Genomic DNA, 288358 nt, shown 5'->3' on the forward strand with positions numbered 1-288358 from the left:
AAACACCATGGCCAAAAAGCAAGTTAGGGAGAGAAGGGTTTATTTAGTTTACATTTCCACTCCATAGTCCATCATTGAAGAAATTCAGGACAGGAACTCAAGCAGGGCTGGAAGCTGGAGGCGGGAGCTGATGCACAGGCCACAGAGGGGTGCTGCTTACTAGCTTTCTTGACGTGGCTTTCTCAGCCAGCTTTCTTACAGCACCTGGGACCACCAACCCAAGGATAGCATTACCCACAATGGGATGGGCCCACCCATGCCAATAACTACAGCTTGATATTATGGAGGCATGGTCTTTTTTTTTTTTTGATCCTTAACATGTTAGTCTTTAATGAAGCACATAAAACTGTACTACTTAATGTATTTCTCCATGAACGTTTTGTGAAATTCAGATCGCAGTGTATCGTTTACAAATCTTTTGTCTTTCTTCTGGTCATCTATACCCTTTGCACAGTTCTTAAAAACAACATCATCGTCCCACCTTCTTTTAACCTTGAAGTTGGCCTGAGGCTGGGATGGACCAGTGAGATTTAGGAGAGGGTTTCCACTCAGAATGTTTTCCATGCGAATTCTCTCTTCCTCTGCTTTTTGTTCTTGTTCCTTCCTGCTCTTAAGCTCTTTCCTTCTTGATCTTCTCTAGCTCTGCAAGAAGAGCCGTGGTATCATCATCATCGCTCTCCTCTTCAAAATCCTCATCTTCCTCATCAGTGAGAGGGTCGTCAGCATCAAGGTTGGCGGCAGGAATCTGGTCTAAGCGGGGCTTCTTTGACACGGAAGAGGAAGTTGTATGTTCTCGGGTTGGACGGTCCCTAATTTTTTCCCTGGCGGCAGCTCTCTCTCTCTCTCTCTCTCTCTCTCTTCCAACTCTCTCCTAAAGTCACAGTTGCGAACCTCTTCAGGGGCGTCCTGTGTGGTTTGTCCGTACTTGATCTTTGTATGGGAGGGAAGGTCTCTGCTTGAGTACTGCTTGGAGAGCCGACTCAGATCCCCTTCTCCTTTTCCTCTCCCACCTCTTGCAGGTTCAAAAGTTGGTTTGGCAGCTGTTGTCAACTTTTATTTCTGGCGGGGGTCCGACGCAGCACCTTCAGAAGCTCACTCACGAACCATTGTGACCCTTAACTCCCAGAAATCTCTGCGCCCTGGAGGCATGTTCTTAATTGAAGTCTCCCCCCCCCCCCTGCAGATGACTAGCTTGTGGCAAATTGACATAAAACTAACCAGTACCTGACCTTGATTTTGTGATCTCATCTCTGCCTCCTGAGTGCTAGGGTTATAGGTGTGTTCCACTGTGCCTGGCTTTTATGGTAGTTTTGTGGTGATTATTATCTCCGGTGTGGTATGATGGCTCGAGGAAGTTATATTCTTCACCCGAACTTTAGAACAACTGTGGAAGTCTGCAAAAGGCAGATTGGGTGGGTACCCACACATCAACTTTGTTAGTGAAATTTGAAGACAGTGATTTAGTCATATCTCACCCAATCATAGTAAGAACAAACTCAATCTTGTTCCCCTAGAGGCCTGTCCTTGACATTCCAATTGCATGGAGGAGCAGGGTGGAAAATATTCTTTATGAAGGCAAGAAATTTCTGAAGATAAAGGAGATGAGAGGACATTTCCCCAAACTTGGTCTGCTGAGATCTTTCTTTCTTAGAGAGGAATGCTGAATCTTAAGGGAGAAATTCAAAATACATGAGAGATAAAAAATGCGGCTCCTGCAAAAGGACTCTCCTGACAGTAGTCCACAGAGGACAGAGGGATATGGCCATGATTTCCACAAAAGTTCCTAACTTTTGGTAAACCCGAGCCTGCAAAGTGTAAGTATATACAAACGCGTTTGCCAAAGCAGAAGAGAGATAAAGTCACCTTTGTGCTCACGGTGAGGATGTTGCCCAGGGGTAAGGAGGTGGAAAAGAACTGTGGAATTCTGAGATTTGGCCAAACCCAGGGAAACAAAGGTTTGTAGTTGAAAGGAAAGGCCAGTTTTCATGACAAAGATCCAAAGGAAGTTTTCCCAGACCCCCTGTGGCACATTTTAAAGAAGACAACAGTCGAAAGAATCAGTACAAGGTTATTTAGAATGGCTATTGTGTTTCTGTAGACCTGCTTTTCAGGTTTTCTCCAGGGATAGTCTGTGTCAATAACATGCATTAAGAGTTGAGTATCATAACAGGAATGTGTAAGTCCCTATCTATAATTTGTATGTAGGCAGGTAGATAAAGGCTTTGAAATTCTTAGTGTGTACTTAGTCTTTTTTTTTTTTTTTTTTTTTTTTTTTTTTTTTTTTTGAGACAGGTTTTTCTGTGTGGCCTGGCTATCCAGAACTTGCTCTGTAGACCAGGCTGGTCTTGAACTTAGAGATTCTCCTGCCTCTGCCTCCTGAGTGCTGGGATTAAAGGCATGCGCCACCACCTCCCGGTGTGCTCAATCTTTGTCTTTGAGTAAAATGCTAGGTCGCTAGGCCTGTGCTTGGTTTGGGCTGTCTCTGCTTTGCTATGCCACCCATTCATGCTGAAACTTGCTTTCCTCTTTTAAGAGCTGGAGTAGGTGTGAATGAGATAAGGTATGTGCCAGGTAAGGCGTCACAAACACAATTAATCTTCATTGCAGATCTGACTGTCTGTGCTCCATCCACATTTTTTTCTATTTTAGCCTAGAGTCCTGAGGGTGAATTCTGTGCTGGATTCTTATAAGAAACACAGGATTTGCTGCCTTCTTTTAGGAATCAAAAACAAAACAAAACAAAGCGAAAGCCTGGTGATTTCTTTTTAGGACCTTGGTAGTTATTCTACCCTTGGATCTTTTCTAGTTAATATAGTTTCTAAAATTACTCATCTGTGGGAGGCTCGGTAAATACTTCCCTGCTGACAACCATGTGGGTTACAGGCGGAGCAGGTGACTCGGGATGTAACACTTTCATTCAGACAACACAGCAGGTGATCTTAGACCTGGGAATTGGCAAATGTGCAGACAGTAATCAAACGAGTCTAGCTGTACCAGTTTGGTTTTGATTTGTTGCCTTTCCTGTGCACGATGTAACTTGTACCTGTTTATACAGCCTGATATAGCACATCTGACTCACACAAGATTTTCATACTTTGTCTCTGATTGCAGTTAAATCACCCTGATGAAGGAATCCTCCTCTAAAGCACTTCTTCCCTTGAACCTCAAACTATTCAAAGAACTCCATATCCCTTTGTTTACTGCAGTTACTGCTCACAGCATCCCCCACACCATTGACTGCTCAGGCTTTGGGAGGTGCTTGCCACGAGTGTTGAGCATTTTAGCATTATATATGCAGTAAAACAGATTATTTATAAAGTGAACAGTGTCAACTTCTCCTCATAGAAAACATAGCTTTGTTGGGCATGGAATTTTGTGTCTACATCCCCTTCTCAATGTTGGGTTTCTTTCTTTCTTTCTTTCTTTCTTTCTTTCTTTCTTTCTTTCTTTCTTTCTTTCTTTCTTCCTTCCTTCCTTCCTTCCTTCCTTCCTTCTTTCTTTCTTTCTTTCTTTCTTTCTTTCTTTCTTCTGTTTTGAGTCTTTACAGATCTTGTGCATATTTTCAGTTGGTGTAAGTTCTATGTACAGAGCCTTGTTGTGGCTGGAAGATGCTGTTCTTTGGAGTCATCTATCACCCCTGCCTCTGAAATTCTTTCTGCCCTTTCTTTTTCAAAGATCCCTGAGCCTTAAAAAAGTGATGTGGTGGAAACATCTCATTTATGCCTGAGCACTCCAAAGTTTCTAACTCTACACAGTTGTGGAGTTTTGTGTTATTCTATTTTAAGAAGAAGCTTCTCTGGGTTTTCAGGTAGTACTATGTTCATTTTTCTGAGGAACCACCAAATTGATTTCCAGAGTGGTTGTACCAATTTACAATCCCACCAACAGTGGAGGAGTGTTCCTCTTTCTCCACATTCTCACCAGCATCTGCTGTCACCTGAGTTTTTTTTATCTTAGGCCTTCTCACTGGTGTGAGGTGGAATCTCAGGGTTGTTTTGATTTGCATTTCCCTGATGACTAGGGATGTTGAGCATTTCTTTAGGTGCTTCTCAGCCATTTGATGTTCTTCAGCTGAGAATTTTTTGTTTAGCTCTGTACCCCATTTTTAATAGGATTATTTAATTCTCTATAGTCTAGCTTTCTGAGTTCTTTGTATATATTGGATACTAGCCCTCTATCAGATGTAGAATTGGTAAAGATCCTTTCCCAGTCTGTAGGCTGCCATTTTGTCTTCCTAACAGTGTCCTTAGCCTTACAGAAGCTTTCCACTCCTGGGCATATACCCCAAAGATGCTCCAACCTATAACAAGGACACATGCTCCACCACGTTTATAACAGCCTTATTTATAATAGCCAGAAGCTGGAAAGAACCCAGATATCCATCAACAGATGAATGGATACAGAAAGTGTGGTACATTTACACAATGGAATATTACTCAACTATTAGAAACAATGACTTAATAAAATTTGTAGACAAATGGATGGAACTAGAGACTATTATCCCAAGTGAGGTAACCCAGTCACAAAAGAACACACATGGTATGCACTCACTGATAAACGGATACTAGCACCAGAAAGCTCTGAATACCCAATACCCAAGAAATAATTCACAGACACTATGAAGCTCAAAAAGAAGGAAGGCCAAAATGGGGATGCCTCATTCTTTCTTAGAAAAGAGAACAAAACTCTCTGGGAGGAAATGCAAGGTCAAATAGAGGAGCAGGGATTGAAGAAAAGATCAATCAGAGGCCACCACACCTGGGGATCCACCACATATGTGGTCACCAAATCCAAGCGCCATAGCTGATCCCAAGAAGTACTCTGTCAGGAACCAGACAGAGATGCCCCCTCATGGACGATGCTATAGTCATATAGATACAGCTGAGCATGCTTACAGCTAACTCGGGGATCCCAATGAGGTTGCTAAAGAAAGGACCTAAGGAACTGAAAGTGGTTGCAACCTCATGGGAAGATAACATTATCAACCAACCAGACCCTCCAAAACTCCTATGGACTAAAACACCAACCTGTGTGCACACATTGAGAGACCTATTGATCCAGTTGCATATGTAGCTGAAGATACCAGTGTCTGGCATCGATGTGAGAAGAGGCTTTTGTTCCAGAGAGAGCACGTTTTTCCCACTGTAGGGGAATGACAAGGCAATGGGGTGGAGAGGGGGATCAGAAGGGAGTGCGCTTTTGCGAAGGCAAATGGGGGGGGGATGGAAGCAGGCTGGAGTAGAGGGATAATATCCCAGAGTATCTAATAAAAAAAACAGAGGGAGTGAGAGAGAGAGAGAGAGAGGGAGAGAGAGAGAGAGAGAGAGAGAGAGAGAGAGAGAGAGAGAGAGAGAGAGAGAGAAAGAGAGTACCCAAGGGGAATGGGGAGAAGAAACTTCTCATGTGGTTGTGTTTTGTGTAGCAGAGACCACAGAAAAAGTGCTGCATCCTACCCCATGCATGTACAGAGTTCATGCTGCCCTGAGTCTTTCCAGCCTTCCCAGCCAATGGCTGTAGCCATCTAGAGCATCCAAGTGTGTGAGATCAGCAGCTTTGAATAAAGACTCCTGACAGGCTTTTTAGATCTGGTCAAGGGTTTTCCTATCGGGTCTTGGCGCTTACTCTCATTCCTGCAGGTTTGGCCTTCATTATAGTTCAAAGGCTCTCACTTTCTCTAGTTGTCACCTCAGATGTTTCCGTAAGTGAATCTTTTCTATCTTTATAAGAGATATAACATATGCTCCTTAGAAGATTCTGGCAGGTCACATTTTAGATGTGTGATCAAATCCATTATTTAGTTCCATGTATGTCACATGTACTGTGCGTCATTCTGAAATGCTTTTCTAGTAGGCCAAAATAGTTGGGGGTGAAGGTTAAATGAAGGTGAAATTCAGAAGAGTTAAAAACAAGGCAAACATGGAAAAGGGGGAGGGGGCTGAAATGTGTTATGTAATTCCAGTCCTTTGCCTGTTTGCTTTTCTGTTGTTTTGATGAATATTGCCCTAGCTCTAGTGTGTCATGCTTCACTGGTAATAAATGAAGTATAAAGATATATAGAAGAAGAAGAAGAAGAAGAAGAAGAAGAAGAAGAAGAAGAAGAAGAAGAAGAAGAAGAAGAAGAAGAAGAAGAAGAAGAAGAAAAAGAAGAAGAAGAAAAAGAAGAAGAAGAAGAAGAAGAAGAAGAAGAAGAAGAAGAAGAAGAAGAAGAAGAAGAAGAAGAAGAAGAAGAATCTCTGATGAGGCTTGAGTGTGGCATTGAACTATTCGTAGAGTGATATGTCATTAGGAGTAATTTTATTGCTGTGTTCATTTAGCAGTATAATTGTAGTAGATTTCCAATAGTAGTAGGCCAAAGACCCATCTAGTTTCAGGCTCATGGCCACTTTAGTAGTGTTGGGTATGGGTGTCAGAAGTCTTAAATCTAACTAAACAGTGCTTGGTTACTACCATGACATTTGTACCACTATTGCACCAGTCTATCATGTAGTCAGGTCACTGTTACAGGTTTCAAGGTTTATAGCTAGGTGATGTTGATAACTACTTTTTTCTTCAGTAGCATACAAAGTACTTTCCAGCACCATGGATGCTAGTTAGTGAAGTGTCGGTTCTGGTTGGGCACCAGCTTGATTTCTCCATGACATGGGTGGTGGTTTCATCAATAAAGCATTGCCATCAGGTTGTTGGAAGTAAACAGTAGCCTTGGCAATAGTGTTATGTTTGACAGGTGATCTAAGGGACCCCCTTGGCCAAGGAAACAGCAAGATATAACTCATTCCTGACACTGGAGACTTCTGTGTCAGAAGAATGTATTTGTAGATCTATGAAATTATATTTGGGTCTTTAATTTGACTCCATTGATCAAAGTGTCTGCTTTTATGCAAATATTTTGTATAAAATATAGTTCTTATTACTATGGCTTTGTAATACAATTTAAAATCTGGGATGGTGATATCTCCAGTTTTTTTAATTATTAAAGATTATTTTAGTGTGTGTGTGTTTGTGTGTGTGTTTCTGTGTGTGTACATGCGTGTGCATGTTTCCATATGAAGTTGAAGATTTTCTTTTCAATTTTTTACTTTATTGTTTTAGTTTCTGTGAAGAATTGTGTTAGAATTTTGATGGGGATCACATTGATACTGTAGAAGCTGGATTCACAATATTGGTCCTACCAATCCATAAGGATGGAAGGGTCTTTCATTTTCTGGTGTCTCCTTCAATTTCTTTCCTCAGTGTCTTAACGTTTTTATTATACAAGTCTTTCATTGCTTCATTAAGTTATCCAAAGATATTTTTTGAAGCTACCGTGAAAGGCAGTTTTCATAATTTTTTTCTCAGTCAGATTTTGTTTGTTAATTTTGTATCCTTCTACTTTGTTGGAAGTTATTATCGGCTGTAGCATTTTTCCTGGTAAAATTTTTATGTATAACATCATGTCATCTGCAAATAAAAATAATTTGACTTCTGACTTTCATTATTGATTTACATATGTTAGATCATCCCGAATCTGTGGAATGAAGCCAACTTGACCAGGGTGAATAATCTTTTTGATATTTTCTTGAATTTGGCTTGCAAATGTTTTCTTAAGAATTTTTGCATCTATGTTCATAAGGGATGTTGGTCTATAATTTTATTTTTTGAGTCCTCTTTGTGTGGTTTTGGAATCAGAATAATAAAGGCTTCATAAAAAGATTTAGAAAGTGTTCCTTCTATTAATATTTTATAGAGGAACAATAATTTGAGGAACATTTGCGTTAGTGTTAGTTTTTTGTGTTGACTACATCTTGTCCTGGGGATTTGGGGAGTAAATTGGGAGGTGTTTTTGGTAGTTGTTTCTATTTTCTTAGGAAATTTGAATGTGTTTAAATTGTCTATTTTGTCATGATATTAATATGCCATATATATCAAGAAATCGATGAATTTCTTTTAGGCTTTTCAGGTTGGTATAAAATTATTTTTAAAATCTGTCCTTATAATTGTTTGAATTTCCTCATTATCTGTTATAGTGTCTCCATTTTACTCTCTGATTTTATTAATTTGGATCTTCTCTCTTTTGTCTTTTGGTAATTTGTCTAACATTTTATCAATCTTGTTAATTTTTTTCAAAGAACCAATTCTTTATTTCATTGATTCTATATATTATTTTGTTTGTTTATTTGTATTTTATTAGTTTTAGCCCTGAGTTTGATTATTTCTTTCCATCTACTCTTTTTGGTGTTATTTCTTCTTGTTTCTCTGGAGCCGTTGAGTGTGTTTAAGTTATTAATATGATGTTTCTCAAATTATTTTGGTTGTGATCCTCACTTTTAATGGTGGAACAATCTCTCCAGCCCTCTATAGTTTTTTAATGTCATGAACTTGCCTCTTATAACTGCTTTCCTTTTGTCCCATAGATCGGGGTATGTTGTATTATAATTTTTGTTCAGCTTTATGTAGTTTTCAGTTTCCTTCTTGATTTCTGTCTCTACATTGTTCTCATTCAGCAGTACTTTCTTTGTCCAGCTTTCATGAGTTTGTAAGCTTTCTGTAGTTTTTGCTTTGTTGATAACCCATCTTTAACCTATGGTGGTCAGATGGGATATAGGATGTTATTTCAATTTTTAAGTATTTGTTGGGACTTTCTTTGTGTAGATGTTTGTTAGGTACATTGGATTTATGATATCACTCAACTCCTTCATTTTATTGTTTAGTTTTTGTGTGGATGAGCTATGCATTGGCAAAAGTAGGGTATTAAGCTATCCTTTTTTTCTGTGTTAGAGTCAGTATGTGATTTTAGCTGCACTAGGATATTTTTTATGATATTGGGTACCCTCTTGCTTAGTAAATAAATGTTTAGTATTATAAGATCCTCTTAGTTTTTTATTTTAATGACTATGTAATATTATTTCCTATCTCTTTTGAATAATTTTGGTTTAAAGTTTATTTTATAAGATATTGAAATAGCTCTGCTGGCTTGCTTTTCTTGACTATCCTTTTTTTTATAACTTTATTTAATAATAAGAGAGATACATGTTCAGATTTTTAAAGGCATTTTGGGATAAAACTATATGAATATATTTTTGTCAGTACTTGATTTTTTAAATATTTTATAGTATGTATTGAAATTTTATTAGTTACCATAAGCATAAAGTACATGTGAAACAAAATATAACATGAAAATAGTCAAAGTTTTCTTGATGTGTATTGGTTAAACATAATGATTTTTGAATATCAAAAATTGCCACAAGGCTATCTTCTTAGCTTTTGAATTGTTATGATTTAAGGTCTAGGTGTACCCTACTCTGAGTGGGTGCTATACACTTGCTATTGTTGTTGTTATTGTTTTTTTTCTAAGAAGGACTGAGGCTTCCATTTTTTGGCCTTTCTTTTTTTGAGCTTCATATGATCTGTGACTTGTTTCTTGGGTATTCAGAGCTTTCTGGAGCTAGTATCCAATTATCAGTGACTGCATATTATGTCTGTTCTTTTGTGACTGGGTTACCTCGCTCAGGATGATATTCTCTAGATGCATCCATTTTCCTAGGAATTTCATAAAGTCATTGTTTCTGATAGCTGAGTAGTACTCCATTGTGTAAATATACCACAATTTTTGTATCCATTCATCTACTGAAGGACATCTGGGTTTTTTCCAGCTTCTGGCTATTATAAATAGGGTTGCTATGAACATGGTGGAGCATGTGTCCTTATTGTATGTAGGAGCATCTTTGGGGTATATGCCCAGAAGTGGAATAACTGGGTATTCAGGTAGGACTATGTCCAATTTTCTGAGGAACCTCCAGACTGTAGTATATGTGCTGCTGAAGTGGGCACTTGACTACCCTTTTCAATCTCTTTACCCTAAGGTACTTTCTGTATGTGATGGTAAGGCGCTTTTCTTAGATGCAGCAGAAGTCTGGATCCTGTTTTGTAATCCAGTCTGTTTGTTGGTGTCTTTTCATTGGTGAACCGAGATCATCAATATTGAGAGCTATTAATGAACAGTGTTTATTAATTTAATTCCTCTTGTTTTGTTGTAATGCTTCTCTTCCTCCTTTTTTGATGAATTGTTCTGTGATTATTTATCTGGCATATTATCTTAGTTGTTTAAGTTGTATTTTTGAGCTTGGATCTAGGCATCTGGACATAGTATGTTTGAAGTGTTTCTTGGTGTAGATATCAGATTTCATCCTTCTTGGGCCAGTGTTCCATTTTTTGGCTGCTGTTGCCCACTGTTATTCCTAGCCAAATATAGTAGGTATTAGGTCCCTATTAGAGAGTAGTTGTGTAAATCAACAAGGATTAACAATGGAGTCAGCTAATAGAAGTGGCTAAAAGACGTGATGGGGAAGAACTAGGCAGATCCTGGAAGCTGGCTCTACACCCAGAGCCTGAATTCCAAGAGGAAATAGGTGAACCATAAGGAGTAGCTCACACAGGCAGGTGGTACACAGTCTGAGAGGAATGGAGGAAGTAGAGGAAGATTAAATTTCCTTCTTAAATCCCAGCCAAGTGTGGCTCTGTGGTGTCCCTAGCAGAGAGCTGTTCTTCCTGATGCTTACGAGCCACAGAAAATGGAGATGTGTTAGGAAACTGGAAGGAATGGTAAGGAGGAACTGCACATTAGTTAGTCCTTATAAACAACACAGAGCTACATAATAACTTGCTCTGTTATGTGGTAAACGTTGCATTTTGGGGCTTCATTTGAAAAGATAAATCTTGATATCAACAAATACTGATAAATATTGATGAAGTGAGAGGATGGACACTATCTGAGCCACAATGCCAGGCTGGGTGGTCCTGTGCTTGTCTTATGACTCCATTACTTGCTTCAGTCCCTGGGGTAAATGACTGGCTCTATGTCAGAATAAGATGTGATGAAATGGATGCTCATCCGAGTTGAGCAACTGCATAAAGGGACTATAAAATCCCGGGCCTTCGTTCATCTTGAAGCTAATGCTCAGAAGCTGAAGGGGTAATGTTTACACTAATGGGAAAGCCAGCTAAAATGCCTTTTCAGGCTGTCGAGGGTTGCAGGAGTATAAATAAACTATAGCTTAACCTGAGCTCCTAAATTAAGCACCACCAGATGCCTGCTTTTTAATCTCTCTCTCTCTCTCTTTTTTTACTTTATTTTTTTTACTGGATATTCTCTGTATTTACATTTTAGATGTTATTCCCTTCTCCCCCTCCCATCCTCCCTCCCCCTCCCATTGCCTCCATGAAGGTGCTCTCTCTCCCAACCTCCCTCTCTCCCTTCAGCGCCTTGGTGTTCCCATACACTAGGAGAACGAATGAGCCTTCATTGGACCAAAGGCCTCTCCTCCCACTGATGCCAGAAAATGCTATCCTCTGTGGCACATGCACTTGGAGCCATGGGTCTCTCCATGTGTGAACATGGTTGCTGTTTTAGTCTCTGGGAGCTGTGGTGGGTTTTGTTAGTTGATAATGTTGTTCTTCCCATGGGATTGCAAACCCTTTCAGCTCCTTCAGTCCTTTCTGTAGCTCCTTCATTGGGGTCCACGTGTTCAGTTCCATGGTTAGCTGCAAGCATCCTCCTCTGTATCAGTATGGCTCTGGCAGAGCCTCTGAGGAGGCAGATGCCTGCTTTTATTTCATAGTACTATGGGTCCATAAAAATCACTTTACATACATGTTTGTAATAACATGTTTCTAGCTCGCACATGTACATTGTATAAAAATTAGAGGAATAAAAGGATATGAGTAAAACTTTATTCTCTACCTCTTTCACATGTCCGAGTGACATAGTTTCTATCCTAGAAGGTGTCAGCAATTGCTAGTTGTCAACTTTCTACCTCCTTCTGTATCTCTGTTCCATGGCTGCCTTCCCCAGCCTTAAATACTCCTTCCTCCGGAGCTTCTCAGGTTATGTCTCCACATGCCTTATTAAAGTGAACCTTGTGTGTCTACTTTCAAAGCCTCTGTGCTTTATTCATCCTTATCTGATTTCCTTTTCATTCTCCATGATAAACTTCCCATGTCTCATCCCTACATGTGTTGTTCCTCTTCCTTGACATCATTCTTCTTTGCTGGCCTATTTGACCTTTCTATTTCTAGGCAAGTCAGATTAGGTGCCATTTTTTTTTCCTGTTTGTTTCCATTTCTTTCCATTTCCTTATTCTTAAACATTTAGGTCATTATTTCAAGTCAGTCGTCTATATCTTATGAGATATATGGGTGTCTACTTGAGTTACTCTCTTTATTTTACTAAATGATGCAAAATATATTAAAAGATTTGGGTAAAGGTGATTGCCACTAAGCCTGAGAACCTTAGCTGGACAGCCCAACACCTACTGGGTAGGAGGAGAGTGAGTAGTCTACTACAGAATGTTCTCTGTACCCCTCTTCCTCAGTGGTAAGGGTTTGCTCCCCTCCCTCCTCTCTGACTAAATAAACACAAAATTAAAAACAAAAAGTTGTATTTGGGCCTGAGATTGTATAAATCCCAGAAGATTTAAAGGAGTTAGCAAGAGCTTTCAGTTGTAAGTTTGTCTGCTTTTTGTTGTTGTTTGTTTGTTTGTTTGATTTTTTGAGCCCTGGCTACAGTTTATTTGTAGACCAGGCTGACCTCAAACTTAGAGATCTGCCTGCCTGTTTCAAAATAATACAAGAAAGCATAATTCATAAAGTTTTTGGATCATTAAAGATGCACATATTGAGAACTTCACTGTATGCAGTGACCCATGTAGGTTGAGAACATGGCTTTGGTGTCAGGGAGATCTGGGTTTGTCACCTCCAATCTGTGTAATTTTGAGCAACTTGCTTGTCACAGCTTCTTAAGTCTTGAGTTCTTGCCAGGTAAATAAATGAAGGCAAAAGAAGCATTAGATAGATCATGTTCCATGTCACAAATGCTTGATAAGTTCTATGTTATTTCTGCTGTTATATGGTCTACTATTTTGTGTGGTTCATCTTCTGGGTTGATAGTTGCTTAACTATTCTTCTGAATTAGCCAAAAACTTGTTTACTTCTGAGTCCTCCAAACCCCTTATCACACTGGAAAGAAGATTTAGGAGATATGGTTATGCCAAGCATTTTTTAGAAGAATTATCTGGAGTTATTCAGCTGAACCCCACATTATTACAGGGGTCCTTCAAACATGGCAGATTCAGAACAAAAGGGTAGGAAGAAACACGTCAACGCTGTCAGTGTCTGTCGGGGAATCAAACGCAAAAAGGATTCAGCCCACCATTGCTGGCTTTCAACATGGAAAAACAAAACAAGGGAAAAGAGACATGGACTGTAGGTCTCTTCCAGAAAAGATGGCAAAGCCAGGAAGTAAATGCTCCCTGTGACTTCTATTAAGGATCCCAATGTGGACATGTTGAATTAAGTATGATGTGACATAATTCAGACCTATGGAATTAATCATAAGATAGTAACATTAAATTGTTTTAAACCAGCAGGCTTGTGGCAGTTTGAAAGAATAGCAATAGGAAATGATTATTTCTCCCTAGCAAGACTCTTTTTGATCAATTTTCTATGTATTGTCACACCTCTGTAGTGTCAATGTTGGATGTCAACACAGACCAATCAATATGTTGAAAGGATTTTAGCAGATAGGACTAGTAGTTGTTACTTGGTCTTTTTTAGTGGAGAAGAGGCAACCAGATTAACCATAACCATGTTCTCTTTCTGACGTAGATTCCACTAAAGTACAGGTTCAAAATACTGGGGAAATTCCCACTTCACTGCCAAGCACAGACCTTAACTGGCAAGGTTGCATGTAATGTAGCTTAATTAGCTACAGCCATGCCAATGTTTCCCCACTTCCTCATAGCTATGGCTAATTTTCAAAATCAATATCTACTGAGCACATGGTATGTGTGGTGGTTATATTGAGTGCTTTGAATATATTGTCTTAGTTAACTCTGTCAAAATTCTGAGGGTGAGCAAAAGAAATAAAATTGTGTGTTTTTCAAATGTCAGATCATGGCTCATTGTTTTTTTTGTTTTTTGTTTTTTGTTTTTGTTTTTCTTGGTCAGTTTTGTAGGGACTCAGCAGTTTGAAATATTATGGGATATTACCAGTTCATCGAATGGAATAAGAGTAGGTATACTTTCATAAAATTTTAGTTTCAAATATACATATAATAGTATTCAAACATACATATAATATATATATTATAGTTTTTATATGTGTTTCTGTAGTGGGTTGTATTAAAAATACACTTCCTGCCATTGGTTATATTTCTTATAATGGATTAAAGATTTTTACACCACCAATGAAATGGAAGAATGTTGTCTTCAATTACAGAGCTACTTACTTTCGTTCCAATTGTTTATCTTATTATTTCTGTGATCTTGAATGCACTCTTTACTCTTTCTATATTATCATTCCTTTTATGGGGCTTTTTCGGTAGTTATTGAGTTAATCTGACTACAGCAACTTGACAGAACCATAGTATTTAGTCCTTGAATATTTTCTCAGTATGGTATGGTTAGCATGGTGTTACACAACCAGCCAGATTCCTGCTTAGTCTAACAAAATTTATACTCTTAGCCACTATGTGTCATTGCTTGAGTTTGAAATCCAAGCCAACTTTATATACACTTACATGTTCTCTTAAAGCAAACAATAGATGAATAAACTCAAACTTCACTCTAAATACTAAAACACTAAAATGCTAGGCCCTCTGATCTCCTGTAGTTGGCCTACTTGGCATAGTCTTATCTCTGAGGCAATACCGGCTTTGTGACTTGTTCTGCTCTGAATAGCAAGAAAGGAACATGTGGAAAGTAGCAGTTAGCTTGGCCTGTGTAGAACAGGCTGATGATTCACTTCCAGGGAGATAGCAGTGTCCCACGTAGACTAGAGTCAAAGGAAATTACATTAAGAAAGATATCTCGTAGGAATGTGGAGGGACTTCTGCCTAAAAGCTCATTAGGTTATCGGAGTGCCAGCTTTGTCTGTCTGTCTCTGCCTTTCTCTCTCTCTCTCTCTCTCTCTCTGTGTGTGTGTGTGTGTGTTGTTATTTTGTTTATTTATTTTTCCTTCCTGCTTTGTTTCTTCCCTTCCACTGTGGGACTCAGGCATATGATTAATTGTTTAAATCACATTTTAGCCCAAGTGGTCATTGACATGTACATAGCAAGGCCATATTGCTTTTATAAACTCTGATAATTTAAAACTCAGAAAGTATAATTTATATTTCTCACGTTACACATTAACACAACTGGATATTATCCTAGTCCTTTAAACCACCGGCTTTCTATTTAGCTAATAACACATCTAAAATGAGTTGCATACAACTTCTAAAGTGTAGTTTTGCTTGTTGATATGTTGCTTGTGGATATACTGCTTTGTGTGTGTGTGTGTTTTGTTTTTAGCTTTAAGATCAGGAAGTAAGTGAGTCTAACCTGTCTAACAGGATGTAGCCATTAGACAATAGTGTTTTGAACCACTAGGAAAAGAAAAGAAGTAAATTCAACTTGTTTACCCCATGTCAACACGTCCAAATCCTTGTAGTAGCAGTGGTAATCTTTCAGTTTTTATTTAGTTTGAATGTTGTCCTTGGCATATGGCTTTACTGCCTGAGAGCTGTAGGTAGAAGGGAAGATAAAAATCAGTAATTTCTTAACAGAGATGTGTCTCTTTCTCTTTTAAAGGCTATGAATAACCCTTGAGGTCGGTGGTAGTCTAAATTAGCTGCCTATGTGTGGTAACCCAGTGTGAGTTTGAAAGAAACATACAACCGCCTTTTAACCTCTGTGCAAAAGATCCAAACAACAGATCCCAGAACTCACAAGCCAATCCAAGAGGTGTTGGTGAAGATTCTAGGGACCTGAACCTCATGTTTCACTTGTCTGTATGGGTGGCAGTTGAGAATCTCATGATTGGTGAAGTGGCCTCATAACAGTGTGTGGATCTTTCTGATGCTCTGATAATATGCTGGGCCCCACCTTATTTCTGAAGAACAAGGATAAGACAACAGTGTGCTTGCTTCTCAGTGTTCCTTTCTGCGAAGCACAGGATCTTCTCACAGCAGTCATCGTGGAGCAAGAACATTTTATTAGACCTCAGACATTCTGAAGGAAAGGTCTTAAAGGTCAGAGTTGACACCGGATGGTCTTTAGGGCTATGTCCCATTACGAGTTTGGAGAAGTGCCTTAGCTAGTATAATAAAGTATTACATGTGTTATAACTTATAAATAATAGTTTTGTAAATTGGTGTGTATTTATCATTTGTGTTGCTGATTTTCAAAAGATAATTTCTTCCAAGTATATTATATATTTGACCATCATGACCCCTATATTTGGTTTTCTTCCATTTTCCCTTTACTCTCCCACAACCTCCTTCCCTCCTACAACTTCTCTTCTGCGTCTTACGTCTTAGTCACAGTGCTCTAGGAGAACAGAATGGAAGAATGAACAGCTGCATGCATGTTACAGAGGGAATTCATTACATCAGCTAGGTAGTCCAGCGGTGGCTGTCTGCATAATGCAAAGGTTGAAATCATGGTAGCTTCTGAAGTTGGATGTTGCAGTAGTCCCAGTCTGAAAGAGGAAACCTGGAGGAGTCATGAAGAGTCACTAGTCTTCATTCCATGGTGGAACACTGAGGGAGCTGGATTCCAGTATCAGCAAAGGACAGCACCAGCAACAGGTAGATACACTTAACAGCAACAAGTGTGTCTGAGACCAGCTCGGTCAAACAACAGGGGTTCCCCAGGGCTGGAGCCAAGACTGAAAGAAAAAAAGAGAGTCAAAATTGTAAAGTGACTTCAGGCAGACTTGAAGCTGAAGGGAAGCCTTGTTTATTCAGTCCTCTTTTAAATCACTTTAATTACATGCAGAAAGATAACATTAGTTCTAAGTCAGGTAACAAGCAAGTTAATAATCAAAAATCCTGTAAACGTCTTTCTGGAGGCCAGGTGTGAAGATCAGGGACAAAGGGGAGTCCCTAGAGACAAAGAGGCTGCCACACCTATATCCTTGAGTCTTCCCGGTCCTGAGCTACATTTCTAAGGGTTCCCACCTGAGCTTCAGATGCAAATGTACTTCCCTGGGCTTCAATCCTAAGTGTCCTGCCCTGAACTTCAGATGCAAATGTACTTAATTAGGGCCTTTCCAGGGCATAGTACTAAGGCCAGTTTCCTGCCTTTGGCCAGCTTCAAAATGTCCTGGTAAAATAAGATTATCGCCACCAACTGTCCAGAGGTGCCAAAAAATGCTCTCCACACAAGTGAGAGTGAGCAGACAGTAAAACTTTCCCCTTTGTATATTAGCTGCCGCCAGAAGGGGCTGCCTACTCAGGGTGACAGAGAATTCAGTAAATTCTCTAGGGAAATAACCTCACAGACATTTCCAGACATGTAATTGAACCAGATCAGATCCAATCAAGTTAACAACCAAGAGTAACTAACTGTCTCAGAGTAAAGCTATCTTGGGATTTAATGGCTATCTTGGGATTTTACATCTTTATCTAAGTTCTAGGATTTTTTTCTAGTTTTATGTTTAATTTTATGACATTGATATATAATGAACTTTAACGTTGACACTTCTCATTGACTTTCCCCCTCAACTTGCATGACATGTCTGTCTATTGGTAGGACTGTTATTGAAGTTTCCCCTCTTACTGTATTGAAGCCTATCTGTCCCTTTACATGCAGTAAATTTGTTTTTTATAACATTAGGTACTCCAGTATTAGATACATGTAAAATAAGCTCTCAATGTTCTGTTTGTCAACACAAAGTTACCTTCTTTAATGTTTCTAATCGTCTCCTTTATTAGATATTATGATGGTGACATTTCCTTACTTTCTAAGTTCATTTGCTTAGAATATCTTTCCTTATTGCTTACCATAAAGCTGCATTCCGTTTGTCCATAAGGTATGGTTTTTCTAGGCAACAACCAGATTTTTTTTTTAAAATAAAGTCTGCTAAAGTGTGTCTTTAGATTACAGACTTCAGACCACACAATCATTCAGTTATTGGCTTGCATGTGCTCTCTCTCTCTCTCTCTCTCTCTCTCTCTCTCTCTCTCTCTCTCACACACACACACACACACACACACACACACACACACACAGAAAGAGAGAGAGAGAGAGAGAGAGAGAGAGAGAGAGAGAGAGAGAGAGAGAGAGAGAGAGAGACACTCCACAGATAATCTCTACTTTTTATTTTTATTTTTTTGGTATTTTCTATTTTCGGTTTGCTCCCAAATAATAAGTTTATTTCTCATAGATTTGGGGACCGGGAAGTCAAAGGTGATGCAGACATAGATGAGGAAATGCTAGGGCCTGCATTTGCTGTTCACTGATACTGGTCTCTAGCCACCATCAGGGGTGAAGCAGTCACCTTTACAAAGGCAATAATCTCACTTCTGAGAACACTGCCACATGTCCTTAGCCAACATCAGAGGCCCTGGCTTATCATAAGCATTGGGGATTAGGTTTTACCATTTAATTTGTTTTCAGGGGACACAAATACAGATATAGCTTTCCAACAAAATATCAACTGAGAATAATCTGTTGTATTTGGAACAAATTCTCACTCTGTAGCTCAGGTTAGATTTGGACACGCAATCTTCCTGCCTCAGGCTTCTGAGTGCTGAGATTAACAGGCATACAGCTCCATGCTTAGATAAAAGAAAATGTTTTCATGATAAAAATTTTACGTTCTGAGAGTGCTCAATAATCCATGTCTTCTCTTGAACTTGGAGGCAAGAAAGGGTATAACAGAAAAGAAAAGCAGCTTCAGTGCTGGGGAAAACTATATAGGAACACGTGGCTTAAGAGTTTATCCACAGTGGATGTATTAGATTTCATCACTGAACTGGAGTAATTGGCTTAGCCAGGTGTCCATTTGGACAATGTAAATCCCTTGCTCTGTAGGAGAGAGCAGAGAGGCATTATCAATGTGGCCAAAAGGAATTTTTGAAACAGAGCACTCATTGTGCCTTGCGTGTCCTTGGAGATGTTAGAGACACAGCAATAGGCAACCGAGAATAGTCTTCTATGTGCTTCGACTTTCATGGGCTTATGAGGCTTGAGGATGGAGCAACTGAGAGGAGGGTTGTGGACAATAATTACAACAAAGACACATCCACCAAGTCGATAGATGGCTCCTTAAATATTAGGGAATGGTTTACCAAAAGTTTCATCTTTTATCCTAATTCAAATAACAGATAACTTCTTGAGAAGATTGTCTAAGTAAAGAGATTCATGAAATTGTAGCATAAATTTTTCGAGCAGTGGGGCAATATGGATTGAGTTGTAAAAAAAGGGTCATATCTGTTCATAAAGAGGCAGCATATATAGGTAAGCCTTTTCTAAGGCTCCTCAGGTTCACTCCAAACTCCTCCTAAGATAACCATTATTAATATTTTGTTATTCTCAATGTAGTTTTTAATTCCATATTTTCCTTTTATTGAAAACATTTTCTGTTCTCATATAACATATCCTGATTATAGTTTCCCTCCCTCTACCCATCTCAGTTACTCCCTGCTTCCCCTTCCCTCCAGATCCACCCCTTTCTGTCGCTTATTATAAAAGAATAGACTTCTAAGTGGTAACAACCCAACAGGAGAAAATAAAATAAAAAGAGGAAACAAAAACTATCATATGGAAGTTGGGCGTGGCAACCCAACAAGAAAAAAGAGTCTCAAGACCAAGCATAAGAGTCAGAGGGCCTGGAGTAGAATCATGTAAACCCTATGCTCCTGCTTCCGTCTCTGTGAACTCACATGCACCTTGCTTGGTTGGTCCAGAGGGCCTTGTACTTCTGGTATCCTCCATCCTCTCTGGCTCTTATAATATTCCTGTCTTCTCTTTCTCAGGATTCTCTGAGCTCTGAGAGGAGGGATTTTATGGAGACCTCCTATTTAGACTTTCCCTTTGCATAAATATCTGTCTGTGAGTCTCTGCATTTGTTTCCATCTGCTGCTGGAGAAGCTCTCTGATGATTATTGGATAACGCACTTATACTGGCTGACTTCCTGTGTTATCTCGGCACAAGGCAGAATCATCGGAACGCAAGGAGCCTCAGTTGAGAAATACTTCTATGATATCCAGTTGTAAGGCATTTTCTCAATTAGTGATCATGGGGGTGAGGACCCAGCCCATTGTTGGTGGCGCTGTTCCTGGGCTAGTGATCCTGGGTTCTATAACAAAACAAGCTGAGCAAGCCATGGGAACAAGCTAATAAGCAGTATCCCTCCATGGTCTCTACATCAGCTCTTCCCTCCAGATTCCAGTTCTGGTTGAGTCAATGTCCTGATTTCCTCCAATGATGGACTGAAGTGTTAGGCAACTAAATCCTTTCCTTCCTAACTTGCTTTTGCTCATGGTGCTTTCTTGCAACAATAGAAAGCCTAACTAATACAGCACTAATCTATGAGTATAGCAGAGTACCCTTAGAAATCTATCTGTGTATCTATATAAATGTATGTGTTCACGCGTACATACACACATGCATGCGCACACGCACGCACGACCAGTAGTATTGGATTTTACCCTAGGTTTCTGGATTATTTAGTATCTAGTTTTTGGTCACTTTGGCAGTGTTGGGTATGGGTTCCTTCTTGTGAGGTGGCCCTTAAATCAAATCAGACATTGGCTGGCCATTTCTACAAGTTCTGTGCCACACTGACTTAGCATATTTTGCAGGCAAAATATGACCTACAGATTGTAGGTAAAGGTTTTATGACTCTGTTGGTGCCCCTGTTACTCTTTGGTAGCCTGTAGAGAACCTTTCCTGCCAAAGAGACTGGAACTTAGGGTTGAAGGCTCCATGTATGCACCAACTCAACTTCTCTGTGTTCAGTGTGCTGTATGAGTATTGCCCTCAGCAACGGGGCCTGATTTCCATTCACAGAAAACAACCCTTTATCTTAGCAGATCAACAAATCAATTGCAACTTAGTAAAGTGTTACTAGAAGTTTTACCCCATATTCATCATTACTAAGGGTCCTTATTAGGATCACCTTCATACATTCCAGGATGTTTCCAGTGCACTAGGTTTCCATATCATGCCTCAAATTCTCATCAACTCCAGCCATCTCTCTCTACACTCTTTCCCTCCAGCTATCTTCCCGTATACCTGATCACCTCACTCTGGTCTTCACCCATCCCCTATAGCTTACCCATAAAATCTATTTTACATGCTCTTTCCAGAAAGATCCATGCATGCTTCTTAGAACCCTCTACTTTCCTGACCACTCTGGGTATATGGATTATGGCTTGGTTATCAGTTACTTAGTGAATAATACCCATGTATAAGCAAACACTATGGTATTTGTCTTTCTGGGTCTGGGTTACCTCACTCATTCAGGGTTATTTTTTTTTCTATCAATTTGCTTGCAAATTTCATGATGTTATTTTTTTTTTAAAGCTGAGTAATACTCCATTGGTATATGTACTGCATTTTTATTATATATTATTCTGTTGAGGGACAAGTTTTTGGCTTTGTGATGAATGCCACAGTGAACATGTTTGAGCAAGAATTCCTGTGATAGGTTGGAGCATGCTTTGGGTATATATATGCCTGAGAGTTGTTCATCTGGATGTTGAAGTAGATCTATTCCTAGTTTTCTAAGTAATGCCATATTTATTTCCATAGGGGATAGACACGTCTTTACTTTCACCAGCAATAATGAAGTGTTCCCCTTGTTCCACATCCTTGGCAGCATGAGCTGTCACTTGTATTATTGATATTAAGCATTCTGACAGGTGTAAGATAAAATCCCACAGTAGTTTTTGACATGTTAAATAATGGAAAGAGATTGCACCATTCCTCGCGATCACCGGCTATTCTGTGGCCCCGGCGGTCTCTCTGCCTCATGCAGTGACTGTGCATCTCGTGGTTAGCTGTCACAAATACCTGTAACCTAGCAAAATCAAAACTCCAGAGGCTTGTGATTTATCAGTCAGATTTATATCAGTAAATTCTCAACCCACAAATGCCCAAAGAAAGAACCGGAGCCAATTGATATTAGACTGGTATAATTGTCCTGTAATAATCCATTCCTTATATGATATTCATAGCTGCTTGTGGCTATTTAAAGCCACAGGGATCTGGGTCATCTTCTTCCTCCATCTTACTTCCTTCTTCCCTCTCCGTATTCTCTAAAATTCTCAGGCCGCCTTTCTTTGTCACTGCCCAGTCACAGGCTGCTGCTTTATCTTGTGGCAGCCCTCACCTGCATATAAACATTAACCCACAGGTTTTGATTTGCATCACCTTGATGAGTAAGGATGTTAAACATTTCTTTTCTTTTTTTTTTTTAACATTCTTTTTTTTCTCTCAACTTTATTTGAGAGAGAGAGAGAGAGAGAAAGAGAGAGAGAGAGAGAGAGAGAGAGAGAGAGAGAGAGAGAGAGAGATGTACAGATTTTTTAAGGCATTTTGGCATAACACTATATGAATATATTTTTGTCAGTACTTAATTATTTTAGAAGTTTGATAGTATGCATTGAAATCTACTAGTTACCATAAGCATAAAGTACATGAAGAACAGAATGTAACATGGAAACAGTCAGAGTTTTCTTGGTGTGTATAGACTAAACATAATGATTTTTGAATACCAAAAATTGCCATAAGGCTATATTCTTAGCTCTTGGATTATTAACGATTTAAGGTCCAGGAGCACCACACTCTGAGAGGGTGCTATACACTTATATTTTTCCTCAGAAGAACTGAGGCTTTCACTATTTGGCCTTTGTTTTTCTTGAGCTTAATATGGCCTGTGAGTTGTTTCTCAGGTATTCAGAGCTTTCTGGGCCTAGTATCCAATTATCAGTGACTGCATATTATGTCTGTTCTTTTGTGACTGGGTTACCTCACTCAAAATAATATTCTCTAGATGCATCCATTTTCTTAAGAATTTATAAAGTCATTGTTTCTGATAGATGAGTAGTACTCTATTGTGTAAATATACCACAATTTTAGTATCCATTCATCTGCTGAAGGACATCTGGGTTCTTTCCAGCTTCTGACTATTATAAATAGGGCTGCTATGAACACTGTGGTGCATGTGTCCTTATTGTATGTTGTAGCATCTTTGGAGTATATTCCCAGAAATGGAATAACTGGGTCTTCAGGTAGGACTATGTCCAATTTTCTGAGGAATTGCCAGACTGATTTCCAGAGTGGTTGTACCAGCTTACAACCCCACCAACAGTGGAGGAGTGTTTCTCTTTCTCCTCATCCTCAATAGCATCTGCTGTCATCTGAGTTTTAGATCTTAGCCATTCTGACTGGTGTGAGGTAGAATCTCAGAGTTGTTTTGATTTGCATTTCCCTGATGACTAGGGATGTCAAGCACTTCCTTAGATGCTTCTCAGCCATTCAGTATTTCTCAGTTGAGAATTCTTTGTTTAGCTCTGTACCCCATTTCTTAATAGGATTGTTTGATTCTCTGGCATCTATCTTCTTGAGTTCTTTGTATATGTTGGTTATTAGACCTCTATCAGATGTGGGGTTGGTAAAGATCTTTTCCCATAAATATTTCTTTAAGTGTTCCTCAGCCATTTGAGTTTCTTCTATTGAAAATTCATTTGGAATAACCAAAAACCCAGAATATTGAAAAGTATTCTCAACAGTAAAAGAACTTCTGGGGGAAATCACAATCCCTGACCTAAAGCTGTATTACAGATCAATTGTGATAAAAACTGCATGGTATTGGTACAGATACAGGCAGGTAGATCAATGGAATAGAATTGAAAACCCAGAAATGAACCCACATGCCTATGGTCATTTGCTCTTTAACAAAGGAGCTAAAACTGTCCTGTGGAACAGCATTTTCAACAAATGGTGCTGGTTCAACTGGGGGTCAGCATGTAGAGGAAGACAAATCAATCTATACTTATCTCCTTGTACAAAGTTCAAGCCCAAGTGGATCAAGGACCACCACATAAAACAAGATACACTGAAACTAACAGAAGAGAAAGTGGGGGAAGAGACTCAAACACGGGCACAGGGGAACACTTCCTGATCAGAACACCAATGGCTTATGCTCTAAGATCAACAATAGACAAATGGGACCTCGTGAAATTGCAAAGCTTCTGCAAGGCAAAGGACACTGTCAATAGGACAAAACGGCAACCAACAGAGTATGAAAAGATCTTTACCAATCCTTCATCCGATAGAGGCCTAATATCTGAAATATATAAAGAACTCAAGAAGATAGACTCCAGAGAACCAAATGACCGTATTTGAAAGTGGGGTACAGAGCTAAACAAAGAATTCTCAACTGAGGAATACTGAATGACTGAGAAGCACCTAAATGCTTCTCATCCTTAGTCATCAGGGAAATTCAAATCAAAATAACCCTGAGATTTCACTGCACACCAGTCAGAATGGCTAAGATCAAAATTTAGGTGACAGTAGATACTGGCAAGGATGTGGAGAAAGAGGAACAATCCTCCACTGCTGGTGGGACTGTAAACTGATACAACCTCTCTGGAAATCAGTCTGGTGGTTCCTCAGAAAATTGCATAGTACTTACCTGATGACCCAGCTATACCAATACTGGGCATGTACCCAAAAGATGCTCCAACATCTAACAAGGACACATGCTCCACTATGTTCATAGCAGCCTTATTTATAATAGCCAGAAGCTGGAAAGAACTTAATGTTCTTCAGCAGAGGAATGGATACAGAAAATGTGGTATATTTACACAATGAAGTGCTACTCAGCTATTAAAAACAATGACTCCTTGAAATTATTAGGCAAATGATTAGAACTAGAAAATATCATCCTGAGTGAGTTAACACAGTCACAAAAGAACTTGCATATTCACTGCAAACCTCAGAATACCCAAGATACACATCACAGACCATATGAAGCTCAAGAAAAAGAGAGTCCAAAATGTGAACGCTTCAGTTCTTCTTAGAAAGAGGAACAAAATACTCACAGGAGGTAGAGGGTGGGAAAAACTTGGAAAGAAGAAAAAAGGGGAAGGGAGAAAAAGGGGGTCAGGATTGGGTATGGGAGGAGGCAGGGATAATATATAAAGAGTCAGGAATTTGAACAGAGGTGTGTAGCAATGGGGACGAGTAACTGGGGGTTGCCACCAGCAAGTCCCAGATGCCAGGAAAGCAAGAGGCTCCCAGGACCCAACATTGATGAGATTAGCTGAAACACCCAACAAAGGGGAGGGAGAACCTGTGGAGACCATAACCAGAAGTTAGGCCAGTTGGGGGATGGGGCCACCCACTCATATCCAAATTTTTAACTCAGAATGGCTCTTGTCTAAAAGTAATATGGGGACCAAGTGTGGAGAAGAGCCTGAAGGAAAGGCCATCCAGAGACTACCCCACCTGGGGAATCCATCCCATACACAGACACCAAACCCAGACACTAGTGCAGATGCCAAGAAGTGCTTGCTGACAGGAGCCTGTTCTAGCCATCTCCTGAGAGGCTCTGCTAGAGCCTGACAAATACAGAGTTGGAATCTCACAACCAAAATTAGACCGAGCACAGGGACCCTAATGGAGGAGTTAGAGAAATGACTAAAGGATCTAAAGGGGTTCGCAACCCCATAAGAAGAACAACAATATCAATCAACCAGACCCCCCCATAGCTCCCAGGGACTAAGCACACACATGGATGGACCCATGGCTCCAGCTGCATATGTAGCAGAGGATGGCCTTGTCTGGCATCAGTGGGAGGAGAGGCCCTTGGTCCTGCCAAGGCTCAGTTGCCCCAGTGTAGGGGAATGCCATGGTGATGAGGTGGGTGTGGGTGGCTGAGAGGGCAAACACCCTTATAGAAGTTGGGGGAAGGGGATGAGATGGGGGGGGGGTTTCTGGAGTGGAAGCCAGGAAAGGGGATAGCATTTGTAATGTAAATACATAAAATATCCAATAAAAAATAAAGTAAAATAAAATTGGAATATAGCCAAGATAAAGTGAAAATTCTGCTTAGATCTGTGCCTTAGATTTTTTTTTTTTGATATCTAGTTTCTTGTGTTTCTTATATATTTTGGATATTAATCCTTTATCCAATGTGAGGTTGGTAAAAATATTTTCCTAGTCTGTTGGCTACCACCTTGTCTGAATGATGGCGTCCTTTTCCTCATGGGATCTTGTGTGTTCATGAGGTCCCATTTATTAGTTGTTGATCTTAGTGCCTGTGTTCCTGGTGCTCTGTTCAGGACGTTGTCTCCTGTGCCAGTGCATTCAGAGTTTGCCCTACTTTCTCTTCTGTCAGCTCCAGTGTTTCTGTTTTGATGTTGATGTCTTTGATTCACTTGGACTCAGGTTTTGTGCAGGGTGGTAAGTATGGATGTATTTTGCTTTCTTCTATACATAGATATCCAGTTAGGCCAGCACCATTTGTTAAAGATGCTGTCTTTTCTTCCCCAGTGTGTTTTTATGGCTTCCTTATAAAAAAATCTGGTGTGTGGGACCTGACTCTCTGACTCCCATGCTTCCCAATCTATGGGCTTCTTTCTTGTTCGCTGACAAAGAAAGATGGTGAAAAGATGCCATTTGTTTCTTTCTCTGCATTGGAAGAGAGTTATATTTTGGAATTACAGTGCTAACTCCTTATTCTTGCTTTTTGTAAAGTAATTTAGTGTAGAATGTTAGTTACTCAATAGCCATATCAAATAGTACAAAATTTGACATCAATTCTTTAAGAAGGCTGGCTATAATAACTTAAGTGATGATTAAAATAAAGGGTACTTAAGCTTCATTTTATTTTAACTTTTAATTTATAATACCAAATGTAGAGGCTTTCTAGAGAAGAAAATTGATTCTCTCTAAAACAAAGACTTACTGTAAGGAGAAGATATGACACATTAAGATGGGTTGGATTTCATGAATGGGATGGACTGACAGCCATGAGAAGAATACCAGGCTTATTGTGTGGCAGAGGACAGACTACGGTTCAGCAGGATATGGCCATATGGTCTTAAGTTTGTCTGAACCAAGCAGAGAACTAAACTACTTTGCCCTTTTAAAGGTTGACTTATTTTTGTTGATGTGTTGGTGTTCTCTGTGCATGTGACTGCAGATACTGTGGAGGCCGGAAGACTTTCGCACTGGACTTTAAGGTGGTTGAGAACCTCCTGGTATGGGTTTTGGAAGGTGAACTATGGTCCTCTGCAAGAGCAGGAAGGGCTCTGTAAGTGCTGAGTCATTTCTGCATACTTATTCTTCCCTTCGTAAGCGAACTAAGAATAATTTTCTTTCTTCCACAGACTTGGTAAAGCTCCTGTGCCTCTCCAACACCATTTTTTATTTCTTCTGCACCCTTGATTCTTTTTGTCTCAATTCATCACCAATATTCATATCACAAAGAAGTTTTACTTTCCCCCCTTCATTCTGGTATCTCCAGCATACTATTTTAATGCTGCAATACAATACGAAAGATTTTTAAATCAGAAAAGTACTGCATTATTTATGTCTGGTACACATGTATTTATAGCATCAGGGATTTGGAAAATATACAAAAATGAGAGCTTCAATCACTTCTCTCTCTCTTTTTTAAAAGATTTGTTTATTTATTATATATAAGTACAGTCACTTTCTTCAGACACATCAGAAGAGGGCACCAGATCTTATTACAGATGGTTGTGAGCCACCATGTGGTTGCTGGGAATTGAACTCAGAACCTCTGGAAGAGCAGTCAGTGCTCTTAACCACTGAGCCATCTCTCCAGCCCAATCACTTCTCTTTTAATTTAATATGCTTGGTGTTAGATGAGAGTACCAGGGACATCGATTGTCCTTGGAGAACAGTATCTAGTGAAGCACTTCAGTTATTCTATGTTGGCTCCTGAAAAATTAGTGCACAGATCATCAGAATGGGTTATCCCCCAAGGGAACTTGTCAGAACTGTATGATTCCAAAGGGTACGCCCTTTTTTGTTGTTGTTGGTTTTGTTTTGTTTTGTTTTTCTGTTTCTTTAAATTTTTTAATTTTATTGAAGAGTTCCCCCTACCCCGTGGTGTATATTCAAGATGGCATCAGCTATGGGTACCAAGGTACAAAAAAGTCACTCCAAGGAAACTGAGAGACCTGTGGAAGCTTTGAGGGGGAGATGTAGCAGCAGAGGGCACGTCTACACAGAGTGCAGTATCTCTGGAAAAACAACAAAAAGGCATGTCTTATGGGAAGATGTTCCTAAAATGTGGCCTCGTAGCATGGATGGAACGGAGCCCCACAAAGAGGAGAAGAGCAAAACCTAATGTTGTGGCCGTTGTGACAGGATGGGAACGCAGCTGTGGCAGATAAAGAAGCACGCCATTGCCAAGTTGGCCCAGCTTGCAGCATGGAGCTGTTGCTTGTCCTGATTACACTGCTGCACCTAGGAGAGCACAGTGCTGTGGCACTGCCCCTTTGATTACGCCAAAACCATCGAGACAGCCAGTGCTGGGTGCAGGGAGTTTTGCAGTGGCCTGGAGCTCACACAGATTGTGCCTCAGCTGTAGGGTCACCCTGACACTGGGCAACAACAGCAAAGCCTAGATAAAGCCTTAGCGACAATCCAGCATTTACCAGAAACCTGGAATGAGACCAGTGGCTTGTTGCGATAACCACTCGCGTGTAAAGCTTTTTGGGCAAAACGGGCAGCTTACAATGCCACTTTAACAGGTGAATTTGCAATCGAGAGAAGCAGAGGTAGCAATAGGTGTGAGAATGTGGCTGTGCTGGACAAGGGTGGACAAAGGAGCGTGCTGTGGCCAAGTAGGGCTGGCAGGGTGCTGTGCTCTGAGCAACAGCAAGATATCCGACGTGAGGAATGGTTTGTTTTATGCCTCCTTGAAAGATTTCCGTGGTCCATGCGGCCACTGGAGGCCATTTTGGTGTCTGTGGTTCATGCCGCAACCAGGATAGTGCTGGTTTCCATGATCCGCGCTGCCACCAGGGACCGTGTTAGCCTGTGTCTGCTGTCCAGAGGCTGTGTGGTCTATGGTCGATGTCTGTGGCCTCTGCTATCACTGGAGACCATGTGGAAGTCCATGCTCTCTGCTGTCTCTGGTTGTCGTGGGCAGTGAAGCTTCTTTTGCAGTGGAGGAGATGACTGTAGGGTTAGAACTGAGAATGAGAGACACTGAAGGCCTTTGTGACAGTCCTCCTCCCCACCAGAAACAGTCCAGTAGGAAGCTGGTGAAGAGAGTCCTCTAAAGTCCTGAAAAAGATGCTAAAGTGTAGCTCTTTACAGTTGGTGGCTTCTGGTGCTGATGGAGTGAGAGAACCACTCTGTTATCTTTAAAGGGCTGATCAGTTTGACCACGTTCCCATGAGCATATGTGTAATACAAATTGTCCAGCTGTGGGTGTCTATGCTGGCTCTCATCCAGCGTAAGAAGAAGCTTCTCCTATGGTGAGCAGAAAACAGATCTATGAGTATAGTGGTCATCAGAAATACTTAATTGCAATGTTTCTTTTTTTTTTGAAAAAATATTTTATTGGGTTTTCTCTGTACTTATATTTCAAATGTTATCCCCTAAAATCTGCTTCCATCCCCACTCCCCCTCCACTTGCTTCCATGAAGGTGCTCCCTCTCCCAACTACCCTCTCCACCTCAGTGCCTTGGCATTCCCCTACACTGGGAAAACCAGCCTTCACTGGACCAGAGGCCTCTATTCCCACTGATACCAGACACGGCTATCCTCTGCTGCATATGCAATGGAGCCATGAGTCTCTCCATATGTGCTCAATGGTTGGTGTTTTAGTTTCTGGGAGCTGTGGAGGGTTTGGTTGGTTGATAATGTTGTTTTTCCCATGACGTTGCAGCTCCTTCAGTCCTTTCTCTAGCTCTTTCATTGGGGTCCCTGTGTTCAGTCTGATGGTTACCTGCAAGCATCCTCAACTGTATCTGTATGACTCTGGCAGAACCTCTGAGGAGGCATCCATATCTGGTTCCTGTCAGTAACTACTTCTTGGCATCAGCAATAGTGCTTGGGTTTGGTGGCTGCATATGGGGTGGATCCCCAGGTGAGACAGTCTCTGTAGATCTTTTCTTCAATCCCTGCTCCTCTATTTGACCTTGTATTTCCTCCCCCGAGTGTTTTGTTCTCCATTCTAAGAAGAAATGTGGTATCTACATTCTGTCCTTCCTTCTTTTTGAGCTTCCTAAGGTCTGTGCATTTTTATAATGTTTCTTTAGCAAAACAATAGTGTTTTGTTTTCTCTATCTAGTATCAGATTCTTTGATGGGCTCCTCTATAGAGTGAGCTTTACATTCAATCACATAGTGATTGGTTACTCCCACATTTGTGTGGGTATTGTACCAGTATATCTCATAGACAGGTTACCATTTTAGTGACAGTGTTTTTAGCTAAGTTGTTAATTATCTTTTCCCTTTAGTAACATGCAGGGTACCTTCCAGTATCATCAACTCTAGTCATTAATCAAGCATCAGTTTGACTTCTCTGTGTTGTCTTCAGCAACAGGGCTTAACCATCAGTTTGTGATGAGCAATAGCCTGAGTGAGCAATAGCCTGAGATATCTGTGGTTTTCGTGAGTTCCCACTGGTGAATGACTCAATTAAATGTAACACATTCCTTGCATTGGACGTCTCACTCGGTGGTGTAATACCTCTACTTAGGGCTTTGTTTCCACAGTTATTTAGTGACTCCATGTAGATTCTTTTTATTTATGTATATATTTTAGGAAGCTTCAGCAGAAGCTGCTTTTCCTCAAATGTCCCCAGTGTCAGCTTCCTTCTCCCCCTTTCCTCTTTTCTTTTCTCTCTGATTTTTTATCTCGTTTTATCCTCCCAACAAGAACACATCTCCTAATAGTGCCAGTCCTTAAGAGCCTATGGGGGCCTTTTGCGTTCAACTTAGTAGAAATGATAGCAAAGTCCCTAAAGCCAACAATTCATAAATAGGATCTTAAGAAGCTGAAAAACTTTTGTATGGTTAAGGACACCATCATTTGGGCAAAGGTTACAGGCTACAAATGGGGAAAAATCTTTACTAGTTACACATCTGATACAGGTTTAGTATCTAAAACATATCATGAACTAAAAATACTGGACATCAAAAAGAAAAAAAAAGACAATTAAGAACTGGGTAAAAGCTAAGTACTGAGTTCTCATGGCTGAGAAACACTTGAGATGTTGTACCTCCTTATCCACCAGGGAAGTGAAAATTAAAACCACTTTGACATTTCATTTTATATCAGTTAGAATGTCCAAGATCAATAAGAGAAATGACAGATTATACTGGCAAGGATATAGGGGCAGGAAAAAACTTACTCATTGTTGCTGGGGGTACATCAGTGGGGTAGTTTCTCACGAAACTGGGAATAGATCTTCTTTAAGATCCAGCTATACCATTCTTGGGCATATACCCCCAAAACTCTGAATTCTACCTTAGTGATTCTCAATCTTCCTGAGATTGAGAAACTTTTTAATATAGTTCCTCATGTGATAAACACCCACCTTCATTGCTACTTCTAACTTTAATTTTGCTGCTGTTATGAATTGTAATGTAAACATATGTATTTTCTGATAGTCTTATGGGACAGCTACAAAAGGATCCTTCAACTCCAAAGGGATCATGACCCATAGGTTGAGAATGACTGTTCTTTCCCAGGAGATTCATACATATAATTGTTGCAGTTAATGTTGGTAGTTGTGTTGGTATCTTGACACAAATTCAAGTCATCTGGAAAGAAGCAACATCGACCGAGAAAGTAACTCCATCAGATTGGCCTACAAGAAAGACTGATGTGTGAGGGCTCAGCCTATTACAGGTATTACTGTTTTGCAGGTGATCCTTGGTTATATAAAAGGGCAAGCTGAACAAGCCAGGGGAGCATGCCTGAGAGCAGTAAACGTCATCCTTCATGATTATAACACACACACACACACACACACACACACACACACACACACACCCCTAGTTGCTTTTGGTCATGACATTTATTAGTGAAATAAGAAGCAAACTAGACTAGTAAATAACTTGACAGAATCTAGAATTCTTGTAGAGATAAGCCTTTAGATATGCTTATGAGGAATTTTTAGATTAGACTAATAAGTGTGGACAGAGCCCCAATAAAAGGGGGTGGCACCATTTCTTAGGCTGGGATCTTAGACTGAATAAAAGGGAGAGAGCAAATTAAGCACAGTCAAAGCTTTTTCCTTTTGACTAGTGACTCAACATGACGAGCTACTCCAAGCTTCTGCTATAATAACTTCCTTGTCATGACACAGAGCACTCTTAAAGTGTGAGCCAAAACAAACCTTTCCTTACGTTGCATTTGCTAAATATCCTGTCATAATGATTAGACAAATATCCAACACACCAATAAAGTTAGAAAGGTGCCGTGGTTGAGCATAAAGTAGAAATCCATGGCGTTTCTTCTGGTCAACTTTTCGAATTTTATAGCTTCTAATTTAATAATATATTACACCAGAGAACTAGGAACTTGCCTTGGTGGACTCAGAGTCAATACTTTATAATATTAATTGCAAATGGTGCCAAAGACACTGAGAGAATAGAATCAGTATTTGTTTGAGACTATTTTTAATACATGTGTGTCATGATTACTCTGAATTATTCTTCAATAAATATTATTTTTATATTATAGTTATTACAGCCCTGAACATAAATGAATAATGTATCTCCAAAGTCATTATTTGAAAGACTGGTTGGAGAGGCTAGACATGTATAACCAGTTCAGTCTCAACAATGACATCCAAAAAACCATTCTAGACTTCTCCTTACCTTCATTTCTATGCAAGAATAGAGCAGAGCATGAAGGTACAGAGTAAAGGAAGCTGGTAGAAATCCAACATTCTCTGGGTGCCCGTGTGAATCACTTCTGATTCATACATGTGCTTTCATAGTGTTAATAATGAAGGATATTTGGAGATAGAAAAGATTAGAGTAATTTTGAGCTCATTAAATTATAGGTTGACATCTTTTATGAGGATTTATTTTCCTGGTACAGCATGTTTCCAGGCTTTTGTTCTGCATTATTTTTGGCTTAGATTTTAAATCCTCCAATCATGAAAAATCAAATGTAGGTTTTTGGACCTGCTGCTCTGTAATTAGCGATTGTAATGAGAATGTCTTTTAGGATTCTCTGGTGTGTCTGTACTAGAGAACAAAGGACAGAGTTCAGCTACCAACTAGAGAGCATTCATGGGACAAACCTAGGCCCCCTAAACATATGTAACAATTGTCTAGCCTGATCCTCTTGTGAAACCTCTAACAGCAGGAACAGGAGCTGTCTCTGACTGTGTTGCCTGTTTTTGGATCCCTTTCCCTAACTGGAAAGCCTTATCTCACCTCAGCAGAAGAATATGTACCCAATCCTACAACAACTTGATATGCCAAGGATTTTTGATATCAATGGGAGGTCTCTCCTTCTGTGAGGAGAAAGGGGGTGGATATAGGGGAAGGGGAGGTGGAGAGGAGGGAAGGGATGATCTGATCAGTATGTAAAGTAACTAAATAAATTAATAAAAAATTAAAAAAATAAGAATAAAGTTCAGCCCATAGTTCACAAAATTCAGAATCTATTTTCAAATAAGCTCATGGAAAGGATTAAGGTATTGAATGGCTATAAAAAAGCTCTATTTTTTAAAGATGAGGAACTGTTTAAAAAGGTGATCTTGTGGAAAACAGAGAAGCTACCGAAGATACAAAAATGTTGCCTCAAGTCTTTAGAAATCTGAGGAGAACCAGAACACTGGTGCTTCTCAAAAGAAGATGCACACACGTTCATGTTTGACTCTCTGCTGCTGGGAGGAAAGTGAGGCTCAGCAAGGGGCGGGACCAGAGGACCTCACAGACAAGACTTGTGTCCTCTATCCCAGTAGGATCTCACTCAGGCAAGATGTGAAATCTTGGTTCTCAATAGGAGTACTGGGCAGAGGGCCACTGGAGAAGGTCTGTTTTAGTCTGGCCAGCTGCTGCTCCCTTTCTTTTCCTTCGGGCATTTCTCTGCAGTATCTAAGAAGACGGTTCTGGTTCTCAGGATTGACGAATCAGTTCTTTCCAGTCTTGAAGTCAACAGCTTGTCTGGGAAAGAGAGCAGCACAAGAGAGAAGCTTCTTCTGAACTCTTGAAATAAAACACAAGCTCCTATGGCTGACATTCATAAAGGCTATGCTTGGTGGCTCTCATATTTAAGAAGCAAGCAAAAAAGGAAACAACCAGACAGCAAGTTCCTGTGCAAAGTACCAAAACCCTGGCAAGCCATGTTTTCCCATGCTACTACTGGTTCCTAATCAAATGGGTTCTCAGAGCCCACACACCATTAAAGTGGTTGTGGTAAGGGTTGCACTTTCCCATTCATTTCCCCACGTTTTATTTGTGGAAAATCGTACCACTTTTTATTTTGAACTAACAGTACACACACGGGATAGTATCTTTGCAATTTAATTCATGTGAATGTGCAATTATCTCTTGGAATAATTTTGTGGGGATTGGCTCTGCTAAAATCCACAATATGCTCAGTCAGGCTTCACATAAAATGATGTAGTAGCTGTATTAATCTGTTCATATTCTGCTCTGTTATAGCACCTTTAGATTACTTAGAGTGCTGAATAGAGTATAAATGTTGTGTAAATAGTTCAGGTATTGTATAACTTAGAGGATAAAGATATGGAACAAAAACAAGTTCAGAATAGATAGAAGTTTTTATTTTTATTTTTTTCCAGTTACTTTCCTTGGTGGCTGGTTGTGTCCAGATCTTTGAGCTTTGCAGTTATACATACCATCTTTTGGACATGAGTAAGAAAATGCCTAAGATGAAGTTGGAGAAACAGGAAGATCAGCAATAACAATCTGAATTTGGAAGTGCTGTCTGAACTTAAATTCTTTAATTATACATCTAGAACGGCCCGGGTGCTTGCAAAATGCTCATTCCTGGATCCCGGCCTACGCTGACACAATTACAGTCTCTGGAAGCAGAAAAAGAACAGGAGTTTGTAACCAGAATCAGATGATTCTTTTACTCACAACAGTGGGAACATTTGGTTTGAAATGTGTTATGGCTTTGAAACTAGAATTTTCTCATCTCAAACTAATTGTTACAGAATCAAAGATAGGCAATACTTTTGTAACCTTGATAGTTCTTAAGGATTACCTAGTAAATAAATCCTAGGAGAAAATATGATAAAAATAGTTAATTTGGGTGGAGAATATTTGTCCTGTAAAATACAGTACTACAAAACCAGAAAGTCACAAAAGTAGAATATTTTGGAAAAAAAATATCTGATAATAGGCATGTCTATGATATACAGTAACTTATAGTTCAATATAAATGATAAACCTATGGTATTAAAAACAGGTTTTAAAAAAATTGTAGACATTTTATTAAGTAAATTGTATGAGCAACAAATAAAAATATGAAAAGATGTTCGACATTGGTTATTAAGAAAGTAAAAATCAAAATTATGAGGGGGAATTTTCATCAAGGGGGGACATGTGGATATTTTTTATATTTTAAATTAATTGATTTATTATAAATGTATGTATATGAAAGCCCCAACATGTGTATAGAGCTTAGAAGATAATGTGATAATTGGTTTAAACATTTGTGTCCCAGAATTTAAACGCAGATTGTGAGTTTGGTGATATCTGTTGAGCCATTTTGTCAGCTGTATTTATTTTAATACATATCTTAAGTAGACATTATATTCTGCTTAAATAAGAACCTCACTACCAGGCATGCTTTACTTTTTAAAAATTTATTGGTCAATGAAATCATAGATTATAAAGCATTACAGGTTATTGGCATTCAAAACTTCTGTAAGGTGAAGGACACTGTCATCAGGATAAAACAGCAACCCATAGATTGGGAAAATATCTTTACCAATCCTACTTCTGATACAGGGCTAATATTCAATATATACCAAGAACTCAAGAAGTTAGACTCCAGAGAACCAAATAACTCTAAAAACCAAATAACCCTATTTAAAAATGGGGTATAGAGCTAAACAGGGAATTCTCAACTGAGGAATTTTGAATGGCTGAGAAGCACCTAAAGAAATGTTCAACATCCTTAGTCATCTGGGAAATGCAAATCAAGACAACTCTGAGATTCCACCTCATACCACTCAGAATGGCTAAGATCAAAAACTCAGGTGACATTAGATGCTGGCAAGGATATTGAGAAAGAGGAACACTCCTCCATTGTTGGTGGTATTGCAAGCTGGTACAACCACTCTGGAAATCATTCTGGCAGTTCCTCAGAAAATTGGAAATAGTTCTACCTGAGGACCCAGTTATTCCACTTCTGGGCATATACCCAAAAGATGCTCGAACATATAACAAGGACACATATTCTACTATGTTCACAGCAGCCTCATTTGTAATAGTCAGAAGCTGGAAAGAACCCAGATGTCCCTCAACAAAGGAAAGAATACAGAAAATGTGGTACATTTACACAATGGAGTACTACTCAGCTATTAAAAACAATGTGTTCATGAAATTTGCATGCAAATGGATGGAACTTGAAAATATCATCGTGAGTGAGGAAACCCAGTCACAGAACCAATACATGGTATGTACTCACTGATAAGTCGATATTGGCCAAAGAGAAACTTGGAATACCATGATACACCTTATAGACCATATGAAACCCCAGAGGAAAGATGACCACACCAATGTCTGGATGCTTCAGTCCTTCTTAGAAGGGGGACAGGCATAATCTCAGAAAGTAGAGGGACAGAGGAATCTGGGAGAGCATTAGGGAGAGGGAAAAAGTGGGTGCAGTTCAGATATGGAGGAGATGGGGGAGAAGTACAGAGTGAGAATAGCAGTGGGGGAGGGGATTTCTGGGTAGCCACTAGAAGGTCCCAGATTACAGGGATCCAAGAGGTTCCAGGACTCAACTTGGAGGACATTAGCCAAAATACCCAACAAAGGGGATACAGAACCAGTAGAGACCATATCCAGGGGATAGACATGGTCCCCGGTTGAGGGATGGGGCCTCCCATTCACCTCAGAAATATGAATCCAGAATTATTCCCGTCAAAAGGAGATTTAGGGACAAAGAGTGGAGCAGAGACTGAAGGAAAGGCCACCCAGAGACTGCCTCACCTAGGGACCCATCCCATCCACAGACACCGAACTCAGACACTATTGCTGATGCCAAGAAGTGCTTTCTGACAGGAGCATGGCATAGCTTTCCCCTGAGAGACTGTGCCAGGGCCTGACAAATACAGATGCATTCAGCCAACCATCGGACTCAGAGTGGGGACCCCAGTGGAGGAGTTGTGGCAAGGACTGAAGGAGCTGAAGGGGTTTCCAACTCCATAGGAAGAACAACAATATCAACCAACCAGCCCCTCCCACAAAGCTCCCAGGGACTAAATCACCAACCGGAGGGGACCCATGGCTCCAGCTGGATATGTAGCAGAGGACTGCATCTTTGGGGATCACCGGGAGGGAAGCTCCTTCGTTCCATGAAAAATCCAAGACCCAGGGTTGGGGAATGATAGGGTGATGAGGCAGGAGTGGGTTGGTGGATGGGGAAGCACCCTCATAGAGGCAGTGGGTAGAGGGGAGGATATAGGGGGTTTTTGGAGGGGAAACTGGGAAGGGGGTAACATTTGAAATGTCAATAATTAAAATAATCAATAAAGATGCAAAAATATTAAAAAAATGAAGATCACTAAAATTTGAAGAACAAGAACTCAAACAATCCCATCAATGAATAGGACAACGAGATGAAATAAACAATGAAACAAATTACATTTATTTCCTTTTCATATCAGTGTGCGAGTAATTAAGACAAGGAACAACAAATCTGTGGAGAAAACTGGACCACTGTGATGAGAACACAGAGTGTAGCTACTGTGGCAGTCAATATGGAGGTCTTTGGGAACAACTAAAAATTAATCTACCATATGATCCAGTGATATCATTCCTAGCTATGTACCCCAAGAACTCCAAGTCAACAAGCCACAAAAATACATTCACATCAATGTTTCTTGCAGCATTATTTACAATAGCTATGCTGTGGAATGGATCTACATGTCTAAAGGCAGAGGAATGGGTGAAGAAATGGATATATACGTACAATGGGTTTTTTCAGTCATAAAGAAGAATGAAATTTTGTCATTTGCAGGAAATTGAGTGAAATTGAAGATATAAAGAAAAATAAGCCAGTTTCAGAAAGAAGAATATTTTCTGTTGCTTATGTTTTTAAGATTTTATACCACCAAGAAATTTTTTTTTTCACTGTTACACAGAAACCCAGGTAGAATGCACAGGCCCTGTGCAGGTCTTTACCAGGTCCTCTGGGTGTGTATTATGACTTCCAGTTTAGTGTTTTTATGGGATTCATGAGTGTGTTAATGAGTGTGTCTGATTCTTGTGCCTTTTCTTGAGGTCTTTTCCCTATGTTGATTTTTCTTGCCCACATCCAATGTACTGGTGTTTGTTTTATCTCATACTTTATTATTAAAAGCTTTCATAGGGTTACATAAAATCGTGTATGTGTGAATGGCATGAAATTAGAAGAAAGACCATCTAAAGGAATAAAGTGGACTAATGGAAGGTGGAGGGATAAGAATTGATTTTGCAGAATCTTGGGCGGGAGGTATGTTTATGTACAATATACCTTGTTGACAATGTCCATATGTGAATCATGTAGTGATGCATACAGCATATGCATTATGATACATACAATGAAAATTGAAAAAAAATCAAGAAGAAGTCCAGAATATGAATATAAATTTGAGACTCATGAGTGTATGCATTGTATTCAAAGCTATGGATTGAGATAAAGTTACTAAGAAAATTATCAATTTATGTATCTGCGGATAATAAACCAGAGAAACAAGTCTTACAGCATCTCAGTGTTTAGAACACAGAAGTGAAAAGGAACCAGCAGACAAAAACTAAGCACTACAAAGAATTGGTTCCATGTGTTGTCCCAGAGCCCAGCGATACATGTGCTTCAGAGAAAAGTGAGTGCTTCAGCTGCACCAACAACACCATGTTTGAAAGGAGCCATTTCCTCTTGATAAAGCATTTGGCTCTGCTGCTGAGAATGGTAAGAATAGGTGCAGACTCGGAGTTCCTGTCTACAGGATGGACTACAATGGAGTGTAGGTTAGAGGGATTAAAAAACGGGAGAGAAAAGGTAGCGGCAAGAAAAAGCAATGGTGTCATTTTAAGGCTCGCAAGAAAAGGAGTCATCAGAGGAAGAAATGTTAATGGCAACAAAGGGCGATATTTTTTTTGGAATGACATCCTTGAGCAGGAAAATGTTAATTGTTCCTAGTCAACACATTGAATTATCCACAGTTTGTGCATGTAAATGGGAAAAGTAGAAGGATGCACACATTCTCTCTCTCTCTCTCTCTCTCTCTCTCTCTCTCTCTCTCTCTCTCTCTCTCTCTCTGTGTGTGTGTGTGTGTGTGTGTGTGTCTGTCTCTCTGTCTCTCTCTGTCATGAACACCTACAAGCACAAGCAGATACACATCATGGTGGTAACTTATAGGAACTTTTTTTCTATTTATGTTTCTTTTCTCAGCTCAGCACCCATGCTCAATTTTATATGGCTAACAGAAAACAAACTCAGAGGTACTTTGAAGATTTTTTTTTTTTTCTCACAGTGCTTTGGGCATTTCTTTTTTTTTAAGACCCTTACAGATCTTTTGCTTATGTATCAGTTTTTAATTTTGTTTTTATAAGTTGTCTCCCTCTCCCCCTCTCTGCTCCCTGCACTCTGCTCTTTCTTTTCTTATGGCCTGGTCCAGGCTCTAGCCATATTTAGTCTATTTCTTTCTCTCTCTTCTGTAACCTCTTCCAGATGCTAGTGGATGTTCTCTCTCCTTCCTCCCTCTCTCTCTCTGTCTCTCTCTCTGTCTATCTCTGTCTCTCTGTCTCTGCCTCTGTCTCTCTCTCTCTCTCTCTCTCTCTCTCTCTCTCTCTCTCTCTGTCTCACACACACACATACACACACACACACACACACACACACCTACAATAAAACCCTTTTCCTTATCCATACCATGGAGTGGTCATTCCATCAGTTTATACAGTTAATCTGACGTTTGCCAGCACTGAGCCTGGTGTCAGCTAGACCAGCTTCTGAAGCTCTTTATTGCTACTGAGCCCATGAAGGCTACGTAAGTGATGCTCAAGTTTCAGTGGAGACCAGAGGATACTGGTGATGATACGACTCGAACATTTGCTGAGGAAGCTACAGGCAGTAGAGTCAGCCCGTGAAAGGAGCTCAGGCTGTAGGCCACAGAATTGGAGAGGTTTGAATTGGAGTGGTGTTTGAAGCCCACATGATACTTCCAAGAGCACCAGATGAAGGATACACAGCTGCAGAATTTGGTGTTTGCTCTGCTGGGATTTAATCTTGTTTGGTCTAATCTACCCTTGCTATTTTCTGTTTCTCCCATTGGAGTGAGAATACTTACTCTGCGCCATTGTATACTGGAAATACGTAACTAGAACTTTTTATTTTACAACGACTCAGTTTGTCTTGAGCTTCACAAAAGACTTGGACTTTTCAACAGAGTTGGGTCTGCTAAAGACTACAAGAAGTTTTTGAGATAAACAATACATTTTGCCTCATGAGATGAAAATGAGACTTTATGGGGCAAGGGTGGGATGTTATGATTAAAATGGTTTTTTTCGATTGACAAGGATCACACTTGTTTTGGTAACTATTCAGTGTCAACTTGATTGGGTTTAAGATCACATAGGAAACAGTCCTTTGGAACATCTGAAGGCATTTCCTGAAAGATTATACCAAGAAGGAAGACCACCATGAATGTGCATGTCATAATTTCATGATTTTGGATCCTAGGATAGAAAAGGTAAGTGAGCTGAGCACAAGCCCTCATCTCTCTCCGTAGATAGGATGTCACATGACTCCCATGTTCCCAGTGCCATGCCTTCTTATCAAGACGTACCTTCAAATTCTGTACTGCGTCTTTAAACTACTTCTTGCCAGGCATTTGGTCACAACAATTAGAATGGTAACCAATTCAGGCCTAATGTCTGATTGAAGCCTCTGTCTCCGTCAGTGTTATATTACCGTGAAAAGATGTCATGACCACATGACCGCAGTGGTTATAAAGAGAAGCATTTAATAGGACAGTGTTTAGTTTCAGCAGTTCTATCCATCTTTCTCATGTCAGGGAGCACAGCGACATATAGACAGATATGATAGCTGAGAGTTTTACATCTCAAGGACGCCTTCTTGTGCAGGCAGTAGGAAGAGAGAAGAAACTGAACCCAGAGAGAGCTTTGGGCCCCCCCATTTTTAAAAATGGATATTTTATGTATTTACATTTCAAATGTTATCTTCTCTCCCCCTCCCATCCCCTCATCTCCTTGTTACCCTGAAGATGCTCTCACTCCCACCTCATCGCCCTGGCATTCCCCTACACTGGGGAAATGAGCCTTCACAGGACCAAAGGCTTCTCCTCCTATTGATGCCAGACAGTGCCATCCTCTGCTACATATGCAGCTGGAGCCATGAGGCAGTAGTAAGATGGCAGAAGTGAGCTGCTATTGTTAGTGATGGGACAAGACACGAAACACTGAGCATATATTTGTAAAGGTGTGTTTATGAGAAGGAGAAAATTCGGGCTATTTATATTTTAGAGACACAGATCTTAAACATTCTACTGTATTACTTTAATACTTAAATATGCATATATTTTAAAGTGATTTGCTTTTAAATGAGTGAATATTATCAAATCCCAACTAATCTGCCTGCTATCTATCTACATACCTACCTATCTATCTATCTATCTATCTATCTATCTATCTATCTATCTGTCTATCATCTAGCTATCTCTTCTCCTTGTCTGAGGAGAAAAAAGTATTCCTGAAATATCATGAGTCTAGTTGGTTTATTATATAAAGCACAGCAACACACAAAATAGAAAATAATATTTGAATCTCCCATATTCTTATTTCAGGAATCATTGCTATAAACCAAATATCATATTTTGGCAGAACATTTGATAGTTTGTATGAAAAGATAGTTTGTATCACGAGCTATATATTCTTGCATGCTCTAGACTCAGAAAGGGGTTTGCTTGAAGACAGTAGCTACTAATTGGGTCCTGTTGTTGTCTCGGGGTTGTTGAAACAAATGAGAATAAGTTGACTAGATTGTAAACTGTCTATGTGTTAATATCTCTCTATCCATTTATATATCCCCATCATTTCCATAGTTGTTGAGATGTCACAGCGTGAGTCTGAAAAGGGGCCACTTATTACTCATAAATCACAGGGTGCTTTATGTTGCCAAATGGAGCAGGAGTCTTGTAGGAAGGTGCTTTTCTCTCTCTCTCTCTCTTTCTCTTTCTTTCTTTCTTTCTTTCTTTCTTTCTTTCTTTCTTTCTTTCTTTCTTCCTTCCTTCCTTCTGTCCTTTCTTACTTTCTTTCTTTATAATAATGAGAATAGTAATTTCACTCATAAAGGCTGTGACCATTCAGGCCACAGCAGATACTTGGGGTATTTATTGTCTATTGCAAGAGTTTAAAACCGGAATTAACAGATATAAAGCTATTTTTGAATTCATTATGGATAAACAATAGAATTAAACACTATATAGCATGAATCACTGTGAAATATGAATGAGAAAGATCTTCAATATAGAGTAAGTAAATATATTAGTGAAGAAAAAAGTAAAAAGAGAAGCTATTAACTTGATAATGAGGAGACAAGTAAGTGTTTTGAGGGAGGGTAGCTGGGAGAGGATGGATGGAGAAAAGGGAGGGAGCGGTAATGTAATTATTTCAACTAATAACATTTTTTTTGATAATAACATTTTTTTAAAAAAAGAAATAAATATAGGAGAGAAAGTTTACTAAAGAACAAGTCTGCCTAGAGTAAGAGAACATCAATACATTTGCAACTAATTAACTATGTTCTAGTCTTCTCAGTTTGGAGTCTCTCTAGAAAAGAGTAATAGAGAGGACAAGGCAGAGACTGCCATACTTCCTGGGACCATTTCTGAAAGGGAGTCACTTTCTATCAGTTTCACAAAGAACGATAATAACTCTGACCTTGAGCACTATCACCAGTGAACTTTTGTTCACTTACTATCATAGCTCCTTTTCTCAAGTCTTCCATCCCATGGGAGAGAATGCGAGGTGTGAAGAGCACTTGGTGCCCTGGGAGAGGCTCCATTGTTTGGTTACCAGTACTCATGTCAGATAGCTTACATCTTCAGGGCATCTGATGCCCTTTCCCGGTCCTCACAGATAATGGTATGTTGCTGACTACTTGACCAAGACCATTGGCTACAGGGGGAAGAATGAACAAAGTCAATGACAGAGACTCCGGGAGTAAGACAAGTGTCAAAAGTAGACTTGTTTATTGCAAGAAGTGGGCAAACCTTCATACTCCCTGCTCTAGCATCTCATTGGCTCTCAAGTAGCCAGATGTGGGTGGTGCTGTGTCTTTCTTATTGACTCACCCAACCACCGGATCCAGTGTTATCAGTTTCTAGCCATGCTGGCAAATTCTAGGTTGGCTTGGGTAGGAAGTTTTAGCTGTGCCAGCATTGCTGGGTCTGCTTGGCTCAGTTCCTCCTACACTGGTACATCTTGTGCACACAGGTCAGCTCATGCACACAAAATAAACACAACCAATGAATCACTTTTACATTTAATCTTAGCCGAAAGGCTGAGAAGTGATGACAAATCTCTTTTGAAATAGATTTTGTATGGATGTCCAGACTGCATTGTTTATATATAAAAGTTTGGGTATTTTTTTCTCACTTTATTTTATGTGTATTATGTTTGGCCTGCAGTGTATATCCATGAACCTCATACATGCAGTGCCAAGGAGAACAGAAGAGGGTATTGGGCTCCCTGAGACTGGAGTGAAAAATGGTTGTGAACTGCCATGTAGGTGATGGGATTCCACCCAGATCATCTGGAAGGTCGGCTAGCACTTTTAAATTATAAGCCACATCTCTAACCACACACACACACACACACACACACACACACACACACACACACACATATATATATGAAAATTCTTCTTGTAATTTATGTTTTTTCTCATATATTAAATCCTGACTATAGTTTTCTCTCCCTCTTCCCTGCCCAGTCTCTCCTCCCCATCTCCTCTCTTTTCCAGTTCCACTTCTCTGTTTTTCTTCAGAAAATGGCAGGCCTCCCAGGGATATCAACAAAACATGGCACATCACATTGCAATGCAACGAGGCACATCCCCTCGTATTAAGGCTGGACTAGACAATCCAATAGAAGGAAAAGTGTATCAAAAGCAGAAAACAGTCAGAGACAATCCATCTATCCACTTTATCCATCTATCGTAGGTTCTAAATTCTGAACTTGTCTTTGTTTGTTGGGTGTTTTGTTCCTTGGTTTTTGTGTCCTCTTTTGTCTTTTGGTCTTTGTGGTATATATTTCTGGGGACAGGCATGACCTTTGGAGCTTCTGTCAGAGTTGGGGGTTTGTACTTCTGACAGCTAGTTTGGCTTTTGGTCAAGCAGGGGATCTCTGTTCTGATGAGCACGGCCTGTACCTGAACAGAGGATCTCTGTTGGGATGGAGGCATGGCAGCAGGGGTGGGGTGTGGCAAGAATTGGTGTCAGTAGTCTAGCCCTATATTTAATATTTTGTTTTATAAGATTAAATGAACAAGTCTTTGTAAATGTGTATTTCAAGTTTTTATAATTTAATTGCCTCACATAGAAATTCAAGTACTGAAACATATTGTATTTTTTATTTTTGAGTAAATGTTGTCATAGAAAAGTTTAAGTACAAGTAACAAAAATAAAATTGAAATACTCACCACCCTGAGGTAATCACTATAAAATTTTGAGTATACCTCTAGGGCTTCCCATACACATGCATAAAAGCATGTATATATACATATATATATATAAATGAATGTGCATAAATATATATAGCCTGCTGAGTCTGTTTTTGTTGTGTGTAGGTGTATGGTTTCAAGGCTGAACATTTTACATTGGACAACTGATTAGATGACTTATCTCTGGGATACAGTAATTTTCTTCTTCCGGTAATCAATAATTATCTGTAGTTTTTTGTTTCAGGTAGGACTCAATGAAGATTTCCCCTTCTATGTTAGCTTCTCTGTTGTTTCATGGCAGACTTTCTCATATTCTGGCTTTTATGACCTTTCTGCTTAATTGATGTCTCCTGAGCCATATATGCTAGAGCTGAGATGTGGATGTATTCACTGGGGAACGAGCTCTTTGTGATGCATTGATCACTGTACTGAGTCCAGTTGTGACTTTTTTTGGATGATCTCCATTTGCTGTAAGAAGTTTAAACTCTTCTGCAGGCACATTGAACCCAATAGTTTAGAGTTATTGTAAAATCATTATATTGTCCACTTCCTCAAAATTTAACCAAAGTACATGTAATTAAGCATTTTATGGGAGAACTGAGGTAATAAAAGTATTGGACGAAAGTTTTATAGCAGCAGCAGGAGTATTTTATTAACCAGGTGGACATATTGGTACTTATGGTATCAATCTGACAATGAAAGAAAAGTTACCAGGTGGTGCGGAAGGGAGGAGAACAGAATTTGTTGGAGGCATTTTTTTTTTGTCTGTGAAGGAATATATGGTGGATGAATTTTAGGACTGAATATCATTAAGTCTTTGTCACAGTTATCAGACTTCCGCACCTTTCCATCAGCATGAACAATGCGGAAACTACAAGTGTGTCTGTATTCCACTAAAAGTTTACTCAGAAGGTTAAATGCCAGAGATGTTAAAAGATAACTACTTTATGCCCTCCCACAAACAGTATCTGGATTTAAAAGTTTGTCTAAGACAAAAAGTAAAAGTGGACAGTGGAGGGGAAGGAAAGAGCTTAAAACAGGGAAAGATAAAAAGTAGATGGAGAGAGGAAAGATATTCAGGTCTAGATTGATATGTAGGACTTGAAGTAATATACACAGCAGAAAAAGGTAGAGTTATATTTGGGTGGTGACATGGGAAGGAAGGAATGGGAAGAATAAGGGGTAAACTATGAGTGAAATGCAGTGACACACACATATAAAAATGCAATAAGGAAGCCCATTACTTTGTGGACCAGAAAAAGTAAAATTTCACACGTAGGCTGTAATTTGTCGATTTTTTCTTTAGGCTTATACAAGTGATGGGGAAAAGGCTAGTAATGTCAAACAACTTGAAAATTGTGTTGTGTGTATAATTTTTGCTATAAGAATGGAACATAAGAGAGACTTCCTGCTCTGTGTGTGGCTTTACTTCCAGGTTAAGCATGTGTTGAGATTCAACATCATAGAGGTAATATCAAGAGACAGGGTGAGATGTGAATTATTTGTAATGCTAAGGCTCTTCGCCCCACTCAGTTTTTCATACCATTATGGAAGTACTGGGAGGCATGAGTTTTGGGAATGTTAGGGACAGGAAACATAGTTAAGTGAATTTCCGCTCCTGAAGGTGCAGTTTCACGAAGCAGCCACTAGATGTCACTAGTGCAACATGTAGGTGGGAGAAAACAGCAGCCCTGCTGAGGGAAGTTGAATAAGGTCCCTTCCTGGGAGGAGGAAGGTATCTGTCCAAATGTAAGTCCCAGTGTCTTTTCTTCCCCCGCAGTGTAAATGTGCCTCCATTATTTGGCCACCTTCCCCTCCAATCTTTTCAAGAATTTAAGTCTTTAAGACTCAGAAGTTGTCGTTTTGGGTCACCACCATTCTCTCTAAGACTCAGAAAATACGCATATTATTCTTGTGCCTCTGGCTTTAATGAGCCTCCTTAAAAAAAATCACAGGTCACAAAATACACAAAAGCAGACCGTGCTTTGTATTTCTAAGAGTTTTATCTCCACAGTGAGTAGAACTATTTAAAGCAGTGATGGGAACATTGATAGCTTTATCTTCTCCTTGTTGGGCAGTCTTCAATCGTTATGGGGAGATGTCTTTGTGGTTGTGATGTGGTCAAGGAAGAAGTGAGGCATTTTCTTGCTTTCTAGCGGCCGCCTCCCTGTTCACCTTCAGATTATCTTCAAGTAAAGTTGACCTCCCCCTCCCTTACTTGTCTTGAAGGCTGGTGTGGCCTTTGAATCCTCAGTACTTCATACTGTTCCAAGGGATGCCTGGGACAATATCCGGTTCTTTCAGATCTTATACGGGAGTAGAACAGCACTGTTCCTTTTTCCGGATAGAAGTTGGCTTCTCTATTTGTAAGATGGGCTCAGTCGTTCCATCTGTGAGATTGTGCAAGATAGAGCATGTGCTCAGAAAGGAATTTATTAATTTATATAAGAAGAATATTATAGGTTTCATCCGGACTGGTGGCTGGACAGCAGGTTGCTGGGCACCCAGAAGAGCCGCAGGAGGGCTGTCACTCCTGAGCGCAGGGGTAAGTCCATGCACCCTTTCCACTGACCATCCTGGAAGAGGCCACCCGGATCTCTCAGGGCACAGGGGGAGGTGCTGCCTGGGAACAGACACTCCCAGCTCAGGCTCAGAGCCGGCCCAGTTGCATCAGGCCTGGGCACTGCTATGGGAACTCACAGCCTACCCAGAGAGCCGAACACCCAGGAACAATCTCCCTGTGGAGACCACAGGTTCAGAGACCCACAGGGGAGACAAGCTCTAGTCAGAGACAGCAAGATCACCTAGCATCATCGATAACAAGAAGGCCAGAGGCAAGCACAAGAATCTAAGAAACTGAAACCAAGACAACCTGGCAACATCAGAATCCAGTTCTCCCACCATGGCAAATAGTGGATATCCCAACTCACCAGAAAAAACAAGGTGTTAGACTTAAAATCATACTTCATGGTGATGGTGGAGATCCTTAAGAAGCACATAAATAGCACACTTATAGACGTACAGGAAAGTCAGGAGAACACACGCAAACAAGTTGAAGCCCTTAAACAGGAAACACAAAAAACACAAAAATTACTAAAGAGCTAAAGGAAGGCACACATAAATAGGTGAATGAACTAAAAACAGAAACAATGAAGAAATCATAAAAGGAGACAAACCTGAATTTGGAAAGCCTAGGAAGGACATTAGGAGTCATAGATGCAAGCATCACCAACAGAATACAGGAGATGGAAGAGAGAATCTCAGGAGCAGAAGATACCATAGAAATCATAGACACAGCGGTCAGAGAAAATGCAAAAATCAAAAAGATTCTAACCCAAAACATCTAGGAAATCTAGGACACAATGAGAAGACCAAACCTAAGGATAATAGGTATAGAAGAGAGCAAAGTCTCCCAACAAAAGGCCCAATAAATATCTTCAACAAAATTATAGAAAAAAACTTCCCTAACCTAAAGAAAGAGAGGACTACAAACATACAAGAAGCCTACAGAACCCCAAAGAGATTGGACCAGAAAAGAAATTCTTTCTGATACCTGATAGTCAATACAACAAATGTTCAAAAGGAAGAAAGAATACTAAAAGCATTAAGGGAAAAAGGACAGGTAACATGTAAAGGCATACTGATCAGAATTACATCAGTCTTTTCAACAGAGACTATAAAGGCTAGAAGATCCTGGATAGATGTCATACAGACCCTAAGAGAACACAAATGCCAGCCTAGGCTACTATATCCAGCAAAACTCTCAATTACTGTAGATGAAGAAACCAAGATATTTCAAGACAAAAGCAAATTTACACAGTATCTGTCCACAAATCCAGCCTTATTAAAGATAATAGATGGAAAACTCTACCACAAAGAAAGAAACTTCACCCTAGGAGAAGCAAGAAATTAATCTTCTTGCAACAAACCCCAAAGAAGAAAAGCACACAATCATAATTCTATCTCTAAAAACAAAAATGGCAGAAAACAACAATCATTGTTCCTTAATATCTCTTACCATCAATGTACTCAATTCCCCAATTAAAAAACATAGACTCTCAGATTGGATGCATATCCAGCCTTTTGCTGCATACAGAAAAATCATCTCAGCAACAAAGACAGGCACTACCTTAGAGTAAAAGGTTGGGAAAGAACCTTCCAAGCAAATGGTCTCAGGAAACAAGCTGGAGTAACCATCTTACTGTGGAATAAAACAGATTTTCAACCAGAAGGCCATGAGCAGCCTTTTTTACAACATACTCTCTCCATCATGATATCTTACCTTGTGTCAGACTCAGAGTAATGGAGGTAGTAAACTATGGGCTGAAAATATGAATCGAATTTAGCTTTTACCTTTAAGTTGTTTTTTCTCTATATTTTGCCACAGTGTAGAAAAAAAAAACCTGCTGAATATATTTATGTTCGTACCATTGTTAAAGCCTAGCTCTTATTCCTATGGTCTCCTTTAACCTCCCCTCCCCAATAAAAGTCCTTTAAATATTAGAGATAGGATCACATTCTTTCTAGACACTCTCATTTTATTTCTCTTTTTTGGTCTTACCAATCTAACAGGGTTGCTAGGGCTTCAAGTGTTCTGCCCATTTCCTGTCTTACCATACCCAATTTATACATAAAAATTCTCATTTATGATGCTTCTATCTCAAAGCTCTTCTTGAGTTCATACCTGCCTTCCACCTATCTATTCAAATCCATCTAACCAAATCTATCCCTCTACCTGAATCATTCTTCCAAACATTCAACATTTGTTTATTCTCTTGCTTTAGTTTCAATTTAAATATTAATCTCCCAGAAGGCTTTCCTTACCCAGTAGTCCTTCTTGTCATGTTCTCGCATGGCATTATGGTTTCCCTACATAAGGTTCTTTGGGGGTATGTTGGGGGTTTGATTTGTGCTTTCATGGGAATTCACACATCTGCTTCATGTCCCCGCCAACAATTGGTCTTTTGACAGGTCAATAAGGAACCAGCAGTCAATAGCTTGACAGGGAAGACTTTTAGGATTCCTGAGAAAGAAATAGAGAAGAGAGAAGAAGTGGAAGGGGAAGTAAAGAGAACAGACTTAAGAGCCTGCTGATATATAAGAGTCAGGGAAGCTGCCCCAGGGGCCATTTTTCTGATTGTGTCTGGAATAGCAGAGATGAAATATGGTAGGGCGTTCTGCTCTTTTGTTAACCCAAGTAATTAGAGCTAGGAGGTCTAGTGATGATTTTTAGACTAGCCATCAGAAAAGAGAACAAAGGTAGTCACAGGGAAGACTCATTTTTTTGTGTGGTTTATGCTTTCACTAAAAGTAGATAAAATGTTCTAATATTATATATTTTAATATCAAGCTATGTAATGTATTTGCTAAAAGTTCATGTTTGACCTAGTTATGATGTTATTTTGGATCCTCTAAGAAGCAGAGAACAAGATGAGTTTGGGAATGAAAAAAACTTATTGAATCCTGGGGTGGGAGAGTGGTTGTGTGCAAATTGAAGAGTCAGTGCAGAGAGAAGAAGGATTAGATCACAATTCAAGTGTGATCCTTTTAAAGGAGAGTTGGAAGAGAGCTTGGGTACAAAGACTCTTAGATTGCAACACAACTCTTACAATGTTCTGGTAAAATTTGTGGCCAGTCTGAAGCCTCAAAGACCCAACATTGTTGCATCTTTCAGAAATGAATCCCCTTTATTATGCTGGGCTCAAATAGTTATTAGCTGTGAAATGTTTCTTAGAGGTGTAGCTTTCTTGCAGATACAGGTGGTAGATAAACAAAGAGCCCAATAATCAGTTAATAAGTGACAATTATAAGAGATCTGACAGGGGCTATTTGAATCCTACTAGAACCCAAGATGCATTTATTAAAAAGTATTAATGTTACTTGATTTTGAATTCATTATACTCATTTTCTTCTTCTAGACTCCTCACTGATCTGTGATTGTATCTGCAAGCCCCATCATTTCATGCATGTACTTCAAAATTATTGTTGGCACTGAGGGCTATAAACTTTCCTCTCAGAACTGCTTTTAAAGGCATTTCAGAGGTTGTGTTATGTTGGGTTCTTATTTTCATTTGGTTCTAGAATATTTTCATTTCTTTTTAAATTTCTTCTTTAGCCAAATCATTATTCAGTAATGAGTTATTTATTCTCTATGAGTTTTTATGCATATTGTAGTTTTGTTTTTATTGATTTTAAGTTTTCTCAAATAATAGATGGATAGGTTACATGGATTAGTTAATAAGTTTTGTATTTATTAAGATTTGTGAGAGTCTGTCCCACACTTTTGGAGAAAGCTCTTTACTTCATCAGAAAACAGGCCAGCTTCATAAAAATCAGGTAGCTCCAGGCACACCCCACTTGTGCACACCTAGCATAACTCCAACTGCCTCCCCCCTTCTTATCAACATATCTTGGCCTACACAGATAGCAGAAGCCTTTTGTTCCAACAGAGGCCAGGGAAGCATCCTCAAGCCTAGGTAAGACCACCTTTGTACCTCACCCACCTTTGCCCAGCACAACCTCAACTGCTCCTCTTCTCCCTGTCACCACAACCGTGTCCACAATTCCATTAGAAGCCTCCAACTCCACCAGAGGCCAGGCTGGCATCCTGAACCTCAGAGACAGGAAGACTCCTGAAAAATCAGGCAGAGGCCTTCTACCTTGCCAGAAGCCATGCCAGCATTGTGGAACCTGGAGGACCCTTACTACAACAGAGGCCATGTACATCATCACAACTCCAGATCCCAATTTGGGTGGCAACTGTTTGCTGGACCAGAGGGAATTCAGGTTATCAGAAATCCAGCCCGCAACTCAGGTGGAGACCTTCAACATAACCACAGGCCACTCTAGGCAGAATAAAAGAGAAAAAAAACTGAAACACACATCTCGAAAATATAAACCCAGAAATTGTCACATAGACTTAGTCAATAAAAAACAAAACAAAACAAAACAAAACGAATTCCTAAACATCAGTGGAAGAACACAATCAACAATAGCAAGGATAACATGTCACCACCAGAGTCAACGATCTCACTACAACAAGCCCTGAAAATTCTAACATAGCTGAAGTACAAGAAAACAACCTTAAAACTGACTTTATGAAGATGATAGAGCTGATGTTCTTATGAGGAAATGAATGAGTCCCTTAAAGAAAATTGAGAAAAAGGCAATAAAAATTGAAAGAAATCAATGACTCCCTTAAGCAATGTCAAAAAGACAAGAAAACAAAAACAAAACAAAAACCCAGACCAAACAGTTGAAGTAAATAAACATCTTCAAGACCTGAAAATGGAATTAGAAACAATAAAGAAAGCACAAACTGAGGGAATTCTGGGGATGACAAATCTAGCTAAGAAAACAGAAACTGCAGATACAAGTATCACCAACAGAATACAAAAGATGGAAGAGATACTCTCAGGTGTTGAAGACACAATAGAAGAAATAGATACATTAGTCAAAGAAAATGTTAAATCTAAGAAATTCTGACCTAAAGAATCCAGGAAATCCGGGACACAATGGAAAGGCCAAACTAAAAAATAGTAGGAATAGAAAAAGTAGAAGATGCCTAGGAAATATTTTTAACAAAATAACAGAAGAAAAATTTCCAAACCTAAAGAAGGGCATGCCTATAAAGGAACAGATAGCTTATAGAATACCAAATGAATTAGACCAGAAAACAAAGTCCCCTTGCCACATAATAATCAAAGGACTAAACACACAGAACTAAGAAAAATATTAAAAGCTGCAAAAGAAAAAAGACTAAAAGGCAGGTTTATTTGAATTACTGCCACCTTTTTAATGGAGAGTCTAAAGGCTACAAGGGCCTGAAAGATATGTTTTAGAGACCACATATGCTAGCCAGAATATTATACTGTGTAAAACTTTCAATCACCATAAATGGAGACGAAAAAAGATATTTCATGATAAGGCTAAATTTAAACAATATCTATCAACAAATGTAGTCCCACAGAAGGTGAAACACCTATGAAAACACAGGCAATAAACAGTCTCATATCAACATAACACCAAAATAAACATAAAAACACACCAACAACAACTTTAACAAAATAAAAGAAGTTAATCATTGAACATCTATATCTCTCAATATTATCAGGACGGGAAAAGAGGATCCATTCTTCTACTGCATGCAAGAAATACACATCAACATCAAAGATAGATATTACCTCACAGTAAAATGCTGGAAAAGTATTTTCTAGGCAAATGGTACCAAGAAGACATTTGATGTAGCTATTGTAATATCTAATAAAAATAGATTTCAACTAAAAGTTAATCAAAAGAGATGGGGAAATACAGTGCATAATCATCAAAGGAAAAAAATCCACCAAGATGATGACTCAACTCATAAAATCTATGCCCCAAATGCAAAGATTTCCACATTTGCAAAAGAAACTTTACTAAAGTTTGAAACAGACATTAACCCTTATACATTAGTGGTAATCAATACTCCATTCTCACCAAAACACAGGTTCATCCATATAGAAACTAAACAAAAATAATGGAGCTAAGGCATTATGAACCAAATGGACCTAACAGATTCTACAGTATGTTTCACCCGAACATAATAGAACAAGTGCTTCTTTTCAGCACATCACTGTGCTTTCTCCAAAATTGACCACATACACAGTCACAAAGCACGTCTCAGCAGACACAAGAAAATTGAAATAACTTCCTGTATGCTGTCAGACCACCATAGATTAAAGCTGGATTTGAATCATGCCAGAAACAAAAGAAAGCCTATAAATTTATGCAAACTAAACAACTCTCTACTCAGTGACTGATGGGTCGAAAAGAAATAAGGAAAGAAACTGAAGATTTCCTACAATTCATTGAGTTCTATGAGACACAATTCTATGGGACACAATGAAAGCAGTGCTAAAAGGAAAGTTTATAGGACTGAATACCTTTATAAAAAAAATTGGAGAGATCTCATACTAACAATTTAATAGCACACCTGTAAACTCTAGAACAAAAAGAAACAAACGCAAGAGGAGTAGATAGCAGAAAATGATCAAGCTCGGATGAAATCAATAAAATAGAAACAAAGAGAACAATACAAAGAATCAATGAAACAAAAAGCTGGTTCTTTGAGAAGATCATCATGATAGACAAACCCTTATCCAAACTAACTAAAAGACACAGAGAGGATATTCAAATTAACAAAATCAGAAACAAAAGGGAAGACATAACAATAGAGACTAAATTCAAAGAATCATTAGGTCTTATTTTGTAAGCCTATAACCCAAAAGATTGGAAAATCTAAAAGAAATGGACCATTTTCTTGATCACTTACAAAAGTTAAACCAAGATCTGATAAATAACATAAGGAAACCTATAAGCCCTAAGGAAACAGAGAAAGTCAGAGTCTCCCAACCAAGAATAGACCCTGGGACAGATGGTTTTAGGTCAGAATTCTACCAGATGTTCAAAAAAGGGCTAATTCCAATATTTTTCAGATTATTTCACAACTTCATTTTATGAGGCCACAATCACCATGATACTCAAACTACACAAAGATTCATCAAAGAAAAAGGATTAAAGACCAATTTGGTTGAAAATTTTTTGTTTAGCTCTGGAGAATTTTTTGTTTGTTTCATTGGAGTCTATCTTCTTGAGTTCTTTGTGTATATTAGATACTAGCCCTCTATCAGATGTAGGATTGGTGAAGGTCTATTCCAAGTCTGACTGTTGCCATTTTGTCCTATTGACAATGTCATTTGCCTACATAAGCTTTGCAATTTTATGAGGCCCATTTGTTGATTGTTGATCTTAGAGAATAAACTATTGCTGTTCTTTTCAGGAAAATTTCCCCTGTACCTATGTGTTTAAGGTTCTCCCCCACTTTCTCTTCTATTAGTTTCTTTGCATCTGGTGTTATATCGAGGTTCTTGATCTATTGGCTTGAGACATGTACAATGACATAAGAATGGATTGATTTGTGTTCATTTGGAATAACAAAAACCAGGACAGGGAAAACTATTCTCAACAATTATAGAACTGGAGAAATCATCATCCCTGATTTTCAGCTTTATTACAAAGTACTCGTGATAAAAAAAAAAAAAAAAAAAAAAAAAAAACTTCATGGTATTCATACAGAGATAGGCAGGTAGATTAGTGGAATAGAACTGAAGACCCAGAAATGACCCCACACACCTATGATCACTTGATCTTTGATAAAGGAGGTAAAGACATCTAGTGGAGAAAAGAGCATTATCTCTTGTATTCTCTTTGTGATGGTTTCCTCTATGACTTCTGATCTCCTCCCTACGTTTTCTATGTCCAGGGTTGTCTCTGTGTTTTCTTTAGTTTTTCTATTACCATTTTTAGATCCTGGATGGTTTTGTAAATTCTTCCACCTGTTTGCTTGGGTTTAACTATAATTCTTTAAGGGATTTTTGTGTTTCCTCTTTAAGGGCTTCTACTTATTTACCTGCGCTCTCCTGTATTTCTTTAATGGAGTCATTTATGTCCTTCTTAAAGTCCTCTATCATCATCATGAGATGTGATTTTAAATCAGAATCTTGCTTTTCCTGTGTGTTTGGATATTCAGGACTTGCTGTATTTGAGTAACTGGGCTCTGCTGATACCAAGTAGTCTTAGTTTCCGTTGCTTAGGTTCTTACAGTTGCCTCTTGCCGTCTGGTTAGCTCTGCTGTTAGCTGGTCTTGCTGATTCTGACAGTGGCTTGACCCTCCTGTCAGCCTGAGTGTTAGCATTCCTGGGAGACCAGCTTTCTCCCAGTGGGATTTGGGTATGGAGAGCTTGGCACATGGTAAACTCTGAGGCAGATACAGAATGCAGAATGATCCTGTTCCAAGCTGCTTCTTGGTTCCTCTGTTCTGAGGGTTCTGGACAGGTCCCTTGGAGCAGAAGTGGTGGCTTCACCTGTGATTTCAGGTGAGTCAGTTCTTCTGGGACACCATCTCTTTTCAGGAGGGATTTGGGTACAAGGGGATATGGCACAGGCTCATCTCCAGGAGCAGATCGAAACTGGAAAGATCATGTTTATATTTCTTTAATTGATATTAAAAATCGGATAGAGCAATTGCTTAATGTTTAATTTGGCAAAAATTTACACATGAATATCAAGGTTTTAGTTTTGAGTCATATGATGAATATACAAGGTGACATTTCAAAATTCAATTACCTGAGAGATACAAGTCAGTGACTGTCATTATTACCCTCCTTAACATCTTTGGGGACTCTTGACATGGTCTAGTCATGAGAAAAGATTCCTTAGAACCGAATCTAAAGAGAAATGACATTTTTATGAAAATGCTTATTATATTCCAGGTTGGATTCAAGGCAATTTCCTTGTTTAAATGATAGTGTAAATATTTTGGAACCTTCGTCATCATCATCACCATCATCATCATCATCAGCAGCAGCAGCAGCAGGAGAAAGAGGAGGAGGAGGAGACAGTAAGTCATATAGTGGGCCAGTGTTTATGGGTTTTATGAATGGAGAGCATTTTTCCCGCTTTTAAAAATTGCTTTTCTGATTTAATCTAAAAGATTTGATTTTTGCATTAGTAGGCAAAGTAATAAGATTTTCTTGCTTTATCCTTATTAAAAAATTTTATTTTCTTCATCTGTAACCACAAGACCTCATTCATAGGGTTGTTTGCAAAACTAAGCCTTGTTTATGTAGTGCTGTGCAGAGGCTCTCGGGTTCGTGACAGCTATCGAATGAAGGCGTCTACAGGCTCCTTGCTACATGGCTATTTCCACAGGAACTCATCATATGACAAGTTGCATGTCTGCTGGATAGAGTTGTCTTACTAGACAGACATTATCATGTGTAATACAACCATCTTCATTCCATCACTCTTTCTAAGCTTATTGGCCAGAAGGTCACACGTTCTGTCACATTCAGGAGGAAGATATTAATACTGTATGAATACTGGGGATCACGAGGCCACTTTATGATCCTTCATAGATCTGCTTCATTTATCTGACTTTTTAATTGTTATTTCACTAATATAGAATGACTCTGGTTAGTATATTATCAGTAAGATAAAAATAATAGGATTAAGAATTTATGGACTATTTGATTATAGGTATTTCACATTGATTATGATACTACCAAATTCTTACACAAATGATATATTGTGTTGGAGCTGTCTGTAACTCTGCTGTCTGCCTGTGGATCCTGTTCTGGTAACTGGGCTGCCTTGTCTGGCTTTAGTGGGAGATTCTCATAGTGAATCAATGTGCCAGGGTAGTTTGGTACCCAGCAGGGGGAGGGGAGTCTCTCCCTTCTGAGAGGAGAAGGGGAGGGATATTGGGAGACAGATAGTGTGAGGGTGGACTGGGAGAAGGGTGGGCTGCAGTTTAGATTATAAGATAAATACATAAATTAATGGAAAAATAAAATATTGCTTTTTTAGTTAAGTTTATACTCTTAAATGAAAATTTTATCCTGAAATATACATACAAAAATATGTGACTTCACCCCCAGCTTAATAATAAACATAATACCATCATCCCTATACCCAGTACCAAATTAAAGAACTTTGGTTTGAAGACCTCTCTCTGATAATTTTCCATTCTTTTCTCTCTTAGGTTCATTAGAGTTTCCTGCTAATCATGGCTTTGTGGTTATTCACTGTTTCATCAGGGAAGGTTCCTGTCCTTAAACCAAAGTTGCTTATTTTGGTTCTGTTTGGGATGTATACACAGTGAGAGTTTCTTCTTTCACTCAGCACTTTGTGTTAGTGTTCTGTGTGCTCACGTGTGGTTGCTGTGTAGTTACGTTCTTTATAGGAAGTCACAGTACTCCTGAGTGTTCTGCAATGTACATTTCCATACCATCAATGGTAGCCTGTGGGTTTTAACCTTGCCTCCTTGCTGTGAGAATGGTGTCCTGAGTCCCAGTGTGTCCAGTTTATGACCAGGAGTTCCTTCCTTTAGTCTTTGGAGAGGAAAGCCCGGATCACAGGCCATGTTCCTGTTCACATTTCTCCAGCAATACAAAGCTGTTTATGTAGGTAGCTTTCTCACTTTGCTTATCCCTGCAGTGGGAAAGGCCATTTGTTTTATGAAGTGAAGTTTCCCAAGAGTCCCAGCTTTAAGAATCTCATCAGAGGGATGATGACTTGAACCTATCAGTTTGAAATTAAATTCTTGAGAGTAGGAAACTGACATCTTGAGTAAATCGGGTTGGCAAGTGGTTACATTTAAAATGCATTTTAAGATTTTAAACCTTGAGAGAGTTTAATTAAAGTGTTGAAGAGATTACAGCATAGTTTAAGAACTAAAATTTTCTTTTCATGTTCAATACCAATTAATTCTTCTCATCTTCCATTTCTAATTTATCAGCCCACTTCTGCTGCTTTGACAGAGCTGCTACAATTTTCTGCTTGGTGATTATTTTAAACCTAAGCAGATACATTTGCCACACAGTAAATTCATGAAAGAAAAGCCTGGTTCGCTTTTGGTCTTAATCAATGGAATTTCCTGTGATGAGTTAGGACATGAAAGTGAATCTCTAAAAAGGTAACTAATGTGCAGTTAGGAAAATATATAGGTCATTTATCAAGGGCACACCTTATTTTTCTGTATCTTCTTCACCAGAACGTATTGTAGGTTAAAATTAACATGCAAATTAGGCTATGTATTGTGTATGATTAGAAGAATTTGGAACCTTTTCTCAACATCGTACTTTCTATTTTTCTTTTTGAAACTAATGTATATATATTATAATCATTTTCACTGAAAAATCATCTGGAATTTATTTAATTACTGGTTTTGGAGAATAAGCCTGGGAAGGATTATTTCCTGACCTATATCTTTAGCTCTAATAACACTGATCTTAAAGGCTGACCTTCCTGTACGGATTTTATCGTGCCGAAGAGAAGCGAAGGCCCTTTTTCATGTTAGGTACACAGTATACCAGGGAGTCATTTCTTGAGCTACTTTAAAAGTACTCAGAATTTAAATTCCTTACAAGCTGCTTGTGAAAATATGTTGATTGCATTTTATTATTTATCAAGGCCTATTATAATAATTAACATTTATTGGCAAGGTAGGAAGAAAAATTTTCTCTTCTCACCTTTTATTTGTTTGACCTTTTCTCGAGGGCATAGGAGAGGACTAGAGGACAGGAATAAAAGGGAGGAAAGAAACCCAAAGCAGAGGAAGCAGACCGGGCAGGGGCAGAATGGTTTATAGCACCCCTAGATTGCTCTATCTATCAGAGAAGATTGTAAACCCAAGGGAATGCATTTGATGTCTTTTTGTCTCTGGTTTACAGGTATGCAAACCTGGACACACACTTGTATTTACACCATGCAAATATGCACCTCCCCACCCCCATGCTACAACACACACTTGGGCACGCACTAAGAGAGCTTGACTATAAAAATATAACCCAGTATCTAGAGCGGTGGGTCAGTGGTTAAGGGCACGTGCTGCTCTTACAGAGGGTTTTGTTCCTAGCACCTATGTGTTGTGTAGCTCCCTAATACATGTAACTCCAGTTTGAGGGAACCTGGCACCTTCGTCTGGCCTCTGAGGCCAACTGAACATGTGTGTGCATAGTACTCATGACTAAACAAATATAAATCAGTAAAGCAGAAGTCACTATGGCTCAAAGGAACAGTGGATCTGGGAGCCTTTGCAGGATTTAGTTTGGTAGGGTAAGGTTGCTGTTTTCTCTGCCGGTGAGGTTTGAAGTCTGCCAGGAACAGTCAAAGTTCTTTGTGGAATGAGTACACTGCAGTCCTAGCAGTATCTATGAGACTGTGATCAATTGGGAGAGAACTCCATGTAAGCTTCTAATCTTTAATTGAACATTAGGCCATGCTAACAACAAACTAAGAAAAAAAAACGAGGATTCCAGTGAACTGAAGCACAACATCAGGGAACTCTGAGGGGAAGAGAGGTGGCAACTGATCTCTTAGGGCATCATAGGCACTGTGGATCACTGCAAAACATTGCACATGATGTATTTATAAAATGACATTTTCTTTCTATTTAAATTTTTTTATCTACTATCAAACCTTTAAAAAAATCAAGTACTGACAAAAATATATTCATATAGTTTTATGCAAAATGCTTTTAATGTAATTAAATCTGTACATGTATCAGTTATTTTAAAAATAAAGTTGAAAAAAAATTTATCCTTCTCTAATACAATACATTCTGACCACAGTCTCCCCTCCCTGCATTCCTCTCACCCAACGCCTTCTCATTTCTCCAACATCCACTGCTCTTGTATTTTCCTTCAGAAAAGGGCAGGCCTCCCAGGGATATCAGATGAACTCAGCATAACGAGATTCAATAAAACTGGGCACAATCCTCATATCAAGTCTGGACAAGGCAACCCAGCAGGAAGAGAAGGATCCCAAAAGCTGGCAAAAATATCAGAGATACCCTAAACTCTTACTGTTAGGAGTTTCACAACAACCCCAAGCTAAACAACAACAACTCACATGCCAAAGGCCTAGGACAGACCCACGCAGGCTCTATGATTGCTGCTTCTGTTTCTATAAGTCCTTACGAGGCCTTCTTAGTTGATTCTGTGGGCTGTGTTCCCCTGGTGACCTTGACATCTCTGGCTCCTGTGATTCTTCCTTTTCCTCCTCTTCTGTGGGATTCTTTCAATTTCTGCCTCATGTTTGGCTGAAGGTCTTTACATCTGCTACCATTAGCTGTTGGAGGAAGCCTCTCTGATTACGAATGGGATAGGCACCAATTGAGATATCAATTTTGAACAAAATGATATTATTCAAAACAGGATGGAACTGATTAGCAGTATGCATATATAATCTCCTGTTGCATTGATCTTCTTTTTTTCTAATTGAGTATAGGAATGTACTATTTGTTTAGAGGAAGTTAAGTCTTTGATAGAAAGAGAAAGGTGGAATTAATGTTTGGAGTCTGCTACTGAGATCTGCTTGTTTCTAAAGTATTCATATTGCTCCTTTCTCTCTTGATAACAATATCAAAAGATTATTTTATTATATGCTCTGAGCATATTTGATGTAAATAACTTTACCCCAGTCAGTTATTTTCATGTTGCTCTAAATGATTATGTTTTCAAAGAATAGAAGGTTGCTTGTATGTAGATCCTGTGGAAACAGACACCAAATACCTAATAAAAAAATCTCTTTTAACCATTACAAAGCACCTATTTACAAAAGATTTTTGTTTGTAGTTTAAATTTATTATTTTTAATCAAGTCATTAAACATGCCTCCTTGCAGATCATTTTGTTCCTCTTGTTGTCTTTAAAAACGAATTTTTCTCAACGTCACAATGGGAATCCCCCATTGAAAGGTTGGCTAGAACACACTGGGGAATGAGCTCATACGTGCACATGATTCCTCTGCCTTCTCCTTTGCGTATGTTCCGTTTCCATTCTGGCAGAACCCTCTGCATCTCGAGGGTGTACTTCTCACCTCCTACAGCCACAGGCCTTCTTCTTCTGACAGTTGGTCTGCTCTGCTCCACTGCCTTCGTCTTCTCTCCGTCCCCACCCCCCCTTGTCTTAGATAGTCACAGGCTGAGCAGCGTAGAAACCACCAGAGTGGCAAAACAGAGCAGCTGTCAGGAGAGCAGAACATGGCGCCGAAGAGACAAGAGCAGATTCTTGAGACTGACAATTATATCTGGCTCCATGGAACAGATCCATTTCTAGTGTTCTTTCTTTTCTTTAGCTATTTGTGCATTAGTGTGGGCACACACACACACACACACACACACACACACACACACACACACACGTGTGCACAGCCACATTTATGCAAGTATATTTTTATATATTTTGTATATATCTGTGTGTGCACATAAGGTATTTTAGATGAATATGGAGATCATTTTTGATCTAAATATTTTATACCTATTCATTAATCCAATGAGAAAGGGATAGAGAATGATTATGAGTGGCTCCTTTGAATCCCCTTCACTCTAACCACCTTCATCATTTTGAGAAACCTCTTATTCTTCTATGTGCTCTGCGAGGTTTTGTGATGCATTATGCAAAGAACACACACTTATTTATCATTTTCACTGATAAAACAAGCCTTCTAAATGCTTTGCTTTCTGTGTTATTCAGTGGAGGCCCATAAGAATTACAATTTTGGGGGGGTGGCACTGTAAAGCTTCAGGCCTCTCATTGTGTTTTCTCCTGTGCATAGTAATTCAGCCAGAATCTCTTAGCATTGTTCAGATTTCCTTCTCTTCAGCAGTCTTGCCTCTGTGTCAAAGGTATCCCTGGGTAAGTTTCTCCCAACTATAATTCCTTTATTTATTCTTATGTGTTGGTAGCATTTCTCTCAATTCTAGGCAATATGGTAGTATTTTTGTGGATCAGATAACAAAGAGCCAGGGTCCATTTTGCTCAGTCTGAAGATGATGCATATAAGAATTAAGGAGTGTAACATTTTAAATTCGTCTACCTGCTTGGCCAGGAGCTGCTAAGGAAGGCAAGCATATATTTCATAATACGTTCTAGTGTCCTGTCTGTTTGCTGTGATAAACACAATAACCAAAGTCACCTTAGGGGAGGAAAGAAGGTATTTCATCATATACTTCTGCATTATCCTTCATCATTAAGGGACATAAGGGCAGGAGCTCAATGCAGAAACCTGAATGAAAGAATGCTTGCTATTGAAGGCAGTATTTTCTTATACAGGGACTAACTTATAAAGGAGTACAGGAGAAAACATGTAGAAAAGGTACTTGCTGGCTTGTTTGTATCATGCTTAGCCAGATACATTATATAACCCATGCCCAAGTGCCTGAAGATGGTGCTGTGCACAGTGGGCTATTCACATCTATTAATAATCAAAATAGTCTTTCAAGATGTGTCCACAGGCTAGCTTGATCTGGGAAATTCCTCACTCAAGCCTTTTTTTTTTCTCAGATGATTCTGCTGTCTGTCCATTGACAGAATGATGGACACTATTCTGTTGGCCCATATCATCTTGAAAGACATGGTTTTCATTATCAGTTTATTGCCTTATATTGCATAATGGAGAGAAACGCAACATTATTATTACAATAGTAACAATAATAAACTCCTAAGCAGCACAGAATAAATTTTAAACAACAAGATATGTCACGAACTGATGGAAATTATAAAGTAAAGAACTTCCACATGATCAAGCTATACTACTCTGAGGCATGCACCCAAAGGGTTTAGAGCACACCACAGAGATGATTCACATGTTTATGGCTGCCTACTACACAACAGTCAAGATATGCACTGTAGATGTCCTTATACAGAAAGGTGGACTAGGAAACTAATAGTACCTGAACAAAACTGGGCTGTGTTCAGCTGTGAAGTGTGAAATTAAGACATTTGAAGGAAAATAGATGCAACCAGAGACTATTATGTTATGAAAGTATGTCTGACCCAGACGGATGTTTCATTTTCTTTCAGGTGTGGAACCTAGATTTAAGTGTGTGTGTGTGAGTGTGTGTGTGTGTGTGTGTGTGTGTGTGTGAGTGAGTGTGTGTGAGTATGTGTGTGAGTGAGTGTGTGTGAGTGTGAGTGTGTGTGTGAGTGTGTGTGCGTGAGTGTGTGTGTGTGTGTGAGTGTGTGTGTGTGTGAGTGAGTGTGTGTGTGTGTGAGTGAGTGTGTGTGAGTGTGAGTGTGAGTGTGAGTGTGTGTGTGAGTGTGTGTGTGTGTGTGAGTGAGTGTGTGTGTGAGTGTGTGTGTGTGAGTGTGTGTGAGTGTGAGTGTGTGTGTGAGTGTGTGTGTGAGTGTGTGTGAGTGTGAGTGTGTGTGTGTGTGTGTTATATAAGGGACTGTGATGGTGGGGAGAAGGGGTCTGAAGAGAGAGAAACAATAGAAGGTAATGAGATATGAGTGTCATGGAAGAAGAGTGGAGAACTTTTGAGTTAGGAAGGTGATGGAGAAAGGACAGGGGATGATGGGAATAGGGGATGGAAGGGATTGATAAGTATAATGACGAATTTGGAAATGTCATCTTGAAATCAGATTCTTTGTATGCTAACCAGAAATTTAAAAAGGAGAATCAGGGGACCTAGCATTTACTCATTCTGCTTTTGTATCTAAGTTTAGAATAAGAAAGATGGAACAAACACTTTGTTTTCTTTCTCCTTTCATTCAGTTTTTCCTCATCACTTCCAAGTTTTAACTTCTAAGCAGGTGTTCTCCATACTGTGCATACACAAGGGAAATTAAGTCTCTTTTGGAAAAATTTACTGTCAAATCAGCTAAGACAGACACTCACATATTCAAAATTACAGTCTAGAGCAGCATGCTGAGTTCTATAATGGAATCCTTTGAAAACATGACATAAGAAAGACAACAACACACTTGGAAAGCTTCAGAACAGATGACATTGAAATTGTGTATAAAGAATGTGTAGGCCAATGGTGATGCGGGGGCAATATGAATAAGAGTGGCTCTTAGGCAGTGGAAATTCGTCCATGAAGACATCATTTTCTGAGAAAGAATAAAAGACCTGCATATGAGAGCAGAGGATTGTGAACAGAAGACCTGAAAGACAAATGACCAGATATGAAGTAGGAAGGACCATGAAGAAGGATAAAGGGAGGAATGGAGAGACAGGGCCAGAGGGCAGACTGCTGTTCTCTCACTAAAGCGCCGGCATATAAATCTAAAGGCTTAGTGATTAAATATATCTCCACACAAGCAAGGGCTGTCTAATTTGCTACCACAACTCAGTACCAGAATGATCATTTATCAGGGGTGTATTACTAAAATAAAACAGTCCTACAGGGCTGATTGATTAGAGTGAAGGAAAACATCTAAGACATTTTCAGATTACCCCCATGTGATAGAGGTGCTGGCTGATTTTGACTCTGGTTAGTCATTTCTCATAGGTGGCGGCTTCCAGATATATACTCACATGATAGTAGGGGCCAATAGTCTCCCTTAAACCTTACACAACAGCATTGATTTCAGTTATAAGGATTTTGCCCTCACTCACTTGCTTGAAAAGACTCATTTCTGAGCATCCCATGAGGGCCTAGCCCTGCCTAAGGAGCTCTTGGCAGTTTCTGATGGTTGGGTATGGTGACTCCCTTTATTCCATTGTGGTTGCTACTCATAAGTTGTTCATCCTTCAGTAATTCATATCCAAAATCCTATCAACAACTAATTAAAAAGACACGGGGGTTGAGGATTTAGCTCAGTGGTAGAGTGCTTGCCTAAAAGTGCAAGGCTGTGGGTTTTGTCCTCAGTACTGGGGATGGGTGGGAGACAAGACTCATAAGACCAGTAAAAAAACCTCAGGAATCAATACACAGCCATCACGTGGGCAAGATGACTCAGTAGGTAAGAACATTGCCACCAAGCCCAATGACTTGAGTTTGATTTCTAGCACAACATGGTGTGAGAACTGATTGCCACAGGCTGTTCTCCCATCACCTTAGTTCTCCATGATTCTTATGTTCTTCATCAATAGGTAAATCAATGCAAAAAAGAAACATGGTAGTAAAAGAGGAACTTGTGAGGAGGAAGGGGTCCAATAATAGTGGGATGTCATGGGAAAAGGTGACGTCAGTGAACAGCATCAGAATTTACTACAGAGACTATGAATTTATCAAAGATAACAATATATCTATAAAAATACTATCTCCTAAAGTCAGTACTCAGGGATTAGGATTTTAACACATCAGTTTTGGGGATAGAAATAGAAATAGTAGCTGAGATAAAGGAAATTAGAAAGACTCAAAAGTTGAGAAGACAGAATCGGATGTTCGATTGAGCAAGAGTGGTACTGAGTAAGAAGGTACCAGGGAGGACTCAGGTCTCTCGTAAGACGCACAAACTAAAGGCTGAGTTGTTACCAGCAGTAGAAAGACTAGAGAGAGCTAGTGTGGCAGAAGAATCTCATCAGTGATGTTCTGAAATAGTGGACAGTAGTTAGATGGAAGATCAAGATACATCAGTCACAGTAGGAGTCACAAATACAATTGTTGGTACTGTGGGTGTGAAGGATCAGGCCCCTTTCAATAGAGACCTGGGATGGGGAAATGTTTGGATAACTATGATACTTATGTAGCTTTTGGGATGGAAATATGTGATAAGCCACACCACTCAATAAATATTTAGAGACCTTCTACATTCCAGACACAATTATGTACCAGATATATAAAGACTTTCAAAGATGAAAAAAAATGGCTTCTCTTTCAAAGAAATTGCAATCTAGGAGAGATGGACAGGTGGGAGAAGTGAACAAAATTTATTGTGGTATATGCTGCTGAGTGTTTTCACAGAGATGAACCAGGGGAGAACTAGAAAGGACATGCAGCATATCTTTGGCAACGGTTTAGTTAAGAATAGATTGTTCTCAGAGAGTGAGAGTAATACGAGGTAAACTGAGTTCTGAAGGATAATCAAGGTTATTTGCAGCATAAAATGTGTGTGCATGTGTGTGTGTGTGTGTGTGTGTGTGCATGTGTGTGTGTGTGTGTTCCTGTGTGTGTAAAACTCTTCTGAGTTAGGTGTGATGGGGCTTGTATCCATAATCCCAGCAGTAGGGAGGTGGAGCCAGGAGGAATGCTGCAAGAAGAGGGACACAGTGTATCAAAACAAAGAAACAAAATAAACAAAACAAAAAGACAACGGCAATAAGGCTAATGTTTTTCAAAGTATCTCATACGGCAACAGGTTTTTGCAGGGGATTTCTATACATATTTCCGCCCCTCTTCCTCTCTTCTTTCTTCCTCTCCCTCCCCTCCTGTTCCTCACCTTTCCTTTTCTCTCCCCTATCTTCCTCCTCCCCACTTTGCCCTTTGTTCCCTGTGTTTCCATCTTTCATTCTGCTCCATTTCTATCCACCCCACTTAGAGCTCCTGTTTCCAACCACAGGGCCATTTTCTGGTTTCCTGGCCTTTGCCTCTGTTTTCTCCGGCCTGGACATACATGTTTAACAGTGACTTCGGAGGAACAAAAACATATTTGTCTTTCTGAGTCTGGGTTACCTCGTTTAAAGTACTATTTTCAAGCTACACCCATTTTCCCATAGACTTTACTTCATAAATGCATGAAATTCCATTGCATAGACGCATCACATTCCCACTACCCAACAGGCTAACCCTTTTTGATAAAGACAATATCTCCCTAATTTTAAGCCTGAAATTTGGTTCTATTCTTGTTTGTCTGGAGTGAAGATTTACTTCCCTGGCTACTCCCAATGGTCATGGTAAGCATGCGACTTTAGATTCTTTTCTGGGGGGTATATGGTTTAAGTTTTTGAGGCGTTCTGCTGGATCACATCACTATATTGAACTCATTTTGCAGTCTTCTTGCGGACATACTGCTGAGGACACTGTGTAAAGCAAGTGCATTGCTCTGGAGACATGAACTGTGCAGGGAAGTTAAAATTCTTCCTTATGGGTGATATTTCATGACTTGTAACATAAAACTGTGAATTCTATTCCACAATGTAAAATATCTGGTGTGACTCATAGGTTAAACCTACTATTCATAAAATCTGTTGAAAAGGTGGACGTGTCTTTGGTTGGTTAAAAGAACAAATGTCTTTTAAGTATCTATAGACTACCAAGTACAAACATGCAAGTAAAAATGGTCTGTGGAAATACTGATAATGACAAACGCAGAATTACGGGACAGTACAGGTTTGTTTTCTCTTCATGCTTATATGAAGCTCACAGATTAAAGCTTGCAAACTGATATTTTAGTAAGATACATGATCAGAAGACATAAACTTGTAGACGAACTGGTGCCTCTCCTTTGGTTAGTTAGAAGATGTGAGCTCCAGCTTGTTACTGAGAAGCAGTGTAAACTGTGATGCTTCCAGGGGACTCACTCTTGAAGGTTCATCTTTTTTCATTTTAAAAGAAAGTGTGTGTGTGTTTGTGTGTGTGTGCATGTGTGTTTGTGTGTCTGTACATGCTCTTGTGTATGACTATAGGTGTGTTCATGTGTAGGTAAGAACAGCCTTTGGAAATTGATTCATATCTTTTCTCATTGTTTGAGACATAGTCCCTCTGTCTGCTTTTGTTTTAATTTATGAGATTCTAATATAATTACAACATTTTCCTCCCCTCACCTTTAAGCTCTTCCATGTAGCAGTCCTTTCATATTGATGGACTTTTTTTCTTAACTATTGTTACAATCACACACATATTTACATATGAACACATATATTCCCAGGCATAACCTACTCAGTCTATGTGATATTACTTGTATGTATTTCAGGGGTGACCATTTAGTATTGGATAACCAATTAGTATGCCCTTTCTTGGGTAAGACTGTTTCTATAGCATTCCTTAGTTGCCTATAGTTTTGTGTTTGTATGAGAGTATGGTCTTGAAATCTTTCCCCCATTAACCATAGCACACATGTTGTTGTTGTCATTATTTGCCTCATGTTTAGAAAGTCATGTTGGTGAAACCTACAGTGGTTGATTCTGATATTACTAGGAGAACAGTGAAACAGCAAACTCCCTGATCCTCTGGCTTTTACAGTCTTTCCACCACCCCTTCTACAATGAGCCTTAGGTGTAGTTGTTTTTAAGATGTACCCATTGGGACTGAGCTCCACAGCTCGGCATTTTTCTTGGTTGTAGTTTTTTTTTTTTTTTAATCTCTATCTGTTGCAGAGATGTTTCTTTGATGAGAGGTGAGAACTATACTTATCTGTGGGTATAAGGACGGCTATTTAGGCTGTATTTAGGGGTTATGCTAGTTTAATGAAACAGTGGTTGTTTTTCATCATTTCACTAGCCCTAGGTCAGAGTTCCTTACTAAGCATGGCTCTCTTCTTGTTGAGAAGGTCTTAAATTCATTTAAAAGATGCTGGTATGTCACCAAGGTGTGTGTGTCCCTATTGCTCCCTTACAGATGTTGTGCCAAGATGGTCATTGTTGTGGCTCATGGGCTTCATAGCTGGGTAGGATTGTGCGTTGCTCCTCTTCTTTAGAATCTTATGTAGTGCCATTTGGTATTATAAAAGCTAGTCCTCAGGGTTGAGACTTCAGGGCAGTTCTGGCTCAGAGACATTAGAGCTCTGGAGGCAACTCTCTTTGTTTCTGCCTAAGACAGGCTAGTTGACCCAAGTTGTTCTCTTCATTCTCAGGTCTTCACCTCCCACAGGGATTATAGCTATTTATCTTACTCTATGCAGATTTGGAGCTCTGAATTTTAAACAGCAAGTCATAAGTTATCAACCAATGTTTAATACCTCAATACCATATATATAACATATATATACATATATACATACATATATATAGATATATATATATATAATTCTAAAACTTTTTGAAAATGAGAGTAGGCTGGTTACAATCAACTGAAAGTTTATTCTATCCCTGAACATACAAAAGAAAGGAGAAAGATTTTTAAAACGGGTGAAATATATCAATATTTGCTCAACCCAGTCAGTTCTCAGGAAAGTTCAAGCAGAATGAATTCATTTTCTGGTAAGATTTTGTTCCTCCTTTAAAGTTTAGCTTTGAAATAGAGTATGGAACTCTCCATCTAATTAAATGCCTGGCAAGTTGATGCGGGTGGAGAAATCTGTAATCTTTGACACTCTGGAGTGAAACTATAGTTCTAGGCAGAAGTCCAATTTCAATTTGTTCTGTGTAGGTCCTGTAGAGATAGAACGCATGCAAAGTCAGTCCCCATGCAGTCAACTGTAGAGAGTGAGGCAAGGTAAGCCATTTTTCCTTATCACTCTCAGATTGATCTACAGGAACTTTTGTTTTCATTGCCAAACTGCTCCCCAAACCTGGTCTCAAGGAATGGTGCTGCCACTTGGACATGTGTTTTACCTTCGGCAAAGAACTTGTTTCCTCCAAGCAGCAGGTTTCTACACACACACACACACACACACACACACACAGGAACCATGACAAAGCATATAAAAATGTCAAAAGCTTTTGAGATAATGTATAACACACACACAGCATCCAATAGCCTTTTTATCATATTACATATATGATAAAATAATATATTACACAATATGAAAGTCCTAAGAAGAGGATTTTCGAAGTAAGTAAGTCTCATGGTTTATATGCACGAGCTGTGATGTTACATCCATTGAGCCTGGGCTCCCTGGGCTCTGTTGATTTCTCCATTGTGTCCTGTTGCTGTCAGAGAAGCTTCTTTGATGAGGGGTGGCAGCTTCTATGTAAATATAAGGATACAAGTTAAAATACAGCACAGAATTATGTTGATCTACCAAAGTGGTGGTAACAGGTTCTTTTCTAAGATCCATGACCTCATTCATCCTGGCAAACTCCCTGGATTTTTAGTACCAGGCAGGATTTTCTTGCTGTTAAGTGGTCTTTAGTTCAACAAAACAGCTGGTTGTTGCCACCAACAGGTGAATGCCATTCATTGCCTCGTTATATGTGTCTTGCAATGCTGTACTTGTTTGGTTCATAGGTATTACAGTTGACTAGAAATGTTTAATTGCTTCCTTCCCTGGCAGCCTGCATAGTGTTTTCTGGAACCATGGCATTTAGACCATAGGAAAAGAGGTTTTTGTGTCAGATTCAGCATGAGTCTTCAGAGTTGTATGACCTAAATGTATACTGTCTTCAGCAACAGGAAGCCACTTTCAACTCCTGAGGGACAACTAGGGGATTCATCTGTAGTCTGTATTGTCTTTGCAGTTAGAGGGAAAGAAAGATTATAAAAGCCAGAACACGGGGAAGTCTGCTGTAAGGCAATGGCTCCCAGAAATGACTGCATAAACAAGAACAGAAGAATAATATTATCAATAAACATGCTAATGTGGAAGAGACAAATGCCACAGGCTTCCACAGCTAGATAAAAACTACAGGCAACTACTGATCATTGGGAGCAAGAGAATTAGCTTCTCCCAAGGATGAGCCCCCATACTGGTTTTCCCATGAAGAATGGTCAGCCTTGAACTCACTTGCATATGTCAAAAATGGACACAGATAATTGTGTTCACATATCATACATACACACATAAAATAATGATCAAAGGACTAGTATTGACTTCAGAGTGCAGGGGACATGGAAGAGGTTCAAGGGAAGATAACTAGGAGAGTTTGGAAGGAGGAAAGGAAGGAGAGGCAAGTGATATAATTTTTAAATTTTTTTTGTGTATTTTTGAAATATTTAAAAATTTTAATTCATAATCTTTATTTTTTTATTTTACATACTCATTTTACATTTTGTTCACTGCCCCCTCCCAGTCACCCCCTTCCTCAATCCTTCCCCCCTTACCCCTCTCTATCTCCTCTGAGCAGGTGAGGTCCCCCTGGGTGTCCCTCTACCTTAGCACACCAAGTCTCTGCGAGGCTACGAGCATCCTCTCTCATTGAGGCAAGACAAGAAAGTCTAGCTTGAAGAACATATTCCACATTCAGGGAACAGCTTTTGGGATAGGGACTGCTCCTGTTGTTTGGGAATCTATGTTTTATTTATAAATTTTAAAATAGTTTTTTTTTTTGTGAATTTCCCATCATGCACATCAGTCCCACTTATTTTCCTATCCCTCCTCCACCCTTGCAACCTCCCCTTCTATAGAGAACAAGCAAAACAACAACTCATCTCACTCCGGAAGCTACAGTGTGTCACAGTGTGCGCACAGTGTATACCCTGTTGTGTAAACAGCTTCACTTACAAACATGCTAATTGCAGTGAGTCATTTGTCCAGTTCAAGGCCTCTGGCTTCGGCTACACCATCAACACTGGATGACTCATTTTGGATAGTTCGTTGCTCCCTGAGATCTTGCAGCTTTAGTCCTGCAGGACTGACCCCTTCAAGTGCTTCATAGATGCCGTAGATGCTGGAGTGGGCCAGCTCAAGGCCCTGGATCTGGGTCTGGGTAGTAGCTGAACTGGTCTTCCTGCCAGCTCTTTCAAACTTCTCTGGGAAGGCGTGGAGCCACTTCACCTGAGTGCATCTACTGGAAAGGAATGGCCAACTTTCCCAATTGCTTCAGGGGTTCCAGGTCTTCTGCTCTTATGTCGTCAGGACCAATTCCGTCATGCTGTCCAGGGAAAGGATGCGGTTATTTCTCCACCCTGCAGCAGGTGACTAGGGGCAGATGGATGGCATCTCTCCTGTGCCTAGGCCACCACCCAGCTGGTGAGGGCCCATCTCTGATGTGCTCATATCCTTCGTCTAGCTCATTCATGACCCTGCCACCAGGGCTAGGTCTCCTGTGCTTCTTAGGCAAGGTACCGGACCAGCTTTCCTTTACCCTTGGTCATCTACATAGTCCCGGGCATCAGCCAAAAAAAAAAAAAAAAAAAAAAAAAAAAAAAAAAAGATGTCTGCAAGACTTTTGGTGGTAAAACAAGCCATGGACACCGATACAGACCCTTGCTGCTGTGGGGCCACAGAACCATACAAGGCCCTTGGCTGCAGGAGGGGCAGCAACTTCACCATGGCCTTAGGTGTCATCTCAGGCTACCCACATAAGGCTGCTCCTCTCCACCCTTACATCTCCAGTTCTGCCTCCCTACATAGCGGACAAATTGGGCTGCTTTTCTTTCTCTCCCATCTTTCCATCACATACTGCTTATTGTACTGGTGTGGACCTGTGCCACATCAAGAGTGGCATCTTTTGTAATGTAGGATGGTCAAATATTTGTCCAACACAAAAGATTTCAAAGGAAACAAATTCCTGGCCAAAGTCAAATGCACAGAAAAACTGGAATTCAACATAGAGTTGTCCAGTCTCATGACTGAACCATCACCACAACCAACTAGAGAGATGAGCAGATATACTAATAGAGATGTAAACAGAGCAGGACATGTCATTCAGTTGTGCTCTCCCCTCTACAGGTCCTGCTCTTCTTCCTGAGCTAGGATGCAGCTCTGGAAGTCACAGCAACTTACACAGTGGTCTACTCTCTCAAGGGAAGAGACCATAAGCCCAGTGGCATTGTGTCTGCTATTGGCTCCACTGATGGACAGTGTAATTCACCATCTACCAAGGAGAAAGAGCAGAAACTGCCTTCACATCTCTAGTTCCACTTCTCACAGTGCACAAACCACTCAGATTCTTTTCTTCTCCCATCACACCACCACCTATTCATTCACTTCCTGCTGCATGCCTAATACTAACCCTGACCCCCTAACTCTCACCCTAACCCCCTAACCCCACCTCAAGGTGTTGTCCCAGAACTTCCTGCCATGCCCAGGCAGATTTGGTGTAATTCTATCTCAATTAAAAAAAATCAAACATTGTACAGTTCAACAGTGGGTAAATTGTTTCCTTGAATAGAATTATCCCCTTAGACATAAAACATCAATACATTGCACATGTATACTGCTTCACAGATAAAACCAAGTTGACACCCTGTATTAACTTTTTATTGCTTTTGTTAACACAGACAGTAACTCTAAGGCAGATTTTTAAAAAAATGTTTTTGGCATCTTACATTTGATCTCAGTTTCAGTGGGGTAAAGTCAAAGTGTCAAGAGTCAAGGTGATTCCGGCGGAGGGAACTTTCTCACCAGAAGCTTGTGGAGGGAGAGTCTGTTTCTTAGCTTTCTTTACCATGTGGTGGCTACCTGAGATCTCTGGCTTGTGACTCCCTTCCTACAACTTGAAAGTGTGTCACTTCAGTTTCAGCTTATGTAATTCCATTGTTCCCTTGACCTGTATCTTCTTATGAGGAATTAGGGAAGGCATTGAGGTCACCTGAACAATCCAGTGTGATTTGTGTGGTTGGTCATTGGTTTGGTCACATCTACAATGCCCTTTTCCTCATATAAGACACAACTCAGGGGTGAGAAGATTCGGATCTCAGAGGAACATACCACTATAGCACACGTATACTATATTGTTTTATCCTTATGCTAGGATGAGGGAGGCTGTTACTTTTTTGTCGGTTCAGCTGTGAAATGAAGGTTCTAAATGGCTCCCCGGCACTATTACTACAATGGCCACTGGTCACACTTCACTCATGTTTTGCACTTTATCCACTTGTATGTAACATTTGACTCTTTAGTATTAACATTACTGTTTGTAAAACTTTATAGCTTATACAATGCCTGATAATAAACTATCTTATTTAATTCTTATGAGTTAGTTTTCATTCACAAGTTTTAAGTCATTTTAAATGTTTTTATTGAGTGCTTATAATCTAGCAGGTGCTCTGCTAGGGGATAAGTGTGTGCGCGTGTGTGTGTGTGCGCGCGCACACACACACACACACAGTAGATTGATACTGTCACGATCCTTCCTGTTGTGACACATATATTTCATTTTATGGAGATGCTCAAAACATTCAAAACATTAAATAATTTCACATCATACTAAAATGCTGCAAGGTAAACAGATGGGAGTAGTAAATGCAAGCTCCGTCTTTTCCTTAAAACCTGTTTTCTCATCTTGTGGTTCTTTTTCTATAGTTTAACTGTAGGAGGTATAGTTGCATGGCCTATACTTCACCTATGTATTTTATGTATACATATGTACACATATAAAACAACAACAACACACACACTTCCAGAAGTCTATGAGAAAGGTGACCCCGGCCCCCAACTTCCCCTCACCCTGTACCAACCCACTCTAACACATTAAGTCACTGCAGGACTAGGCACATCCTCTCCCACTGAGATCAGTTAGGGAACAGGATCTACAGTCAAGCAACAGAGTCAGGGTAAACCCCATCTCCAATAGTTGGGGGACCCGCATGCAGACCAAGCTGCACATCTGATCCATATACATACAAACATACATATATGTAATATATTGTATATTATACATACATATGTATACACATTGCATATATGTGTATATCATATATTACACACATATGTATATACATTACATATATGTGTATATCATATATTGCAAATGTATGTATATATGTAATATATATAACATATATCACACACACATATATAATATATATATAATATCAACCAAGCAGACCCCTCCATACCCAGAGCTCCCAGGGACAAAACCACCAACCAAAGAGTACACATGGAGGGACCCATAGCTCCAGCAGCACATGTAGCAGAGGATGACCTTATCAGGCATCAAGGAGAGGCGAAGCCCTTGGTCCTGTGAAGGCCCAATACCCCAGTGTAAGAGAATGCCAGGGTGGGAAGGCAGGAGTGGGTGGGTCAATGGGGGAGCACCCTCATAGAAGCAGGGGGAGGAGAGATGGGATAGGGGGTTTATGGAGGGGAAACTGGAAAGGAAATGACATTTGAAATATAAGTAAATAAAATATTTAAAATAAAAAATAACGTCAGAATATAAACAACACCAGGGAAACCCACAACATCTTCGTATGGTTTCGATATCAAGATAATGCTGGCTTTATATAATGAATTTCATTATGTAATTTTATGGAATGGTTGAGAAGTATTTGTCTTAGATTTTTTTTAGAGGTTTGATAGGACTCAGCTGTAAATCCACCTGCTCTCCTTTTGTGCAGACATTTTTATTCACCCCTTAAGCTCTCATTTCCTGTTTTCAGTATATTTAAGTAAGGGACAGCCATAAAGTTTTTTATTTTTTTCCTGGTAAGACAGAAGTTAAAACACAGTAGTTTAATAAGTGTCAACATTTAAACAATAATGAGATACTCAAATCAAAACTGCAAACAATTAAAAGTTGAAGAAATAGCATGATCAGCACCATGATTGGAAGGTATGATATGAGTCAGAAGTTTTGCCTTATTGCATTGTTGCCTCCCCCTCCCCCCTTGGGCTACCATTAGTCTTCACATGTTGGGGTTGCAGAGAGAGGATTGTGAGACTAAGTAATCAGACAAGTCAAGCATGCGTGCCTTCCAGACAAGAAGGGCTTCGGTTTGTTTAGACAACCTTTTACCTGGATTTCCTGGGCAGAATCTTTTCTGCTTTTTCTCCTCTTATAAAGACATAATCCCTTGTGAAATGAGACCCAACTTGTCCTAGCATTCTGTAATCCAGGATCTGATGGTCTGTTTACTTAAATTTTGACAGTAGGGTACTGTGCTGGGTTTTTATTTCTTGCCCAGGCAACGCTCAGAAAGGAGGACAGTTTTCTTCCAGCTGGATGTCTTGTGTTCAGGTTCTTCAGCTGTACTTCTGCTAAGCACTTTCAGTTTTGTGCATCGTCTACTCTGGTAGGCACCCAAACTTATTTTTAACCACCCATAACTATGCTCTCTGATACACTTATTCTCCTGTGATCAGTTCACTGAACAAACCAATGCTGGAAACCTATTGGTTAATCTGAGAATTTTGCTGCTGTGCACAGCAAACGCCCACTGGCTAGTTTAGTAGTAGGAGCAGAGTGGCCTAGTTATACAGTACTAGTATCTCTCATTACATTCATCCATTTTCTCGAGTGCAATTTTTCTTCATTTTGCAATGAACGCTACCATGTTACGCCAAAGCCTTGAGTACACATTAAAAATCTTCTATTATCTAAGAGTTTTGGATACATAAAATATACATAATACCTAGAAGTTTCTTTTGCCTAACTTTTCTAAGACATAAGAGTCTATTCATTGGGAACCAAAGTTCTCATGGCTTATGATTTAGACAATTTATATTAATCAGCGTCACTGTAGTTGGTTTCCTGTGATGCTGTCCTATTTAATGCTGAGCAGACTTGATTAGTACCAGAGTAAGTCTTTATTTTGCTTCTTAGACTCATGAATTCAATGGTATGTACCTGTCAAGGAGAGGAGCCACAGCTAAATTACTGACATAATGCTCACATAAGCAGATTTTCTATGAATTGTGCCTTCAGAATGATTTATTGCAGCTTCGTGGCATTTTCTGTGACACGTTCTACCCACATGTAAAATTTTATTGAAAATGCTAGCAAGCTAGAATTCAACCCTGGTAAAAGCTGTGTGATCATTCGGTTAAAAAATATTTCAAGTTTTTGTAAGGTTTAAAAATGAATTCTCTTTGTTTTAAAGCTCAGAGTTGGATGAGCGTTCGCTGAGCTCTTTACGCCGGGGAGGTGCGTTGGTGGTGACTGACTACTGCAGTTGCGTGAGTTCAGTCCTGGTGCTCTTACCCAAGTGGTTGCTCTCACTGTTTGCCTCCTTGGTTACTCTGTCCTTTTCATATTTTTGTTTGCAAGGAGCTGCCAAAGTTTGAGGGGCTGTATTTATCCTGGTCTGTTTGAATTCTATGCTCAGTGACTACATGGCGAGAACCACCAGATAACTTTAGTAACATAGCCAAGTCATAAAAAGGACAACTTGTTATATAATATGGACATCAGGAATCTGGAGCAAATGGCCAAAGCTCCAAAACACACTGCCTTGTGCTTATTGAAAACTGAAATTCTTTAAGAAATTTTAAATTTAATCTCATAAACAGAGGAGAAATACATATCAGTTAGACATACTTCAGATGTCAAGGAAGTGTTCCTTCCCTGTGTGTGTGTGTGTGTGTATGTGTGTGTGTGTGTGTGTGTGTGTGTGTGTGTGTATGTTATACTCACATGTGTGTGAGGTTATGAATGCTCACAGAAACCAGATTACATTGGTGTCTTGCGCTATCATTCTCCATATTACTCTCCTGAGACACAATCTTTTAGTGAACTTGTAGGTAGACTAGTGTCCAACATGGCCCAGAAAACCCAGTGTAGCTCTGGGGTTATTACATTCATGGGTATCCATGCACATCTTTTTGAAAAAAAATATGGGTGCTGAGGATTTGAACTCAGGTCCTCTGGTCTGAACAGGAAGTATTCTTACCCACTGAGCCATTTATCCAGCCCCAGGAGCCATCTTACTAATCATATAGTAAATAACAATAAGTGGTAGATTTCTTTTGCTTTTTTCATACATCAAGAAGTGGGGCCTCTCTGGCAGTTGTTTGGTGGTTTAGCCATGTTTGGGTGCTAAGGACTGTCGCTGTGGTCGGCTTGCTCTTTTCCTGTGTAACAGTGCCAGGCATCTCAGCATAGGCAAGAAACCCTTCCATGCTGGTATCTTCTCCGTCCTTGAGCCTAGCATTTCAGACCTTGTTAGCAGTTTCCTTTTCTATGTCTCGGTGTTTTATTTTAGGATAGCAAGGATTGATCTCTCCATTGTTGTAGTTTGGAGATGATTAATATTATTGATTTTCTTGGAGTAAGTATTCTCTCACTTTTTTTTTTTTTTTTTTTTTTTTTTTTTTTTTTTTGGAATAAGTATGCTCAAACAAAACAGACAAAAGCTCCTCTTAAGTTTCCTGTAGTAATCATTGCGGAGAAAAATTTAACACATGAAGAAAATCAAGTTCTATTCAGGAGCATTTGCTTCTTGGGAGAAAATGATTAAAGGTGAGCCAAATATTTTGGAGGAATAATGTACTATTTAGTGAAATATTAAACATTGCATTGGGCATTGAGAATGCATACATATTTCTTTAGTATTCTCCTTTCTTTCAAGATATTTACTGTCCGGTTAATGTGTTTTCACATAACCTTGATAGAAAGAGACGGAATTACAAAATGAACCCACAGAAAGGGTCAGCAGTACAGTGTGAAGTGTCGGCTTACCTGCCAACAGGGAATTGCCAATTATTTGCTGTATTCTGATTTTGCTAGAGAAGAAACTTAAAATTAATATTAAAGCATTTCTTTTCTCTGAGAGTAATTAGATGAGGGAATAGACCATCAGGAGGGGTGATTGAAGGAAGCAATATGTGTAAATTAGAAAATGAGTTCACAGATTCTATAGAATACCCTGGGTAGACACACTGAATCGTCAGCACTTCTTGCTAAAGTGTCACAAGGATGGGCAGAGCATATGGGAAGTAATTTTAATAATATGCTTCTATACTTGAGGGAAGAATTATCAACATGATTTCTCTAACAGTTTCAAAGTGAAGATAGACCACCGCACACTAATAATCTCTATTATGCCTTAGAAACCAATTCTCGGTAATATAATTTCTTGACACTTCCTTATTATACCTAAATGATCTTATAATGCAGTCCCTTCAGCCTGCTGACACAAGATGATATGTACATCATATTTCTATGAAATAATGTCACTATCTACAAAAGTGTTTCACACTTAGTAGAACTGGCTCTTAGGACTTGCTAACAAATTTGGGTCTTGAAGCATTACTTAAAACTTCCAAAAGTCTCTAATGGAAGCAGGCATTGCTTAGAGATTCATATTCATGGTCAAGTTCAATAAATTCCCTTCAGTTTCTTGTTTATGATGTTTTGGATGGAAATAGTCGCTTTGGCAGACTTTTTGACTGAACTGATTGATTTGATTTATATTATAGATGTACAATTATTAAAGTGTATTGCATCTCTGGACGACATTGAAGTGGTTGCTTATTTTTATTCACAAGCTTATCAGAATTTTTGGTAGAATTTTGATGCCTCCATTTGTACCTGAGTGAGGCCTATAGTACTGACAGATCATGATGTTGACCCTCTGTCTAGGCTGAGGAAGAACTCATCCTGCTCAGAGCATAGTAGGTTTTAGTTAATTTATGACTTGGCCTCCCAACAAACTGCAGTCTCAATGTTGTGCATTGGGATTTATTAGCTTCCAAATAAACCAAATGGTTTTATCTATCTATCTATCTATCTATCTATCTATCTATCTATCTATCTATCTACCTATCTACCTATCTACCTACCTATCTATCTATCTATCTATCTATCTATCTATCTATCTATCTATCCATCCATCTGCCGCCCACCCACCCACCCACCCACCCACCCACCCACCCATCTATCTATCTATCTATCTATCTATCTATCTATCTATCTATTTATGTGTGTGCATATGTACGTGTGTGTGTGTGTGTTTGTGTGTGTGTGTGTGTGTGTGTGTGTGGGTGTGTGTGTGTGAGCACATATGTGGATGTCAGAGGATAGGTTGTAGAGACTGTTGTTTTCCTCCTCTTTGGGTTCTTCGATGAAGCTCACTTGGTCACACATGGCTGTGGGTGCATCCACTCACTGATTCATCTCACTAGCATTGTAGTTTCTACTTTTTAATGCTTGGAAACTGTTGCCTTGGCATAGGGATCATACGTTTCTTAGTAATTTTAAATAATGCAGCTAGCGAATTCTCTAGCTTGGGAAACGTGTGAAAGTAACTCCTAAATGTATTTTTGGATTTTTTTTTTTTTTTTTTGCTTTCTGAATCATTTATGTTTTTATATTTTCCTGGAAATAGCTCCACTTTACTTAAATTGGCGGTTGTTAAAGTATAGTTTCTAAACCAGCAGCATCAGCAGCACTGGCAGTACCAAATGCACCTGGGAATTTTCTAGAAGTTTGTGTCTTTTAACTGCACAACCCAGACATATATTTGATGGGGACTCTTGTGTCAAAAGATGATGTAGGTGGCCTTGACACTGGTTAAAGTCCTAGACCTTTTAATCTATTACTTTTATGGCTTCAGCTTATGCTTTAAGAACAATGAGTGTGTATTTAGGAATACAAATGTAAAGCATACATAGGTCTATATAAATATATACATATTTATATATAATATTTATACATAAATATTATATACAATATATATTTATATTATATATTACATATATAATAACGGAGACCCAAAGCTATGAATGTGAGAGGGAGAGGAATGGGAAGTACTTAGAGGGTATTGGAGGATGAAAAAGGAAGATTGAAAATTATGAAATTATATTTTAATTTCAAAAAAATAAGAATAGTTAAAAAGTAAACCTTATCCACATACTTATATTCTCTCTCTAATTCTTCATTGGAATCCCCGACGGTTAGACTATTAAGTTTGAACTACTTATTTTTACTGGCTTTTCAAATAGTCGGCTCTTGGGTTTATTTATCAGCTGGCTTTATTACCTTGTGCTACACATGAGGAACGTTAATGCCAGCATTAAATAAAGTTTAATTAAAAAACAATGAGTGCTACAATAATTTTCTATAATTATAGTAATTAATCCAGACCTGTAAAATATCTACTTTTGAAGCAGAGGTTTTTCTGTGCCATACTTTAACTTTTAGTGTGTGGGATACAGGCAACCAAAGCTCAGTATCTGGAGTCTGCCACACAGAATTACTGTCACGGGAAGCAACTTAATTGCAAACTGCTGCCTCCTGTTTGGAGAGCCTCTTCTCGTCTTTTTGGGTTTATAATTCTGGAACATTGATTTATTTCTTTAGTGCTCATTATATTTCAACTTGAACAGCAGCACACATATGTTGCTGTGTCATAACTCTGCTGCTGCTAAGAATGTCTGCAAACTTTCTGTGATCTCCTCGACCCTGCTTTTGCACCAAATGAATTGTCACTGTTTTAGCACAGCCTGAATTTTAAGTCAGGCATTTCAGACACTTCTCTATCAGAATTTGGTAAAAATAGATTTTTTTTCTCTGTATAATAGAGTCAGAGAGGAAGTGATCGACTGGACGAAGCTAGACTTAATTTTGTTTTCTACTGACATTGTTACCTTTGTAATTTCTCCTTTGTGGTTTTCACTGACATTCCTTGGTTATTTTCTAACTCAGTGGAGTAACACAGGGAATACTCTTCTGTTCTTGCCTTGCTTTCTTTGACTTTTTTTTTTATGGTCATCGAATTTTGATGTTTGTTTATGTTTAGGTGCCACATCTCATTTCATCCTTTAAAAGCATTGTTATTAATGCTTTGAGAATGCTATAGAATGTCTTTTTGGTGACTTAAATGAGAAATATTCTCCTTGTCCCACACATTTGAAAGCCTGATTTCCACATGCATTGGGGGTGGGGGTATGGAATTGTTAGCATGTGCAACTGAGGGTCAGGAGTTAGGCCACTCACCAGCAGACAGACAGATGGAAAGAAGGGACTTTACAGAGCTCAATATACCTTCTTCAAGCATGTAAGAGGGCCAACACTCGATCTTCCTCCCCAGACAAAGACTTTATGAGCTTTTCCTGCTGCAAGGAACTGTTCTGTGGGACTTTTAGGTCACCTGAGTGGTGCTGGTGGAGGTGTGGGTGGGGGTTGGGTCCCTATGGCAGAAACCCGTCAACTTTCCTTTTATAAAATTTCTTTATCTGGATTATCCAGTCCCCTAACTAAACAGAAAATCTGAAGGAAGGAAGGGGATTCATCTTACCCCTAAATATAGAAATTAAAGTTTCCAGACACGCACGAGAGTCACTCTACTTGTGGGTTATTCTCTCTGCTTTCCGAATGTGCTCGAGAACCTAATTTCTCAACTTCCTGCTCTGGCCCTGTTGACACGCCCACATTGCCATTATGGCTTCTCTTTCTGGAAGCCCGAGGCAAAATAAACTTTTCCAGAAATTATATTTGGACAGGGTATTTTATCACAGTGACACAAAGTGACTATCCACCCTGACTCCTCCCTCTAATTCTTTCCAGATCCACCCTTCCACTTTCTTTACCTTCCCATTCCATGACCATTTCTTGTTTTGTTTTGTTTTATTTTTTAAATAACCCATGGGCCACACCCTTAAAACTTCCTCTCTGCCAGTTCTCCTAGGAGACATTATTAACACTAATTGTCATCAGTTCTTTGGGGATGGGGGCTAATAAGCCCCTTTCCCCTCCAATCTAAAATGTTGACTGACTTGATGATCTTGTACAGGTGACCACAGCTGCTATGAGTCCATGGGTCCAATGGTCCTGTCATGCTCAGAGGATACTCTCTTGTGTCCTCTTACTCTTGTGTCTTGTTACTCTCTGACCTCTACCTCTTAGAATCTTTCTACCCCATATTCCATGAAGGTCCCCAAGTCTTGTAGTAGTTTGGAAGGATGTGATATAGGTGTCATATTTGTGTCTGAGCACTCCACAGACAACTGCTCTTTGAACTCTAAATAGTTGTGAGTTTCTGCCTGAAGTATTTATTGTCTATCGAACAAATAAGCTTCTCTGATGAGGTTTGAAAGCTGCATGAATCTACGGGTATAGAGAGCTGAACGTAGATGTCCATTTGATATGATGTCCAATAAGATTAACAGCTTCATTCCTGAGGTCTGTCAGTGCCCCCCCCCCATAATTTTTTAATCCAGATTTACAGTACCAGCCATTCATTTTATCCTATAGTGCAGATTGAATGTGTAGACTTGGTTGTTTTAGAAGTTGCTCTGTAGAGCAGGCTGGTTTCAAATTCATAGGGATCCAACTGTTTCTGTCACCCAAGTGCTGGGATTAAAGGCATGCACCACCATTTTTCTTCTAGAGTTATGATTTATATATTTTTTTCCTCGTTACTAAATTCACAGACACTTTGTATATTCACAGAATTATTATTCCAAAGACTTCTAAATTTTTGGTATAAGCATAGTATTGCTTCCCAGTGTTTCATAACATTTTGGTCAGTACTGATTCTGATATCTCTTTCTTGAAAGTGATTTATTTAGATACTCTGTCAACCAACAACAGTGGCCTATATCCTGTTTATTTCTTATAGGACATTGTTCTCCCTTCCTAGTTCACGTTTGGTGTCAGGTTTATATGCAGAGGTGTGGGACTTACTTTAATTCCCTGGAAAAGTATTGTGTATCTTATTTCTTATGGACTGTGGAAGATCTTGAAATTAACGTTTTTAAACACTTTCTGGACAGATCAGACTAGGCCAGCACAGTCACACAAGAAGAGATTTTAATTGAATGGAAGGGGGAGCAAGGAAGAGAAAAAAGAGGGGAAAAAGGGGTGAGGAGTCAGGGTCTCAGTCTTTTATTCAGGCTGTTCATAGAGATGCCAGGTAATGAAGAACAGGCACAGGTGAAAGGTATAATGGGACTGTGTGTAGGTTGCCTTGGCAACAGACACAAGAGGGTCTTTGTTGCCGAGGGATGATATCATCGCTTGATTAGGAGGCTGACTATAAACCTGCTTCTAATGTCAACAATGGATACCTGAAGTTCCTGTTTCTACTAAGACATATGATTGTCTTTTTGACCCTATTAGGATGGGTGGTATGATATCCTTATAAGTGGACATTAGTTGTTAGGTAAAGGATAATCATGCTATTATCCACAGTCCCAGAGAGGCTAAGTAACAAGAAAGTTGTCAAGGCTGGAAGCATGGAAATCTTCAGAAAGGAGAAATAGACTAGAGTTTGTGGGTCAACTGGGAGTGGATTGGGGGGGGGGACAAGGAGGAGCAGGCATGGGGAAGGAGGGCTGGAGGGAGAGACTACTGGGAGAGAGGAATGGAATTGGGGAGCATTTGGGAAGTGATATGGAAACCAGGTATGGTGGAAACTCCCTAGAATCTATGAGAGTGACCCTAACAAATTCTTCTAGTAATGGGAGATATAGAGCTTGAATTAGTCATCTTCTGTAATCAGGCAAGGCTCCTTCGGTGAGACTTGGACTTAAGCCTAACCATATAACCTTTGACGTACAATTCGTCCTATGTTGAAGATGTGCTGAGGTAATAGTGTCACAGAACTTGTGGATGTGGGCTAACCAACGACTGGTCCAATTTGAGTCCCATGCTATTTCTATGTGTTTTTATTCCAGGGTAAGGCCGGCCGGCTAGGATGGACGCTATTCCACTGCCCATAGGCTCTTCGACAGAGGGCAATTTGCTTCGTCAAACTCTATTTCCCTTTTCTTCATTTGAAAATAGGAACAATACCACCCACCTGTGAAGCAATTCAGACCATACCTGCCACACTGTAAAGATTCATTATAAGAGTTTTCATTTTTGATCATATATGTAGAAATGCTTGATGGGTGGATGAAGACCTTTTCAAGTCGGTAGCTTTTTGTTTGGATGGTTACAATTGCCCTCGCATTTTGGTCTGTATTTTCAGGGTTTTGTAAGCTCTCAGAATTGCTTCTTGCTTTGTAGTAGATGCTGCCCGATAGCTCATGAAGGTGCTTTCTGCTGTGAACACTCCTCTGAAACCTAATTTTTTTTTTTCAAAACTTCTTTTCCACAGATCTTGAATGCTCCGTGGTACTTTGATGTTAGTATCTTTTCTACCACTGGTTTGAAAGGTCTTTCTTTCCCCCAAATTCTCATACTTGACTGCAGTCATGAAATAATAACGGCTTCCAGGGAGACAAATCTTGCTGTTTGAGAAATGCCTAAATTGAGCTCAAACCCCTTCACATCACACTCTTTCTGTCCCACAGTCAGCCTGCTGTGGCCCAGAACTGAGTTATCGTGCGGTTGTGTTTTTGCTTGCTCCATTCGTATTCACTTTCAGCTTTCGGGTCTCCTGTAGATTGACTCTGAGTTTCAGGAAAGACCTTTCCTTTCAGTTCTAGAGAACTACTATAGGCAGAGATTAACCCTCTGCAGTTTAAAGCTCTCTTTGGCTCGGGGATTTTGCTCACAGGAAGAGCCGTTTCTGTTTGATGATCTCACTAAGAGCCTGACATTTTTCAGTTCACAGACTTTCTGTTGGTTTTTTTTTCCCCCTAGAAGATGTCAGTCTTCTCTAAAGAGAGGAAGATCACCCGAGTTTCAATGTCTGAATCGTGCAAATCCTATTCTGTCACTGTCTGAGGCTCAGGGACCTGGGGACTAGCCTAGGGAGTGCTTTGTTTTCCGGAGTTAACACAGAATCATGTCCGGAGATGCTTATATCAAAATGGCCCATTTCCTACCTGTGAAGCAAGTGACCTCAAATTCTTTTAAGTGATCTCTCCTAAAGAAATGAGAGCGGCAGGGAAGCCTTTTGCTTCTTTGATGCCATGAAATGAAAAACTCTGCTTCTTTACCATCTGTCAGTCAGTAAGTTCTACCTTATACCAGACCCAAATACAATGTAGTTGTATGAGTACAGACTGAGACCATTAAAACTTTGAGCCAACGCAAACCTTTCTTTCTTTTAAATTGCTTACCTCATGCATTTTGTTACAACACAGGTAGCATGTTAGGAATGTCTTCATACTTAAACTGTGTTCAGTAGAATAACTCTTCACTTATATATTTTGAGAAGTTCTTTTTTTTAAAACAACTTTATTTTACAAAACAAAGATAAATGTACAGATTTTAAACATTTTTTGCTTAAGTTCTAAAATAGGCAAATGGAGACATATACTTAAACTGGGATAGTAGGTAGACTGTGAAAACTGAGTAACCTCTTGATGAGAAACATTATTTGAGATTTATTTGTGTATATATATATATATGTGTATATACATATGCATACGCACATATGTTTGGGATATCTAACCCTAACTACACATCTATAGCACAAACCTCAATACCTAAGAATTAGGTAGCCTCAGAGAAGAAGGGGCGAAGAACTAGTGGCCCAAGATACTTCCTGCTAGATAGTGCCTTCTGTATATGGCAGGAACACTGCACTTATAAAATACCAATATGGCTGCTTGAGTGACAGTACCAGTTAATAAGCCAATGTGGATTAGGGAAATCTCATAAAGTCTGACATGTAGAAGAAGAGTTACAGGCAATTAATTGCTATCGTGAGCATGGGGAAGAATCAGTTTCTTTCAGGTATGTTCTTCCTGATAGGTTATTCAATCTCGAGTGGTCAGGTCTACATATACACATATAAGCAACACTACATGAATTCAAATAACATATATGCAATGTGCATTTAACAGTGATAATTAAAGACGAGAACAATAATTTGAGAGGGAGTGGGTGCGGGCATGGGAGAAGTTGGAGGAGCAAGAGAGTAGAATTGTTATTAACACAAAACTTAAGTGTGAAATTCTCAAAACGATAATTAAAAAAAATAAATAAACAACAACAAAAAGAAAGATCCTCATGATCTGATGGTTTCAGGATTGTGGCTGAGAAGATGGCTCCGTTGCTTTTCCAGTCAACACAAGTTTGATTCCTAGTATGCACACTAGGCAGTTTACAGCCATCCATAACTGTAGCTTCAGGGGGGTTGGACTTCTCTAGCCTTCCAGGGCACCTGCACTCACTTGCACGTGGGCATGCATGAGTGTGTACACAAACACAATTAAAATAATGTAGAAACTATTATTTTTAAGATGTGTAAAAATGATACCCTGAACCAGATTTTGTCATTTGCATGATTGCTAAGTAGCAAACATATATTTTTACAATTCTCTCTGTCAATAATACTTGTGGGGTTGATAAGCCAACATTCATTTTTTTGCTCCCCATATCTTACTATGTAAAAAGGGACAGGAGAACATGTGTTTCACACTTATGAAAAAACAGTCACTGCTGAGTGACCAAATATTTCTTGAGAACGTCATCAATTCCCCTTAGTACCCTGGTATCTTTGTAGTCTTCTTTCAAAAGACATTAATTAGTCTGTCAGAACTTAGATTTTGCATAAATTCCTATACTTTGTTAATCCTTATCACAATCACCCATACCAAAGCTTTATGTGATTAATTGGCTTCCACTCCAGCAAATATTTTAAATTTTACAGTCCAGTGATTCACCCCATTGTCTTTTCTGCCTTCGCAACACAGCTGTTTATTAGTGATTTTTATAATCATGCTGTAAATTCTTCACACATGCCTTCTATGGTATTAGCTATGTAATCTATATTTTGTGAGCTCCTTTAATAGCTTCTCTGAAGTGTAGGCTTATTTTCAGAGAAGGTTACAGAAATTTTTGCTAATCCAGTGTTACTTTTGGAAGCTCTGGGATTGCATTTTTAAATTCAAAATTTCATTGGGTTTTTAATAATTATTTCATCAAATAAATGCGATTTTTATTTTGCAGAGTCTCTCTTCTACATAGGATCACCTCTATTGACATATGTTCTGTTCAATTTCTTTTTATGGGCTATGAGGATACAGCATCAAAGATAGCTGGGAGAAATGGAGTACATTGTTAGAGTAGGCAATACCTACACAGCATGGAAAATGTCTAGTCCCTTAGCTTTCTTTCTTTTTTGTTCCTTCTGTGTTGGCTACTTTATGCATCTCTCTCTCTCTCTCTCTCTCTCTCTCTCCCTCTCTCTCTCCCTCTCTCTCTCTCTCTCTCTCTCTCTCTCTCTCTCTCTCTCTCTCTTTCTCTCACTCTGTCACACACACACACACACACACACACACACACACACACAGAGAGGGGGAATACAAATGTGCAGCTATGCTTCACATGTGTGTGGAGATCACAGAACAATCTGCAGACGTGGAGATGTTTCTTGGGAGCTCTGGTTATCTGAAAATAATGCAATTAATATTAATTTAAATTGGTAAATATATTGAAATGCTGTGCTATGCATTGAAGGCAATGTCTGGTTTCTTCTCATGAAATATTGTTAATAAGGGTAGCATGTTATCAGAGGATGTGAAGAGTTACTACCATGGTAGTAACTGTAGAAAATATTAGGTATGGATTCAGGCTTTTTCTGTATATCCTCTCTGAAGCACTCTGATCATAACTCTAGCATAAGGAGAAATCAGTGTTATGTCCTTGGGTAGGATAGCTGTCACCTTAATGAGGCATACTTATACAAGAAATGTAAATTTGTTTGAGTATATACCCAAAGTATTGTAAGTTAACATGCCATAGAGCAACTTGTACAACCATACTTATTGCTGCATTGTTGACAATAGAAAAGAAATGGAATCAGCTTAAATATTCATAAATAGATGAACTAATGAAAATGGTACACAGAGATAGTGGAATTTTACTCAGTTTTAAAATGTTATGCTGTGTGCAGCTAATATCTCTGGGATGTCTGCTCTTTTCTGAATGGAACTGGTGGATCTAGGGGAGAAGGGTTCTGGGTGGACTGGAATGCATGGAAAAAGGGGAGGTTGTGGTTGGGATGTATTGTATGAGGAAGGAATAAATAAAAAGAAAAATTATATATAAGTAACAAAAACTGAAATCCTCATGTTTTCAGGAAGAGAGTTACAACTGGACGTTTTAATGTCAAACCAATAAAAAAAGACATCTTTCTGTCATGGGAAGAATGTAGAATTTTACATATATATACACATATGTATATATATATAAACAGAAAGGGTAACAATATGAGAGGAAGGAATTCATGAGGGGCAAGTGAGAAAGTGTAGGTCAGTGGGGCAAGAGAATGAACTATAACAAAGTATAAAGACATTTGCATGAATATTCCATAATGACGTCCATTCATTAGTGTGATAATTTAAAAAATTAATAAGAAAAGAAAGAAAAACAATTCTGACTGGGAGGAATATGATTGAAGTCTCTGTGTTTGGGTAACACTCAAATGAAACACAAACTGGCACACCAAATACATGTAATCCACACCAAGTCAACACATTCCAGCTTAGAATATGTGTTTTCAAATCTTAAACTTTGAGTAGAATTGCTTTAGGATACAATAAATAGTTAGTACTATCATTTATAGTAGATTATTATAGGAATTGTTTAAACTGAAACAACATTTGGACCCTTTGAAGCTGATATGATGTAGGCCAACTACTATAATTCAAACTGTTTTACAGTTGTTATTTCCAGGATATGATATTGACAGCTTTTACTCAGGTATCATACAGCATTATGAACAGAACCAGCATCTTTAAATAACTTAAAAGGAATTATATAGGATTGTTTATGAATATCTCAGTATATATCACAGGCACTTATGAACAAAATACGAAAGTTCATTGGTGGACCATGCGCAAAATCTCTCATGTTAATGATATAAACAGGGTGGTTTAAAGATTTAATTTAAAAGAGAGATCAATGAATAATAAACATATACACATATTTATAATACTACCATATTAGACTAGTTTTCCAGCTAGAACACTCTTTTAGCATTTCCCTAAGAACTGGACACAATTTCTGGATGACATATTTTTAGTACTTCCACTTGAACCTGTTTTTGGTAAAGATGTTCTATAAAGATATTTTAATAACTGGTAAATATCATGGTTTTGAGTAGTTGGAAAGTGACAAACATTAAGTCATTGTTTTTATACTCATAATGTGCAATCAGTAACTTTGAATTATTACCTAAACACCCTGGAGAAAACTACAGGAGACTCAGTTCCTCAAATGAAAAGTTCCACTTCTATTTCCAAAGTTTATTTGCAGTTTGATCGTAGTTTTAAAGAACAAAATTTTCTGGAAAATATTTATCTGCAGTTGGACCAAAGCCAGGGCTAGTTTGATTTGGATCCCGTGTTGTAGAGCAGAGAGTGGAGTCACCGAAAGCCATGACGGATCTTCTCAGAGCTGTGTAGGTGTGAGTGTGTACAGTGGTCCTGCCTTAGGATCCCACAAGCTCAAAGGTTCTTGTGAGCCTGCAGTTACAGAGCTAGTCTTTAGCTCCTCACTCCGCCCCTCTGCTTGCTTGTTCTTTAGCTGCTCAGGCACTTGTTGGCTTCTCTCTGGATCTCCAAGAGCTTACTGATAACCAGCAGCAGTTAGAGCACAACCCCATGGTACATGCTGCTGTGAGGAACTGTTTCTGATGCTGTCTGGTGTGGGAATGTCAGGAGCATTTTACCACCTTTTTTGTATTGTATGATGATGTTCCATTAATGTAATAGCTTTGACTTAAAACTGCCCTTATTTCCATACTTTCAAATCCAGAAAATTAGGTAATTTGCCATTGGTTTCCTATTCACTGGTGCACGTTATTAAGTCCTTATGTATTTCCTTCTTTACTTAAGTAAATGAAGAATATCAAGATTGATATATGTTTGGTAAGCTTTCAGGAATTCAATATTATGCACTGAGACATGTTCCTTTCATTTTTTCTTTTCAGGTAATAATGATGTACTATTTTAGGTGGTAAATACATATTATAAAGCTACAGAAATCTCTTGTACATGTAGTCAGTGTTATTGCAAAATTTCCTTATAGTCTTTCAGATTAGCAATGTAATAAATTTTCAGGATGTAGGGAGCTTATGAAAGAACAGCTCTGCTTTTTTACAGACTTAAATTTCCTTAAGGCTATCTTGAATCTACTTTTGAAAAATTATTGTTTACATACATATATGCATCATTTATATCATTATGAATGCTTGACTGAATAAATCACTGCTCATAGATAGCATGAGAAATGCTTGGCTTGATAGAAGGCTGTATCAGCTGGTAGATACTACTTCCAAAGTTTGTCCAGCTCTTCCACATTTCAGGACCTTGGACAAGGTATTGTGAATGAGGACTGATGTTGAGACATGTCAAACCAGACAGGAAAACACCCATGCAGCCTCAACCTTATCAAAGAATTACAGGCATCTGAGGAAAGCTGGGCAAGAAAGAGGTGTTTCTCTCCAAGGAAGAGCAGACAAATTGGCAGTACAGTTCCAAACTGTCAGTCCTGAACACACACACACAAGTAGCATAATATGGATTTAACTGGTTACACTGAAGGATAATATGTATGCATACATACATGTTTGCATGCAATAACCATTGATAAAAAACAGCCATGACTTTGAAGGAGAGCAGGGAGGGCTATATGGAAGGGTTTGGAGAAAAGAAAGGGAAGGAATATGGAAATTATACTACAGTATCAAAAATAAAATAAAAACAAGAAATAGAGTCAGACATGATGGTGCACTTCTCTGATTCCAGCATTCAGAAGACTGAAACAGGGCAGTGGTGGGTTTACAGAGGCCTGAGCTATAGAGCCAGACCTTATCTCTACTTACCTTTTACCAAATCGTAATTTGGAGAATGGTACCCTAGCCTTTGTTCTTTTTATATGTCTACAGCCATGTGATGGCCTTCTCTGGATCTTTTGATGTGGACGGTTCCAGTTCCATTTCCTTTTTCTCCCTTGTTCTTCTTGTTCTCATTATATGCTACACAGCTCTTCTTTACTTGTTTTCCTAATTTATTCCTGGATCAATGAGTTTGACTCTGCCCAAATGAAGGGGTGCTTCCTTCTCAGACCTTGTGCTCTGCACAGAATTCTGGCCTCAGTTTCAGCATTTTAGGTCTATTAGAAAAAGCTTTCATCCTCATTCCACCTAAGAATTTCTGATTTTTATGCTTCTCACTACTCTTTTGATCCTTGCCACACTGCCTTGATTTAAAATAATAATCATAGGAGGTAGGGGAGGGGAGGAATTTGCGCATGAGAGAGGAGGAGGAAGGGAAAAGGAGAACAGAAACAGGGATGGTGGAGCAAGAGAGAAGCCCAGAGAGCCAGCAAGATGAATGGGAATATGCAACATTAAAAGATGGGAGGTAGGGAGACCCTTTAGAAAATACCAGAGAGTCAGGAAGTGAAAGGCTCTCAGGACTAAATGGGAGTGACATTAGATGAGATTCCCCAGTAGGGAGAGGGAACTTGTAGAATCCACCTCCAGTAGACAGACAGACCTCAAGAAGAGAAGAGGTATTACCAAACCACCGTCAGAATTTCTGACCCAAAAGCATTCCTGTCTATAAGAACTGCAGAGACATAAATGGAGAAGAGACTGGGGGAAAGGTGATCCAGAGACAGGTCAAACTGGGGATCCACCTCATGGGAAGACAGACACCAAGGCCTGATATTATGACTGATTCTATGATGTGTTTACAGACAGGAGCCTAGATTGGCTGTCCTCAGAGAAGCCCAAACAAGCAACTGAGACAGATGCAGATACTTATAACCAATCATTGGACTGAAATCGGGGACCCCTATGGTTGAATTGGGGAAAGGTTGGAAGAAGCTGAAGAGGAAGGGAGACACTATAGGAACACCAGCAGTCTCAACTAATTTGAACCTCTGGGAGCTCCCAAACACTGAGCGACCAACCAGACAGCATTTGGAAACTGGTCGGAGGCCCCTGACATATGTATAACAGAGACTGACTGGTGTGGTATCAGTGGGAGAAGATGCATCAAATCCTAAGGGACTTGTGGACCCAGGGAGGGCGGAGGCCTGGTGCTGGGGAACCATCCTCTTGGGGACATGGGGAAGGGGGGGATGGGATGAGAAATTGTGGGACAGGGGGCCAAGAAGAGGGCAACAACAGATTGTAAGTTAAAAAAAAACATATGTAAATGAGTGATAGAGAGAGTCAAGAATCATTATTTTTAACTCATTGTGCGCATTTACCTATTCATTTGTAGTCTATAAGTTCTATAAAAAGAATGTCTTTTTCAAATGGTTCACTGTGGTGTTCTTGGCCCTGAGATTAAGGTCTGGAAAAATAGACTGCTGTTTAAAATGACATATAAACGAGAACATGGCTGTCTTGAGAATTAACCATTCCCCGAGTGTCTCTTGTGGATTTAAGAAAACACATTAATGAATCTCAGTCTTCCTCTTGTTATTCTGTCTTGGTGCAGAAGAGGTAGGCCCTTTTAAACTCAGAAACTAAGGGTGCTGATTTTTTGAGAATTATATTATTTTATTCAAAACAGAAACCTTGTCATTTATCTTGAGTTAAAGAAATAAAACGTGATGAAGCAAACCTAGTTGCAAATTCCAATTCTCTTGACTTACTGCTCTATTCCCAAATAAGAAGTCACAAGTGGTTGCAGTGTTATTATATAGTCATATGGACTACAGGAGAGTGTGAAACTATTTATATTTCTGGCTCAGGCTCATCAGAATACATTTAGTGTGTGTGTTCATCAATAAAATAAATTTTTCTTCAGACCTACTAGGGACCAAACCTTAATTGCAGGATGAAAGACACTACAGTGAACAATTTAGAGAAGGTCATTTATTTATAGGATTTACAGACGACAAATAAGTAGGTGAATGTCAACATTTGATATTTCTAATGGTCTTACTCGATCCTTTTGGGAGAAAGTGACCCTCAAGTTGAGAAACATTGTGCTAAAATGTTGTGCTGAAGGTAAATGAGGAAAGGTAGACTCGGGACAGGTCTAAGAACCCTCTTTCCATTTAACTGAAAGCAGAACTTGAATTTGCAAAGACAGATTTTTCTGTGCCCATACCCCAAGGAGAAGTAAGGTTAGCCACCGATGCATCTCTGGATCCTTATGAAATGAAACGGGAGGGTTTTGTTCCAGCAAGCTTTACTAACAAGTCTTTATTTCCCTTCCTTCCTCCAGTTGCTATACCTAAAAACTCAATTTCTCTTTTCTTTGTCTTACAACCTCTGAAGAGGAAAAGATATTTTCCGAGCCTCAGCATGGGTATCATTTCAGAATCATGAGAGTCCTTTCCTGAAGACTGTTTTCATAGATCTATGTCCTGCTTTATCTAGAGTTCATCTCTCTCCTGGTCTTAAAAAAGGCTCACCCGTGTGCTGGCTGACTCTGGGTGACTGTTCTAGTAGCCTGCCCAGAAGGTTATTACTCTTATTGTGCAGAGTACCCAAAGCTTCCTTTAGTTTTATTTAGTTTGATAAATTCCCAAACCTCGTTTGCAAAATTTTATGCCAGCAAAATATCACCTCAGGAAATATGCCAGGTTGTCTGCTGACTTTGATTTTGAAAAAAAAAGATGTTACTTATGTTAAAATCATATGAAATAAATACCTGGTCATGTAAAATAAGGAGCTACTTATAAATTGTATAAGCCATGTACAATTGCTGGTTTACAGAGACCTTTTGGAATAAAATACTTGCAGTTACTTTTGTGTGTTACTGTAAATATTTTGTAAAGTTCTGAATACTGACTAACCTCTTTGACGTCCATTACTTACATTTTCAAATCATACAGGTAGTTGCACGTTAATTGTGATGTCTTTATTAGTATATTTGTACACACTTATTTTAAATAATGGTTCTGGTTGTCGGTGAGGATTATTTCACTTTGCTTTCTGGTGAAATGTACTTCACAATAAAGTGTAGAATATCACAAGCACATAATACAAGTGAACCACTTTCTACAACCTCTGCCTTTCCACTACAAACCACTCCTATGCCCCCTTCAAGCTCTTTATTGGTATCAGATTAAGTATTGATCTATTCACATCACTGTAAATGTTGAATAGTGAAATCATTTTTTTGTGTCAAATTGTATTTTCTGCAAATGATGTTTTTTAATATTCTTAGTTTTTCTATTAAGTGAACTTTAGCAGTTGCTTCTAATCATGATTTAATCATGATAAAATAATTCATTTTATGTTTTTTAAAAATATTTCTTGAGTTTATAATATAATGATATCATTCCCCCTTTCTTTTCTTCTTCTTCCAAAAATCCCATGTGTTTCTGTTGTTATCTAAATTAATGACCCATTTTCCTTTTTTTCCTTTTTCAATTTTATTGAATATTTTCTGATTTTACATTTCAAATGTTACACGCTTTCCCCAACTTCCCTCCCCTTAACTTGTTTCATGAAGGAGCTCCCACTCCCGGTCACCCTCTTCACCTCAGTGCCTTGGCTGTTGATGATGTTGTTCTTCCCATGAGGGTGCAAATCTTTCATCTCTTTCAGTCCTTTCTCTAGCTCTTTCATTGTGGTCCCCGTGTTCAGTCTGATGTATAACTGCAAGCGTTCACATCTGTGTCTGTATGACTCTGGGAGAGCCTCTGAGGAGACATCATGTCTGGTTCCTGCCTGTAAATACTTCTTGGCATCAACAATAGTGCTTGGGTTTGGTGATTGCATATGGGGTGGTTCTCCAGGTGGGGCAGTCTCTGTAGATCTTTTCTTCAATCCCTGTTCCTCTATTTGATCTTATATTTCCTCCCCTGTTTTATTCTTCTTTCTAAAAAGGACTGAGGCATCCACATTCTGGTTGTCCTTCTTTTTGAGCTTCATAAGTTCTGTGGGTGGTTTCTTGGGTACTCTAAGTTTTTTTTTTTTGGGGGGGGGCGGTGAGGAGCTAGTATCAATTTATAAGTGAGTACATACCATGAGTGTTCTTTTGTGACTAAGTTACCTCACTCAGGATGATAGTCTTTAGTTCCATCCATTTGCCTAGGAACTTCATGAACTCATTGTTTTTAATAGCTGAGTAGTACTTACTTCATTGTGTATATGTACCACAATTTCTGTATCCATTCCTCTGTTGGATGACTTCTGGGTTCTTTTCAGCTTCTGGCTATTATAAATAAGGCTGCTATGAACATTGCTGAGTATGTGTCCTGGTAGACATTGGAGCTTCTTTTGGGTATATGCTCAGGAGTGGTATAGCTGGTTTCTCAAGGTAGCACAAAGTTTAGTTTTCTGAGGAACTGCCAGACTGCTTTCCAGAGTGGTTGTACCAGTTTACAATCCCACCAACAGTGGAGGAGTGTTCCTCTTTCTTCATATCCTAGCCAGCAACTGCCGTCACCTGAATTTTTGATCTTAGCCATTCTGACTGGTGTGAGGTGGAATCTTAGGGTTGTTTTGATTTGTATTTTCCTGATGAGTAGGGATGTTGATACTATTCCATTGGTCAACCTGCCTGTCTCTGAACCAATACCAAGCAGTTTTTATTACAATTGATCTGTAATACAGCTTGAAGTCAGGGATGTTGATTCCCTCAAGTTTTTTAATTGTTGAGAATGGTTTTTGCTATCTTTGGTTTTTTATTATTCCAAATGAATTTGTAAATTGCTCTCTCTAACTCTATAAAAAATTGAGTAGGAATTTTGATGGGCATTGCATTGAATTTTTAGATTGCCTTAGGCAAGACCTATTTTCCTTAATTGAATATATAAGAATATGTATAATATAATTGACTATGTATTTTCTAATAATAAAATACATCCTGTTCATTCTGTATAATGTTGTATGTTCTCAGGACTGAACATTCGGTTTTAGGTAACCAACTGGTGTGCCCTTCCCTGGGGAAGGTTATTTATCTCAGTCTCGGCATTCCTTATTTTTTGTTTTGGGTTGAACTCTCATGAAATTGCTTCAGTCTATGTTAGCATGTCTATTGGTTTTACCATGTTCAGCTTATGATTCAGTGACCATGTTGGTAAGACTTAGTGTCTGATATTGTAAGACACAGAACAATAGCAAATTCCTAGATTCTCTGGCTCGTAAAATCTTTTCCTTCTTTCTACAATTTTTTTTTGAACTTGAAATGCAGAAGTTGTGTTGTAGATGTATTCATTTTTTTTTGGGATTGGGTTCTATGGCTCAATAGTTTGATCGATTATACTTTCCTGTAATGGTTTCTATCTATTTCAAAGAGAAGTTCCCTTGCTGAGAAGTGAGAACTATACTTATGTTTATAAGGATCAGTATTTAGAATATAGTCAGGGTGCATATGGGTTTGTTGAGGTGATAGTTGAAGGTTCTCCTTGAAGATCTATACCTTCACTAGCCCTGGGTACTTGGTTAGCTTTACAGTACCAGACATGGTTTTCCTCTTGTTTAGTGGATAGGTAGTCCAAGTAGAGAGCTGTTCCTTACCACCAAGCTACGTGTACTAGTGCTCGACCCTTAGGTTATCTTGCCACGCTGGGAGTTGCGGTGCTTTATTGGCATCTTGTCTAGGTATGCCTTGATTATTTCCCATTTGGAAACTTGCATAGCACCTTGTTGTACCTTGATAGCTAGTCTTTTTATTTTCTTTTCTCTATTACAACTTTATTTTTTAAAAAGAAGAATATATATACACAGATTTTTAAAGGCATTTTTGGCATAACACTATATGAATATTTTTTGTCAGTACTTAATTTTTTTAGAGGTTTTGTAGCATGCATTGAAATCCCACTAGTTACCATAAGCATAAAGTACATGTAGGAAAGAATGCAACATGGAAACAGTTTTCTTGGTGAGTCCTAAGGAAGGATGCCTTCAAGAGGATCCAACTTAGGTCTTCTGAGCTCTGTGTTTGAAGTGCATAATGTTTTCAGTAATTTATCTTCTACCTCTGAGAGACAGCCAAGTTCAACAATAATATCCAATAATGACTCTTTTGAACAAACATGACTAACAAATCAAAAGAGGGGTTCTCATGCCTACTATTAAGATTTTTTTTTTATAGTCTGTGGGTCTTGTTCAAGAGACTATATGTATACACTGACTTTTTTACATTATAGAGATTTTTAGGTAGATAGTTAATAGTATGGTTTCTAATCACATCTTCAGAAATTGTTAATGCTTTTAACCTTCCCATTTCTTTGCTTCTTTTTACTCCCTGATGATAAAGATGAGAAAGAACTTACATGTGTCTTTCTGGGTCTGGGAAACTTCACCCAACATGTTTCTTTCTAGTTTCACCAGTTTACTTTCAAATTTTATGATTTCATCTTTTCTTTATATCTAAAAAGCACTTCGTAACTATATATGTATTATACTTTTATTATCCATTCGTCAGCTGAGAGACATTTAGGTTATCTTCACTTTAAATTGGTTCTTTCTCTAAAGGATTTTACTATTTTAATGCCATGTTTTCTTTATTTTTTTTTCAGCATAGCGTGTTTGTATACAAGGAAGCACATTTGAAAATTACTTCCTAGCTGATGTCTCCTTTAGATCAATCTGAGATTAAAAGTTTTCATTACATTGCCTATTGTCTTAGTTTTCTGTTACCGTAACACATGCCCAAGATTATCAACTGTCAAATGTGAAAACGTTTGTCTTATGTCACAGTTTTGAAAGGTTTAGTTCAGGACTAGTTGACTCTTTAGTTTGGGGCTAGAATACCACAGAGACACCAATGCAAAAACAGAAGATTAACCAAATGCCTGTTAACACAAAGAGAGAAAAGGAAACCTTCATCAAATCTCTTCCTTAGGAACACTGAGGGCTTAAATTTGTATAGTAGGTCCACTTCTAAGTGGTAGTTCTGATGAGGACCAAACCTTTAATTTTATATATTTTTAAGATATTTTTACTCTGAGACAGGGATTTCTGTGCATCATTGGCTTTCCTGGACCTTACTCTGTAGAACAGGCTGGTCTCAAATTGAGAGATCCTCTTGTTTCTGCCTCCCAAGTGCTGGAATTTAAGTGTAGCATTCCCTGGCTGAGGAGCAAACCTTTAATAGGTGGATATGATGGTTTGCATATGATTGGCCCAGGGAGTGGCACTATTAGAAGATGTGGCCTTATTAGAGGAAGTGTGTCACTCTGGGGGTGGGCTTGGAGACAGTCCTCCTAGCTGCCCGAGGATGGTTAGTCTGTTTTTTGGCTTCATTTGGATGAAGATGTAGAATTCTCAGCTCCTCCTGCACCATGCCTGCCTGGATGCTGCCATGCCCTTGTCTTGATGATGATGGACTGAACCTTTGAACCTGTAAGCCAGCCTAAATTACATGTTGTTATTTATAAGACTTGCCTTGGTCATGGTGTCTGTTCACAGCAATAAAACCCTAACTAAGACAGTGGGCATTTGGGATCTTTTTTTGAAGCAAACTACAGCATATGTATACTAAATCCAACCACTGAATAGGTTTGCTCTGATTACTACAATGCTAACAAATGTAGGATGTGAGTGTCTATAAAGTATAGAAATCTGTTCTCTCCAGTCTACTATAGTTCTATAATTACTCCGTTTCCTATTGCTTTCACAACAAACACTCATTTACACAGATCCTGATCTCTGAGCCTATTTCAGTTTTAATGCTAGTTTAAATATTTGAGAATAAATTGGTAGTATAAAGTATTAAGATGACAGTTATATTTTGATTAATAATTGTTCAATACACATACATTTCATTTCAATTCATTATTATCTCTAAAGACTAATTATTTTTTGCAAGTCTTGTTTTTATCCTCTGTAAAGTAAAAGCAACAATAGTTCCTAAGCATGGGGATGTTGCAAAGATTATGTTAAAGGATGTCTGGTATACAGTACATGATCAATAATGGAAGTTGTTATTATTGTTCTAATTTTTATAGTACTATCAAGTAAGCTTTAAAATAGCCCTGATGAGATTGAGGGCTAATGGAAGTCACTTTATAAAACATAAACATTTATGGCACAATGTATATGGTTGTTACAGTTATTAGCATAAATAAGTAACGATCACAATGTATTTTGGATCAGGGCCACTTTAAGAAGTCCACTTGCTAAAATGTGTTTCTGGGAACAACTTCTTAGTAAGGAATATGGTGAATAGTTCCTGGCTCATCCCCAAGTCCTGAAGGCATCATCTGTCATCGGTGACAAGTGCTCAGAACCCAGACACCCAGGACTCCCCTAAGCATTTGAAAGGACTACAAGAAGGTAATTTTTGGCACCAGAACAGTGTAGCCAATCACTGTATCATTATTACATGTTAAGGTTGATGTACTTTTTGGCCCGAGTTTCTTTGGAAACATGGCTTGCCAAATGACTTTACCTTTGTGTCTCTTTGCATGGCACAGATGGGGCTATGAAAGCTGTGTGCAAGATGTGAGTCAATATCTGCATTTGAATTTAGAACCTACAGAAGATCACATAAATACATACATAGGCAACAACAAATGGCTTCTTTTTACATAAAGTATCATTGTTTAACAGTGAGTAACTTTTTATTTGTATATTTATTTTGATGTCATTCCTAGTATAAAAGAAAGATCCCCCAGGCAACCAAGGAATTTCACAAATCCAGATTATTTTCATTGGAACCATGATGTGCCATACAGCATTATTTTCCTTATCGATTGCTCTTAGAACCTCAGTAAGCTTGTCAGAATAATTTTCCCGAAAGGAAAATAGAAGCATATTTTGTAGACAGACAATAATAACTTTCCATACTCAGTTTCTTTTAGAGAAGATGGCAAGATAGCAAAGTACACAATGAATGTGCTTTGGAATGAGAATATCTAGTTCTATGCCTATGGCTCCAAATCATTTAACCTGCATCTTTTCTTTATCATCCTTGTTACTATAGTTACAGCATTGGTAACCCCATCTTTTAGATGAGGATCAGGAAGTTTCAGAAATCTGGCATGAGGTATTGTGCATAAGATGATAACTATAGTCAGGACTTTATTAATGACTTTAATGCATCAGAACTGAAAATGGCATTTGAACCATATGGTTAAAAATCTTAGTGTTCACTCCAATCTTTGGAAAGTAGAAGCAGAAGGACTAAGAGGGTGAGACCAGGTGACCACACAAAATTTTCCTCAGGGTTGCTTTGGGAACAACTCACAAGATAGAACTATGAGGCCAAGTTGGATGAGTAGCTACCAGTAATTAATCAGTTTGACAAATGGCTGCACATGACAAAAAAGGACAGTTGTGAATTGGGAGGAGAGAAAAACAAAAAAACGTGCAATGCCAATGTTGACTTGGCCAAATCAGGAAGAAGAGTGGAAGAGCAAGAGAAGGTCGAAAGGTGGACTAGACTAAAGACCCTTATCCCTGTTACCTTTGAACAAGTCCTTGGGAATAATGTTTCTTTGTGGTGTGTGATGTGTGTAAGTTTCTTAGGGGTGGTGCCCTGGACTACAGACATTGCTTGGAATAATTTAACAGAATCAAGAGGCACAAGGAGGCAGGAAACGTGAGCTTCATTGGGAGGAACAACAAAAATATTAAAGACAGTGAGCTGAAGTCTCATTTTCAGAAGCAGGACAGACGACTCACTTCTTCATGTTGGATGGGTGCTTCCAGAAAGACGATGGGGACACTGCCCAGTGAGCTGGGTGATATGTCTCAGCCTTGCTGTCACCTCATTTTATCTGGCTTGGGAAAAAAGTCCCCTGTGAATGGTACAATCATGGCTTTAAATATCAGATGTTGGAAGTATGGAGTAGGGTGAGATGTAGCCACATGCATGTGGTCCTTGGACAGGCTCATCAGCATCACACTGTTTCCCTTCCTTATTCTTCCCAAAGCATATCCTTGGATGAACTTTTAAAATCTGTGTATGGGGAAGAGCCAAAATTTGCAGATTCGGTACACGAAAACTGTCATAACAATATGAAAAAAAAATGGTAATTTCCCCTCAGAAATCATGCTTTGTGTGCCTCAAAGCTTACACACACTCTGGCATTCCTCTCTTTCTTTTTCTTCTGGTGACATTTTCTCACTTTTGTACTTTGTTAGCATTATGAAACAAGCCATTGGTGTGAAAAAGAGCTGTCAAACACAATACAGAACTCTATAAAACTGAGAAAATTGGAATTCTTAGTCACGACATGGGGTCCAATTTCAGGTGCGCTATACACTCTGTTGCAGGGAGTGAGACTGTACTTCACGGTCTGTGAGTACTGCAGGCCCACCTCTCACAGGCCATTCAGTGGCTGCAATAGTTTCATCTATTTTTTTTAATGTGATGGCATTTATCCAATAGCATTCATGCTGAACACTGATGAGAATGGCAGCACTCACTAATGCCAAAAGCATTCAGGGAATTTAATCTCAACTCCAAATGCCTAAGCTTGACGTCTGTACAGACACTTAGATTATTAAAGGACACAGGGAGAACGGTTTTGAGAAATTCAAGTCATACAACAGCAGGGACACAAAGCGGCTTAGATCCAGATAGGAAAATTACTTTTCAAAATCCTTAAAGATCCGAGAGAAGGCAGTGAATTGAAGGGTCTTTTCTTTAACACTTGGCGACTTTTGAGAATGAGTTGTACTGACGATGCTGACATTTTCTTTGAGAAAAGAACGAATCACAAGATGTAATCATGCATTTGTTGCTAATTGTTAAATGAAGGTCACTCATTGAGACCTGTTGTGTACCAGGAAGGAGGATTGTGAGGTTGTCTGATGATTTGTGATCTTATAAAGCTAGATGCAACGTTCAGTCTAGAGTGAAAACTCCAGCCATGGACTCTGTGGTGGCACAACCTAACTCTTCTTGGCTTCCTTTTGGGAAGTCTCAAGAAGTTGTAAGTTTTCAGACTTTTCTTCCCCTCTACCAGGGAAGTTAAGCTCTGGGGTTGCTCCAACCTTCTCAATTTGATGTTGAGCACCTTTGCCTTCTAACAGAAAGCCCCGATGGCTATCCATAGGAGGAATTCAACTAAAAAAGGAAACCTTAACATGTATCTGAAATTTAAATTTAAGTGGGTTTCCTGTGGTTTTATTTGAAGGGCAGAGTGGAGCCGTTATCAGTGGAGCTTGAGAACGGAAGGGGATGGGGTGTGGAAAGACGTAGATAAGAGATGTCAGGAGGAGAAATTAGTTCAGGCTTTCTGCTGCACAGAAGGGGAGCTCTTGGCTATAAAAATATCTTTGGTGTATTTTAAAATAGCTAGACAACAAGAAGAAAAAAGTTTGAACCACACAGAGATGAAATGTTCTAGATAGAAGTGCTTATTCTCCTGGTCTAATTAGTATAATCTGTTTACAAGTGTGAAAAGATTAGACTGCATCTTCACTAAATGAACAAAGTTAGGATAATACAAAAAAGGCTGATCCTGTTTCCACTGAGCTTGGGCTATGACACAGGCCATGTCATTGCAGACCACACTATTGCTTTCTTGTCTCTTTTTTTCTTTTTGCAAATAAATTGCATGATTTTTTTCCATAAAAAAATTTGGTAAATTTAACATACTTACTTGGGTCTCTGCTGTGATATGATCTGTATTTCTAGTGTGAAAGAAGATGAAATTGTTAAACCTGTAACAGAATAAAACATGCAACAATATATACACATAGGCATGCATGTATAATTCTCTTTCGAATGTTCAGGAAATAAAATTCTAAGGACATTGAGTTAGTCCTTTAAAATTCAAAATCATTTTTTTTCCGTACAATATATTCTGATCACTGATTCTCTCTCTGATCTCATCCCAGGTTCTCCCCTACTGCCCTACCCAATTCCACTTGTTTCTTTTTAGAAAATGGGCAAAAGAGAAGCGAGAGTATCAGAAAAGCAAACAAAAGCAAACACACATACCCATGCAGAAACACGCACCCCCAAAACCACATAAAACCGATAACATCGCTAAATCACAAAATATAATACACAGGCGAGAGGCCAGTTGTGTTAAAAATGAGCAAACAAAGTATGATGAGACAAATTTTCCAAAAATATCAGTGTGTTTATTTTGTGTTGGCCATCTGCTGCTGAGCATGGGGTCTTTAAGTGTGGCTTGTGTGCCCAGTGAGACTGGAAGAAACTTATTTTTCCTTTCCGAGCAGTTGACATTTGAAGATAGCTTATGGATTAGGGATGGGGACTGTGTCCACTTCCCCTTTCAGTGCTGGGATCCCAGCTGGTTTGGACATATGAAGGCCCTGTGTACACTACCGCTATCTTATTTATGTGAGTTCCTGTGTGTGTGTCTTGTTAGGACTGGAAGGCCTCATTCCCTAGCTGTCCTCCCTTCCCACTGGCTCTTACAGTCCTCCCACCTCATCTTCTGCATAGTTGAGTTAGTCTTGAACTCACCACTGAGTTGTACGTTTTTGAGCTGGGGAAAAAACAAACAAACAAACTTCTACAAGCTAATCATTTTACTTCTTTGGTGTAGATCTCAGTGCCAGGAACATCTCACCTCTTAATGTTCTTCTATGTTTATTGACTGTCAGAAGACTCATGTGTCTTTAGTGTGCTGATGGGATGAAGGAAAGGTAATCCTTAACATTTCAACTATATGTCAGGATGCTCTGTGGAGATTCCTGTCTCAAATCTTCATAGTCTCAGGTAACAATAATAGCATGAGCTTAAAGCATGTACCATTTAATATCTACTATCTAATTTAACTGGTTGTTGGCATTATAGTCCTTATTCTCCCTTTTCATTTAATGAAGCTAATTTAGAGTGATAAGGCTCAAGGCACAGCTGCTAGTGATGAGGCCGAGTTCAGGCTCAGCAGCTACATGGCCTGTGCTCCTGTGCATTCATGGGTCTTTATCAGCAGTTCTGCAAGCACACTCTCAGCTCATACCTGCCTCTGGGTTTTCTATCGCCTTTTGCCATTGAATAGAATTCTAGGTCTAAGCAATATTACAGAAACAGCACCTTTGATTTTCTAGTGCGCTGCGAATATTTATGCTATTCGTTCATATAAATCAACTTTCTGCAGAGCCCTGCTTAATAACATTCCATATTTTGAAAACATTTTGGTCCATTAATTGAGTCAATGAGGTAACCATAGGGAGAGGAAAACACTAAAATTATTACCATACAGTACGCTGCTGCCACAGGGTGAGTTCTTCAACATTTTAGGAGTAGAATAGCTTTGCTATCTCCAGCTAAGCATGGAGTTCGGAAATTAACTTTCACTAAATATATGAGAGGATGTTGAAAGCACAAAAATGTTTCTTATTCACCCATGCATTAGCTCCCACTATAAGGAACATAAAGTACATGTATTTGAAATTTCCGAGATGATGGGATTTTCTAAATTACCAGAAATTTTAATGTTAATACATTTTAGAACGATCAATTTACTTTGTTTGGAAGAGATGTGAGCTGGGTTCTCAAGCATAAATGTCAAAGTTCACCAAAACATAGGCACTGGGATGGGATTCAGAACCTATACAGGGCCAAGAATGTTTGTCATTTTGTATTTCCTCATGGTTCACCTGCCTAGCTTCAGGCTTTGGGTTAGGATTACTGAGGTCGGTTTTGAGGTTGTATTTTGGCTATTGGGGCAATAAAGGAGGTAGCCAAGAAATTAAAAACGGATCATTTCACAGAGGAGAACGTCATGGTGGACTATTTACTAGCACACAGTTGAAAGATAGGTATGCTGTTCTCTAATGCTAGAGTGGCACCCATGAGGCTGGAAGATTGCTAGGGTAGATTACAGAAATCCAGGGAGGCTGGGAGTTCCGTCTGGTCTCCCTGGAAAACTCTAGTTCTTTGTCTTTCATATTTTCTGTTTCATGTTTTTGTTGCTCTGGTGTGTCATCCACTCCCCCCCCCCCAATATCCATCTACTTATACTGTGGGCTTTACTTAGAGCCCCCAGATTAGTTTACTCACATGCACTTGTATTTGCTTCACTTAGCTTTGTACACATATAAAAATGTATCCATCTTTCCACTGACAGGTGCTCAAACAATTACTTTGTGTGTGAAGCTCATCAGAGGTTGGGTGGTTAAAAGGAGGACCAGTACCCTTTATATGTTGTATAATACGAAGAACTGCAGACTGTCCTCACCTGTGAGCCAGTTTGAGCCGGTTCCTAGGCTACTTCTTTTTAGGTCACCTACACAGTGAGGTTTTTTTTTTTTTTTTTCTTAATAGTGTGTGTAACTGTTTGAAGCTTTATTTTTTCCTAAGTTTAGAAGTAGGACTATATATTTTCAAGACTGTATGCTATTATAAGCTGGGTAAATTAATTCTAGGTATAATATATTGAGTAGAGTGTCTGCTATGTCAGAGATATAATGCTGGTCTAGCAAGTCAGTCTAGAGTCCCTGTGAGAGAGTGTGTGTTTAAGGCTCACTGTGGTCAGAATAGTTGTCTCCTTTCCTAGACCCTTATGTTGCAATCCTAGCCTCCAGTGTGACTGTGTGGGGGAGTAGAGCTGGGACTTAGGAGCTGAATAGTCACGACAGTGCAGTTTTTTTCTGAATGAGATTAGTGTCTCTAGAGGACTAAAGGAGCATGTTTTTTCTTTTACCAACCTGTAGACCAGGAGGTCCACTGTGTGGATCCATTGGCACGCCAGGAAGCACACCTTCATTAGAAAATGAATCTACTTTGAATTTGGACTTTTCAGAATCCATAGAAAATAAATTTCTGATGTATTTCTACCCAGTTGATCATACTAACATATGGTCATCAGTTGTCATAGTATGGACAGACTACCGTTTAGGTGTAGTAGTTCTAAACCTCATCCATATCTCATTTATTACTGAAATTCTTATTTCAACCCACCTCTGGCTCTTTATTTTCCTCCTGCTCAGAGTTCTGCTTCCACTGATGGATTCTTTTGACACCATGGGCTTTACATTCCATGTCTCTGTGACGTCTCCCCTTCTGGGAGTACTGATTTTAGGTTTCTCATGTGATGATTGCCCTCTTGTGGGCAGACCTCACATCCAAATGTTTCTCCACAGCAGACTGTACGCGTCAGTGATATGTCCTACAAGCTGTTGTTTCCATCTTGTTAATTTGCCTTCTGTAGGCAATACCACAAGTCACCGTGGTTTTTGGCACACCTAGTATATATTGTCACTCATTTGTTATTTTAACTTTGTAGCACTTGGTTCCTTCCATACAGGTAGCAACTGGGACGGCTTTGCGGGTGGAGGAATGAAGCCATCCATATTCGTGACTCATGACTCCATCTGCGTTGCGAGGGAGAGAAGTCCAACCCAGTTAGCTTAAATCAGAGCTTAACTATGTTTTGTTTCTGGAGAGTTAGAAGGGTTAAGGGTTGGGCACTCTTAGGAACAAGGGATTAAGTGGTCACCAGGTGTATCTTTCTACCTCTCAGCTTTCCTTTCTTCTTGGATTATTTTTCTGGTGGACACCTCTGATGGAGTAGCAAAAATGGTGTTTGTATCCTTTGAAGTTATAGTCAGCTTATATAGTTCCCAAAGAATGTGTTGACTGTGAACCCCAGACAACATCCTAGGAATGAGTCTGAATGGAAAAGAAATTGACTTTTATACCACCCCCAAATCTGATGGATTATTGTTGAGTTGAAGATAATTAGAAGGGACAGATATATAAAGGACCCCTCTCTCCTCCCTGTATTTGTCTAAAATAGAATAAATGTTTACAATGAGAAATGATAAACTCTCCCACATCCCAGAAATCCTGTCCTCTAAAGACAACTTTAGACCCTTATCATTTGGATATAAGGATTGAGAAGCTTCAAGAAGGAGGCCATTCCTTCCACTTGTTTGCTCCACCCCATAATGACACACTTAAGGCTGGAGATGTGCCTCAGCTCGTTGGTAGAGTGCTTGTTGAGCATCTATGAAGTCCTGGATGCAGGTCCCAGCACCATGAAAACATTTCTTGGTGGTTCATATGTGTAAACCCAGTATTCAGGAAATGGAGGCAGGAAGGTCAGGAGGTCACCATAGAGAGTAGAAAGCTAGCCTGCCATACATGAGAACCTCTTACCCTCTCCACCCCCTCACTCTACATATCAAACTGCCACTTCTAGAGGCTTATGGTCCTTTTCCCAGCAGCTTGTTATTTTTCTAAAATTCACTCTTCTTTGTAAAGATGCTTCCCAAGCTGGGATTTCACTCACTTCTGAGAGTTGCTCATTGCCTGGTGCTTACATCCCAAGTATGAAGTGTATATACTAACCCATTTCTGTTTGAGTTTTCCTTTGTTAAACTGTGCACTGTGAGCAGACATTGTTCAGAACCCCTGTGGCAGTTATAGCAATCCCCTTGTATGGACCAACTGGTGTGGTCAGTGTGCTTGAATTCCCTGAGTAACCTATCCTGTTTTAGGTACCATTGTTGAAGCTGAAAGGTGGAGTCAGAATCCTAAACCTGTAACACTGAAATTAGGCTTATGGGGAGAAGAAAGGTACAGCTTTCCTGTTAATGTACACATTGTTGAGTCGGGTTTTCAATCTACTTCTGTGAGTTTCTAGACTGTAGGTAAGAAAGTACAACTGATCACTCAAATGTGCAGATGTAAAAACAAGCAGAAAGAAAAACCTGTCTACTACAGGGAGCTTAAATTATAGGCCATTTAATAAAGTACTAAAAAAATACAAAGATTCTTTTTTTCAGGGAGTTTTAAGCTTTACACAGTAGGTGACGAGGAAAGTACTGGGAAGGAAAGGGAGATTATGTTCATGCAGTGAGTAAAATTAACTGAAGTTGAGCTCTACAGGGGTAGTCAAGAACCTTCACCCTTAATTGAAGAACTATTGGTGGTCGGGGAAGAGGTAATCTCTCTCTCTCTTTCTCTCCCTCCCTCCCTCCCTTCCTCCCTGCTCTCTCCTTTTCCCTTCCTTTCCTTCCTTCATCTCCCTCTTTCCTGACATCTCTCCCTTCCTTCCTTCCTTCCTTCCTTCCTTCTTTCCTTCCTTCCTTCTTTCCTTCCTTCCCATCTCTTTCCTTCTTTCTCCCTCTTTTTCTCTCTCTCTTCTTATTTTTTAGAGGTATGCCAGTTGCTAAACTATCCAAAATCAGGATAGTAGATGTCCCTACACTGGTGTTCATAAAGTGTCAGTGATTGGGCTCTCAGTTAGAAAACAGGAAACAAGAAATAGAAGTGGCCATGAAAATGAGATGTGAAGAATTTGGGAAGGAGGTTGGAAGATTGGGAGGAAGTTTTTAGGGGTAGATATGATACATTATATACATGTAAAAAATGTTGAAAAATACTTTAAAAAGTACTGAATGATGTAGCCCATCTCAACTTGGAGCATAAACATTTAAAAATGTTGTGGTTCCTTTAAATGCCTGTGAACCAGAGTAAAGATTCCTCCAAACAAGATAACATAGAGGTGAATTCTGTGTCTTCTGAACTTGCCAACTCATGCTGTCCTAGAGATGTTCTTGTCTGCAGCTGTGACACATAAGGAGGCAGAGTCCAGCCAGACATGCTCATGAATGAGTGTGCCTTTAATGAGAGTATGAATCTGCCCTGTATGAATATGGAAAATGCCAAGAAAAGCCTCTTGCTTTTCTTGTTTGGGTAAATTGCTTTGACACTACCTTTCAGTGATCCTTTTCTTCTGTAACTAATCAACTTCTCTTTATCTTTTTATACTGGTTGTACTTTTTATTCATTTGCCTACAAAAACAAATGAATGAGGCTGACAGGTATGTGGGGTTTTTTTTTTTTGTTTTCTTTTTGTTTGTTTATTTTTTTTTCTGAAGGTTCCTTGACTTTTCACCTTTTGTGGCAGACAGATTGATTTTCATTTTGTTTCCATCTGAGCTTATATTGGTAAATCTTGTGGTCTACCATTTACCTTTAGGTGAAGATATTTTCAGCTCAACATAGGTTGCTTTTTCTTTATGGTTTCTATACAGCTTATTTTGGCTTATGTTAGTTTATGAATCTAATGTACTTTCGTTATAGATGATTGTATTTATTCCAGTAAAATCACAATACAAAGAATATGTTTTCTAATTACTGATAGTCTGATTTCTAGAGAACTTTGGAAGCAGAAGAGATACTTGTATTGTTAAGGTGTATTTAAATGTAAGTTTCTTAGGCCCATGACATTAGTTCAGTGTCTCACTGGACCTGCACATTTGTCAGAATAAACGTAAATAAACAAGTGCAGTGCCCTCTTTAATATGGTCCTATCAAGGTTAGTCTGAACATTTTGGAGTTTGGTTCATATTACTTGTCACAAAAGACAATAAACTGAGACAAGCATTGAAGGTTAAAACTGTACTTTACTGAGATAAACAGGTTAATATTCTGAAAAATCCATCTTCTATTTCATTTTTAGCCAGCAGCATCTACAGAGTGAGGAACCAGTATTATTCTACAGTTTAGTCCTGCTCTCTGGTGAGGTAGCTGGCCTTGTGTCATGAATTTTATGGTGTGGGTGACTTTTACCTTTTATCTCCTCTCCCTATATTAGGAGATATTTTTGATCTCTTTTTGACTACTATCATTGACCTTATAGGGGAGGGTTTGAATATACTCAGTTCCCTGAGTCTTGTAGTTCTTCTGATATGCAGTCTGGAAGATATCCAGATTGAAGTTTAACTCAGAACAATCATGGTATCAAAAATGTCTATGTGTTGACCTAATTATATTGTGGACTTGTAGATTCTTCTGCAGAATGATGAATAAGTGTGCTGTTATGAGGTAGAGCCTGAAGTGTCCTAGTTTGCCTTCTGCCATAAAAACTTCAGTTTTGCAAACTATCTCTCTCTCTCTCTCTCTCTCTCTCTCTCTCCCTCCCTCCCTCCCTCTCCCCCACCCCTCTCTCTCTCTCTCTCTCTCTCTCTCTCTCCCTCCCTCCCTCCCTCTCCCCCACCCCTCTCTCTCTCTCTCTCTCTCTCTCTGTGTGAGTGTGTATGTGTGTGTGTGTGTGTGTGTGTGTGTGTGTGTGTGTGTGTGTGTGTGTTCATGGAGACCTAGAACTGACCATTTGATTAAGCCAGCTTTTTTTTTTAATTTTTAAAATTTATTTTTTCTCATTAATTACATCCTGACTTCAGTTTCCCCTTCCCTTCTTTTTTCTTGTCCCTCCTTCATTTACTTTTCTTCTGGTTCTCTTCTTCTGGTTCTCTATATCAAAGGTCAGACCTTACATGGATATCAACCAATCAACCAAATATGGCATATCAAGTTGCTTTAATACTAGGCATCTTCCCTCATATTAATTCCTATTGAAGCAACTCAGTATGAGAAAAAACATCCAAAAACATGCAACAGAGTCCAAGACAGCTCCTGCTCCCACAGTTATGAGTCCCATAAGAAGACCAACTAAAGCCAATTCTTTAAGGGCAAGACTATTTCCACTCAGATACTTCATCAGATTCATATTTCATCTGTGCATAAACTATATATTTAATTGTTTTAAGCAGTATAAACAATACATGCTAAACTGCTAAAAAGAAGGTACAGTGCCTTTCTGGCCCAGTAAGAGGGACAGGTGACCACCATCAAGACTCAGGACCCACCCACAAATGGCTGACCCCCCAGAGAAGCCTAGCAAGCACTCTTCTGCTAGAGCCCAGTAGGAGCTTGCCATATACCCTACAGGCTGTCCTGGGAGGGATCACCTGTAGCTCCCAGAGGACAGATAGCATAGCATGGTGCACTCTGGGACTGGGTCCTTTCTAGCCCAGCATGAGGGCTGGGTGACTACAATCAAGGTCAGGACCTACTTGCAAATGGCTGAGCTCCCAGAACAGCCTCACAAGAGCTTTCCCACCTGAGCCCACAGAGACAGAACAGAGTCACTGCCATCAGAACTCACTGCCTGACAGCAAAGAGCTGAACACCCAGAAGCAGTTTCCTTCCTGAGCCCACGCTGCCTCAGACCCACAGGAGAGACTGGTTCCAGTAAGAGACAACAAGATCACCTATAATCACAGATAATCAGATGTCAAGAGGAAAGTGAAAGAACCTCAGCAATGGAAATTAAGACATCCTGGCAACACCAAAACCCAGTTATCCCACCACAGCAAGTAGTAGATGGCAAAATACATCAGAAAAACAAGACTTAGACTTGAAATATACTTCATGATGATGATGGAGATCTTCAAGAAGCATGTGGATAACTCCCATAAACAATTATAGGAGAACACACATAAACAAAGAGAAGCTTTTAAAAAGGAGACAGAAAAATCACTAAAAGAACTACAGGAAAACACAACCAAACAGATTAAGGAATTAAAAACTGGAATAGAAACAATAAAGAAAACACAAAAAGATACAACCCTGGAGATACAAAACCTAAAAAACAAATAAAAAAACAGGAGTCACAGATGCAAGCATCACCAACAGACTGCAAGAGATGAAAAAGAAGATCTTAGAAGACAACATAGAAAACATTGATACAACAGTTAAAGAAAATGCAAAAAACAAAAAAACTCCTAAACCAAAACATCTAGAATATCCAGGACACAATGAGAAGACCAAACCAGGATAATAGGTAAGAAGAGGGCAAAGACTCTCAACTAAAAGTCACAGTAAATATCTTCAACAAAATCATAGACAAAAACTTCCCTATCCTTAAGAATGAGATGACCATGAACATACAGGAAGCCTACAGAACTCCAAATAGATTAGATCAGAAAAGAAACTCCTCCCAACACATAATAGTCAAAACATCAAATATTCAAAACAAAGAAAGAATTCTAAAAGCTGTAAGGGAAATAGGACAAGTATTATATAAAGGAAGACCCATCAGAATTACACCAGATATCTCAACAGAGACTAAGAAAGCTAGAAAATCCTGGAGAGACTTTATACAGATCCTAAGAGAGCACAAATGCCAGCCCAGGTTACTATATCCAGCAAAACTCTCAATCACCATAGATGGAGAAACCAAGATATCCTAGGACAAAAGCAAATTTAAACAATATCTGTTCATAAATCCAGCCCTACAGGATGATAGATGGAAAAATTCAACACAAGGAAGGAAAGTACACTCAAGGAAAAGGAAAAGCAAAAAAAAAAAAAAAAAAAAAAACCATGAAGAAAAACACACAAACATAAGCCCACTTCTAACAACAAAAATAACAGCAAACAAGTACTATTCCTTAATATCTCTTAACATCAGTGAACTCAATTCCCCAATAAAAAGACATAGACTATCAGATTGGATACTTAAACAGGATCTAGCATTTTGCTGCATACAGGAAGCTCATCTTAACAACAAAGACAAGAACTACCTCAGAGTAAAAGGGTGGGAAAAAAACTCCCAAGCAAATGGTCCGCAAAACAAAGCTGGAGTAGCTATTCTAATATCAAATAAAATAGATTTTAAACCAAAAGTTATCAGAAGAGATAAGAAAGAATACTTTTTACTCATCACAGGAAAAATCTATCAAGATGAACTCTCAATCCTGAACATCTATGCTCCAAATACAAGGGCACCCACATTCATAAAAGAAATCCTATTAAAGTTCAAAGCATATATTATACCACACATAATAAGAGGAGAGACTTCAACACCCCACTCTCATCAACAGAAACTTAATGGAGACACAGCAAAACTAGCAGAGGTTATGAACCAATTTGGATTAACAGATATCTACAGGTCATTTCATCCTAAAACAAAAGAATATACTTTCTTCTCAGCAACTCACAGTACCTTCTCCAAAATTGACCATATAGTAGGTCACAAAACAGGCCTCAACAGATATAAGAAGATCAAAATACTTCCATTCATCCTATCAGATCACCGTGGACTAAGGCTTGTCTTTAATAGCAAAAAAAAAAAAAAAAAAAAAAAAAAAAAAAAAAAAAGCACAAAAAGCCCACATACACATGGAAACTGAACAATGCTCTGCTCAATGATAACATGGTCAAGGAAGAAATAAAGAAAGAAATTAAGGATTTTTAAGAATCTAATGAAAATGATATGACTACATACCCAAACTTATGGGATGCAGTGAATGCAGTACTATGAGGAAAAATCATAGGTCTGAGTGCCTCCAGAAAGAAACTGGAGAGAGCACTCACTAGACACATGACAGTAAACCTGAAAGCTCTAGAACAAAAAGAAGCAGATACACCTAAGAGGAGTAGATGGCATGAAACAATCAAACTCAGAGCAGGAATCAACCAAATACAGACAAAAAGAACTATACAAAGAATCAAAAAACCAAAAGCTGTATTTTTGAGAAAATCAACAAGATCAATGAACCCTTAGCTAGACTAACTAGGGGGCACAGAGAGAGTATCCAAATTAACAAAATCAGAAATGAAAGTGGAGACATAACAACAAAAACTGAGGAAATTCAAGAAATCATCAAATTCTACTACAAAACCCTATACTCAAAAATACTGGAAAATCTGAATGAAATGGACAAATTTCTAGACAGTTACCAGAAACCAATGTTAAATCAGGATCAAGTAAACCATCTAAACAGTCCTATAACACCTAAAGAAATAGAAGCAGTCATTAAAAGACTCTCAACTTAAAAAAAAAAAAAAAAAAAAAAGAAAGAGAGGGAGAGAAAAGGAAAAAGAAAGACCAGGACCAGATAAGTTAAGTGGGGAATTCTATCAGACTTTTATAGAAGAACTATACTAATACTCTCCAAACTATTCCATAAAATAAAAACTGAAGGAACACTACCCAACTAGTTCTTTGAAGCCACAATTACACGCATATCTAAACCACACAAAGACACTACAAAGAAAGAGAACTTCAGACCATTTTTTTTCATGAGCATAAATGCAAAAATACTCAATAAAATTCTTGCAAACTGGGAGCAACTGGTGGGTGGGAGACCTGGGCTGCAGGGGAGTAGAGAGATCTCTGCAGAGTGCACACGGAAAGTGCACACCCTAACTTGCCCAGCCCTGCCTTGCCCGATCCAGCGATTGGGAACAGAAAATTAAAACTTCTGTTTCCACCCGGAGGCAACTTCAGGACGCAGAGCGGAGCCTGGCCCATCTGCCACCCGGAAAGGCAACTCATAGAGGCTGAGCAACTGGCAAATTCAGGATGCAGAGCAGAGCCTGGCCCATCGGCCACCCGGAACGGCGACTCATAGAGGCTGAGCAACTGGTGAGTGGGAGACCTAGGCTGCAGGGGAGCAGAGAGATCTCTGAAGAGTGCACACAGAAAGTGCACACCCTAACTTGCCCAGCCCTGCCTTGACCGATCCAGCAACCAGAAACAGAACGTTGGAACTTCTGCTCACACCCGACGACTCTGAGGCATAAAACAGGACTTGGCCCATCTGACACCTGGACCAGTGGAGAACCAGGGTCACAGACAAGAGAGAAGGGAAAGGCAAGAACATATCACTGACAACAAAATAGCAAGAGGAAGGAGAAAGAGTATATCCCAAGGGAACCAAGACAATCTAGCAACACCAGAGCCCAGCTCTCCCATAACAGCAAACATCGGAACTCCAAACACTCCAGAAAAAGAAGACACAGACCTGAAATCATACCTCAAGACGCTGATAGAGATACTTAAACGAGAAAGGGAGGAAAAACAAAAAGATTCAGAAGCTTTTAAAGAAGAAACAAGAAAAACACTCAAAGAACTCAAAGAACTAGAGGAAAACAGAACCAAAGAAATAAAAAAATGGAAGAGGAAAATTAAAACAGAAATTGACACAATAAAGAAAACGCTAAAAGAGATAACCCTTGAGTCAGAACACCAAAAAAAGAAATCAGAAGTCACAGAAGCCAGCATTTCCAATAGATTACAAGAGATCGAAGAGAGAATCTCGGGGGCAGAAGACAACATTGCAAACATAGACAAAACAGCCAGAGAAGATGCAAAAAACAAAAAGCTCCTAACCCAAAATGTCCAGGAAATCCAAGACACAATGAGAAGGCCGAAACTAAGGATAATAGGAATAGAAGAGGGAGAAGAGTATCAACTAAGAGGCACAGTAAATATCTTCAACAAAATCATAGAAGAAAACTTCCCCGCCCTCAAGAATGACATGACTACGAGCATAAAAAAAGCCTTCAGAACTCCAAATAGGTTGGACCAGAAAAGAAATACCTCCTGACACATAATAATAAAAACATCAAGTGCCCAAAGTAAAGAAAGAATACTAAAAGCAGTAAGGGAAAAAGGTCAGGTAACATATAAAGGCAGACCAATCAGATTCTCACCCGATTTCTCAAAAGAGACTATGAAAGCTAGAAGAGCCTGAACAGACATCATGCACTCCTTAAGAGAGCACAAGTGCCAGCCCAAGCTGCTATACCCAGCAAAACTATCAATCACCATCGATGGAGAGACGAAGAAATTTTAAGACAAATCAAAATTCACACAATATCTGACCACAAACCCAGCACTACCACAAATTATAGGTGGAAAATCCAATACAATGAGGAAAAATACAGCCTAGTAAAAAGAAGAAAACCCCTAAACAAGAAAATTATAAGAAGAAAAAAACACAGACACAACTCAACCCAAAAAAGCAATAATGGCAGGAAACAGAAACAACTATTCCTTGATATCTATTAACATAAATGGTCTCAACTCCCGAATAAAGAGACATAGACTATCAGACTGGATACATAAACAAAATCCAGCCTTTTGCTGCATACAGGAAACTCATCTCAGAGACAGAGACAGACACTATCTCAGAGTAAAAGGGTGGGAAAAAAACTTCCAAGCAAACAGCTCCAAGAAGCAAGCTGGAGTGGCTATTCTAATATCAAATAAAGTAAATTTCCAACCAAAAGTTATCAAAAAAGCTAAGGAAGGACACTTTTTACTCATTACCTGGGAAATCTGTCAGGAGAAACTCTCAATCCTTAACATATATGCTCCAAATAAAAAATCACCCACATTCATAAAAGAAACCCTACTAAAGCTCAAAAAATACATTTCACCCCACACAATAATAGTGGGAGACTTTAACACCCCACTCTCACCAATGGACAGATCATGGAAACAGAAACTGAAAAAGGACACTGCAAAACTAGCAGAGACTTTGAACCAACTAGAATTAATAGATATATACAGAACATACTATCCTAAAGTAAAAGAATACACCTTCTTCTCACCACCCCATGGCACCTTCTCGAAAATTGACCACATAATTGGACACAGAATGAGCCTCCATCGATATAAGAAGATTGAAATACTCCCATGCATCCTCTCAAATCACCATGGTCTACGACTGGTCTTTAACAACAACAAAGACAACAAAAAGCCCATGTACACATGGAAACTAAACAACGCTCTGTTAAAGGATAGCAGGGTCAAAGAAGAAATAAAGAAAGAAATTAAGGATTTTCTAGAATTTAACGAAAATGAAAACACAACATACCCAAACCTATGGGATGCAATGAAAGCAGTATTGAGTTTAAAACTCATAGCCCTAAGTGCTTCCAAAAAGAAACTGGAGAGAGCTCACATCAGCAACCTGACAGCACAGCTAAAAGCCCTAGAACAAAAAGAAGCAGATATACACAAAAAGAGTAGATAGCAAGACATAATCAAAATTAGGGCAGAAATAGACCAAATAGAAACAAAAAGAACCATTGAAAAAATCAACAAAACAAAGAGTTGGTTCTTTGAGGAAATCAACAAGATTGATAAACCCCTAGCCAGACTAACTAGAGGGCAAAGAGAGAGTATCCAAATTAACAAAATCAGAAAGGGAAAGTGGTGACATACAACTGAAACTGAGGAAATTCAAGAAATCATCAGATCCTACTACAAAAACTTATACTCCACAAAATTGGAAAATCTGGAGGAAATGGACAAATTCCTAGACAGATACAAGGTCCCAAAGTTAAACCAGGACCAAGTAAACCATCTAAATAACCCTATAACACCTAAAGAAATAGAAGAAGTCATCAAAAGCCTCCCAACCAAAAAAAGCCCAGGTCCAGACGGGTTCAGTGCAGAATTTTATCAGACATTTATTGGGGATATAACACCAATACTCGTCAAATTATTCCAAAAGATAGAATCAGATGGAATATTACCCACCTCATTTTTTGAGGCTACAATAACCCTCGTACCTAAACCACACAAAGACCCTACAAGGAAAGAGTACTTCAGACCAATCTCACTTATGAACATTAATGCAAAAATACTCAACAAAATCCTTGCAAACCGAATCCAAGAACACATCAAAACGATCATTCATCATGACCAAGTAGGCTTCATCCCTGGGATGCAGGGATGGTTTAACATAAGGAAATCCAACAACGTAATCCACCATATAAGCAAACTCAAAGACCAAAATCACATGGTCATCTCACTAGACACTGAGAAAGCATTCGACAAAATCCAACACACCTTCATGTTAAACTGGAAAGAACACGAATCCAAGGCCCATACCTAAACATAATAAAAGCAATATACAGCAAACCAACAGCCAACATCAAACTTAATGGCGAGAAACTTGAAGCAATCCCACTAAAATCAGGGACTCGACAAGGCTGCCCATTTTCCCCCTACCTATTCAACATAGTACTGGAAGTCCTGGCTGGAGCAATTAGACAGCAAAAGGAGATCAAAGGGATACAAATCGGAAAGGGAGAGATAAAAACATCACTCTTTGCAGATGACATGATAGTATACTTGAGTGACCCCAAAAATTCCACCAGAGACTCCTACAGCTGATAAACAAGCTCAGCAAAGTGGCTGGATATAAAATTAACTCAAACAAATCAGTAGCCTTCCTATACTCAAAGGACAAACATGTGGAGAAAGAAATTAGGGAAAAGGTACCCTTCACAATCGTTACAAAAACTATGAAATACCTTGGTGTGACTCTAACTAAGCAAGTGAAGGACCTGTATGACAAGAACTTCAAACCTCTAAAGAAAGAAATTGAGGAGGATCTCAGAAAATGGAAAGATCTCCCATGCTCATGGATTGGAAAGATCAACATCTTAAAAATGGCAATCCTACCAAAAGCAATCTACAGATTCAATGCAATCCCCATTAAAATTCCAACCCAGTTCTTCATGGAATTGGAAAGATCAATGTGCAATTTCATATGGAATAACAAAAGACCTAGAATAGCGAAATCCATCCTCAACAACAAAAAAACATCTGCGGGAATCACTATCCCTGACCTCAAGCTATATTACAAGGCAATTGTGCTGAAAACTGCATGGTACTGATACAGAGATAGGCATGTGGATCAATGGAATAGAATAGAAGATCCAGAAATGAGCCCTCATGTATATGGTCACCTGATTTTTGACAAAGGAGCAGTAAACATTCAATGGAAAAAGGACAGCCTATTCAACAAATGGTGCTGGTCCAACTGGCACTCAGCATGCAAAAGAATGAAAATAGACCCTTTCTTATCTCCTTGTACAAAGCTCAATTGTTAGTGGATTAAAGATATCCACATTAAACCAGATACACTGAAACTATTAGATGAGAAAGTAGGGAAAACCTTAGAACACATAGGCACAGGCGAAAATTTTTTGAACAAAACACCAATGGCTCAAGCTCTAAGGTCAAAGATTAACAAATGGGACTTAATTAGATTGCAAAGTTTCTGTAAGGCTAAGGACATCGTCAAGAAAACAAAACGGCAACCAACAGAATGGGAAAAGATCTTTACCAACACCACATCAGATAGAGGCCTAATATCCAAGGTGTACAAGGAACTCAAAAAGCTAGACACCAGAGAATATTCAGCAAATCAGTAGCCAACATCAAATTAAATGGTAAGAAACTTGAAGCAATCCAATTAAAATCAGGGACTAGATAAGGCTGCCCACTGTCCTCCTACCTATTCAATATAGTACTGGAAGTCCTGGCCAGAGAAGTTAGACAACAGAAAAAAGTCAAAGAGTTTCACATTGGAAAAGAAGAAGTCAAAATATCACAATTTGCAGATGATATGGTAGTATACTTAAATGACCCAAAAATTGTACCAGAGAACTTTTACAGCTAATAAAGAACTTCACCAAAGTAACTGGATATAAAATTAACTCAAACAAATTAACCACCTTCCTCTACTCAAAGGAAAAACAGGCTGAGAAAGAAACTATAGAATTGATACCCTTCACAATAGTCACAAAGACTATAACTTATCTTGGGGTGACCCTAATCAAGCAAGTGAAAGATCTGTATGACAAGAACTTTAAGACTCTGTAGAAGGAAACTGAAGAAGATCTCAGAAGGTGAAAATGTGTTCATGGATTGAAAGAATCAACATTGTACAAATGGCAATCTTGCCAAAAGAAATCTATAGACTTAATACAATCTCCATCAAAATTCCAACTCAATTCTTCATAGAGTTGCAAATTCATCTGGAGTAACAAAACCCTAGAATTGTAAAATCTATTTTTAAGAATAAAAACACTTCTGGAAGAATCACCATTCTTGATCTCAAGCTATATTACAAAGCAATTGTGATAAAAAATGCATGGTATTGGTACAGAGATAGGCCCAGAAATGAACCCACACACCTATGGTCACTTTATCTTTGACCAAGGAACTAAAAACATTCAATGGAAAAGGGACAGCCTCTTCAACAAATGGTGTTGGTTCAACTGGCAGTCAGCATGCAGAAGAATGCAAATCGATCCTTTCCTATCTCGTTGTACAAAGCTCAAATCCAAGTGGATCAAAGACCTCCACATAAAAGTAGGTAGACTGTAACTATTAGAAGAAAAAGTGGGGAAGATATTAGAACACATTGGCAGACGGGAAAATTTTCTGGATAGAACACCAATGTCTTATGCTCTAAGATCAAGAATCACCAAATGGGACCTCATGAAATTGCAAAGCTTCTGTAAGGCTAAGGATATTGTCAAGAAATAAAATGGTAGCCAACAGATTGGGAAAGGATCATCGTCAATTCTATATCTGATAGAGGGATAGTATTCAATATACAAAGAACTCAGGAAGCTAGACTCTAGAGAATCAAATAATCTTATTAAACAATGGGTACAGATCTAAATAACAAATTCCCAGCTATGGGATATTAAATGGATTTTAAGCAGCTAAAGATATGCTCAACATCCCTTGTCATCAGGGAAATGTAAATCAAAACAACCCTGAAATCCCACCTCACACCATTTGAATGGCTAAGATCAAAAACAGCAGATGTGGAGAAAGAGGAACACTCCTCCACTGTTGATGGGGTTGTAAGCTGGTACAACCACTCTGAAAATCAGTCTGGTGGTTCCTCAGAAAATTGGACATAGTACTACCTGAAAACCCAGATATACCACTTCTGGGGATATACCTAAAAGAAGCCCTAGCATCTAACAAGGACACATGCTCCACCAAGTTCATAGCAGATTTATTTATAATAGGCAGAAGCTGGAAAGAACCCAGATGTCCTACAACAGAGGAATGGATACAGAAAGTGTGGTACATTTACACAGTGGAGTACTACTCAGCTATTAGAAACAATGACTTCATGAAATTCCTGAGCAAATAGATGAAACTAGAGACTATCATCCTGAGTGAGGTAACTCAGTCACAAAAGAACACACATGGTGTGCACTCACTGATAAGCGGATACCAGCCCCAGAAATCTCTGAACACCTAAGGAACAAATCACAAACATTATGAAGCTAAAAACAAAACAAAACAACAACAACAAAAAAAAGTAAGGACAAATCAAAGACACCTTAGTTCTTCTTAGAAGGGAGAACAATACACTCATGGGAGCAAATACAAGGTCAAATAGAGGAAGATGGATTGAAGACAAGATCACTCAGAAGCTGCCTCACCTGGGGATCCACTACATATGCAGTCACTAAATCCGAGCACTATAGCTGATCTCAAGAAGTACTTATTGACAGGAACCAGACAGAAATGCCTCCTTAGGGATTTGTTTGAGTCATATATATATAGCTGAGCATGCTTGCAGCTAACCATTGGTCTGAACTCAGGGATCCCAATGAGGGTGCTAAAGAAAGGACTGAAGGAGCTGAAAGGGGTTGCAACCTCATGGGAAGAACAACATTATCAACCAACGAAACCCTCTGAAACTCCCATGGACGAAACACCAACCTCTGTGCGCACTTTGAGAGACCTATGGCTCCAGTTGGATATGTAGCTGAAGATACCAGTGTCTGGCATCAATGTGAGAAGAGGCCTTTGGTTCAGGGAGGGCATGTTTTCCCAATGTAGGGGAATGCCAAGGCAATGGGGTAGAGAGAGTAATTAGGAGGGTGTGCAACTTTTTGTAGGCAAATGGAAGGGTAGGGGATTGGGATCAGGACGGGGAGAGGGATTAACATCTCAAATAATTAGAGTATCTAATAAAAAATAAGAAAAAAAGAAGGTATAGTAATAACCTTTGTATTAGAGTTAAAAATAATTATTTTCAGTGTTCTTTCTTAGAAACAAAGCATTGTCAGCAACAGTAGGTGTCACTGTAGCAAAGGAAGCCAGGCATTAAGGATGCTTCTTTCTTTTTCCTGGAAACATCACATTTTACAAGAGAAATTGTAGTCTAATTTGCTGAAGCTCATTGTGACCATCTCCCTACATTCAGAAGGCAGTTTTCATTTAAACTAATATCTGACTTAACTCCAAACATCTCCAATATAGGGAATTTGCATCATTTCTGGGAATGTAATTCTAATTTTACAGATCAAGTTTTATGAGTATATTGAAAATTCTATATTCTGCAATTTGAGCCTTTTATTTTTTTAAATTTTTATTTTATCTTTAATGATGTGTAGGTAACTGCTTATGGACATGTGTACGCCAGTGCAGTTGCTCATTCCGGCCAGAGATATCTCTTGGAGCTGGAGTTAAAGTGGCCAGGAGCCACTTACACAGGTACTGGGGACCAAACTTCATTCCAGTACATGCTCCTAATCACTGAGCTATCTCTACAGCCATCAGTCATTTTTTTAAAAGTAAAGTTTCAAAAAGTAATTTGATTATATAGATTTCCTTACCAAAATGTCATTAATTAAATAATATCCTTGTATAAGAAACAAATAGAAACACCTAACTTAATAAAATGAATATTAAGCATGAAATCAATGTATGCATTTATGTGTTAAATGAATTTTGTTGACCATTAACCATTTTCTGGTGTACTGGCTGGTTCTGTGTCAACTTGACACAAGCTGGAGTTATCACAGAGAAGGAGCCTCAGTTGAGGAAATGCCTCCATGAGAACCATCTGTAAGGTATTTTCTTACTTGTGATCAATGGAGGAGGGCCCAGCCTATTATGGGTGGTGCTATCTCTGAGCTGATGGTCCTTAGTTCTATAAGAAAGCAAGTTGAGCATGCCAGGAGAAACAAGCCAGTAAGTAGCATCGCTCTTATGTATCAGCTCCTGCTTCCTGACCTGCTTAAGCTCCAGTCCTGACTTCCTCTGGTGATGAGCAGCAATGTGGAAGTGTAAGCTGAATAAACCCTTTCCTCCCCAACTTGCTTCTTGGTCATGATGTTTTGCGCAGGAATAGAAACCCTGACTAAGATAACTGTTTATAGGAGTTACCAGTCACACAATGCATGGGCCTGCTTGTTCTTTCAGTCTAGCAGATGCATTTCTACATGTTTTGAATTTTGGATTACTTTTCATGTGTATGAATCATAACACCATTTTTGAGCTTATATGCAGATAGCCCTCTGTGTTGCCACCTTAGTCTTTTCTTAAGCTGCTTGATATCCTCCACATCATATTCCTTTCTGATCATCAGCTTACATATTTTGAGAGGAATGGATGTCCCCATAGACCACAAGGGTTAGCAAGGCTTAAATCTGGTCAAGAAGGATTTTATATCTCATTATTTGTAGAGTTATCACAAACAATACCTTTCATAGCCTATTCCTTCACCCCTCTGGATTTTATTCTTGCTCCTCTTGCCTGTCACACATATCAGAACTTACACACTTTGTTGGTTTTGCTTACGCTCTCGTCTTTCATTATTAACTTCTATTGACAATCCTACTAAAATGCACCTCTTTTATCTCTTCCCTTTGTAAACTCATCTATATTTTAAGACTTAGCTAATTAGCTCTTTTCAAGATTTTCCTGTTACTATCTTGGGTAAGGTAGTCCTTTGTAATTTTCGGCAATCTTTGAGCAGTCTTTTGATTGATCTTATAAATTTTATTTAAAAATAATTATTCACTGATGGCTCTTTTCCACCTACAATGTGTCCATTCAGTGTTTGAATTCAACTGCCCAGTGTGTTCCCTGTGATTTGTCTGGTCATCTGATACAAGTTACTCAGCACTACTGTGGGGGGATCTGTCTTTCTGTAACACGTTAGTGTTGGTTTTCAGAGTTCAGTGGTAGAGAACCTCACAGCCTAAGTGTGGAGTGATTTTAAAGCCTCACTCTTTGTGTGCTGGAAAGGGAGAACTGTATTCACCACTTTGTTCAGGTTGGACATAGGTGATGACATTAGGGACTTACCCAGGAATATGTACTGATTGATGAGGGGGCTTTCAGACCATTATACCCTGTGCTGTTTCTCCTCTATGCACCCTCAGTTACAATTGGGCTATTTATTTTTCTAATGATGATGCAAAATTTTGTGGTATTTCTTCATTATGATGTGTTTTAATGTGGCTCTTCACCTATTATTTACAATTCTACACTCTTCTTTGTGAATAGGGACGACATAATCATGCATGTACTGTTTATTAACTTTTTGAAAATTTATTTTTCAGTCAAATTCTTTTTTTTATGTATATTGTATTAGTTGGGTTTGTGCTTAGGCTAGGAAACAGAAACAGACTGGTTCAATGGCAGAGGCAACTGATTGGGAGGTTCTCCAGGTACCTACTGCTTTGAACTGAGGACTGGAGAGCCAGAAGTTCTCAGAAATAGCACACAGGGCAGGGTTACACATGAACCAACACTGGGAAAGATGAACTCCTCCTCTGCTTTCATTATCACTCTCATCATTTCCCATGATCGGCTGCCTAAAGTCAGGCCATGGGCTTGCTTCTTGGTTCTCATAGATTTACGAATGGGAAGAGCACAATCTAAAATCCTCCAGGGATTCCTTAGCCTTTCAGAAGACACAATGGATTCTCAAGAAAAAAAAAGGATAATTAGAGCAATTGTTCAATAAATTTTATAGCAGACTTTCTTTTTACAGATGCTTGCCTTGTCAGAAGGTGATTGAACTTTTCAAAATTATTACTTTTTATGATTTTTGTAATATTATTTATACAGTAGGGTTACCTATTGTGGTGGTTTTGATGACAGACAACCCTCCATCTTCTTGGGCACTTGAATTCTTGGAGTTGCTGGCTATTTGGGGAGGCTCAGGAGGGGTGGCTTTGTTAGAGGAAGCTTGTCACTGTTCCCAGATTGTTCTCCCTTCTTGTTTGTAGTTTAAGATGTGAGCACTCAGCTCTCTGTTTCCAGCTCTAGCAGCTATGCCTGATCCCTGCTAAGCTTTCTTACTGTAATGATGAAGAATTCTAAACCTTTGGAACTGTAAACTCTAAGTCAACTTTTTCTTTGATAAGTTTTTTCAATTATGGTGTTTTATCACAGCAATAGGAAAGTAACTAATGTAACAATTCAGAGTCTTACCTGGTTGTCTTAAGAATTAATTTAAATGAGGTAGAATATAAAAAGAGTGGCTATTACTACTGCCTCATAGTAGGTACTCAATACATTATAGTAATTATAAACTGTATGCATGAAACAGCAATTATTTTCTTTGCCTTTGAGGAGTTGTGGTTTTAAAAGAAAAAAAATGTAAGTAACTTCATTTAATCTTCACTGCTATCTTTGAATTAAGAAGAGATATTTTCACAGACCTCTGAGACTCTAAGAAAATGATTGGTTTGTGATTCTCGGGCTTTGCCATGATTGGCGGGCTTTGTTGTGAGCCTTATAAAATCTGTCCCGATTCTGCCCTCGTGGTCCGCAGCCCTCTACTCCAGCATGGTGTACGGTTGTGGGCCCCAGCCCACTTGGGATAAAAATCCTCTTGCAGTTTGAAAAAAAATGAGATGTTTTCATTTTATGTGAGGTTTTGAGAAGTTAATATGTGATCAGACAACTTATAAGTGGTAGACCTGAGGCTGAGATAGCTTTTCCTAGATCCATTGCCCATGAACTTGGGCACAGTTTATGGTAGTTGTTTAGTTCAATTCTAATTGGAAAGTTTTCATAAGACCAATCTGATATGACAGTTACTATCAGAAAAATATCAATATAATCAATAATTGCTGGTTTTAAGATGATTGTAGTTTAGTGAGAGATGGTTGCAGTTTAGTGAGAAGGGTGGACATATATAGACCTTACATAAAACTTAATCGAAATTCAAGATAATACAAAAAGCACATTGTTTTCATGTAGTTCCTTTAACATGCATAAGTAAAAGGGGTTGGGCTTTGAGGTTTGATGATTAATAAAACAATAAGCAACTGCCCTCTGGGGGTTTATGTGCTGTTGTATAGAGACAGACAATAAACATCAATCTACACATAAAGAAATTTTATTCATGGAGGAGTCTTTTAAAGAAAGGCCACAGGAAAGTTGGAATAGGTGTGCTCTGAAAGGGCAGTTGGCAGAGGGAAGTTTGTGTGGGAAACTGGTGGAGGCTGCCTCTGATGCAGGGTGCTTCTGAGAGTCTAAGAGGTCAGATGTATTCAGGTGTATGTGTCTTGTACTCCAAAGAGAGAAGTATCTGGGGCAAGGACTAGGAGTTGGGCATGCACTGGGGGCTTTAGAAAGTAAAAGTAAGCCTGTGTGAAAACAGGGAGGAGAGCATTCATCTGTCTCTGCAAACAGGTAGATGCCAAGACACACAGAGCCTTGTTCTCCACAGTGAAAGTGTTTAGCTCAGTATTAGGGGGTTATTAGAAGAACCCAATTTGCTTTGTAAAAAGCGAACATACAATGCTTATCTTGGGTTGTAAGCAGAGAAGGAGTAATAATAATTTGAGAAAGTTGAAGACGCATGGGAGGAGGGAATGCTCTGGTCAGGAAGCCTATGGCTTAAATATTTCCAGAAAATGGGACACCATGATCTAAGGATGGGAGATCAGGGTTTGTGAAGAATGCTTGGCCACAGAGTTGTTTTCTGTGTGGCAGGAACATTTGATGCTGAGAAGAACACTATGAGAGGAAACCAGGGGAGAAGTAGGCTATCAGGATATCTAGATACCATTCTGTAGGCAGCTAGAAATGTCTGTTTTAGACACACAGTGCTGTGATCACATGAAGGATGTAGAGGCAGCAGGGAGTCCATTGAACCTTGGTTCCTTCAAGTAGGTCAGGTGAGCCATGTTGAAGAACCACATATATGAAAAACACAGATAGAGACATAGATAAGAACGGTTGGCACCCAGAACGGGCAGCTTCCAACACAAACTGGGTGTAAATGAAAAGAGGAAGAGAAATCTGAAGACGGCTGCCAGGTGAGTTCAGATGGATGTACTTTTCAGAGAGAGGGGAAGTTTGGAGGGTGGAAGCTGTGACTGAATTGGGATGTGAGGGGTTGGCAAAGCTCCCATAAATGCTCCTGAGAGCCTACTGAGAAAGCACAGCCGGGAGTCCAGGAAGTCTGGCCTTTGAAAGCACACCTATCCCAGCTAATTTCTTATAATCTGTGAAAAATGTTGCGAAGTTTTAGATATTTGCTATTTTTCAAGAAGACAGAAGTGTTTGTCAGAACCAACTGGCATTTTCCACCAAAGGAAAGGTTTTCATCTTCTAGGAACAGAATGTTCAGTAAAAGAGGAAGCTGGTTGATGATTTCTACTTCCTTTTCTCTTTCTTTCTTTCTTTCTTTCTTACTTTCTTTCTTTCTTTCTTTCTTTCTTTCTTTCCTTTCTTTCTTTCTTTCTTTCTTTCTTTCTTTTTTTCTTTTGGCAGCTGAATTGTTAGACCTGCTCAGGGGTGAGGAATAATATTAGGGAATATTATGATATCACCCTAGTGTCTCCCAGAACATCATCTTGTTAAAATAACCCCTCACGGATAATGAAAAGATAGACCAGCCCTGGTGTCCCTGTAGGAGGTAATAGGAGAGAGTAGGAGGATGCAGACATTTTTTTTTTTTTTTACAATTTATTTTTGACTATTTGGATAGTTCTTACAAAATATCTGATACAAAAGAATAGGGCTGGGGGTTATATAAGTTGCTAAATAAGACAAAACTCTACCAATAAAATAGAAAGTGAGTGTATAAACACTTAAGAGATTGCATTTGGAATAAACTGTTCTCTCTGGTGCCAAGGTGAGCATCTGAAAAATAAGGGGTGGATTTTATGCTCAGTACTGATTCCTGAATGAGTAGGGTCCTCTTTCTTAGTTGTATTTTCTCCCCTACATCAATAGTCGATATTAACACATACATTTCCTCTGTTGAACCAGACAGTTTTTTCCTTACTAATTTGAGGTATAGAGCCAGGCTTTCGTGATACTGCATTTACCATCAAAGGTCATTTTAAATTGCTATCTCTTGTGTCTCAGGCTGCGTCATTGCCTATCTAATGTGACTCAGCCCGGGCCTATGCACTGACTCATGGAGCTCCACACAGGCAGGAACTAGTGACAGAGACAGAGTGTAGATTAAGCCACATGAAGCCAGGAAAGATAAATGAAGCTTCTATTGCCAAATTCCTGTCTGACCTTGATGCAGTCTAGAAGGATGGGTTATTCTAAAAGATCAGTTCATTTTTCAGTTTTCATTCTTATCATTACAGTGATTATTAACTTCCTGGTTTATATGTATTTATTCAATTTTGTTTTGGAAGGACATGTGGTATAGAGACATGCATTTTTTTTTAATCATCCCACTGTAGTGGAGATAGCTCAGGCTGTGTTGCTTTTATGCACTGACCACTTGGCCTCTGATTCAGCAATCAGATTCAGTAATTCCCTTTTCCATTTTTCTATGGCCTCTGTATTTCAGATCCACTGTCAGGCACTTACTTACTCCTGCAAAGCACGATTAGACAATGCCATTGGCCCTGCTATGCAGGTTAGGAACTATCCGTTTTCCAAGGACACACTGCTGATGAGAAATAAGCATGAGATCTGACCTACGCTGATCTCGGCTCAGAGCCACTCCTTCTTCAACTTCCCAAACTTTTTGTCTGTAAATTATGGTTGTAATAACACCTACCTTCAGGGGTGTTATACAGAATAAATAATAGTGCCATGGAGTGAACAGAACTTTATTTACTACATATTCAGCAACCAATAAGGGGTTGATGGTGTTACTTAAACTAAAAAAGAAAAATTTTACCTAAAGTACTTGTAGAAATGAAACCCCTGCTGGAACACAACCCTCAACTCTTCTGTGTAAATGACTGTGATGTTTCTGGCTCTTGAAAGCATTTGGGAAGGAAGTCAACCAAAAGAATGAATCTCTAGTTGTGAAATGTCAACTACTGTAACATATGGAATAGAAACAGATTTTTCTGTTTCAATTTAAATCATGTAATATTTCCCACATCATTCCATATCAGTCCCATAGAGGTTCTACTCCATAATGTTTTCCCCAGTGAAAATTAGCTTGTGAGATTCAGTAAATGTAGTCTATTCTCGAGGTGGTAGGGGAGAGCTGGACTTCTAGAATAATTGTGAAAAATACTATTTTGGGGAAAACCAATTTCCTTTACCTTTGGTAAATAGCATCTAAGTAAATACTGAAGCAAAAGACAAAACCAGAAGAGAGACCAAGAGTTTTATAAGAATAGCAGCCGCAAGGAAAATGTTCTAGAAATTTCTTGGTTATGACATAAAGCAGAATAAAAAGAATGTGGCTCTGCCCATTTGCTTTGACTTGTATGCCAACTACAGAGAAGTGAAGTTATATTGTCTCTGATAAGAAGGGACATCAGGGTAGAACTTGAACTTTACAGACCAGGGGAAGTGTCTCATTCTGTTTTTAATTCTTTATCGCTGGGTACCGCACCCAAGTTCTCTCCATGCAAAGCACACCACTCTACCTCTGAGCATCCTTGACTCTTACTGCCTCTTCCTTTCTCCTTTTGAGGCATGGTCTCATTCTGCAGCTCTGACTGGCCTGCCTCTGCCTTTGGAGTCCTGGGATTAAAGGCTTGTGACAGCTGAGTGCAATTCTGTTCAGAGGTGGTCTCGGCCATTTAATGATAGAAACGCTTACAGGAAGCAAAGTGGGTTATCAAGGCAAATGGCTCATGTGGTCTGTTTCTTACAGACATGTGAGATGCTTTCTTATAGGGAATTCCCAGTGCCAAAATCAAGAGAACTGAGTAAGGACAGATGCCCATCGTGCTCTGTCAGTGAATAGAGGACAGCTGGGAAAGCGGACAGTGAAGAAGGGGAGCTGGACATCTTGATGGAGATAATCACATGACTGTGTTTAAAGCCATTAAGAAATGGAGAGAGACAAGACAAATTACAGAAGCCATGCCCTGGCATTTTTCCAGCACAAGTTGGAAGGATTTGATTGCAGTGGGTTTCAGAAAAGAACAGCACTTAGAAAACCGTTTTTTTTTTTTTTTTTTGGGTTTTATTTATTTATTTATTTATTTATTTATTTATTTATTTGGCAACATAATGTCATCTGTTAGGACTGGCAACCAGAGACTAGAGAATAGACTATCAAGTGAAGGACAGTACTGAACTTGCCTCTCTGATTCTTCCAGTAGCTCTATAGGACATTCTTATTATCCTCTGTTATACACGTTAAGGCCAAACTTGCCAGAGGCTAGCAAGTCACCCACTATCAACATCATCACAAATGGATGAACCCCATCTGTGGTTCGTGTTACTTAGTACCTACCTCAAAGATTGTTGGAAAGGGGCAATAAATGCGTGTGTTCAGCTATCTGTAGTACCCAGATTGGTAAGTAAATAGTGTCATTTTGGATACTTATTAATATCTGGATTATGAAAGTTGAATTTTTATATTAGTTTTCTTTTTACATTTCCTTGACATTGTATGGATGAGATATAATTCAGTGCATATAATCTTTTTTGTGATACATTTTGTTATTAATGAATCAAGTAATTCTAATGGTAACCTAATATGAGTCTGATCAGATATTCAGATTCATATATTCATAAAAGAACTAAGACTTGTTTTATAATAGCATCTAGCAGATCTAAGACTTCTTTGTAAACAGAAAAGGGGTAGATATGGTTTCCTCAATGTCTAACATTTATGAAATAACTTTGATATAAATCACCTGATATGGGAAAGAGAAAGGAACCTTTGGAGACTAAATCTAGTTTGACACTGTGAGCCTCTATTATCTGTGTCTTTTAAAACTCTTATCTAACCTGTTTCTAAAAGTAATTATTAATCTTTTCACTATAAATAAGGAAGCAGAGTCTAGGGTGAGTTAACCAACTTCACAGGCAGCAGAGAGTAAGACCAGCATTGGAGCCCAGCATATGACAGTGAGACCAGCAAGTCCTGCATTCCAAGGCTCCTCCATTATATCTTACACACAGCCTGCCTTGTAAACAACACAGAGCATCAAAGTGGAAAGGTATCCATTAGAGTTCTAGGCAATTAGGGCTAAGAGGTATTCTCCAAGTGTCTAGACATATGAACAAGTAATACAGCCAGACTCCATTAGAGCTATGCTAGAGAGAGAACTGCTTTGTCTGCTTCCTAAGATGTCAGAGGAATATAGAGGATGGGCAAGTAGCACTGTTACCTAGGGAAGTTCAATCAGAAATCTGCTGCTGCTGTGATTGCTTCTGAGTGATCAGGAAGCCTTAAGATGGATAACATAAATATTCTGTAGAAATGTCTCAGACTTCTATGACAGCAGCCAACCCCGAGAGTCAGTAACAGGTGGATAGTTTTCCGCCTCTAGTTCTATCTTTCACATGTTGCCTGAGTTTAACCGGATGAGGACTAGTTGCAAGGGAATAGGGAAAGTATGTCTTAGTATTCTAGTGTCTCAACTAGAGAGGAGAAAGTACAGACATTCACCCAAGTCATTCCACAAAAGGTAACACGACTAGTTGAAATCTGTAATAATTGCAATCATTATAATCTGGACCTTCTAACTTAGCAGATCACAAAATGCAAAGGTAACTTAATGTTGTGATGTTTATCTAATTTTGTAAGTTCTTTTCCTTCTTGATATCCACAGTCCTCTCCTGACTGAGGAGGACTTTTGCTTTCCACACAGTTCCTGCTTTTTAACAATGCACAAAACAAGTCACGTCTAACAGTGGTTTTATGGTTCACTGGCTGTACTGAAATGTATTGCTTTACCAACTCTGAACTTTGGCATGTTTATAATGGAATTTAATCTGAAAATATGTAAGAGGGAGGCTCTCAAATATAATTTATAATCAGACTAACTTACAAGTAGGTGTTGAGCAGCCTATAAAATTAATTGTTGGCCTTGGATTTTGAGGTTAATTTTGTTCTCCTTCAAGAGACATAGTGACTTCAGTAGGTGAACTGAAGGTTGAAATCCCAATTCTTTTAAAGGAACTCCTAGCCTTATGAATTTGTATTAGTACTAAATCCAGCAGAGACAGTATAACTAAACCATATGAAATTCCGTTTTTAAATGCAAAGCAATACACAAAAGTGAACCTTACAAAGAACCTTTGGATAAGCAATCTGTTGTGCCACGGTTCACAATGTCAATGGCCATGTTGTTGTTGTTACTTTTAGTTTTTAAATAAATGGACACATCTACTTACTTATTTTTATTACTTTTGTGTGTATTTTTGCTTCTTTGTGTGTGTCCATGAACCAGTCATGCCTGCCTGTTGCTTTCAAAAGAAATTCTGAAAGTAGAATTACAGATAGCTGTTAATTGTCGTGTGGGTGTTTGAACTTGAACCCGGGTCCTCTGGAAGATATCTGGTGGTCATACCTGCTGAGCTATCTTTCCATCCCAGTACTGTATATATATATATATATATATATATATATATATATATATATATATATACACACACACACACACACACACACACACACACACACAGAGAGAGAGAGAGAGAGAGAGAGAGAGAGAGAGAGAGAGAGAGAGAGCGCTAAACTGTGGGGTTTTTTGAATTCTCAAAATACATCTTATTCTGTGTTCCCCTTTTATTTCTTAACTTTCAGCCTCTCCATCGTACACCATTTAGTGGCAGAAGTTAGTACTTTTAAAAGGTATGTAGTTCTTAGATTGAATATCAATCTCATATGCCTCACTTGGCCTGATGTTTATGTGCTTTAAGTAGTACTGGACTATTTCTTAGTTTTCAAAGCACTTTTATGTAGACCATAATTCATAACCAAGGGAAAATACTACTATTCAAATGGATGATGTATTCTGAAAGTACTTAAGAAAATTCAACTTTCAAAAGAGTCCTAGAAAAGGCCTAAACAGTAACTTGTGAATTACATGACAGTAAAAGATGATTCAATATTTTGTACTCCACAGTTTGAAGTGTACTCCAGCTTTTATTTTAATTTTCTCATGAATTTTCCATGATACGATTGTCAAAATAAAATTTCTATGGGAACTTAAATGCTAATCGGTGACAAGATACAAAAGTACTTAAGAAAAAAATGATCACATTACTCAAGTACATTCCTGATAAGAGCCTAGAGCCCAGTGGTCTTTTTACATGGTGGAGGCATTTTTGAGTGTCAGCAGTATCCTGGCCATGGTACCTCAGTCTTGGATCCTGGTGCAATGTAAGTCGGAATGTATTGGTGCCCTTTCCATGAATCTATCAATCTTCAGTAGTGCCGTTGAGGGAACTGTATTTAGTATCATTGGGGGAACAGTGTTTCTGAGTCTGTCTCGGTTTGTCACATTGTCTATGAATGTCTGTGAGACAAAGGATGTGTGTTCACCTCTATCTCAAAAAGCAGACCGATGAGTATGTTCAAGCTGTGTTCTTGCTTGTTTTATTCTTGTTTGTTTTATGACTTATAAAACATTCAGTTGCCAAAATGAATCACCCAATGGATTCCCCTGAGTTTGGGCCACTTTCCTTTACCAAGTCAGAATATTCCTCATGATATTGTTGCTGTGTCAGAAGCCCAGACTGAGGATTAATCAAGAATGGGAAGTAAAATCTAGTGACAACCTCATTCCTCAAAAGAAGCGCCTAGTCATAGTAAGGTCACTGACAATTACATATGTTCAAGTGGCCACTTATCTAAAGCTATTGTCTTGCGGTGTTATCAGCTACAGTTCTCATGTGTACATTAAGAAAATCTCCATAAGAATTCCTCCTTAAAAAAATCTGTTCAGTTTATTAAATTATTTTGTTTATTTACATTTCAAATGTTGCCCCCATTCCCAGTCCCCAATCCAAGAGTTCTTCACCCCAGACCCCTTCCCTTTTGGTGTTCCTTCTCCTCCCCTCAAACTTCCTTACCTACCCAAGCATCTCCCTTCTCTGGGGCATCAAGTCTCTACAGGATTAAGCACATCTTCTTCCACTAAGGCCAGACAAGGAAGTCCTCTGCTACTATGTCCTGGAGGGCCACGGACCAGCCCGTGCATGCTCTTTGGCTGATGACTTAGTTTCTGGAAGCTCTAAGGGGTCTGCGTTAGTTGATACTGCAGTTTTGTTCCTGTGGGATTTTAATCCCCTTCAGCTCTTTCAATCCTTCACCTAACTCTTTAATAGGGGTCTCCTGCCTCAGTACAATGGTTGGCTGTAACTATCTGCATCTATCTCAGCCAGCTTCTGGCATAGCCTCTTAGAGGACAGACATGCTAGGCTCCTGTCTGCAAGCACAACATGGCATCAGTAATAGTGTCAGGTTTTGGTGCCTCCTCATTGGATGGATCTCAAGTTGGTTAGGTCACTGAACTGTCTTTCCTTCAGTCTCTGCTCCTTTTCTGACCCTGAATTTTTTCATACAAAACAATTTTGGGTCAAAACATTTTAAGGTGTGTGTGGGGGTCCTGTCTATCTACTTGAGGTGGTCTCTTCAGGTTCCATCTCCCCACTGTTGGGCATTTTGGATAATATCATCCCCACTGAGTCCTGGGAGCCTCTCACAACCCAGGTCACTGGGTCTTTCTAAAGGTTCCCTTCACCCTCCACCCTCTGCAGCTACATATTTCAAGTCATTCTCCTAGTCTTCTGGGCTTCTTTTCTCTTTCTCCCCTATATGTGATCCTGTCCCCTTCCCCTCCCCTTTCCCTCTTTCACCCAGGCTGCTCCTTTCCTCTGCCTCTCATGATTATTTTCTTCCCCCTTCTATGTGGGATTGAAGCATCATCAGTTGGGCCTTCTTTCTTGTTAAACTTTATACAGTTAGTGAGTTATATCATGGGTATTCTCTACTTTTTGGCTGATATCCACTATCAGTAAGCACATACCATATATGTCCTTTTGGATCTGGGTTACTTTGCTTGAGGTAATATTTTATAGTTCCTTCCATTTGCCTGAAAAATCCATGATGTCTTCATTCTTAATAGCTGAATCATATTCCATTGTGTAAATGGACCACATCTGTACCTGTATACATTCTTCAGTTGAGGTACATTTCCAACTTCTGGCTCTTACGAGTAAAGCTGCTATGAACATAGTAGAGCACTTGTTCTTGTTGTATGGTGAAGGATCTTTTGTTATATGTCAGGAGTGGGATAGGTAGGTATTAGGTAGAACTATTTTCAAATATTTGAGGAACCACCAGATTGATTTCCTTAGTGGTTGAACCAGTTTGCAATCCAACCAGCAGGAGGAGTGCTCCTCTTTCTTTACATCCTCTTCAGCATCTAATTGTTGCCCGAGTCTTTGATCTTAACCATTCTGATTGCTGTAAGGTGGATTTTCTTTTATTGATTTGCATTTTCCTGATGACTAAGGATATTGAACATTTCTTATGTGCATCTTGGCCATTTGAGATTCATCTTTTGAGAATTCTTTGTTTAGTTCTATACCCCATTTAAAAATTTTGTTATTTGTGTTTTTTTGAGGCTAAGTTCTTGAGTTCCTAATATGTTTTGGATATTAGCCCTCTGTTGGAAGTAGGGTTAGTGAAGATATTTTCCTAATGTTGTTATTTTGTCCTATTGATGTTGTATATTGCCTTACAGAAGCTTTTCAGTTTCATGAGGTCCCATTTGTCAAATGTTGATCTTAGAATCTGAGCCATTTGTGTTCTTTCAAGAAAATTTCCACTGTGCCAATGCATTTGAAGCCCTTTTCCACTTTCTCTTCTGTGAGATTCAGTATATCTGGTTTTATGTTGAGGTCCATGATCTATCTGGACTTGAGCTTTGTCCAATGGAATAAATATGAATCTATTTTCATTTCTTTTTTTAGATTATATGAAATCCAGGTTTATTGTGAAGGCAAGTTCACTGTTCCCAAGGAAGGAGGTTGGGAAAATCACCAAGGGAAGGTAGTGAGAGGGGAGGGGAGAGGAGAGTAAAAGAGGATTTGTAGAGAGAGGAGGGGGAGGAAACTATTTTCATTCTTTTACATGCAGAGTACCTGTTAGACCACTTATTAAAGATGCTTTCTTTTTTCTACTGTATGTTTTTGGCTTTTTTTTTTTTTTTTTTTTGGTCAAAGATCAAGTGTCCATAGGTGTGTGTGTGTGTGTGTGTGTGTGTGTGTGTGTGTTTATGTGTGTGTGTGTATTTATTTCTGGGTCTTAAATTCTATTCCATTGATCCATGTGTCTGTTTTAGTACAACACCATGGGGATTTTTAAAATCACTGTTGCTCTGAAGTATAGCTTTAGGTCAGGCATCATGATCCCTACAGAAATTCTCTTATTGTTCAAAATAATTTATGCTATCTTTTTTTGTCATTTCAGATGAATTTGAGAATTGCTCTTCATATCTCTGTGAATAATTCAGTTGGGATTTTTTATAGGGATTGCATTGAATCTGTAGATTGCTTTTGGTAAGACGGCCATTTTTACAATGTTAATCCATGTGCATGGGAGATCTTTTTATCTTCTGGCAATTTGTTTTTTCTTTAGAGGCTTGAAGTTTTTGTTACACAGATTTTTCACTTGCTTCATTAGAGTTATGCCAAGATATTTTATACCATTTGTGGTTGTTGTGAAGGTATTGTTTCTCTCTTTGTTATTCTCAGCCTGTTTATCACTTGTATAAGCGAAGGCTACTGATTTCTTGAAGTTAAGTTTGGATCCAGAAACTTTGCTGAAGTTACTTATCAGGTTTAGAAGTTCTCTGGTATAATTTTTGGGGTCACTTATTTATACTATCATATCGTCCACACATAGTGATACCTTGACTTCTTCTTTTTCTTTTTTTTTTCTTTTTTTTTAAACGACTTTATTTTGCAAAACAAAGATGCATGTAAAGATTTTAAACATTTTTTGCTTAAAATTATACATTTTTGTCAGTACTGTTTTTTCAGACATTAAAATAAATTTTACATAAAACCATGTGAATATGTTTTTTAGTCAGTACTTGATTTTTTTCAAGGGCTTGACAGTATGCATTGAAAACGTACTAGTTGAAATAAGCGTAAAGACAATGCAAAACAAAACGCAACATGGAAATAGTCAAAGTCTTCTTGTTTTGTGAATATATGTATATTTTTTTGTTTTCTCTATTTCTTGGACTTCATACAGTCTGTGAGTTGTTTCTGGGGGAGTGCAAGCCTCTGGGGTTAGCATCCCACTATCAGTGACTGCATATTATGTCTGTTCTTTTGTGACTGGGTTATCTCACTCAGGATGATCTTCTCTAGATGCAGCCATTTTCTTAAGAATTTGGTTAAGTCATTGTTTCTGGTGGCTGAGTAGTATTCCATTGTGTATATGTACCACAATTTTTGTATCCATTCGTCTTCTGAAGGACATCTGGGTTCCTTCCAGCTTCTGGCTATTATAAATAGAGCCGCTATGAACATTGTGGTGCATATATCTTTGTTGTGTATTAAAGTGTCTCTGGGGTATATGCCCAGAAGTGGAATAGCTGGGTCTTCAGGTAGTACTATATCCAATTTTCTGAGGTATCGCCAGACAGATTTCCAGAGTGGTTGTATTAGCTTGCAACCCCACCAACAGTGGAGAAGTGTTCCTATTTCTCCGCAGCCTCACCAGCATCTGCTGTCATCTGAGTTTTGAATCTTGGCCAATCTGACTGGTGTGAGGTGGAACCTTAGGTTGTTTTGATTTGCATATCCCTGATGGCTAAGGATGTCGAGCACTTCCTCTGATGTTTTTCGGCCATTCGGTGTTCCTCAACTGAAAATGATTTGTTTAGCTCTGTACCCCATTTTTTAATAAGGTTATTTGATTCTCTGGTGTCTAGCTTTTTGAGTCCTTGTACACCTTGTATTAGGCCTCTATCTGATGTGGTGTTGGTAAAGATCGCTTCCCATTCTGTTGGTTGCCGTTTTGTTTTCTTGACGATGTCCTTAGCCTTACAGAAACTTTGCAATCTCATTAAGTCCCATTTGTTAATCTTTGACCTTAGAGCTTGAGCCATTGGTGTTTTGTTCAGGAAATGTTCTCCTGTGCCTGTTTGTTCTAAGGTTTTCCCTACTTTCTCATCTAATAGTTCCAGTGTATCTGGTTTAATGTGGAGATCTTTAATCCACTTACACTTGAGCTTTGTACAAGGAGATAAGAACGGGTCTATTTTCATTCTTTTGCATGTTGAGTGCCAGTTGGACCAGCACCATTTGTTGAATAGGCTGTCCTTTTTCCATTGAATGTTTACTGCTCCTTTGTCAAAAATCAGGTGACCATATACATGAGGGCTCATTTCTGGATCTTCTATTCTATTCCATTGATCCACTTGCCTATTTTTGTACCAGTACCATGCAGTTTTCACCACAATTGCCTTGTAATATAGCTTGAGGTCAGGGATAGTGATTCCCGCAGATGTTTTTTTGTTGTTGAGGATGGATTTCGCTATTCTAGGTCTTTTGTTATTCCATATGAAATTGCACATTGATCTTTCCAATTCCATGAAGAACTGGGTTGGAATTTTGATGGGGATTGCATTGAATCTGTAGATTGCTTTTGGTAATATGGCCATTTTTAAGATGTTGATCTTTCCAATCCATGAGCATGGGAGATCTTTCCATTTTCTGAGATCCTCCTCAATTTCTTTCTTTAGAGGTTTGAAGTTCTTGTCATACAAGTCCTTCACTTCCTTAGTTAGAGTCACACCAAGGTATGTCATAGTTTTTGTAACGATTGTGAAGGGTACCTTTTCCCTAATTTCTTTTTCCACATGTTTGTCCTTTGAGTATAGGAAGGCTACTGATTTGTTTGAGTTAATTTTGTATCCTGCCACTTTGCTGAACTTGTTTATCAGCTGTAGGAGTTCTCTGGTAGAATTTTTGGGGTCACTCAAGTACACTATCATGTCATTGGCAAAGAGTGATGTTTTTATCTCTTCCTTTCCGATTTGTATCCCCTTGATCTCCTTTTGCTGTCTAATTGCTCCAGCCAGGACTTCCAGTACTATGTTGAATAGGTAGGGAGAGAGTGGGCAGCCTTGTCGAGTCCTTGATTTTAGTGGGATTGCTTAAAGTTTCTCCCCATTAAGTTTGATGTTGGCTGTTGGTTTGCTGTATATTGCTTTTATTATGTTTAAATATGGGCCGTGGATTCCTGTTCTTTCCAGGACTTTTAACATGAAGGGGTGTTGGATTTTGTCGAATGCTTTCTCAGCGTCTAGTGAGATGACCATGTGATTTTGGTCTTTAAGTTTGTTTATATGGTGGATTACATTGATGGACTTCCTTATGTTAAACCATCCCTGCATCCCAGGGATGAAGCCTACTTGGTCATGATGAATGATGGTTTTGATGTGTTCTTGGATTCGGTTTGCAAGGATTTTGTTGAGTATTTTTGCATCAATGTTCATAAGTGAGATTGGTCTGAAGTTCTCTTTCCTTGTAGGGTCTTTGTGTGGCTTAGGTACGAGGGTTATTGTAGCCTCAAAAAATGAGTTGGGTAATATTCCATCTGATTCTATCTTTTGGAATAGTTTGGCGAATATTGGTGTTATATCCCCAATAAATGTCTGATAAAATTCTGCACTGAACCTGTCTGGACCTGGGCTTTTTTTGGTTGGGAGGCTTTTGATGACTTCTTCTATTTCTTTAGGTGTTATAGGGTTATTTAGATGGTTTACTTGGTCCTGCTTAAACTTTGGGACCTTCTATCTGTCTAGGAATTCGTCCATTTCCTCCAGATTTTCCAATTTTGTTGCGTATAAGTTTTTGTAGTAGGATCTGATGATTTCTTGAATTTCCTTAGTTTCTGTTGTTATGTCACCACTTTCCTTTCTGATTTTGTTAATTTGGATACTCTCTCTTTGCCCTTTAGTTAGTCTGGCTAGGGGTTTATCAATCTTGTTGATTTTCTTAAAGAACCAACTCTTTGTTTTGTTGATTTTTTCAATGGTCTTTTTGTTTCTATTTGGTCTATTTCTGCCCTAATTTTGATTATTTCTTGCCGTCTACTCTTTTTGGGTATATCTGCTTCCTTTTGTTCTAGGGCTTTTAGCTGTGCTGTCAGGTTGCTGATGTGAGCTCTCTCCAGTTTCTTCTTGGAAGCACTTAGGGCAATGTGTTTTTCTCTCAATACTGCTTTCATTGCATCCCATAGGTTTGGGTATGTTGTGTTATCATTTTCGTTGAATTCTAGAAAGTCCTTAATTTCTTTCTTTATTTCTTCTTTGACCCTGCTATCCTTTAACAGAGCGTTGTTTAGTTTCCATGTGTATGTGGGCATTTTGTTGTCTTTGTTGTTGTTAAAGACCAGCCGTAGACCATGGTGATCTGAGAGGATGCATGGGAGTATTTCAATCTTCTTATATCGATGAAGGCTCGTTCTGTGTCCAATTATTTGGTCAATTTTCGAGAAGGTGCCATGGGGTGGTGAGAAGAAGGTGTATTCTTTTACTTTAGGATAGTATGTTCTGTATATATCTATTAATTCTAGTTGGTTCAAAGTCTCTGCTAGTTTTGCAGTGTCCTTGTTCAGTTTCTGTTTCCCTGATCTGTCCATTGGTGAGAGTGGGGTGTTAAAGTCTCCCACTATTATTGTGTGGGGTGAAATGTATTTTTTGAGCTTTAGTAGAGTTTCTTTTATGAATGTGGGTGCTTTTTTATTTGGAGCATATATGTTAAGGATTGAGAGTTCCTTCTGACATATTTCCCCGATAATTAGTAAAAAGTGTCCTTCTTTATCTTTTTTGATAACTTTTGGTTGGAAGTTTACTTTATTCGATATTAGAATAGCCACTCCAGCTTGCTTCTTGCAGCTGTTTGCTTGGAAGTTTTTTTCCCACCCTTTTACTCTGAGATAGTGTCTGTCTCTGTCTCTGAGATGAGTTTCCTGTATGCAGCAAAAGGCTGGATTTTGTTTATGTATCCAGTCTGATAGTCTATGTCTCTTTATTGGGGAGTTGAGACCATTTATGTTAATAGATATCAAGGAATAATTGTTTCTGTTTCCTGCCATTTTTAATTTTTTGGGTTGAGTTGTGTCTGTGTTTTTTTCTTCTTTTAGTTTTCTTGCTTAGGAGTTTTCTTGTTTTTATTAGGCTGTATTTTCCCTCCTTGTATTGGGTTTTCCACCTATAATTCGTTGTAGTGCTGGGTTTGTGGTCAGATATTGTGTGAATTTAGATTTGTCTTGAAATATCTTTGTCTCTCCATCAATGGTGATTGATAGTTTTGCTGGGTATAGCAGCTTTGGATGGCACTTGTGCTCTCTTAAGGAGTGCATGATGTCTGTCCAGGCTCTTCTAGCTTTCATAGTCTCTGTTTAGAAATCAGGTGTGAGTCTGATTGGTCTGCCTTTATATGTTACCTGACCTTTTTCCCTTACTGCTTTTAGTATTCTTTCTTTACTTTGGGCACTTGATGTTTTTACTATTATGTGTCGGGAGGTATTTCTTTTTTGGTCCAACCTATTTGGAGTTCTGAAGGCTTCTTTTATGCTCGTGGTCATCACATTCTTGAGGGTAGGGAAGTTTTCTTCTATGATTTTGTTTAAGATATTTACTGTGCCTCTTAGTTGATACTCTTCTCCCTCTTCTATTCCTATTATCCTTAGGTTCGGTCTTCTCACTGTGTCTTGTATTTCCTGGACATTTTGGGTTAGGAGCTTTTTGTTTTTTGCATCTTCTCTGGCTGTTTTGTCTATGTTTGCAATGTTGTCTTCTGCCCCCGAGATTCTTTCCTCGATTTCTTGTAATCTGTTGAAAATGCTTGCTTCTGTGACTCCTGATTTCTTTTTTTGGTGTTCTGACTCTAGGGTTATCTCCTTTAGCGCTTTCTTTATTGTGTCAATTTCTGTTTTAATTTCCCTCTTCCATTCCTTTATTTCTTTGGTTCTGTTTTCATCTCGTTCTTTGAGTTCTTTGAGTGTTTTTCTTGTTTCTTCTTTAAAAGATTCTGAATCTTTTTGCTTTTCCTCCCTTTCTTGTTTAAGTAACTCTATCAGCATCTTGAGGCATGATTTCAGGTCTGTGACTTCTTTCTCTGGAGTGTTTGGAATTCTGATGTTTGCTACTTTTGGAGAGCTGGGTTCTGGTGTTGCTAGATTGTCTTCGTTTCCTTGGGATATACTCTTTCTCTTTCCTCTTGCCATTTTGTTGTCAGTGATATGTTCTTGCCTTTCCCTTGTATCTGGTCTGTGTCCCTGGTACACTTTCCGTGTGCACTCCGCAGAGATCTCTCTACTCCCCGGCAGCCCAGGTTCCGGGTGGCAGCTGGGCCAGGCTCTGCTCTGCGTCTTGAAGTCACCTCCGGGTAGGAACAGACGTTCCTAAGATCTGTTCCTGGTCACAGATGCTCAGCCTCTCCGAGCCACCTTTCCGGCTGGCAGGTGGGCCAGGCTCTGCTCTGTGTCCTGAAGTTGTCTCCGGGTGGGAACAGAAGTTCCTAAGATCTGTTCCCGGTCACTGGATCGGGGAGGACAGGGCAGGTCAGGGCAGGGGGTGCCCTTTCCGTGTGCACTCCGCAGAGATCCCTCTGCTCCCCCGCAGCCTAGGTCTCCCACTCACCAGTTGCTCAGCCTGTTCGAGCCGCCTTTCCGGCTGGCTGTTGGGCCAGGCTCTGCTCTGTGTCCTGAAGTCGTCTCCGGGTGGGAACAGAAGTTTCTAAGATCTGTTCCCAGTCACTGGATCAGGGAGGACAGGGCAGGTCAGGGCAGGGGGTGCCCTTTCCGTGTGCACTCCGCAGAGATCCCTCTGCTCCCCCGCAGCCTAGGTCTCCCACTCACCAGTTGCTCAGTCTGTTCGAGCTGCCTTTCCGGCTGGCAGTTGGGCCAGGCTCCGCTCTGTGTCCTGAAGTCGTCTCCGGGTGGGAACAGAAGTTCCTAAGATCTGTTCCAGGTCGCAGTTTCTCAGCCTGTTCGAGCCGCCTTTCCGGCTGGCTGTTGGGCCAGGCTCTGCTCTGTGTCCTGAAGTCGTCTCCGGGTGGGAACAGAAGTTCCTAAGATCTGTTCCCAGTCACTGGATCGGGGAGGACAGGGCAGGTCAGGGCAGGGGGTACCCTTTCCGTGTGCACTCCGCAGAGATCCCTCTGCTCCCCCGCAGCCTAGGTCTCCCACTCACCAGTTGCTCAGCCTGTTCGAGCCGCCTTTCTGGCTGGCTGTTGGGCCAGGCTCTGCCGACTTCTTCTTTTTCAATTTGAATCACATTGATATATTTTTGTTGTCTTATTTTTCTTGTTAGAACTTTGAGAGCTATATTGAATAGATAGGGAAAGAGTCCACAATTTTGTCTTGTCTCTGATTTTAATGGGATTGCTTCAAGTTTCTCACCATTTAATTTGATGTTGGCTGTTGGTTGGCTATATAATGCTTTTATTATGTTTTTGTATGTGCCATGAAGTTCTGACCTCTCCAAGATTTTTAGTGTGAATGGGTGTTGTATTTTTCAAAGGTTTTTCAGTATCTAAGGAGATTATCATGTGATTTTTCTCTTTGAGTTTGTTTGTATAGTGGATTATGTTGATGGATTTTTATATATTGAACCATATCCGCATTACTGGGATGAAGCCTACTTGATTGTGGTGACTAATAGTTTTGTTGTGTTCTTGGATTTGGTTTGCAAAAATTTTATTGAGTACCTTTGAATCAATCTTCTTAACAAAATTGGTCTGAAGTTCTTTTTTTTTTTTTTTTTTTGGTTGGGTCTTTGTGTGGTATAGATTCAGAATAGCTGTATCTTTACAGAATGAATTAGGTAGTTTTCCTTTATTTGTGGAACTATTTGTGGAATAGTTTGAGGAGTATTGGAATTAGCTCTTCTTTTCAGGTCTGGAAGAATTCTGCACTAAAATCTTCTGGCCCTGAGTCCTCTCAGTTTGGGAAGTTTGTAATAATTGCCTCTATTTCCTGAGGGTTTATGGGACTGTTTAGATAGTTTACTTGATCTTAATTTATCTTTGGCTCACGGTATCTACCTAGAAAATCATCCATTCAATCTAGATTTTTCCCGGTTTGTTGAGTATAGGCTTATGTAGTAAGATTGGATAAATTTTTTGAATTTCCATATTTTCTATTATTATGTCTCCCCTTTCATTTTTGACTGTGTCACTTTTTGCCCTTTACTTAGTAGCCCTGTATTTGGGTATTTTCTATTGTTTATTCCTCTTGGATTTGTTTACTTCTTTTTGTTCTAGAGCCTTCAGTTGTGCTGTCAATTTGCTAGTATAGTCTCTCTCTAATTCTTTTATGAAGGCATTTAGTGCTATGAATTTTACTCTCAACATTGCTTTCTTACCTATAAGATTTTATCCCTGACCATGTTATCATTTAGTAGAGAGTTCAGTTTTTATGAGTATGTGAGCTTTTTGTTATTTTTGTTGTTTCTGAAGTCCAGCCTTAGTGATCTGATAGAATGCATTGGATTATTTCAATCCTCTTATATCTATGAAAGCTTGTTATGTGTCTGATTACATGGTCAATTTTGGAAAACGTTCTAGAAGACACTGAGAAGAAGGTATATCCTTTTGTTTGGGGGTAAAATGTTCTGTAAATATCGATTACATCCATTTGGTTTACAATATCTGTTAGTTTCACTGTATCTTTGTTTAGTTGCCATTTCATTGATCTGTCCAATAATGAGACTGAGATATTAAAGTTTCCCATTATTATTTAATAATGTGTGATGTTCAATGTGTGTTTTGAGCTTTATTACAGTTACTTTTATGAAAATGGGTGCCCTTACATTTTGGAAGAGATGTTCAGAACTGAGAATTCATCTTGGTGGATTTTTCATTTTTAAACTGTTATCTACATTGCTTCATTTCTTCTCCCTATTTTTTTCTGGATATCTAGAAAGTCAGCTATGGTATCCATGACTTTCCATACATATATATTTCATTCTTAGGGAGCATATTCAGCTTAATAAAAAGTATAAATTAATATAAACATCATAATAATCATATATGCTGTGCTTATTGACATCTACAATTCAAGAAGATAGTTCTTCCAGTTTTGTGTCTTTTGTTAATACAATATTTTTCCCTATGGCTATTTAGACTTTATTTTTAAATGCTTTGCCTTTTTTGTCCCCTCTGTCTATTTAACTTACTTTTATTTTGTAGGATTATGATGGTCAGAATAAGAAAACTCAAAATTATTGCTATTCCTTATCTCAAAAAAAGAATGAGCTATTATCTAGGAAACTGTGTCCCATGACTATTCTAAACATTGATTCATTGTTAATCTAAGATTAAAATTTACCTGAAAAATTTGTATTTGTTTTTGTTTTGACCCAAAACAATACAATAATTATGGTGCATGATGCTTTGATGCATAGATATTTAACAGTGAATATAGGGTAGTTGGCTTACCTGTCATAGCAGATTGCCATTTCTTTTTGATGAGAGAATTAAAAACCTTCTTTAAGTATTTTAAAATATTTACTTTACTGCTGTTAATCATAGTAACTCCATAGTATACAACAAATTACTTGATATCTCTCTCCCATCTAATTTCAACCTTGTGTTTCTAGACAAATCAATATCTTCACATTTTCCCTTTTCTTAACTTTTCTAGTACTCTTAAACTTTTTTAATTCTATGAGATAAATATTTTCAGGTTCTACAGTGAGTGAGATCATACAGCAGTTTTTATTCTGTGCTTGCTTATTTTTTCATATTGCCACAAATGATAGCATTTTATATTTTTCTAAAACCAAACAGCATTTCATTGTTTTTAGGTACCACACTTAAAAAGATGAGTTCATCAGTTGATGGACCCATTGGCTTTATTAATTTTTTAGCTGTTATAAAATGTGCTAGAATAAATTTTAGAATGAAGATGTCTTTCTGACTTATTTATTTAATTTTCTTTGAGAGTATGTAACTAGTGGTGTGATTACTGAGTCATGTGACTGTTTTTCTGAGGATTTTCTATAATGGTTGTGCTACTTAAAATTAATGCTATAGACACAAATATTCCCCATTTTCCAGACCCACATTAACATTTGTTTCTCTTGTCAGTTTGATCACAAGAATTTTAGCTAATGTGCAGGATTATGTGTCATCATGTTGATTTGAATTTCTCTGATGATGAATGATACTGAGCATTCTTCTATGTATTTGATGTATATTTAGATATGTTGCTTTGAGAAATCTGTTGAATTTTCTTTTGTTCATTAAATAAATAAAAAAAAATTATCTCTTGATTTTTTGTGTTTTTTACATGTTTTCAATTTTTGGCTTTTGTCAGATGTGTGGTGTCCAAGTGTTTTTGTCTCTAAGTCTGAGAAAATCCTACTTATTTATTTTTTTGCTTTTGCTGTCTGTACTTTTGAGTACTTAAATAAAATATTCTTCATTCAACTACCTGTTTTTCTAGTATCATTGCCCTAGATCAGATCTTACATGTAAGGTGGTAATCTATTTTTGTTGATTTTTGTATGGTGAGGAATGAGTTTCACTTGATTCTTCTATATATAAATATAATTCAATTTCTAGGCATGATTTACTAAAGAGAAATCTTTCCTTTACAGTAGGTTTTAGGCACCTTTGTGTAAGATCAGTTGCTTATTTATGGAATTATTTCTGTTTTCTAAATTCAGTTTTTTATGTCAGTTGTATGTTGTTATGGTTCCTATATCTTTTATGGTATCATTTGAAGATAGGCAGTTAGATCCCTCTAGGTCTTATTTTACTGTTTTATACAGTGTTTGCTGTTGAGTTTGGTATACAACAAGGAAAAAGCAATCTTTCTTTTAGTTCTTCCACATCTACTCCTTTGGTAATTTAAGACTTATAAAATACCTTCCAATTTATAGCCTTTTCTCCCTTTCCTGGGAAAGACTATTTAGAAAGTCAGTGTGAACTGAACATTGTGAAAGAAATGGAGTCACTGACCTTGTACTGGAAGATAAAGCAGGCAGAGTTTAATGTTGGAAGAGGAATCAGGAAAAGGTGGCAAGTAGAAAATTTTGGATACCTTTACAACGAGTACATAGAGTGAAACCTTTACTTATTAAGTTTTCAACCAAGCTTTAAATGAAAATATCATAAAATAATAATTTATTGTAACTGTGTATTGAGACTATAGACTTTATAATTCAGTAGTCTGCAAATCACTGACACTGGAGTGCAGTCTGCATAGCTGCCCAGCTTCTACCTGAATGTATCTATTCAAACTTGATGTAGAAGAAAACTCATAGAGATGGTGGGGATGTATACAGAACTTCAATCCCAGCATTCCTTCTTTGCTCTGCAAAGGGTGTTAAGGGCATGGACCCTCTTCTTGCTCCAATTAAAAGAAGCACATATATATTTCACATTTCTTGAAGTATTTGTAAGTTAGATGGATGTAGCCCGACCTGGGGTATACTGAGGAAGTGACCCAACCAGATGGAGGAAGTGACGCTGAAAACTCTACTACCCATTAGGCTTGTTGGGCAGAATTTTTGAGGGCAGTGCATTTCAGCAATAAATAGCAAAATGAGGTAGGGAAACGATTCCTGGACAAAGTCAAAGTAAGGTACTAAAACTGGGGTTATCCTATAAAGGTGATCCTAGACAGCCTGTTTCCAAAGCTCCCAACCCTTCCCTTTCCCTTATCACTGGTTCCACTTCACAAGTTCGGTAACATCATTTTCATCATGAATGGTAAAAGGAAAACTTTGGTCCCTTTAGTTGAGCACAGCAGGGCTCGAGAGCCTGTCTATTCTTTTCATGGCTGGCCCTTTGGCTTCCGACCCCTTCTCCACTGCTTGCTCCTTGAGCCCTGAATTGTTGACTGCCCAGGACTCTCCTTACTCAAGAAAGCAGTCTGCCACCAGTACAGAAGAGCCCACCTGTATTCTTATGTGATCCCAGGTTTATAGCTTCCTGTTTTTGCAGTCATTTGAGGAGCCCTTGAAGTGACTTAGGAAAGCCAAGCCTGCTTCTGCCAGCTTGCCATATGACTCATTAATTTATAATACCAGTACATTCCTAGTTTTACCTGGTCATATCTGTAGCAAATGTCTCCATAGATAGAAAATTGTGGGGAGTAATAATTTTAGAAGACCTATAAGCCCAAATGTTATAAAACAGAGAATAATCTTTGAGATAGATTTCCCCCCTTTAAGATTCAAGGCCAAACGTCTGAACAACAGTAGTTTCTAAAGTATTATAAGACCAAGAAGAAGGTTTCTATGAAACAAATGTATAAATTCTTTTTCAATTAATTATGTCTTCTGGTAATAAGTTCTGGTAATTTTTAATGGAAGAACACTTTACTTTTGGGTATTAGAGTTTACATTGAATACTTGAGGAGCTTTAGATTGACATTTGTTTTAGATGTATATATGCACCCCATTATATAAAATAGCCATGGCATAAACAAAGCCATGTGATTTCTTGTAGATACATGGAACAAAAATATAAAACTGAAGCATAGACTTAGAAAGTTGGCCTAACTGAAAAAAAATCAATTACTGTTTTATAGGTTTATCAAAGATGCCCTGTAATTTAAAAAAATGCATCTTCCTTTTATGCAAGTCAGCTTGAATGTGACAGCTCTCTTCCTTCCTGTTTAGTCAGTAGTCTGGTCTTCCATTGTCCTTGAATGTCCTGGGACATGTTTCCTTTTAAACATCAACTGTGTTTCTCCATGCTACTGCGATTTATTGGTTCAAAATCTAATGAAAAAGGGAGAGGCCTGTCATTCTACAACAAAGGTCTATTCCATGCCTTTTTGTTGTTAAAATCTAAGATGCCATTATTTCTCCTATCAAGTGAATAGATTATTTGGTGTTCATTTTGACAGATAAAAGAATCCCCATTAATTCTAAGATTGGAAGTGCTAGTAGAGATCTTGGGGTCTATTCAATCTTTGGAAAGGTTGGAAAATTAAGGACATAAAATTATTACTGAATTACTGAAAGAAGGGGCTCACCCAGGAGCCCCTGTAAAATAAGCTTCCCTGGTATTTTCCTACCAACTGCACCCATGGGCAGCATTGATAAAGGAAGTTTACGAAGGCTTCTCAGAAGCCACTGTCACTCTTGGGTCTGCCTTAGCACAGTCATTACAGTTATTTTATAAAAATGAAACAATTCTGTCACCCAAAATTTGGTTTGTCAAGAGTGATGATGCCCTTGTATATATCACAAAGCTGCAAAATGGTTTACTACTATAATGGGACTATTTTAGAAGATTAGGACAGTTTCCCAAGCAGGGATGGAAACTGGAGAGATCATGGAATAGAGCTTGGCTTTTACTGAGGTTAGGAGATATATGTGTTAAGATTTTTTAAAATATATATTTAGATGAGTAATTGAAGGATTTTGAATTTTTACTGATAGCAAAGGAAGGTTGCTCAGAGTTTTAGCTTTCCAATATGTGGACAACAGGGTAAATGGAAGTAGTGGGACATGAGTACTATTCCCTATCAAATATCAAAACTGTGCTTTGTTTCTTTATTACAACATTATCCTGAACATATAGGGAAAGGGACTGATCTTTTAGAGTGAAAGAGTGATGTTAAAAGTCGGAATGTTATAAACTAAATATGATTATAGATTTGCTTTATGTCATAATATAGAGGCCATCAGGGAGCTATGTTCCACTTACGACTATTTCTATATATAAGCCATCATTTTGAAATATTACCCATTTAAAACACAGCTAAACAACAAGATCTGTGATATTCTCATCAACTGGGCTGGTGGTCTACATTATGCCATGAAATTTGAGGCCTCTGACTTCTGTTATGTCAATGACATAGTAATTGGTATCCTGGAACTGCTCAAGTACCACCCTCGGATGCTCTACAGTGCTATTGACATCCATCATGGTGACGGGGTTCAGGAAGCCTTCTACTTCACTGACCGGATCCTGGCTGTGTCCTTCCACAGATATGGAAATTACTTCTTTCCTGGAACAGGTGACATGTATGAAGTTGGAGCAGAGAGTGGCTGCTACTATTGTCTTAATGTGCCCTTATGGGATGGCATCAATGACCAGAGTTACAAGCACCTTTTTCAGCCCATCATCAGCCAAGTGGTTGACACACATTGTGCTCCAGTGTGGCGTGACTCCCTGGGCTGTGATCCATTAGGCTGCTTCAATCTCAGCATTCGAGGACATGGGGAATGTGTTGAATATGCTAAGAGTTTCAACATCCCTCTCCTGGTGCTGGGAGGTGGTGACTACACCATCCGAAACATTGCCTGGTACTGGACATATGAAACATCTCTGCTGGTAGAAGAGGCCATTAGTGAGGAGCTCCCCTACAGTGAATACTTCAAGAACTTTGTCCCAGATTTCATGCTTCATCTAGATGTTAGCACCCGCATTGAGAATTAGAACTCATGCCAGTATCTGGACCAGATCCGCCAGACCATCTTTGCAAACTTGAGGATGATAAATGATGTACCCAGTGTCATGATTCATGATGTCCCAGCAGATCTCTTAACATATGACAGGACTGACGAGGCCGATGCTGAAGAGAGGGTTCCTGAGGAGAACTACAGCAGGCCAGAAGCACCCAATTAATTCTGTGATGGAGACCATCACAACGACAAGGAAAGTGATGTGGAGATTTAAGAGCAGCATGGATGCTGTGTCCCCAAGAGTTTCTTTTCACCTTTGTGGTGGAAAGAAAAGTATGACTCCCCCAGGTTTGAACTAGGCACCCCCAGGACATTAACTAACACTGGTGAAAGGTTTGGAAACCACATGCAGTTCTAGAATCAACTTCCCCCTTTCCTCAAATTCTCATAGTCTGATAATAGTCCCTGTTAGGGATGAGACATGGACAAGTCTCTGGAACATTATGGGTAATGAGCCCGAGCATCTGTCCCCAGCCCTTCGTGTCTCTCATTTGTTTCTTCTGTCCTTCCAACACAGAGACTGTTAGAGATGAAAGTCTCATTGGTACTAAGGTTACCTTTCACTTCTTTCTGGGTTCCTCTACTGCAGTTCTTGGTTCTATGCAAGGGGAGGAAGGAGTGGCTTTCTGAAACCTTAACTGCAGATGAAGTACAGTCGCAAGGAGGAGAGGGTGTGAAGCACTAACTGGCTTTACGTCCATCTTACTGTTTTTGATCTAATAACCAATTGGTATTTTTTGAAAAAAAAGTAAATAAAGAGTAACGACGACAAGAAGAAAGTATTTAAATTTATACATACAAAATAAACATTTCTAGAAGTCATAAATCAGTAGGTCATCAAATAATCTTGGGAAATTTTTCCTACAGAAAAGAGGATTGGCACTAAAATAAATTGTATTTGTGACCACTGTTTTTTTTTTTCTTAATTAAAATGTATCATTTATATTTTTCATTGTGCACAGTACTGTGTTACACAGCACATTTTCAGAAAAGCATATTTCACTTATCAAGCACACTCCTCATATACCCATTACAGTCTTCTTTCTTTTCTTTTCAAAGTCTCATTAGTTCTTTTATTCATGTAGACAGTATTGCTTCTACTCTGATGTCAAACAGACAAATAGGATTTTGTGGCTCAGTCTTCCAATTCCCATACCTTATCTCAGATTTTTGATATTTTGTTCTCCTGTCAATTCATTGTATTGAAAAACATTTCAAACTTTAGTTATTTGGCTTACTTGAATTTTCATGTCTACTATTTCAGTATTTTTCAGTATTTCCAGCTCTTCATTAAGTTACATATTGGCATCATGTGTTGACGTCTTTATTTTAACTGTTTTTGTCCTCATGGAATTTATTTGAGAGTGTATTGTGTCCACTTGAACAGAATCATAATCATTCTTTAGAATTATTTGTCTGGGTTGATATCTATTTCACTCCCATTGCTGTGGCATCTGTAATATTTGGAAGAATGGTGGTGTATGGTTTTTCACATTCCTTGGGTTTTACTATGAATTTGGAGTTAGACCATTGTTTGAATTTTTAAAAAAGTCATCTGAAAAATTTTACTTACATACATGTATAATATTACATAAATTATATACACATATTTACGTATATTTATTTATTGTAGGCATGTGTGTTTATGTGTGTGTGCTGTGACATACAGGTAAAGAGCAAAGGACTACTTTTATGAGTCAGTTTTCTTCTTCTATGTACCATGTGCAACCTGGGAGTTGAACTTAATTTTTCATGGTGTGTGGAAAACAACATTACCAAGTGAACAACATCACCTGCCAATTTTCTTTCCATGAAAATGTTTAAGTTCAAAAGGGAGTAGTCATAGTAGATTTTAGGTGTTATTTTTCCTCTGATAGGTTGGTGCTCTGGGTACCAGATTCTACCACAGTGCTTCCCTGACATCAGAATAATGTCTGTAAAATAAATTACTATAAAGGGTAGATCAATTATGAACATAAAAGTAACATCAAATAAAAGAAAAAAGGTATTATTTATCTAAACACCATTTTAGGAAGAAGGAAATACCAATAATATTGTGTACACTATTATGCTACTTACTATGGTTATGAATATAAAAAAAGGAGTAAAATTAGAAATTAGTATTGCCCTAATAGAGAAAGAAGGTTGAAGAGAGTAAAGTTGAAGAAGTGAACAATAGGGACCAGAAAGAGAAAAAGATGTTTGGCTGGAGGTAGAATTAAACAAGTAAGGAAATGTAGTCAGATAACCTAAAAGAGTCCCAGCTGTCAAGAAACTGAGAAATTGATACCCCAGTAGTAAATGAAGAGTGTATTCATTCCAAAAATCTATAAAAAAGAAAATGAAAAAGCAATGATTGGAGAAAAAGAAAGAGAGAAAGAGAACACATCAGGGCAGAGCTAGTTTGTTAGATTAACACTGAGTATAAAATGAAGAAATAGGATGATAAGTAGGGGAGTTAGTTGGATGCGTATAGTGTGTCAATGCAGCCTCACTTGCTGGTTCCAGTCTCTTGGCATTTCTTCTGGAGTGACCAGGTGCCTCCCAGGAATTTATTTTATTTAGTGAAATTGAATCAAATTGACTAACAGATGATGGTCATGCTTCTCAGTGTCCCTTGGTTAATCCTTTGCAACATTGGTGCACCGATGTTGGTCCCGTTGGCCAAGTTCCAAACTGACCTTGCTCTCAAGCAGTACTTGCAATACTCATGCCCCTTGTGGACCTTAATTGTATATTCCCTTGAAGAGTGCTTCTGACCAGATTTCCATGTCAGAGAGTACTGTGAGGTTCTGGTATCAGAGTGGCCAGGTCTAGGTTATGCTCCCATTCTCATGACACTTGAATTTCCCTTGAGTGAAATTAACAGAAGGTCTCAGTGTCCAAGGTTCTCACTCAATGGGAGTCTTTTTAAGAATGTCTCCCAATACTACTCTTGAGGAACATTTTCTCTGTATCTCTCTTCTCTCAGCCAAAGCCACAGCTTTGCACCCTTTGCCTGGCTTCTCATTTCTTTTCTGATCTTTGAATAATTGCTTTTACATGTCTAAAGTGAGACTTTGGAGGTTCTGTGCCTTTAGTTATGGCTTCTGCCCTTGGCTCCAGATGTCTGCAAGCCTCCCTCTCATCCAAACTGAACCACTCTCTCTGGAATGAACCCTGTACTTTGTCTCCTGCTTTGTAAAATTTTCTGTTTTCCTTTGCTATTAAGATTAGAGATGTGCGAGGACCCAGAGAGGAGCCTGGCTCATCTGCCACCCGGAACGGCAGCTCGTAAAGGCTGAACAGCTGTGTCCTGGAACAGAACTTAGGAACTTCTGTTTCCATCCGGAGGCAACTTCAGGACACAGAGTGGAGCCTGGCCCATCTGCCACCAAGAACAGTGGCTCGTAGAGGCTGAGCAACTGGTAGGTGGGAGACCTGGGCTGCCAGGGAGCAGAGAGATCTCTGCGGAGTGCACAGGGAAAGTGCACCCCCTGCCTTGCCCTGCCCCCCCATCTGATCCAGCGACCAGGAATAGAACTTTGGAACTTCTGTTCCCACCCGGCGACTCTGAGGCATAGAACAGGGCTTGACAAATCTGCCACCTGGACCAGTGGAGATCCAGGGGCACAGACCAGAAAAAAGGGAAAGGCAAGAACATATCACTGACAACAAAATGGCAAGAGGAAAGCGAAAGAGTATATCCCAAGGAAACCAAGACAACCTGGCAACACCAGAACCCAGCTCTCCCATAACAGCAAACATCGGAATTCCAAAAACTCCACAAAAGAAGACACAGACCTGAAATCCTACCTCAAGGTGCTGATAGAGATACTTAAAGAAGAACGGGAGGAAAAGCAAAAAGATTCAGAAGCTTTTAAAGAGGAAACAAGAAAAACACTCAAAGAACTCAAAGAACTAGAGGAAAACAGAATCAAAGAGATGAAGGAATGGAGAGTGAATTTAAAACGAAAATTGACACAATAAAGAAAACACAAAAAGAGATAACAATAGAGGTAAAACACCTAAAAAAGAAATTAGGAATCACAGAAGCAAGCATTTCCAATAGATTACAAGAGATGGAAGAGAGAATCTCGGGAGGCAGAAGACAACATTGTAAACATAGACAAAACAACCAGAGAAGATGCAAAAAACAAAAAGCTCCTAACCCAAAATGTCCAGGAAATCCAGGACACAATGAGAAGACCGAACTTAAGGATAATAGGAATAGAAGAGGGAGAAGAGTATCAACTAAGAGGCACAGTAAATATCTTCAACAGAATCGTAGAAGAAATCCTCCCTACCCTCAAGAATGAGATGACCACGAGCATAAAAGAAGCCTTCAGAACTTCAAATAGGTTGGACCAGAAAAGAAATACCTCCCGACACATAATAGTAAAAACATCAAGTGCCCAAAGCAAAGAAAGAATACTGAAAGCAGTAAGGGAAAAAGGTCAGGTAAGATATAAAGGCAGGCCAATCAGACTCACATCCGATTTCTCAACAGAGACTATGAAAGCTAGAAGAGCCTGGACAGACATCATGCACACCCTAAGAGAACACAAGTGCCAGCCCAAGGTGCTATACCCAGCAAAACTATCAATCACCATCGATGGAGAGATGAAGATATTTCAAGACAAATCAAAATTTACACAATATCTGACCACAAACCCAGCACTACAATGAATTATAGGTGGAAAACCCAATACAATGAGGGAAAATACAGCCTAGTAAAAGCAAGAAAACTAAAAGAAGAAAAAGACACAGATACAACTCAACCCACAAAAGCAATAATGGCAGGAAACAGAAACAACTATACCTTGATATCTATTAACATAAATGGACTCAACTCCCCAATATAGAGACATAGGCTATCAGACTGTATACATAAACAAAATCCAGCCTTTTGCTGCATACAGGAAACTCATCTCAGAGACAAAGACAGACACTATCTCAGAGTTAAAGGGTGGGAAAAAAACTTCCAAGCAAACAGCTCCAAGAAGCAAGCTGGAGTGGCTATTCTAATATCAAATAAAGTAAATTTCCAACCAAAAGTTATCAAAAAAGATAAGAAAGGACACTTTTTACTCATTACGGGAAAAATATGTCAGGAGAAACTCTCTTAACATATATGCTCCAAATAAAAAGGCACCCACAATCATAAAAGAAATCCTACTAAAGCTCATAAAATACACTTCACCCCACACAATAATAGTGGGAGACTTTAATACCCCACTCTCACCAATGGACAGATCATGGAAACAGAAACTGAAAAAGGACACTGCAAAACTAGCAGAGACTTTGAACCAACTAGAATTAATAGATATATACAGAACATATTATCCTATAGTAAAAGACTACACCTTCTTCTCACTACCCCATGGCACCTTCTCAAAAATTGACCACATAATTGGACACAGAGCGAGCCTCAATCGATATAAAAAGATTGAAATACTCCCATGCATCCTCTCAGATCACCATGGTCTATAGCTGGTCTTTTAAAACAACAAAGACAACAAAAAGCCCACATACACATGGAAACTAAACAACACTCTGTTAAACGATAGCGGGGTCAAAGAAGAAATAAAAAAAGAAATTAAGGATTTTTTAGAATTCAACAAAAACAAAAACACAACATATCCAAACCTATGGGATGCAATGAAAGCAGTACTGAGAAGAAAACTCATAGCCCTAAGAACTTCCAAAAAGAAACTGGAGAGAGCTTACATAAGCAACCTGACAGCACAGCTAAAAGCCCTAGAACAGAAGGAAGCAGATATACCCAAAAAGAGTAGACGAAAAGAAATAATCAAAATTAGGGCAGAAATAGACCAAATAGAATCAAAAAGAACCATTGAAAAAAATCAACAAATCCAAGAGTTGGTTCTTTTGAAAATCAACAAGATTGATAAACCCCTAGCCAGACTAACTAGAGGGCAAAGAGAGAGTATACAAATTAACAACATCAGAAAGAAAAGTGGGGACATAACAACTGAAACTGAGGAAATTCAAGAAATCATCAGATTCTACTACAAAAACTTATACTCCACAAAATTGGAAAATCTGGAGGAAATGGATGAATTCCTAAACAGATACAAGATCCTAAAGTTAAACAAGGACCAAGTAAACCATCTAAATAACCCTATAACACCTAAAGAAATAGAAGAAGTCATCAAAAGCCTCCCAACCAAAAAAAGCCCAGGTCCAGACAGGTTCAGTGCAGAATTCTATCAGACATTTATTGGGGATATAACACCAATACTCTCCAAACTATTCCAAAAGATAGAATCAGATGGAATACTATGTAACTCATTTTTTGAGGCTACAATAACCCTCGTACCTAAACCACACAAAGACCCTACAAGGAAAGAGAACGTCAGATCAATCTCACTTATGAACATTGATGCAAAAATACTCAACAAAATCCTTGCCAAACGAATCCAAGAACACATTAAAACGATCATTCATCATGACCAAGTAGGCTTCATCCCTGGGATGCAGGGATGTTTTAATATAAGGAAATCCATCAATATAATCCACCATATAAACAAACTCAAAGATCAAATCACATGGTCATCTCACTAGATGCTGAGAAAGCATTTGACAAAATCCAACACCATTTCATGTTAAAAGTCCTGGAAAGAACAGGAATCAAAGGTCCATACCTAAACATAATAAAAGCAATATACAGCAAACCAATAGCCAACATCAAACTTAATGGTGAGAAACTTGAAGCAATCCCACTAAAATAAGGGACTCGACAAGGTTGCCCACTCTCCCCCTACCTATTCAATATAGTACTGGAAGTCCTGGCTGGAGCAATTAGACAGCAAAAGGAGATCAAGGGGATACAAATCGGAATAGAAGAGATAAAAACATCACTCTTTGCAGATGACATGATAGTGTACTTGAGTGACCCCAAAAATTCCACCAGAGAACTCCTACAGCTGATAAACAAGTTCAGCAAAGTGGCTGGATACAAAATTAACTCGAACAAATCAGTAGCCTTCCTATACTCCAAGGACAAACATGTGGAGAAAGAAATTAGGGAAAAGATACCCTTCACAATAGTTACAAAAACTATGAAATACCTTGGTGTGACTCTAACTAAGCAAGTGAAGGACCTGTATGACAAGAACTTCAAACCTCTAAAGAAAGAAATTGAGGAGGATCTCAGAAAATGGAAAGATCTCCCATGCTCATGGATTGGAAAGATCAACATCTTAAAAATGGCCATCCTACCAAAAGCAATCTACAGATTTAATGCAATCCCCATCAAAATTCCAACCCAGTTCTTCATGGAATTGGAAAGATCAATGTGCAATTTCATATGGAATAACAAAAGACCTAGAATAGCTAAATCCATCCTCAACAACAAAAAAACATCTGCGGGAATCACTATCCCTGACCTCAAGCTATATTACAAGGCAATTGTGCTGAAAACTGCATGGTACTGGTACAGAAATAGGCATGTGGATCAATGGAATAGAATAGAAGATCCAGAAATAAGCCCTTATGTATATGGTCACCTGATTTTTGACAAAGGAGCAGTAAACATTCAATGGAAAAAGGACAGCCTATTCAACAAATGGTGCTGGTCCAACTGGCACTCAGCATGCAAAAGAATGAAAATAGACCCTTTCTTATCTTCTTGTACAAAGCTCAACTGTAAGTGGATCAAAGATCTCCACATTAAACCAGATAAACTGAAACTATTAGATGGGAAATTAGGGAAAACCTTAGAACACATAGGCACAGGAGAAAATTTCCTGAACAAAACTCTAATGGCTCAAGCTTTAAGGTCAAAGATCAACAAATGGGACTTAATGAGATTGTAAAGTTTCTCTAAGGCTAAGGACATCCTCAAGAAAACAAAACGGCAACCAACAGAATGGGAAAAGATCTTTACCAACACCACATCAGATAAAGGCCTAATATCCAAGGTATACAAGGAACTCAAATAGCTAGACACCAGAGAATCAAATAACCCTATTAAAAAATGGGGCACAGAGCTAAACAAAACCTTCTCAGTTGAGGAACACTGAATGGCTGAGAAACATCTGAGGAAGTGCTCAACATCCTTAGCCATCAGGGAAATGCAAATCAAAACAACCCTGAGATTCCACCTCACACCAGTCAGATTGGCCAAGATCCAAAAATCAGATGACAGCAGATGCTGGCAAGGCTGCAGAGAAAGAGCAACACTTCTCCACTGTTGGTGGGGTTGCAAACTAATACAACCACTCTGAATAATCAGTCTGGCGATACCTCAGAAAATTGGATATGGTACTACCTGAAGACCCAGCTATTCCACTTCTGGGCATATACCCCAGAGACACTTTAAAACACAACAAAGATATATGCACCACAATGTTCATAGCGGCTCTATTTATAATAGCCAGAAGGTGGAGAGAACCCAGATGTCCTTCAGAAGATGAATGGATACAAAAATTGTGATACATTTACACAATGGAATACTACTCAGCCACCAGAAACAATGACTTAACCAAATTCTTAAGAAAATGGCTGCATCTAGAGAATATCATCCTGAGTGAGATAATCCAGTCACAAAAGAACAGACATAATATGCAGTCACTGATAGTGGGATGCTAACCCCACAGGCTTGCACTCCCCCAGAAACAACTCACAGACTGTATGAAGTCCAGGAAATAAAGAAAACAATATATATATATATATATATATATATATATATATATATATATATATATATTTACAAAACAAGAAGTCTTTGACAATTTCCATGTTGCGTTTTGTTTTGCGTGTACTTTATGCTCATTGTAACTATTAGGTTTTCAATGCATACTGTCAAGCCCTTGAAAAAAATCAAGTACTAACTAAAAAATATATTCACATAGTTTTATGTAAAAATTATTTTAATATCTGATAAACCAGTACTGACAAAAATGTATAATTTTAAGCAAAATATGTTTAAAATCTGTACATTTATTTTTGTTTTGTAAAATAAAGTCGTGTAAAAAAAAGATTTGAGATGTGCAAACATTATGCACACCTTTTGATAGATATTATTCATCCTTCCACAGTTTGTTCCCTGGAGTTTCTGACTAGCTTTATCTATGCTTCTTCCACCATTTCAAATCAAGATAATCTGTTGGTTTTAATGACAGATTGCTTGGTGGTGGAAAATCCAATTCATGAAATTGGATTTCTTGAAATTCTTGAAATCGGCTCAAATACAGAAAAAGAGACCTATTTTAAAATATCAGGATTTTTATGAGTATGGTATCTTAGTTATTAACGCTAAGGACTTTCTAAAAAATCCCTGGTTATGTAAAAAAATATGAGAGGATGCTTATTGATGCAACCAGTACAGCCGTTACTGATGTGAAAATATAAAGTCAGAGATGTAAAGTTGAATAAGCTGTGTTTTATCTTTGAAGACTTCAGTCTATTCATATAAGTCTTGAATTTTAGAATTTGAGGAATAACATTCTCCTGTTAGTAAAGCCAATGACAACTGGTCTACTTGTTTTTCACTTTCTAGAACACGGCTTCCCAGTGTATAAAAAAAGATCCATAAAAAACAAGTATAAACTCAGTATTCTTTCCTTAAATAATTCCTATAAAAGAAAAGTTAGCTGGGCAAGCACAAATTCTAAATTGGTTCTGATATTGTCTAGGAAAGACTGATGACAACTGACAGTATTGTCTACTGTTCTTAATGTAGTGCTGATTTCCATTTGAAATAGAGAAAACAGTGGCTTGCTGCTCGCTGAAGTAAGGCAAGTCTGTGAGAGACTTTATTGTGCATTGTGAGGCACATCTTTTTAGGTAATGAGGTGTGAGAGTGACCGAAAAGAACAAAATAATAAAACAAATAGGTTCGCCTAGGTAATGATTGCATAAAACAAATAAGTAAAATTCTAGCCAACAATTCCAAAAGAGACAGCTCATTTCTGGCATTGGGCTTTTTATTTGTTAACCTGTGGTGCTTAGTAGGGGCATTCTTACCCTGCTTTAGTGTCACTAACTTTAAACTCCCCCTCCCCTCAGAAATTTAGAGTCCTGCAGTTATTATGATGTGTGGCAAAGTCTGGGAAGATACCCACAGATCTGCCTTCTGGGCATGGCACACACAGGTCTTAGACACACTGCCCTGCCTATCACCACACAATACACAGCAGGAGGAAGATGACATCCAAAGACCTGCTGACTGCCATGACATGTGGTCCACACAGAGGATGTCATCCAGAATCCCGCAAGTGGTGCATCTTGCCTATGGCAGGAGCCACTACAATGTATAAGAATGTGGTGGAGAGAAAGAGAAGCAGAATCCTTGGAGAAGTATGAGGAGTGATAAAACTGGACACTTGAAGTTAGAAAGGAAGAGCTTCTTGTGTATAACCAGTTTTTTCATCTGAGGACACTCTGAAGGCCCAGCCCATGTTCCCACCAAGGACCATGTCTGTCTGGATCCACGGTTAGGCATCAACAAGTGTTGGTGTCAATGTCTGTGGTTTATATTACCAGTAAGGACCTTGAGGACATCCCTGGTCTGGGTAACCAATGAAAACTCTGTAGATATCCAAGAGCTGTGCAGGATTGGTCGTGGAGGAGCTACATCATTCTGGAGAGCTGGCTTCACTCTTTCAGGTGGTAGTGGTCAGGAGAGTGGGTCCCTGAGCCTTGACCTACCAGCTCAGTGGAGCTGACTCTGGAGGTATGGGTTTTAGTGAGTCAGCCTAAGGGCATGAGAGCCAGACAGCTGACCTTGCCTCCTGCTAATGGTGGCATTGAGTGGCCTACGTGGGGCAATGGTGGAGAGCTTATTCTGGTAGCTGCCAACTAAGCCTAGAACCAGGGCTTTGAGTTGGTCTACCTCAAAGTCTACATCATTTGTGAACTGTTGGGGCATGTGAAAGGACTGGTTCTGTTGATTTAGAAATGTAGGATTTTTAGGACACAGGGCAACAACAGGATAACGGCGAGGAGTCCTGGTGAGGATCCAATAATGATTGTGTCGCAGAAAGCAGAGACCTGGAACCAGACCAATGACTCATTGCAATGAATATTTGCAATGGAAGATGTGTGGATCGAGAGGTATACTGTGAGACACATTGTGACATACTACAGCATCTGCAATGAGATGTTTCTATGCATTGTTTTGTGTGTGATTTCTATTTTTTCAGAGGGAGTACAATGGCAGAGGGCAGATACAGGACATGAGGAGATGGATGGAACGCACAAAAATATCAATAAAAATGTTGTATAAAGCTCCTTTTACATATGTATATATACATATTTTAGGAACTTTCTACAGTAGTAGGGTTTCATATAATTTAAAAAGGTTTTAGTATTATTTTAAACCTCCCATACCCCATTCCAATCTAACCCTTTCTATTTTAGTATTTCCTTTTAACTCATTATACCCTGTATTAATATTGCTCTCTCCTCCCTTGAAAGCATCCCCCTATGGCCAGCATCTGCCTATGGCTTCCTACTCATTTCCCAACCTCTTTGGGTATCTGAAGATTCAAAGATTTGTAAGTAAGAGAAAACATGCAATTTTGTTTTTTTACATTTTTTCATGTGTTATTGTGGTTCAATTAATACAGTCCATTTCTCCCTTTTATCTCAGCTTCCTGCTGTCTTGGGATTTCTATTGCTGCGATAAAATATCATGACCAAGAGCAAATTGGAGAGAAAGGAGAGTATTTTAGCTGACAGTTTATATAGTCCACCATGGAGAGAAAACAGGGCAGGCACTCAAGGTGGGAACCTGGGAAAAAGAACTGAAGCAGAGAAATACTGTTTATTGGCTTGTTCCTTGTGGCTTAGGCAGCCCTGTTTCTTAGACCAACTGTGGCTACTTGCCAGTGTTGGCTGCCACTTCAGTGAGCTGGGTCTTCCCACATCAACAGTTGATCAAGAAAATGCCCTATAGGCTTGCCTCCAGACCAATTTGATGAAACATTTTTCTCAATAGAGATTTCCTTTTTCCAAATAACCCTAGTTTGTGTCAAGTTGAGAAAAAAACAGACTGGACACCTGATGACTCCCCTGTTTTTTCTTTACCATTTTCTGGTTACTTTTGGCCCATGATTAGGGTTACTTCCCAGATCAGGGACAACGCACCAGTGGCCACATTGTTGAAGAGAATGACTCCGCTTTCCTTCGCAACCATTAACAGCAAATATCTCCTCGAGAAAGTATTGAGCCTCATGACCTAACACATCCACAATGGAGTGTTACCCATGTTTCTTGCTGTAGTGGAAATGGTATATGTGAAAGACAGTGGTGAGACCTAGTCTTTTTTTTTCTTTTTAAGATTTATTTATTTACCATATGCGAGTACACTGTAGCTGTTCCCAGACACACCAGAAGAGGGCATCAGATCTTACTAAAGATGGTTGTGAGCCACCATGTAGTCTCTGGGATCCTAACTTAGGACCTCTCAACCACTGAACCATCTCTCCAGCCCGAAACCTAGTCTTAAAAGAAAAAAAAAAAGACAATTAAAATGTAAGGAGTTGAGGTTGAGTTAACTTTTAACAGTTTGAATTTAGCTACCTACAAAATCTAAGGAGATTTTCAATCCACATACCCCATACTTAGAGCAAAATTCTACCTTAGCTACATTGCTGGCCAGCAAGCCCAGGGAATCCTTCTGCATTTACACTCCATTGTTTGCATCCTAGACGTGTGCAGTGCTCAGCTTTCAGTGGTTCTGGTAAAGGCTAGGCTGTGTTGACTCTTCCCCTTTTGAGAAAAAAAATTTCACCTGAATCTAATGGATTTAGACTGAGGATGAAGAATTGTGCTACCTTTTTAAAAATAATAGCCCAATTTTTTGTTATTTGAAGCGTTTTCAAACTCACTTATAGAATTTTTTCTATAGGTGTGTGGGACACATTTATCTCTGCAGTTCGGGGAGAGGATTATGGACAATAGAATTGGAAGTGCTCTGAACTCACAGCTTTATTTGGGCTTTGGAAATTTTATTGATAGCTATGTGTGTGTTAGTTATACACTTCAGTAGACTTCACTTTTCAGAGTTCTAGGTTTCCAGTAAATAAATTATGCTTTTTACTTAATATTAATGTATTAATTCTTGTATTTCACAAAGCAAATAAAGATAATTTTATAAGACACTTTAAAGGAAAATAATTTACAGCTAAATATTGAATACAAGCCTTACTGTGTAATGAATTGTTTTTATTAAGATAAATTTGTCTTGATTGTAAATACACATCCTTCCTTCTTGCTTAGAGTATGTGAATATTCTCAAGGATAATTTTTTAAAAAGAAGTTTGCAGATAAGTATTTTGTTATAAAAGTTTTAATGTGATTTTGTAAGCAAAATTTTGTGGGTTTTTTTTTTTTGAGATTACAGCATCATTCATCATTATACCTTTTCTCCCTTCACACCCTCTCATACACCTTTTCCTTTTCTCTTTCAATTCATGATGACTTTCTTCATTGATTGCTGTAATAAGCATGTATGTATGTATATGCATACTTATTCATAAGGATATAAATACAACTTTCTCCTCCTCTATAGAATTACTCATATCCAAGTTTTCAGGGCTAACCATTTAGTATTATATAATCAGTTGGTGCGTTCATCCTGGAGAAGACTATTTCTTCAGCTTCTAGAATTCCCTAGTTGCCTATAGTTCTTTGTGTCGGCTTAAGGGCGTATGCTCTTTTACCTGTCCAGAGTGTCATTTTGTCATTTACAAATAGAAAAGCAGTTTTTTATATGTAAAATGCTGATGATTTGAGTTTAATTTTCTATACCACTGTTTTTAATTAGGTGGATTTGCTTTCAAGTCCTCTTATCCTGAATTTTACATTCACAATTCCTCTTCTCTTTCATATTTGGGTCTCTGCTCAGGTATTACATCTTCAAAGCCACCCTTCCTGACATGCTCCTCTGCCCCAATGGGTCGGTCCTTCTCTCTGCAGAGCTCTTTTCCCATCACCCTGTTTTCCTTTGTTCCTGATCTTTGATAATGCCCGATATTTGTTTTATTATTTGTGGCCCTTCATTATGGTGCACTGTTGTGTTACTTATGACTTATAGCACCTGGAACTCAGTAGGTTAGGTACATTACCAACATGTGTTCAATGTAAGAATGAATGGATTATTGACTAGTCTATTTTCTGAGCTAAGACTATATTTGGCCTGTAAACCTGTGAAAATAAAAACATTTCATTTAAAAAAATACTGTAATACATCAGTAACTAATATTATTTCCACAGTCAAAGATATACAGGTTGATGTCATTTTGGAGGCTTTGAGATTTTTACTAGATGGATATTAATGTGATCATATTTGCATTTTTCTTGTTAGTGTTCATTGGTACTGTAAAATACTCATCTGTGAACTCAGCTATGTTACAATCTGTTCATTTATATTTTTCTTTCTAGATAGCTATACCATATAAACTACACATGATAAGAGACATTACCTAAAGAAATAAGTAACATGGACCAATAAAATCAGAAAATTTAAAGCAGGAAATACTAGAGTGTTGACATCACACATGTTTTCAAAATTAGAACATTTTTATGTTCCTCTGAGGGGCAGAAGTTTGGTTTGCTTTACTTCACAATGGGGTCTAAGTAATTGTGATATTTCCACTTAAGTTATTTAAGGTCTTATATATGGTAAAAGTAAAAAATGAAAGTTCACATGTGCATCATCTTTCAAAGAGTAAATTATGAATGAAGTGTGAGACCCCATACCTGTAATCCCAACATCTAAGACACTGAGGGAAGAAAAAATTTTGAGTTCAAGACCAGCCTGGTCAAACCAACAGGCAACAATAAAACACGTTTCCTAGAGCCTGCGGGAACAATGTAGACTGAATCTCTTAATACCAAATAGTATCTACATGGATCCAAAGGAATTCTACAACCTCTGTAACCAGTGCTTGTTTCAAAACTCCTGAGAGATGGGCAGGAGAATGTGCTTTGCTCATGAGTTTTTATATTTACACACACATATGTATGTATGTATGTATGTATATGTATGCATGTATGTAACTTTTTTGTTGCACTTTGCCAAATAGAATAACATCCCAAGTCATGTAACAAAGTATTGAAATTTGCTTAATATTTTAGCAATGCATCGTATTATTTCAACCAGGTCCATATCTCAGTTCTTTCCCAGTCCTTTCCTTGACAGAGAACTGTGCAGTGACCTTACACAGAACCGAGCGTCGGCAGTCCTGCTGGGATTGCTTCCTCACAAAGTTTCGCAGAATTATGGGTCAGCTTGACACGTGCATGTGTTTTAGGCAGTCTCTTCTGCAGACAGTTAAAGGATAAATGTGTAATCTTACTCCTCTCTAAGAGACTACAGACTGACATTGTACAGTACAAAAGGGAACAAAAGCTTTCTCACAGGATGTGTTTTTTTATGGTGCACCTTCTGAGATGGAATTGCTTTGTTCTGCCCAGATTCGGTTTAAATGCTCCTATCAGAAATGTTCAACACAGTAATCTCTCAAGTGGAATGAGCCTAAGTATTGCAGGAGTATAAAGTTGATTGTACTATTTCCTCCTTACATCATTTGGAAAGGAGCAGAGTCTCCTAAAATTTATGTGCCCACTGCGTTCTGATTTTTCACTCATAAGGATTACTTTATGTTATGGGCTTTGTTGAGTGACATACTTGCAGATGTTTCCAATGTTTTCTTTTTCCTCACTCTTTTGCAAGCTCAGCAACTATATATCTGAAAAACCAAGGCTGCATCTCAAATTTGCTCAAGCAGTGGGAGGAGGAGAGTCAGCTCTATTCTCTGGATGGAATTCTGCTAGAGATTAGATAGTTTAATGCTGACCAGGTGGGCTTTGGTTTATCTTTACACCACCCTGGTGACTCCTTATTTTCCAGTGACACTGCACACAGCAATCCGAGATTCTTCTTCCCTCTTCCTGTCATCTACTTACAACTTCTTTGAGGCAAAACATTGTCTCAGAAGGAGGTTTGGTAACGCTGGATGTGAACCTCGTAAGATGTATGAGTGGTCCCTGGAGTGATCACCTTACAGTTTTAGGCTGCTCTGAGTTCAGAGACGAAACAAACCTCGTGAAATAGAGAAGAATCACTGCACATTTTCCAGCTCACTTTTAGTTCATTTTGTGAACATCAGCAAGAGCAGTCTACCTCACAAAGGGAAAAGCCTGGTTTTCTCTAAATATTGCCTTTATCATGAAAATGGAAAAAAGATAAGTTATGCTAAATGAGAATGTAAAATTTGGATTTCAAATAGGTAATTTCTTTCTAACACATAACATGGTACAGTGGCAGGAAAGCCTTATGCTTCCTGCCTATGACTTCTGCATTTATCTCTCTTTTTTTTTAAAACAACTTTATTTTACAAAACAAAGATAAATGTATAGATTTTAAACATTTTTTGCTTAAAATTATACATTTTTGTCAGTACTATTTTTCAGATTTTAACATAAATTTTACATAAAACTATATGAATATATTTTTTAGTCAGTACTTGATTTTTTTCAAGGTTTGATAGTATGCCTTGAAAACTTAATAGTAATGATGAGCATAAAGTACATGTAAAACAAAATGTAACATGGAAATAGTTAAAGTTTTCTTGTTTTGTAAATATTTTTTTTGTTTTGTTTTGTTTTCTTTATTTCTTGGACTTCATACAGTCTGCGAGTTGTTTCTGGGGGAGTGCAAGCCTCTGGGGTTAGCATCCCACTATCAGTGACTGCATATTATGTCTGTTCTTTTGTGACTGGATTATCTCACTCAGGATAATATTCTCTAGATGCAGCCATTTTCTTAAGAATTTGGTTAAGTCATTGTTTCTGGTGGCTGAGTAGTATTCCATTGTGTAAATGTACCACAATTTTTGTATCCATTCATCTTCTGAAGGACATCTGGGTTCCTTCCAACTTCTGGCTATTATAAATAGAGCCGCTATGAACATTGTGGTGCATATATCTTTGTTGTGTATTAAAGTGTCTCTGGGGTATATGCCCAGAAGTGGAATAGCTGGGTCTTCAGGTAGTACTATATCCAATTTTCTGAGGTATCACCAGACTGATTTCCAGAGTGGTTGTATTAGCTTGCAACCCCACCAACAGTGGAGAAGTGTTCCTCTTTCTCTGCAGCCTTGCCAGCATCTGCTGTCATCTGAGTTTTGGATCTTGGCCAATCTGACTGGTGTGAGGTGGAATCTTAGGGTTGTTTTGATTTGCATTTCCCTGATGGCTAAGGATGTCGAGCACTTCCTCAGATGTTTCTCGGCCATTCGGTGTTCCTCAACTGAGAACGTTTTGTTTAGCTCTGTACCCCATTTTTTTTAACAACTTTATTTTACAAAACAAAGATAAATGTACAGATTTTAAGCATTTTTTTGCATAAAATTATACAATACATTTTTGTCAGTACTTTTTTCAGATTTTAAAATAATTTTTATATAAAACTGTATGAATATATTTTTAGTCAGTACTTGATATTTTTAAAGGTTTGATAGATGCAGCCATTTTCTCCTTTTTCCTTAATTTTTCTTCCTTTTTGGCTCTTTCTTTTCTTTTTGTTTTACTTCAGGCTTTTATTTAACATACCCTTATTTTTTTTTAAAACGACTTTATTTTACAAAACAAAGATAAATGTACAGATTTTAAACATTTTTTGCTTAAAATTATACATTTTTGTCAGTACTGTTTTTTCAGATATTGAAATAATTTTTACATAAAACTATGTGAATATATCTTTTAGTCAGTACTTGATTTTTTCAACAGCTTGACAGTATGCATTGAAAACCTAATAGTTACCATGAGCGTAAAGTACATGCAAAACAAAACGCAACATGGAAATAGTCAAAGTCTTCTTGTTTTGTAAATATATATATATATTTTGCTTTCTTTATTTCTTGGACTTCATAGAGTCTGTGAGTTGTTTCTGGGGGAGTGCAAGCCTCTGGGGTTAGCATCCCACTATCAGTGACTGCATATTATATCTGTTCTTTTGTGACTGGGTTATCTCACTCAGGATGATATTCTCTAGATGCAGCCATTTTCTTAAGAATTTGGTTAAGTCATTGTTTCTGGTGGCTGAGTAGTATTCCAATGAGTAAATGTACCACAATTTTTGTATCCATTCATCTTCTGAAGTACATCTGGGTTCCTTCCAGGTTCTGGCTACTATAAATAGAGCTGCTATGAACATTGTGGTGCATATATCTTTGTTGTGTATTAAAGTGTCTCTGGGGTATATGCCCAGAAGTGGAATAGCTGGGTCTTCAGGTAGTACTATATCCAATTTTCTGAGGTATCACCAGACTTATTTCCAGAGTGGTTGTATTAGTCTCCAACCCCACCAACAGTTGCTTTTTGGAAAAGCTTAGGGCTATGAGTTTTCCTCTCAGTACTGCTCTCATTGCATACCATAGGTTTGGGCATGTTGTGTTTTCGTTTTCATTGAATTCTAGAAAATCCTTAATTTCTTTCTTTATTTCTTCTTTGACTTCACTATCGTTTAAGAGAGCGTTGTTTAGTTTCCATGTGTATGTGGGATTTTTGTTGTCTTTGTTGTTGTTAATGACCAGCCGTAGACCATGGTGATCTGAGAGGATGCATGGGAGTATTTCAATCTTCTTATATCGATGGAGGCTCGCTTGTGTCCAATTATGTGGTCAATTTTCGAGAAGGTGCCATGGGGTGGTGAGAAGAAGGTGTATTCTTTTACTTTAGGATAATATGTTCTGTATATATCTATTAATTCTAGTTGGTTCAAAGTCTCTGCTAGTTTTGCTGTGTCCTTGTTCAGTTTCTGTTTCCATGATCTGTCCATTGGTGAGAGTGGGGTATTAAAGTCTCTCACTATTATTGTGTGGGGTGAAGTGTATTTTTTGAGCTTTAGTAGGGTTTCTTTTATGAATGTGGGTGCTTTTTTATTTGGAGCATATATGTTAAGGATTGAGAGTTTCTCCTGACAGATTTCCCCGGTAATGCGTAAAAAGTGTCCATCCTTATCTTTTTTGATAACTTTTGGTTGGAAATTTACTTTATTTGATATTAGAATAGCCACTCCAGCCTGCTTCTTGGAGCTGTTTACTTGGAAGTTTTTTTTCCCACCCTTTTACTCTGAGATAGTGTCTGTCTTTGTCTCTGAGATGAGTTTCCTGTATGGAGCAAAAGGCTGGATTTTGTTTGTGTATCCAGTCTGATAGTCTATGTCTCCTTATTGGGGAGTTGAGTCCATTTATATTAATAGATATCAAGGAATAGTTGTTTCTGTTTACTGCCATTATTGCTTTTTTTGGTTGAGTTGTGTCTGTGTTTTGTTCTTCTTTTAGTTTTCTTTTTTAGGAGTTTTCTTGTTTTTACTAGGCTGTATTTTCCCTCATTGTATTGGGTTTTCCACCTATAATTCGTTGTAGTGCTGGGTTTGTGGTCAGATATTGTGTGAATTTTGATTTGTCTTTAAATATCTTTGTCTCTCCATCAATGGTGATTGATAGTTTTGCTGGGTATAGCAGCTTGGGCTGGCACTTGTGCTCTCTTAGGGTGTGCATGATGTCTGTCCAGGTTCTTCTAGCTTTCATAGTCTCTGTTGAGAAATCGGGTGTGAGTCTGATTGGCCTGCCTTTATATCTTACCTGACCTTTTTCCCTTACTGCTTTTAGTATTCTTTCTTTGCTTTGGGCACTCGATGTTTTTACTATTATGTGTCGGGAGCTATTTCTTTTCTGGTCCAACCTATTTGGAGTTCTGAAGGCTTCTTTTATGCTCGTGGTCATCTCATTGAGGGTAGGGAAGTTTTCTTCTACGATTTTGTTGAAGATATTTACTGTGCCTCTTAGTTGATACTCTTCTCCCTCTTCTATTCCTATTATCCTTAGGTTCGGTCTTCTCATTGTGTCCTGAAATTCCTGGACATTTTGAGTTAGGAGCTTTTTGTTTTTTGCATCTTCTCTGGCTGTTTTGTGTATGTTTACAATGTTGTCTTCTGCCCCTGAGATTCTCTCTTTGATCTCTTGTAATCCATTGGAAATGCTTGCTTCTGTGACTCCTGATTTCTTTTTTTTTGGTGTTCTGCCTCTAGGGTTATCTCTTTTTGCATTTTCTTTATTGTGTCAATTTCTATTTTAATTTCTCTCTTCCATTTTTTTATTTCTTTGGTTCTGTTTTCCTCTAGTTCTTTGAGTTCTTTTAGTGTTTTTCTTGTTTGCTCTTTAAAAGCTTCTGAATCTTTTTGCTTTTCCTCCCTTTCTTGTTTAAGTTTCTCTATCAGCATCTTGAGGTATGATTTCAGGTCTGTGTCTTCTTTTTCTGGAGTGTTTGGAATTCAGATGTTTGCTGTTATGGGAGAGCTGGGTTCTGGTGTTCCCAGGTTGTCTTGGTTTCCTTGGGATATACTCTTTTGCTTTCCTCTTGCCATTTTGTTGTCAGTGATATGTTCTTGCCTTTCCTTGTATCTGGTCTGTGTCCCTGGATCTCCACTGGTCCAGGTGTCAGATGGGCCGAGCCCTGTTCTGTGCTTCATAGTTGTCCGGTGGGAACAGAAGTTCCAACGCTGGCTCAGGCTGGGCAGGGCATGGCAAGGCAGGGGGTGCACTTTCCGTGTGCACTCCGCAGAGATCTTTCTGCTCCCCGGCAGCCCAGGTCTCCCACCCACCAGTTGCTCATCCTCTGCATTTATCTCTTAATACATATATCCCCAAGCACAACAGGTCGCACCTCACTGGATCAACAGTGACACAGAATTCCTGCATTATCGCATTTCCAATACTATGTTTTTTCAGTTTGTTGTCTGAATTACTTGTACATTTATTCAGTACAGCAGAATAGTGAAAAGATGCTAGAATCTAGTGTCTGTTGGAATTCTGTCCTTGGCCTTGTCATTTTCAAGCTGTGTGACTGTATAAATTGTTTAATATGTCTGCCTTGACTTTCCTTATCTGTAATAACTTGTACTTCCTAGTAATATGTAAAATTAGTATTTATGAATATGTAAATTAGAATTTATGAAGGACTTAATGATTTATGAGAACTATACTTTATTTAGTGAGCACACACAAGCCTTTGTATAGGACAGAATGTACACCTGGAATTGTGTCCAGAGGTATGGGAAAATTTCTCAGGCATTGGCAGTTTGAAAACTGTTATAGCTGTGAAGCTTTTCCTTTGATATGATTTCTAGGCTACAGAACAGCTCCTTCCCAAGCACTCTGTGCTGAGTCTTCATTCCTTCCCCCTCCCCCTCCCTATGCTTGACCCTTACTATAAGTGGTGAGTATGGAGAAGTGCCATGGGGTGGGGGGAAAGCTTCAGATGATTTGAATTCTGTCATTGTATGGATAGATTTATACAAACTCCTTTATGTCCTTGAGCTTCAGTTTACTGGCATGTTGGGGGCATATTAAGTGGGAATAGGGGGAGGATCAAGGATTTCAGAAGAAGATGTCTGAAATTTGAAGATGTCGCAAATTCAGGTTTTATTATCATGATCATCTTAATTGTCTTATTGCGTTCAAATTTATTAAAGATATGCCCTTAATTTGGTTTGTTTTGCAGAAGTGATTTAAGGATTATATTTGGCAGTTCCAGTCTTTGTCATGAGAAAACAGTGTAATGTTGCTTTAGGCACTGTCTCTATTAGAACAGACCCGCCTTTGTTATGAAGCACAGGAGGATGAGCTATTCAAGTAGATCTCTCTGGGTTCACAGTACTCAAGGTCTTGGGAGTGCTGGGGCTCATAATATTCATTATAAGAAACCCATTAGGAAGTCTTTTAAAGACTCATCCATTCCCTAATCTACTTAGTCCTTTACTTTCTGAAAATACCAATCCATAAAAATGTAACAATATCCTGTGCTTTATAAATGGTCCCTTGCTAATAGATAAGCTTAATGAATGTCAAAAAAATTACAAGAAAATTGCTACCTTCAAATTCTGTATAGTTATAGATTATGGCATCAAATACCATCTAGCTCAATGAGAATCAGTTCCACCTAATTGATTTCAAGAGTTGGTATCTTTGACAAAATATTGGAAGCATTCTACATAGGCCCAGGGGAAATTTTTCTGAACAGAACATGAATGGCTTATACTCTAAGATCAAGAATTGATAAATGGTACCTCATGAAATTGCAAAGTTTCTGTAAGGCTAAAGATACTGTCAAGAAAACAAAATAGCATCCAACAGACTGGAAGAGAATCTTTACTAAATTCACATCTGATAGAGGACTAATATCCAATATATACAAAGAACTCAAAAGTTAGACTCCAGAAAATCAAACAATCCTATTAAACAAAGCTACAGAGCTAAACAAAGAATTTTCAACTGAGGAAAACTGAATGGCCAAGAAGCACCTAAAGAAATGTTCAACATTCCTAGTCATCAGGGAAATGCAAATCAAAACAACTTTGAGATTCCACTTCACACCAGTCAGAGTGGCTAAGATAAAAAACTCAGATGACAGCAGATGCTGGCGAGCACGCAAAAAAAAAAAAAAAAAAAAAAAAAAAAAAGGGACACTCTTCCACTGTTGGTATGGTTGTGAGCTGGAACAACTACTCTGGAAATCAGTCTGTCGGTTCCCCCAGAAAATTGGACATAGTACTAGTACTACCTGAAAACCTAGCTATTTCACTTCTGGGTGTATAACCCAAAGATGCTCCACATATAATAAGACACATGTGCCACCATGTTCATAGCAGCCTTATAATAGTCAGAAGTTGGAAAGAACCCAGGTGTCTCTCAACAAAGGAATGGATATAAAAAGTGTGGTATATTTTCATAATGGAGTACCACTCAACTATTATAAACAATGACTTTATGAAATTCCTAGGCAAATGGATGGAACTAAAGAATATCATCCTCAGTGAGGTAACCCAGTCTCAAAAAAAAAAAAAAAAAAAAATAAAAACACATATGATATGCATTCCCTGATAATTGGATACTAGCTCTGAAAGCTCTTAGTACCCAAGAAACAAACACAGACCTTATGAAGCTCAGAAAGAAGGAAGGCCAAAATGTAGAAGCCTCTGTCCTTCTTAGAAAAAAAAAAGGAAAAGAAAGAAAAAATGTGTATTCATAATGTTTTATTATGTAACAAATTTTGTGAGCTATAATAATATTTTATTAAATAAATAAATTAATATAAAAAGAAAAAAGAATTGAGATGGATGATATGTCAGTTACCTAAATAAGGTTTTGAAAATATAACTTAAGATAAGTACTTTGCTTATTGGTAAATATGAACTGCTGTCACATGGAAAAGTATGTGTACAATAGACTTACTTTGTTTGATTCAACTTTGTTCATCAATGACAAAAAGAATTATTGCCTTGAGGTTAAGGGTGAATTTGTGAAAAGAAAAATGGGAAACGTTCAGGTAGGTGTAAATGTCAAAAGAAAAATGTATATTCACTAAGAATGTTGTAATTGATTTGTGAAATGATTTCAAACTTTTTTTGAAGAATATATTTTGTGGCAATTGCTTTCGGAAAACATGTGGGGTGATCTTTTTTCTCATGTATAGAATTTGTCTTAGGTGATATCAAAAGAATAAGAGAAAAATGAAAGAGAAAAATTTTGCTTCCACAAGAAGTGTAGAAAGTATGGTATTAGGTCTTCTATAAAAGTCTCTGCCAGGGTATATACTTCTCCCACTGAGGTCAGACAAAACAGCAGAGATAAGGGAATGGGTTCCACAGACAGGCAGCAGCCATTGGGATAGTTTCCACTTCAGTTTTGGGCAGACCCAAATGAAGACCGAGGTGCACATCTGCCACGTGTGTGTGTGTGAGTGTGTGTGTGTGTGTGTGTGTGTGTGTGTGTGTGTGTGGCTGGCCTAGGCCAAGCTCTTATAATTTAACAAACAATAAAAAATGTTTAATTTTGATAACAAACCATTAGGTCAGGAGTTTTAATATGTCACATTGGGGAAACTTGTGTTTCCCATCCATGCTGTCTGGTCTCTGCTAAAAGGGCTCAAAGTTTGGTAGGAGCTCAGTCAAGGAGGATATTAGTTTTGCTTCTTTCCATGTCTGGCTCAGAACATTTCGTATTTGAGTATTAGTATTTCTTAGGAGTCCTTTCCATGTGGTATCCTGGCAGGATGGTGGCTATAGAATAACTGTATTTCTAACTCAGCAACTCTGAACTCTGACCTAAACATCCCAGCATGTAAGGTTGTGATGACCTTACTGGGAATAGCTGTGGAGATTTGTCACCTTCACTTATGTCTCGGCTGCTCAGATTCTAAAATGGAGGGGCAGTGGGGAGAAGTTGAATCAACAACTATACATTTAGAAATACCAAGTGCTATTTATATATTTTTATATAGTACTTAAATGGCTGCTTACCAATTACAAAAAGCCCGAATTCAAGCAAGTAAGCAGATGGGCAAAACCGAATATGTGATGAGAGAATTATCCCTAGAAAAATTTGGACACATTATATTTTCTTTGAATGTTTACTTATTCTTTTATTTCTAACATCTTTATACACATGTGACAAAAGGTATTTCTAGTGTTTTCATCCCATGTGTGTTCATGTAAGGAAAATTGTCACTTGTTTCCTCTTTATAGTGACAATTATATTTATTCTGTACATATAAAAAATGTTTACACTAACTTGATTACATGTAACTTCTTCCTGGTAGCACCAGGAAGTCCACAGATGGCAATCCATTAAGAAAGTTATTAAACTGCTCAAGTTTCATTCACCACTTGTTTGTATGCCCTTGGTACCTGGCTTTGATTCAGATATCAAAATGATGTAGCTGTGTGACCTTTCCAAACTGAGTTCAAATACTAGGTAAAAGTGGAGATGGAAAGAAGAAAGCTGTTTCCGGTGTTTTCCCCGAAACAAATGGTCTTGTCACACCCAGTCTATTAACTTTGGATGCATGCCTTAACAGCTTGAAAGAAAAACTGAAGTAGTTCAAATAATGAAACTACATGTTTATCATGGGTCATGGTGCTCAAGAGCAAGATTTATATGCTTTTCAATAGTTAACCTTTCAGAGCTGAGTCATGTATCCACCGGCTACTGGGGACTAGGTATGTAGAAGCTAGTGTGGTACATGAACACTGAACACCAAAGCCAGTGCCAGAGTGGATAGCGCATGTTCACCAGCAGGATCATGTGGGAAAAGCAAAGAAGGCATAATTATGGGGATATTAGTGTTCTCTAAGGTTTAGAAAGAACTGGATTAAGACCATGTAGATATATTAGTGGATGACCATATTTTTCTCAAGTGAAAACAGCAAGTGTGTTTTTTTAGATGACCTACAATCTAAAGATTGAGTAACCACACAGTAATTTATACTTTATATATGCAGTAATCTTTTTCCCTTGAGGGTGTATATAAAGCATCTTTAGCAATACAATGTAACAATTGATTTTTGTCCTATTGACTTGAATTATGATCAGTCTCTAGGATTTTATAATGGCATTTCTAAGTGCCTTGATAAAGTGTTTCTCTAGTAAGGAAATTCGTAATATTATATGCGAGTGTGTGTTTCTCCATTGGTAATATACCATGTAGTTTGATTTCTATGTTTTAAATACCTGTTTTTGTTCTGCTATTAAACTCTAGTAACAACATTTAGGACAAATGGAATACAGAAGGGTACCATAGGACAATACAGCTAATGGATGTACTCAGAATTAGAAGTTTATAAAACTTATTCCTCAGGCGTTGAATATAGAGGGTATCTGTCAACTCTTTAACATAAAACAGATCAAATGACAATGAAATGTGTGCTTACAAGTAGCACATATCAGTTTTAATGACTCATACCAAGCACAAAATTTAGGGAATTATAAAAAGAAAGACAAAGAAAATACTTTCTAAGGATAGTTTTGGTAATGTGACACATTGGAAAATAAAAATAGTTGGAAAAATAAATGGTTATTAGAAAAGCTTCAAGGAGATTTGTTTCAGTATGGCCGATATTGATGTGTTAATTCCCAGTTCTCAGGTTCTAACTCTGGCTTCTACTCCTTACATCTTCCTTTAGGTTCTAAGCATACCTTTTATCCTTTCCAACAACCACTGGATTAGATGTCCTACCTTGTTTTCTTCTACTAGTTTAGGCAGATTCAAAGTTGTAGCTTCCATCTGGACCCTTTTTCTCTAGTTTAACATGACAGCTATGATATGGTCAACATTAATTATTGTGCCAGTGGCTGAATTTGGCAATCTAGTGCAATTAATGAAAGTGGATGAAATTCTTAAAACATGTATTCTGCAATTTTGTGACCCCACTTATTTAAAAAGTTTAGTTGAATATTCTTTTAAAAAATCTTAGTCCCAAATTCACCAGATTCTGTCAAAACTTACAAATGAACATATTACCTGAAGTCAAAACAAAGGAGCACATTTTAGAAATGTTTTTGTAATATTAATTGTAATTGTGAACTCAGAGTTGAGAAGCTAATTGTTCTTGAAATACAAAGTTGTAATAAGAAATGGACCCAAAGCTATCTCAAATACTCCCACTGTGTTGACATCTTAAAGATGATTTAAAAAAATATAGCACTTATTACTCTGAAAATTTGTGAATTTCACTAGGAAATTAAGTATATTCATCTAATAAGGACAATAAAGATCATGATCAAAAAACCAAAGATTCTTTTTTTTTTTTTCTGCCTTAAAATAAGGACTTAGAGCTAGAGAAATGCTTTGCTTAGGGTGAAGACCATTGCTCATTGTCAACTTTCCAAACGACCTGTAATAAACCTGAAGTCTGAGGACCTGGTCCCTAGCCTGCTGGGCTTGGAATCTGAGGATCTGAAGGAATGGGAGCAGACTACAGTCTGATGTCATGGACCATTTATGTCAGTTCCAGTGAACTTTTGTGTCCAAATGTAACTAAAACTGTAATGACCTAAGGATGGTTATTTGAATTCAGTAGAACATGGTCAGAAAATCATGATTAGAAAAACCCATATATAGATGCCAATCTGCACCCACTAAATATTATCAGAGCAGCCCTTTGCCAGAACTTTCTCAGGACACACCAGTTTATCCAAAATTGCTGGGTATGTGCTACAGATTATGTCTGTGGCAGAAGGAAAGCAAGACAGAAGGCCGTATGCTGATTTACACATGTTGACTAGACTGAGCTTTATATCTTTGTTCTGACATCCAAGAATTATAAATTATAAAAGTCTTTTTGTCTCTTCCTTTTCTTATTGGGGGTGTGTGGTGTGGGGTGTCACAAGTGTTTGGCAGGTGGACTTGTAAGGACTTGCAAATGAGTGTTATCAGAGGCTACATGATGTAAAATTCCCAAATAATTTTACCTTAAAAGAAAGAAAGAAAGAAAGAAAAGAAAAGAAACTCCAAGAAGCATTTAAATGACAATGGTGTTAATAGTCAACCACACCTGGCTTCAATCTTGGGTCAAATTTCAGAAATGACACTCTGATTTACATGACAATGTGGTTCTACAAAATGACAGAATAATTACAGAACAGCAGATTGCTGATAATATACATAAAGAGCCACATTTGGCTTATTCGTTGTGTACTTGTATTAATTCATACTTAACAAAAGCATTTACATGACTCTATTGTTGAACTCAGTGATAGGGAAAAAATTTGAAATCTAGTCATGTTAGTGATATTAGATCTTCCTATAAGAGGTCGCGTTGCTAGTTTCTTTTCTTTTTCCAGATTTTATTGGATGTTCTCGGTATTTACTTTTTAAATGTTATCCCCTTTACCCCCCCCCCCACTCCCATTCACCTTCCCCCTACCCTTGCTTCCACGAAGGTGCTCCCTCTCCAAACCACCCACTCCCGTGCTTTTCGAAGCCCTCCATCATCACCATGAGGTATGAGTTTAAGTCGAAATCTTGTTTTTCTGGTGTGTTAGGATATCCACCACTTGCTCTGGTGGGAAAACTGGGTTCTGATGTTTCCCAGTTGTCTTGGTTTTTGTTGCTTAAGTTCTTGTGCTTGCTTCTTGCCATCTTGCCATCTGTGATGTTAGTTGATCTGGTCTTCTCCGACTGCAGCTTGTTTCTGCTGTGGGCCGGAGGGTTTAGGAGTGAGAGTGCTCCTGTATGCTCAACTCCCTGTGGGTAAGCTGTGAGTCCCGATGTTGGTGGGCAGGTTCTAGCCCTGTGCACAGATGGAGTCCGGAAGGATCTGGTCCCAGGCAGCACCGTGATACCTGCACCCTGAGAGTTCCAGGTCATCTCTCCCAGGATAGTCAATGGAGAGACAGTGGGGACTTACCCATGGGCTCAGGAGGGAGAACGCTCCTGGGTGCTTAGCTCTCTGAGGTCAGGCTGTGAATCCTAATGTCCTTAGCTTTAATTTGTTTCTCTTACCACTCAATTTATATATTAATAGAGTTTATGGTTTTGGGCAGAGGTAAGGATGATAGGATAAGGATGATGTAGCCTCCACAATGACATGGGTGAATTCATGGTATTTAAGAAGAGGAAGTATGACTAAACAGCATGCTGCTCTGTCTCAGCTTAAGGTGTCCACAGTGACATGAAGCTCTTTATAGTTTGTTGAGAGGATGCTGCTAACACACTTGCTTCTCCCTCAGCATGAGTTAAGTAAGTTTCTACCACTTGCAATGATAAATTGTCAGGTATCTTGTTCTAGTGAAATACGAGAGTGTTCTTTAATATTCTATGTCTTTCTAGATAGCTGAATTGAAACCAGTCCTAGACTCCTGGCTTTTGTACTTTACCTCATCTTCCTGTGATGCCTGACATAGGATCTGATAGGCGGTTTTTACATAGTTCGCTTACCTAAACCTCATTATCTCTTTTACATTGACAACATCATTGCTTATGGCCCTTCTTCTCTGATATATTCCTTCTTGGGGTTTTCAAAGTCTTAATTTCTTTCATTTCTCTAATCACACAGATTTATTATTTTTCTGCTTTAAGTACAGTAGTCTGTGTAGAATTTCCTTTATAATGGCACGGCTTTCCTTTCAAATTTTTTATTGGATATTCTCTGTATTTATATTTCACATGTTATCCTTTTTCCTCCCACTCTTATCCCCCCTCCCACTCCACTTGCTTCCATGAAGGTGCTCCCTCTCCCATCCACCCTCTCCACCTCAGTGCCTTGGATTTCCCCTACACTGAGAAAATGTGCCTTCCCTGGACCAAAGGCCATTTTTTCCCTTGATGCCAGACAATGCTATCCTCTGCTATATATGCAAATAGAGTCATGGGTCTCTCTCTCTCTATGTGTGCTCATTGGTTGGTGTTTCGTCCCTGTGAGATCTGGAGAGATTGGTTTGTTGATATTGTTGTTCTTTCCATGGGGTTGCAAACCCTTTTAGCTTCTTTAGTTCTTTCTCTAATTACCTCATTGGGGTCCCTGTGTTCAGTTTGATGGTGAGCTGCAAGCATCCTCAACTGTATATGTATGACTCTGTCAGAGCCTCTGAGGAGGCATTCCTATCTGGCTCCTGCCAGTAAACACTCCTTGGCATTAGCAATAGTGTTCGGGTTTGGTGGCTGCATATGTGGTAGGTAGATTCTCAAGAGAGGCAATGTCTGAATGATCTTTCCTTCAATCCCTGTTACTCTATTTGCCTATGTATTACCTCCTGTGAGTGTTTTGCTTTCCCTTCTAAGAAGGACTGAGACATCCACATTTAGGCCTTCCTTCTTTTTGAGCTTCATAAGATCTGTTGTTTCTTGGGTATTTAGAGCTTTTTGGGATGAGTATCTGCTTATCAGTGAGTATGGCATGACTTTCAAATAAATTGTTTATGTTCTTTTTGTTTTTGTTTATTGTTGTGGCTGTTCTATAGCATCTCATCTCTGTTCTTATGTCTTCCCTTTTCCTGTTATCCAGTGTTGCTCATATTGCAGCTGTGTTGGGACACATACGTTCCCTAAGAACTCACCAAATAGAAAGCAAGTTTTCAACTGTTATTGTTTATTTTTTATCTACTTTAATTACAAGGACTTATAGCTGCTGACTGTCTTCCTAAGTTTTCTTTTTCTCTGTCAAAACTGTGTTTCATGGGCAAAGAGACCGTCTTATCCAAGGTTATATTTATTGTGCAGAGCATGACGCATGATCTCCGACACAAACAGTAGATACCACTTCATAAAACAAATGATAAAAACTGAATGCCATTATGAATATAAACTAAAAGTTCAATTACAAGTAACATTTTTATAATGCCAAGGACATATTAGAAGGTACCGTCTTGAGAATGAGGTTATAAAATTCAACGTTATACTAAGAAAAACTAATTTTAGAAAAAGACAAATGCTTTTATCAATTTTTTACAGTGGACATGTACATATTAACTAAGTTCTTTAACCCTGGCTTTATTTTTTGGTATAGTAGATTGATGATTCTCAACACTGAGCTTTTTGTTTAGATTAAATGAAGTATTCCATCATATATTTGATGTTTAACACAGAGTAATTATTCAATTAGGTTTGCTCACCTGCTCCACAGATGACTCTATTATGCACAGACAGAGTAAGTTCAAATTAGTAAGTAATCCAAGGGTAGGACAAAATATTCAGATCATGAAAAATATTTTTTAGAAGCTGGAAATTTCTTTTGAAGTATAAATTTGATTTATTTTTAAATATTATATGCAATTACTTTTAAAAGATTCTCTTTTATTAAAAATATTTTTCTGATACCTTATATCTTAATTACAGTTTCTCCTCCTTTTAGTCCTCCCAGTTTGTCTCCATATTTTCATCTTTTTCCAGATCCATCCCCTTTGTTTATCTCATTGGAAAAGAACAGGCTTCTAAGAAATAGCAACAAAACATGACAAAATACAATAGGATGAAACAAAATCTCTTGCATCTAAGTTGGATGATGCAACCCAACAGAAGGAAAAATGTCCCAAGAGTAGGCACACAAGTCAGAGATGCACTCATGTGCACACTCAGGAATCCCTTAAAACACTAAACTGAAAGCTATTATATCTGCACAGAGCGCCTGGTGTAGACTCAGGTAGGCCTTGTTTTTGCTAATTCTGTCTCTGGGAGTTCATATCAGCCTCATTTAGTTAATTCAGAGGGCCTTCTTTTCCTGGTGTCTTCCATAACCTTTGGCTCTTACATGTTTTCCATTACTCTTCTACAGGGTTTCCTGAGCTTTGAGGGGGCACGATTTAATTTAGACATCACATTTGAAGTTATGTGTTTAATGTCTCATTCTCTGTGAACTATCTTGTTGGAAAAATGTTTGTATTTTGTTCCCATCCCATGTAGGAGGAAAGTCCTTTGATGATGGTTGAATAAGGCGTTGATCTATGAGTATAGCAGAATATCATGGTGAGTCATTTTGTGGATTATATATCTGTCTTGCATTTATCATCTATTAATTGTTGTTCAGACAGGCATTATTTGATTTTACCCAAGGCCTATGGGCTACCTACCTTCTGGTTCATTGTCACTATGCTTGCTGGACTTAAGTCAACTTGATACAAAACTAGCGTTTTCTGAAAGGGAAGGAACCCCAAATTAAGAAGATGTCTTCATAAGATCCATAAGTAAGGCATTTTCCTAGGTAGTTATTAATGAGAGATGGTCCAGCCAACTGTAGGATGGTTCCATCTCTGGATTGTTGGTCCTAGGTTCTATATGTAAGTCATTGGAAGCAATACAGTACATAGCACCCCTAGATGGCTTCTCCCTCAGCTCCTGTCTTCAGGCTCCTGTCCTGCTTGAGTTCTGCTGCTGATTTTCTTCCTTAGATAATAAACAATGATGAGCATGGGGAAGATAGGGAAGTGTAAGCCAAATAAACACTTTCTTCCTTTTTTTAGCTCCTTCATTGGGTTCCTCCTGTTCAGTCTGATGGTTAGCTGCAAGCATCCTCCTCTGTATCAGTATGGCTCTGACAGAGCCTCTGAGGATGTATCCATATCATGTTCCTGCCAGTAAGCACTACTTGGCTTCAGCAGTAGTGCTTGGGTTTAGTGGCTAGATATGGGGTGAATCCTTAGGTGGGGAAGTCTCTAGATGATGTTTTTTTCCAATTTCTGCTCCTCTATTTGTCCCTTTATTTCCTCCCATGAGCATTTTGTTCCTTTTTCTAAGAAGGATTGAGGCATCTAACTTCTGACATTCCTTCTCTTGGAGCTTCATAAGTTTTGTGAATTTTCTTGGGTATTCTGAGCTTTGGAGGCTAGTATTCACGTATAAGTGAGTACATACCATGAGTGTTCTTTTGTGACTGGGTTATCTCACTCAGGGAGATAGCTTCAAGTTCCTTCCATTTGCCTAGGAATTTCATGAACCTATTCTATTTAATAGCTTAATAGTACTCCATTGTGTATATTTACCACAATTTTTGTATCCATTCTTCTGTTGAAGGACATCTGGGTTCTTTCCAGCTTCTGGATATTATAAATAAAGCTGCTATGAACATGGTGAAGTTTGTGTTCTTGTTACATGTTTGAGCTTCTTTTAGGTATATGCCCAGGAGTGGTATAGCTGGTGTCCTCTGGTATTACTATGTCCAGTTTTCTGAGGATCTGCCAAACTAATTTCCAGAGGGGCTGCAACAGCTTACCATTCCACCAGCAGTGGAGGGGTATTCCTTTTTCTCCACATCCACTTCAGCATCTGCTGTCACCTGAGTTTTTAATCTTAGCCATTCTGACTGGTATAAGATGGAATCTCAGGGTTATTTTGATTTGCATTTTTCTGATGACTAGGGATGTTGAGCAGTTCTTTAGGTGCTTCTCAGCCATTTGGTATTACTCAGTTGAGAATTCTTTGTTTAGATCTGTAACCCATTGTTAAAAGGATTATTTGATTCTCTAGAGTCTAACTTCTTGAGTTCTTTGTATATATTGGACACTAGCCCTCTATCGATTGTAGGATTGGTAAATATCTTTTCCCAATCTGTTGGTTGCCATTTAGTTCTTTTGACAATGTCCTTTGTCTTACAGAAGCTTTGCAGTTTCATAAGGTCACATTTGTCAATTATTGATCTTAGAGCATAAGCCATTGGTGTTCTGTTCAGGAGATTTTCCTTTGGGCCTATGCGTTTTAAGCTCTTCCCCACTTTCTTTTCTATTAGTTGCAGTGTACCTGGTTTTAAGTGGAGATCTTTGATCCACTTTGACTTGAGCTTTGTACAAGGAGATAAGAAGGGATCAATTTGCATTCTTCTTCATGCTGATCTCCTAGTTGACCCAGCACCATTTGTTGAAGAGGCTTTCATTTTTCCATTGAGTGTTTTTAGCTCCTTTGTCAGAGATCAAGTGACCATAAGTGTGGGGGTTCATTTTTGGGTCTTCAATTCTATTCCCTTGATCTACCTGCCTTCTCCTTTCAGTTTCTCCCTCACACAGACCCTCCATATCCCCCCTCTGAGAAGGGGAAGATTTCCTCCTGGATACCAAATCACCCTGGTACCTCAATTCACTGCAGGACAAGGCACATCCTCTCCCACTGAGGCCAGACAAGGCCGCCCAGTTAGGGGAATATGATCCACAATCAGGCAACAGAGTCAGGTTAAGCTCCCACTCCAGTTGTAGGGAGACCTACATGAAGACCAAGCTACACATCTGCTACATATATGGGGTGGAGTCTAGGTCTATCTCTTGTATGCTCTTTTCATGGTAGTTAATTTCTGTGGTCCACCAAGGGTCCAGGTTAGTTGACTCTGTAAGGGTTTCGTGTGCCAATGTCCTCTTGGGTACATTGGGCTGACCTGTGAAACTTCTACTAATTCCTGTGCAGGGAATCCCTCCCAACAAGGAAGCACCTTCCATAAAGACCCTGAGCATCCTGCATACATCTACTCTCACTAGACCTGCCCTGCTGGGTATGCCAGAAGGTTCTGTGAGACAGATCGCAATGAGTGTATTTTGAGCCCTTACCACAATGGAACTGTGTGGTAGGATAGAATCAATGCTACTACTTTTTCTGTGTAGCTGGATACAAAGGCAAGCATTTTGACTTACAATTGGATGAACGTTCTTCTGATGCCTGCATGAATGATTCTATATATCTTGATTAGAAAGGAGACTAACAATTCTTAACTGTCTTTCAACTATAATGGTTTTTGAATAGATACTCATGTGGGGCTTAGTTGATACCATATTTTAGAAGTTTTTAAAATAACAAAAATCCTACTATTGTAAAATACAGGGCATGTGTAAATATCATGAAACAGAGTTTGAAGGACTCTGAATAACAACGAATTCAGTCACTAAATATTAAAGACCATTTGTGAAATGTGAGCTGAACAAAGATGATGGCAGTAACATACCAAGCACAGTTTTGAAAAATTCCAGAATTTTTGATTAAAGGATGTGTTTCAATCATACACAAAGAACTATAGGCAACTGAAAAATTCCATGGAAGAGATGGCTGTTCCTTGAGAAAAGAACACCAATTGGTTATTTGTCCAGTACCAAATTATCATCACTGAAAACATACATGAAAGTATCATTATATAGACAAAACAGGTTACTTTTAGGAATATATATATATATATATATATATATATATATATATATATATATATAATCTCACATACTTTCTTATATACATGTATAGGAATATATGTGTGTATGCAACATATACTCTCACATGAATACATATCCATGCATTAATAATTGTGAAAAAGAGCAGGAAGTGTTTTATGGGAGAGTTTGAAAGGAGGAAAGGTAAGGGAGATATGAGGTAATTAAACTGAATTTTAAAATAAAGACCTTTTGTGATATTTTAAGACATGTCAGTCTTCTTTGATTTATTTCTTCAGAGAGTTAAGTTTCTTGTCACTTGCTCATTAAGAGTTATGCTAAGATATTACACATTATTTGTGATTATTGTGAAGGATATTGCTTCTCTAATTTCTTTCTCAGCCCGTTTATCTTTTCTGTAGAGGACAGCTACTAATTTGTTTGAGTTAATTTTATATCCAGCCACTTTGCTGATGTTGTTTATCAGCTGTAGAAGTTCTCTGGCAGAATTTTTGGAGTTATTTATGTATACTATTGTATCATCTCCAAATAGTGATACTTCACTTTCTTCCTTTCTAATTTGTGTTCCCTTGGCATTCTTTTGTTGTCTTATGGTTTTAGCGAAAACTTTGAGTACTATATTGAATAAATAGGTGAGAATGGACAGCCTTTTCTTGTCCCTGATTTTAGTGGGATTGTTTCAAGTTTCTCTCCATTTAGTTTGATGTTAGCTATTGGTTTGCTGTACATTGCTTTTATTATATGTAGGGATGTGCCTGAAAGAAATCAATGAAGACCTCAGAAGATGGAAGGATCTCCATTCTCATGGATTGGTAGGATTAATATAATGAAAATGGCCAGCTTACCAAAAGCAATCTACAAACTTACAGATTTAATGCAATCCCTATCAAAATTCCAACACAATTCTACACAGAGATAGAATGGGCAATTCTCAAATTTATCTGGAATAACAAAGAAACTGAGAAAAATAAAAATCATTTTCAACAATTAAAGAACTTCTGGAAGAATCATCATCCCTAACCTCAAGCTGTATTACAGAGCAATAGTTATAAAAACCACATGATAATGGTAAAGAGACAGGAAGGTAGATTCATGAAATATAATTGAAGATGGTGCAATAAATCAATACACCTATGGTCACTTGATCTTTGACAAAGAAGCGAAAATCTTCCAGAAAATAAAGACAGCATTTTCAATAAATGGTGCTGGTCTAACTGTAGGTATGCATGTAGAAAAATACAAATTGATTCATTTTTTTTGTTTCCTTGTATAAAGCTCATGTTCGAATGGATCAAGGACAGCCACATAAAACCAGATACACTGAGTCTAGTAGGAGAGAAAGTAGGGAAGAACCTTGTACACATTAGAGCTGGGGAAAATTTCCTGAATAGAACACCAATGGTTCAGGCTCTAAGATCAGCAATTGATGAATGGGACTTCATCTGAAAATGGGGCATGAAACTGAAAAGCTTAATGTAAGGCAAAGAACACTATTAATAGGAAAAACAGCAACGTTCAGATTGGGCAAAGATCTTTACCAGCCATACATTTGATAGAGGGCTAATATCTAAAATATACAAAGAACTTAAAAAGTTATAATCCAAAAGAACAATTAACCCAAATAAAAAGATGGGGTGCCGAATTAAATAAGGAATTCTCAACTGAGGTATCATGAATGGCTGAGAAGCAACTAAAGAAATGTGCAGCATCATTAGTTATTAGGAAAATGCAAATCAAAATGACCCCAATATTCCTTCTCACACCAATCAGAATGAGTAAGTTTAAAAGCTCAGGTGATAGCAGACACTGGTAAGGATGTCAAAAAAGAGGAACAGTCCTCTATTGCTGGTGGGATTGCAAGCTGGCACAACCACTTTGGAAATCAATCTGGCAGTTCCTCAGAAAATTGGAAAAAGCTCTATCTAAAGGTCCAGCTATACCACTACTGGGCATAAACACAAAAGATGCTGTAACATATTACAAGACAACATGCTTCACTATATTCATAGTAGTCTTTATTTATGATAGCCAGAAACTGGATACAAGTCAGATGTCCTTCAAAGGAAGAATGGATACAGAAAATGTGAAACATTTACACAATGAAATACTACTCAGCTATTTTTTTTAAAAGACGACATCATGATATTTGCAGACAAATGTTTGAACTAGAAAATATAATGGGGAGTGAGGTAACACAGATCCAAAGGACACACATGGCATGTACTCACTGATAAATGGATATTAGCCCAAAAGCTCAGAATACCCACTGTTCAACTCACAGAATATATGATGATTAACAAGAGGGATCATGAGAGGCAATGGTTTAGGTGAGATAAGGAAAGATAGGAAAAAAGGTGGGGAGGCAGGACCAGGTACAGGAAGAGACCGGGGAAAAGTCCAGAGGACCAGAAGAATGAGTAAAAATAAGCAGTGGGCGATGATGAACTTGGAGAACCATTAGAAAGCTCCAGATACGAGCGGCTCCCAGGAAATAATGTGGATGACAATAGTCAAAATGCCTAATAGTGGGAAGATGTAACCCCAAGATACCACCTCCAGTAGGTAGTCATGGCTTCCAGTTCAGGAATGAGGCTACCCACCCATCTTAGAATCTTAATCCAGAATTGTCCTTGTCTAAAGGAAATGCAGGGGCAAAACTAGAGCAGAGACTGAAGGAAAGGCCACGGAGAGACAGCCGCACTGTGTGATTCATTTTATCTGTAAACATCAAACCCCAACACTATTGCTGATGTCAAGATGTGCTTGCAGACAGGAGCCTGATATAGCTATTCTATGAGAGACCTGTTCAGTACCTGAGGAAGAGAGATATTGATACTCACAGCCAACCATTGGACTGAGTCTGGGAGAGTTATGGGGAAGGAATGAAGGAGCTGAAGAAGATTGCAACCCCATAGGAAGAACAACAGTATCAACTCTCTGGGCTCTTCAGATCTTCCAGGGACTAAGCCACCAACCAAAGAGTATATATATGGGTTGGTTCATGACTCCCACTACATATGTAGCAGAGGAATGCCTCATCTTGCATCAGTGGGAGGGGAGTCCTTGGTCCTGTGGAAGTTTGAAGCTATGGAGAATGGGGATGATAGAGGGTTTAGGAGGAAGTGGGTGGTTGGGTGTGGAAGCACCCTCTTAGAGGTAAAGAGTAGGGGGATGGCATGGTGGGTTCATGAAAGGATACTAAGAAGGGGGATAACATTTGAAATGCAGACAAATAAAATGTTTAATAATAATAGTAAAGGTATGTTGGTATTATATCCAGAATAATTGATTATAGTCTTAGAATATCTTTCCAAGATTTATGGTTTTATCCTCAAAGCTTCGGTAAAGATGAGAAAAGCTGTCTGACTTAAATAAGTAGGCAATCATGAAATGAAAACTGGAAAAAGAATTTCTTTTGAATTCATTTTTTTTTTTTGCTAAATAAAGACTATGTAAAAGCCTAATATAGCTAAGTATTTCTTGGTCAAAATCTCCATGTTATGTTATCTGAGGAAGAACTTCTAGAATTTTTTTCTCCACTTTTATTAATACAGTTGCTGAACCTAATTGGAATGCATAATCTGTGTCAAATCAATCTTGGAAATGTAGAAGCAAACTATAATTTAAAACATCTAATTTTGTTGTTTTAAACTTTTCAGGGGCATGCCCATCATCCCCAAATGACTGACTTCTTTGACTATTAATTCAATTTATCTCAGTTTCATGCACAGCAATGTGAAGCATTACAAGTAGCTTTTGAGACTTTTTCTTTCTATTTTAGATTTATTCCATTAGCATCTTTATGCATAGCAGTCATTTATTTTAATGTTTTCATGCTTAAATGGAAATGTTTTCATTGGAAATGAATTTTAAAAAATGAAGTAGGTTCAATAATCTATGTGAAATGAACGATTACAGTGTTTATCTTCATGGAGAAGCCACTCATGAGCTATCTTTCTCATTTGTAGTGATAGATACTATAGCTCAAGGATACGGCACAAATTCTCTGAAAACTTACCCTGTCTGTGTGAACACATTTACCTATATAAAAAAAGAATGAGTTACCTGTTTTATGAATGTTTGAAAGTAAATACAGTTTAGAAACAAAAGAGTTAGAGAAGGTCAAATTGTGATTTATGTTCCACCCAAAGTATGATTCAGTCAGTCAGAGTGATTTAACTTAGAAAATTTGTTCTTTGCTCACTAGTCTAATCGGTATTTATTGCTTCACCACCACTATGTAATAGTTTGGGATAAAGATGACCTCTGTCAGCAGGTATCCTAGAAGCAAATATGTCAGGTCTATGGTATCAAAGGGAAATGGTTATATTTCAGTGCGATCTCTCAGAAAGCTTTTTGTTACAGACGCTTTTCTCAAAAGTACTTGGACACCTTGTGCTACATGGTTTCAAGATGAGTTGCTTTGGGACATTTTTGCATCCTCATAAATTAGTATGACTGTCTCTGCTGTGCATCAAAGTGAGCACTAAGGGATAGATCTAGTGTTTCATTTGAGCATTACAGACTATGAAATATTAAGTTTCCAGTGTTTCCCAGGAAATCCATTCACTACAAATTTCTGAGATAAATATATCACCTTCAAATATTCCAGTGAATCTGCACATTGGATGAACAAATAAAGGCATTGTGTTATTTAATTGGGCTACTAGTTCTATTCTTTTAAGTCAATTATCTTAGAATAATCTTAGATCCAACATAATAGATGTATGAATAGTTCAATAAACTACAACAAAACTTCAATGCATATGAAAACTGCGATACTTATAACCAAGACATGATTATCTCAACATAGCTTTATATTAAGGTTTCTATAATTGTCATTTATAACTTAGAGTCAGGAATCAGAGGTTCTAGCTGAAAAGGTGATACTACCCGAGTTTACATTAGTAGGCATAAGGGTAACTAACAGGTAGATAAACTATTATCAATTAACTCTGTGTGTCTGCTGGAAACATTATCAGAGTTATGTCAGTTTAAGAAAAATTATGAAACTATGGCATTTGAAGTTTTCAGTGCTGTAGTAGATGAAACAGCAATGGTTCCTGAAACCAGAGATTCTTTGGATTTGCAGTATAGAAAATATGGCATTGCTGGCATACCAGACATATCAAAACTAATAGAAGGGCTTGTGTTTTCATTTTTCTGTAGTGGGACTAACAGATCTTTTTGTTCACAGGCACCATTTTGGGAGCTCATTGGAATGCGCTGCTCTCATAGTATTCCCAAAGAAGCCAGTAATTATTTTGATTGGCACTCAAAACTAAAGCAGGCTTTCAGTTACAGTAGGTTGTACAATTGTCTAGATATATAATGAGCTACAAAAGAAAGGGATACCTTGGGACTTTAGAAAAGTTATAGTGTATACAAGCATGGTTTTGAAGAAAGTGCAGCTACTTCCTCTTGATATATGAACTCAAGCTTAACATTTGATAGTAAAAATGACCTTTGTAACTCTGACCCAAGAGATAACCTTTATGCACTACCGCATTTGGCTTTTTATGTGGACTCTGGCATCCTTATGCTTTTACTATAAGCACTTTTATCTCCTGAGCCACCTTTTTACCCCCCATCTTGTGCTTTATTTGCCATTTTCCTAATGACTAAAGGATAGGATAAGAGATGATAGGTTTATACTCAGTATGTGTACTAGTGTTTTCTTGTATCCACTTACTCATGAACGACATTCCTAAGAAGATGTTACACTAAGGACAGAAGACCAGAATAGTGAAACATTCTATTCAAGACTCAATTCTAGCTGGTGCATAGACAATCATATGTGTAAGAAGCTGAGGTAATATATTGTATGAAGATATATATGTGCTGTCCATATGTACTTGCATGTGTGTGTGTGTGTGCCCATTCAGTGCTGCTCCTAAATACATGTGTTTATGGACGACTAATTAGAATTGAAATTAGAATTGGACAAGATCTTAAGAGGCTTTTCCCTAACAAAAACTGATTCTTCTTCCCATTGCAGCCTGTAGCTCCTCATCTATGTAGGAGGCATTGTGACTTTCCTCCACATTCATGTCAGAGTGTTCACTGGTGTGTAAGTCTTGTGAAGGTAGCCATATTATTGAGTTTATTAGCACAATATCCTTGTCCTATCTATGCATTACTATATAGTAGGAGGCATCATGCCCTCTGACCCTAAAGTATTTCTCTTTTTCCCTCTTTGTTGAGTTGTATTGTAGCTATTCCACTTGGGGCTGAGCATCTGTGGTCACTGGTTCTCTGTATTTTAGCCATTTCTGGAATGCTGCAATAGCCTTTGACTATTGCAAAAAAAAGTATTTTTGTTAAGAGGTGAGAGCTATATTTACTTGTGGGTATACAGATAAATCTTTATTTACGATTTAGTCAGAAATTATATTGGTTTAAGAAAAAAGCACTAATAGAAGCTCCTTTTTAGGATCTGTAATCTAAAAGTAGGTGGCTAGGTTTGCAGTACCAGGTATGAATGCCCTCCAATTGAGTGGAACTTAAGATCAAGTAGACAGCTGTTGGTTACTGCCAAACTATAAGTGTGGCCATTATGCCACTGGGGATATTTTCTAGACATATCATTTTTTATGTCTTGTAGGCCTTCCATCTGGGGAGCACTATTACTGCTCCCTTTCCTTGAGAGCTCACATAGCACCCTTGGATACTCTGGAGTAGTCTTTATGGAGAAAAAGCTTCCAGGTCAGTGATAGAATTCTTCACGTCCTGTGATTGAAGTGTGTTGACTTAAGCAATAGAATTTTGCCTTCAAATTCTAGCAGACTACATGAGAAACTGCAATAGACTCTTATTATTTTTGGGGAGGGGGGTCTCCTGCATCCTCCTGACTAACAACTTGAAGGGAGGTGTCCTTTGACTGTCACTAGAGTATTTGTCAGATAGTCTGAGTGAGAACTATTGTCTGTGTTAGGTAACACCATTTAAACTTCGTATACATGAATACATATATACACTATACATAATTAAGCAAGCTTATAAAATAATAGGTTTTACTATGTTTTAAAATTATACTTAATGCTATTTATACTTTGCCCTTTTCTTCTCTATTATTCTCCTCTTCCTCCCAAGTTAAGCACTCAAGCTAATTTTCTCCTTCATGCACCTGTGTTCTACTAATCCCCTATCTAGAGCTCCGTTTCTACACCCCAAACCAGCAAATTTATGCCTTAACAAAGGAATTTAATAACATCTTCAGTGAACAAGAAATGGGGCCTATTGCTAACTCTTTGGCCTTTGTCCTATTGCTGAACCAAGAAGCAAAGACTTTAATAAAGTGGTTACTGTATTTTGATCTTTATTATCGAAAGAAAGTCAGTGGGATTTCTAATAGAGAGATAAAGAGAAGGACTAATAGAGATTCTAAAAGTATTTCTGGGAGTCTTAATACTTGCATAACCATTAATAATAACTTGTGGAACACTGACTACAGTAGCTCAGAGAAGTAGGAGTACACAGAGCTCAGGTCCTGTAAGAATAAAGCCAGTTCATCTACTGGCAAGGTATTAGAAGCTTATATTTTGTTGCAAGCCCACAGGTTCATCAGCTACTATAAATGCTGAAAAGAGACATGAGACTCATTCAGGCTAAAATGATTTTTATTGCTTACTATAACAATAACAAATAGAATGTCAGTGCTTCTTTTGGTTCTTAAGCAGCAAACCCCATACACTGACGAAAATGGCCAGGGGACTTGGGACTTGTGCACACATCAACAAGTTGAATTACAGGAGGGGTAAGCTGGACTTAGTAAACAATGATGTTTGATAGCAGGTGCAAGGATCCCCTACCTTTATTCCAAAGGAGGATGCTGTTTTTTTTTTTTTTTTTTTTTTTTTTTTTTTTAATACCAGGCAGTGACTAGAAACATACCATTTTTCACTGATGGTACATGGGTATCGCTTTCTTTAATAATGCCCACAGTAGAGATTTCGCTGAAAAGACAGCCCCGAATAAGTACTATCAGTATTTATTTAAAAGATTCATGGAAAAGTGAGAAACACACAGTAAAGTTTTAACATGGACTAGCTTAAGTATTAGATTGTGACAGAGAATAATAGAATTTAGTAGAAGAAAAATTAATTTTCACCAATTGTGGTCAGTTTCAAAGTCAGATTTAGTGACAACTTTTGTTTTTGGTTTTGTTTTTTGATGAAGATACTATGTATCTCAGACACAGGGCCCAGAAGCCCCTGAGCTGGAACTGAGGTCAGTTCTGCCTCCCTAAGAGACAGCTTTTATGGAAGCAGAAGAAACCATGCAAACTTCCAAAGGAGGGAAGCAACCAACAGTCATTCCAAGCTATGATGCCTATGAATTACAACATCTAGTGTGGCAGGGTAACCCTGAGAGTGCAATAATAAAATGCATACCTTGGTGGTAGCCCACAGCTCTCTGATTGGACTTCCTACTCATTCAACAAGAGAGAAATTATGCCTGCTACTCTAGACCTAGCCAACTACCCATGGCTAGTGAAGTCATAGACCTCAGAGAAGAATCTACAACTGCACTGAATCAACATTTTTCTTTAATTACACTCTAAATACCTGTCCTGATATTAACAGGTAACTATAGTCCTTGCCCTTCATTAAGGAAATGTGTTATTGCAACAGATACCAGTATAAAAAAACTACAACTGATCAAAATGCATAAAACAAGGCAACATGTTTTGCCCAGCCCTAACTGATAGATCTATAATACAATTCCTGCACCTATGGCTCAGGGATCATTTTAGAGTCTGATAAATTTAAACAGCTAGATAAATGTGAAGTGTGCTGTGAAATAGTGTCTCCTAAAGATGTCAAATGCTGCGTCAATAAAGTCTCACCATTATTATGCTTAAATGTGATCTGAACAAAGATAGCAACAATAGACATGCTAACAGCATAAAGTAAGGGTCACGAGGACAGCCATTCACAAAAATACTATATTCAACTAAGGAATGAAGAAAAGTGAAAAAATTATCTCCACCAGTGGCTATTTAATACCTAATGGTCAGTTCAAAATACAAACACACACACACACACACACACACACACACCACACATGATTACTGTACTTCATTTTATATTGAAAATATTATTTTATCATATAAAATATCCTAATTGTAGTTTTCCCTTTCTCTAATCCTTCCAGTTCTTTCCCTCCTCTTTTTTATCTCAGATCCACTCCCCTTCTCTCTTTTATTAGAAAAGACATATTTCTAAGAGGTAACAACTAAACATTATAAAATAAAATATGATAACATGAGGCACAATCTATCATATCAAATTGGACATGGCAACCCAACAGGAAGAAAAAAGTTCCAAGAGCAGGCACAAGAGTCAGAGAGCAACTTGTTTTCATACCTAAGTGCCCAATAAAATACTAAGCTCATAGCTATAATATATATGCAGAGGACCTGGTGAAAACCAGTGTAGGACCAGTATTTGGGGCTCCAGTCTCTGAGCTTATATGTGCCATGCTCAATTGAATCAGAGAGCCTTGTTCTCCTGGTGTTCTCTATTCCCTCTGGCTTCTAACAATATTTCTGCTTCTTCCTTGGAATTCTGAGTTCTGACGGGATTTGTTGGAGGCCTCTCCTTTAGACTCTTTCTCTTCATGCGTATGATGTGGTTCTTTGCATTAGCTCCCATCTGTTGCCAGAGAAAGCCTCTTTGATAATGACAGGATGTGGCAGTGTCATCTATGAGTATAGCAGAAAATGATTAAAAATTATTTTGTTGACCAATTTTTAGATCAGTTGTGTTTGTTTTTATCCTACATCTCTGGGTTATTTAGACTTTCTGGCTCTTGGGAACTCAAGCAGTATCATGTACCTTTGTATACATATTTTTCCTATGGAGTAGGTCTTAGGTCAAATCAAACATGGGTTTGTTATCCACACAAATTTTGTGCCACTATTTTCCTAGCAGAACATGAAGTAAGTTTCCACTTCTCTAGGTTTTCATGCCACTCCCCAAGAGCTGTGTCCCCCAACTTCAGCCGTCTGTCCTAGTGCTCTTTCTCTATTGCATCTCATCTCAATATTATAACTTTGGTCTATACTCATCTACCTCATGTATATATTTGTATGTGTTTTAGAACGTTTCATCATCTGTAGATTTATATGTGACATTTCCAAGTGTCCAATAAAAGATAGTTTTACATCAAGTTATCCAATAGAAGGTTAGCTTACATTCTCATTATTTCTGGCATTTCCTTTTCTTTCCTTTCTTTCTTTCTTTCTTTCTTTCTTTCTTTCTTTCTTTCTTTCTTTCTTTCTTTCTTTCCTTCCTTCCTTCCTTCCTTCCTTCCTTCCTTCCTTCCTTCCTTCCTTTCTTTCTTTCTTTCTTTCTTTCTTTCTTTCTTTCTTTCTTTCTTTCTTTTCAGAAGAGTAGGTGGACCTAAGCTGAAGGATGCACATGACTACTTGTTCAATTTGTAGCTATCACAATTTAGTAGCAAAAACTGCAGACCTGAATTTTTTTCTAATGGGTACATACAGTGTTAGAATAGCTGACTTACATTGTTTGAGTATATCACTATATAGTTATTCACAAAAATAAAAGGGAGCCAAATTTGAAATGTACTCTTTTGTTTCATGCCTATTATTTTTCTTTAGGAAAACTCTCATAAGCATCATGATTGGCTTCTTATTTTTATTTTTATGTTATCTTTAATTTTTTCTTTTTTCTTCTGAGATTATAATATAATTGCATCACTTCCCATTTCCTCCCTTCAAGCTCTGTCATAGATCCCTCTTCTTGTACCTTTTCAAATACATAACCAATTTCTTCATTAATTATTTTTGACCAATTATTCCAATTAAGTATTTTAGAGACAGACATTTGTAGGTTCTCTCACTTTGCTGCAAATCATTCAATTTCTTATTAGATACTCTGTATTTACATTTAAGATGTTATCTCTCCCCCCCCCCCCCCCCCGCCAGGCTCCCATCTCCCCTCCCCTTCCATTTGCCTTCACAAAGGTGCACTCCCTCCTAATCACCCTCTCCACCCCATTGTTTTTTTTTTTTTTTTAGCAGAAGTCATTTCTTTTTTCTACATAAAAATTTGTTCCATTTATAATCAGCCCTGTTAGTAATATATAGTGATGATACTGTTCTCAACCATTTTAGATTGGATGGTTTCTGAAATATAAAATAATTTGAAAATCACTAACAGTAAAATTAAGAAGAAATGGAACACTTTTAAAAACTCCTATATTCTATTTAAAGAGTCATATAAAGCATTTATCCATACTGGGCATGGCTTCACAAGTAACCTCATATCATAATAATTTATCTCAAAAATAAAGTTTGTCACTTGTGTAGAATTTATAGTATATTATTGTTTGTATGGCAATTTACCAGATAAATTTACATTTATTTCTTGCTCCATCAATAAGATTCAGATTGATAGGGAACATTAAACCTATGCACAATAGAAACGACAGCTATCTCATTCACGAGGTTAGAATGATAATTTTTGCAATTGTACTTCAGGTTAAGCTCTAAAATTATTGGCAACCAGAGCAAAAGGAGAAATGAGCCTCATTACTGAGGTAGAAAGAAGCATTCAGTTCATTAAACAATATTTTCTCTGATTTCAATTTCTGAAATAAATCCCTGAAGAAGGGTTTTGTGTTCAGTATATGAATTATTTAATAGACAATACTTTCTAAATGTGGAATGGAATTATATGACAAGCAGAATGAATCCTGATTTCTGGATTGGCACATAATACAGTGTAGTGATTTATTTGAAATCAGAGGACTTGTACTTTTTGCTGGACGAGAAAGATTTCATGTAAGCATTTTTACAAAAGCATCATCAAAAAATATGTGGTGAGTTTATGTGTATATGTGTATGGTTATGTGTTTGTGTGTGTGTATGTGCTTTTGTATATGTGAGTGTGTGTTTTTGTGTGCTTCAGTGTGTGTGTAGATGTGTGTGTCTGAATGCATGTGCAAGTGCCTGTAGAGGCCAAAAGAGTGTCATATTTCCTAGAACTAGAGTTATAGGTAGTTGTGGGCCACCTCATGTGGGTGTGAAATGGTTCATCTCTTGTTGCTTTGCCATGCGCATATAACTTTACAACCATAGTCACCTTACTTTTCAACAGAACATCACTATTTTTTATGAAACCACAATGTTATAACTGTTGACCAATCTCCTTCACCCCACCCTGCTTTCTTGGTACATAGAATAAATTTTCTATTAAATCTACTCCTGTAGCTTCAAAATTGAAGCACATGTGGATAGATGGACTTACCCATAGAAAGACCAATATTATATCATGTCTCTATCTATTCATCATTTGATGGACATCTAAGCTCTTTTCAAATTCTGTCTATTATGAATTGAGCAGCAATAAACATGGATGAACAAGTGGTTTTTTAGGAACATGTATAGCCCTTTGGGTATACTATTTTTTATCCTTTGAACAATATTCACATTGTCATATATGTGGTATTAACTTATTTATTTATCAATTATCCAAATCAGTTATCTTCATGTTCATGCCGATGTTTCATATGTTTGCTTTTCTCAAAATAGGCATTCTAATTAGGGTAATTAAAATTTTACTTTGGTTTTGATCAACAGTTTTCTAATGTATAATTATAGTTATCATTTTTATAAACCTACTCACAATTTGTATGTTTTCTTATATTTTTTTGTACATTTGCCATTTTTTGTTATGATCCTTGCTATTTGAAATCATTGTACTTTGAACACTGATCACTCATTCAATTTCTTCTTCCCTAGTGTTTTCTCCATTCGTTATGTTGTTCTTCATTCTCCTTTACTACCTAACTCGTTTCACTTTAATATATTTCTCTATTTTTTGCCTATGCCTTCAAATTCTTATATAAAAATCTCTGCTTATCTTTTTAAAATTAACTTGAGCTTGTATTGTTTTATATGAAGGTCCTTGATCTACTTAAACTTGAACTTTGTACAAAGTGATAATAATGGATCAATTTGAATTCTTTTACATGCTGACCATAGTTAAAAGCATTTGTTGAAAATGCTTTTTTTCCACTGGATGGTTTTAGCCACTTTGTCAAAAACAAATAACCTTAGGTGCGTGGGTTCATTTCTGTGTCTTCAATTTTATCCCACTGGTCTATGTTCCTGTCTTTGTACCAATATCATACAGAGTTTTTTTTTTTTTAAATTATTGTTCTGTAATACAGCTTGAGGTGGTTATGATGATTCCCCTGAAGTTATTTTAGTATTGAGAATAGTTTTTGCTATCCTGGGTTATTTATTATTCTAAATGAATTTGCAGATTCTTCTTTCTAACTGTAAGTAGAATTGAGTTTGAATTTTGATGGGGATTACATTGAGTCCTGATACTTACATTGAGTTTGCAGATGTATATCAATCGCCATACGTTTATGGAATTAAAAACACATTGAAACTCTTATTATTTTTCTTTGTATTCCAATACATTGTTACTTAGGAATTGAGATTCTACTAAAGATATGATTTGATGTACTACTGTGGTGATTTGAATGAGGAAATGTCTCTAAACTCTCAGACATTCTGACACATTGTATTCTGTTGGTGCTGGTGCATGGGAAGGTTTGGGTGTTGCCTTGCTGGATGAAACACAGTACTGGTTGTAGGCTTTGGGAATGCAAACTTTGCTTATTCCTTGTTTACTTTCTTTCCTTCATGCTTGAGGTTTAAGAAATGAACTCTTAGCTTCTTAGTTCACTCTGTAAGCTTGCTGCCATGTTGTCCCAGTATTATGGAATCTAACTCTCTGGAAGTGTAAGTTATGATAAGTGTTTATAATCTGGCTTGGTTGTGGTATTTATCCACAGCAACAGAAGAACAGCTAATATGCTAAATACTGACAATTTTTCTGATATTGATCAGCTCCCTATTGAGTTTCTGGCTCAAGTAAATAATCTCCTTTGCAAGTCAATGTGTTGCAGGCAGAAATACATGTACTTCTCTTAATGGAAATACAGACAAATATAAATTGTGTTCATGCTTTTAAAGTCCTGTCCTACCAAGTATTATGAAATGAAGGTCATCATTTGAAATAATTGCAAGTCTTCTTTTTTTTTGAAATTTTATTTTAAAAAACAAAGATAAAAGAAAAAAATTTTTAGAGATTTTTGCATAAATGTATACAAATACAATTGTGTCAGTGCTTGGCTTTTTTTTTCTTCTTTTTTTTTAAGGTTTGATACTCTGCATTAAGGTCTTACTATTTACAATGAGCAAAAAGTACATGTAAAACAGGATGTAACCCGGAATTAGTCAACTTTTTCTTGGTGTGTAAAAATTGAACATGACCTTTTTTTGTTTTTGTTTTTGTTGTTGTTTTGTTTTGTTTTTTTTTTTTCTTGAACTTCACACAGTCTGTGAATTGTTTTTGGGGCAATCCGAGCCTCTGGGGTTAGCATCCCAATATCAGTGACTGCATATTATGTCTGTTTTTTGTGACTGGATTATCTCACTCAGGATGATATTCTCTAGATGCAGCCATTTTCTTAAGAATTTGGTTAAGTCATTGTTTCTGATGGCTGAGTAGTACACCATTGTGTGAATGTACCACAAATTTTGTATCCATTCATCTACTGAAGGACATCTGGGTTCTTTCCAGCTTCTGGCTATTATAAATAGAGCTGCTATGAACATTGTGGTGCACGTAACTTTGTTGTATATTGGAGTGTCTCTGGGGTATATGCCCAGAAGAGGAATAGCTGTTTCTTCATGTAGTACTATATCCAATTTCTGAGGAATCGTCAGACTGATTTTCAGAGTGATTGTATCAGTTTACAACCCCACCAACAGTGGAGAAGTGTTCCTCTTTCTCTGCAGCCTCGACAGTATCTGCTGTCATCTGAGTTTTGGATTCTGGCCAATCTGACTGGTGTGAGGTGGAATCTCAGGGTTGTTTTGATTTGCATTTCCCTGATGGCTAAGGATGTTGAGCACTTCCTTAGATGTTTCTCAGCAATTCGATATTCCTCAATTGAGAACGTTTTGTTTAGCTCTGTACCCCATTTTTAAATAGGGCTGTTTGATTCTCTGGTGTCTAGCTTTTTGAGTTTTTGTATACCTTGGATATTAGGCCTCTATCTGATGTGGAGTTGGTAAAGATCTTTCTTTCATTCTGTTGGCTGCCATTTTGTTTTCTTGACAATGTCTTTAGCCTTACAGAAACTTTGCAGTCTCATTAAGTCCCATTTGTTAATCTTTGACCTTAGAGCTTGAGCCATTGGTGTTTTGTTCAGAAAAATTTCTCCTGTGCTATGTGTTCTAAAGTTTTCCCTACTTTCTCATCTAATAGTTTCAGTGTATCTGGTTTAATGTGGAGATCTTTGATCCACTTACACTTGAGCTTTGTACAAGGAGATAAGAAAGGGTCTATTTTCATTCTTTTGCATGCTGAGTGCCAGTTGGACCAGCACCATTTGTTGAATAGGCTGTCCTTTTCCACTGAATGTTTACAGCTCTTTGTCAAAGATCAGGTGACCATATACTCGAGGGCTCATTTCTGGATCTTCTATTCTATTCCATTGATCCACATGCCTATTTCTGTACCAGAACCAAGCAGTTTTCAGCACAATTGCCTTGTAATATAGCTTGAAGTCAGGGATCATGATTCCCACAGATGTTTTCTTGTTGTGGATGGATTTTGCTATTGTAGGTTTTTTGTTATTTCAGATGAAATTGCACATTGATCTTTCTAACTCAGTGAAGAACTGGGTTGGAATTTTGATAAGGATTGCATTGAATCTGTAGACTGCTTTTGATAGGATAGCCATTTTTAAAATGTTGATCCTTCCAGTTCATGAGCATGGGAGATCTTCCCATTTTCAGATTTCTTCCTTGATTTCCTTCTTTATAAGTTTGAGGTTCTTGTCATACAGGTCCTTCACTTGCTTAGTTAGAGTCACACCAAGGTATTTCATAGTTTTTGTGACTATTGTGAATGGTATCTTTTCTGTAATTTCTTTCTCCACATGTTTGTTCTTTGAATATAGGAAGGCTACTGATTTGTTCGAGTTAATTTTGTATCCAGCCACTTTGCTGAAGTTTTTTTATCAGCTGTAGGATTTCTCTGGTGGAATTTTTGGGGTCACTTGAGTATACTATCATGTCATCTGCAAAGAGTGATGTTTTTACTTCTTCCTTTCTGATTTGTATCTCTTTGATTTCCTTTTGCTGTCTAATCGTTCCAGCCAGGACTTCCAGTACTATGTTGAATAGGTAGGGGGAGAGTGGGCAGCCTTGTCGAGTCCCTGATTTTAGTGGGATTGCTTCAAGTTTCTCGCCATTAAGTTTGATGTTGGCTGTTGGTTTGCTGTATATTGCTTTTATTATGTTTAGGTATGGACCTTGGATTCCTGTTCTTTCCAGGATTTTTAACATGAAGTGGTGTTGAATTTTGTCAAATGCTTTCTCAGCATCTAGTGAGATGACCATGTGATTTTGATCTTTGAGTTTGTTTATATGGTGGATTACATTGATGGATTTACTTATATTAAACCATCCCTGCATCCCAGGGATGAAGCCTACTTGGTCATGGTGAATGAATGTTTTGATGATTTCTTGGGTTCGGTTTGCAAGGATTTTGTTGAGTATTTTTGCATCAATGTTCATAAGTGAGATTGGTCTGAAGTTCTCTTTCCTTGTAGGGTCTTTGTGTGTTTTAGGAACGAGGTATATTGTAGCCTCAAAAATGAGTTAGGTAGTATTCCATCTGATTCTATCTTGTGGAATAATTTTGAGAGTATTGGTGTTATGTCCGCAGTAAATGTCTGATAAAATAATGCACTGAACCCATCTGGACCTGGGCTTTTTTTGGTTGGGAGGCTTTTGATTACTTCTTTTATTTATTTAGGTGTTATGGGATTATTTACATGGTTTACCTGGTCCTGGTTTAATTTTAGGGTCTTGTATCTGGGAATTCATCCATTTCCTCCAGATTTTCCAACTTTGTGGACTATAGGCTTTTGTAGAAGGATCTGATGATTTCTTGAATTTCCTCAGTTTCAGTTGTTATGTCTCCATTTTCCTTTCTGATTTTGTTAATTTGTATAATCTCTCTTTGCCCTCCAGTTAGTCTGGAAAAGGGTTTATCAATCTTGTTGATTTTCTCAAAGAACTAGCTCTTGGTTTTGTTTATTCTTTCAATGGTTCTTTTTGTTTCTATTTTGTTGATTCTTTCAATGGTTCTTTTTGTTTCTATTTGGTATATTTCTGGCCTAATTTTGATTATTTCTTGCTGTCTACTCCTCTTGGGTGTATCTACTTCCTTTTGTTCTAGAGCTTTTAGCTGTGCTGTCAAGTTGCTGATGTATGTTTTCTCCAGTTTCTTTTTGGAAGCGCTCAGGGCTATGAGTTTTCCTCTCAGTACTGCTTTCCTTGCATCCCATAGGTTTGGGTATGTTTTATTTTCGATTTCATTGAATTCTTGAAAGTCCTTAATTTCTTTCTTTATTTTTCTTTGACCCTGCTATCGTTTAACAGACAGTTGTTTAGTTTCCATGTGTATGTGGGCTTTTTGTTGTCTTTGTTGTTGTTAAAGACCAGCCGTAGACCATCGTGATCTGAGAGGATGCATGGGAGTATTTCAATCTTCTTATATCGATTGAGGCTTGCTCTGTGTCCAATTATGTGGTCATTTTTAGAAGATGCCATGGGGTGGTGAGAAGAAGGTGTATTCTTTTACTTTCGGATGATATGTTCTGTAGATATCTATTAATTCCAGTTTGTTCATAGTCTCTGCTAATTTTACAGTGTCCTTGTTCAGTTTCTGTTTTCATGATCTGTCCATTGGTGAGAGTGTGGTATTAAAGTCTCCCACTATTATTGTGTGGGGTGAAATGTATTTTTTGAACTTTATTAGGGTTTCTTTTATGAATGTGGGTGCTTTTGTATTTGGAGCATATATGTTAAGGATTGAGAGTTCCTTTGACAGATTCCCCTGTAATGAGTAAAAAGTGTCCTTCCTTTTTTTTTTTTTTTTTTTTGATATCTTTTGGTTGGAAATTTACTTTATTCGATATTAGAATAGCCACTCCAGCTTGCTTCATGGGGCTGTTTGCTTGGAATTTTTTTTTCCCAACCTTTTACTCTGAGATAGTGTCTGTCTTTGTCTCAGAGATAAATTTCATGTATGCAGCAAAATGCTGGATTTTGTTTATGTATCCAGTCTGATAGCCTATGTCTCTTTATTGGGGAGTTGAGTCCATTTATGTTAATAGATATCAAGGAATAGTGGTTTCTGTTTCCTGCTATTATTGCTTTTGTGGGTTGAGTTGTGTCTGTGTCTCTTTCTTCTTTTGGTTTTCTTGCTTAGGAGTTTTCTTGTTTTTAGTAGGATGTAGTTCCCCTCATTGTATTGCGTTTTCCACCTATAATTCGTTGTAGTGCTGGGTTTGTGGTCAGATATTGTGTAATTTTAGATTTGTCTTGAAATATCTTCATCTCTCCATCTATGGTGATTGATAGTTTTGCTGGGTATAGCAGCTTGGTATGGCACTTTTGCTCTCTTAGGGTCTGCATGATGTCTGTCCAGGCTCTTCTAGTTTTCATCCTCTCTTTTGAGAAATCGGGTGTGATTTTGATTGGTAAATTGCCAGTCTTCTTGATGACTGTTATTAGTTATGACATTTGTCTCTGTGCACAGGAGCTTTAATTGACCAGGTTGCTCCATCACGTTGAAATGTTCTATCTCTTATAACCATTGCCTATGTCTGTGTTCGGTGTATTTGACTGATGAAAGTTTCAAACACTCACTGAATTCCATGGTTGTTATTTAGTAAGGGCTTAGAGCTCAGAAGCCCTTTCACAAGCAGTACTTGCCATTATCACAAAGAATCTTGCTGTCAGGTTCGATCAGAGCCAGTTGACAGCATGCATTTGGTACAATTGTCAAGGCTTATGTGATAAAAGTTGAAATTTGTACAAAGGATAGCTCCCAGCCTAGTTCTTGGAGGAAGATAGAGAGTATAGGCTATGGTTTGTCAGTTTTAAGTAGCAGCTCCTTTTTTCGAGAGATTTAATTTATGATCCAGACTTAATTATATGCTCATACAGATTTAGACTTTTCAATTCCTGGCCACTGAGACTGAGGCACCTAAAGGTTTTTTTTGCCAACTTTGAGTTTCTAACAGTGCATACTGGATATGAAGCAGTCAACTTTTGTTTTAGCCTTAATAACTTTTTGAGAATAATTTGGAATAGCGGGCATTATAACATGTTAAAGGTCATCAAGATTTTAAAATATAATATCACCTTTCTTAAAAAAATACCTGTTAATAACTGCTGACTCACAGTGTGAATCATTTACCCTTCCTCTAAGACTTTGTTAAAAATGCTTTCAGTGAGTCAGAACGGGCCTTCAAGGGGAAATGATTCCAGGAGGAAGCATCTTTTGAAAGCTCATCAGATAACACACTTGCTGTTGTTTTTCAGAATAATCCTGCTTGATTTGTTTACTTTCTTTCCTGTAACCTTGGATTTTGGGGACATTTCACTAAGCCATCAGGAAAAGCTTGCTTTCTTCTTTTAGAATAGGTTCTTCCATATATCAGGCAAATTTTCTACAGAGCTTTTGAGCTTCTTGCTCCTGTGCTAACTGATAAATTGTAGTCTTTGTTTGTTTTCTTTTTGTCTTTTCACTGTTCAGATTTAAATTTAAAATATTGCCCTTTTAAAAAGTCTGGCTTTCTTCGTTGTATTTAACTTTTAAAATTTTATGATGGTTGGTTGTGAAAATAAAATTTTTATTAATATTTTGGGAATTTTATACGAGGTAGTTTGATCATATTCCCTCTCCTCCTTTAACCCTTCCAAGATCCACCCTGACCTCCATACCCACCCAACTTCATGATCTCCTTTAAATTATTCTTTTTAATTAGATAAGGAATATTAAAAACTTGTTACTTTAACTTAAAATTTCCAGTGGGGAAATGCGGTTCAGAGCATGCTTATGATCTTGAGTTTGATGTTTAGCATTATAGAAAATATGCAAAAATATAGAAATTAATCAAGTTTAAAATTTTCTCTATGACAATGTGGTCTTTCGTTATTTCTCTAGCTTACAAATGTACTGTTTTAATCTTTCCAGTTTTAACCATAGAAAGCATAGTTTCTGAGGGTTATTTTCAGTCATTAAGTTGTTCAATAGCTTGTTATCTAAACCTTATAACAACAATTAATTTTCTGATTATTCTACTTTCTCTCCATAACTTACTATATGTCCAACTCCTGTGTGTTATACTCCATTGTACTTACTATATGTCCAATGTATTATATTCCACTGTGGCTACTTGTTACATCTGCAGTGACATATTTGAGATTCTGGACATCAAAACATTTTCAGAGATGACAGTGTTGTTGAAGGGTGAGGGTATGCCTTGGCAGCATACTATACTAGCCAACTATATCCTTAAGCAGTGTAAAAAATATGTTCTTCCAAACCTAAAGCTTATATTTTATGTTGAAAATAATTTTAAATAAAAGGAAATTATAAAGGAGAACTGTTTGTTTTTCACTATTTATTTATTTGTTTGTTATTAATTTTACAACCCAATTGCTTTCTCCTTTCTGCTTGCCCTTGCATGGTTTCTTCTCCCATTCCACTTTTCATCTGCTTTGTTAGCACGTGGTCCCCTGAGTATCTCTCTACCCAAGCACATCAAGTCTCTACAGGGCTAAGTATATTCTCTTTCACTGAGGCCAGAGAAGGCAGCCCAGTTAGGGAAACAGGGTTCACAGACAGACAGCAGCTTTAGAGACAGTATCCATTCCAGTGTTGAGGGATCCTTATGAAGGCTGAGCTACATATCTTCTATATGTGTGTGTGTGTGTGGGTGGGAGGGGGTTTAGGTCCAGCCCTTGTATGCTTTTCAATTAGTGGTTCAGTCTCTGAGAGTTCCCAAGGGTTCAAGTTAGTTGACTTTGTTGGTTTTCCTGTAGCGTTCTTATCTCCTCCAGAGCCCCCAAATCTTCCCCCATCTCTTCCACAAGACTTCCTGAGCTCTGTTGAATGTTTCACTGTGGGTCTCTGAATCTGTTTTGGTCAGCTGCTGGGTGGAGTCTCTCACAGGACAATTATCCTAGGCTCCTGGTTGCAAGCATAATAGAGTATTGTTAATAATGTCTGAGATTCGTGATGCCCATTGAATGACTCTCAAGTTGGATCAGTTATTGGTTGGTGATTCCCTCCATCTTTGTCTCTGAACATCTTGTAGGGAAAAGGTGGCCACTTTGAGTGCCATACCTCACTGCTAGGAGTTGCAGGTAATGTCCTCCTCATAGATTCCTGGGGGCCTCTCCCATTGCAGGTCTCTTCTGGCAGGTCCTAGAGATATTCCTCATTTCCCCACCAGCTATGAATTTCTATTAATTCTTCTAGCTCTATGACCCTCTCTCCTGTTTCTAAATACAAACTCTCATGGACACTTGATTTTTGACATAGGCAAAAGCATACAATGGAAAAAATGCATCTTCAACAATTGGTGCTGGTCTCACCATGTAGAAGAATAGAAGTAGATCTATATTTATCACACTACAAAAAACTCAAGTCCAAGTGTATCAATATTAAACCTAATACACTAAAAATAATAGAAGAGAATGTGGGAAATAACCTTGAACTCATTGGTACAGACAACTTCCTGAACATCAATGACCCAGGCACTAAGTTCAACAATTAATAAATGAGACCTCATGAAACTGAAAATTTTCTGTAAGGCAAAAGACACTGTCAACAGGATAAAACAGTAGCCTCCACGTTCAGAAAATGTCTTCACCAACCCCACATTCAACAGAGGGCTAATATCCAATATATATAAAGAACTAAAGAAGTTAGAGACCAGCAAACCAAATATTCCAATTAAAAATTGGGGTACCGTGGTAAACAGAATTCTCAACAGTGGAAATTCAAATGGCCAAGAAGCATTTTAAAGAATTTTTCAACATCCCTACTTATCAGGGAAATGCAAATCGAAGCAATTCTGAGGTTCTATATTACTCCCATCAGATTCAGATAAAAAAACTCAAGGGTATAGCACATGCTGGCGAGGATGTGAAGCAAGGGGATCACTCCTCCATTATTGGAAGGGGGTGCAAACTTGGACAACCACTCTAAAAGTTAATCTTGCAGTTTCTTAGAAAACTGGAAATAGTTCTATCTGAAGTCCTAGCTATATTTCTCTCGAGCACCCAAAAGATGCTCCACCATACCACAGGGACACATGCTCCACTCTGTTCATAGCAAGTTTATTTGTAATAGCCAGAAACTGGAAATAACTTAGATGACCATCAACCAAAGAATGGATGTAGAAAACTTAAGAATAACAATATAAACCAACCAGACCCCTGCCCTCCCAGAGTTCCTAGGTACTAAACCCAACTTTCAAAGAGTACACATGGAGGGACCCATTGCTCTAGCTGCATATGTAGCAGAGGATGGCATTATCTGGCATCAATGGGAAGAGAGGCCCTTGCGATTGTCAAGGCTAGATTTGATGCCTCAGTATAGGGAAATACCTGGGCAGGAAGGATGGAGGGAGTGGATGGGTGAATGGGGGAGCACTCATAAAAGCCAGGGAAGGGGATGCAATAGGGGGTTTCTGAAGAGAAATCATGAAAGGGGATAACATTTGAAATGTAAATAAAAATATCTAATAACAAAAATTTTAAAAGATGTGGTTCACTTACACAATGAAATACTATCAAGCGATTAAAAACAAGGACATTTTGAAACTTGCAGACAAATTGATTCAACAGGAAAATATTATCTTGAGTGAGGTAAACCAGACCTAAAAGGACATGCATACTGTACATTCACTTATAAATGGATATTAGCCGTACAGTTCACGATATCCATGCTCTACTGCCAAGACCTACAGAAGCTAAACAAGGAGGAAGGCTCAAATAAGGATGCTTGAATAAATATATAAATAGAGACAATACAAAATGCAAAGAAGCTTCTCAGGGTTACCCCTGGGGAAGAGAAATGCTGGAGGGACAGGACTACAATTGAGGTGCTCTGGATCTCATTACCCGTTGGCATCTCATAACTGATAGGAACATGTTCCAAAATTTTAGACTATGTGCTTTTGATAATTTAAATAGTCCTAAAGTAAAAACCCAGTGATATCTGTATTTTCTAGTTTTGATATAAACTACATAAATGCATTTTTAAATGTTTGGGTTTTCTAAAGTTCCGTCTTGATATTTTAATCTTCTGGTAAAATGTAGTTTGTAGAAGATCACAATGATGTCACACTGTATGAGTTACTGTGTGAACTACAGAATGCAGACTGAAAGTTTGTTATTTAACTATCTGAGAAGGAATATGGAGAACATAGAGCTGTTCCTTGAAATTGCTATTAGGCAAAATGTCTTTCTCTTCAAAATTAGTATTTTAGGACATTACACAAATAGCATGATATTTCTTTCCTCTTCATCCCCATTCTTTTTCTTCTTTTCTCTTTTCTTTGACATGATCTCACATATCCCAGGGTGGCCCTGGTTTCTCTATATGTAGCTGAGAATAATTTTAACTATCTAATTCTCCTGCTTCTAATTCCTGAGTTCTGGGATTACAAGTGGGGACTCACATACCCTATTTATGTGGTGCATGGGACAGAACCTAAAGCTTCATGTGTGTCAAATGAACCTTCTTCCAGTTGAGCTGTATCTCTAAGCCAGCACTTTCTATCTCTATGTATGCTATTACACTTTGCCCTAATCTACCCCCCCCCACTACTGCTCTCCCTCTCGGTACTGCCCTACTTGCCTTATTTCTTTCCCTCACCTAGGTATTCCCTCTTTAAATTTTTATTTTTAATCACATGTATTACTTGATCTTGTAAGGGAAAAATTCAAGTTACAACATCAAGTAAGGAAAATCAACAGCTAATGTGTAGAATGCTTTATAGGCATTCAGAGTGGAAGGGGAGAAAGCATAGGCTAATTCAGCATTATGTTTGAGTTTAGTTTACTGATAGGTTAACTTTTCCTGATACAGGGTGGCTTTTATGCGAGTGGTTGGGATTAGGCCATATTAACTGTTCAATGGTCCATGTCTGAAATTTGGGTCACCTGTTGTTGGCTTTATAACTGGACAATGTATCCAAGTTACTTGTCACTCTGTGTTCCAATATGAAATGGGGATGAACATACTTTTATATGCTTTATATAGATAAGGCACTTGTGGCATTGTCGGACACCTGCTGAGACCTGATTGAATATTCGTGGTCTTTCTGTAATAGCTGACCTGATGATGAATCTTACTTAGCCTTGCGTTTTATTGTGTGAGACTTACATTGAGGACAGTTTATAATTTCTCTGCATGGATAATTTTTTTCTATTCTTTAATCCCCTTTTACAGTCCAGACTTCATCCTTCTCCCAGTCTGCCCTCCAATGATCACTCCCCTTCCAATAACTACTCCCCTCCCCCCATCTCTAAGAAGATGTTCCCATTCCACCAGACCTCCCCACTCAAGTCTCTCAAGGGTTAGATGCATCTAATCTCACTGATGCCAGACTAGGCAGTCCTCTGCTGCATATGTGTCTGGGACCTCAAATCAGCTGGTATATGCTGCCTGGTTGCTGGCTCAGTGTCTGAGACATTTTAAGGGTCCAGGTCAGTGGAGAATGCTAGTCTTCACATGGGGCTGCCCTATCCTCAGCTTTTTCCAGTTTTTCCCCAATTCAATCACAGGGGTCCCCAGTTTCCGTCCATTGTTTGGGTGCCAGTACCTGCATTTGACTCTTTCATCTGCTTGTTGGGCCTCTCAGACGGCAGCCATGCTAGGCTTCTGTCTGTAAATACACCACAGCATCAGTAACAGTGTTAGGACCCCGGGCCTCCCCCGAAGTTGAATCCCAATTTGGGCTTGTCAACTGGACCTCCTTTCTCTCATGCTCTTCTCCATTTTTGTCTCTGCAGTTTCCTCAGACAGGAACAATTCTGGGTCAGAACTTTTGACTGTGGAATGTCAACCCCATCCCTGAACTTGATGTCCTGTCCCTCCATTGGTAAGGGAATCTACAGTTCGCCCTCCCCACTGTAGAGCACTTTATCCAAGGTCCTGCCGTCTCAGTCCTGGGTGTGTGTGTGTCTCTCATGTTCCAGGTCTCTGGTTCATTCTCGACGGTGCCCCCACCTACCTCCCAAGATTGCCCATTTCCATTCTTTCTGCTGGCCCTCAGGGCTTCAGTACTGTTCACCCCAAAACCTAATCATGTTTCCTCCTTTCCCTCCCTGTCCCTTCTCCTACCCAGGTTGCTCCCTCTGTCCCCGTGATTGCTTTCTTTTCTCTCCCAAGTGGGACTGAGGCATCTTCACTTTTAAGTCCAATATTTATTTGCTCTTGAGGCATATTGTAATGTTTCTATGTAAACATGGTTGAGCAGTGTCTTGAGAAGTACAGAATAAATGGGACTATGTCACAAGCACAGCTGGTAATGGAAGAATGTAGATGTGTCTTCAGTGCGTGCGATGTCTAGAGTACTAGCCAATGTGTTTCAGTGTGCAAACTTGAGAAATGTGAATCTGCATTTCGTTAAGATGTGTAAAGTAAGGTTACAATGGAAATCATCAGACAATGAAAAATAAACTTTTTATGATATTAACATATTTGTTAAATAATTATTTTGTGACATGACACTATATGAATATAATTTTAATGGCCTTTTACTTAGCCAATTTGTGTTAGTAAGGATTTTTTTTGTGGGGGGAGTAAATTTACTTTTATTTTACGTCCTTCCATGTGTTGCTGGTGTGTTTGTGTGAGGTGTTGGATCTCCTGGAACAGAAGCCACAGACAATTCTGAGCTGCCAGGTAGGTACTGGGAATCAAACGGAACCTGGTTCCTTTGAGATAACAGGTGGGGCTCTTAACACCTGAGCCGTCTCTTCATCACTATTTTTAATAATCTTGTAATTATACCGTTAGGAGTTTATAGGAAATTAGCTATAACTATAAAATTATTATTCACAGGACAGTATCAGAAACCCTTCTTTTTAGTATCTTTGATGTTACATCCTTTCAGGCCTATATCTGTTGCCCCCTGGATGGTTATAGAGATCCTCTTCATTCTCTAATTAGACTTCTGTCAAATTGTTTTACTCCCTGACTACTCCTCCTTGCTGATGTAGGGTTCTCCTCTAAGATAATCTCAACTAAGTTAAAAATCTTTCACTTATTTCTAATTTGCCTATAAGAAAAGCCCCGAATCCTTGAAGCAGCTGTTTGTGTTCTGACATCATGTCCTTACTGATGGAAGCTCATCCAAGATTTTCCCCCTTCAGTCATAGACCTTCCTATGCAGGTCTGGGCTTCTCCATGCTGGATTCCCTTTCTCATGGTATGCTGCCTTTGTCATTGAATCATCTTTGTTTACAAAGGTACGAGCATATTTCAGGTCTCAGCTCCCATGCTATGAAGTCATTCTCCCTCATCTCCCTTATCAGAACACCTAGCAAAATCACTGCATTTCCTGAAACAGGCTGTTTGCCACTATTTATACTAGAAGTTACAAACAGAAACATCCCTTATTTATTTATCTTAGTCTTTGTAGCACATCACACAACTCTTGGTGGCACATAGTTGGCATATTGTACTATGCTGTGTATTAGTGTTTCGAATCAAATAAAGCCCAGTGGTGTTTCTTTTGTATGTCAAGTAAATAGCCTCTTAAAGGCTAAGCTATTAACTAAATATTTAAAATGACCACAGATTTCAGTTTGTGTTTGATGTATTAAGTAAATGCCACAGAGCCCTATTTTTATTTTTACTTACTAGAAAAAGGTAATGTAATTTTAAACTTCATCATTTATGATTTGATGTCGCGGGTTCACATCCATAAATCGTACATTTAATTAGTGTGGATTATGTAAAGAGTAGTTATGGATGATGTTCATTTCCTTGACGGGGTATTTTTAGAGAATAGGATGCTTTTAGAATGACTAATTCAAAGGAAGTTCTGCTTGTATTATATTTGGGTTGAAGTTTACATGTAATCAATTCTTCTTCTCTTCTTCCCCTCCTCATCTGTATTTATGCCTCCACCTTCTTCTTTCTTTTTGTAAAATACCAGAACCTAGTTGTTAATAAAAAGGTTATTTTTGGTAGAGGCTGAGCAACTGGTGGTGGGAGACCTGGGCTGCCAGGGAGCAGAGAGATCTCTGCGGAGTGCACACAGAAAGTGTACCCCCTCCCTTGCCCTGCCCTGCCCTGCCCGATCCAGCGACCAGGAACAGAAATATCGAACTTCTGTTTCCACCCGGTGGCGACTTCAGGACGCAGAGCAGAGCCTGGCCCATCTGCCACCCAGAAAGGCAGCTTGTAAAGGCTGAACAACTGGTGAGTGGGAGACCTAGGCTGCTGGGAAGCGGAGGGATCTCTGCGGAGTGCACACGGAAAGTGCACCCCCTGCCTTGACCTGCCCTGTCCTGCCCAATCCGGTGACCTGGAACAGAACTTAGGAACTTCTGTTTCCACCCGGAGGCGACTTCAGGACAAAGAGTGGAGCCTGGCCCATCTGCCACCCGGAACGGCGGCTCATAGAGGCTGAGCAACTGGTGGATGGGAGACCTGGGCTGCCAGGGAGCAGAGAGATCTCTGCGGAGTGCACACGGAAAGTACACCCCCTGCCTTGCCCTGCCCCGCCCTGTCTGATCCAGCACCCAGGAAAAGAACTTTGGAACTTCTGTTCCCACCCGACAACTCTGAGGCATAGAACAGGGCTCGACCAATCTGACACCTGGACAAGTGGAGATCCAGAAACACAGACCAGATACAAGGGAAAGGCAAGAACATATCACTGACAACAAAATGGCAAGAGGAAAGCGAAAGAGTATATCCCAAGGAAACCAAGACAACCTAGCAACACCAGAACCCAGCTCTCCCATAACAGAAAACATCGGAATTCCAAACACTCCAGAAAAGGAAGACACAGACCTGAAATCATACCTCAAGATGCTGATAGAGATACTTAAACAAGAACGAGAGGAAAAGCAAAAAGATTCAGAAGCTTTTAAAGAGGAAACAAGAAAAGCACTCAAAGAACTCAAAGAACTAGAGGAAAACAGAATCAAAGAGATGAAGGAATGGAAGGGAAAATTTAAAATGGAAATTGACACAATAAAGGAAACACAAAAAGAGATAACCCTAGAGGTAGAACACCTAAAAAAGAAATCAGGAATCACAGAAGCAAGCATTTCCAATAGATTACAAGAGATGGAAGAGAGAATCTCGGGGGGCAGAAGACAACATTGTAAACATAGACAAAACAGTCAGAGAAGATGCAAAAAACAAAAAGCTCCTAACCCAAAATGTCCAGGAATTTCAGGACACAATGAGAAGACCGAACCTAAGGATATTAGGAATAGAAGAGGGAGAAGAGTATCAACTAAGAGGCACAGTAAATATCTTCAACAAAATCGTAGAAGAAAACTTCCCTACCCTCAAGAATGAGATGACCACGAGCATAAAAGAAGCCTTCAGAACTCCAAATAGGTTGGACCAGAAAAGAAATACCTCCCGACACATAATAGTAAAAACATCAAGCCCCCAAAGTAAAGAAAGAATACTAAGAGCAGTAAGGGAAAAAGGTCAGGTAACATATAAAGGCAGGCCAATCAGACTCACACCCGATTTCTCAACAGAGACTATGAAAGCTAGAAGACCCCGGACAGACATCATGCACACACTAAGAGAACACAAGTGCCAGCCCAAGCTGCTATACCCAGAAAAACTATCAATCACCATTGATAGAGAGACAAAGATATTTCAAGACAAATCAAAATTTACACAATATCTGATCACAAACCCAGCACTACAACGAATTATAGGTGGAAAACCCAATACAATGAGGGAAAATACAGCCTAGTAAAAACAAGAAAACTCCTAAGCAAGAAAACTAAAATAAGAAAAAGACACAGACACAACTCAACCCACAAAAGCAATAATGGCAGGAACAGAAACAACTATTCCTTGATATCTATTAACATAAATGGACTCAACTCCCCAATAAAGAGACATAGGCTATCAGACTGGATACATAAACAAAATCCAGCATTTTGCTGCATACAGGAAACTCATCTCAGAGACAAAGACAGACACTATCTCAGAGTTAAAGGGTGGGAAAAAAACTTCCAAGCAAACAGCTCCAAGAAGCAAGATGGAGTGGCTATTCTAATATCGAATAAAGTAAATTTCCAACCAATAATTATCAAAAAACATAAAGAAGGGCACTTTTTACTCATTACCGGGGAAACCAGTCAGGAGAACCTCTCAATCCTTAACATATATGCTCCAAATAAAAAAGCACCCACATTTATAAAAGAAATCCTACTAAAGCTCAAAAAATATATTTCACCTTACACAATAATAGTGGGAGACTTTAAAACTTCACTCTCACCAATGGACAGATCATGGAAACAGAAACTGAACAAGGACACTGCAAAACTAGCAGAGACTTTGACCTCGGATAGCGAAATCCATCCTCAACAACAAAAAAAATATCTGCGGGAATCACTATCCCTGACCTCAAGCTATATCACAAGGCAATTGTGCTGAAAACTGCATGGTACTGGTACAGAAATAGGCATGTGGATCAATGGAATGGAATTTAAGATCCAGAAATGAGCCCTCATGTATATGGTCACCTGATTTTTGACAAAGGAGCAGTAAACATTCAATGGAAAAAGGACAGCCTGTTCAACAAATGGTGCTGGTCCAACTGGCACTCAGCATGCAAAAGAATGAAAATAGACCCTTTCTTATCTCCTTGTACAAAGCTCAAGTGTAAGTGGATCAAAGATCTCCACCTTAAACCATATACACTGAAACTATTAGATGAGAAAGTAGGGAAAACCTTAGAACACATAGGCACAGGAGAAAATTTCCTGAACAAAACACCAATGGCTCAAGCTCTAAGGTCAAAGATTAACAAATGGGACTTAATGAGATTGCAAGGTTTCTGTAAGGCTAAGGACATCATCAAGAAAACAAAACGGCAACCAACAGAATGGGAAAAGATATTTACCAACACCACATCAGATAGATGCCTAATATTTAAGGTATACAAGGAGCTCAAAAAGCTAGACACCAGAGAATCAAATAACCCTATTAAAAAATGGGGTACAGAGCTAAACAAAACGTTCTCAGTAGAGGAACACTGAATGGCCGAGAACCTTCTGAGGAAGTGCTCGACATCCTTAGCCATCAGGGAAATGCAAATCAAAACAACCCTAAGATTCCACCTCACAGCAGTCAGATTGGCCAAGATCCAAAACTCAGATGACAGCAGATGCTGGAGAGGCTGCGGAGAAAGAGGAACACTTCTCCACTGTTGGTGGGGTTGCAAACTAATACAACCACTCTGGAAATCAGTCTCGCAATACCTCATAAAATTGGATATCGTACTACCTGAAGACCCAGCTATTTCACTTCTGGGCATATACCCCAGAAACACTTTAATACACAACAAAGATATATGCACCACAATGTTCATAGCAGCTCTATTTATAATAGCCAGAAGCTGGAAGGAACCCAGATATCCTTCAGAAGATGAATGGATACAACAATTGTGGTACATTTACACAATGGAATACTACTCAGCCACCAGAAACAATGACTTAACCAAATTCTTAAGAAAATGGCTGCATCTAGAGAATATCATCCTGAGTGAGGTAACCCAGTCACAAAAGAATAGACATAATATGCAGTCACTGATATTGGGATGTTAACCCCAGAGGCTTGCACTCCCCCAGAAACAACTCACAGACTGTAGGAAGTCCAAGAAATTAAGAAAACAAAAAAAAAAATATATTTACAAAACAAGAAGACTTTGACTATTTCCATGTTGGGGTTTGTTTTGCATGTACTTTACGCTCATGGTAACTATTAGGTTTTCAATGCATACTGTCAAGCCCTTGAAAAAATCAAGTACTGACTTAAAATATATGCACATAGTTTTATGTAAAAATTATTTTAATATCTGAAAAAACAGTACCGACAAAAAGGTATAATTTTAAGCAAAAAATGTTTAAAATCTGTACATTTATCTTTGTTTTGTAAATTAAAGTCGTTTTAAAAAAACAATAATTAATTAAAGATAAAAAAAAGGTTATTTTTGCTTAGTCATAGGCACCTCAAGTTTGCCTAAACCCTGAAAACTATACCTTCAGTTTCGTCCATGTAAAAATAGGGAGGGTCATATGAAATGATGACAGTAAAGTCTTTAGGTTTTAATGATGTAAAACACAAGAGGTAGGGAGATAGTGTAAAATATGATATGTTTACCACACAAACATGAGAATCTGAGTTCAAGCCATCACTTGTAAAAAAAAAAAAAGTAGGATACTGGCCAGTACTTGTAATTCCAGCTCTGTGGAGACAGAGAAAGGAAAATATCTGTGACCCATTGGCCAGCAGGTTTACCTGAATCAGTGTGCTTCAGGACAATGGGAGACCTTGTACCAGCTACCAACATGATCACCACCACCACCACCACCACCACTACCACCGGTACCGCCATCATAACCATCTTCAGAACATGCTCAAAAGAATGGCACCTAGTGAGCAATGTCTTGGGGAGCTGTGAGGGAGGCTCCAGGGAATAAGGCAGAGGGTCCTTTACCTTATGTATATTTTGTTCCCCATACCTTAGCATGATTATTTCCATCTTCATCCGTTTACCTCTAAATTGTGTATTTTCACTTTCCTTTACAGTTGAAGAATATTCTACTGTGCATATAAATCACATTTTCATTTCTAACTCATCAGTTGAAGGGCATTTAGGCTGGTTTTATTTCCTAGCCATTGCAGACTGAGTGGCATTGAACATGAGGAACGGCCTCTTCAGTAGTCTTACCTGAAATATAGAGATGTGACCTGGCACCGCAGTTGTCATAGTTAGTGTTAGCGATTTGGACAATAGCATAAATAATTAAAATGTTTCAGGCAGGCATCAGGAATAAAGCAGACCATTGCCAACATTAGTTTACAGAAAACGAACAGCTTCCTAAAGGTAACACATATACCTGACTTCAGTCTCTAGAGATACTGACTTTCATTCCAAACAACACTTGCTATATATTTTTTCTTTGTCCTTCCTCTCAGAATGCTCTTTATTAGAAAGTGTGATGTTCTGAAAGCTTGTCTTACATGTGGTCAAGTACGAACAATGTGGGGTTTATAAAACTCCCGCTGATTCTGCTAAATCGGTGGCCTCATCCCGTGGTCTGTGCCCTGGTTGAAAATATAAGCAGTTTCTTCAAATCCCAGTTTCTATTTTTGTGCTGCTATTTGACCTTGTACATTATAATTAGATTTGCAACTTGTGCAGATATGCACACATTCTTCCCTGTGTGTGGGGAACATGAAGGGACAAAAAAAAATTCAAATAGAGCTGCATGCAGTATCTTTTCACTTATAAAAAACGAAGATGCATCTACTTGTTATTTCTCCTTAATTATGATAATAATTCCTATGTTATAAATATTACATTTGATTTCCCTCTTTATTTCTGATAGATTATTATACATGTGTACTATTATACACACTGCTGTTATAGAGGTATAGTATTAAAGCCAAATTTGTTATTCTTCAGAAAGACAGGCTGGATACCAATAACAAAACCCTAAACTTTTACTTGCTGTTTTGTTTCTCAGTAGTGATTTCCTCTTTGATTATCTTTGGATTACCTTGCAGGTGGTACAACATACATCATCATGTAGGTATCTTTGAGTTTAAAATCATCAGTGTATTGCTTAACTCATGTACTTGACTATTCATTTGTGGGTTTATTCATTTTCTAAATGTGTAGTGAGTTCTCTACTCCACGTCAGCTAATATTCATTATCTTCTTTTTTTTTTCATTTAAAAAAGTTTTAGGTCACATAAAACAAGGCAAATTACTCCTTTTTCTTGTCCTCTGGCACTGGGTCTGTGGGCGTCTCCTCCACTGTGGCGCTGTTGCTCGCTGAGTGGGTGTTACTGTCACTTGTCCCTTCCACCTCCATGCTGTCACCCCCCCTCCTGCCCACTCTCCTTGTCCTCGGGAGTACACGTGCCTTCTTCACCATTCTGCTGGCTCTCTGCCGTGTCATCAAGGTGTGTCTCCTCTTTCTCCATCGGGATGTTCTCATTATTCTCCTCAGCTTTGTTTGAGACTTGCTCTTCCTCGGGGGCGATGCTGCCCTGACTGCGATCAGCTTGCTCTGCGGCCTCCTTCTCCCTCTCCTCCTGCGGGCCTGTTCCTCCGCCTGTGCCATCTCAGCCATCTTCTCCATGTCTACTTCCACCTTCAGACCACACAGTCTCTTAAGTTCATTGTTAAAGGAGTCTGTGCTTTCCAGGAATTTCCTCTTCTTTTCCTGGTGTCGTTCCTCTATCTGAAGAAGCTCAGCTTCTAATTTCCGCTGATGAACCATTAAAGACTGGACCTGTCGATTGAGGACCTGTATTCTAGCTGTTGTGACAACCGACCGCACATCAGGTACCACACTCTCACTGAGGATCTCACTGATGAGGCGGTGGTTTCTCTGGATACGGGCAGTGGCTGTATGTTTCATTGAAAAGCCATCATCATCATCACCTGGATCCTCAGCAGGCTGAATGCTCATGTAAGGCTCTCCTTTCTCCATGCGAGACTGTCTCTGTCGACGTTCCTCCTCTAATGCAGCTTCCGCACGACTTTTTGCATTAATGTAGGCAAGGTAGGCAGGGGGATTGTGATGGGCCTTCATAGACTCGCTCTACTCAATCTTTTCTGCTTCGTATTCGTTTAGATACTCTTGCTTCTCTTCATCAGTGAGCTCTCGCCACATGCCACCAATGATCTTGCCAATCTCCCACAGCTTCAGGTCAGGGTTGGAAGCCTTTACTTGGTCCCAGACCTTTCTGCTGTACCTCATGTAGGGCATCAGTGGCTTATCTGGTGGCTTTGGAGGCTTTGGAATTGTAATGCCAGAGGACGCTGTGACCCGGCTGTTGGTGCCTGGGTTCCCTCCCAGCCTGTAGTTGTTGTAGGCGAGATGACTGTATGGATTGTATCCCACAAACCCTGGGGTGCTGGGCATTTGTGTTGCAGGAGCTGGGGTGGGAGGTGGGGCATAAGATGGTCTTTTTGACATTTTGGAAGATTAAGTTCTCAGTCCCTTAAGAATGAATCTGAGACACCGCGGGCCGAGAAGGCGCCGCAGCTCCGGCTTCGCTTCCCTTTGTCTAATATTCATTGTCTTAAACAAGTCATATAGTATAAAAGTGCTGGCTCCCTTCTTTAAAAAGTCAAAGATTATTTTTTAGACTTGCTAAGTTGAATTGCAAGCTATATAATCATCTATGTATGTATCTTTCTGTTTCTCTTTGTCTCTATTTCTCTATCTCACTTTATCTCTGTGTATGTGATGTTGCTGTTGGCTTTAGTAGACATGTATCTGTCATGATTGATATGTTTTACTTCCTTTAAATAATGTGTTATTTTATCTCTAATAAAATTCTCTTATAAAGTATACCTTTTTGTTAGATTTCTATTTCAATTTCACAAGTTTGCATAAATGTATCGGTTTGAAACAATTCCATTGCTTACAGCCCATAGGTCAGAAGTCTAAGGGGTTCAGTGCTCTAGGTCATCACATACATGAAATAAATGCCCGCTAGGCTGAGCTTTTACTTGCAAGGTCTGATTGAGGACCGATGGTTGCCCAGCTGATTCATGTCACAGCATAGACTTTGTGTAGTGACAGCTCTGAAGTCTCAGTTATCATGTATATTCTAGGTCTCCTGTCATTTTCTCTCACGTCACTGAGAATCTCATTTTTAATTTTTAGTTCTCCCTTTCTCTCCAGACCTCCTTCTCACTGTCTCTAAATAACTCGTGTTACTGTCTTTTCTTTTGTGGTACCCAATCTGTTTTAAAGTGATGTAGTCAAGTATTTCTTTTAAGAATTCTGAGGTGTACAGTTGCCATTTTTATTTTCTGTCAATCTTTGCTCCTTTACTTAGGTTTCTTATTCATTCGTGGCGTCTATAGTTGTATTTGACTTCTTGAACATAGTTCTAAGATTTTTATTTGTTTATTAGAATATTCAAGATATCTTTGGTTGGATTTTTTTGTCATTTGTTTATTTTTGTTTGTTTGTCTATTTGTTTGTTGAAATAGGGTTTCCTTGTGTGGAGCCCTGACTGTCCTGGAACTCACGTTGTAGACCAGGCTGGCCTTGAACTTAAAGAGATCTTCCTGACTTTACTTTCTAAGTGCTAAGCTTAAAGACATGCACAGCTCTGCCCAGTTGGTTGGATTATTTTTTACTTGATTATGTGCCATACATTCCTGATTCTTAGCATTTGTACTAATTTCTATTTTATTTTACACACTGTGAGGTTACATTGCTGAGACACTGTATGCCCCGTTGGATTAAACAATGTGAGACTCTGTTTATGTATGCAGTTAATTTAGGAGCTCATTAATTTTCTTCTCCTAAGGCTTATGGTTGGGTATATGCATGTATGGTTGAATTCTGGAAACTCAACTGAATGTTTGTGGTCTTCAAGGAAGAACTCAAAATGGAAGAACTCAGAATTTCACACATCTCCACAGCGGATGGTCTCTGAAGCACCATTAAGCTATAACACCTACCTGCTCTTATCCATCATGCCCCATAAAATCTTGCCTGGTTGGTATGAAAGTTACAATTGAGCTAGATATGAAGGAACATCCATGCAGATGTTCTGAGAGCCTTCTCTATACACCTTTCTCTTTTTTGTTATCTTATCCCATTTATAACCATTGTAGCGCCCTTGAAACTTTGGTAATTTTCTTCATCTATGTACAAAGTTGTTGCCTCCCTTTGTGCAGGCCACTTCTCTATTTCAGTCCACAAGGATTGTTTTTATATTCCTCTCACCAACAAAAAAATTACAGATATGTTATTGTGCTAGATAGTTTGTTATGCCATGTCTAAATACTTGACAAAGGTACCTCAAAGAAGTAATATTCATTGTAGCTTTTGCTTTAATAGATGTAAGTTCCTAAATATTGGTTTTGCTGATTCTGGATCTACATGAGTCTGAAAAGGGTGGAAGAAAAACTGTTCAACCATGATAGGTAGGAAACACAAGTGTGAATCTCCTACCATTGCAGACACTGGGGGGTTGGGTGGAGAGAGAGGGGGGTAGAGGGAGTAGAGGGGAAGAAGAAGGAGAACTGGGAGAGGGCGGGGAGCAGAAGAGGGGGAACATGAAGGGAGAAGGGGAGGAGGAGGGAGAGAAGAAGAAAAAGAAGAGGAGGAGGAGGAAGAGGAGGAGGAGGAAGAGGAGGAGGAGAAGGAGAAGTTGAGAGAGACTGGGAGAGAGAGAAAGGGAGAGAGAGAGAGACAAGATAGAGAATATATATATATAAATGAATCAGAGACAAGCTACACTAGAGGAACAGCTTTTAGTGACTTACTGTTCACCAGTTGCAGTATCTTCAAAAAAAAAATAGCCTCACAGTATGAGGCTCTGGGCTTGAACACATGAACCAGTGAGGCTATTTCATATTTAAAACATAATAGCAGAGTACTCCAATTTTTAGTTATTGAATTGCTTAAGTTGTATCAACTATTGTTCTGCTTGTCAGTTTTGAAATTAAGAACATTTACATAATGAATATATGATTTAGATATACCCCATGATAACTTAATTACCCAAGTTATTATATGTATGTCATGAGTTTTGTTTGGGAGAGACTGTTTCGAAATATTTTACTAACTACACTGGGCTTCAGTGGCATTCTTAAATTGGGTTATTTCATACTATGTTCAGTTTATCTTACCTTTTAAAAAAGTTACATTCAAAAGCATACTTTCTACATATTTTTCTCTTTGGGATTTAATTTTGGACTTTGGAGATGATTTTGGGCTAGTGTCTTAAACACTATTCACTTACAGCATACCAATTTTTACCCTTGGGGAACTTCCAATTTTACAATTCTTTAAAACTTTTTTCCAATTAGTTTATTGCTAATGGCTAAAGTGGGCTGAGTTATTGAGTAACTAATGTGGTAGTAGTGACCTCACATCATTCTTCTGCCAACTCTGTCTCATCCTGTGATTATTGCACTATATCTGAATTCCCCAATGTGCTAATTTAGCAAGGCATTTTTTTTTTTTTTTTTTTTTTTGCCTAATAAGTGTCCATACAAATTCTAGTGTTATTTGTTTCAGTAAACTTTTACAAAAGATTAAACCTTTGGCTGACAATTTAAATGCATCTTTTATTTGCAGAATGTGTTTTATTTTATCACAATTGAGCTAAAGATATTGGCTATAGCTACATACCAAAGTCATTTTAGGAGACCCCCAAGTATGCCTTATATTTGTACAAGGCCTTAATGTGAGAAATAATGTTAAATATCATCTTCTACAGGGTAAATTCTAATGAACCAAGGCAGTACATCATGTTGTTTCTTTTGCAGAAGCATCTTTGTGCTTAGTAATTTTCCTGAAGTAACCTATCCCAGTTTTATTTCTCTATGTAATCTGTTGTATTGTATAGACTGATTCACTGTTTCATGGTAAGTCTTATATATCTACTTTATTGTGGAAATTCAAGAGCATGGGACCTAGAAGACACATATTTAGTGCCAATTAGTATTTTATGAAACACAGTAATGTCTCAAAAAGCACCTGTTGACATATTAGCTACTCAGATCAAAGACTCTGACATATTGAATAGATACACTGGAAAAATAGTTTTCTTTCCTTAGTCTGAGATTTCTCACAATATCATGTAACATCACTTCTTCATAATAAGTGGCTGTTGAATAGGAGTCAAATCAAAATAAAATGATAACTACAAAGTATGATCACTACTGATAGATGAAATGTGGGGTATATTAGTCAAGATTCTTCACAGAATTAGAATCAATAGAAAATTTTGTTTTTCTTCTATCTATTAACACAGAGAGATAGAGAGAACCAGCTGGCTATACATGTTCAGAGTCTCCTGCACTGTCTTATGCAAAATAGAGTATTGGGAAATCTGAAAGAATGATTTAGTTCTAGTCGAAATGTCTAAGAGGAAGTACAACGAAAGACACAACTCTCATTCTGTGGGTAAACCTTTAAGTTCAAAAGAAGCTGACCATCCAAACTCAGGTTGGGAGACCAAAATAGTTCACCCATGATTAGCGTGTATAGATTGGGATTTGTGAAGATGGATCTTTTTTATCAAGCCTATCAACTAAAATTAAAATATACTATTAAAATACCCTAACAGAAAAACCTAGACTCAATTTTCACCAGCTATCTAAGCATCCTTTAGTGCAGTACAGCTGATGCATGAAATTCAGCATCTTGTGAATAGTTGAACAGTGTGCTTTCTACTGGCAGTGAGGTGGACCCTGCATGGGAGCTCTGGCAAAGGACACAGATCCCACTCTTGCTTCCCTGCAGGCAACATGATCTTCTCTGATTTTCATCCTAGCAATTATTTCTTTTGTTTCCTTTTAACATGAGTAGTATAGGTTTCAGTAAGGGACAGTGTAACAGAATGGGTCAGCTAAAGGAACTTGTAGGCAGTCAAGTACAACTCAGGATATTTTAGAGGTACCCTACTCAGGAGAATTAGCACTCTAGCAAGGAGGTAAAAGACACTTTCTTATTTCACTTTATCTCAAGGCCCTCAAATTAGAACCTATTGGAAGTATCCAAACAAATAAACAAACTCAGATTGTAAATATATTCACAGAACCATCAAATATATATTTCCTGTTTTTGTGTTTCTCTTGTCAAGTTTTGGGTGTGAGTGAGCCCTTGTCTTTTTTAAACTTTTTTCCAAATCAGCCTCTAGAGACTGGGATAGATTCTCTGACAACATGGCTATTTCCTAGACACATAGTTAATCTGTGTCTTGCTCCTTATGAAGTGTAGTTGTATTTTACTTTCTTTCTTTTTTTGACTCTACCCTGCTGTATTTTGGCCACTTCTCTCATGATTTTTTTTTCAGTTTTTTTTTCCTTCTTGTTTCCTCTCATTCCTTGAAAACATTTCTTGAGCATCCTTTCTTCAACTTTATTGCTCACTTATCTATTCTTTGTGATAAAATCTTTAGGTTGGCTATATGGGGATATTAGACAGGAAAAGAGTCATATTTTTTCAAGCATAATAAATCTTTTAAAATTCTACTGGCATTTACCTCATTTGCTAAAATTGGTAAGGAACAAATGTAGCTTATTTTTGACAGTTCCATTTTAGGTATACTGGTTTATCTTAGGGGAATATTAATAAGTCAAGGTTACAGAGGCCTCACACAACAGAAGAATCATAATCATAAAGAGAACTATTATTGAAATAAGAGGGCAGTGAACTGGTGGAAAGGGCAGAAATTTACCCATGACTCCCTCCCCCTTTTTTTCCTAGGCATCCTTCATTATCTCCTCAAAGCACAGTTGCTTTGAATGGACAGAATTTCTGTAATTACTCTTTTATTGTCTCTTTTATTCTTATGCCTTCCAAACTAATTGCTTTATAACAATGGTTTCCAAATATAGCATATTCAAGTTGCCTCATTTTTTAGTTAAAAAAATGTTTAGATTATGGAGAGCTGACTTGCTAGTAGTGGGTGGTTCCCTAACTATTGCCACCCCCAAACCTCTCAACTTCACAGCTGTATTTTCAATGCTTTGCCTTGTTCATTGTGCAAAATAAACATGTGTGGTTTTTTGAATAAATAGCCACAGTGTTAATAGCTGTGCTGGAGATTTTAACATGGTTACCTGGGAACTTAACCCCAGTGCTTTCGATCAAGTTTCATTTTCTTAGGTTATCTCACTGACATGTAGAGCTTGGTCATCTTAGACTCAGTAGTCTTAAGGCTCTTTAAATTCATTTGTGCTTTTAACAGAAACTCGAGGGCACATGCACCCATAAAACAAATAAAGCATTTTTCTTTTAGGCTGTTTTATCATAAGAATGTTCTGGTTATGGGTACGGGCAAATTTTGATGGAAGTTGTGGAAATCTACACTCAGAAATCTAACTTAAAATTTTGTTTTTTAAATAATTTTTTTGTTGGGTGTTTTATGTATTTACATTTTAAATGTTATCCCATTTCCTGGTTTCCTCTCCAGAAACCCCCTATTCAAACCACTCTCCCCCTGCTTCTATGAGGATGTTCCCCCTCCCACCCACTCACTCCCACCTCACTGCCCTGGCACATTTCCCTACACTGGGAAAATCAAGCCTTCACAGGACCAAGAGCTTCACCTCCTATTGATGCCAGACATTGACATCCACTGATACATACACGGCTGGAGCCAAGGTTTCCTCCATGCATACTCTTTAGTTGATGGTTTAGTCCCTGGGAGCTCTTGGGGAGGTCTGGGTTGTTGACATTTTTGTTCTTTCTGTGGGGTCGCAAACTCCTTCAGCTCCTTTAGTCCTTTCTCTAACTCCTCCATTGGAGTCTCCATGCTCAGTCCAATGGTTGGCTGTGAGCCTCTGACCCTGTATTTGTCAGGCTTTGGCATAACCTCTCAGGATACTGTCAGCATGCACTTTTTGGCATCCATAATATTGTCTGGCCTTGGTGTCTGTATATGGAATGGCCTCCCTAGTGGGGCAGTCTCTGGGTGACCTTTCCTTCAGTCTCTTTTCTATACTTGGTTTTTGTATTTTCTTTAAAGAGGGATCTTTCTGGATTAAGAATTTGGAGATGAGTAGGTGTTCCCATTCCCCACCACAGGCCTTGGAGTAATCTCTATCACCAAGTTGGTGATTGGCATGGCATGATGACTTTTATATAATCAATTATGTATTCATGTGTGTGTGTGTGTGTGTGTGTGTGTGTGTGTGTGTGTTTGTACATGCATGCAATTTTAAAAACTAGTGTCTACTTTGGTATGTCCAAAGATTAAAAATAAAACACAAATGTTTTATGTTTGTATAACATAGGCCCCTAGGCTAGATATTTTATAAAGAAGCTAATTTATCTCACATCGTTAATTTAGAAATCTAAGGTTGGGTGACACTATATGCTTAGATTCTGATGAAGGCCTTCTAACTATTTTACATTGTGGCAAATAGCATCACATAGAAAAACATGTGTAAGAATGTTGATAAATGTGTAGACGAGACCACATTAAAAGAGAGAAAACAGGATAACAGACAGTGGTTAGGTCCCTTTCCAAGAAAGTTATGATGCTGTAACTTCCCATTAGATCTAACCTTCTAAAGGTCTTACCTCTTCTTACTACTATGATGTTTAAAACCGAGCTTTTTCACCAAAACCATGATCTAAACCATAGAAATTACTGTATGCAAATGTTTACATATAGAATATAAGACATAATAGAGGACTCCTAAGCTTGAAGTTTAGAATTAATATATAGTGTTAAATATAGAAAACCTTAACTAATGTTTTCTATACCAAAGAAAAATCTTCAGTTATATTTTTTGTTAAACTAGAACAATCTCTCTAGAAAATGTTCCTACCATGAGAATACAATAATAATTTATGTTGTCATATAACCTTATAACATACACACTGTGTTCAATACAGATCATTGTCTCAATAGAATGTAGAATGATAGGAATGTTAGAGTATAAAAGTATTTGGTCCACACAGAACCTCAGAATATGACATTATGTAGAATAGGGACCTTGGAAAATAGAGTTAGTTAGGACAAAGTTATACTGCATTAGAATTGGGCTCTAAAAAGTATTTGTGGCACACATACAGTGGTGCAGAGGAAAGATGGGTTAGTGGAAATGGGGGCACTGGCTGTAATTATGCTGCCACAAGACAAGAAATATCAGAAGCCACAAGAATATAATAGAGGAATTATCTCTTCCACACATTTTGCAGGGAACATGGTCCTACTAATACTTTGTGCACTTAATATTTAGTAGATATAAAGAATACATTTCTTTGAAGCTATAGTTTGTGGTACATTGTGACATCTTTAGAAAATTAACAAAGACACTATAGACGAATATGAGACAGGTAACATAGGGAGAGATTATATCTGAAACTGAAAAATGACAGAGGAATACTATTCAGAATGTTCAAGATTTTCCAAAAAATCAACATAAAGACAATCCTGAGCAACATAAAATAATTGGGAAAAATGTGGATAACGTGTACATAAGGTGACCTAACACAATATAAACTAATGCTAAAATAATTTATAATAAGTGGCAAAAATTAAAGTAAGGTGTTGTTTTTACGTTCTTAGCTTGGAATTAATTTTGAAAAAAAATTGATTTGCTAACCCTTTTCAATATGTTAAGATATAAGAATCTTGTCTTGCTTGATAGAGTATAGCCAGGGAAGCCATTTAGAGAAAAATAGGATAATAGTCACACAAAGTAGATATAGCCTCCAATACACTCTTGTATATGCCTGTAGTATAGATATAAGTGTCACTGCAATATTAGGACTACTGTTTGGAGTTGAAAATTACATGGGTACCTGTTATAAAGAGAATAAACATACTTTCATATCTCCCATATTCATATGCTGAAACCATAGCCCATAATATATGGATATAAGGGGGTGGGGGAACTTTAGAACACAATTAAGTCATGGGCATGAAACCTCCATGCATGGCCTAATTAGTTTATAAGGGTTGGGAAATCTCTCTCATTGTGTTTTCGCCAGGTGAGGAGACAGGGAAAAGTCCAAAGCAAGAAACAAAAGGAAGAATCTCATGAGCAACCTGTGGACAACATACAGATTTTGGACTTCATGTCTTCAGAGTTTTAGAATAAATGTTTACTGTTTAACCAGCTCTCTCTATGCTTTCTTGTTGTTGTCTATACTGACTACAGCAACAAGTGAAATGTAGGAATTTCTATAGCAGTTAGAAGCTATCAAACAGACATAAATAAGAGTCAGAGGACTCATGAATAAGCCATCTGCACCTGCCTGGAGCTGACTTGGTACCTGAGCACTCTGTACACAGACCCCACTGAGAGTGAGCAGGTCTCATAGGAGGGCTGATACACCTAATCGCACAGGTGAGACTACCACTTCTGCTCTGAGGGACCTGACCAGAACCTTCAGGGCACAGGAATCAAGAAGCATTTTGAGACAGGAAACTACTAGTTTCGGTCTGCGTTCTGTACTGACCCTGTCCCATAGCTCCCACTACCTACTGGGAAAGAGCTGGTCCCTCAATAATGATGACATACTTACAGGAGGGTCAAACCATTGTCAGAATCAGCAAACCAGCTAACACCAGAAATAAGCGTATGGCAAGAGGCAAGTCTACCAACTGAAAGAACAGAAACCAAGGCCATTTGACATCATCAGAACACAGTTCACGCACCACAGCAAGTCTTGGATAACCCAACACACTGGAAAAGCAAAGTTGTAATTTAAAAATCACAACTTGTGATGTTAGAAGACTTTAAAAAGGTCATAAAAATTCTCTTAAAAAATACAGGACAACATAGGTAAATGGGTAGAAGCCCTTAAAGAGGAAACACAAAAATCATTAAAACAGGTAAAGGAATTGAACATAACCATGAGGATCTAAAAATGAAAATAGAAACAATAAAAAATTCCAAAGGGAGACAACCCCAGAGAAAGAAATCCTTGGAAAAAGATCACCAACAGAATACAAAAGATGGAAGAGAGAATCTCAGGGGAAGAAGATACCATAGAAAACATTTACAGAACAGTCAAAGAAAATGCAAAATGCAAAAATCTCCTAATACAAAACATCCAGAAAATCCAGGACACAATAAGATAATCAAACCTTAGCAAAGTAGGTATAGAAGAGAGCAAAATTCCCAACTTAAAGGGCCAGTGAATATGTTCGAGAAAATTGTAGAAGAAAACATTTTTAACCTCAAAAGAGATGCCTATAAACTTACAAGAAGCCTACAAAACTTCAAATAGATTGGAACAGAAGAGAATTTTTTCTTGTCACATAGTAGTCAAAACAACAAATGCAAAAAACAAAGAAAGAACATTAAAAGCAGTAAGGGGGAAAGGTCAAGTAACATATTAAGTCAGACCTATCAGAATCAAACCAGAACTCTCAGCAGAGACTATGAAAACTAGAAGACCCTGGGCAGATGTCCTAAAGATCCTAAGAGAACATAAATGCTAGCCCAGGCTACTATATCCAGCTACACTCTCAATTACCATAGATAAAGAGACCAAGATATTCCATGACAAAACCAAATTTACAAAATATCTTTCCAAAAATCCAGCCCTACAAAGGATAATAAATGGAAAACTTCAATACAAGGAGGAAAAGTATAGCCTAGTAAAAGCAGGAAAGTGATCTTCTGTCAACTAACCCAAGAGAAGACATCCACACAAATATAATTCCACCTCGAACAATAAAAACAAGAGGAATCAGCAATCATTGGTCTCTAATATCTTTCATCATCAGTGTACTCAATTCCCCAATAAAAAGACATAGACTAACAGACTGGATACAAAAGGAGGATCCAAAATTTTGCTGCATACAGAAAACACCTCAGTGACAAAGGCAGCTACTAGATTAGAGTAAAATGTTGGCAAAGAACTTTCTAAGTAAATGGTCCCAAGAAACAAGCTGGAATAGCCATTATAATGTTGAATAAAATAGACTTTCAATCAAAAGTTATCCAAAAAGATAAGGAAAAACATTTTATACAAAAAAAAAAATCAACCAAGATGAAATCTCAATTCTGATTATCTATGCTCCAAATGCAAGGGGACCTACATCAAAAAAAAAAAAAAAAAAAAAAAAAAAAAAAAAAAATTTACTAAAGCTCAAAGTACCATTTCAGTGGGAGACTTCAACACTATACTCTCACCAACAAACAAATCAAGGAAATAGAAACTAAACAGAGACACAGTGAAACTAACTGAAGTTATTAACTAAATGGATTTAACAGCTATCTATAGAATATTTTATTTCAAAGCAAGAGAATTGTGAGATTGCAAGTGGTACAACCATTCTGGAAATAAGTCTGGTGGTTCCTCAGAAAAATTGGACATAGTACTACTCAAGGACTCAGCTATACCACTTCTGCGCATATACCCAAAATGCTCTAACATACAAGGATGCATGCTCTACTATCTTCATAGCAGACTTTTTAATAATAGCCAGAGGCTGGGAAGAACTCAAATGTCCTTCAACAGAGGAATGGATACAGAAAATGTGGTACATTTACTCAATGAAGTATTACTCAGCTATTAAAAACAATAACCACATGAAATTTGTAGGCAAATGAATGGATCTAGAAATTATCATCTTGAGTGAGGTAACCCCATCTCAAAATCCCATAGTACAGACTCACTGATAAGTGGATATTTGTCCCCAAACTCGGAATACTCAAGATACAATTCACAGACTACATGAAGCTCGAGAACAACCTTGGTCAAAGTGCAGATGCTTCCATCCTACTTAGAAGGAGGAGCAAAAGTATTTTCAGGAGGAAATTTGGAGCCAACATTATTTAGCAAAGACTGAAGGAAAGGCCATACAGATGCTGCTCTACTTGTGGTTCCAGCCTATATACAGCTACCAAACATAGGCAGTATTGCTGATTCCAACCATTGAAATGAGAATGGGGTCCTTATTGGATGAGTTGGAGAAAGAATTGGAGGAGTTGAAGGGGTTTGCAACTCAGTAAGAACAACAATACCAACCAACCAGAATTTCCAGGGACTAAACCACTATCCAAAGTGTACACATGGACGAACTCATGGCTCTAGCTGCATATGTAGCAGAGGATGGCCTTGTTGGGCATCAATGGGAGGAGAAGCCCTTGGTCCTTCCAAGGCTTGATGCCCCAGTTTAGCAGAATGTAGGGCGGGGAAGCAGGAGCGAGTGGTAAGTGGGTGATCATCATCATAGAAGCAGGGTGAGGAGAATGGAATAGGGGGGTATGGAGGAGAAACCAGAAAGGGGATAAATTTGAAATGTAATTAAAATATATCCAATAAAAAGAAATAAAAAGAAAGAGGTGTGATGAAATGCATTGTACAATACCATTTATTTAATTAAAATATGTGTTCTCCAAACCATGCCAAATTAAGAGGTCATCCCACAAGAATCTGTGAATGAGCTGTGGACCACTCAAGATTCAGAAGCTACTTCTTATTTCCTTTCTATGCTTTTGGCCTTTCTTTACTTTTCATTTGTAGCCTGACACTATAGTTTGTCACATGAATTTTGCATGCTCTACTTTAATTCTTTATAAGACCATAAAGAAGGAAATAGTCAAATAAAAACACAACCACCAAAATATTTCTGTATAGTAATTGAGTACAATTAAGTAAGGACAGAACATAGCACTCACACATGCATATGCGTGTGTGCTTGAACACACACACACACACACACACACACACACACACACACACACACAAGAATATTTATCTATATACAATCTATTAGAATGGTTCTAAGGCTCACTGATAAGTAGATATTAGCCCAAAACTTAGAGTACCCAAGAAACAATTCACAGATCATATAAATGTCAAAAAGAAGGAAACCCAAAATTCCTAGAAGGGAGAACAAAATACCCACAGAAGGAAATACAGGGACAAAGAGTATTTGCATCCAGAGACTCCCCTAATTGGCAATCTATCCCATCTGCAGCCGCCAAACCCAGTCACTAGTGCTGAATCCAAGAACTGCTTGCTGACAGGAGCCTGATGTAGATGTCTCCAGAGAAGCTCTGCCAGAGCCTTACTGTTGCAGATGAGGAAGCTTACAGCTAAACCATCAGACTGAGTGCGGTGACCCCAAAAGAGGAGTTAGAGAAAGGACTGACGGGGCTGAAGGGGTTTTCAACCCCATAGGAAGGACAACAATATTAACCTACCAGAACCCCCAGAGGTTCCACGGACTAAATTATCAACCAATGAGAGACCCATGGTTCTATCCACATGTGAACTAGAGGATGGCATTGTCTGGCATCAATAGGAGAAGCACTTTGTCCTGTGAAGGCTTGTTTCCCGAGTGTAGTGGAATGCCAGGGCATTGAGGTGGGAGAGGGTGAGTGGCAGTGGAAGCATCTTCATAGAAGTAGGTAGAAAGGGGAGGGGAAATGTGAGAGGGTGGAAAGGGGATAACATTTGAAATGTAATACATAAAATATTCAATACAAAAAGTAAAAAATAAGGGTGATAAGGGCAAAAATGTATATTAAAACAAGAGAGGTTACCATATAGATCAATGGTAATGTACAGTATTAAAAAAAAAAGAAACAGGATGAAATGAACTTAATTGCTGAATCAAAAAATAAAGTTCAGATCATAAAAATATTCAGAAACCACTGGCTGCTTTGTTTCTCATTCATCCTATTTTTCAAAATATGTCATTTAGAACTGTATTTTCTGTTTAATAATGGGCAGTTCACTGTAAGTCTATTTCACATTCAAATACCCTACCTGATTTTCTCTTTACTGTCTTGATCACAGTAGCTTTTACTTATACTTCCACCTTCTGCTCATCTCTTCTGATATTTCTCATGATCTCAACCCAGTAGGTCTTCCCTTACTGCCGTTTCAAATGTGACCTTTTAAAATTTCTCTCATATTTCAAGTTTACCCTGAAAGCGTCTGAGATTCTTTCCCCTCTCTACTCTATATATCAAATTGTGTTCACTTTACTTCAGAAGTGTCTCTAAATCTCTTCATTACACTGTAGCAAGGAAGTCACTGAAGAGCTTCAACACAAAAGTTATTATTATGGTTTCAGTAAGAGGAACTCATTAAAAAGTTTGCAGTGTGTAAGCTAGCTGTGAGTGACTGATGAATTTCAGAAATGTGATTATGGATGTCTGAACTGAGGCAGGGAAGTACATATGCAGGCAAAGGTACATTCATTTCACAGGTAATTTGGATAGCTAGAACTTGGCGAAGCATTTTCTGAGTGGTAGTAAGTGTTGGGGGTGCTGTGAAGATTATGATTTTCTTGGGGCGCAAAGAGTGTGATTCCAGCTATAATTATGTAACACAGAAGAAATGTTTGCATATGTTGAGGTTAAGTTATGCAAATTAGACATCTAAATGGACCCAGTTCTCAGAATTGAGCTGGTTTAATAATCCAAATTTGAAGTTGGTTCGAATATAGATGTAATGTATATTGTTGCAGAGGAACGATATCATCCAGGAAGACTATGTTTGTTTAGTTAGCCTTTGGGAAGGATCACAGTCAGTTGTTATTGGAAGAGAAGGCATACACAGAACACCACAAATGTGAAGGCAGAAGAAGTGGAAAGTATTCTTTACAGTGTAAAGCAGTATATAGTAGTGGTTTGAACTTTCAGAAATGTCAAATTCTATGGAATGCAGGTGGGTGAGTATTAGACTCATTGAATATATGACTTGGTGTCAATTGGATGTGGTGGGAGTTGAAGACTAAACGGAGTGGCAAGAAATTGGGAAAGGATTGTAGGCAGCATTCAGAATGTGTGGATGATGACAAGTAAAAACACATGATAAAAAGTAGATGTTTATGTGGAAACCAGAGTGGTTGTCAGTTTTACTTTGTTTTATTTTGAACTCTGCTATTTAAAAACTTATAGGCAGAATAGACTACAGTTTAACTTTATTTTACTGTCCATGTTACATAGCTTACAAATACTTGTGATTCCAGTTCCAAGGTATCCAGTTCTTTCATATGACCTGTGTGGGTACTTATACACACAAACACATACTCTTCCTGCACATACATGATACAAAAATAAATAAGCTTTAAAATGCATTTATAATAGAGTATAACATCAAAAACTCATAAAACTATAAAGGTATTACAACTAATGAGAGTTCCTGGGCAATGAAAATCATTTCTATTTTTTTCCACAGGATGTCTGTGATGTATTCTACATAAGTTGCCACCCTTCAGCAAAGAAATTAAGACATATCATAGACAATAGGACTGCTTACAAATAAACTTACTATTAAGTTCTGGTGGCAACCAAGAGAAATGGCAATGACCCATACTGTTTGGGATCTCCATGGTACCTCTGGCTAACAACTTGGGGGAAAGGAATCACATGCCTGGCACCAAGACATAAATGTAAGGCTAGGCTTGCAGGAGCTCAAGGCCAGTGTGGATTACGTAGGCCAGTTTGTGTTTTAGAGTGAGACTGTTTACAACAGGAAAAGGAATGAGAAAGCAAAATATTTAAAGAATTACAAGATGATACAATTGAAGAACAAGAACAAAAGAACAGGAAAAAAGGCTTCTTTAAGAGAGGATCTTAGGAAATTTTCACAGATGATTGTTATTCAGAGAATCGCCTTGAAGTATAGTGTTTATCTCATCCAAGTTGTCCTTTTTCTTGGTGTCATGCAGTTTGTAAACATTTCTTCCCGCTTGTGTTTTTCTCTCTCCTTAACCATTTTTGTTTTGGAGTTTTAGCCAATATTCTAAAAGATTGAAAACTCTTTTTATTTGATGGCAATTTTGTAATTTTGTAGCTGTTTGTGTTTATTATATTATTTAAGTAAGATAAATTTTCCTTTGGGCAATTGCTGGTAGACATTTTGAATTTAGCTCAGTCATTAACATGCAATTAATTCTATTTTTATCACAATGCTGTATTTGGCAGAATATGCTCTTTATTTAAAATAAATATTTCCATATTCTTGTAAGAATGAAATATAATGAAATATAATTTTTATAATTTGGCAAATGTGAAATGACATTTCCTTTCTTTTGCAAACTTTTCTTATTACTAAGTTAACATCTTAAAATCTTGTGAGAAGTTGAAGCAGGTTCAGTTCATTATTTTAAACAATACAATTCTAGCATGCAGAATTTGCAAACAGTATAAAACAATTTTTAGATAATAACTAATAAAAATTATATTTTAAAAATGAGATATATTTTTTATTTGATTTTCTCTGCATTTACGTTTTGGATGTTATACCCTTCTGTCAATCCTATCTCCCCTCCCTCTCCCATTGCCTTCATGCAGGTGCTCCCTCTCCCAATCATCCTCTCCCACCTCAGCACCTTGGTGTTCACCTACACTGGGAAACAAGCCTTTGCTGGACCAAAGGCCTCTCCTCCCACTGATGCCAGAAAATACTATCCTCTTCTACATATGAAACTGAAGTCATGGATCTCTCTATGCGAACTCATTGGTTAGTGTTTTAGTCCCTGGGATCTGTGGTGGGTTTGGTTATTTGATCATTTTGTACTTCCTGAGTTTGAAGACCTTTTCAGCTCCTTCAGTCCTTTCTCTGGCTCCTTCATTGGGGTTGCCATGTTCAGTCTGATAGTTAACTGCAAGCATCCTCCTCTGCATCATTATGGTTCTGGCAGAGCCTCTGAAAAGGCATCCATATCAGGCTCCTGCCAGTAAGCATTACTTGGCATCAGCAATAGTGCTTGGGTTTAGTGGCTGCATATGGGGTAGATCCCCAGGTGGGGTAGTCTCTGGATCTTTTCTCCCATTTCTGCTCCCTTATTTGTCCCTTTATTTTCTTCCATAGGTGTTTTGTTCTACCTTCTAAGAAGGACTGAAGCATGGACATTTTGGTTTTTTTCTCTTTGAGCTTCATACGTTCTGTGAATTGTTTCTTGGGTATTCTGATTTTTTGGGTTAGTATCTGCTTATAATTGAGCACATAGCATGAGTCTTCTTTTGTGACTGCGTTACCTCCTTACTCAGGATGATAGCTTAAAGTTCCAACCAGTTGTCTAAATATTTCATGAAGTCATTGTTTTCAATACCTGAGTAGTACTCTATTGTGTATATGTACCACGGTTTTTGTACTGATTCTTCTGTTTAAGGACATCTGAATTCTTTTCAGCTTCCAGCTATTATAATAATGTTGCTATGAACATGGTGGAGCATGTGTCCTTGTTAGATGCTGGAGCTTCTTTTGGGTATATGCCCAGGAGTGGTATAGTTATGCCTCAGGTAGTACTATGTCTAATTTTCTGAGGAACTGCCAGACTGATTCCCAGAGTGGTTGTATCAGTTTACAAACCCACCAACAGTGGAGGAGTGTTTCTCTTTCTTCACATCCTCACCAGCAACTGATGTCACCTGAGTTTTTGATCTTAGTCATTCTGACTGTTTTGAGGTAGAATCTTAGGGTTATTTTGATTTTCATTTCCAGGATGACAAGGGATGTTGAAACAGGTACTATCTCAGAATAACAGGTTGGGAAAAATCTTTCCAAGCCAATGGTCCCAAGAAACAAACCGAGGAAGCCATCCTAATATAAAATAAAATAGATTTCCAACCAAAATCATCAAAAGAGATAAGAAAGGATACTTTTTACTTATCAAAGGAAAAGTCTATCAAGATGAACTCTCAATCTTGAATATCTATGCTCCAAATACAAGGGCACCCACATTCATAAAAGAAACTCCAAGAAAGCTCAAAGAATATATTGCAACCCACACAATAATAGTGGGAGACTTCAACAACCCATTCTCACAGTGGACAGACCATGAAAGCAGAAACTGAACAGAAACACAGTGAAACTAATATAAGTTATGAACCAAATAGATTTAACAGACATTTATAAAATATTTCATTCTAAAACCAAAAATTATACCTTCTTTTCATCACCTCACATTGGCACCTTCTCCAAAATTGACCATATAGTCAATCACAAAACAGGACTCAACAGATACAAGAATACCGAAATAATCCCATGCATCCTATCAAATCACCATAGACTAAGGATGTTCTTCAATAACAATAAAAACAACAAAAAGCCCACATACACATGAAAGCTGACCAGTATTTTACTTAATGATAGCTTGGTTAAGGAAGAACTAAAGAAAGAAATAAATGACATTTTAGAATTTAACAAAAATGAAGACAAAACATACCCAAACTTATGGGATACAATGAAAGCAGTGCTAAGAGAAAAACTCATAGCTCCGAGCACCTTCAAAAAGAAATTGGAGAGAGCATACACTAGCAGCTTGATAGCACACTTGAAAGCTCTAGAACAAAAAGAAGCAGATACCCCCATGAGGAAATAATCAAAAATCAGCCGAAATCAACCAAATTGAAACAAAAAGAACTACACAAAGAATAAACAAAACCAGCAGCTGGTTCTTTGAAAAAATTAACAAGATCAATAAACCCTTAGCCAGACTAATTTAGGGCACACAGAGAGTTTCCAAATTAACAAAATCTGAAATTAAAGAGGAGACATGACAGCAGAAACTGCGGAAATTCAAAAAATCATTAGACTCTACTACGAAAGCTTATATTCAACAAAATTGGAAAATCCAGAGGAAATGTACAATTTTCTACATGGATACCAGATACCAAAGTTAAATCAGCATCAGATAAGCTATCTATACAGTACCATAACCCTTAATGAAATAGAAGCAGTCATCAAAAGCCTCCCAACCGAACAAGTCCAGGGCAGATAAGTTTAGTGTATAATTCTATCAGACCTTCATAGAAGACCTAATACCAATACTCTCCAAACTATTCCACAAATTAGAAACAGAGAAAATAATGCCCAAATCATTCTTAAGCCACCATTATGCTCATTCCTAAACCATACAAAGACCCTACAAAGAAAGAGAACTTTAGACCAATATCTCTCATGAACATTGATGGAAAACCACTCAAATAAAATTCTTGCAAACTGAATCCAAAAACACAACAAAACGATCATTCACCATGATTAAGTAGGCTTCATCCCAGGGATGCAAGGATGGTTCACTATATGGAAATTCATCAATGTCATACAATATATAAACAGACTCAAAGGATAAAAAAAAAAACACATGATTATCTCTTTAGATGCTGAGAAAGCCTTTGACAAAATTTAACACCCCTTCATGTTAAAAGTCTTCGAAAGGTCAGGAATTCAAGGGTCAAACAAAAATGAGATATTTTTAAAATATAATTTTCTTTCAATAATACCATGAATGCTGATAAACCAAACTGATTTTTTGTGATGTTGTGAGTTCCATATTTAAACAGAATGCATGCTTTTTTTGTCTGCTTATTTAAGTTACTATTGTCCACTGCTGTTTGGAATCTGACTAAGAGAGATGGCAGTACCTTAGTGGTTACAAAGAAAGCAAATGGCTTTGATTTTGGATGCTTTTTCTTCTGGGTCTAAAATGAAAATTTAAAAGTTTCTTTGAGAATTTATCTGATATCTGGGTCACAATTATTTGAGCTTATGGAAACAACTGGTAACTTGTCATCTGAATAGTGTTACCAAGTTTCATTAACCCTGGCATGTTTCCCAAGTTCATCTTCTGTTTCTAAATTTTATACATATGTGGCATTAATAAAAGGGGTGCATAGTAAAATTATGACTCAACTGAGCCATTTATTCAAGCACATTTTTATTAGTTAAACATCTTCTGTTGCCAAGCATATTTACAGGTGGAGAAATGGAAATGTAATTTATATTGTGCTTGGTAAAGAAAGTGAAAGAGCATTGACTATTTTGTGGAGAACAGTGGATGCCACAATTACAGAACCCCTATTTATCCAGTATGTGTATAAAGGTCTGACATGTGATAAGCAGCTTAGAAGGGGGCAACCTGGATAGAGTCCAGAGTCTCAGAGGCCAGACATATTTACAGAACAAGGCCAGTTGTGTTTAGAAGACAAGAGAATTAAATTATGATCCTTTGCTTCTCAAGTGAAAGACAAGCAAAATTAATCACAAGTCAGTCACTCAAGTAATGGGCTATTACTTATGTTAAATTCATTTTCATTGATCATCTCTCTCAGCAGAAATTGAAGCTTATAAACAGCTTTTAGTTTGCAAATTATAGGAATGACAAGTGAAAGATTTGTTTCCCAATATTTAAAACTCATATAAACGAGTAGAGATAAATGTTCATTGCCTATTATATTGAAGAGACAACGTGTTCATGATTTAACCCCCCCTTTTTCACGGGGCTTTCTTCCTCCCCATTTTCCTTGCCATGTTCTCTATGCTTGAGTACACTGGCATCTACAGTACTTGTTGGTCTATTGTACCTCCTATGTCATGTTGATTTTCAGTCACACACTATTATTTGCTAGCCTGGTTATTTTTTTAATATTATCTATTAGCTATTTTTTAAATTAATTATTTTATTTATTTACATTTCAAATGTTATCTCCCTTTCTGGCCCCTCTCTATGAGCCCCCCATTCTTCTCCTCTTTGCTTCTAAGAGGGAGCTAACCCACCTACCCCTACTGCATCTTTCTAACATTTCCCGTCTCTGGGCTTTAAGCCTCTGCAGGACCAAGCACATTCCCTCTCACTGATGCCAGACGAGGCATTCCTCTGCTACATATGTGGCAGGGGTGGGGTGGTGGCATGGATCAGTCATGTATGCTCTTTGGTAGGTGGCTTAGTCCCTGAGAGATCAAGGGGTCCAGGTTAGTTGATACTGTTCTTTACTATGGGGTTGCAATCTCCTTCAGCCCCTTCAGTCCTTCCCCTAACCCTTCCATTGGGGTTCCCAATCTCAGTCCATTGGTTAGCTGTATGTAACTGCATCTGTCATGTGCTGGTAGAACCCCTCAGAGAATAGCCATGCCATACTCCTGTCTGCAAACACACATGGCCTCAGCAATAGTGTTGGTGATTGGTTCCTGTACCGGAATGGATCCCAAGTAGGAGCAGTCCCTTGTTGGCTTTTCCTTCAGTTTCCGCTCCATTTTCATTCCTGTTATTTCCTTTACACAGGAACAATTCTGGGTCAAAAATTGTGAGATGGGTGGGTGGGCCATTCCTCAACTAAGAGCCAGGTCGACTGGAGGTAGCCTCTTCAGGTTCTATCTCCCCTGTTGGGCATTTTGGATAAGGTCATCTTCATTGGGTCCTGGGAGCCTTACAAACTCCTACTGTCTGGAGCTTTCTGGGCATTCCTTCCACCCCCATCCCACACTGTTGTTTATTTCTATTCATTCTCCTGGATCTCTGAGACCTGATCCTACCCCCTTTTTTCAAAATTAATTTTAGATTTTTAGTCTTTTTATAAGATTAAAATTACATCATTTCTACCTTCTTTTCTCCTTTTTAACCCTCCAATATATCCCTCCTTTCTCTTTTTCAAATTTCTTTTCTCTTTTTAAAAATTTTTTTTTATTATTTACATATATAGATGTTGGGAACCATTTTGCTGCTTCTCTAAAGTGGAGAAAGAGAAAGAGAGAGGGAGAAACACACACACACACACACACACACACACACAGAGAGAGAGAGAGAGAGAGAGAGAGAGAGAGAGAGAGAGAGAGAGAGAGAGAGACAGACAGACAGAGAGAGAGAGAGAGACAGAGAGAGAGAGCAGGTCAGGGTCCATTGGCAGTTGCCCTGGCCTGCTGAGTCATGGAATAATATGAGGAGGTGCACCTGGGGCTCAATGCTAGATCTACTGACCTCAGTGGAGAGAACAGAGGCTTTTGGTATGGGATGGAGTGTCTTGTGCCTATTTTAGTAAATTGTTTCTGTTAGCTTGTAGCCTTGCTTGCCACACTTCTGTAAAGTATAAAACCTAAGAGAATTAAACTTGAGCCTGCCACAGTACTGACTAAACAGCCCTCCCAATTTCTGACCTTTGTCTCTGAGTCTTCTTCTAAGTCATTTTTTTTTCTGGAGCAATCAACATTCCCCACTCAGAAGACTTTTAAACTTAGTACTATCTGGACTGATATATACATACAAATTACTGCATATTATGTGCTCAGTCTGCACAATGTTACTTGTGTGTATTTTATTAGTGTATGTGTATGAGTATTTTGACTGGATTTGTTTGTATACACACTTATTTCTATGTACATGTACCAAGTAACTAAACAGCCAGAAGAGGGTTCTGAATGATCTGGGGTTGGAGTTACAGACAGTTGTGAGTTTCCATGTGAAATCTTGGAGTCAAACTTGAGTCCTGTAGAAAATCAGACAGTGTTCTTGCCTGCTGAGCCATCTCTCTAGCTATTCACTGATTGATTTAGAGAAGATCTGTTTTTCCAATAAGTAGATGCCTTGGGGAATTTACAATTATAGCTAACTAGAACAATGTCCAAATTGGCACAATGAAGTGTTGTAGATTTCATGTAGCTGAAAGTTGTTCTCTTAGGAAATCTCATCTAAATTATTGAGACACATCATGTCTTTCCTGCTCTCTGACTGATGACTGGACATCAAAACCTGCTCCACTAGTATAGGATGTCTCTTGAGAACACTGTACACCCTGCCGGTCACTCCACAGTACCTTCTACAATCTTCCAATGACTGTGGAGGCAATAAAACTGAAATAGCTAGAATGCTGTTGTCTCTATGCTTATTTTATTTGTTCTGTGCTTCTCAGTTCGCTGAGGTTTTTTCCATTGTCTCAGTTTTCTCTATGTCAATGCACATTATAAAGTGTTCTCCAATTCTTCCTGTTTTCCTTGGTGGTATAGTTGGCTTACAATTAAATGTCTTTTTTTTAATATGTGGTTTATTTCATACATCAGATTAAGTGTAGAAACATAAATTTCTATTGCCAAAAATCTACTCCAGGGAGTAGGTGTGCAATTATTTGTTATTGTGCAGTTTACAATATGTTTATATGATTTAATGATATTACAAACACGTGTTAGTCATATGAAATGTCCCAAGTGTTTAGTGTAACAAACAGTAGTACAGTAGAAGAAAGCAAAGTAACTTGGGGAACATAGCCAGTTGTCATTTGATTTCCTACCAATCTCAAAATATAGACAATCACTCACAGAAAAGGTGGGTTAGAGACTGTAGATGTTTTTACCATAACCTAAATTAAATGGATAATTAGAAACTGGCAGGAATTAAGACTCATGCATATTTTTATTCTTAACATTTCATTACGTTCTCTCACTTTGAAGACAGTGCTGTGGCTATTAAACATTTTTCATGTAAAATTCTACTATCCATTAGAAACTGTGAGCACAATTAAGTGCTCACAGGATATGAAAAAAATCACTGTTGATTTTATTTGTGAGAAGTAATCTTGATGTAAGTTAAAAATGAAGGATTCATCCAATTGGAGAAAAATAACCTCAAATCTATCTTTACCATTCAGCTAAATCAACATTAAAAATTTATATCAACCCTTCCGTCCGGCTTAGCCCTTGGGCACCCTCACTACTTTCATAGGTGACTATATAACAATTTGACTTACATTAGAAAAAACATAAAACTAACACTTGTAGAATAAAGATAACCAATTATCGGCCTTATCCATGGAAACGGATTGTCCCTGTGTCAGCAGTCATTATGTGCCTGTAACCCCTCATCTAGGGGTTGGAACCCCTATTGTTGATAGTTTAGTGGATATAGCTTACACATATCACATATAGATGACAGAATGTTTTGGTTGATGTCCTGATACTATTGGCTCTTGGAATTCGCCTTTCATTTCTTTCCTCATGTGATGTAGTCATATTGTCCATGTAGCACTCAGGGGAGACAACCAGTAGGTCAGTATTTCTATGACTTTTAACCCATTTGTAATGATTTCTGTAATGGTCAAAAAGAATGCAATTAGAAATGGTTTAGGTTTGGGAAAGTGAGAGTAGTCAGCTCTCTTTTAAGGACTGTGGTCCAACCCGCAATGGGTATTGGCTAGATTCACAGTAGCAGGCATATATTCTCTTCTTTTTAGTAGCCCTTGATTCCAATTAGACACCTTTTGGTTAAGTGTCTTTATTTGCACTTCTATTTGCCTGCTGTTCTGATCATTGTTGTAGTGCAGAAGTTAGGCAGGACTTCTCACTACTTTTCTTTTTTGGCAGCTTGCAAGGCAACTTTTAGCACTACAAAAGTAAGTTCACTTCTGGGTCATATCCAGCTTGATTCTTCCTAGTTTTGTGTTGGAAATAGATATTGTTTTCAGCAGTAACGACTTATATGCAAATTGTGGAAGGTAACTAAAGGCAGTAGCAATATCCTTTGTTGTTTCGGGGGTTATTTGAGCTTTCCTGAGCAACAATTCAAAGGGTGGTTTCACTTGCCTGGTCTTGGGTTTTGTTAGGTATTCTATGGCTCTTAAGGAGAAGCCCTATTGATGTTAACTTCATTTAATAATACACAAATAATAGGTAATTTGTGGTAAACACAAAATAGTATGAATATTTATGATCTTTTCAAACATTCTCAGTGTTATTTATCTTCCCCCAAGTCTTCTCCCTCTGTATTTTCTTTCTTTCCTAATTCCAAGTTAAACCCCTTGCCCCACCTTATTCCCCGCTTTCTGGTTTTATAGCACCTGCATCCTGCTATTACCCTTTCTAGAGCTCATCCTCTACCCTCCATGGTTCTTTTTTACTCTTTACTTTCTATAATTACTCCAAGTTACATACTCACATGAGAATAGTTTGAACCACACACAGGAGAGAACATGTGGTGCTGGGTTACTGCATTCAATACGCTATTTCCTAGTTCCAACTGTTTATTAGGAGATTTCATGATTTAGGTTTTCTCTGCACTTTAATAGTACTCTACTGTGTATATACTATAATTATCAGGGCATTAAGTTGTTTTAATTTCTTAGCTACTATGAAAAGCAGCAATAAACACTTCTGACCAATATAATCTTGTACTGTATTTACAATGAAGATGGTTTTGGTGTAATTCTACCCCATTCAACTGCTAAAATTTGGCTCAAGAAATTTGACTCAATAAACTTTGTCAGAAATCATTAAAATCACCTATGCAGTGTCCAGCAAATAACAGGTGTTAATCTGAGGATTATTATCATCTTGATGAAATATCAGTGTGATCAGAATGAAAGCCCAGTACTCCCACATAAAAAGAATTTAAGTTTATAAATTTACACAAGTCAATGAATAATTAGTAAATTCAGTGACAGTTAAAGTGAATACTTATTGAGTACTTTTACATCTGTATATTTGAGTGGTTTGAAAGACTATGTTTGAAAACTACTCTTTCATTGTGTGAGTCAATATTGCCAGCAAGAATACTTCTCAAATTGCTGTCTTGTAAGCTATATTTTAGAAGTATTGCTTTAAATTCATTTCAAGCCCTTAACATTTGCTAAGAATAGTCTCTGTGTTAAACATAATGCTTAGACCGATATATAAAGTCAAATAAGACAAAATCTCTTCACTTCAGGGCTCATTATCTACTGGGAGAGTCAGGCATGCTAATGAACATCTTCCAGAAGGTAGATTGTAATAAGCATTATTGTATAGTCAAAATTCATGGGAGGATTGGCAATGAAATAACATAAGGCATTAAACTCTTAACATAAACTTATACTCATGATACAATGCAAATATAAGTGAAACAATGAAGTCACTCCCTAGACTTTTTTCCATTTACAAGTGTAGCACACCCGTTCAGTCCTGTTGTACGATTTTTATTCTGTGGATTGTATGTTGTCTGTGGCCCTAGAAATTGCTTATTATTCCGTTTATTGTTAGCTACTAAAAAAATGGAGGGATAGATTTTTATTCTAAGTTATATTTTACAAGTGTCAGCCTAGTTTATCTTCCAAGATAACTTTTAAAAAAGCGATGTTTAATGCTGAGAAAAACACTTTTCTCAATCCCAATTTCTGAATGTAGAATAGTTTCATACTACTGACCTAATTATTGACTTATTTGACTGCTAGTATAATTAACAATGTTAGTCTCTGTTTATGAGATACTGGATTAAGATGGGCTATACTGAAGTTGAGAACTGGAAGGGTGGTCAAAGTCTACAGTGCTTCTCTTGTGAGTATAAGCAATCATGGGTATCTACAAATCTTGAAAAATTATCTAATTTTGCACATCCTGAATATACTTACAATACTGACAGATTTGTAGAAGACATAAGCATTATACTTTTGGCTGCAAGATGGTAGCTTTTTAGTCTGTTAAATACTGAATGTCTATATAGATCAAGGGTTGATTATTTTTGTTTTTGTTTCTTTGATTTTCTCTGTGAAACAGCTGGAGTCATCTAAAAAGAAAGAACCTCAAGTGAATTTTTTTCTATCAGACTAGCTTGTAGGAAAGCCTGTAAGATATCATCTTGATTGATGATTGATTAAAAATTGGCAGACCATTGTGGGAAGGCCACACTAAAACATTAGACATGAATGGTGCTAGAAGTCAGACTGAGCAAGCCATGAGTAAGCAAGCAACAAAGCAACACTCCTCCATTGTCTCTGCTTCAGGTTCTGTCTCAAAGTTCCTGTTTCACTTGAGATGCTTCTTTGATTTTATTCCATGATAGGCAATAAGTTGTTAGTTGAAATTAAACCTCTTTTCCCCAAGTTGCTTTTGATTATGATGTTTTATCAGAATACTATGGAGAAATCAAGAGAACCTTCAAATTTATATATTGACATCATAATCCCCAAAGTTTAGTGTCTTTATAAGAAAAGATATACTCTTTTCTTCATCAAAACTTTCTGATTCAAACCTTCCTCCTCTTTCCTTGATATCATTCTTCAGTCTTTTTTCACAAACTTATGCTTACCAAGGAGATAACCATTGCCTACACCAATTGTTCCCTATTCTTTACTTTCTCAGATTTCATAACAGTGAGAAAAAATTTCTGTTGTTTATACTCTTAAAGGTATGATATATTGCTACTGTTGCCTGGACATACCAAGGTGTGTCACAAGACATTTCTGAAAACAATTTGATTATTTTCCTTACATTTTCAACCTTGCCTTTCAGAAGCAATGTATTCATGGTCTTTATTTTCTGTTCATGGAAAGAAGAGCTTTTAACAATGTTTCTTATTACTTATAGTATATTCGTCTACAACATCCTATATATTTTGATTTGCCTGATGAAAACTTTCTATGTCCTAGAGTCAAAAATGGCAAATTACTTCTTGTAACATTCAATACAAAATAGTGCTCAGTGTTACCCACCTCCTCTTACACAAATAAGGTATAAAACCTTCCCTTTGACATTTAACTAGTGGCTGATTTTTAGCAGATAGTATATAGTGATAGTGTTAGAAAATCATTTTGAAGATTAAAGTAGGTAAGATTGAAATAATCCTATCCCATTTCTGCTTAATATTTATTATATTCTAGTATGTTCTGTATAGTTTAGAGAGCTTCACTGGGAGAAAGTGCTAGAAAATCTGTTTTGACAGTACAATTTGCTAGACTTCTTTAGCTCCTTGGGTTTTATTTGTACTCAGGCACTATTGGCAAGGAGAGCTTTATTCCAGCTTTTGTTAATGTTTTGTCTATTTTTGTGTTTTTCTATATCCAATATTATCAGATGTTCTTGGTCCTTTTGCTTCTTTCTTGAAGACCAAAAAATTAGGACGATCTTGTGTCTATTGACAACTTCTCACATTTATTGTTCTTGTCTTGGACAGGAACAAAAGATAAGTTGAAAACGTCAACAAGTATGCCTGTGCCCTTTTAAAAATATAGTTCAAAAGCCTTAGTTTTATTATCTTGGAAATTACAACAGATCAAAAACTACTTTCCAGAAAAAGTATAGCTGCTGGCAGTGAATACTTTTCTACTGGCTTTATCTTTAAATGCAAGTTTTTTATTTTTATTCTAGAGGACCAAACTTGTCTCTTTGCTTTCTAAAGTTGTTGAAGCTATCTCCAATTCTAGAGCTAGGTAAAAATTTTAAGATATAAAGACAAAACAAAATCGCATATTTCAACAGTAATGGATTCAGTGCAAAACATGAAACCATTGAGCATAAGAATCTACTATCACTATTTAAAATGACAAATTCTTTTTTTTATTTTTGATAAAAAGTGAATTGATTGGCTGTACTATGGACTCCTAGCTCTGAGTAGAGCCAAATAAAGGGAAAACCAATCAATTTAGCAAAACAGCATTATTCCTCCTACTTAAACTGTGCCTAAAGAAATGATACTTTTACGACTTTCTGTTATCTAAGCCAGTTCCATCCATAAGTAAACTTGATTGTTTTTTCTTTCATTTGTAACTGAGATAGTCCCAAATGATATATACTTATATCATTATAATTAGATCTTTTCTCAGTCTGGGTCACAGAAGGACATGCAAAATTTTATTTCTACAGGAAAGAGTAGAATCAGATACTTATGACCCTTGACTGCCAGATGCATTTAAAAATATCAAACCTATTTTTTTCTGTTCAGTGAAGGAGATATTGGAGAAAGAAAGAAATAACAGAACAAATTGGATGCTTGACTGGGCTTGAGTGAGGATAAGTCCAAACAAATTAGGAGTACACTAATGATCTAGCCCAAAGCTAAGGTTGGTGGAGCCTGAGAAGACCTATTCTTTGATGCTGTGAGTTCTCTTGAATGATGTGCTATTAGGTTTCAGAGGGAATATGGACCATTCTAGAGATTTTGATTGTCTTAATATAGCCACATCATCTTGAGCCAGTGTTTCGTCTCTTCTTCTTGTGACAGTAATGGTAGCTCACACTTACTGAGCATTTATAACGATCAAACCTCTGATCATTATAATTTGTGAAAACATACAAAAATTAAAATGTAGTTATTATCATATTTTGTTTATTTTAATCTGGGCCAGAAAAGAGAAACTTAGAAAAATGAAACATAATTTTATTAATAAGAGGCTTGCATGGGCAGTCAGCATCTTAGATCATGCCTTCTGGGTACTGAGCTTATGTCCCTAATGATGTTGTCACATACCTTCATCTTTATTTATAATAAAAGGAGATTGCATGAACAATATAAATACCAAGATTCTGGGGAGGTGCAGTGAGGAAAATGGGATACATACAGTATCACAAGCCTAGTACTAAGTCTTCCTTTAAGCCATAAGAGTTGGCAAGAGCTTTACTCACTTCCATACTTACAAATGTCGTGAGCTCTTAGATGTTATGATATACTAGATTTGAGGATGTCCGACAGAGAGTGACTTAACAGGTACCTTTCAAACTTGAGCACTACTAATGTAATCTTCGGCAAGATCCACAATTGCTTTTCCTAGTTCCAAAACCTTGAACTCTTTGGCCTTTATTTAATGATCAAAAATACCTGGCTTCTCTGTTACAACTCCTTTGCTACTTTGTTTTCCATGTGAATCACATCCCTACCTCTAGAGCCCTTTGTTTTTGCTTGTCTATACAAAAGGCTTTGTTGGTCTATGAAACTCAGTGTATGAATTAGTGCCAATTAAAACCCAATATTGTTTCTTTGATGTCAGGAAAGGCTCATGCTTCTGACACTCTAAGGAGACATAGGAGAAATCAATATATCCTACCCGTTGAGTGCAACACCATGAGGAAAGATGTGCACATCAGCTGTTTCGGTAGTGAGGAAGGTGAGATGCTCAGATCCTTATCACATCTCGAAAAAGTGCTCCTAGAACTGGAAAGAGACACAGAGATGTAAAGGGATGTATATGGCAATCCCAGTACTTAGTTCATCCAGATTTAGTGACTTTTTCTAAATTGTCTCATCCATACATCTTCCAGGAATCATGATAGGCATATAATAGGGATGCATGCTTTGTGATGAGCTCAGTCCTTAGTAATTATTCAACTGAGGACATTGGTTAACGTAACTACACCATCAGAAAATCCTCAGCGGTGCAATAACGTTTTACACACATTAACTCCTTGCTTCTTTAGTAAATCACTTGTTAGACTAATGGTCCAAAAAGCACTAATAGTTTCAATGTTCATAGTATTAGAGAGAATTTATTGCTGTATATAAGAGGCCACATTGAATCATGAAGATATCAGAAACGAGATATGAATTTTTACAACAGATGTTAAAAATAGGATGATCACATGTAAAGTATAATTAATATTCATAAGCCATGATTTATTTCTGTCACGTGATAGAAAACTGACATGTCTCCATGACAACAGTAAGACACCCATCCAGGAGTGATCAATTATGTGTGTGTTTCATTGCCGTATGATTCCAGAAACATACATCAGAATAAGAATAAAAGCTGAATGGACTGCCTGCTATATCAATCAGTGGAAGGAAATCACAGAATCAGCAACAACTATAACAATGACAGCTAAGAGCAAAGATGAAGGAAAATTATGGTACTAAGAAAACATGATTTTTGAGTAATTCGTATTTTGTGCAGTTGTTCATCACCATTACTTAAAAACATAAAGTAATGATAGAACGTTGATTCTAAAATATTTCTCGTGAGGCACCCTGGATCCTAATCGTTTCTACTTTTAGTGCAGGACCAGCATGCTCCACTGTTCTTGCTATCCTCCGTATGGATTGCTGTGGATCAATTTCGGAGACATAATGTGGTTTTCAGATTGGAAAGAGTATTGACTTCACTGTTCAGGATGAAGAGGAGCACAATAAGGAATCTGGTTATTCCATATGCATTGGTTAAGTAATTTCCAACAACTCCAGTGGGCTTAGAAAGAAACACTTTTCCACTCAGGCCTCTATATGTGATCTCCATCCTGGATTACAGCTTATTTAGAGTTCTGCTGGAGAAACAGTTAAGACTACCTCAACTTTTGACCCACAGCCAAAACGTAATGAGTGTTCGCTGGTTTACATTACCACATCATGTAGATGGTAATAGATGAGTGACAGAAAGATCAGAAGATAAGTGATTAGACAAGCAGGCAGGCAGAGCATAGCTTAGATGTGTGTTAAAAATGTATGATAAAATCAGTCAGGGAAATGTCCTTGTAGTTGAGACATTGGCTACTTTAGATGGAACAATCAAGGAAGTTCTGAGTTGAGAATGGTAAATTTATTAAAGTCCAGAAAGAGAAAAGACAAGAGAGATAGAAACAGACTCGAGAGTGCACACACACACACACACACACACACACACACACACACACACACAGAGAGAGAGAGAGAGAGAGAGAGAGAGACAGACAGACAGACATGCAGACAGAGAGTGAGAGCCAGACAGACAGACACAGAGACACAGAGACAGACAGAGACAAAGACAGAGAGACAGAGACAGCCTGGCAACTGTGGAGCAGGATAAATGAAGAACAATGGTTGGACAGAGAAAATATGTAATGTAATTTCTCCCAAGATGATAAAGTCTTTGAGGGCTGTTGGGCAAGCTCTGGCCCCAGAGTAAGGATAGGCCCCACATCAAGGTACAATCCACTGAAACCTATGAATTTTCACAGCTTTCAGTGGCTCAGAGAAAACTATAGCCACAGACTGTGGTAAGGACTACTGGTGCTTGAGAGTCACACATCTGTCAGGGAAATCCTCAGACCCATGCAAGAGCCCAGAGTGGACATTGGAATGCATAAATTGACAGCCTTCAGAATGGCAGAGAATCATTGTTAGCTAGTCACCTAACAAAGGATTAATGTTTAAAAGCACAAAACCTTAACAAACTAAACATCACGAAAATGAGCAACCTAAATAAAAGTAGACCATGGATCTCAACACAAAATATTCAAAGGAAGAAATGCAACTAGCTAGAGGAGAGTTAAAAACCTGTTCATAGTCCTTAGCCATTAGAGAAATGATGATTAAAATTTCTGAGATATTCCGTTTGATCCCAGTTAGAAAGTCTATCCACAGTGTGGGAAATATTAACAACTAAAAGAGACGAGGGACAATGAAACAGTTTTTAATATATGATCCTGCAGAAAGAGACACCAGCGTAGCATGCTGATTAGGCAGAAGACAGAGTGAGTAAAATTAAAGGTCAGAGTGAGTAAAATTCCTGTCTCTTCCATAGGCCAAGACCTGCATCTGTCCTAGATTCTTGATTACTAGTTTAAAACTCACAGGCTTATCTAATGAACGAGGTGGGGATCGGGGTGGGTCACTGAGACAACCTCCTTTTCTAATCCTGGGCTCAGTTATTTAGCAGACTACTTATACATTTTTAAACATTAATTAATTAATTAATTAATTAATTTATTCATTCATTCATTCATTTTCAATGTTGATACAGACCCTCTCCTGGCCCTCCTTCACATAGCCTCTTTCACACCCCTCACATTCTTTTCTGAAGAAGGGTGTATTCCCTATGACCCCCCCCCTCAACTATCAATCTACCCTGGCACATCAAGTCACTACAGGTGCATTCTTTTCCACTGTGGCCAGACGAGGCAGCCCAGTTATGGGAACAGGATCCACAGGCTCCAGTAGAGTCAGGAGCAGCCTCTGCTCTAGTTGTTGGGGTATATGCATGAAGACCAAGCTGTACATATGTGACATATGTGCAGAGAGCCTAGGCTCAGCCCATGTATAATCTTTGGTTTGGTGGTTCAATTTCCTGGTAGCCCCCAAAGGTCCAGGTTAGTTGATCCTGTTGGTTTTCTGTGGACTCCCTATCTCTTCTAGCTTCCTAAATCATTCCCCCAACCCTTTTTTTCTCTCCTTTTTAATTGAATATATTTTAGTTACATTTCAAATATTTTCCCCTTTCCCATTTTCCCCTCCATAACACTCCTTTCCTCCCCCCTCCTCCTGCTTCTATGAAGGTGCTCCTAAGCATACCTGCCCACCCCCTCCAGCTTCCATACCCTGACATTACCCTGTCAAGCCTTAGCAGGACCAAGGGCGTCTCCTCCCATTACTGCCCAACAGGAGCCAACTGCAAACTAGGGGAGAAGCAGAGTTAGTTCAGTATTCTCTGCTATTCATAACTGTGTGGTGAAATTCATGGACCCCTCACACTCAAAATGCACTGGCAATACTTTATTTCTCCCATCAGCAATAAAAAGGACAACAAATGCTCAGGAAAGCAGTTCTATGCAGTTGATGGGAATAAAAAAGATGGAGCATGCATAGGTGCACTATGAAATGCTGTCCTGTGGACATGTCAGGAATAACACATGCATGAATTACTGAGGTTACAAGTGCAAGATGAAGCCAGACCAAATCCAGTACAGATGGGGTACACAGTCCCCAGGCTTTCCTTCTTACCATGGACGTACTTGAAGCGGAGGTACTTGCAGTCAATAATTTTGGGAAAGGAAGAATCATATTAGGTTTTTGGAGGATGTGACCACTAATAGGATTTCTATGTCTCAATGTGTTTTCCCACATAAGGCACATACGGACAGCACAAACTGGACTTAGCGGGTTATAAAAAGAGAAAGACATGAAGTTGGAAGGAGAGGCAGGTTGTGGAGAATATGTGAAGAATTGGGGAGGTAAATTGGGGCAGATATGATCACATTTTGTTATATACATGTATGAAATTATGCATGAAAAATAAGCACATGTTGAAGAGACAAAAGCAGATCCCTGCATAAGAAAGAAGAAAGAGGGTAGTCAGCAGGCTGGTGTTTTAGGGAACAAGAGGGAATCTGAGGATTATTGGTAGAGCTTTGGAAACCTTGCTGGTTCCGGACCGGGGAGCAGTGTGATATACAGTGCTTTACTCTGTGGTTAACGAATTGGGGTTAGAGGCTGAGGTAAGGCAATAATGCAGGTGATACAGTCACACATAAAAAAATATTTTCGGATTGTAGAAAAGATCATAGATGAAAATTGAATAACTCAAAGAGAACAAATAAACAAACAAATAAATAAATAAACTGGACAGGAATGTCACTCAAAAGCCAAGGGAAAGTATATTTTCTCATTGCAATGTTAAGGTTGTTCCTGGTCTGGCTCTACCTTCAGCTCTCAAACATTGTTGTAGTGAGCTGCATATTGCACTGCTGCATACTGCACTGAAACCCTGGTATTCTCACCACCATTCTGTATGTATGCATGCACATGCCCGTGTGTTTGTGTGCATGTGAGTGTGTGTGAATGCATGTGTGCATGTGTGTGTATATATGTGTGTGTGTGTGTGTGCATGCACATGCATGCCTGTGTGTGTTTTCTACACATATGCTGCCCTTCATTTCAATGCCACATTCTTCACATCTTTTAGGTTTCTTGATGCCTACTGTCTCTATCTGTCTGTCTTTCTCCTTCTGAAAAAATCTTGGCCTGGTGAGAAGACAAGAAAAGTAAAAAGAAAATGGGTAAAAAAGTCACCCTGTGAAATATTATTCCAATAAGAATTGCTATTCAAGTCATTTTTTTGGATTTGTCAATTTCTGTTATTCTACTCCCTTTGCCTTATGATGAATTTTAAGTACCCTCATTTATTACCTTCAATAAGGAATTGGGGAAGCTAGAACAGCCTCTCTGCCAAAACAAATGTGAAGGATGCCGTGTAATTGATCACATTTACATTCCTAGAAAGAGCACATTTGCAATTTAGCCTGGCCTCTAGAACAAAGAAGTGAAAAGAATAAATAACTCATGAAATTCCACAAGAAGTATTTGGGGTTTAATTTTTCTTAGCATATTTTAGGACTTTACAAGCATTGATAAAAATATACTGAATGTATGTATTTATATCTAATAAGATATAGCTTTCAACATTTTAAATATACCATGGTATGGCCACATATTGGAAAAAGCACGTTTTCATAAGAATAAAAATATTTCTAAATGTATATATTGTTGCTGGCCTCTCCACAATCATTGATCTCTTCCTTGTGTCAAGTTGTGGTTTTGGGCAATAATCTCCATTTGTTGTAAAAGAATCTTCTTTGATGAAGGGGTTGTAACTGTCAACATGATTACATTTCTCTGTGGGCATTAGGATAAGAGTTAGGATATAGTTAGGAATTTCACTAGTCTAGGAAATTGGTGGTAGTAGGTTCTTTTTAAGGTCTATTATATTTTATATATTTAAGGTCTATATTATATTATATATTGAAGGTCATTAGTCCTGAAAAATTGGTTATATCACAGCTCCTTGGCTCAGGGAACATCATGGAAGAGGAGGCAGGCAGATTGCAAGAGCCAGAATACCAGGATGTCTGCTGCAAACAGACTCTTGCAGAAATAGCTGCATATTAGAGGCCAGAATAATGGCAATGTCAGTAGGCAGAGTAGTGAGGAAAAAAGGGAAGTCTCATTTGTTCTACTCCTAGACAAAGAACTGCAGGCAACTAACTAATGTAGAGAGGTAAAATTGACCTTTCCCAGAGATGAACCTCCTAGCTGGTTGTCTAGTTTTAAGGGGTCATCCTTTAAATTATATATACAAACGATAAAAACATAGTCATTAAGTTGTATATTTATGCATAATAATAATAGTGGCTATTAATATGAGGGAGGATATGGAAGGAGTTGGAGGAAGTAGACTTGGGAGGGACTAGAGGGAGAAAAGGGATCAGTAAAGAGATATAATATGAGTATATTCTATTAAGATGTTGAAAAATATGCATATGTCTGTGTATTCATATGTGGGAATGTGTACATGAGTGTATGTGTCCAGGAAGGTCAGTCCTTTGAGCCCACAGTTACAGGTGATTATGCACCACCTGACATGTGAGCAGGAATCCAAACAGGTCATCAGAAAGAGCGATATGAACACTTAACCACTGATCCATCTCTATTTTCCCTCTATGATTTTTTTTTAGCTCCTTTGGCTTTGGCTGAGGATGGGCATGAACTCTTTGTCTTTTTTTTCCCTTACAACTTTATTTTTTTTTAAAAAGAGGGATACATGTACAGATTTTTAAAGGCATTTTGGCATAACACTATATGAATATTTTTTGTCAGTACTTACTTCTTTTAGAGGTTTGACAGCATGCATTGAAATCCCACTAGTAACCATAGCATAAAGTACATGTAGAACAGACAGTAACATAGAAACAGTCAGTTTTCTTGATGTGTATAGATTAAGCATAGTGATCTTTGAATACCAAAAATTGCCGCAAGGCTATATTCTTAGCTCTTGGATTATTAATGATTTGAGGTCCAGGTGTACCACATTCTGAGAGAGTGTTATACACTTATTTTTTTTCTAAGAAGGACTGAGGTTTTTACTTTTTGGCCTTTCGTTTTCTTGACTTTCATATGGCCTGTGATTTGTTTTTTAACACTGAATTTTAAGGTGGAGGTGCTCAGTTATGTGTGTAGTCATTCTGCCATGGAAAATAAAAAATGCTTTCTTTGGATAGGTTATTCTTCATTCCGTATCACACTGCCTAGTCTCCTATGATACATGAACTCCAACAGTATGAGACAACTCATTATTGACTTTGACCCACTGTGTTGTGATGTTGGTATATGCTTGGCCTAGAAAGGTGAGGTGACAATATTAAAAGGTGTGACCCTGTTGGAGTAGGTGTGGCCTTGTTAGAGTAGATGTGTCACTATGGGGGTAGGCTGTATGAGCTTCATTCTAAGTGTCTGGAAGTCATTCTTCCACTAGCAGCTTTCAGATGAAGATGTAGAACTCTCAGCTCTTCTTGCAACATGGCTGCCTAGATGCTGCCATGCCCCTTGATGATAATGGATTGAACTTCTGAACCTGTAAGTCAGCCCCGATTAATTGTTGTCTTTTATAAGACTTGTCTTGGTCATGGTGTTTGTTCATAGTAGTAAAACCCTATCTAAGACAATGTCTTATTGTATTTGAACCTGACTTATAAGGAATGAAGGGGCATCTTCATCTTTTGTTATCAACATGGAAATTTATTGGAATAATATGAGGCACAACTGGAGAAGAGATGGTGAATCTGGGGTATTACTTATAATTCTGGTGATGCTGATGCTTCTTGTCCTGCAAAGACTAACTAATATGACTGGTTTTTGTTTGTTTGTTTGTAGAAAGGTTGTGAGCCCATTCTATGGACTACAGTAATAACATTATTATTTTATTATTATTACTTATTTTTTCTATATAGACTCTCTACTTGTTAGATCATTTCAACTTATTTTCATATCTTCTCATCAAATCTAAATGCCTTATTGAAGTATTCATTTTCCTGACAAACCAGAGACCTGTCTGTTAAAATTGTTTTTTTATATATGGTATACAAGCCAATGTCCTAGCAAAGTTTCTGACTGCTACTTTTCTAATACTCTTTTTTTGTTTCCTGAATTGTAGCACAGTTATCACCTCTTATGTGTGCATGAATGTGCTGAACATTTGCTGGCACAATAGCTCAGTGTACAGGGCTTATCTTATCTGCCTAGGGCCCTAGACTCAATTTGAAGTTATTATCAAACAAAACAAAACAACAGCAAAATCCAAACCAAACCAAAAACCATGTTGAACTTGCTCTAGTTTATGAAGTATAAAAATTACCTTTATTAGCACATTTTCTCATTTTATAAAGTTCATTAACCAAACATCCTGTTGTAAAAAGGGGAACTACATTTATTTGAGCCCTATTCAAAGCTGCAGCTGTGAGATTATACTAGATTTTGAGATCCAATCTCTGTTTACCTTGCCAGAATAGAATGAATTAAGAACAATTAAAATCAATCTTATAGTGGAGGGCAGGAGAGCTTAAGAGAAGAAATGACTGAAGGTAGACAGATCAATCAGAAAAATTTTCTGGTTAACAATATGTGAGAAAACATGAATCTGGATGATGGAAGTTGTCATAGAAACAGAGCCACAGGAAGTATAAGAGATTCCCAAGAAATACTGCAAATGCCTGATGGAAGTTATTTTTCTTTCTGACATACTCAAATGGTTTTAAGTGGGCAGAAAAAAAATGCCTAGTTAGCTCTGAGAATAGTGTCATCTGTCCAGTATAAAATAGTCAGTCCTTTATTTATATTCTGTTCTCTGAATGATCCTAAAAATAATGAATGACTTTTACATATTATACAACATATTGAATTGTCTCCAGTTATTATCTTTGCAACTTTCAATGAAAGAAGGAGCATTTCCATCTTATTTACCGATGTATCAAGTTCTTGGGATGCTATAAACATATAGATATTGATTAAATCAGTGCCTCCATGAAGCAGGACAGGGAAATCAAAGAAAATAGACCGAAATTATTTAGGATTTACCAGCTGATTGAAATTACGTGAGTCTCTGAAAATATTCACACACTTGTAAATAAGAATAAAAATGAATGAGTCATTGGATGGTGAAGATAATTTTTTTCAATGACAGACAACATTCTTAGTTTTATTACCATCACACTGCATTTATCACACCCTATAAGAGTTTCTTGCTATCTGAATCCCTTTCCCAGCCATGTGCATGGGAGAACTATCATTACAGTGCCTCATGTAATATAACATGTAATTAAAACAATCTATTTTTTATTATTTATTTTGCAAATATTCTTTGTTGCAAGAGTATGTAGCACAAAACTTGGAAATTGGAGATATATTATAAAAATATGACAAATATATGGCTTCTGTCCAGTATGAAAAGCAGGTATTAAATAATAATCAATGATTCAAAATTAAAATGTCTATACCTTTAATTGCAAATACTGCATGAAAAGAATAAAAAGCCGTTACAGAATGACCATATTTGAATCATTGTTTAATACCTTTTGGCTGATGTGTGCTTGAAGTAGTGGTTGATACCTATGCTAGTTTACTTTCAATATTCACTAATTTAATGTTTACAAGTAATTTTTTGTAATGACATCTATCATATATGTTGGCTTATTTTCAATCATTTATTAACAATTATGTTGTTGGATTCTGGTCAGTGGAGAAAATGGAATGATATTTATAAGCTAGTCTTTATTTATGTGTCTGTCTGTCTCTGAATTTAAGGCAAACTTGTGTGTGTATGCATGTACCTGGGGTGGGGAGAGAGAAAGAGAGAAAGAGAGAGAGAGAGAGAGAGAGAGAGAGAGAGAGAGAGAGAGAGAGAGAGAGAGAGAGAGAAGACCTAGGAAGTGTAGTAGAGGGCAGAGGATGTCCTAGAACAGGAGTTGCAGATGGTTAGGTAATACCTGGTGTGGGTGCTAGGAACAGAACTCAATTCCTCTGGAAGAGCAAGGACACTTTTAATTACTGAGTCATCTTTCTAGTCTTACAAAACGGTCATTTTTATCTCTTTTACTGCAGGTGATTATTTCTGCCATTCTGGAGTGTTTATTTCTCTGAGTTCCTGTGGATAGAGATGTGTTATGTGAAGGTGAAGATTGTTCCAGTGATGGACCTGAAAACAAAGAGATGGCATGCTCATAGAGTTTAAGTGAGGAAGAACTGCATTTGAGGAAAGAGTCAAATGAGAGATCAAAGGCTAGTGTAGACTGGTACAGGAGAAATCTGGTGGAGGAAGAGAAGAGGATGTAATTTCTGAAATTGGGAGAGAACGTGGTGTTAAGGACTAGGGTATAACCATTGACTATAAGCAAAAGAGTCAATAGATACTAAGCAATAGGCATAATACACAGCCAGTCTCCTTTATCTTCCTGATTACTCACTGGCCACTTTTGCTATCCTAGAGGAAAACAGAAACAAGGGAATAGGATATCTAGTAAGACAGTCTTTTGGACACTGTGTCTAAGGATATCAGTGTTGTTGCTATAATAAAATAATAATATTTTGGCAGATCTGAGATGGAGGATGGCATCCAGGCATGGTCTCCTAGAATCTTCAGTAAAGCTACATAACAGCTCTCCAGTGATGTAGGTACAGTCAAAAAATTCATCCTAGCATCAAAGCAATAATAAACCTTTAAAAGCATAACAAGACCAAAATCACATGGTCATCTCATTAGATGCTGAGAAAGCATTCGACAAAATACAACACCCCTTCATGTTAGAAGTTCTGGAAAGAACAGGAATCCAAGGCCCATACCTAAACACAATAAAAGCAATATACAGCAAACCAACAGCCAACATCAAACTTAATGGCGAGAAACTTGAAGCAATCCCAATTAAATCAGGGACTCGACAAGGCTGCCCACTCTCCCCCTACCTATTCAACATAGTACTGGAAGTCCTGACTGGAGCAATTAGACAGCAAAAGGAGATCAAGGGGATACAAATCGGAAAGGAAGAGATAAAAACATCACTCTTTGCAGATGACATGATAGTGTACTTGAGTGACCCCAAAAATTCCACCAGAGAACTCTTACAGCTGATAAACAAGTTCAGCAAAGTGGCTGGATACAAAATTAACTCAAACAAATCAGTAGCCTTCCCATACTCAAAGGACAAACATGTGGAGAAAGAAATTAGGGAAAAGGTACCCTTCACAATCGTCACAAAAACTATGAAATACCTTGGTGTGACTTTAACTAAGCAAGTGAAGGACCTGTATGACAAGAACTTCAAACCTCTAAAGAAAGAAATTGAGGGGGATCTCAGAAAATGGAAAGACCTCCCATGCTCATGGATTGGAAAAATCAACATCTTAAAAATGGCCATCCTACCAAAAGCAATCTACAGATTCAATGCAATCCCCATCAAAATTCCAACCCAGTTCTTCATGGAATTGGAAAGATCAATGTGCAATTTCATATGGAATAACAAAAGACTTAGAATAGCGAAATCCATCCTCAACAACAAAAAAACATCTACGAGAATCACTATCCCTGACCTCAAGCTATATTACAAGGCAATTGTGCTGAAAACTGCATGGTAATGGTACAGAAATAGGCATGTGGATCAATGGAATAGAATAGAAGATCCAGAAATGAGCCCTCATGTATATGGTCACCTGATTTTTGACAAAGGAGCAGTAAACATTCAATGGAAAAAGGACAGACTATTCAACAAATGGTGCTGGTCCAACTGGCTCTCAGCATGCAAAAGAATGAAAATAGACCCTTTCTTATCTCCTTGTACAAAGCTCAAGAGTAAGTGGATCAAAGATCTCCACATTAAACCAGATACACTGAAACTATTAGATGAGAAAGTAGGGAAAACCTTAGAACACACAGGCACAGGAGAACATTTCCTGAACAAAACACCAATGGCTCAAGCTCTAAGGTCAAAGATTAACAAATGGGACTTAATGAGATTCCAAAGTTTCTGTAAGGCTAAGGACATCGTCAAGAAAGCAAAATGGCAACCAACAGAATGGGAAAAGATCTTTACCAACACCACATCAGATAGAGGCCTAATATCCAAGGTGTACAAGGAACTCAAAAAGCTAGACACCCGAGAATCAAAAACCCTCTTAAAAAATGGGGTACAGAACTAAACAAAACGTTTTCAGTTGAGGGACACCGAATGTCCGAGAAACATCTGAGGAAGTGCTCCACATCCTTAGCCATCAGGGAATTGCAAATCAAAACAACCCTAAGATTCCACCTCACAGCAGTCAGATTGGCCAAGATCCAAAACTCAGATGACAGCAGATGCTGGCGAGGCTGCCGAGAAAGAGGAACACTTCTCCACTGTTGGTGGGGTTGCAAGCTAATACAACCACTCTGGAAATCTGTCTGGCGATAGCTCAGAAAATTGGATATAGTACTACCTGAAGACCCAGCTATTCCACTTCTGGGCATATACCCCAGAGACACTTTAATACACAACAAAGATATATGCACCACAATGTTCATAGCGGCTCTATTTATAATAGCCAGAAGCTGGAAGGAACCCGGATGTCCTTCAGAAGATGCATGGATACAAAAATTTTGGTACATATACACAATGGAATACTTCTCTGCCACCAGAAACAATGACTTAACCAAATTCTTAAGAAAATGGCTGCATCTAGAGAAGATCATCCTGAGTGAGATAACCCAGTCACAAAAGAACAGACATAATATGCAGTCACTGATAGTGTGATGCTAACTCCAGAGGCTTGCACTCCCCCAGAAACAACTCACAGACTGTATGAAGTCCAAGAAATAAAGAACACAAAACAAAACAAAAAAATATTTACAAAACAAGAAAACTTTAACTATATCCATGTTACATTTTGTTTTACATTTACTTTAGCTCATTGTTACTATTAAGTTTTCAAGGCATACAATGAAACCTTGAAAAAAATCAAGTACTGACTAAAAAATATATTCGTATAGTTTTATGTAAAAATTATGTTAAAATCTGAAAAAAAGTACTGACAAAAATGTATAATTTTAAGCAAAAACTGTTTAAAATCTGTACATTTTTCTTTGTTTTGTTAAATAAAGTTGTTTTATAAAAAAAAAAAGCATAACAAACAAAAAAAAAAAAAAACAGCCTACCCCACAGAGATTGACATGGGCTAAGCAGCTCTTCCTCCTCCCCCTCACAAAGAGAAACTAGAGCCATGTTTACGATTGGAGCTTTGGAAAAGTGGTACTGTGCTCCCAGGGATAGTTTACATGGAAAAAATGATTATGAAGGATGTTGCCTATGGCAACTGTAGAGTGAGGTGAACCACTGGGGAAAACACTCTTCTTAACCAGAGCAGCAGTGAAATGCTATTTAAAGGTCCCAGATGAGTCAGCAGTCACAGGTTCCCCGAAACCACTCACTTGGGAAACTAAGAGTACATGTCATGGGACTGCGCTCTTGAACCCTGCAAGAAGAATACTTTTAGTATTCCATGAGGTAAAAAACTAGTTGGAGCTAGAGCCTACAGTGAAATACAGACACAGGTTCCAAACAGTGGAGACACAGCTTAGGAGGGACTGCCAAGAGCCAGGGTCAACATTTGTACTTTGCCCCATTGAAGAACTGTACAGAAGGCTAGAAAAACAATTCCAGTGAGGCCTCCACCTCCGAAGGCCTTCCGAGAAGTGGGATCTGATTCCAGAAGTACCAGTCAAACCAGAATCTGTGCAAAATCCTGCAGAAACAACAATGACATTGAGAACTCAAGATTGCCAATAGATACATCCACAATAAGGGCTTCCCACTACAGAGACTGGTTTCTGTGAATTGACTTCCCTGTGGGGGAAGTTCAGCTTTGCTCTGTTCTAGTCATGGCTTCTCTATCTTTTCTATTTTCTCCATTATTCTCTCTCTCTCTCTCTCTCTCTCTCTCTCTCTCTCTCTCTCTCTCTCTCTCTCTCTCTCTCGTGTTTGTGTGTGTGTAGGGCGGTCTCTGTGTCTGCGTGTAGTCGAGAAATTGATGTTGGTTGTCAGTCTACATTGCTTTTCACCCTAGTTTTTGAGACATGCTTTTTGCTGTGCATTAAACACATTACCAGCTGACCAGCAGTTCCAGGGAGCCTCTAGTCCAGCACAAAGATGACACATGTATGCACCTGGATTTTTATATGACTGCTAGTATTCTAAACTCTGGTCTCTATGCTATTTGTCACTTTAAATTGTGCACATATCTGCATGAGGATATATGCACATGTATGCACATACTCTACTATTAGTACTTTATGACTTTTTAAAAGGATTAGGCTTAAATGGTGGCTGCTCTTTACTACTACTATAAACTCACATTGGGCTGATGACTATTTTTCAGGCATTTCCCACTGAGAGTAATACTGTGGATTAAAACAGGTATACGAAACAACAGATTTACAGAGGGATATTAAACTATAATTATACGTTCCCCTATGAAAGTATTTCAATTGAATGAGTATGGATAAAAGATCCAACCAATAACATACCTCAGATATAAAAGTTCTAAAAGGAAAGCATAAGAACTTGTAGAGTCCACTTCCAGTAGAAAGACAGGGCATCAAGTGGAGGGACGGGGATGCCATTCTGCAGGATCAAAAAATAGAGAAGAGCCTGAGGGAAAGGAGGTCCAGTGACAGGCCCAAAGTGGGATCCAGCTCAAGGGGAGACTCCAAGGCCTGACACTATTACTAATGCTATGATGTGCTTACAGACAGGAGCCTGGCATGGATGCCCTCTGAGAGGCCTAACATGCATCTGAAAGAGTCAGATGCAGATATTTAACTCAACCAATGGTCAGAAGATGGTGAATACTGTGGTTGAATTAGGGAAAAGCTAGAAGAAACTGAGGAGGAGGGCAACCTTTTAGGAAGACCAGCAGTCTCAACTAGCCTGGACAAACTAGATGGCTCAGAAACTGAGCTACCATCCAGGCAGCACAAACCTGATATGAGGTCCCCAACACATATACAGTAGAGAACTTCTGAATCTAGACTCAGTGAGAGAAGATACTCCTAAACCTCGAGAGACTTGAGTACCAGGGAGTAGGGAGGTCTGGTGGGGTGGGAATGAGGCCATGGGGCACTTTCTTGGAGATGTGACCAGGAGGAGGTATGGGATGTGGAACCAAAGGCTGATCTGGAGGGGAGATAAAAAATAAAAAAAAAAAACATGAAAACAAAACAGACAAACAAAAATCAGGTCATTTTGACTCTTTCCAAAATGACCCATCCCATTTTTATTTTTATTAATAATTTTATTTGTTTATATTTCAAATGACATCCCCCTTCTCGTTTACCCCTTCAGAGAACCTACCCAATCCTCCCTCCCCTGTGCCTATATGAGGGTACTGCTCCACTTACTCACTCACTCACTCACTCACTCACTCACTCACTCGCTCGCTCGCTCACTCACTCACTCACTCACTCTAGCCTCAGTGTTCTAGCATCCCCCTACACTGGGCCTCAAGCCTCCAGAAGACTAAGGACCTCCCATCTCATTGATGCCAGATAACACTATCCTCTGCTACATATGTAGCTGGAACCATTGTTCCCTTTATGTATACACTTTGGATGGTAGTTTAGTACCTGGGAGCTTTGAGTGGTCCAATTAATTGATATTGTTCTTACTATGGGATTACAATGCCCTATAGCTCCTTAAATACTTCCCCAACTCTTCCATTGGGGTCCCCTGTCTCAGTCCAATAGTTGGGTGTATCTGCATCTGTATTGGTCAGATGCTGGTAGAACCTTTCAGAGAACAGCCATACTAGGCTCCTGTCAACAAGTGCTTCTTGGCATCAGCAATAGTGTAGAGATTTGGTGTCTGCAGATTGGAGGGATCCCTAGGTGGGTTCATCTCTGGATGGCCCTTCCTTTATTTGCTATTGCACCTTTCTCCCTGTATCTTTGGACAGGAACAATTCTGGGTTTAAAAATTTGAGATGGCTGGGTGGTTCTATCCTTAAACTGGGGGCCATGCTTATCTACCAGACGTGATCTCTATAGGTTCTCTCTCCCCTTTGTTGGGTATTTCAGCTAAAGTCATAGGTTGGTTCCTGGAAGTCTCTCACTTCCCTGGCATCTAGGATTTTCTAGTGGCTTCTCCAGTTTTCCATCCCCTGCTGCTACATATTTCTATAAATTTCTTCTCTCCTGTCTTTTCCAATACCTGATCCTTACTCCCTTCTTTACCCTCCCTTTTCTCTCTCCTTCCCAAGTCCCCTTCTCCCTCCTCCTCCCTCAATCATTCTCATGCCCCTTCAATGAAGGACTGAAGTGTCTACACCCTAGTCTTCCTCCCTTCTAAGCTCCATATGGTCTGCGGGTTGTATCATGGGCATTGTGAGCTTTTGGGCTAATATCCAACTAACAGTGATTACATACCCTGTGTTATTTGTGTCTGACTTACCTTACTCAGGATGATATTTTCTAGTTCAATCAATTTACATGTGAATTTCATGAAGACATTATTTTTAATTGCTGAGTAGTACTCCATCCTGTAAATGTACCAGATTTTCTGTATCTATTCTTCTGCTGAGGGACATCTGAGTTGTTTACAACTCCTGACAATTACAAATAGGACTGCTATAAACAAGTTGGAACGTGTCCTTGTTGTATGTTGGAGTATATTTTGGGTATATGTCCAGTAGTGGTATAGCTGAGTCTTCAGGAAAAACTATTTCCAATTTTCTGAGGAAGATAACAACTGCCCACATTATTCAGCAAAACAGTCTGACATAATTAATGAGAAAATTTCCCACAATAACAACAGGCTAAAGGAACTCACGCCCACTAAATACATTCTATAGAACACACTTGACATAATATTTTAGAAAAAAGGAAGACCACAACATAAATGACACACAAAATTAAACCATTCAAAAATCATATTTAAGGGAAAAAGGTACTTTTGGATCAAGAAGAAAGGTTTAGAAAAGGTACTCCAACTCCATATAAAGAAAATAGGTACCTTGAAGGAAAGAACAAAGAAAGGTTTTCAGCTTCCCATAAAAACAAATGATACCCATGGGGAAAAAGATGGGCAAAAAGGTCTCTAGCCCTCTATAAAGGCAAAATGGCACCTTTGGGGAGAGATAAGATAAAGGTACTTCAAGCAAAAGAAATTAGAAAATTAGCAAGTATTGCTGTTTGAAAATATGAAGTAAACTTCAAACCAAAGCTAGTCTGAAGAGATGAAGATGATAATTAAGGGAACAACTGACCAAGAAAATGTTCCAATTCTCAGTATACAGTTATATGGACATCCAATTTCACATAACAAATACTTCTATATATAAATTTACAGGGTAAGCAAACAATCATTATAGTGGGCAACCTCAATAACTTGCTTTCACCAATTGAGAAGTCATCTCAGCTAAAATAAACGAGAAACATCAGACTTAAATGACATCAAAGATCAAACAAGATTGCCAAACAATCATAACAACTAACAGAAATGTAGAAGTTACAAATTAATAAAATTAGAGATACAAAAGAAAATAGTGAAACAGCAATAAAATTTAAGGAGTTATTGGGCTATATCTTAAAGACTTACAAGTCTATAATAGAAGGCTTTCTAGGTACATAGGACCTACCAGGATTAAAACAACTTGAGGGTAACAATATAAATAAGTTTATGACAGGCAAAGAAAAATTGAAGCACTAATGGTAAAAAAAAATAATACCATCTTAAACCATTTGAGATGTACAAGCATTTCTAATGAATTCTATTGACCATTTCATAAAACACCAATGTTTTCAAAAATGTTCTTTAAAACAAACAAAACAAAACAAAACATAAAGAGAAATGATATCAAGATTTCTTTTCATGAAGTCACTATTTCTCTAATACCAAAACACCATAAAGCACAACAATATAAAGGAAACTGTAGATCAATCTCCCTGTAAAACAGAGATGAAATAGTTCTCACTAAAAAAATATGCAAATATGATCCAAGAACACATGAAATGTATTTAGTATGATTAAGTTGGCTTCACTCAAGAGACTGTAGGATGCTTCAGCTATATATGAGTCACTTAATATAAGATAACTTGTAACATATGACTGAAGGGCATAAATCATATGACTATCACAATAGATGTAGGAAGGTTTTATGAAAAATCAGCATCCTTTCATGACAAAATGCCACAAAAAACTAGGAAGGGAAGAATTTTAATATAACAAGTGATATAGTCAATAATATTACAGTAAATGTAAGTAAAAGTAGATTCTCTCCGATTTTGTAAAATAATCAACTCTAAATAGGTTGAAAAACTCAATGTAAAACACAAGACAATAGAAAAAATATGGAGCAGATACTAAATTAAAGGCCATCCAGAGACTTTCTTACATGGGGATCCATCCCACATGCAGACACCAAACCCAGACACTAAACCCAGACACTATTGCTGATGCCAAGAAGTGCTTGCTGATAACGCTGTTTCTGAGAGGCTCTGACAGATCCTGACCAATATATATTCAGATGCTCGAAGCCAACCATTGCACTGATCACAGGGACCCCAATGGAGGAGTTCAGGAAATATGGCTGAAAGTATGCCCAATATGAAGTAAATATTTGTATAAAAATTCCATGATATAACATAATCCAATGTATAATGAATATATATATAAATGACAATTTTAAAATTGTAAAAAACAAACATGGGCAGGATCACAGGATTACAGGATCACAGTCGAGGAGGCCACAATATCTACCCTAACACCTGGAATAACTGGGATTTCCAGGATCCAGGAATGCAGAAACCCCAACCCAGATAGTGGCACAGATTTCATCTGGTCTGACTTGTGTGCCCTGAGCAGACCTTGGGCACTGCCTCTGCACCCATTCTCACAATACTCAAGGAACCTCGACTTCCAGGTGCTCCAACACACCCAGGATCATAGGTGGGGAGGCCACAACATCTGCCAGAACACCCAGAGTAACTGCGTCCCCCAGGATCCAGTGATGCAGGCATACCTGCCCAGTCAGTGGCTGTCAGTCTGTGCCCTATCCCTGCTTCGCATTCTACTAAAACTTGAACAATTGTTGTCTGCTAGGATCAGTCACCTTGGAGTAATATGCTTTCCCTTTCACAATAGATTTTACCCTTCAAGCCTCATCACAGTCCTAAGAAAAGTAACTAACCTACTGTATGTACAGTGAACAATAGGCCTCTGGTATATTTAAATAGGCATGTGAAGGACACATATAGTGTATAGTTGGAACATCCATGAACCTCTAGTGGTGGAATACTTTATTAGATATTAATGAAATTTAGAATGACCCAAATTTCTAGGAATAAGAAACATTTGAAAATGTTAGATGACATGATTCTGGCACTAGTATATGGCTATAGATTTCTAGGTCATTAAAAAAAATTTCCTGAGCATTTGGATAGAAACTTTATTTTATTTTTTTTAAACATGGCTACATTTTAATTCTAAATAGTAATTTATTTATTATCTACTTAATTGAATCTAATTTATAAGTGTTCCAACTATTTTTTTCTGATTTTATAGGATATATTTTATTTACATTTTGAATGTTATTCCCTTTCCTGTATTTCCCTCTGTATCCCCTATTCCATCACCCCTCTCCCTGCTTCTATGAGGGTATTCACCCACCTATACTTTCCTACCTCTTCAGCCTTTCATTCCCCTACACTGCATCATCAAGCCTAGGCAGGACTAAGGACCTCTCCTCCCATGGATGCCCAACAAGGCCATCCTCTGCTAGATGTGCAGCTGGAGCCACGGGTCCATTAATTATCTTGGTAATCGTTCCATTTGTTATACCTGCTAAGTAAGGAGTCCTAGACAAACCAAATCTATGAACAGAGCGATGCTTTTATCTTCTATGTAAACTACCTAATTTTTATACTTCTTTATTTTCTAGATCAATTATTTTTAATACATTGAAATGTCCTAAAATTGAAAAGACCTTTCAGTTAAATGTCCAAAAAATAAGGTAATATTTCTTGAGCTACATTAAATAAATTATACCAAGATGATAAACACACAAGTTAAGAATCTTTTCCTTAGACAATATAGAAGAATACAGATAAGCAAATACTTGTTTAACATTTGGAAATGATACTAAGTACAAATATGACATCTGTTGGTCATATTTTTAGCAATGGGTTTTTATTTGCATTTGAATTTTAATATATATGCTTTATACACTATTTTGTGTGTTTCTGGCATTTATTTTATAACATGATAGATGATTTTTACCATAGATTATCTACCTACATTTATTATTAAAAATCTGTTTGAACAAACAGTTGAAAGATTTGCTCATTTAGAGTGACACTTCCTCTCTGCTTTGCTCTTAGATTTTAATGAGAGTCAGTAATGTGAATCACTTCCATCAGCCTGGAGCCTGAATTTTCAAATGTGGAATATAAGTGTACATTCGTTTTGTGTTTCATTTTGGTAGAGATGTTACTCTAATGAATTCTGCCTGAAGCTGGTGGTACTCATTGAGGAATGGTGAAAATCAATTAAATGACCCATTTCCCCCACATAAAATGGATGATTTCATGAATGTAAAAATTTCAATGGGAAATATAAATATTAATGTTTAATTTGACTTGAATTTCCATTCAGTCTCTTCTTAATAACTGCTTCATTCTTCATCAAGGGATATTCAGTGATCCCACTAGGCATGATTGACAAAATTCCATGTAGGCCAATTCATTTGGTGCAACGATGTATCTTAATTATTTGGCACCTTCAACATCTTTTATTGCTTGAGGACACAGGAGTTGTTATATGAGAATCCTTTCTTATTTTTCACCTCCAAAAACTCTTTATTTTTGTAATTTATGATATGATTACCAAGAAGGAATGAAAGAAAAGTATTTGGGATACCATGTCTCACAAGTCCGTGATACTTCTATGTGTTTTTTAAAGATAGTATGCTTTTACATTATAAAGTTTAATTATTCCTCTAAACCATGTCTATCAAGAAAAAGAAACATTTGAATATTTTGTTTTTACAATTATTTTCAAGCTTTCTGCTAACATATTAAAAATGAGCCTCATTAAAATAAATGCTGAGGAATTTTATCTCATAATATTTGATTCAAAATAAATCATATTTGCCTCTCGTATGAAGCTCATTTAAGCTAAAGTCACAGTATTGATTTGTCCTCTACCATATCACAGTGATTCAGCAATAGCTCATAGCATAGTGAACTTGCTTTATTTTTTCAAATCATACTCCGAACATGTTTTAGCAATTTAACTGACACCAAGTGCCTCCTTCATCCCATTCTTCGTTATTTGTGTTTTTAGTTTACACTTATTTCCATTATCATTAACCTTCTTCCAAATAACTTATCTACACATCCATTTAACCATCAAATATCTGTGAAGTGTTCTCTGTATATGGAGGATTCAGATGAGTTTCAGGGTTCTGAAACCAATCAATCAAGCAACCAGCAAAACAAACAATCTTTCAACCAGTCACCAAAGCTAGGAAGCAACCAACCAACCAACTCATCTTCTAGCCAAGCACGCAAGAAAGCAAATATCCAACCATCTAACCAACTAACCAAACAATTAACCAACCAATGACCTAAGAATGCAATCACTCAACCAAACAATTAACAAACTGAACTACTAACTAACCAATTATCCAACCAAGCAACCAGTCAAGAAACCAGCCAATCAGTCTTCCCAGCCAATCACCCAAGCAATCACTCAACCGTCCATCCATCCATCTATCCATCTATCTATCCATCCATCCATCCATCCATCCATCCATCCATCCATCCATCCATCCATCCATTAGTCCATCCATCATTCAGACAGCCAACCAACCAGCCAACCTGACAACCAGATAGCCAACCAATCAATTAATGAACCAACCAATTAATTATATGAGCAAGCAAGCAAGCAAGCAAGCAAGCAAGCAAGCAAGCAAGCAAGCAAGCAAGCAAGAAGGCAAGCAAGCACCCACTCACTCAACCAACCAACCAACCAACCAACCAACCAACCAACCAACCAACCAGGCAGTCATTCTCTTACTTTCTAGTGTTCCTTCAGTTCTAAAATTAGAATTATGAGATCAATAAGAGAATAAGGTTCTGTATTGTTTTCCTTGTTAAGAACTGTGGGAGCAAGATATGCTGCATTCACTTGGTGTCTATAGGGACTATATCCTGAGGATAAAGGCATTCCAGTTGACATTTGAGGAATATATAAAGATTTCCAAGAATCTAAGGGAAATGAGCACCTTAAAAATAGAGTGAAGAAAATGTTAAAGATTCACTTAAAAAGAGTTGCTTTTCACAAATTCAAAACTCCCCATTTAGCTTCCATATTCTTTAATGTCCTTGCTTATATTTTTGTCTGCCTATGCTTCCTTTGCTTCTCAACAGAGAACCTTTGCTTCAGTAATGGCTCTTCATGCTCCTAAGCAAAGCATGTTTTATTTTGTCATATAACCTAACGTCTTCCTCAAGGCAAGTTCATTTCTCACACTTTCAATCCATTTGTAGAAATGAATACCTCCACTGATTTCTTTGAGGAATCATGTGTATACTCAGTGAATAAACTTAAAGCATCCTTTAATACAACTTAATTATTAGTCTTTGTGAATTTTGCAATAATTCTAAGAAACTTGGAAAGCAGTTTAGTTTTTGTCTCTGTCTTAGTGATAATCTTGACTACATGGTATTGGTAATTTATTTATCTTGCCACAAAGCAAGGATAACAAAGCAATGTGTGAAGTATTTATGAAGATAAAATGATGTTAAAAATGTCATTGGCCAGGCCAAGTTTGAATCAGCTACAAAACATTGCAAATAGGGGAGGTTAATCTTCATGTGTTACGAGGAAAATTTTGCTGAAACAAATGGAAATGCAATGTAGGATAAAGATAACTACTCGTTTTTCCAGGGTTGATGAAACATATTGTCCTGTGGTGCTTAACCCTGGAAGCACAGCACTTCTCCCATTAATCTAATGATTTCTCATATCAGAACTGCAGGTTAATCAGAAAGAAAGATATGTGGGTACTTTTAAACACCTAGTATTCATGTGAAGACCCAGCATACAGAGAATAGCTACTTGATGTTTGCTGCTTAAATGAAGAAATTAATAATTTTTTGAAAAAGAGAAATGACAATTGAAATAAGCAAGGTTTTAAAAAAAATAATAGAATGAGTAATAAAATTCACAACTGTGAAGCAACTATTTATTTGTTTGTTTGTTTTAAAAAAATCAGGTTTTCTCTAAGTAACCACTATTGCCATCTTGTTTCAGCCTCTGAGTGCTTGGATTACAATTTTGACCTAATGTAACAGTTAGTAGGTATTTTTTTCAGAGGAATATTCTAGGTATTTCAGTAACACCGACAGCAATTATGTGTTATAGACAATGAATCAATTAAAATGATTTCTGGAACAGTTGAATAACTTTAGGCAAATTGTGTGTAGTCATGTGATTATGTATTCCAGTATATAGAATAACTTTAGTGTATCAGATCTTGGCATAAGAACTCTGGTATTTTTAAAGTCCTAGTATTGTCTTATTTTATCATAAACCATTACTTTTTAAATTAGATACTTTCTGTATTTACATTTGAAATATTACCCCCTTGCCCACCCAGTTTCCATCTCCCATCCCCCTCTACTTGTCTTTGAGAAGGTACACTAGCTCCCAATCACCCTCTCCAACTTAGTGCCTTGGAATTCCCCTACATTGGGAAAGCATGCTCTCACTGGACAAAAGGCCTCTTCTCACATTGATGTCAGACACCACTACATATGCAACTGGAGCCATGGGCCTCTCAATGTGTCTTCCATGGTTGGTGTTCTAGTCCATGGGAGCTGTGAAGGATTTGGTTGGTTGACAATGTTGTTCTTCCCATGAGGCCGCAACCCCCTTCAGCTCATTCATTCCCTCCCTCCCCCAACCCAGCACCAGTGTCCCCTTTGTCAGTCTGATGGTTAGCTGCAAACATGCTCAGCTGCATAGCACCCCTATCTGTTTCCTGCCAGCAAGCACCTTCCAGCATCAGTGATAGTATTTGGACCTGGTGGCTGCAAATGCAGTAGATCCCCTGGTGAGGCAGTCTTGAAAGCTCCCCTCTTCAATCCCTGTCCTTCCACTTAATCCTGTACCTCCTCCTGTGAGTATAAAACCATTATTTTATGCTTCTGGCAACTGGAAACAGAAAAATGGAGTGACTTTCTCAAGGTCATACATATAGAATGTGTTTCTTCTGGGTTGTGAATTACAACTGTTATATATCCCAAAAACTACCCTAAGAAACAAAATGATCATTTCAGCAAGGGTAGATTTGAATATATAAATATATTTCAGCTTAGGAAATTTGAAGTGCAGTAGATTGGTGTTATACATTAAAAGTCTTTTGTTATGGCCAACAGTAGAGAGAGGCCTAGCTGAGTCAGCACAGTGAAACAGATGGTACAGTCCTGGCCCATTGCAAGTGTGAAGGTTCTGTTAAATATGGCATTACTACTAGTAAAGCACAGCAAAAGAAATCCCTGAAGGTCCCTTCCACTTGTACTGAATTCTAGTAGAAAGGTATATAGAAAAGATAGAGACCTAGGTATAATAATACATATTACCTAGCACTTATTCCTAAATTCAGTTGGATATTTAAAACTTGAATTTCATTTCCAAAATTATACAAAATTACTAAATTTCTCCAGTTTCTGCTTTTGAAGTATATAGTGTTTTATGGTATTAGTTTCCAGGAGGTAACCAGGGCAACTTCAATAGTTTATGTATTTAGGGAATTTCATGGACATTCCTGGCCAGCAACTTAAAGAGAGGTTTACCATGCCTGGCACTGGAAATTTTGTCTGATATTCCAATTCAGCTTGAACTGACCCAGAAGTCTCCTCACTAAGGACAAGCTGTCATAGTCTTTCAAGATTTTAAGTAAATTGCCAAGAGAGAAAAGTGATCAATACTCCTACCCGGCTATAAAGCCTATGAACCACAAAAATGATGGACCAGGCAAGTCATATCAAATAATGCAACAGTGGTTCTTTTATCTTGTAACTAAACAGCAGCTGCCTAATTGGATTTAAGGCACACTCAATATGAAGGAATTCATGCCTGATACTGTAAATCAAGTCAATTAACTGCTATAAGCTGGCAAGATAATGAACCCTGGAGGAGAACCTACTACTTTCATTTTCCTAAACCAGTGTAATTTCTAACTGTATTCTAAATAATGATTCTCATACCCAATGATAAACGCAGCTCTAATTGCTTAGAAAATAAGTCTATTTTTGCAGAAGACAGAGGTTGGTTCAGAAATTCACAACAAATCTGAAAAAATTCACAACAAAACCGCAACGGTGCATCTACAATGAAAGTCCTACAGTCAATGCTCAAGACATATGTCATAGATGAAGCCGTGAGAAAAAGATTGGAAGAGCCAGACAACTGGAAAAAATGCTGTGAGACAGTATTTTTTAGATATGTCAGTAAATATGCATCATGAAATTTGAACAGTAGAGTTGCCTAAAGAAGAAACCCATGATACTTATCAACAGGACTATGCAGCTGCAGGAAATGTTATAATGCCCCAGCCCTAGGTAAAAAGGCTATAGTCAAACAATGGCTATTGAGATAAGTGCAAAGAGTCTTCTCTAGGAGGAATCCCACTAATAATTTATTATACTGTAGTTATCATAGGACAAGATGACCTGGTGAGTTCTAGTATGACAGCCTTATTGACTAGAGAATCACTAATTTCCATCAAAATTCATACACATGAAAATTTCTAATTTTTAGTGAAACTTTGGTTAGTTTATCACCACAGCCAAACATATCCCATCTTGACTAATATACCAAAAACCATTTTACTGACCAAAGGATAAGGGAGAAGAAGTCTACAGGGAAAAGAAGCAAACTCTGCATGAGGGCATCCATAACTGAAGCATTCAGTTGACAAACCAAGAAGCCTGTGTTTGGAAGACAGTCCATTTGACAACCAGAACATACCTAGTTTCTTAAGGTGTCAGAAGAAATATGTGAAATCAATTAGCTTTTAGGAGCAACTCATTTGTTCTGAGTACAGTTCTTTTATTTATTCTTTTACAGTTATGGACAGTATGATAGTTATGTTTTTTTTTTCTCCCACACATTAAGTACTTTGAGGAAGAAAAATTCTCGGATATAAGCATTGTTTCTTAGAGAGGGTGATGCTGATTATACTCACGATAAGACTAATAGCTCTGTTCTATGTTTACCATTCTTCAGATTGGGTGACCAAAAGCACAAGAAAGTGTTGATTTTTGAGTAAGAGTAACTTTTAGTTTATAGGGAGTGATAGTTCAGGTGAGATTAATATGTGAGTTAGAATGCTATAAAAAGAGGCACAGAAAGATATTCTTTAGCTAAGATGAACAATGAAACAACAGTGTCTCTATTGCATTATATTGTATGGGTAAAGTTCCCATTAAGTCCCTGTGAAAACAATAAACTAGCATGTTAGTTAGTTTTTCATAATGTTGGCATGTTAGAGCCATCTGGGAAGAGGGAACATCAACTGATGAAGTTATTGTGTCAGACTTTCCTGTGGAAAATATTCTTGATTCAGATTGATACAGAAAAAGCTTCAGCCACTGTAAGTAGTGTCACCCTTAGGCAGGTGGTACTGGATTATATGACAAAGCAAACTGAGCAAGCAATGAAAGCAAGCCAGTAAACAGCATTCTTCTGCAGTCCGGCTTCAGGTACTATCTCCAGGTTCCTGTCATGAGCTCTTATCCTTGCTTTCTCCATAATGGACTTAAGCCTGTACATTTTAATAAACCCTTTCCACCCCAAGGAACTTTTGGTTACAATGTTGTTTGTGGAGAGTCGTTTTGGCACCTTTGGTCAGCTGGTCGTGGAGAAATATTAATTTTTCAGGACATCTTGAAGCTGAACGTAGGCAGGAAACTGACTTTTGTGCTGTGCCCCATAAGGGTTAGAACTGTAACCTAGAGAAGTATATTTGCATTTGAAGTGCCTAGAAAGCAGCACTGCACAAGGCAGATTGAGACTAGGTAGAGTCAGCCTGGGATGTAGGCTCAGCAGTCTCTTTGTCTTTTGAGATCCTCTTTTGTTCTAGATCCTCACTCCTGGCCTTCAGAAGGATGTTTACAGTATATTTGATTATTAACTTGCTAGATTCCTGTCTTAGAACTGATGTAATCCTTCTGCATGCAATTAAAGTGGTATATAACAAGAAAAATAAGCAAAGGCTTAGCTTCCTCCAGGAGGTTTAGGCCTCAAGTCCGGCTGAAGTCATATTGCAGCTTTAACTAACTTGTCCTTTTTTTTTTTTTTTTTAATCCTCACTCCGGTTCTGGGTGGACCTCTTGGGAGTTCGACCTGGTCTCAGACAGTTGATCACAGTAATTGAAACAAACCAGGACGACCATCAAGACTAGCTAGAAACATACATATCTTTTGTAGTCTTCTAAAACAGAATACTTTTTGTATTTTTAGTTAGTGAATTATTGTTAACTATTGGATTTTCTTTTAGGTCATATTAAAAAAAAAACTCTAGTTTCTTGTGTGTAGTATTAATGTTAGCCTATATACATACATATATTATAAATAAAAGAACTAATTGCAGCAACATGTTCAACTATGGCCTATTTTATAGTGTTGTCTGATTTTCGTTTTGTAAATGAGGAAGTATGTAATTTTTTAAAATACTGAAACTACTTCAATACACATTTCTCACACAGAAGGCTAAAAATTTAACAAACTATAAAATGGTTTAGTGTTATCTACCATGTCTGTTGGAAACTCATTGAGTCTTAATTCTTTTCCTGTGAATTTAGTATTTAATTACAACCCCAAGCTATTTGTTTCTACCTATACAAAAAGTTAGGAATAGCTACAAAGCTCAATTTTACTGCAAAGATGTACTGTGATCAAATAAAACAACTTACAAACTACAACATGGAAGTTATAGCCAACAGTCAAAGGTATATAACAAATGCCCATTTAAATCATCAACGCCCTAGTCATAAATTCTTTACTAAAGTCCTATTGAGACCGTTCTCCTCAGTTCTGCTATTCTGAAAACACAAAACCAGGCAGATACACTGAATTGTGAATACCTCAAAAGTGTAACCAGAATCTTCTATGATAAACCAAATAATATATTTTGAAGTCACTTGGATAGGAGCCATTTAAGAGGTGTTTCTTAGGACTAGAAAGATGACCCAGGATTTGAGAAGGTATCACTCCTCAAGAGCATCTCAGTTCGGTTCCTAGTTTTGACATCAGGCAGCTCACAACTACCTCTACATTGAGACCCAGAAGATCTATTTTTTTTCTTCTGGTTCCTGAAGGCACAAAACTCACATGTAGTGTGTAGCATTCACACACACACACACACACACACACACACACACACACAGACACACACACACAGACACAGACACACACACACAGAAAGTGTCTTGGCATTGTGAAAAGAAATATTTACCACAATGAAAGTAAAGTGAAGAGTCAAAATATACATATATTATATATACAAATACATACACATACACATATACATGCAAATGCACCAATAAAACTCTAAACAGTACAGAGAGTAATCCTTATTTAATGTAGTATAAAGTCATACTGATCTTTTGTAATTCTGTTTTGGGAGGAAAGTTTTAGGTGGGTCTGAGCTAGGGCCTTTTGTGGGTTTAGTTGAGTTGCAGAAGTCAAATGGTATCATAGTTGTGGAAAGGAGGAGGAGGTTTTAGTACTTCTAACAATAATATGCTGTGCTGGGAAATTGAAAATTGATATAAAAATTCAGCTGGCCTACATGGATTAAAAATGACATTGCACACATCACAGCCTCCAAGAAACAGACGTCTTTATAAAGTCATAGATTATTGACTACGAGGTTTCTGTCCCATGCTAGCAACAATTTTCTTCAGAAAAATAAAACTGAATATATTTTGAGATATAGAGAAAATGCCACAGTTCTGCTCTAAATTCCCCGTCCTTATCCACATTTTTCAAACCCATATCTTGAGCTGTACTTATGTGACAGAAACTAAATTTGCAAGGTTTCTGAATCATGTTAGAAAATAACACCATTTTTCCGTGTAAATTCTAGAGGAGCAGAGTTAATGATCACATGCAAAACCAAGTGGGGCCAGCACATGGTGGCTGTTAGCATTTGTTTGCTCTACTTTCTCTTGGACCATTGCACTTATTTGGCACTCATCATTACAAAAAAAATATTTAATTGCCATTAAGGGAAAACACAAGTCAAGCCAGGCTATTTTTGAGGTAATGGCTGTCGCTTCTCTGTATTATGCATTTATTCTCCTTCTGTTCTTTAGTCTAGGAATGTAGGAACAAGTGACACCTAGCTTCAGGGAAAAGGTAAACAAATCCCTCAATTGACCACAGAGTTTGCCAAGTGTGAAGTATCTGCCACTGGGGGACAGAATTGCTAAATGTAGTAAAATAGTGGCAGAATATTCGAAAGTGGCATAAGGAAAATGGCTGGCTTCATAAAACAGGAGTAACAACTTTGACTTACATGCTTTGTCACTCTCTCAGGTGACTTTTCAAATTTGTTACATTTCAGGTCATCCACCCTAGCCTAAAGTAAAGAACAAATCCTAGATAGTCATTCTGTCATTCGAACACTCACTCCCTTCGCAATTTGTCTCAGCATATCCAGATTCTGTTTGCAGAAGTCCCTACTGATGCCTTCACGTAAGTGTGTTACATTTGTAAAGAGCATAATAGCATTATTTTACTGGATATTTCATTTACTGACATTTCAAACCCCTTTTCTAGTTTCCCTTCTGGAATTCCTCTATCCCTTTCACCCTCCCAACCCTGGCTATATGACAGTGTTCCCCACTCAACCAATTCCTCCCAAATCACCTCCGTGGCATTCCCCTACATTGGAATATTGTTCTTTCACAGGACCAAGTACCTCTCCTCTCACTGATGCCTGATAAGGCTGTCTTCTGCTACATATGATGCTCAAACCATGGGTTCCTCCATGTGTACTTTTTTGTTAGGTGGTTTAGTCTCTGGGAGATCTTGGGGGTGGGCATCTGGTTGATTGATATTGTGGTCATTCTTGGAGGTTGAAAACTAGCATTTTAAAAATGAGTTCTAATGGCTGTGTTACCTCAGCTCAGAAGAGAGCCACATGGGGCAGAAAGAGCTCAGAAGAATGATTCTTATCCTAAATAAATCTAAAAATTGTTCTTTCTATCTCTTTGAAGAATTGAGTTGGAATTTTGATTGGGATTGCATTGCATCTGTAGATTGTATTTAGCAAGATGACCATTTTTACTATATTACATGCCAGTCCACGAGCATGGGAGATCTTTCCATCTTCTGAGATCTTTTTTCCAGGATAGCAAAAACTATCCTCAACAATAAAAGAACTTCTGGATGAATCACTGTCCCTGACCTCAAGCTGTATTACAGATCAATCCTGATAAAAACTGCATAATATTGGTACTGAGAAAGGCAGGTAGATCAATAAAATAGAATTAAAGACGCAGAAATGAACCCACACACCTATGGTCACTTAATCTTTGACAAAGGAGTTAAAAACATTCAATGGTAAAAGGACAGCCTCTTCAACAAATGGTGCTGGTTCAACTGGCAGTGAGCCGGTAAAGAATGCAAATCGACCCATTCTTATCTCCTTGTACAAAGCTCAAGTCCAACTGGATCAAAGATTTCCACATAAAACCAGGTACATGGAAACTATTAGAAGAGAAAGTGGGAAGAATTTAGAGCACATAGGTACAGGGGAAATTTTCCTGAACAGAAAACCAATGGTTTATGCTCTAAGATCAAGAATCATAAAACAGGACCTCATGAAATTGCAAAGCTTCTGTAAGGCAAAGAACACTGTCAAGAGGACAAAATGGCATCCAACAAACAGATTGGGAAAAGGTCTTTTCCAATTCTACATCTAAGAGAGGGCTAATATGCAATATATACAAAGGACTCAAGAAGTTAGACTCCAGAGAATCAAATAATCCTATTAAAATTGGGGTACAGAGGTAAACAAAGAATTCTTAGCTGAGGAATACTGAATGGTTGAGAAGCACCTAAAGAAATATTCAACAAACATCCTTATTCATTATGGAAATGCAAATCAAAACTATACTGAGATTCTGTGATTTTTGTGGGATTGGAATCATTGCTCTCTCTCTCTCTCTAATGTTTTGTCTTTGGTTTTCCATTTTGTTTAACTTTTCTTGTTAACATTTATAGTTTTTATAGTAACTCTTATTGGTGCAGTTTTTACATCATAGATTATTAGGCATTAGTTTTCATAAGTCTTATTTCATTCTCATTAACATCCTGAGAAAATGAGCTTGATATTATTATGAGTATTTTTGTGTTTATGAGAATGGTGTTTGGGGGGTGGGGTATGTGCCCACGTGCACACAGATATTCAGTGTACCACTTGTTTTTTCTTTAGTTCATTCTCTTGAGATGAGGTCTTTCACTGAACCTACAGTTCGGCTGGTGAACAGCATGCCCAGTGGTCCTTCTGTCTCCTCCCTCCAAATCTGGGTGAGGGGAGATGTGCAACCACGCCCAACTCTTTACATGGGTTCTGGGAATTTGAACTCTGATCCTCATGCTTGTACCACACATTATAATGACAGAAATGCATGTGCATAGCAAACACTCATACACATACAAAATACCCGAGGGTTACCTGCTGAGTTCTGGAAATTTTTGTTGTGACTCCTAGGCTCTGCAGAGTAAAACTGTCACGGCATTAGTAAGACGTTCATTGATTCAATACTAAATAGAAGCACTACGTCTCAGAGAATGCAGGGCTCTAAAACAATAGTTAAGGTTTCCCTGACTCACGGAGCACAGATCAGCAGTAGATGTGAGAACTGTAACAGAGCAGATTCTATATCACAAACATGGGGGGGGGGTGAGGAGGTAGAAGAGAAGAGACCTTCGCCCAGGCTGAAAATAACCCTATGATGCAGCTTTTTTCATTTTGTCAGTGTGAAAACTACTGAACGAAAAACCTCAAGCTGGCCCTGGTGAAAACCCAACCTCTTCTTTTTACAACCAAATTCTGAAACTTCCATCACCATAGATCATCAGGCACTTCTACTGACCTGTCTATTGTTGAGCTCAGAGTGTGTACACTGTGATATGCACTCCAATAGGCTCTCGATACATGGAGGTTTATGCCCGAACTCTTCTCATTGATAAGTATACTTACTACTATTAGTTACAAATCATTATAGCAGTGATTTTTTTTATTCTTATTGACCTCTCTTGCTATAGATGAACTTTAAATAAAAATCAGAAAAGCAGGCAAGTTTTATTATTAATATCATCTGTGGACATGACTGTCCGGTTTCTTCACACTGCTTTGTTATTCTCAGAGAACCAAATGGAAGTGCAGCATTCCTAGCAGTTAGGTTCATCCTTTCATATCCACTAGTTGGATTTCCCTTTCATTACTCAAGAGTAGGGCGTAGGGTTAATTTTTATTACCTGAAATTCATAGCATATTTATTTGAATCTATTATCTTTAAAATGAACCAACCCTCATTCCAGTGAAAGACACACTTACCAGGGTTCTGCTCAAATCTTCTTTTGCCTTATACCATTCAGCTGAGTCCCTACTTCCTGACGTCACACAGATCAACTTTTCTTCCCCGTCCATGGTACTATACTTGTTTCATCCATTTACAACACAATTAGGTTAATCTGACTTCTATACTGGGTTCTTTTTCTCGGATGCTTTAAAATATTGCAAATAGTAAAAATTTCCTTTGTAATACATAAGACTATGAATTCAGAAAATGTATGAAGCCCTTCATTCACCATCTCAATTCTTTGCAACATTCTTTCTGTTCCATTTCTCAGACACCTGGGATCAGCTCTAATAAGGTGTCTATCTTCATGATCTTCTATTTGAAAGACTGCCATAGAAACATAATCATATACTAATTGTGTTGTACATAGATGATGGTCTGTTTATAGAAAAAATAAAGCACTAGTTAGTAGTTAACAGTAATACAGTAGATAAACTCTACCTAAATTAACCAGCTGAGGGACTGGGCCATTATCTGGTCTGATATTCTAGGGAGCTGAGCAATCACATCTCTTAAACTGTCCCTATATGTCCAGAGTTCTATTCATAACTGGCAACTGCTCTAATTTTTGTCCCTGTTTCCAAATGTGTCCCAACTGTAAGAAGCTAATCGGAAAGCTCTCTCCAATAAAGTAGGATGTATGCATCAGTCATTCTGGATTCCTGGTTCCAGAAGCTTCCTATCAAGGCATATTTGAAGTCCTCCTTTTTGCTGCTCACCATGAAGATTTTTCTCTCTTCTTTTGAGTTTTTGCCAAATACAAGCAATGGTGCTTGACTCCATTTCTAGGGCAGGCTCTGAATAAATAGCTAGTGGTATTTTTTCTCTTTCATATTGCTGTTTGTCACTTATTTTCGTACCTAAATTTTAAAAAATGTATTTTCTCGGCCCTACTCTAGACTCAAAGGATCAGAATTTCTGAAGTAAAGGACCAAAAATATGAATTTAACATCATTCCCATAGGGTGATTCTTATTTGAGAACCGGTGCATCATGTAATATCCACAGAACTGTCTTTCAAAGTCCTTATGGGCTTAATAGTCACATAAGCCTTTGGATGAAATTGTTCTTAAGGTTGATAAATGGTATAAAACTAGGACTGGCAGTACTATCTAATGTGGGAGATGTCATACCCCAAATTATTTTTCTTCCCCAAATTTGGAAATACAGACTACAGTGAATTTAGTGATATTCAGTAGAAACTTACATGTTCCCAGGTTTAGGTTTAATTATACACTTGCTCTTGTGTATATACCATTAAAAAATAAGCTGGCTATTGATTATCTAGTAGACCTTCATCTGACAATGACTTCAAGAAGAGAGTTAGCACAGTTTGATTATTTGAAATATAGTCTAATGCATAGGTTTATAACTGTGAAGACTGTGCAGAAAATTAAGTAATTTTAAATATTCAATGCTTCTTAGCCTGGACTAGAATATTGTACTTTTCACAGGCTTCACTATCTAAGAAGAACCAGAATATCTAAATTCTCAAAGCAGCATAAGTAATTGGGATTATTTGTCACCCACAAACTTAATGTTAATTCAGATTCAAACTTTTATGTTACTCATACTCCATACTTAAAGTTTATACAGTTGTTCGCTCTTTGTAATTTTTAAATAAGAAATTCATGGAGGGTGAAGTAGAGACCGAGGTACCAACGTGCAGGTGAATGTTTGAAGTGCCTCTAGTTCAGACACACACACATGCAACAGTGATCGAATATTAAATTTAATAACATTGTACACACATCTTGCATACTCACTATTAAATGGAACACCTGTATGATCAGCTTTAAGGCTGGGGCATCTTGAAGAAATGGAGTCAGAAAAAATATGACACAGAAATGGGGATGAAGGCTAGTATTGGGCAGAGGCTACTTGCTTTTGATCAATGGAGACTTGAGTTCTTCTGACCTTTTATTGTTTGACAGTTCCATAGAGAGACTTACCAAGCTCCAAATGCTGGCCATAAGTTTCTTGGAAATATCCCAACAGAGCAGTGAAATAATTTATATGACTATAGATAAGGCAAGATTCTAAGTATGTATTTGTTATGTCAGTATAATTCTTAGAAAATTTAGGGTTAGAATACTGAAACCTTCTATCTCTAAATGCTCATCTTTCCTTCCCTGTAAAGTTGTGACACTGAGGTCATTAATTCTTGGCTGGTCTCTCATCTGATGTATTCTGCCTGGTTGTAGAAAATAATCAGTGAATAGCCCATCACCCCTCTCCCACATCACTACACAGCTCTGGCTTACTGATTATAATATGAAGATGTATTTTAGTGAAGCACTTCACAATTTTCCTTTGATTTGAGATATAAAAATAAATTGTGGCCTGCAAACAGAATAAGGTAGTTTCGTTATGAATTATTTAGCTTTCCTTCATTCTTGTGACTCACACACTGACTGTGAAGTATGATAATTTTTCATGGCCATTTCTAAGAGCAGATATCCAAAATTAAAGGTCGTCCTGAAATAAGTTTTCACAAAATGCAAGATTAGTCTTCTTTGATAATGAAGATACTTTAGCTTATTAAAAAATGTTAAAATTTAAACATTAGGTGAAATTCATTGCTCAAAATGTTTAAAATTATGACCATAAACTGTACATCAATAAAACTCTTTCCATCAGTAATAATTTGTAAATGAAATGTTAAGGAATATGACTCATAGATTAAAGTTTCTATGTGCTGTGCTGCAACTCAATGCATTATATTAAAACACATGGACTTTCTATTGACCTAATGCTTCATTCATATACATGGACAAATATAATAAAAAGTAAAATATAAGCAAAGGTCAATGCCTTTCTAATGTTATTCCTGGTGTTTGGTGTATGTTAAAGCCAGTAATAAGAGAAGGCAAGAATGAAAATCCACTGGAGAAAGCAAATTTTCAGTGGGAAATTTCAGTGGCAATGTGAAGTCTCAGAAAGCAAACACAGTATGGGTTATTTATGCTTTGGAATAATAAACAGTCCTTATAAAGAATGGGGTTGCTGTGTGTGCACTCACAAAGTTGGATTTTCAAGATGCTAAATTGAAAAACACAAGTTGCAGAGTAAGTTGTAAAAATGATTTATTTATGAGAAAGATCCCCCAATGATATATATTTGTAAGTATACATATGCAAATTTACAGGCTAGGAATAGAACAAAGGCTGAGAGCCATGGGTGGTGAAGAATGAAGAACTTGTTGAGAATATGAAAAGCATGAATTTTTAGATTTATTTCTGGTTATATTTATTTTACTGACTAAAATAAAATAATGCAATATGGGCCTTAAGTAGTGAAAGATAACTTTATTAACATCAATGAAGTCTTTATTTATTTATTTATTTTATTTTCACAATGTCCCTGAACGTTTTACCTTAGGAAGCTAGTCAGTCAGTCAATAAGACAGACAGATACACACACACACACACACAAACATGCATGCACACACACACTTCCTTTGCAAAAGCAAGAAACTGAGGATGGTATAGAAATGCTTATTTGCTCCTTGGAATGTGAACAGAAGGTGGTAAAGGATGTATGCATTAATCACAATTGCCTGGAAAGAGCTGGTACTTTCATTAAGAATTGTACTTGAAGAGAATAGAAAAAAAGTGTTTCTTCTGCATCAAAGTAAGGGTGCAATGCATGTTAGAAAGAGTTTCCAAAGTTGGGAAGCTGAAATTAATTTTCAGCCATGAAGATCTTAAAATATTCAGTCTTGCTGCATTTTTGTTCTCTTCTTCTGATTGTTCAACATCTTCATTTGACCACTCCCATTGAAAGGCAGAGAATGGAACTTGCTTTTCTAGAAGAACTTTTGATGTAGAACCTAAACTTATAGCCAGTGCTCCCAAGCCATGGAAGGCATGCTTTCTGATTTCTGGTGTTTTGTTTTTGAAGCTAACTGAAGACCATGGCAAATAATGAAACTTTTCTCAGTCCATTAATTGTTGTTATATAACAAAATGACTGAAATTTATAAAGAATTTATATATAATTAGACCTGATTCTGAGGATTGAGAAATTAAAGGACATGGCATTAGCATCTGATGAATGCTGTTTGTTTTGTTTTATTTTGTTTTGATGTTTTTTTCATCTGTGTCATAACTTGGCTGAGGACTTCACATAGTGAGAGAAAGCACAAATAATACCTTTGATCTCTTTTGCTCTTCTTATCAAAAAATGTCATCATGCTATTATAGGAGGCACCTGCATGACCTTCTACAATCCTGAGGGTCACCAAAATACTTCACCTAAAAATGCCCTCAACACATGAATTTAAGAAATAAAGAACTTTGGTATGCTAATCATGGCTGTGTAGCAATTTCCTCTGAAAGAAAAACATTCTTTCTTGAAGGGAGGCTCCTTAAAATTCAGGAAGTAGACAAAAGTTACAAGGCTCTGGAAAACAATAACTCAAAAGTCTCCTGGAGTTCTCGAAATTAGCAAGATTTATCAGGCCAGTACCTGAGATTACAATAGCAGCACTGGTGGTAAAGAGACTCCATTGTACTGCCTTTAAGTCATTCAGGGTGTTCTAGCTCTAGAGATAGAAATTTTGTGAGGTGTTAAGAAGGCTGTGGTGGTGGGAGAGCTTAGAGGGATACAGTTTCTTTTGAGTTGTTCATATTTCTGTAAATAACTCATTACCCATACTCTTGTAAGTAACCTCAGTAGGTTACTTCTAAGTTTGCCATGTTGAATTTTAGTAGATTCATTATTTACCCTGCTCTTGGTTGTCTGAGGAAGATTGAACCAATTTCTTTTTCACCACCATGGGGCAAGGTTTTTCAAGAGGCCTTTCAAGTCATCCAACCGGCATTTATGTTGCTCTAAAAGGGATAAAGTTAGATTGCATACAGATACTTAACCTATCATTTGTTGCAATGGATTTTATCTTTTTGACTCTTTTATATCCTGCCTCTATGTGAAATGCTCTTGTACTTCAGGGTTTAGCTTCTGTTTTTACTGAATTACTCTCACTAGTCAAATATTTCCCTTTTCTCTTCTTTGTACAAATATTTCCTTTGCCATGTTCAATACTTGGTGAATCAGAGCAACACTGCTTGTAGGGTAACAAGAAAATGGAAAAACCTCTTACGCTGGTCTGACTTCAAGCTCTGAGCATTGGAAATTTCCCATACCTGCCACCCTGTCCACCCTTGTGACTCAGTGTTATCTGTCAAAGCAATACTTCCATCTGTGCTGTACTTTTCTTCTAGCTCATTGAAAGGCCCCATAAAAGCCAAACCTGCTGCTGTCTTTCTTCCCATTCAGAAGCAGCTGCCTTTCTAATTTTCTCCCCCCAAAAAATCTTTTGCCTGAGGTTTGTAGTATGGTGTGTCTTTTGGTTACTTCTTGGCTCTTGACTGCCAAGATGCCAGTGTGCTGGAAGAATTCTTACAGTGATCACATAAAAAGATACTTACAAGATAAGTGTTATATCACATTCTATCAAGGCTCATAAGGCTTTTGTAAGCTTCATCAGCTCAAGAGTCTTTACAAGATCTTATGGAGGCTCTTCTACATGTTTGATATTATACAAGAGATTAAAATATAATGCTGTCAAGAAACCCTTCCTTGCTGGCCTCTTAGTAACACTATTCAGTAGTTCAGCTTTTTGTAAGCTATCCATTCCATCTCTTGAGCTATTCATACTATGGGCCAGTCTATTCGGTGATGTAGATATCATTAATGTCTTTAGGCTTATTCACCATGGTGTAGTTTTTTTCAATGCACTCTGATTCCTTAAGAGGCTCCAGCAAACTTTGTTTGGAGCAATTTTTGATTCTTTGGTATCATTTCTTTTTGGGATTGTGGAAAAAGAGAACCAACTCCTACATATTGCCCTCTTCATGTGTACTGTGACATACTTGTCACCCTCAGAGCTCCCAGGCTCAATGCCCCAGTGCTGGGGAATGCCAGAGCAGGGAGATGGGTGGGAGTGGGAGGCTGTGTGGAAACACTCTCATAGAAGCAGTGAAGTGGGGATGGAATAGGAGAATTCCAGAGGGGAAAGTGGAAAAAGGAATAGAATTTAAAATGTAAGTAAGAATAATTCAATAAAAAATACAGTTCCTTAAAAATAAATGAAATGATATAAGGTAATAGGGAGTGTTCAGAGATGCAACAGGAAGGGCAGGACACACAAGGGATTACACGGTTCATGTAAAAAATTTTGAATTGTATCTTTTGTGTGGTATAAAAACATTTAACCCTCCCCACACCCAGTATTATTTAATACTTACAGCGTTACTCTGATACACTGAAACAGGCTAAATAAGAGAAAACTATAAAAAAGGAAATCGTTGATATTTCTACCACAAGTATGAGCTGATGCGTTTGAATTATAACAGCGTGGATATGGTAAAATTTCACCAGATTTTCTATATGTATTGAGGATAATGGGTCATATTTAATAATTAATTAGATAGAAATTGCCAGATTGTAAATAAGTGGGAAATGATACAGGTGTTTTAAGTCTTAGTAACTATAAAAATAGGGCTTCCATTTATTATGATGATATTCACCAAAGGAGAGGTAAGTGTTTATGAAGATAACCAGGAATTTATTTCTGATTTTTGAAGCTCGTTATGATATTAAATATCTAAATGAAGATAGAAAAAGGTTTGTGTAGAGGAGTAGAATTTGGAGAAGAGCTCTAAGATGAACCATTTTATACGGGAGCCCTGTATCAAGGATCATTGTTATGCAGCTTCAGGTGATGAATATAAAATAGAAAAAGAAGAAACTCTGACCCTTGTAGGCCAACACATGACTCCTTCTAGAAATTGATGAATGGAGTGGTTAAGCAAGTGAAAATGAAATGGGAGGCAAAATGGGAGGGTAGAAACTGAGGGGGAGGGACAGAAATAGAGAAAGACACAGACAAACACAGAAAGAAGGGGGAAGGAGATGATGAAGGAAAGGGGAAGGGGGAAGGAGAGATGGAGAGGAAGGTTCAAAGTGATGCTACTCAATCAAGATGAAGCTAACACCTGCGGTTTCAGCCCAAGTGTCATCATCATGAAACTGTTTCATGAAAATTCTAGTTCCATGAAAATTTTTGCTTGCTAGTACATAGGATAACACGGCTTAACTGTCCTGAAGAGGAAATGCAAGTGACTTCCTTGGTCCATTTACGATGTCTAGGATGGTTGTTTATGGTGTTTTCTATTGTTTTTCACATCATGGCACTAGTGAAATAAAGTGACAGTGTTTTTTGTATATAGATGGAGTTATGCAATCGAAACTTATACAATCTCTCTGACCCTGTACTTTCTCTCTCTCCTGATCATCCTGAGGCCTGAAGAAGAATGAAATTTTCCTCTTTTAAACATATATGACTAAGTAGTTGGGAAGCTAAAAGAGAAAATACACATGGTTCCCGAGTATGCCTCTAAATTCATATCCTCACAGAGCTTCAGAATTTGTCTCTGTGTAAAAATCATGTCTTTGACAAGTTATTAAGCAAAGCGGACTTTAGTCTGGATGAGGATATATACCAAATCAAACCATTTGTTTTTTTTTATAGGAAGAAGAAAAAACCCAAGAGACACTATGCATTGCTGGAGGCAGAGATGTAAGTGGCTCACGTAAAAGCTGAAGAACATCAAAAATTGTCATTATCCAGAATTCAGAAGGAAACAGGGACTCACTTTGCTCAGACTCACTGGGAACTAGCCTTACTGACACATTTCATTTAGTGTTATCATATTTAATAGTATGAAAACAGACATTTTTCCTTATAGTCTGCTGTCTGTCTGTCTGTCTGTCTGTCTATTTATCATCTATCTACCTATCATCTATTTGATATCTATATGTAAATGTATTTATGTATTGTGCATCTATCCATCTATCTATTTGTCTATCTATGCTTTAAATGGTGACAATTGAGGACCCAAGGCAGACAAGGAAAATGCTTTATCATTGAACTATGAACCATATATCCTCGTTTTACTTTTTAATTTTAAGACAGGGTCTCACTGTAGATCCCAGGCTGGCCTTAATACTTGTAGTCTATGCTGAGCTTTGAGTTGTGTTCCTCCTGCCGGAGTCTAGTCAGATGCAAGGCCAGCTGAAAAATCACATTTCTCTTGCTTGTTTTAATTTGTTATTGAAGTCCTGTAGAACAGTATAAATGAGAACACAAAAGTAATTTCAAATTGTGGATATGTTTTTCGAATGTGAGCCCAAGTTTGTCAATGTTCACCCAGCCCATTTATCAATAACAGAAAGCTCATTGCTTCCTGTAATTGCAATGATTTGTAAAGTAGATTTCATCAGACACACAACGGGATTTACTTTCTAAGCCCACTGATATTAATGGCATGCTTTAGAATCTAAAGTGGTTCTTAACCTGTGAGTCACAGCATGATTCCTTTGGGGTAGACCACACATGGGTTGCCTTAGAACATTTGGAAAAAAAACAGGTAGTTATATTATGATTCATAACACTGGAATAATTACAATTATGATGTAACAGCACAAATAATGCTATTGTTGGGGTCAGCATATCATGAGGAACTCTATTAAAGGGTCACAGCATTAGGAAAGTTGAGAATCACTATTCAATGTGTTGTTTATCAGTGTTGTCCTCACAACAACAGGTTTCCAGGAATCTGGAAAGTGATTGGATAAATTCTTCACTCCTCTTAAGCCTGGTGAACTACAGGTAAAAGGGGGTTCCATAGTCTGTGGTTTGAAAGTTCCCTGGCTGCTAAAGCCCCATGCCTGCTAAAATATAA

General features: G+C 38.1%; 3 pseudogenes across 3 annotated transcripts; 1 reads left to right on the plus strand and 2 right to left on the minus strand.

Annotated features, from left to right (window-relative positions):
• Positions 1 to 351: 351 nt before the first annotated feature.
• On the minus strand, positions 352 to 1149 carry LOC308437469 (spliceosome-associated protein CWC15 homolog; annotated as a pseudogene). Its single transcript has 2 exons — positions 1105 to 1149; positions 352 to 1050 (listed from the first exon to the last, which is right to left on the minus strand). The product of its transcript is annotated as a spliceosome-associated protein CWC15 homolog (transcript).
• Positions 1150 to 29188: 28039 nt separating this feature from the next.
• LOC308437470 (histone deacetylase 3-like) lies at positions 29189 to 150110 on the plus strand (annotated as a pseudogene). Its single transcript has 3 exons — positions 29189 to 29271; positions 76546 to 76621; positions 149190 to 150110. The product of its transcript is annotated as a histone deacetylase 3-like (transcript).
• A 67136-nt stretch (positions 150111 to 217246) lies between these two features.
• On the minus strand, positions 217247 to 218467 carry LOC308437371 (SWI/SNF-related matrix-associated actin-dependent regulator of chromatin subfamily E member 1-like; annotated as a pseudogene). Its single transcript has one exon. The product of its transcript is annotated as an SWI/SNF-related matrix-associated actin-dependent regulator of chromatin subfamily E member 1-like (transcript).
• Positions 218468 to 288358: the final 69891 nt, after the last annotated feature.

Source organism: Micromys minutus (assembly GCF_963924665.1).
Source record: "Micromys minutus genome assembly, chromosome: 26".
In the NCBI taxonomy this organism is placed as follows: Eukaryota; Metazoa; Chordata; class Mammalia; order Rodentia; family Muridae; genus Micromys; species Micromys minutus.